The 288,358-nt window shown below is 38.6% G+C and overlaps 8 protein-coding genes across 10 annotated transcripts in view; 3 read left to right on the forward strand and 5 right to left on the reverse strand.

Moving 5' to 3' along the window:
• Positions 1-6,237: 6,237 nt before the first annotated feature.
• HEATR5B (HEAT repeat containing 5B) lies at positions 6,238-105,439 on the reverse strand. Its single transcript, XM_052648585.1, has 36 exons — positions 105,367-105,439; positions 104,381-104,528; positions 101,218-101,429; positions 96,957-97,065; positions 93,907-94,056; positions 88,759-88,930; positions 87,188-87,345; positions 85,678-85,927; positions 81,942-82,097; positions 81,223-81,473; positions 79,147-79,258; positions 77,668-77,820; positions 76,525-76,624; positions 76,076-76,185; positions 75,091-75,254; positions 74,193-74,368; positions 71,630-71,735; positions 70,081-70,271; positions 67,488-67,647; positions 62,979-63,168; positions 59,992-60,161; positions 54,577-54,721; positions 49,129-49,368; positions 48,100-48,351; positions 44,350-44,531; positions 41,904-41,972; positions 30,862-31,041; positions 23,610-23,847; positions 22,244-22,498; positions 20,551-20,678; positions 18,144-18,288; positions 17,378-17,644; positions 15,623-15,847; positions 11,313-11,464; positions 9,063-9,276; positions 6,238-6,542 (listed from the first exon to the last, which is right to left on the reverse strand). Exons 2-36 carry the CDS (start codon positions 104,504-104,506, stop codon positions 6,238-6,240), a joined length of 6,213 nt encoding a protein of 2,070 aa, XP_052504545.1. The 5' UTR covers positions 104,507-104,528; positions 105,367-105,439.
• Positions 105,440-105,532: 93 nt separating this feature from the next.
• Positions 105,533-118,956, forward strand: GPATCH11 (G-patch domain containing 11). Its single transcript, XM_052649172.1, has 9 exons — positions 105,533-105,668; positions 110,882-110,953; positions 111,484-111,710; positions 112,841-112,882; positions 113,636-113,756; positions 113,878-113,968; positions 115,153-115,263; positions 118,044-118,125; positions 118,823-118,956. The coding sequence occupies exons 2-9, from the start codon at positions 110,895-110,897 to the stop codon at positions 118,876-118,878; spliced, it is 789 nt and encodes a 262-aa protein (XP_052505132.1). The 5' UTR covers positions 105,533-105,668; positions 110,882-110,894; the 3' UTR covers positions 118,879-118,956.
• An 8,286-nt stretch (positions 118,957-127,242) lies between these two features.
• On the reverse strand, positions 127,243-151,818 carry EIF2AK2 (eukaryotic translation initiation factor 2 alpha kinase 2). Its single transcript, XM_052649501.1, has 15 exons — positions 151,700-151,818; positions 149,164-149,284; positions 147,499-147,647; positions 144,878-144,998; positions 144,452-144,528; positions 144,187-144,286; positions 142,289-142,323; positions 140,656-140,721; positions 138,967-139,089; positions 135,303-135,419; positions 133,035-133,230; positions 130,090-130,218; positions 128,523-128,627; positions 127,443-127,493; positions 127,243-127,365 (listed from the first exon to the last, which is right to left on the reverse strand). The coding sequence occupies exons 1-15, from the start codon at positions 151,816-151,818 to the stop codon at positions 127,243-127,245; spliced, it is 1,632 nt and encodes a 543-aa protein (XP_052505461.1).
• Positions 151,819-167,333: 15,515 nt separating this feature from the next.
• On the reverse strand, positions 167,334-183,571 carry SULT6B1 (sulfotransferase family 6B member 1). The gene is made up of 7 exons (XM_052648235.1): positions 183,373-183,571; positions 181,782-181,894; positions 178,714-178,803; positions 176,428-176,554; positions 172,424-172,518; positions 169,608-169,764; positions 167,334-167,464 (listed from the first exon to the last, which is right to left on the reverse strand). Exons 1-7 carry the CDS (start codon positions 183,569-183,571, stop codon positions 167,334-167,336), a joined length of 912 nt encoding a protein of 303 aa, XP_052504195.1.
• A 7,067-nt stretch (positions 183,572-190,638) lies between these two features.
• Positions 190,639-197,067, forward strand: CEBPZOS (CEBPZ opposite strand). 2 transcript variants are annotated; one of them, XM_052648690.1, is made up of 5 exons: positions 190,639-190,658; positions 193,754-193,869; positions 194,872-194,916; positions 195,553-195,637; positions 196,849-197,067. In XM_052648690.1, exons 2-4 carry the CDS (start codon positions 193,755-193,757, stop codon positions 195,633-195,635), a joined length of 243 nt encoding a protein of 80 aa, XP_052504650.1. In that variant the 5' UTR covers positions 190,639-190,658; position 193,754; the 3' UTR covers positions 195,636-195,637; positions 196,849-197,067. The 2 variants fall into 2 exon arrangements, with proteins under 2 accessions (XP_052504650.1, XP_052504651.1); XM_052648691.1 differs by lacking the exon at positions 190,639-190,658 and adding an exon at positions 190,725-190,748.
• On the reverse strand, positions 195,583-218,979 carry CEBPZ (CCAAT enhancer binding protein zeta). The gene is made up of 16 exons (XM_052648689.1): positions 218,824-218,979; positions 215,179-216,668; positions 210,072-210,303; positions 209,151-209,340; positions 206,278-206,366; positions 204,196-204,249; positions 203,515-203,617; positions 203,337-203,405; positions 202,254-202,320; positions 200,969-201,069; positions 200,521-200,578; positions 200,009-200,196; positions 199,563-199,658; positions 196,534-196,595; positions 196,346-196,427; positions 195,583-195,813 (listed from the first exon to the last, which is right to left on the reverse strand). Exons 1-16 carry the CDS (start codon positions 218,977-218,979, stop codon positions 195,677-195,679), a joined length of 3,174 nt encoding a protein of 1,057 aa, XP_052504649.1. The 3' UTR covers positions 195,583-195,676.
• A 99-nt stretch (positions 218,980-219,078) lies between these two features.
• Positions 219,079-238,149, forward strand: NDUFAF7 (NADH:ubiquinone oxidoreductase complex assembly factor 7). Of its 2 annotated transcripts, XR_008200092.1 has the most exons (11): positions 219,079-219,172; positions 219,440-219,603; positions 221,134-221,214; positions 222,156-222,266; positions 225,799-226,012; positions 227,055-227,113; positions 227,812-227,922; positions 231,247-231,390; positions 232,232-232,405; positions 232,926-233,217; positions 238,110-238,149. XR_008200092.1 is itself a non-coding variant. In XM_052647460.1 (10 exons), the coding sequence occupies exons 1-10, from the start codon at positions 219,121-219,123 to the stop codon at positions 233,139-233,141; spliced, it is 1,326 nt and encodes a 441-aa protein (XP_052503420.1). In that variant the 5' UTR covers positions 219,079-219,120; the 3' UTR covers positions 233,142-233,890. The 2 variants fall into 2 exon arrangements, 1 of the variants encoding a protein (XP_052503420.1); XM_052647460.1 differs by lacking the exon at positions 238,110-238,149 and having other exon boundaries at positions 232,926-233,890.
• The window catches only part of PRKD3 (protein kinase D3), a 75,118-nt gene continuing 24,736 nt past the window's right edge, over positions 237,977-288,358 (reverse strand). The window contains exons 2-18 of the mRNA XM_052647459.1: positions 280,723-280,861; positions 278,843-278,974; positions 277,896-278,053; positions 273,354-273,546; positions 270,207-270,284; positions 267,331-267,514; positions 264,797-264,920; positions 256,835-256,912; positions 255,422-255,698; positions 252,616-252,668; positions 250,508-250,580; positions 248,983-249,089; positions 244,110-244,271; positions 243,765-243,863; positions 241,166-241,433; positions 239,189-239,274; positions 237,977-238,371 (exon numbers count right to left, since the gene is read on the reverse strand). Coding sequence (XP_052503419.1) covers positions 238,198-238,371; positions 239,189-239,274; positions 241,166-241,433; positions 243,765-243,863; positions 244,110-244,271; positions 248,983-249,089; positions 250,508-250,580; positions 252,616-252,668; positions 255,422-255,698; positions 256,835-256,912; positions 264,797-264,920; positions 267,331-267,514; positions 270,207-270,284; positions 273,354-273,546; positions 277,896-278,053; positions 278,843-278,974; positions 280,723-280,861 — 2,385 coding nt within the window. The 3' untranslated portion in view covers positions 237,977-238,197. The remainder of the gene's footprint in view (positions 238,372-239,188; positions 239,275-241,165; positions 241,434-243,764; positions 243,864-244,109; positions 244,272-248,982; positions 249,090-250,507; positions 250,581-252,615; positions 252,669-255,421; positions 255,699-256,834; positions 256,913-264,796; positions 264,921-267,330; positions 267,515-270,206; positions 270,285-273,353; positions 273,547-277,895; positions 278,054-278,842; positions 278,975-280,722; positions 280,862-288,358) is intronic.

Below are 288,358 nucleotides of genomic sequence, written 5' to 3' on the forward strand. Positions count from 1 at the left end.
ACTTTATATTAGTTTTAATAATTTAACTGAATGAAATTTAATCTTTAAATTAAAATTGATTTTAAATTTGTAAGTGGCTGATGTTTAGAGAAATAAACCTTTAAAATCTAAAATCAGGATTGCTTTAACAAATCTAAGTATTTAACACAGGAAGGCAATAAAATGATACTATAGATCTGAAGCTGTAGTAAAACTTCTCTTGGTATATTGACGATGATCAACTTAAGATTCTATTTCTCTAAGCAAAGATAAACTTAAAAAAAAAACACATTCCTATTCTTTCTCATCAACTCATCCCTCTCTTCTCTACCCTTTTAAAAAATTTTTCCAGTAAATGACAGCTCTACTCAACAGATTTTTTTCTTTTTCTTTTTAAATAACTATGGTGCCCCCGTTTCTAAGGCAGCAACTGAATTTCAAACAATTAATGTAATCTTCATTACATAAAAGGAGCTGTGGCAGAGCAGGTCAAGGGGTGGTAGGAAGAGAAGAACATTTTTAACATTTTTATAAGCTGGCTATTCCTGCTGGCTATTCAACATACTGGTCTCCCAGGTGGTGCCTTTTCTCAGCAGAAACCCAATCTTCATTTAGGCTTGAACTGGTCAGGACAGCACCTCCCACCCCAAACTCCCATCTGATATTCCATTAACATCAATGAAGTTAGTTCTCTAAAGAATTCAAATGTATGTTGTTTTCTTATAAACATGATGTGGGGTATAAATCTGGGCACTGTACTAGAAACATAAGAAAAATGAATGAGGTTGAAGAGGTTCAGTACATTTTTGTTTTAATTTTTCAAGACTATGTGCCCTTCAGTTCAGTTCAGTCGCTCGGTCGCGTCCGACTCTTTGCGACCCCATGAATCGTAGCACGCCAGGCGTCCCTGTCCATCACCATCTCCTGGAGTTCACTCAAACTCACATCCATCGAGCCGGTGATGCCATCCAGCCATCTCATCCTCTGTCGTCCCCTTTTCCTCCTGCTCCCAATCCCTCCCAGCATCAAAATGGCTGTCTGGGGAGGCATTACAAATAGCTGTGAAAAGAAGAGAGGCGAAAAGCAAAGGAGAAAAGGAAAGATATAAACATCTGAATGCAGAGTTCCAAAGAATAGCAAGGAGAGATAAGAAAGTCTTCCTCAGTGATCAATGCACAGAAATAGAGGAAAACAACAGAATGGGAAAGACTAGAGATCTCTTCAAGAAAATTAGAGATACCAAGGGAACATTTCATGCAAAGATGGGCTCGATAAAGAACAGAAATGGTATGGACCTAACAGAAGCAGAAGATATTAAGAAGAGGTGGCAAGAATACACAGAAGAACTATGTGCCCTTAAATGTTTTAAAAAAAGCTTTAACTTATATTGCATGTAATGCATTTCTCTCCCTCTACTCAGCAGGCCCTCAATATGCTACTGCTGTTCAGTATGTGTTAATTTTAGCACTTGCAGTTGTTCCCTGTGATGGAAAATTCTACCATTATCTATGTTATCTCCTGGCCCAGATTTCCCCCCAGCTGCAGGACATGAAGTAACAAGGGGATGGTTTGGACCAGCTCATAGACACTTTCACACGAACTCATAATGTGTAACTTTACTACCCATGAGCTGACTGTATTCAAGCTTAAAGAGCCAATATGTACATTTTCATTAAAGGAGAAAAGGACAATTTAAATAATAGTGTTTTGTATAGTAGATGACAATAACTAAATAAGTGCTGCAACATTTCTATGAGAATGTAGCCGGATTAAAACATGAAGAGTACAAACTAGTTAAAAGGTGAAATGGAGCTTTCAGCAAATTTCAAACACCTGAGGAAAAAATACTATAGTGCCTCTGATATTCTGAAAGAAGTCCTATATAGCTGACATGTAAAGAACAATAGGAATTAATAATTGTTATTTTTATACCTGGTACTTATTAAGCATGTAAGAAAAATAATGCATTTTATATCCATTAACTTGATCCTTATAATGTCCCTATGTGGAAGTACATGGATTATCTTCATCTGACATGTAGGCATACCACATATGGTTATAAGACCAGATGAAATAAAAGGGGGAGGTGAAGTAGGCAGGGGTCAGATTATGAAGGGGCTTAAGAGTACTTTATGGAATTGGTCTTTATGGTAGAGTAATCAGCTGAGGAGTTTTCAGCAAGGTATCAGATTTGAAAATATATATATATATTTCAGTTTCTGCATGAGAAATACAATATTAGCTGACATTTCTAAATTGTTTTCTAAGGGTCAGGCACTATTTTAAGGCCCTTTACAAGTATTGACTCATTTAACCTACAGCTACTCTATAAAATAGGAATTATTCTTTTTCTCATTTTACAAATGTAGAAACAAGTGACTTGCTCAAGTTCACACAGGTTGTAGGTGACAGTCAGGTTCCAATCCAGGCAGACTGACCCTACCATCCACAGCCCCCATTTTGCTACATTGCAATCAACCGTGGTACTGGACTAAGATGGTGATAATGGCAGTAGACACATGCAGGTATTTAGGAAACTTGGTGCATAGTGAGGGAGAAAGCGGGACATGTCAGAGATGATACCAAAATTTATGAACCACTTATTTATCAGTGTAAGAGTTGTGTGATGGTATAACTCCAGTATAAGAGTTAGCTGGAGATCATGAGTTGAGAAGCAGGTTTTAGGTAAGCAGGTAAAGAGTACCATTTTAAATTGAGGAGTTTCTGAGAACCAATATCAGGTAGCCACATATGGAATCTGAAGAGTAGAACCGAGGCTAGGCTCCAGACAAGCCTACAAAGGAATCCCTGATTATTATCCTCTATTACACCTTGTTTCATACCTTTCTTTCCTCGTGATCACAACCTGAAATTGTTTTCTCTCCCTCCCCAAGCAGAATGTAAACATATTATGGTAGATTCTTGGCCTGACTGTTCTTTATTGTATTTCCAATGCCTGCCACATTATAGTGTCCCATTAATAACAGAATGGGACAATGCATGAATAACAGACAACATTGCACAATCTTATTACAAAACCTTTAACAGGGATTTAAGTCCTCTTCATGTGTGTCCAGTGTCAAGGGATGCACTATCACAGGCAATCATTTCTCAACAGGTCTCTCAGGAAATTCGTTTAAGTTCTATTCCAAACCACTTATTTGAAACATTGTCCTACTGCTGTTGTCAATGGTCTGACCCCTCCTATCTAGTGGTTAATGATCATGTTGCTCTTTCTTACCCTCAGTTCCTCTCTATCACTTGGCTTGGATACACACCATTTTGCCACTGCTCTTGACATGTGGCATATGAAGGTGATTCTTCAACCACCTCAGTCCAGCCTCCCCCTCCGTACACACAGAGGGCCCACAGTGTATAGGGCAGGACTGTCAATTTCTTTAACAAGTATGTTTTTACTATACAGCAACTTCATTAGGTCCTTCTTTCTCACTTTGTAATGATTTACAGCTAACTAAAATGCCATTTTAAAAAAAGGTTTAGGTATATCAAAATATTGGGGAGATTTAAGTACACTCCAAGGCATTTTCTTGGAATCTGGTAAACAATAACCCAGTTTTATTTTCACATCTCTTATTTCAAAAAGCAGAGCTTTCTAAGATTCAGCAATGCATATCAAAATTCAAACCTGTCATATCTTTACCCCTTTAAGAAATCTAAACCAAGGAAATAATCTATAAACTTGCATTTTTAAAAAGCCAAATGCAGCATTACTTATTTAAATATAAACACTAGAAGCCAAGTATCATAGCACAGGATGATGGCTAAGTCAGTAACAGTACATTTGTTATTTAGTAGGTATCAAAAAGGTGGTTACTAAATTTATCCTATATTATTATTAGAGTAATTCTATGAAAAAAATGATATAAAGTAAGTGGATACAACAGCCTACCTGCAGGATGTGATTACAAATGTGGAAGAGAATGGATTAAAATATCAACAATGAATGATTTGGCCTGTGTGATGAAGTGTGGTAATTTCCCCCAAAATTTAATAAATCAAATTTTATAATTAAAATTAACTTATAGTAATGTATAAAATTGACTTTCCTTTGACCTCTGACTGCTTTTACGTTCATTAGACAAGATTAAGGCCCTTTTTTTTTTTCTCAAATGAGAGATATTTTCTTATATCATAATAAGAAACAAGTTGGGCAGTGAGACAAATTAATAAATATAATTAATCAAACAGATCTCCCTTTTATAGATATGATCATAGAAAACTAGAGGTTAAGTTGTCAGTGGCTCAGAAGAGTTGAGAGAAAGTATAAAGCTGTACTGGGGAGAGGAAAGGGAGAAAAAGAAAGACGGAAGGAGAGAAGGAAGAGAGAGAGAATCATTGCTACTGCATGATGTAGTATAGTCCCCAAAGCAGGAAATGATGGGGGAAGCCTGGGAGGTACAAAGAACAGCAGAGAACAGCCAAAGGAGAAATAAACATACCTCATAAACAGATGAATGAAAGGGTTATGCGCACAAAAAACAAGGAGATTGAAAAAGAGTCTGGCAGCTTCTTAGAAAGTTAAACATAGAGTTCCCACTGAGCCGGCAATTCCACTCCCAGATATACACTCAGGCCAAATGAAAAACAGAGCAACACAAATAAAATACTGTACACAATTGTTTATAGCAGCATTATTTGTAATACACAAAAAATTAAAACAACACAAACACCCATCAACTAATGAATGGATAAAAAAAATATAAGCAGAAAGGAATAGTATTCAACCATTACAAAGGATGCAGGATGTATGCTACCACATGGATGAACCTTAAAAATCTTAAGTCGAGAAGTCAGTCACAAACGGCCACATAGTGTATGATTTCATTTATATAAAATGTTCATATTTAATATGAGAATTGATAAGAGACAGAAAGTAAGCTCAGGGGAAGCAGAGAGCTTGTGGGGCAATAGCTAAATGGTGTCAGATTTCTTTGCGGGATAATGAAAATGTTTACAATTGATTGTGGTGATGGTTATTCTACTCTGTGAACATACTAAAAACTACTGAATTATACATTTAATATGGGTGAATCATATGGTATGTGAATAATATCTCAATAAAGCATTACCAAAAAACCTCTAAAAAGCAAAAAGAATAGCTTTGGAAAAGCAGGTATAAAATGAAAAAAACTAAAAACCTTGCACAAGTAAAAGTCAGTAAGAAAATAAATGAGAGAACACATCTATCTGAGGTCTAGAGACTACATGAGGAAGGCAAGGCTACATTAGCTGCCAACTGGTGAGGGTCTGAGAGAGAATAAACAGGAGGCAGTAGGTGATGACAAGGTACGTATTTGGAATGTTCAGAAAGGTTCCGTCTACGTGGTAAAACTTGGTGTTTAAAGTGTGCTAAACAGTGTGGCAAACATTCATTCATCAATTATCTATTTGATGTGGTAAAATTCCCACTGCATGCGAGACTGGCGTAACTATGACTAATTCATTTTTGTATGCCCTGCAGCACTTAGCTTGATGCCGTCTACATAGTAGGCACTCAATATTAATATTTGATGAATGAAACCAACCATCAGAGCCAGAACTCAAGGATCTGTAATTGCAAAGCATAAGTGAGGCCAAATTGTAGCCATTAAAAAAACCAGAACATTATTCCATATTTGAATCATTTTAATGGATATTTAAATGAGTTTTAATTCAGTTAACTAAATATACACAAGCATAATTTAGTAATCTAATATGAAAGCAAAAAGATCTAGCATAAAGGTAAGGACTTTCTGAGAAATGCTAAGAAAATGTTAACTTTATTCTTAATATATACACCATGATAAACAGACACTTCACATTATTTTGTTTCTTCAAAATTTAAATTCTGCTTGCTTTTCAGTTTATTTTTTTTTTGGTAACAGATGCTATTGAATATACCATTTTTTCCCTGACAGTAACAACAGGCCGCCCAACTACATGATACAATATCTTGCATTTAATTTAAAAGATTATGGCTCAGTGTTTAAAAAATAAATTAATTAATAAAAGAGAAACATTATTAGGAAAAAAAATGAAAGCACATTCACCACACACACACACACACACACACACACACACACACACACAAAATCATTCCTTCAAAATTAGAAACCAGTGTGAGCATTATTTCACTTACCCTACCTCGGAAGCATAGAATTCCTGTGTATAAATAAAGTTGAACCTATAGACTGGACAGTGGTTATCACTAATTAGGTCCTAACTGACAATATAAACAAAAATGAATGGAATTGCACATTAAAAGAAACTTGTTTTTAGCTTAATTGTTGGTGCAGAGTGCACGGTTGGGGCTGGCTGCCTGGTGGCCACTTTAGCCTTACTAGCTTGACTTGCTCTAACAGCAGTTTCCAGACGTACTTTCAGCTCAGGAGCTGCTCCCATTACTGTCTTGAAAGCGTGTGGATACAGAGGTCCAATATGCATTAAATTCTGGAGTGCAAACTCATGGAGATCTTTGGAAGCTGTGCTTGCTGAGGCAAAAGAATTTTCATCCAGCAGGTAAGAGATCAAAGTGGGAACTAAAAGAGCAAGTAATTGCACTCCTGCAAATAACAAAGATAAAGTTTGAAGATGCTCATGAATCTGAAAATTACAGTAACCTTTATTTAAACACTAGGCAATTACCATAGTAGTCTGAATTATAATAAAACACAAGTAAATGTGCCCAATCTATTTTAGACCTCAATAATTATTCATTATTAATATTTACTAATTTTCCAGCCACGTTAGGGTAGGAAATCAGGTTTGATTTCCTGTTAAGATTGTATATTTTGCATTTATACTAATTGTTTTATTTTAAAAAATACTGGCTAAAAGGTAAAAATGAACAATTTTACAAATGCCACTGGTAAAATGTATTTTGAGAATAAAATTGTGAAAATTCCAAGGGTATTCCAGAATAGGAAGGTTGGAAGTTTAATGGAGTAGGGAACAGAAACCTGAAGCATTCATTAGGAGGAAGAAACAATCAAAGGCATGAGCTAATGTATACATTAATGTGATGATAACCATTTCTCTTTGGTTTGTACACAGCAGTTAGCCTCAGATTTAGTATTAATTTTTAAAAAGTGACGACTGCTTATTCTACCTCTTAGAAGTCTTACTATAGTACAAAACATCTGAGTGAAGCAGTCCTTTAAAAAATGAAATCATTATGGTGCTTACTGTTGATATAGCCCACTAATACTAAGTACTAGAAACTGGTTGGAGAATTGAAGCTACACTGCCTCAGTTATTTCATAGTTTAAATTAATTGACTCTTACATGGAAAATTAAAGGGTTATTTATTAAATGAACCTTGTTAAATCTAACTATTAAGCTATATTTAATTTCATGAATAATACATGAAGATATTCTTGCTGTTAAAAGAATTCAAACAATAGAGAATTATTTGAAAAAGTATAAGACTCTCTTCCCTACTTAAATTAGAACACCTGTTCAGGAACTGATCCCAAGAGTCAACTCAACTCAGACATAATTTAATACTAACTATGCAAAAGTCAATAAGCTCAATGTTGAGATTATGAAATGAATAAGATTTAGTCTGTATGTTTATGGAACTTACATTGAGTAAAATACAAATAAAGACAAAATTATGTTGAGTCACCAAACATGGGCCATGATGTCAGTCATAACGTTTCTATTCAAATAATCTGTTAACATCTAGTTTCAACTAAACTTATTAGCTCCTCCCAAACAGCTCTTCTTGAACTTTTCAATTTTAAGATTGCTTCCATGCTTCTTCCAAGTAACACAGTAATATTTGGCTCTTCTTCTTCTCTTGTCCCTGTAACCTATACTCATCAAGTCAGATCAGTTTTTTTTTCCCACAATCACTTCTGTACTCTTCTCTTCCACTGCAGTAATTCTGGATTATCATTTTATAGGGAACGTATCAGCAATAGCTTTTTTAAAATCTTCACTACCTTTCTAACTTCTGTGAAATTCTTTCAAGAGAAGAGGAAAAATTTTATGATAGAAAAACTGAATGTAATTTTTACCCCGAGAATAATCTGGCAATATATATTAAAAGTTTTAAAAATGTGTCTTCCTTTAAACCCAATAATTTCACTTAAAAAAATTATCTGATAGAAATAACACACAGGAGGAGACGGCCTTTCATCTTTTAAACTCTGTTTTGGAATATGGGGGTAAATGATCATGGACCTGGCAAGGCATTTGAGAACATCTGTCCAACCACTACCATCATTTGTGAAAAATGGAAGGTTCCATTAATCAGATACCACATTTCAGAGTTCTGTTAAGACCCCAGAGAAATGACTCTAGTTATACTGTTAGATTCTACTTCTACTGTTATTTTATTGTTAATGCAAATTTACTTCATCTAAAAAAAAAAATAGAATGATCACAGATAATAAAACATGAATTTTTTAAAATAGGAGTGTACAAAGGTATCTGTACAAGAACACTCATTTCAGTTATTGATGATCTTGAAAAACTGGAAACAGCTTAACAACTCAATCATAAGGTACTAGTTTAAAAAGTACAGTCTTTCTGTAACGATTAAAAGTCATATTTTTTAAGATAAATTTTAGATTGCGATGAAATCAAAGCTTAGGGGATACAGAGGAGTAAGTACTAAGTTGCATAAGTTTCTGGTTAAATGGAAGTATATGGTAGCTTTTCGTTAAATTAAAAAACAATAATTTTAAATTTTGGAATATTTTAATACCGACGTCTAGCATGAATACTAATCTGGTCCTATTTGTTAAAAAGCTTTTATACATCTCTTATAAACACCAAAATGTATTATTCTTAAAAATATATTAAACAGCCATATTTTCCCTAGTTCTTAAAGAGTACCTTCCTAGAAGAAAAGATCCATGGGTTGAAATGCATCCCTAATTTATTTTAATCTCTTGCTCTTAAATATAAATCAATTCAATTCTCTTTGCAACATAAGCAAAAACATTAAGCTTTCACATAGTAAGAAACTTTAGAAAATTTACTGCTGCAATGGCCCATGTCAAATAGAAAATAAGATTAATATGTAATACAAATCTTCATTTTAGACTAGTGGCTTTTTAGAGGAATATACTTACTGTTCCGTTCTTCCCCAAGAGCAACCAATGTTTCAAGAACTTTGATTCCTTCTTGAACAGCTAAGAGTTCTGTACTACTGCCTGGTCTGTTTCTTTCAACAGCTTTTAGCTTTTCAACTACTATTGGAGCTAAGGAATGGATATACGGAGTTGAAAGGGCCCGATTGGAATGTTGAAAAACTGAGAGGAGAAGCTGGTAACATTTGGCTTGAACCTGTACAAGAAAATAATTTTATTGATTTACATGTGTGACAGTTCTTATTTGCTCTACAATCACATTGCATCTTAATACGTATGGAAAACAAGCAATACTGCAGGATGAAAATAGAAATGTGATGAATTAATGCCATTCTACTTATAGAAATGGAATAATAAAACTTCTAATATAACTTAAAAAAACTGAAATTAATCAAACATTCCTTATACGTTAGTTCCCAAATTACCACTGCTTATATAATTTTTGTATTTCTATACTGTGTAAAAAATTAGATACCAGGAATTCTAATTTTTGTTTTTAATTCTTTCTTTAATTTACAGTTGTCCCTCTCACCTTCAATTCAGTTCAGTTCAGTCACTCAGTCATGTCCAACTCTTTGAAATCCCATGAATTGCAGCATGCCAGGCCTCCCTGTCCATCACCAACTCCCGGAGTTCACTCAAACTCATGTCCATCGAGTTGGTGATGCCATCTAGCCATCTCATCCTCTGTTGTCCCCCTCTCCTCCTGCCCCTAATCCCTCCCACCATCAGGGTCTTTTCCAATGAGTCAACTCTTCACATGAGGTGGCCAAAGTATTGGAGTTTCAGCTTCAGCATCAGTCCTTCCAATGAACACCCAGGATCGATCTCCTTTAGGATGGACTGGTTGGATCTCCTTGCAGTCCAAGGGACTCTCAAGTCTTCTCCAACACCACAGTTCAAAAGCATCAGTTCTTTGGTGCTCAGCTTTCTTCACAGTCCAACTCTCACATCCATACATGACCACTGGAAAAACTACAGCCTTGACTAGACAGACCTTTGTTGGCAAAGTAATATCTCTGCTATCTAGGTTGGTCATAACTTTCCTTCCAAGGAATAAGCGTCTTTTAATTTCATGGCTGCAGTCACCATCTGCAGTGATTTTGGAGCCTCACAAAATAAAGTCTGACACTGTTTTCACTGTTCCCTCATCTATTTCCCATGAAGTGATGGGACCAGATGCCATGATCTTCATTTTCTGAATGTTGAGCTTTAAGTCAACTTTTTTGCTCTCCTCTTTCACTTTCATCAAGAGGCTTTTTAGTTTTTCTTCACTTCCTACCACAAGGGTGGTGTCATCTGCATATCTGAGGTTACTGATATTTCTCCCGGCAGTCTTGATTCCAAGCTCGTGCTTCTTCCAGCCCAGCGTTTCTCATCATGTAATCTGCGTATAAGTTCCTCTCACCTTAACCTAACATATTTTATATGGCTAATATTTGAATGATGTCAAACAAAGCTATAAAATATATCAGACACTCAACTCCATTTGGATTCTCTGAAAATAATAATTGCTTAAACCAATTTAAGTGTTCTAGGCCTACAAAGTAGTTTCAGTGGCTCCACTTTAGATTAGAAAGACTTCATACTAACAAGAAGCAAAAAAACAAATAAGAAAGGAAGGTGTATTAACTCATTGATGTAAGGAAACAAAATGGGAAAAACTGTTTCAGGGCTTCGGTAGAAGAGAAGCTACTAAACATCACTGGACAAAAGAAAAATGCCTGGGGAATATTTTAAAAATACACATCTGTGGACCACACATCTGGAGACTGATTCAGGAAGACAATGGTAGATGTTAAAAAACTGCTTTTTCTCATGAGTTCAATACGTTTAAGAATCATTTGTTTTGATGCTGAAGCTATAAAACAATAAAACTTATTTTTTAGAAAAACAAGAGTTTCCGTTAGGCCTGTAAAAACATATTATTATATATATTTATCTTTTAATGTCCTTGGTGTGATTAAGTAAACAGTGAAAAAGAGAAACACGTAAAGTCTCTACTAGTGTAGGCCAGGGTTGAGGAAGTATTTTAGATACTGGGGAATTTCTGCATATATAAATTAACATATACATATCTCTCCTAAGCTTTAACCAGTGACCTTTTCCAGCTTTTTGGAAAATTCATATAGCAAATACTTTCATTTGATGAATCACAAATTTTTAATGAATCCATCTGAAATTTTTCTTATAGAGTGGAAGGTTTACTATTATGTTTTAAGTGTAACTTACCCATGGGTCACATGAATTTAATGCATTTTTAAATCTGCAAATGCAGCCATTCTGCAGTGACTGAACTCCTATTATTTCACTACCAGCAGACCACAGGAAAAGTGCAATTGCTGTTAGCATGCTTACTTCATCAGGCACAGGCACAGAATCTTCTGAAATAATAGTAGAAGATTTAAAAACAAAGAATTTTCTGAAATATACAAATAATGAAATATTTATATATATGTGTGTGTGTGATATGAAGGATTCCCTGGTAGCTCAGCTGATAAAGAATCCACCTGCAATGCAGGAGACCCCGGTTAGATTCCTGAGTTGGGAAGATCCCCTGGAGAAAGGATAGTCTATTAATATGAAGCAAAAAAACAAATAAGAAAGGAAGGTGCATCAACTCACCACTACATGACCACTAGAAAAACTACAGCCCTGACTACACGGACCTTTGTTGGCAAAGTAATATCTCTGCTTTTCAATATACTATCTAGGTTGGTCATAACTTTCCTTCCAAGGAGTAAGCGTCTTTTAATTTCATGGGCTTCCCTGGTGGCTCAGATGGTAAGGAACCCACCTGTAATTTGGGAGAGCTCAGTTTGATCCCTGGGTTGGAAAGATCCCCGGGAGGAGGACATGGCAACCCACTATAGCATTCTTGCCTGGAGAATTCCATGGACAGAGGAGCCTTATGGGCTACAGTCTATGGGGTCGCAAAGAGTTGGACATGACTGTGAGACTAAGCATGGCACATATATAAATGAAAGCATATATAATTATGGCATTTAATGTTTCTTTATCTTGTTAAAAATCTACCTTAAAAAGCAAAATATTAACTCATGATAAAGTTAGAATAGTTTTAGTAACATTAATTAAACTAATTAAAGTTTTCCCCTCCAAATATTAATCTGAAAAAAATTCAGGTAATAAAAGTAGGATATAGTTTGTTTAAAATTCAACAAGGGTAAGGGAAAGAAAATAAAATGTAATATTTTACCATCCAGGAATAGTTTAATTTCCAGGTTTCTGTTTAATTTCTTCTGGTCTGGGTTAGTCTTCTATATATAATTATTTATAAACATGATTTTTAATAGATATAATGGATATATAATCCAAATGAGTATATAACATATATTTAATATCTTTCCTACTGCTGGATAGTTATATTTATCACTTTTGTATTTTCTTTATTATAAAATAGACTGTAACAAATAAACCTGAACACAAGTTTTTGATCAAGGTCAGAGTATGAGATCTTAAAAGCTCTTCGTATATTTTGCAGAAATGATTCCCTGAAAGTCTGAACTGTTTTAAATTCCCTTTAGCAAAGTATGAAAATCGATTCCACCTGTACATACTCACATTTTTTTTGTTAAATGAGTTTTACAGGTAAAAATTTATATTATTTTATTTCTTTGCTTATATAACAATGTGGCCAATTTTTTTATATGCTTGGTGGGCATTTCTATTTCTTTCTTACCACTGCCTGTTCTCTTCTCTTTCTTTGTTGTTGTTTAGTCGCTAAATCATGTCCAACTCTTTTGTGACTCAATGGACTGTAGCTTGTCAGGCTCTTTGGTCCATAGGATTTCCCAGGCAAGAACACTGGGGTGAGTCGCCATTTCCTTCTCCAGGGCATCTTCCCAACCCAGGGACCTAACCCGTATCTCCTGCATTGGCAGGCAGATACTTTACCACTGAACCACCTGAGAAGCTCGTTCTTTCTTATATTGGGTGTTAAATGTTTATAAGATTTTTTTGTACATAAATGATATTAACACTGACATTATTATTTTCAGTTTTTGATCTTTTTTCAGCTTTCATTTTGTAAAATTTTTTCTTTCAGTTTTATTGAGATTTAACTGAAACACAGTTCAGTTCAGTTAGGTTCAGTCGCTCAGTCGTGTCCAACTCTGCGCCCCCATGAATCGCAGCATTGCCAGGTCTCCCTGTCCATCACCAACTCCCGGAATTAACCCAAACTCATGTTCACCGAGTCAGTGATGCCATCCAGCCACCTCATTCTCTGTCGTCCCCTTCTCCTCCTGCCCCCAATCCCTTCCAGCATCAGAGTCTTTTCCAATGAGTCTACTCTTCACATGAAGTGGCCAAAATATTGGAGTTTCAGCTTCAGCATCAGTCCCTCCAATGAACACCCAGGACTGGTCTCCTTTAGGATGGACTGGTTGGATCTCCTTGCAGTCCAAGGGACTCTCAAGAGTCTTATCCAACACCACAGTTCAAAAGCATCAATTCAGCTCAGCCTTCTTCACAGTCCAACTCTCACATCCATACATGACCACAAGAAAAACCATAGCCTTTACCAGAAGGACCTTTGTTGGCAAAGTAATATCTCTGCTCTTTAATATGCTGTCTAGGTTGGTCATAACTTTCCTTCCAAGGAGTAATCGTCGTTTAATTTCATGGCTGCAATCACCATCTGCAGTGATTTTGGAGCCCCCAAAAATAAAGTCTGACACTGTTTCCCCATCTATTTGCCATGAAGTGATGGGACCAGATGCCATGATCTTAGTTTTCTGAATGTTTACCTTACAGTACTATATATATATTTAAAATGTACAACACAATAATTTGACTCACAAACATTATGAAATGACTATCAAAATAAGTTTAGCAAACATCCTACGTCTCATATAGATACAAAATTGAAGAAACAGAAAAAAATATTTTCCTTCTGACAAGAAACTTTAGTATTTATCACCTACTTTTAATGCATGTCATTTTTCACAGGCTTATGCTAAATTTTATGGTCCAATATACATATGGTGATTGCAGCCATAAAATTAAAAGACGCTTACTCCTTGGAAGGAAAGTTATGACCAACCTAGATAAAAGCAGAGACATTACTTTGCCAATAAAGGTCCATCTAGTCAAGGCTATGGTTTTTCCAGTGGTCATGAATGGATGTGAGAGTTGGACTGTGAAGAAAGCTGAGCACCGAAGAACTGATGCTTTTGAACTGTGGTGTTGGAGAAGACTCTTGAGAGTCCCTTGGACTGCAAGGAGATCCAACCAGTCCATCCTAAAGGAGATCGGTCCTGGGTGTTCTTTGGAAGGAATGATGCTAAAGCTGAAACTCCAATACTTCGGCCATCTCATGCAAAGAGTTGACTCATTGGAAAAGACCCTGATGCTGGAAAGGATTGGGGGCAGGAAGAGAAGGGGACAACAGAGGATGAGATGGCTGGATGGCATCACTGACTCGGACATGAGTTTGAGTGAACTCTGGGAGTTGGTGATGGACAGGGAGGCCTGGCGTGCTATGATTCATGGGGTTGCAAAGCGTAGGACATGACTGAGCGACTGAACTGAACTGACATTGATATTTTCTTCTGTGATATTTACCACTGGCTTACACTTACACAGTTCAATTTTACTGCCCTATCTGTTCATTCTTGGGCCTACTCCACAGTTTTAGATAGTGTGGAAATGTTTTAGTAGGCAATATGACAAAAGTTTAATTATTGTTTTCAATCTTTTCACATTTACAACAGAAGTAACATGAAAGAAAAAGTCAAACAGTGAAGAAAAGTGGACAAAAATGTGAATAAGCAATTCCCCCCAAATTAAACACAAACATGAAAAATGCTTATGCTTACTCGGCAAACGAGAAATGAAAGTAAAAACAATAAAATAGCATGTTTTATTTACCAGATAATGAAATTAAAGAGTCTGAAATACCATGTATTGGTGGGAATCATGCACTGTTGGTGGAAGTGCAAATTTATATAACTACTCTGGAGAGCAATTTGGCAATGCCTGAGAAAATTAAAATGTGTCATCAATTCCATTTCTAGGGGTATGCTGTAGAGAATCTGATAGCACATGTGCGTGAAGAATGTATAAGGATAGTCACTGAGAAAATTTTTATAACTAGGAAAAATAAAAAATAGTAAAAATAGCCATTGATAGGGGAACGATTAATAACTGATAAATATAAATGACAGACAACTACCAAGGAGTTCAGAACAATTTACAATCTAAGAGTTTTATATATACACGTTCTTTCTTTGGAGGGAAAACTCCCAACGTGTATGTAAGTGGTAAGACAAGGGGAGAATCCAGGTCTGCTGCATTGCAGGCGGATTCACCATTTGAGCTGCCCGGGGAAACCCAACACAAGGGCATTGAGCATCAATACTCAAAATCGGAACTAAAAGTTCACATCTAACAGATGGAATTAAAAACACTTCTCTGAGTTGATTCAGTGTTATATAGTAGTTTTCTGATGAGCTCGTTCAGACAGTCATTAAGCAACAAATATAGTAATAAATTAAAAAATTTAAAACTGATTAGATTACCTGGTTGAGAATATTCTAGGATGCATGCCAGAGTGCTACGAATTAGAGCTGTCCACTGTTTTTGAGTATCCTCAGTTTTGGCCATTGAAAGTGTCACAATACTTTTGATCCCTTGAAGAGCTGCACTGACTGGTGGAGGAACCTGATTATCTGCAGACTTTATTGCTGTGTCTTTCAATATTCTTGCAATTAAAAACAGAATTGTGGGCAAGATTGTCATACATCCTGAAATAAAAACAAATCAGATCATCTTGTACTACTTCAGTTCCTGTATTATAGTTGTTTCAATTGTTTGTATCTTTTTACAACTGACAATGGTTTAATATTACTTCTTTTCCCTGTATTTATACAAACTTTATAGCACTGCTATTACTATAAATCAACGTTTGAAAAAGATAAAAAGGACAACACAAGCTATTTCAAAGAAGTCAATATTTTCTTTCTTTTCCTAACTTGCATTGTTATTTTATATCACTTCTAGTGTTTCACACAGAAGGAAAACTTTTGTCAAATACTTTGAGAAGTAGTTGAGAAACTTGGTGAATCATGTAGCAGTTCCAAGACAAGTAATCAATCTCACTGTACTGGGCGTTAGTACTAAGTTAGTCAATGTACTAACCAAGTCAGGAAACTGATAAAAAGGCTGATAAATAGGTAAGTGAAGTCGCTCAGTTGTGTCCGGCTCTTTGCGACCCCATGGACTGTAGCCCACCAGGCTCCTCAGTCCATGGAATTTTCCAGGCAAGATCACTGGAGTGGGTTGCCATTTCCTTCTCCAGCGGATCTTCCCAACCCAGGGATCGAACCCGGGTCTCCCACACGGCAGGCAGATGCTTTACCGTCTGAGCCACCAGGGAGATCCTGATAAATAGGTAAGGCAAACTGAAAAATAGGTAAGGCAAAAAGAAATGAAAGAATCCTAGGATTTGTAGCTGAAAGAACTTAAAGGTAATCAAATTAACCGCCCACTTAACGGAAGACTCCCTTCACCACTATGACGTGCCTCCAGTGTAGACCACCTATGAAGCTTCAGTGGAGTAGTGTTTTCCTATCTGTAGGCTTGTGCTGAGCTGAAAGATACCTTTATATATTCTGATATGATATCTATTTCCTAGATACAACAGAGGAAAAGTTTACTTTTCTTATCTTTTTTTTAATACTTGTTTGTTTGGTTTTGTCAGGTCTTAGTTGCAGCATGTGAGATCTTTTAGTTGCAGCATGAGGGATCTAGTTCCCCGATCAGGAATCAAACCCGGACCCCCTGTATTGAAACCAGAGCCTTAGCCACTGGACCACCAGGGAAGTATCAAGTGCCTACTTTTCTATCCACTAGTTCTTCAAGGATCTTTTTCAGCTATAATTTTTTATTAACAGTTGCTCCTTAAAGCTGGTTGTCACTCTTCTCTGACATGTTTGTCAGTGTGGCTCAAGAGTAGCAACTGGATCAGAAAATAAAGGGTTTAGTAATTCCACTTTACATCTATTTGCTAACATCCAATGTCTTCTCTCAAGCTGCGGGTCTGTCTCTTTGCCGAAGTTTCTTTGAAATGTACCTGAAAAGGGCACCTAGGGTTTTGGTTTTTTAAATCTTAAGTCTTTATAGGCTCCTAAAGCAAACAAACCCTTAAAAATAAGTCCTACTTTTCCTTTAAGACTTCAGAGGAAAATAAATCATCATAGCACTTAAAATCAAAGCCAAGCTCATCTCTGTCTAATACAGTATAATACATTTACAAATAGTAAGCAACACCATACCAGCAGGTGAACAGAGAGACGGTAAGTCAGAGAGTATGGTAACTGTGGCTGCCACCAAACGAGCACTTTCTTCTGACAGTCGAGTTTTAGTGGCTATGTGACTTGGAGAGTCTGACATCTTGGTACTGAGATGTGGCATATGACGGACTAAAATGAACATCAACAGCTCCATAGTTGCAAACACAAGAGATTTTCCAGGAATGAGACCACCACTGTCACCTCCTTCTCCTAATACAGGACTGGACTCTTTTTCCATATCATCCTCATCTTGGGTAAAAGAAAATCTGGTGAAATTCTCAGCAAAAAGGATAACAAATAGTAGAGGTAACAACACAGTAAGTATGTTTAATAAATTCTTTCCAAAGAATTTAGAATTTACAATTGAATGTCTAACTGATGCCATGTCTTTCTCAGAATAATTCTCTGCCTTAGAATTGTTTATTGACTTCTCCTTAAATGTAACAGACAAGTCATTTTTTACTTTACTAAAAATAAAATTTTTATTAGGTATTTTTAATAGGAATGTATTTCATAATAGAAGTAACACATATGTTAGGCTTGAAACACATGAAGTTAACACTTTTGTAGGTAACAAATAGTTGTATATGAGCAATTTCATTTGGGTCATTCTAATGAAAGTAAAATCAACTGCAATCTTTTAAATGCATGGTTAAATTTTTTCATTAAAAACTTCCTGATATTAATATTCAAAAAATTAGAATAGAAATAAATCTACTTTAAAGTTAGTGTAATTTCTTGTGCTTACTTAGTGTGTTTCTTTTTTCCTGCAAATAATCCTGAGCAGCTCTTACTATCTGTTGTACAACTCCAGTCACCAGTAGCTGGACAGACGGTGGATTCCAGGTCAACAGGAGGCGGTGTAAAACACTCAGTAACTCAACACCAATCAGCTATTATAAATTAATAGAGAGAAATTAAAGGATATATTTATATTATTAAATCTAGGAAAATATACATATAAAAATACATAGATTTGGTAGCTAAATACATAAAATATGCAGCAAATATTATAATAATCTTAAAAAATGGTCATATTTTATCCCAACATATTTTCAGTCAAAAATTACTTCATTACATATTTAAATGATTTTTCCATTTAAAATATTTCTTTTCTCTTTGGACTAAACAGCATTGCTAGTGTTTAATGCTACTAAAATTTATGATTTCTAATCCGAGTACTCAAGAGTAGTCCACCAGAAATTCCAGGCAGGCTGGCAAGTCGCTCCAAGATTCGTCTCAGAACTATCACAAACTTTAACCACTCACTATTCATTTAAGCTTCTCACAATCTTCTACGTCAAACCCATCCAATAAACCCACCTCAAATTTCAAAGAGGGAGAAAAATAATTAAATTGCAACCAAAGCCACCTTTACCTCTTTCCTTAAGATCAAGATCAGCCCCTTGTCCAAGGCTGATAATTCTTTTCTCACATGCTTCCATGCCATCCTGTTTAACTTCCCAAGGATTCTTCAAGGACCTGAATTATACCCCATATATCATAGATAAACTAAGCTAAGCTTCTCTTCCCCAATATAAGTAGTTGCTCAAGTCTTTTCTATCTAATTTCCCTCCATGCCTCAGAGAACCCTCACATCCTTCCATCTGCCCCCATGATCTCGTCCGTCTCTGTCGTGATGGAAGATGCCACTCCCTTCACCCCCTCATTCACTCCTCAAAACTTCTCTAATCTGGCTCCATTCACCTGGGAAAATGCTCTGCCTGAGGTCACCAATAACCTCCGGGAACTCTCTGTCCTGACTCACTGGCTTCTGTTCCTCTGAGACTTGTCTGTCCTTGACAGTCTCTCTTGTCTTTGATAACTGTTCTCTTTGGTTCTCCTCCTACCTCTCCAGTAGTCTCCACTGCTGATTAATTTCCCTCATCTCCACCCTCCTTTGTTATTTATCCCTAAAGTTCCAGTCTTGGCCCTGTTTCCCTCTTCTTTTGTTCAGTTTTCCGAGGCCAGTGAACTCATTGTCTCTCTGGAATTATGAAAACAGCCTCGTAATTGACCTCCTTTCTCCCTTCTCATGTCTTAAAAATCAACCACTATAAAACTGATGGAGAGGTCAAATTTATGTCTATTGTACTTATGAAATACACATTTAACCATGTCGTTTAATCTACTGTATTTGCACTCAATTATTTCAATTTTAACATAATATGTCACACACCTTCATTCACAGATTAAACTTTATTGATCTGACTATTTGAAAACAACCCTTGCCGTAATCTGCAGTCTAGCTGAGGCCCAGCTTTAAGCTACAAGGCTCGAGTACAAGATGAGTTTATCAGTAAGTGATGCTTATAATCACACAGCACATACTTCGTTTTGTTTCATGTGGGTTTTTTTCTTTTTTATTGAGCAATATCATGTACAAAACTAATTTTAAGAGAACACAGTAATAATAACTTTGTTTTTCTTTATCTTTTTGTGTTTTATAGAAAATTATCCCAAGAGGTACTATTTGGTAGTGATGGTGTCCAAAGAAATGGTTATTATGAAAATAAAAGACTTCCTAATTAAAACAAACAAACAAACAAACAAATCCAGTGGAAACTTGGTTCTGTAACATGAATAAAATCCTCTAAAAATTCCATACAAAAAATCAGAAAACACAATTCATTAAACTTCTTAAATGAGTACTTGAGCCAGTGCAAAAACCTTATTAAATGAGATCAAGTTTAATCAAACATTTAAAAGTGACATAATTTATTTGGATTTTCCAGGCAAGAATACTGGAGTGGTTTACCATTTCCTACTCCAGGGGATCTTTCCAACCCAGGGATCAAACCTGGGTCTCCCTCATTGCAGCAGACTCTTTACTATCTGAGCCACCAGAAAATCCCAAATTTATTAATAGCCTTATGAATTAACTCAGTCTTTTACTAGCAGAACCATTAACTTGGACTGAAGGGATTCTTTACATTTTTAGTTATATCTGACTGCTGATGAACTCATCAAAGAAGGTATAGTGATGATCTCTAGTCCAGCATGTCTGGTCATCCAACATTCAATATAAGGTCTTAGATGAAGCCAAAATCCTGAACACTTATTATATAACATTTATCTCATATGTGAGATAATTATCTTAAGATAAATATGATGAATACAAAGCATAAATTATCTCTTTTAGAAATATACTGCACCTGATCTTCTGCAATATGGATTCGGGCATAAGGAGAATCTAGCAAGGTGTGCAAGGCCTGTAGACAAGCTGTAACATGTTCAACAGGCTCCTCAGGTCTTGGGGAACAAAGGAACTGTATACTCACACCTGTAATACACAAAATAAACACACAGGTTTCTTAATAGAAAACACTTTGTTTCTTTGACACCATTTTTTTTCTTTTACCTACTTATTTTACAGCTTAGTTTAACATGTATTTATTAATGCCTTAAAATGAGTTCAAAATGATGGTCAAAATAAGTAGCCAAACTTAATATAGGTTGTAGCCTTGGAATGAGGCTAACAGTCACATTGGAAGCAAGTGGGGGAGTTCCAAGGTCATCAGGTTGATTAAGAAGCTACTTAAAGACATTTAAAAATAATACATTAAGAATAAATGTATGAAAATTATAAGATTATGATAAATGATTGCAAATTCTTAAATGTTACAAGAGAATCTACACAGCAATTATAAATAACAATTACTCAAATTTGCTTTAACTTTACATTTATATTATATGCATATATACATTTATATATGTATAGATATATAAATTTATACATATACACAATTTATGTATATATTACATTTATAATATAAATATAAATTTATATTATATTTCCTCAGGGTAACTTAAGTGTCAAGTAAAAAGAAAACATATTAAAAAAAAGTTTAACTTTTTCCTTGAAAATTATTCAGTATTGCTCTGTGAGTGAACATGATAGAGAATTTTTAAGGAGTAATTTAATAATTAAATTTTTCTATTAAAAATTCAGTTAATTTAGAAAATGTGCTTAAAAAAACACCTCTTTTTACTATTTCTTATCTGAACTATACTGTAAAATTTTTTTCCATAGCATTAAAATGAAAGATATGAAGGAGTTCAAAACACGCTGCACCAAAATATACCTTCTTGGCTGAACACATTTGAGAAACAGCAGATGCAGGCAGGGCTCTTTGACCCCTTTTCTACCCAAAAGCAGGTCATAAAATTTCTCATTAGAAAGATGCCCTCCCTGTATCAGGCAAAGAATATTTTTACTCCTTGAGACTGGGAGTCAATGTTGAAATAGACCTATCCAAACAAACATACTAAAATAAGCCTGATCTTCTTCTGTCGTTGTTCAGTGCCTAAGCTGTGTCTGACTCTTGTGACCCCATGGACTGTAGCCCACCAGGCTCCGCCGTCCATGGAATTTCCCAGGCAAGAATACTGGTGTGGGTTGCCATTTCTTTCCCCAGGGGATCTTCCCAGAGCAGGAATTGAACTCACATCTCCTTGCACTGGCAAGCAGATTCTTTGTTGCTGAGCTATCAAGGAAGCCCCAATTTTCCATTTGTTTACCCCGTATACTTTTTAGTTCCTGTACAACTTATGATCCCTGGCCTCAGCCCTTTGTCTTGTCAGATCTCCACAATTTATTCTTGTTTGTGTAAACCTGTATACAATCTCTCAGACCTAAAAGCTTCTTCAGGTCTTCATTTTCCTCCTATGTACATGTAAAAGTTTTAAATCAATTTATATGCTTTTCTCCTATTAATGTGTCTTTTGTCAGTTTAATTCTTAAGCCAGTCACAGAACTTAACATGGTAGAAAGCAGTCTTTTCTCCCTTACAGATAAACATTTTCAGAAGTAATATATCTTGCAATACATTAAGATGGCTCACCTACCTAAAATCAGATGCATTCTGTCTTTGTTAATTTCTGCCAAAGATTTAGCACTAGGTGTTGCTCCTGATGCTTGGCTTAAATTGACCGGTATGGAACGTTTTTGTAAAGCTGATATTGCTGCTGCTTCTGCTGACTCTGAACATGTAAATCCTGTGCTATTTAACCAAAGTGCCACTGCGTGAAGAATTGGGGCCCAGGAATTCCGATAGTGAAGTCTAGCTGTATCAATAGTCTCAGGAGTATAAAATGCCCCACCTATAAAACAATCAAATCAATGAAAAACATTACTTCTATTATACATATTCACTCATTTATGAACAACTTCATTTAAAAATACCTGTTACATACTGTCTTAGTCCATTTGAGCTGCTTTAAGAAAATACCACAGACTGAGTGGCTACACAACAGAAATTTATTTATCAGGTTCTGGAGGCTGTAAGCCTGAGATCAAGATGCCAGCATGGCTGGGTGAGGGCCTTCTTCCTGACTGACAGCCAGTACCTTCTTGCTGTCTTCACAAGGTGGAAGGTGGACAGGGTTGGGGACTCTGTGGGTTCTCTTTTATAACAGGACTACTCCCATTCCTAGGGGCTCCACTCTCATGACCAAGCACCTCCCAAAGGACCCATACCTCCTAATACCATCACAATAGGGATTAGGTTTCAACATATACATTCTGAGGTGATACAAATATTCAGATCACAGCACACATAAAAGAGGAATCTGGCCAAAGAGTTTCTCCCAAGGGTCTCTTTAAACCAACGTCATTCCTACAGCTGCTGACCTGGAGTGCCTATCACTTCCTTGTGATTGATGCCAGCATTTCCAGCCTTTCCTCTGCAAGTGCTCACACCTCTGAGTGCCTTCTGCCTTGCCCCACCCATGGTCACAGGCTTCCTCTTCACTGTCGACAGCAACTCTTAAAACCCTCATCACCTTTCCTTTCTCTTACAGCCAGGGAACTCTGTCTCTTCTTTTTTGGCCCCCACTCTTCTGCAAATCCTTCGCTTCTTCCTGCTTTCACTATCAAACTGAGGACTTCCACGTCTGCCCTGGCACACACACAGTGACCAACACAGCAGTATACCTCATCACGGTTATGCATAGTAACTCCTTACGCAGTTATTTAGAGTACCCCAGCTCAGACGGTTATTACTGTAACAGTGAGAACGTTTTTGCTTGGACTGACAAGTAAAGTTTAACGCCGTATCTGAATTTATAAATTCAGTACAGACAGAATATCAAGTTTAAGTCCACAGAAATTTAAGATGTTATTATTATTTTTGTGGCCAGTCTCCACCAATTCCATTTTGTTTAATTACTACTTTGACTCCATTAAAAGCAAAACTCTGAGCGCAGTACTTACCATCTGGGGGGAGCTGACTAGCAAATTCAGCTGGTAAAGTTAAAAGCGCGTAGTCTTTTAATGCTGCCAACCACAGGCGGCTGAGTATTGGCAGTTCAGGCTGTACGAGTGCTATTAAACTATCTGGTGGTAGTTCGTCTATGGTACTGTCGTCATCATCATCGTCATCAGTATTTTTAACTGCTCTTTTTGGTTTTGACTCTGCTTCTTTTTTAATATTCATAGCAACCACATAGACCTAGTAAGATATTCAAGAGGAGAAAAGAACAAGATATAATATTAAGAAATGACATATTCTAAGCTGTTATGATTATATGGAGAAGAAAATGGCAACCCACTCCAGCATTTCTGCATGGGAAATCCCATGGACCGAGGAGTCTGGCAGGCTATCAACCATGGGGTCGCAAGAGTCGGAAGCGACTTAGCAACTAAACCACCACCGCTATGATTATACAGCTGAATCATCATGAGTAACTAAGTACTATTAGTAGAAAGTATGCAACTTCAGACTTTCATGATATCCTCAAAAGAATAATCCCACCTATTTTGGAGGCAATCTTCTTTTTTTAGTAGATCTGACTTCTGACTACTGCTCTCACAGCACATTCCTTGAGTACGGTTCTCTGAATTTTTTCCGGCTTCTCTTGTTCTACTTTACAAAGCCCCCCTTTATATGTGGTTTTCTCTTTTTTTTGCCATAGGGTATAACTTCCTGTTTACTGCATTTGCTTTCACAGGCTTATTAGACACAATCAGATGGCATTCAAAAAAAAGCTAAGGCGTGGGAGAAGAGAAACCACAACCTGCATTTCCACTAATATCCTCCAAAACCCCTTCTTTTAGAGTACTTAAGTCATATTTAGTAATCTAGTCCTTGTAACAGATAGCTCAGCCAAGAGTAATATAATTTACTGGCTATATATGTTATCTGTATCTTTTCTCTCCACTTTGTAAACCAAAAGGATATATAATGACAACTTCTGAAAATACAATCTTAAAGATTCTTTGCCAAAGTTACTTTTGTTTGTATTCTTTAGTAGTTGTACATACATTTTGGCTTTGGCAACTGGCACCTCGCTGAATTACACATCCACGAAAAAGCATAAAAAGGGAGGAGCGGTCAAGGGAGTAAGAGAACAACAGAAAATTGCACTAGGTATCTTTAGAAAAACGTTTGCCATACACAGTTATTTTCATTGTACATAAGAGAAAGTCTATGTATCTGAACCAGGGACACTTCTTGATGGTAGGGTCTTATCTCTATCCCTACAACAAGCAGACAGCTATGGCACAGTAATTGACTAAGTTTAGACAATGATGACAGGAAACAATGAATCTTCATTTCTGAGAAGAAGCATTCCTTAACATGATGGTGGTCATATATATATCAGTTAACTATAGTCAGTTAGTCAATGGCACCCCACTCTAGTACTCTTGCCTGGAAAATCCCATGGACGGAGGAGCCTGGTAGGCTGCAGTCCATGGGGTCGCGAAGAGTCGGACATGACTGAGCGACTTCACTTTGACTTTTCACTTCCATGCATTGGAGAAGGAAATGGCAACCCTCTCCAGTGTTCTTGCCTGGAGAATCCCAGGGATGGGGGAGCCTGGTGGGCTGCTGTCTATGGGGTCGCACAGAGTCGGACACGACTGAAGTGACTTAGCAGCAGCAGCAGCAGTCATACTAACACCTGACAATTTAGAAGCATAAACCATCTAACTTTTGGAATAGGGACTTTGAATCTCAAGTTATAAACATATCATATTCATATTTTTAGTGGTTTTAAGCTTGCTTTCTTCACTTAGATTTATTATAATGTTGATATTTTAAGAGAATGTCTCTCTCAATAAACACTGTAAGTATACTCAGCCATTCACTCATCAAATTCTTCTTAGGTACCTATTCTTGCCTTGTATTTGCTATTGTGCTTGGATCTGAGGCAACAAAGACACATCACATGCGGTTTTCACTGCCATGAACTCACAGACTGATACAATGATAGAAGAGATGAGAGAAGGGACTTTTTTTTAAATTTGTTTTAAATGATCCATCTTCCCATCTCACTATGAGCTGTGACCACATCCACTGCCTGGCACCTAACGAACACTTGTTGTTTGTGTAATGAATGAATCACAGGGAGCACCAACGATAAAGAAACGTAATGGAGTATGAAAAGGCAAGACACAGTTCAAAGACAAAAGTTCACCTGTTGACAGGCAAAGACGGAAGTAGGGATTCGAGGCAGACGGAGTATCAAGAGCAAGAGCACAAGAGGTAGGAAACGGCACGGTGTTCTAAGGAAATTCCCAGTTTGGTATCAGACTGAGCACAGAACACAAGGCAGAAGAAACTGAAGATTTCACTCTGTTGGTAATGGGGAAGTGGAGTCAAGGCATGATTCAAAGGTCAGATGTATGTATTTTTCCTCAACTTTTATTTAAAAAATTATACTGTGGGCCTCCCTGGTGGCTCAGTGGAAAGAATCCACCTGTTAAAGCAGGAGGCACTAGTTCAATCCCTGGTCTGGAAAGATTCCACATGCCACGGGGGAACCAAGCCCGTGCCCACAACTACTGAAGCCTGCACACTCTACAGCCTGTGCTCCACAACCAGAGAAACCCCTGCGATGAGAAGCCCACGCTCCACAGCTGGAGAGCAGGCCCCACTCGCTGCAATGGGAAAACAGCTTGGGCAGCGATGAAGACTCAGCATAGCCATAAATAAATAAATAAAAATTTTACAGTACACCATAAAAAGTTTAAAAATGAGTTAATAAAATTACTCACAATCCTAATTTCCAGATTTTCACATTTCAACTAAGCTGTAATTTTGTTGTACAGAGAATTTGGTATTTAATCTTAACTGTTTATAAAAGGAGTTCCATATAAATACTAGGCTTCATAACTATTATATTTTTTAAAATTCTTTTCAGCCCCGGGAATCTTAGAAGATGAGGCACAGTTTTCAACGACAAAGGTGTTCAGTTTTTCACATTATGAATGTTCCAAACAAACATTTTTGTCAACTTCTCTCTTTTTCATATTTTGAATATTCTTCCCTAGGATAAAATCCCAGAAATGGAATGACTGGGTCAGTGATTATAAATACTTCCATGGCTCTGAACAGACACTGTCAAACGCTTTTTAAAAGGGGCATATATTTTACATTGTTACTTGCAATATAAAAATATATTTTTTGACTCGTTTTTGTAAAAAATTGGAGGTTTATTTTTCTTACGAGAAGGTACACAAGAAATATAGAAAAATCAGATGCACAAGTAAAATGAAGTAAATAAAGCCAGACACAATCCTACTACCCAGATGTAATACTGTTAACATGCTAGACACGTTGTATATACATATTCACAGTCTTTTAAACAATAATATGTTTGTCTATAATTTTTAACTCAGTTTTCTATTCATTTAACACCATCATCTCTGGATCAACAAATACATATATTTCCTTTTCTTTAGAATGATAAACAACATCACAACAAACATCCTCACAACAGAATCTGTGTATATTCTCGATATTCCTTAGGATAAACTGGTAAACCAATGGGTGTGGTTTTAGAAAAGTGTTTGGCTATACTATGTTGACCCCTAAACAACATAGGTTTGAACTGTGTGGGTCCAGTTACATGCAGATGTTTTTCAGTAGTAAATACTACAGTACTTACTACATGTCTCTAATAAATAGCTAAAAGTATGGGACTGGAATTTAGAAGGGAGGTCTGAGGAGGAAAGGAGATTTAGAATATTTCATACACATGTGACTGCAAGGAGATCCAACCAGTCCATTCTGAAGGAGATCAGCCCTGGGATTTCTTTGGAGGGAATGATGCTAAAGCTGAAACTCCAGTACTTTGGCCACCTCATGTGAAGAGTTGACTCGTTGGAAAAGACTGTGATGCTGGGAGGGATTGGGGGCAGGAGGAGAAGGGGACGACCGAGGATGAGATGGCTGGATGGCGTCACTGACTCGACAGACTGAGTTTGAGTGAACTCTGGGAGTTGGTGATGGACAGAGAGGCCTGGCGTGCTGCGATTCATGGGGTCGCAGAGTTGGACACGACTGAGTGACTGAACTGAACTGAAAAGCTACAGGGTGTGGGTGTAGATGTGGTTACCCATAAAGCATGAAAAGCAAGAAAAACGAAAAGAAAAATATCAACATTTAAAGGGCAGGCAGGCAAAGAGTAGCCAGCAGGTGATGATAAGAACGAACAATGAAAACAAAACAGGAGAAGCAAGGGAGTAGGGTCAGGAAGTCAAGGAAAACAAAGAGTTTCCAGAGGAGACAATGTCAAAAGCTGTAGAAAGGCTAAGTCAGACAGAGACTGAAGCGTCCAGTGATTTGGAGAATTGTATCATTTGGAACTTTGGTAATTTCAGTGGAGTGGTGAGAGTAAACCTCGATTGCAGGGAATTGAGAAGTGGGTGACTCAACACTCAAAGACGTGAAGAGGAGAGTGAGGGGAAGAGGAAGCTGAGTGGGAGAACAAGGAAGGGAAGGAGGGAGGAAGAACACGCAGAGGGAGATGGAGAGATACAGAAGTGGGGGAAAACTGAATGCACTTAGCTTGAAATAGTCTCCTCCTCAGACTCCTGCTTCCTAACATCTGCTCTCATGCTCCAGGCCCCAGCTTAAGTGTTGCTCTTTCCAGGAAGCCTCCTCTGAACCCCCAGACAGGTGCCTCTGCTATGTGTTTACAACAGTCTGTACGTTTCCTGTGCTGCTGCTAAGTCGCTTCAGTCGTGTCCGACTCTGTGTGACCCCATAGATGGCAGCCCACCAGGCTCCCCCGTCCCTGGGATCTTCCAGGCAAGAGCACTGGAGTGGGTTGCCATTTCCTTCTGCAATGCATCAAAGTGAAAAGTGAAAGTGAAGTCGTTCAGTCGTGTCCAACTCTTAGCGACCCCATGGACTGCGGCCCACCAGGCTCCCCCATCCCTGGGATTTTCCAGGCAAGAGCACTGGAGCAGGGTGCCACACACGCTGCTCCACTAGTTTGTTTTCCTCAGGAAGTGTAAAACATCTGGCTTGTGCACTACTGTATCAACTGCTCTGGCACAGAGCTAATGTTCATTTAACACTTTGTTGAATGAATCAGAGTGGGAAAGAAAATCGAGAAAAGGGAATCCTAGATCAGAGGAAAACTTTAAAATAATAATAATTATTATACTAATAACAGCAGGCAACATTCACTGAGTATATAAATAAGGTAGTTATTGAAAAAAGTCCTTGTTACTTCACAATGAAGTCTCATTTACTTCACAATGTAATTCTATGTGCGTAATTATTATTCACACTTTAGAGCTGAGAAATCAGGTTTAGAGCAGCAGGTAAATAATTCACCCAAGGTCACACAGGTAAAAGGACAGTTATCAACTCACACAGATCTCAAGACCTGAAGGTAACAATCTGAGGAGCTGGAAAACTAACATCCTCTATTTTCTGAGTAAAAAGTAGAAGCAAACATAGATCTTGAACAGAGAAATCTAGAATATGTTGGGCCTTTGAGGTAAAAAGATGAAGGAAGGAAGTTAAGCAAGGAAAAGATTTACTTGACAATATTATAGGCTGAGGGCTGAAGTGTAAATTATTTAATTATAGAACCAAGTTACCCAAAATAAGAAAAGAGTTTCAAACAAAAATGTGCATTAATGAATTAGTTATATGAAGTTTTCATCTAATTTGTTAAAACTAATTATTTATTTTCTATTCAGTGCCAGTTACCATGCTTGGTTTTTTTAATACATGTCACTTTAGAAAATATTATTGTGCTTCCATGTTATGATAAAGAAACTTGAGTATCTGAGAGATCAACTCACTTGATCAAAGTACAAAAGATGGTGAATTATAGAGACAGAACTTGCTGTAGGGTCTGTGATTCTACATTTAAAGCTTTTTATACTGAACTGTGCCAGACTACCTAGTAGGTAAATCAAGCACATTCATGCAAGTCAGCAGAGAACCAGCTAACTGGCAAATGGTCTTATCCAATTACATAACTGTCTCTATGTTTGGGAAATTACTGAATGGGGCTGGAGAATTGACAACAATTTTGAAAGATTTTTTAAAAATAAAAATCATTCAATCATTTGGAATGTAATTTCTACAGTAACTTTTAGCTAAACATTAGATATGTGAAAATAACAAAGAATTTCTGTGAATCTCAAAGTGAGAAAGCAATCACATTATAAGTTTCTTTCTAATACTACTTTCCACTTAAAATTATACATTTGCATTAATTTGATAAGATCTTATCAGTAAGAACAAACATTTTATCAATGCAAATGTTATTTTACTTGTCTAAGACAAAAGATGGCAGCAGGGTGAAAATAAATGAACACTCAGGGATACTCTATGAAAACAACTTGATATAAAAAACAGAAAGAAAACTAATTTCTACAATATCTTATTGCTCTAATTTTCCCTTCTTTTTCTTCTGTGACAAAAAAATCCACAAAACCCCAGAGGTCCTTTATCTAAACTGTATCATCTGGGTGTTGTATGCTTTGAGCCAGCAATTGCCTGCGGGGTGGCCACAGGCTGCTGATAACCATGGAAATAGGGAAGTAAGATACTGGGTTGACAGAGGAAGGAATAAAGAGATACTTGAAATACCCGAATACAAAGGATAAGAATTTGAAAGTAACTAGCAGAAGGGATTTAGAAAAGTGAAATTAAAACAGCATCTCTATTTTTAAAAATAATGTGGGCATAAAAAGAGGTAAAAACAGCTGTTAAAAAAAACAAAATATACAACAACAAAATAAACTCCTATAGCCTAATCAATGAGTGGCAGCAAGTCTCCTGAAATTTAATCAAATAAAAGATTCTTAGCACAATTTTTTCTATATTTTTATTATTTGTAGGTTTTCCCCACTTAATTTTTCCATAGGAAGTAAGAAGAGCTCTTCTTCAATATAGATGTTTTTAAACTGATTCATGTCAACGTATGGCTAAAACCACCACAAAATTGTAAAGTAATTAGCCTCCAATTAAAATAAATTTAAAAAACACTAATTAGAAATACTAATTTTCAAAGGTTCAATATGAGCTCTTTTGAGACATAAATATATATGTATTTCAGCGAGAAAGCAAATAGCAAAATTTTTTAAAGCACTCTATACCAAAGGTCAGCTTAAAAAAAAACAAAAACCAAACAAAATTTTTTTACCTATTGGAGAAAGGAATATTTTCTCACGGATGGAGAAACAATTAAAAACAATAGGCTGCCGTTACCTCTGCCCATGCTTTGAGAACAGCCAGTTTTTCCATGGTTGTAGCACTCTCTCGGTACAGTTGGCTGGAAGATCCTTTTCCGGCCTGAACTTTGTCCAGTGAAGAAACAAGCAGATTGTGTACTCGACGGAGATCATTGAGATCACTGACAACTCCACTTCCGATCCATGTACTACACACCTAGCCAAAGGGGGGAGGAAAAAAAAAAGAACTCTTATTTTTATATTAAAAAGTTAAGTTTAAACATATAAAAGGCTGGTGTTAATATGATTTTTTTCCTGCTGCTGCTAAGTCGCTTCAGTCGTTTCAGTTGTGTCCGACTCTGTGCGACCCCATAGACGGCAGCCCACCAGGCTCCCCTGTCCCTGGGATTCTCCAGGCAAGAACACTGGAGTGGGTTGCCATTTCCTTCTCCAATGCATGAAAGTGAAAAGTGAAAGTGAAGTCGCTCAGTCGTGTCCGACTCTTAGTGACCCCATCCATGGGATTTTCCAGGCAAGAGTGCTGGAGTGGGGTGCCATTGCCTTCTCTGGATTTTTTTCCTAGGGGGTACAAATACAGAACAAAACCAATGAACAAAACAAAATCCTTCAATGCTATGCTTTTTTTTTTTTTTTTAAATAAAAAATCAATAGCAAGTATGGAACTTATTATACTCCTATGTAGAAAACAAAACAATATTTACTCACCATGTTTCCACTATCTAAATTCCCAAAAATTTTAACAGAAAAAAATCTGCACCCAAATCAGTTCAGTCACAAATAATTCTTTAATTCAACATTTCTGTTTACTATAGTCAAAAGGTTATTCTGCGCTATACAGAGAAGTTTAAAAGAAACAAAAAAGTAAAGGGAAAAAAAAATCTAGTCCCTCTCCTCAGGTAAGTAAACACAGATTAAATGAACACATAAGAATGTTTTATGACTGTCATACTACACTTAAAAAGAGAGAAAGAAGAAATTAATTCTAGCACAAGAAATGGGAATGTTTAGATATCAGGAAGTTTTGTGTATACAGATAGAGAGGAGTTTGGTGGAGAAAGAAAAAAGATTAGGAAAGTTAACTAGAATTAGGTTACAGTCCAATTTAAATTCCATGTAAACTGAATTCAGCAAACTTTGTCTGCAGGCAATCATGAGTTTCTAAGGCTTCTGAGTAGTGGAATATTATTAGAATTGTGCCTTAGGAAAACTGCTCAAATACTGTCAATAAACACAGGAAAACGTGTTTAGACAGTAAGCACTGTGCTCAGCTACATGACTATTGTAACACCACTGGACAGAGAAGATATGGAATCAAATGACAGGGAGAGGCATTTGAAAATGATTTGGAAGTAGAAATCACAAGGTTTGAAACCTAATTATGTACTTTAAGGGGGTGAAAGCACGGACATGTAAACAGTGAGAGGTGATGATTACCAAATTTTGATTGTCAAAGCTTCTACCTTGGATGAATGGAAGACAGGTGATACCACTATTTAAGAATACAGAGAAGTGTGGTAGAGATGAGAAGTTTCAGAGCAGCATGATTTTGACTATGAACTAAATTATAACATGCTGAGTTCGTGGGCAGTTGGAAACTTGGGTCTGGATTTCAGGAGCAAAGACAAAAGTAACTAAGTAGATTTAGGAATTCTCCAGGCAAAAGTGATCGTTACAGTGCTAGGTAATTTTGTTCAAGGACAGGTATTAAAAAAAAAGGATAAGGATCGATCCATAAGGATAGAACACAGGAAAAATAATTAAACTTAAGGGAGAGACAGAGTAAAAATAAACAATGAAAGAAATTGAGAAGGAAATGCCAGAAAAGCAATAGGAAAATAGGCAAGTGTGGTGATACTGAAAACAAAGGAAGAATGTCAAGAACGAAGGGGCTGCCTGATAGTGCCAACTCTTTTTTAAATTAAATGAAAGTCTTTAAATTCTACTGTGCTTCACAATTTTCATCTATGATTTCACATAATCTCCTAATTACTAGAGTTTTTATTTTGCCCCTACCCCACAATTGCCCCTTCCCTCTCCTCACTGGTAACTACTAGTTTGTTCTGTCTCTATAGTCTGTTTTTTTTTTTGTTACGTTCACTAGTTTGTTATATTTTTTAGATTCTACATATAAATGACAGCATACAGTATATGTCTTTCTCTGAATTTTTTCAGTTAGCATAAAGCCCTCCAAGTCCATCCATGTTGCTGCAAATGGCAAAACCTCACTCCTTTTTATGGCTGAGTAGCATTCCACCTTCAGACTGCTTCCAAATCTTGACAACTGTAAATAATGCTGTTAGGAACACTGAGGTGCATGACTCTTTTCAGATTAGTATTTTTGTTCTTTTCAGATATAAACTGAATTGGGTCACAAGGTAATTCTTTCAGATATAAACTGAATTGGGTCACAAGGTAATTCTATTTTAAATTTTTGAGAAACCTGTTTTCCACACTAGTTGCACCAATTTACATTCTCACCAACAGTGTGTGAGGGTTCCCTTTTCGCCACATCTTCACCAATGTTTGCTATTTTTGTATTTTTCTTTTTTATGATAGTCATTCTGACTGGTGTCAGGTGATACCTAGTTGTGGCTTTGATATTCATTTCTCTGATAAGTGATGGTGAGCATCTTTTTATGTGCCTATTGGCCATCTGCATTTTCTCTCTGCAAAAATGTCTAGTCAGTACTTCCATCCAGTTTTTAATCCGGTTCTTTGTTTTGATGTTGAGTTGTATGAACTATTTATTTTGGATATTAACCTCTTATTGGTCATATCATTTGCAAATGGAAAAGGAAATGGCAACCCATTCCAATATTCTTGCCTAGAGAATCCTGTGGACAGAGGAGCCTGGTGGGCTGCTGTCCATAGAGTCGCATAGAGTCAGACACAACTGAAGTGACTTAGCAAGCATGCATGCACTGGAGAAGGAAATGGCAGCCCACTCCAGTGTTCTTGCCTGGAGAATCCCAGGGATGGAATAGCCTGGTGGGCTGCCGTCAATGGGGTCACACAGAGTTGGACACGACTGAAGCGACTTAGCAGCAACAGCAGCGGCATTTGCAACTATTTTCTCCCGTTCAATAGGTTGTCTACCATTTGTTTTGTGTATGAGTTCTAAGTTGTTAGCTTTTAAAATCTGTACCTTTTTTTTGGCCATACCACATAGCATTATGAGATCTAGTTCCCAGACCAGGGATCAACCCTGTGCCCCCTGCACTGGAAGTGTGGAATCTTAACCACCAGACTGCCAAAGAAGTCCTCAAATCAGTATTTTTCAATGGAAACAACTTGACTAAAAATCTGTCATTTCAATACTCATTCCATGAGACCAGCATCACCCTGAAACCAAAACCAGACAAATATACCACAAAAAAAGAAAATTACAGGTCAATGTAACTGATGAATGTAAATGTAAAAATCCTTAACAAAATATTATCAAACCAAATCCAACAACACATTAAAAGGGTCATACACCATCATCAAGTGGGATTCATCCCAGGGATAACAAGGGTTCTTCAATATCTACAAATCAATCAGTGTGATACAGATTAACAAATGAAGAATAAAAACTATGGGATCATCTCAATAGATAACAGAAAAAACTTTTGATAAAGTTCAAAATCCATTTGTGATTAAAAAAAAAAAAACTCTCCAGAAAGTGAACACAGTAGGAACAACTGTGTTCCAACACAGGAGGAACCTCAACTTAAAAAGGTCATATATAACAAACTCACAGCTAACATCATATTCAACACCGAAAAGTGAAAGAATTTCCTTTAAGATTAGGAACAGGACACGTATGTCTACTCTTGCCATTTTTATTGAACATAGTTTTGGAAGTCCTAGCCACAGCAATAGAAGATTCTAAATACGCTACCAGGAAACTACTACAGCTCATCAATGAATTCAGGAAAGTTGCAGGAAAGAAAATTAATATACAGAAATTTGTTGCATTTCTATATACTAACAAAGAACTATCAGAAAGAGAAACTGAAAACAACTCATTGACCACTGCATCAAAAAGAATAAAATACCTAGGAATAAACCTACATGAGGAGGTAAAAGACCTGTACTTGGAAAACTGTAAGACAATGATGAAAGAAACAGAAGATGATACAAACAGATGGCATGATGTACCGTGTTCCTGGTTTGGAAGAATTAATATTGTTAATATTACCATACTACTCAAAGCAATATACAAATTCGATGTAATCCCTATCAAAATACTAGGGACATTCTTCACAGAACTAGAACAAAAAATTAAAAAATTTATATGGAAACACAAAAGATCCTGAATAGCTAAAACAAACTTGACAAAGAAAAAGAGTACTGGAAGAATCACACTCCCTGACTTCAGACTATTCTACAAAGCTACAATCATCAAAATAGTATACATTTGCCCCCAAAATTGACACAAAGATCAATGGAACAGAACAGAGAGCCCATAAATAAGCCACACTTATGGTCAATTAATCGATGATAAAGGGGGCAAGAATATATAATGGAGAAGAGACAGTCCCTTCGATAAGTGGTGCTAGGAAAACTAGACAACTAGATGTAGAAGAATGAAATCAGAACATCCTTTAACACCATATACAAAAATAACATATACAAAAACCATATACAAAAAAATAACCTTGTGCGAGTCAAGAAGCAGCAGTTAGAACTGGACATGGAACAACAGACTGGTTCCAAATCAGAAAAGGAGTACGTCAAGGCTGTATATTGACACCCTGTTTACTTAATTGACATGCAGAATACATCATGCAAAATGCCAGGTTGGATGAAGCACGAGCTGGAATCAAGACTGCCCGGAGAATTATCAATAACCTCAGATATGCAGATGATACCACCCTTATGGCAGGAAGCGAAAAAGACCTAAGGAGCCTCCTGATCAAAGTGAAAGAGGAGAGTGAAAAAGCTAGCTTAAAATTCAACATTCAATAAACAAAGATCATGGCATCCAGTCCCATCACTTCATAGCAAATGGATGGGGAAACAATGGAAAAAGTGAGAGACTTTATTTTTTGCAGTTCCAATATCACTGCAGACAGTACCTGCAGCCATGAAATTAAAAGACATTTGATCCTTGGAAAAAAAGCTATGACCAACCTAGACAGCATATTAAAAAGCAGAGACATTACTTTGCCAATAAAGGTCCATCTAGTCAAAGCTATGGTTTTTCCAGTAGTCATGTATGGATGTGAGTCATGTAAAGAAAGCTGAGCGCCGAAGAATTGATGCTTTTGAACTGTGGTGTTGGAGAAGACTCTTGAGAGTCCCTTGGACTGCAAGGAGATCCAACCAGTCCATGGGGTTGCAAAGAGTCAGACACGACTGAGCAACTGAACTGAACTGAACAAAAATATACTCAAAATGGATTAAAGACTTAAATGTAAGACCTGTTACTATAAAAGTCCTAGAGGAAAATACAGGCAGAATACTCTTTGACATAAACTGCAGCAATATTTTTTTTGGATCTACCTCATAAAGCAAAAGAAATATAGCAAAAATAAACAAATGGGACCTAATTAAACTTAAAAGCTTTTGCATAGCAAAGGAGACCAGCAACAAAACAGAAAGACAACCTACTGCGTGAGAGAAGATGTCTGACAGTGCCCACTTCACTCAACAGGTATATGTCCTCACATTCTCACCTGAAATCCTTAGGTAATATGTTGCACAATTCACAACGTTATACCCTAAAGGGTAGTAAGGTACATGAACTTAATTAAGGGATTAAGCAAGATATGTAGCAGTATCCCATAATTAACACACAGATACTTCCAGAATGAAATGTACAGTTCTGTTCAGTCGCTCAGTCGTGTCCGACTCTTTGCAACCCCATGAATCGCAGCACACCAGGCTTCCCTGTCCATCACCAACTCCCGGAGTTCACTCAGACTCGCGTCCATCGAGTCCATGATGCCATCCAGCCATCTCATCCTCGGTCGTCCCCTTCTCCTCCTGCCCCCAATCCCTCCCAGCATCACAGTCTTTTCCAATGAGTCAACTCTTTGCATGAGGTGGCCAAAGTACTGGAGCTTCAGCTTTAGCATCATTCCCTCCAAAGAAATCCCAGGGTTGATCTTCAGAATGGACTGGTTGGATCTCCTTGCAGTCCAAGGGACTCTCAAGAGTCTTCTCCAACACCACAGTTGAAAAGCATCAATTCTTCGGCGCTCAGCCTTCTTCACAGTCCCACTCTCACATCCACACATGACCACTGGGAAAACCATAGCCTTGACTAGACGGACCTTAGTCGGCAAAGTAATGTCTCTGCTTTTGAATATACTATCTAGGTTGGTCATAACTTTTCTTCCAAGGAGTAAGCATCTTTTAATTTCATGGCTGCAATCACCGTCTGCAGTGATTTTGGAGCCCCCCAAAATAAAATCTGACACTGATTCTACTGTTTCCCCATCTATTTCCCATGAAGTGATGGGACCAGATACCATGATCTTTGTTTTCTGAACGTTGAGCTTTAAGCCAACTTTTTCACTCTCCTCTTTCACTTTCATCAAGAGACTTTTTAGCTCCTCTTCACTTTCTGCCATAAGGGTGGTGTCATCTGCATATCTGAGGTTATTGATATTTCTCCCGGCAATCTTGATTCCAGCTTGTGTTTCTTCCAGTCCAGCGTTTCTCATGATGTACTCTGCATAGAAGTTAAATAAGCAGGGTGACAATATACAGCCTTGACGGACTCCTTTCCTATTTGGAACCAGTCTGTTGTTCCATGTCCAGTTCTAACTGTTGCTTCTTGACCTGCATACAGATTTCTCAAGAGGCAGGTCAGGTGGTCTGGTATTCCCATCTCTTTCAGAATTCTCCACAGTTCATTGTGATCCACACAGTCAAAGGCTTTGGCATAGTCAAGAAAGCAGAAATAGATGTTTTTCTGGAACTCTCTTGCTTTTTCCACGATCCAGTGGATGTTGGCAATTTGATCTCTGGTTCCTCTGCCTTTTCTAAAACCAGCTTGAACATCAGGGAGTTTACGGTTCACGTATTGCTGAAGCCTGGCTTGGAGAATTTTGAGCATTACTTTACTAGTGTGTGAGATGAGTGCAATTGTGTGGTAGTTTGAGCATTCTTTGGCATTGCCTTTCTTTGGAATTGGAATGAAAACTGACCTTTTCCAGTCTTGGGGCCACTGCTGAGTTTTCCAAATTTGCTGGCATATTGAGTGCAGCACTTTCACAGCATTATCTTTCAGGATTTGAAATAGCTCAACTGGAATGCCATCACCTCCACTAGCTTTGTTCGTAGTGATGCTTTCTAAGGCCCACTTGACTTCACATTCCAAGATGTCTGGCTCTAGATTAGTGATCACATCATCATGATTATCTGGGTCATGAAGATCTTTTTTGCACAGTTCTTCCGTGTATTCTTGCCACCTCCTCTTAATTTCTGCTTGTTAGGTCCATACCATTTCTGTCCTTTATTGAGCCCATCTTTGCATGAAATTTTCCCTTGGTATCTCTAATTTTCTTGAAGAGATCTCTAGTCTTTCCCATTCTGTTCTTTTCCTCTATTTCTTTGCATTGATCACTGAAGAAGGCTTTCTTATCTCTTCTTGCTATTCTTTGGAATTCTGCATTTAGATGCTTATATTTTTCCTTTTCTCCTTTGCTTTTTGCCTCTCTTCTTTTCACAGCTATTTGTAAGACCTCCCCAGACAGCCATTTTGCTTTTTTGCATTTCTTTTCCATGGGGATGGTCTTGATTCCTGTCTCCTGTACAATGTCACGAACCTCATTCCATAGATCATCAGGCACTCTACCTATCAGCTCTAGGCCCTTAAATCTATTTCTCACTTCCACTGTATAATCATAAGGGATTTGATTTAGGTCATACCTGAATGGTCTAGCGGTTTTCCCTACTTTCTTCAATTTAAGTCTGAATTTGGTAATAAGGAGTTCTTGATCTGAGCCACAGTCAGCTCCTGGTCTTGTTTTTGTTGACTGTATAGAGCTTCTCCATCTTTGGCTGCAAAGAATATAATCAATCTGATTTCGGTGTTGACCATCTGGTGATGTCTATGTGTAGAGTCTTCTCTTGTGTTGTTGGAAGAGGGTGTTTGCTATGACCAGTGCATTTTCTTGGCAAAACTCTATTAGTCTTTGCCCTGCTTCATTCCGCATTCCAAGGCCAAATTTGCCTGTTACTCCAGGTGTTTCCTGACTTCCTACTTTTGCATTCCACTGGAGAAGGGAATGGCAAACCACTTCAGTATTCTTGCCTTGAGAACCCCATGAACAGTAGGAAAAGGCAAAATGATAGGATACCAAAAGAGGAACTCCCCAGGTGATTAGGTTCCCAGTATGCTACTGGAGATCAGTGGAGAAATAACTCCAGAAAGAATGAAGGGATGGAGCCAAAGCAAAAATAATACCCAGTTGTTGATGTGACTGGTGATAGAAGCAAGATCCGATGCTATAAAGAGCAATATTGCATAGGAACCTGGAATGTCAGGTCCATGAATCAAGGCAAATTGGAAGTGGTCAAACAAGAGGTGGCAAGGGTGAACGTCGACATTTTAGGAATCAGCGAACTAAAATGGACTGGAATGGGTGAATTTAACTCAGATGACCATTATATCTATTACTGCGGGCAGGAATCCCTCAGAAGAAATGGAGTAGCCATCATGGTCAACAAAAGAGTCCAAAATGCAGTACTTGGATGCAACCTCAAAAACGACAGAATGATCTCTGTTCGTCTCCAAGGCAAACCATTCAATATCACAGTTATCCAAGTCTATGACCCAACCAGTAACACTGAAGAAACTGAAGTTGAACGGTTTTATGAAGACCTACAAGACCTTTTAGAACTAACACCCCCCAAACAAAATGAAATGTACTACTAATCACACTAATTGAGATCAATCAATACTATCATCTCACTCAACTTCATGTCAGGGCTGAGTCAATACAGTCAGCTCAGGTTTTGTTACCAAATTAATTATGAAAAAGCTTCAGGTTTCCAGAGCATCTAGATATTCAATTGGGTTAATGGGTTGTATTCCTATATTTAAAACTTTAAAAAAAGTTGAGTAAATATATGTGTAAACTGTTTCATTCTCTTATAATCTTATTCTCTAAGAATTCAAAACTAAATAAAATTCAATAGGGACATTTAAAAACTGATTATTACCAATACAGATGGCAAAAAAAAAAAAAAAGTCAGTGACACAATGCTCAAATATACTGAAATTTAAAGCAAAAAGTAATTAAATATAAGTGTGAAAATAAAAGTTGTTATTCCTAAAGAAAACAACACTTTGGAGATACTTGATACTTTGAATTTTGGTAGAAATAGAAGTTGAGGAAAATGATCAAAAATCAAGAATTTGGCACTGTTTGCCTTCCAAAAACCTCAGTACTTTCTCTACTTTAAAGAAAATGAAACCAGAAACTACAGACACTGCATTATGGATTTGGTTTATGAAGAAAGACAAAGCAACACTGAATCAACAAAATCATACTACAAGGAAAGACTCTGGCCTCGTAGCAAAAGAGTGGAGAATGGAAAAGAAAAAGAGTAGTGAATGAATGCACACTTACAAACTTCAGGTTGAAATAGAATATCTAAAGTATGTATTATGCTTATGATTCCAGCCCGGCTTTAATGATATTTTTTATTAACTTACTGATTACTGTCCTCAGTTGTCCTTAGTTGAAAACATTTGAGGGTTTTCCTATAATTTCTCAGAATTATTAATACTTGGTTTTCAGGATCAACATGATTTTACTCTGGTAAACAACCAGAGATGCCAAGATTGATCATCTGCCCAAAGCCAATTCCTTCGGTAACCTTAATGAAAGGAACTTGCAACCCAGTGCTCCAGCTATTTCAAAACCAGGTTTCTACCCAGAAACAGAAGGATAGGCGGTCAACTTTAAGCCTGCCACTAGAAAAGAAGACACTTCTTACAGAGAAAGCATGGGCATCTAAGAAATAAGTTTAAGGCAAATTCACTAACATGGAATTTTCATACTAATCATTCACAAGATGAAGTTCTAATCGCCTCTGTTTTTCTGATCATCAGGAGCTTTGTAGCAGGTTTTGTTGTGTTTAAATGTCACAATCTGAAACATTACCATGATAGATTTATTTTATACACTGACTGCAATTTCTGATGCTTGTGTGCCAGTCTCCCGATCCAAATGGCTTACCTACTCTACCTCCAAGGTTTGTACCATGATCCCCAAGCTTCCATCTTAAACAACACTCCCTCATCTTCTCTCTCTGGTCTGCTGTTGGTGGGAGAAGTTCATTTCTCTGAAGACCACCAATAAGACAGCAGGTTTCAAAGAAATAAACACTAACAGGAGGAGGAGACAACTCATTTATCCACAGAGAGATTAAAGTCAGAATTTCAAATTTGTCATTGCAAACAGCAGGACACTCTCTGCATAGAGGCCACATGTCGCCTGACTATGAATTCTAAGCAATAAAGATGGATTATAGCCCTGTACTCCAGAAAACTGGGAAGGGCAGACTTGCTTCTCTTCTATCCTTAGGTTAGCAGATAAAAAAGCAGATTTTCTGAAAGTTTAGAGCTTAGTGCACAAAGCCTTTTTCAGGATGGAGCACGAAAAAGACAAACTTACTAAAGGGGTAGGAACATATGTGCTTTTGTAACTCTCTGCAGATACAATAGTTTGAGAATAATCCCCTGGGATTAATTTTGCAATGAAATTGCCATATTGAAAAACTGTCTTTAGGATAATTTAATACACAGAAACTTGTAGAATTTTTACAAACTGTGGTCAAAAAAAACCTTTTTACTACCTATGTACCATTACTATATATTCTTCAATTATTATAGATTTTACTCTAGTCCATCTTATGACTTGCACATCTCCATTTACTACAGGACAACATAAGAGCTGCATATCCCAAAGCTGTGACCTCAGCTACAGCAACATCACTGCTGTATTTCTGAGATAAAAATTAATACTACTCGATTTTTCTCTCTTGGAAGTGAAGTTCTAAAGTATCTATAAATTTACAGAAGATGAATATAGAAAATTCTATTTTTCTTCTTACCTGGCAAGCTTTTGCTATTATGTCTGATGGGGTATCTTGTGAAAAGGCTGGTCTTAGAGCAGCTCCCACCTAGAAAAATGAGTACAAGCATTTTATTTTTAAAGATAAGTAGAGGATGAGATGGTTGGATGGCATCACCAACTCGATGGACATAAGTCTGAGTAAGCTCCGGGAGTTGGTGATGGACAGGGAAGCCTGGCGTGCTGCAGTCCATGGGGTTGCAAAGAGTCAGACACAACTGAAGGATTGAACTGAGGAAATCTCTTATGTCTTTGGAGATGAAAACACACTAAACACATCTTTGTTCCTTTCCTTTTTATCACATGTCTCTTATCTCTCTTTTTGATAACAATAAACTCAATCATACCATTCTTCTTTTGCTTTACAGGAGATTATCATTACTTAATCTGTATGAATCTTATACCAAATAAGCAATTAATTTTGTTTCTTTTTCATTTATTTTTAACAGTACATGGGATTTTCTACATGTTCCCACAGATGGGAGAAAATGGCTGTTTTTCTCCTGTCTACATATTCTTGAACATATTTCTAACAGTGTTTACCTCATGGGCAAATCTCCTATAACTGAGGTTAAACACTCAATTTCCTTAAATAACTGAGTAGTACTAAAAATTCACACAGTCACTAAAACACCTTAAAAATCCTTTCACTTCAAAACAAGATGTCTTAAAAGAGAGTTGCTTAAGAAATACTAATTTATGTACTGCTCTCAGAGTAATAAATGAAGGAATATGAGCTTTAGTTTTCCAACCAAGTACTAACCAGGTCCACTCTGCTTACTGCTTTATTTTAATAAGCCAGTATCAGTCACAGACTTTTGGCTATATTAGATTTAGTATGTATGATGTGAATAAGGAATTAGATATAGCCAACTCCTAATTTGAGATTTCTCCCCTTACACTAGAGATTTAGTCACTAAGGCTTATCAACAGGAGTTTGGAAATGAAATAAGCGTCCCTCTCAGTGACTAAATAAATACATACAGCAAGTAACCAGTATTTGCATTTCAATGATCAACTGTAGTAATCGTACTTCAGAGGTGCTATTAAGTCTCACACTGAAGGAGAAAGAGAATATATTATAAAAGATATTACTGGGTTGACTGATAAACCTAGAATATAACAGATTATATAAAAGTAGTACATCAATTTTGAATTTCTTAAAGTTGATAACTGTTCTGTGGTTATGTAAGACAACTTTCTTGTCTTTTGGAAACCCAGACTAAAGTGCTCAAGGGTAAAGATACATGATTTCTATAACTTACTTTTAAACAACTCAGGAAAAAAAAAAAGCTGAGAGAGTGTATGTTGTGAGCAGAGAGAGAAAGAGAAAATGTTAAAGCAAATGAAGCAAAATTCTCAATTGGCAAATGTGATGAAGGATGAAGGGTATAAGACAAGGTCTTTTTTGTACTATTCTTGCAATTATTTCTGTAGGTTTTAATTATTTCTAAATAGAAAGATTTTTTTAAAAAGACCATTCTGATAGACTGGGTATTTGGGAGTAAATCATTATATAAAAGCATTCTATAGCCATTTGGACTAGAAAGTATAACTTCTTTACCTATACTTATAAAGGAAAAAATGGACTATACATTATCCACACTTTTTAATTTTGTGTATGTTTGAGCATAGATGTTAGATGAGGTATGATGTGACTGAAGCCACGATCACAGTAGAAAAAAATAGTTCATTCTTTTCTTATTAACAGGTTTCTCTCTTCTTCACATAATCCACCATTTCTAGGATTTCTTCCATGTGCATCCTTTTATTTGGGGGGGTGGGGGGGGGACACAGTGCATGTGGCCCAGGGATGGAACCTGTACCCTTTGCAGTGGAAGTGTAGTATCTTAATCACTGGGCCACCAGGGAAGTCCCTATTGTGCCTCCTTTGAAGAACATAAATACAGGTATAAATTTCAGAAGAAACAAGTATATCTCTGTTTAGAGTATTAAAAAAAATGTTTTGAAATATACAGTTCTTTTGGTAATAGTTTTCATTGCTACTAAAAGTTAATTTATCCTTCAGCATACAAGAGACAATTGCTTTTTATTTTTAAAAATGCTTATCAAGTCTTGACATATAAAAATAATGGCAGTAAATCCACAACATTCTTTAAATGTTCCTTTTATCTTTAAAATGGCATGACTAAAAATCTAAACATAAGACTGGAAAGCCAGGCTGGAACATCTATTCTAGTTTTATCACTAATACCACCTCATGACTTAAAAATAGTGACAAGTTTTATATTATGGTTTCTTCAGCTGTGAACTGATCCTAACTATGTAACAGACAAGGGGAAAAAAACATAAGCCTGGTACATGAATAAAGAGGTTACAGGTCCAAATGCATTTCTCCAGGGGAGTTTCACTTTAGTGCTCACTCAAATGATCAATTTTAATTTGAAACAAATAAAATATCTCACATTAGCTTGATACTGCTCCAGAATCACGTGACCTGGGAATTCTGGCTCAGGCACAGAGGCAAACTTCTTGATAATGTCTTCGAGCGCTTGGAGACCAGCCATCCGCAGCTGGTTACTATGATCGGTTGCAGCCATGAATGCCATGCGAATTAGGTCAGAGAGATGAAGCACCAGGAGGTCATCTAAGAATAAAAATAGGAGGCAGAAAGTAAAACATCTCCAAAATTAAGCGTACTAATGAAAAATACAAAGTGGAATTGTTTTCAGAAGCATTTATGATCAACATGTTATACCAAGTTCAAAAATAAAAAAGATATACTTTTAAGAAAGTTTCCATATCATAATCTCTGAAGAACTGTGATAAACCTTTATACAATATGATAACATGGATGATATTATAGGATGTATGATGACATCTGAAGCAAAATAACTGATTACCATAACTTTCCCCAGTGGAATCTGTAATTCTTTTGTCAACAGGGATTGGCAAACTTTTTTCATAAAGAACCAGAGAGTAAATATATTTGGTTTTCCCGACCACGTAATTTCTCTCATAACAATTCAACTCTGCTGTTGCAGTTGGTACATAGACCATATGTACACAGACAGCTATACTGTGCTCCATAAAACTATTTATAAAAACAGACTGCAGGCTAGATTTGGACTGCAAGCTGTAGTTTACCAGCCTCTACTCTGGAAAAGATTTCTATAAGGTTAGATGGAGAAAAGGGAAGTCTTTTTCCTTTTAGCCCTTGAATAAAGGCTGCCCTAGATCCATACTATCAAGCACAACAGCAAGTATCAAAAGAATTCAAAAGATACCAAGCAATTTAACTACATCTTAAAACAAAGTTAAAAACTATTTAAAGGAATATACCAAAATGCAGCACTAGTAACTTAAAATTTGCAATGTCTAGCAGCTAGCTAGATGGTGATGGTGTGATCACTCACCTAGAGTCAGAAACATCCTGGAATGTAAAGTCAAGTGGGCCTTAGGAAGCATCACTACCAACAAAGCTAGTGGAGGTGAGGGAATTCCAGTTGAGCTATTTCAAATCCTGAAAGATGATGCTATGAAAGTGTTGTACTCAAACCAGCAAATTTGGAAAACTCAGCAGTGGCCACAGGACTGGAAAAGGTCAGTTTTCATTCCAATCCCTTAGAAAAGCAATGCAAAAGAATGCTCAATCTACTGCACAACTGCACTCATCTCACATGCTAGCAAAGTAATGGTCAAAATTCTCCCAGCCAGGCTTCAACAGTACATGAACTGTGAACCTCCAGATGTTCAAGGTGGTTTTAGAAAAGGCAGAGGAACCAGAGATCAAATTGCCAACATCCACTGGATCATCGAAAAAGCAAGAGAGTTCCAGAAAAACATCCATTTCTGCTTTATTGACTATACCAGAGCATTTGACTGTGTGGATCAACAAGCTGTAGAAAATTCTTCACGATATGGGAATACCAGATCATCTGACCTGCCTCCTAAGAAATCTGTATGCAGGTCAGGAAGCAACAGTTAGACTGGACATGGAACAACAGACTGGTTCCACATCGGGAAAGGAGTACATCTAGGCTCTATATTGTCACCCTGCTTATTTAACTTATATGCAGACTACATCATGAGAAACATTGGGCTGGATGAAGCACAAGCTGGAATCAAGATTGCCGGGAGAAATATCAATAACCTCAGATATGCAGATGACACCACCCTTATGGCAAAAAGTGAAGAACTAAAGAGCCTCTTGATGAAAGTGAAAGAGGAGAGTGAAAAAGTTGGCTTAAAGCTCAACCTTCAGAAAACTAATCATGGTATCTAGTCCTATCACTTCATGGCAAATAGACGGAGAAACAATGGAAACAGTGACAGACTTTATTTTGGGGGGCTCAAAAATCACTGCAGATTGTGACTGCAGACACGAAATTAAAAGACACTTACTCCTTGGAAGGAAAGTTATAACCAACCTAGACAGCATATTTAAAAGCAGAGACATTACTTTGCCAACAAAGGTCCGTCTAGTCAAGGCTACATTTTTTTCCCAGTGGTCATGTATGGCTGTGAGAGCTGGACCATAAAGAGGGCAGAATGCCCAAGAACTGATGCCTTCAAATTGTGGTGCTGGAGAAGACTCCTGAAAGTCCCTTGCACAGCAAGGAGATCAAACCAGTCAATCGTAAGAGAGATCAACCCTGAATATTCACTGGAAGGACTGATGCTGAAGCTCCAGTATTCTGGTCATCTGATGTGAACAGACAACTCATTGGAAAAGTCCCTGATGCTGGGAAAGACTGAGGGCAGAAGGAGAAGAGGGCATTAGAGGATGAGACGGCTAGACAGCATTATCGATGAAACGGACATGAACTTGGGCAAACTCTGGGAGATGGTGAGGAAAGGGAGGCCTGGAGTACTGCAGTCCATGTGGTCGCAAAGAGTCAGACACGACTGGATGACTGAACAACAACAGAGGTTTATAGTATCCTGGGATTTTCTGACCCACAGAACGGTAACTTAATAAATTTCTGTTAGTTTAAACCATTAAGTTTACAGTCATTTCTTACAATAACAACAGAAAACTAACACAACCAGCCTCTTCTACTTGGAAAAACCCTCCCTCTTCCTATAAAATTCAGCTTCAATATGACCTCTTCTTTGAGGTTTTCCCTAGTTCTTCAGGAAATGAATAGCAATTTTTATGTTCCCAAAGTACTCTATCCTTCCACTACTGGGAAATATAATTATTTGAGTGACAAATTTGTCTCTTTGTCTTCTAGACTAGAACATCTTCAAAAGCACAGACTGTTATTTTTTTCCTTCTGGATCCCCAATGGATAGCAAAGAACAAGTTTTGATGACTATTTGATGAATGACATGATTAAAGACACTGTGTTCACAACATATTGTGCTTTACTGGTATCCTATATCAGATTCACATTTTATACCCAGTGTAATACTGTTTTACTTTCTGTTTTTTAATCCATCTGTGACTTTTACTGCTTCTTACACACAATAAAATAAACTGGAAGGCATTTTTAACATATAGACCTCAATACTGATAATACATACCATGTCTTCAGATATTTTAAAAAATGACAGGATGATGAAGAGACAACAAAGCATAAGATAAGAGACTCTGTTACTCTACCAGTCTCTCAGCTTCTCTGGGTTTCTTCATTTGTAAGTGAAAATACAAAACCTGATGATCTCTGTAAATTCCGTTTAATATCTGATCCAGGGGATATATGGCATAAAAGCTTACAAACGATCAAAAAGTAAAAGGTTTCAGTAATAAACAATTTCACTTTTTCAAAAATATGCAATAGCATTTCTGAAATCTGAGTTTAAAATCTGCCATGGCATTCACAAACTCTGACATTCTCCATGGCTGGGAACTGCAAAATGCACTTTATTTACTCACCTTAAACTTTTGCTAAAAGTAGGGTAAGGTACGAAGGAAACATATGTTACCGTCATCATTACGCTTAGGGCCATCATTATTCTTAGGACAAATAATTAAGATGAATATATCTTTAAGGTAGACAGATATATAACTTTGGCCCACTTTCCTCAACTTACCTTCCAAATAGAGATCAGGAGACAGTATGTAGAGAGGACAAAAAACAAAGGCAAAAAGCAAGGAAACTTACAATAAGTGAAGAGCACAGTCTAAAGCAGGTTACAAAGCAGTAAAATATTTCAAACCTATTAAAAAAAATACTCTGGGGAAAATTAAGTACTGATTTTAAACTTACTTGTGGGGTTTCGTAGTTTAGCAGAACGTGCCAGGGCAAGATCAAAGTGAGCCTGGTCTGCATTCTCACACAGATTGATGATTCGACACAGGCAATCAGCAGCAAATACTCGAGTGGCCCAGCGAGGTGCCACGAAGGGCTTTGACTTGTCTTCTTCTCCGAGTGTGGTAAACATGGTATCATCATCCATCTCATCTTTCTTCTCAAATTCCTCATCTTTTCCACTGCTTAAAGGAGTTGCAGTACTCATATCTGTAACAAGAGTAAAAGCACATTATAACAACCTCACGTATAGCAAAAATGATGCTTTAGATATAGCACTGTGTGAAGGAATCTAATTTAAAAACAGTAGAATTGGCAAGGTTCTTTTTAGAGAATCAATTAAAAAACCAGAGAGGGGGACTGGGTACAAAGCATGTAAGACAGGCTCAAGGGTGTGATGTACACCACGAGGAATACAGGAATACATGTAAATGAAAAGCAACCTTTAAAACCTGTATAAAATTAAAATAAATAAATAATAAAGTAGTTATCAGATATCACTTCGAAATGCAATAATGTTGTTTCGTCTCCTTTGTATGTACTTTCACAATAATTATTTTTATGAAAGGTATGATTGTTGATCTGTTTATGATAGTAAAATAAAATTTCTCCTTAAATATATTTAATTTAAAAAGATAAATAAAAATAGAAATGAAAAACCAAGGAAAGAATAACAAAAATATTTACATATTTCACTACTTCTACATCTTATGTTGAACGAGACAGTAATCTGGGATTTTAATATATGAAAATTAGTTTGAACTTAGTTATCTGCCAAAAAATAATCAGAGTTCATTAGTTTGTAATATAATTTAACCTTAATTAATCCCTTTACAGGGATTTATAGAGTACAACTTATTATTATTTTAAAAGGCAGGCTCAAATTTATATATATGTATGTATATCTATATATAGTATATATCTATAGATACATATCAAAAATAAATAATTTTCCTTATTTTAAGAATATATATAGTAAATACATACCACTAGAAGCTGCTAGGACATCTTTACAAAGCATTAGCCAATGAGAAAGCTTTTCAACAGCCAGCGATGACAGCATATGTCCCAAAGTATCATGGATATCAGAACATAATTTTCTGTCTGTCTCCCGGTCTAGCATTCCAAAAAGAAGTCCCTCAAGACCAGTTTCTGTTATATTAACACCTTGATGCCGGCAATGGATATCACTTCGAGAACTTGCTCCAGGCGCAAAAGGACTAACATCTGAAAAGCAAATATTTCAAATGAACTTGTACAGGACTTTATTGTATACTAGTGGTAATAGTTAAGTTAAAGACCATGATCTACATGTATATTCACAACAATAACAAAACCAGTTAGCTATATATATACACAATTCAACTATGGTCTCCAAATTACATGTTTTTAGAATTAGAATTTAATCTGACAATGAAAGTAAAAACCCTGCTCTTTAAGACTGATTATCCTACAGTATTTTAAACAAATCTCCAGGGAATACTTGATAAATATATTTGATTTTAACAAGAAAAGTGTGGGAAAGAGATGTATTTTTAAATAGATTTAATCATCTGAAAAAATTATTGCTATATATGTTGGATGAACAAATTGAAATTGAATCACTCCAAAGACATAATAAGGAGAGGCTTGCAGAAAACAGCCACAGTCAGGGGAATTCAAAGACAGCAGGAAATGGAAGGTTCTGAGGAAGTAACATTCTAGAGAGATTAAGCACAGATGTCTATTTTTCACTTAGCAGTATAGCGTGAATATTTTCCCGTAGCAGGAATTAGACTTCCACAACATGAATTTACATGAACATAGCAAATCACTGACTTAGGAGTACATTAACTGATTAACCACTGAGGAGGAATTCCTGAAAGAGGCTGGGTCAAAGGGTTAGCACGGTTTGAAAACTTGGAGGATATACTGACAAAAAAATCCTCCAAGGAAACTTGGGTGACTTTATGTTTCTACCAGTAGTATAAGAAATTTCTTTTATTCATATCTCTCCCAACATTGGTTAAAATCATAATTTTTAATCTTAATCAGTTTCATAGAAGAAAAATGCTATCTTATAACTGTATTAACATGTAACTATTTAATCATTAAAGGTATTTCATATGTTCATACTGCTTCCTTGATAAAACATCTCTTTTGTGTACTCTTGCGATATTTACAGATGCATTGAAGAGTCAACCTAGCAGGTCCCAGACTACCCTATGAAGGTCTGATATCACAGTCAGTCCTTGACTTGCATTTGGGATTGGGTTTCAAGAGAGCCCCATCATTTCCTGATAAAAGTGGCTGAGTATGCCTAAGTTGTCTGTACCAACAGCAGGGTTTATGCTGGACATCTGTTTAGGCTGAACAACAAACTTTCAGAAAATCTGAACTTCCAGTATATGCTAGGTAAATCATGCCGATTTGACTAGCCCCTAATAAAAACCTTAGGCACTGAGGGTCTAACAAGCTTCACAGGAAGACAGCATTTTACATGTGTCGTCACAACTCCTTGCAGGGGAAGTAAGCATATCCTGTGTGATTCCATGGGGAGTGAACTCGTAGAAGCTTGTGCCTGGTCTGCTCTGGACTTCACTCCATATACCTTCTCCCTTTGCTGATTTTGCTTTGTATCCTTCTGCTGTTATTAATCATAGCCATAAATGTGACTATATGCTGAGTCCTAGTAAAACCTAGGGGAGGGTGTCGTAGGCCCCCTGGCACACATTTGTAAAAGCTTTAAAATATTAAAATACAAATGCACACATTTTAATAAACAAAGGATATTTTGTGAATATTTTTCCCATTCTTAGTTTATCTCTTTCAGTATTGATTATGGTGACCGGCAGAAAAGTTCTGAAATTTTTTTTCAAGAGAATTCTGTAACTACTTTTGGTGCTATGTTTTCTCTCCAAAAAGCAGTAATGTTTACTGCTATATTTTTTATAGTAAACTTCCTATACACTCTACAATACAGTGTGTGCTTGCTAACAGAGTTCTTATTTACATTATGCTAAAATTGAAGCTATTTTAGTATATTAATTCTTGGTACCCAAGAAACTACTATGCATTAGGAACCTCTTAAAAGTAGAAATTTTCTCTCACTATAGAGGAAATATGTCTGTCAATTAAGCTCTTAAAGTTCCCAAACCACCTAGCCCTAGAACCAGAGGAAAAGTGAAAGTGAAAGTCACTCAGTCGTGTCCGACTCTTTGTGACCCCATGGACTACACACTCCACGGTATTCTCCAGGCCAGAATATTGGAGTGGGTAGCCTTTCCCTTCTTCGGGGAGTCTTCCCAATCCAGGGATCGAACCCAGTTCTCCCGCATTGTGGTTGGATTCTTTACCAGCTGAGCCACAAGGGAAGCCCAAGAATATTGGGGTGAGTAGCCTAGCCCTTCTCCAGGGGACTTTCCTGACACAAGGATCGAACCAGAGTTTCCTGCATTGCAGGTGGATTCTTTAACAACTGAGGTATCAGGGAATCCCCAGAGGGCCAATTATATATGCAAGCTATACTTAAAATCCTTGGAAAAGCAAAAAGAACTGAAGAAAGTAAAGATCTACTTTTCACTACCTAAACATCTACTGACATTTCATAGTTTAATTGGTTTCTGTGGTCTTAACTTCTTCAAGGAAAAGTAACATCACAAAAAATTAACTATTGTCAGACGTCGGAAGTTTTGAAGTATCCTCAAAATTATCTTTTCAGAAGCCTATTATGGATACAAGGCAATACCCCTTATACAGTTATAATGTCCTTTAGGGATGGCAGAAGTGTTCTGACACCCCAAAATTTTGAGCTATGAAATTTTTAAAAGGTCAGTCAGTTCAGTTTCTCAGTCGTATCCGACTCTTTGTGACCCCATGAACTGCAGCATGCCAGACTTCACTGTCCATCACCAACTTCCAAAGTTTGCTCAAACTCATGTCCTCGAGTTGGTAATGCCATCCAACCATCTCATCCTCTGTTGTCCCCTTCTCCTCCTGCCTTCAATCTTTCCAAGCATCAGGGTCTTTTCCAAGGAGTTAGGTATTCGCAACAGGTGGCTAAAGTACTGGAGCTTCAGCTTCAGCATCAGTCTTTCCAATGAATATTCAGGACTGATTTCCTTTAGGATGAACTGGTTTGAACCCTTTGCAGTCTTGAGAAGACTCTCAAGAGTCTTCTCCAACACCACAGTTCAAAAGCATCAATTCTTTGGTGCTCAGATTTCTTTTGAGTCCAACTCTCACATCCATACATGACTACTGGAAAAACCATAGCTTTGACTAGATGGACCTCTGTCAGAAAAGTAATGTCTCTGCTTTTTAATATGCTGTCTAGGTTGGTCATAACTTTTCTTCCAAGGAGCAAGTGTCTTTTTATTTCATGGCTGCAGTCACCATCTGCAGCGATTTTGGAGCCCCTAAAAATAAAGTCTGCCATTGTTTCCATTGTTTCCCCATCCTTTTGCCATGAAGTGATGGGACCAGATGCCATGATCTCTGTTTTTTGAATGTTGAGTTTTAAGCCAGCTTTTTTGCTTCCTTCTCTCACTTTCATCAAGAGGATCTTTAGTTCTTCTTCACTTTCTGCCAAATGGGTGGTTGATCTGCACATCTGAGGTTGTTAATATTTCTCCTGGCAATCTTGACTCCAGCTTGTGCTGCATCCAGCCCAGCGTTTCTCATGATGTGTTCTGCATGTAAGTTAAATAAGGAGGGTGACAATATACAGCCTTGATGGACTCCTTTCCCGATGTGGAACCAGTCTGTTGTTCCATGTCCAGTTCTAACTGTGGTTTCCTGACCTGCATATAGATTTCTCAGGAGGCAGGTCAGGTGGTCTGGCATTCCCATCTCTTTCAGAATCTTCCACAGCCTGTTGTGATCTACACAGTCAAAGGCTTTGGTCTAGTCAAATAAGAAGAAATAGATGTTTTTCGGGAACCCTTTTGCTTTTTCGATGTTGGCAATTTGATCTCTGCCTTTTCTAAAACCAGCTTGAACATCTGGAAGCTCACAGTTCATGTACTGTTGAAGCCTGGCTTGGAGAATTTTGACCATTACTTTGCTAGCGTGTGAGATGAGTGCAATTGTGCGGTAGTTTGAACACACTTTGGCATTGCCCTTGTTGGGATGGGAATGAAAACTGACCTTTTCCAGTCCTGTGGCCACTGCTGAGTTTTCCAGATTTGCTGGCCTATCGAGTGCAGCACTTTCACAGCATCATCTTTTACGACTTGAAATAGCTCAACTGGAATTCCATCACCTACACTATCTTTGTTCGTAGTGATGCTTCCTAAGGCCCACTTGACTTCACATTCCAAGATGTCTGGCTCTAGGTGAGTGATCACACCATCATGATTATCTGGGTCATGAAGATCTTTTTGTATAGTTCTTGTGTGTATTCTTGCCACTTCTTAATATCTTCTGCTTCTGTTAGGTCCATACCATGTGTGTCCTTCATTGTACCTATCTTTGCATGACATGTTCCCTTGATATCTTTAATCTTCTTGAAGAGATCTCTAGTGTTTCCCACTCTATTATTTACCTCTATTCCTTTGCATTTGATCACTGAGGAAGGCTTTTTTATCTCCAGACTTCCCTAGTAGCTCAGATGGTAAAGCATCTGCATACAATGCAGGAAACCCGAGTTCAATCCCTGAGTCAGGAAGATCTCCTGGAGAAGGAAATGACAGCTAACTCCAGTATTCTTACCTGGAAAATCCCATGGACGGAAGAGCCTGGTAGGCTACAGTCTATTGCGTCACGAAGAGTCGGACTGCACGACTTCACTTCACTTTGCTATTCTTTGGAACTCTGCATTCAAATGGGTATAGCTTTCCTTTTCTGCTTTGCCTTTAGCTTCTTTTCTTTTCTCAGCTATTTGTAAGTCCTCTTCAGACAACCATTTTGCCTTTTTGCATTTCGTTTTCTTGGGGGTGATCTTGACCACTACCTCCTGTACAATGTCACGAACCTCCTTCCATGGTTCTTCAGGCACTCTGTCTGTCAGATCTAATCCCTTGAATATGTTTGTCACTCCCACTGTATCATCGTAAGGGATTTGATTTAGGTCATACCTGGATGGTCTACTGGTTTTCCCTACTTTCTTCAATTTAAGTCTGAATTTTGCAATAATGAGTTCATGATCTGAGCCACAGTCAGCTCCTGGTCTTGTTTTTGCTGACTGTATAGAGCTTCTCCCTCTTTGGCCACAAAGAATATAATCTATGCGATTTGGGTATTGACCATCTGGTGATGTCCATGTGTAGAGTCTTCTCTTGTGTTGTTGGAAGAGGGTGTTTAAAAAGTTAAAAATGTAAAACTACCAAGAAAACTATATGGGAATTTTAAAAGTAACAAGTTTTATTTAAAAGAGTAAGAAAATTGATGATATTTCAATGCAAAAATGTTATTTAATAACTAATACTTAAAAAGAACATTGATAAAAGGACTTACTGGTGCCACTGCTCTCTTTGTCCCCTGAATTTTTTGCCAGGCTCATGGCATATTCACATACTTCAGCTGCTTCTCTTTGGGCAAGCTGCCGGAGACATGCCACAGCTGCTCGTCGAAGTAATAGATGGGAACTACACAGGTGAACCTGTAAACAATAACAATTTTAGACTTTTTTTAAAAAGCTGTAATCTCACTTGTCTAATGAACGTATATTAACACCTAATTTCTGAAGAGGCTCTTCATTTAACCCCCTTATTTGTTTCCAATAGAGCCAAATAATGGACTTTTCAAAAACTAGTAATACCAATAAAATATATAGAGTATTTTAATAGGCTACAAAAGAACTGCCCCAAGTCTTGGGTTAAAGATCACATAATATACTTAGATTAAAACCCAGAAGGATCTTTTGCACATTTTATACACAGTCCTATTAAACTCTGTCACCGACATTTTTTTTTGGACCTAGCGAGTGTCATATTGAATGAAGTCAGACAGAAGGAGAAATATCATATGAAAACCCTTACATTTGGAGTCTAAAAAGAAATAATACAAAGAACATAAAACAGAAAGAGACTCACAAAGTTAGAAAACAAACTCATGGTTGCCAGGGGGAAGGGATAGTTAGGACTCTGGCAAGGTCATGTACACACTGCTATACTTAAAATGGATAACCAACAAAAACCTATTGTATAGCACATAGAACTCTGCTCAATGTTATGTGCTAGCCTGGATGGGCCTCATAGGGGTTTGGGGGAGAATGGATATAGGCATATGTATGGCTGAGTCCCTTTACTGTTCACCTGAAACTATTACAACATTGTTAATTGACTATGAAGTCACTCTGTCGTGTCTGACTCTTTGTGACCCCATGAATGACATAGCCCACCAGGCTCCTCTGTCCATGGAATTTTCTAGGCAAGAATACTGGAGTGGGTTGCCATTCCCTTCTCCATGTCACTGAAATTTTTAAAGTGCACAGAGATCAAGTGTACCAAATGAAAAGTCACGGGGTAGAGCACACAGTAAGAACTGAAAGTAAAGGAAGGTACATATTAAAATAAAAAATTAAAATTAAGCAAACATAAATATCTGAAAAGAACTGCAAAAGATTCTTTTGGTATAGAATATTTTTCATTTCAAAAGTTCCTGAAAGAATCACTATAGTACACTCTAATACACGATATAAACCATAAGACATACCACTGCATAATAATTAAGAGCTCAGGCTCCAGTTGCCAGACTGGGTTTAAATCACACACTTACTCCTGTATGATCTTAGGGAAGTTACCTAACCTCTCTGTGCCTTGTTTGCTCATATATGAAATGAGGATAGCAATTTCCCACAGGAATATAGTGAAAATAAAATAAGTTAAAACAAATATTTTATTTAGAACAGTAGATGATACATAGTAAATCATATAATAGATAATAAATCTATTATCACTCAATCTATCAATCTGATTCATCAAGCAAATATTAAACTCTGCTCCATATGTTGCTTTTTAAGCAAGGAAGCAAGACATTTTAGAAAGAATCTCATCCAGAAATGATGGAGGGGAAAATAATTATATGGAAGACATCACTCCTTCACAATGCTAGATAATGTATTTTTATGCTGTTAATATAGCATTTGTAACTCATTTCTGAATAAAGCTTACAATCATTGAAATTATACCGAGTATTAAAAAAACAAAATATAACTGAGGAGAGAAAACCTAACAGATCAGATTTTTTTCAACATAATGTTTTCTCTTCTCTTTCTAAAAATAATGACATTTTAAAACTTTCAAATATCCTATAGGTAAGGTTAAGCATGGTCATATGACACAGAAGGAACAAATCTCTCAGAGTTTTGTTTTTTTTATCTGTACAGACAGGTCCTACCTATCTTATGCAACTGTGGAGAGATCAAAGGATTAAACATATATGAAGCATAACACCATATAATTTCATTTAATTACAATTAAATAGAATTGTAGCTAAGAAAATACACTCAACATATCCTGGGTCAAAGTGAAAGAAATAAAATATTTTAAGGTTTACATAATGTTTTCAAAAACTCAAGTTTTAACGATCCTGAAATGGCTGGATGGCATCACTGACTCGATGGACATGAGTTTGAGTGAACTCCGGGAGTTGGTGATGGACAGGGAGGCCTGGCGTGCTGCGATTCATGGGGTCGCAAAGAGTCGGACACGACTGAACTGAACTGAATGATCCTGAAGTCACTTCCCCACCCCTCCATTTCAACATCTCTGATATGAGAGATACAAATTATCACTGATGGTGTTTTGCAGCCACTGTAAACCAGGTAACAATTAACTTGTATTTGTTTGGAAACTTTCAACACTTTCTGGTAAAATCCACAAAATATCAGGAAAAAAAACATTAAATTTGATAAAAAAAAATATGTGGCTTCACGCAAACTTCTTAGCTGCTCAGATATAATCACAATTTACTTGACATCTATCAGTAGAGCCTGGTGTAGCCTTGTTCTTGAATTTTATACAAACGGAACCATGAAGTCTGTTCTCTTCTGTTTGGTTTCTTTTCAGCAATATGTCTGTTGGACCCATCCATGTGATTCCATATAATAGGGGTTCATTCATTTTTACTGTTGTATAATATTTTATTGAAGAATTACACCATTATCCACTCTGCAGAATGGAGCACATTTTGGCTGTTTCTGTTTTTTTGGCTAGCACAAATAACCCAGGAATGAAAATTCCTGAGGATTTTTTTTGGCACACATGTGCATGCATTTCTCTCAGGTATTTACTTTAGAGGGGAGTTGCTCGATTATATTGTATGCATACTTTCAACTTTTGTAGATTATGCCTCACTGTTTTCCAAAGAAGCTTCTTTTTTCTTCCTTATATTCTGCAAACCTTAGGAACACCGTGCTGCTTGCTCCTACATTAGGCCTCTAGTTAGTTAGTGTTAGCCACTCAGTCATGTCCAACTCTTTGTGATCCCATGGACAGTAGCCTGCCAGGCTCCTCTGTCCACGGAATTCTCGAGGGAAGAGTAATCGAGTAGGTTGCCATTCCCTTCATTAGGCCTCTGTGAAGTGAAGTTAAAGTCGCTCAGTCTTGTCTGACTCTTTGCAACCCCATGGACTATACAGTCCACGGAATTCTCTAGGCTAGAATACTGGAGTGGGTAGCCTTTCCCTTCTCCAGGGGATCTTCCAAACTCAGGGATCGAACCCAGGTCTCCCACACTGCAGGAGAATTCTTTACCAGCTGAGCCACAAGGGAAGCCCAGAAAGCCCTGCTATTTAAACCTTACGTCATCTTGCTATCCTATCCCTTCTTGTGCCTGCCATATACTTATATTCAGGACAATGAGATATCCCTGCTCTGTCACTGACGATGTGGGCATTTAGCTCAAGTCTTTTTCTCACTGACATCTCCTACAATCATCCCAGGTAATGTACTTGCTGTGTGCAGAAAAGATCTGGACAGAAGAACGACTGATCACATAGTATAACAAGCATCTACTTGCCAGGAGGAAAATAAAAGTAGTCCAGAGTGGTGGCCGTTCTTGCAAAAACACATTTGAACAGTTCCATCATATACATTTTAATATTTTTATATAATTTCATTAAGATTACTGTAGTGAAGCTTACCTCTTAATAGATTTGCTGAAAAAAAATCACCTCATTTGTGTTAGGTATTACACATGGTATCACATAATATGGTCTCTTCTGGTGGCAATGGCTGAATAGAGATGAACATGAAGTTTACAAAAATCAGCCCTGATTTCACTAATTTGGATGAATCCATGTGTGAACTATTTTTTAGAGAGTGTCAAAAGATTTGGTAATGAAGACAGCTCAAAGGGCATTTGGTAATGTGGAATCAAGAGAGCCACTCGAGTGGCCCTCTTTTTTATCTTTTATCTCCCATGCCATCTCCTTCCCAGATTTTTGGAAAAGGTTCAGGAGAGTGCTCCAATATACCGTGTAACAAAACCCTTGATGCTATGCTAAAAAAATCATTTTGGATACATTATTTTCTGTTAACACACAGGACACTCAGTATGTTCCCTGTGGCTTACTGGTAACCTTCAATGAGATAAAGAAATTCACGTTATTACTTGACCAGATCCTCTCAAATATGTTCCATCTCATAAGGAAAACTTTCATAGTATAATTATATTTAAGGAGAAAAAAATGCACAGAGGAACCAGACAACTGAGGAGTGTGTGTCTGAGTCTTCATCACATTTATCAGTTGCCTATCAGAGCTGCGCTTCCCAAGTGGCTCAGCAGTAAAGCATCTGCCCATAATGCAGGAGATGGTGGGGTTTGAGCCGTGGGCCAGGAAGATTCTCTGGAGTAGGAAATAGCAACCCACTCCAGTATTCTGGCCTAGAAAATTCCACGGACAGAGGAGCCTGACAGGCTACAGTCCATGGGGTTGCAAGGACTCAGACACTACTGAACGCACACACATACCAGAGCTGTATCATGTAACTAGTTTACCGTGCTCAAGAGATGCCATTTGTGCCCTCAAAACCTGGGTGTTAGGCCATGGCTTTTGACAGGATGGCACATAGCTTGTTGCAGAATGCAATCTGGAGTATACTATTAATTGACTATTTTCTTCATGGATGTTCTTTGGAAACATTTCACATGCAACTGGTTTCCACGCTGTGGCACATTCAAACTCCTTGAAGGTGTGGGAATGATTCCCCCTAAATAATTGTCCAGCTTCATCCTGTGCCCTTATGACCCACCTCCCCCTTTTTCCTCTCAGCCTCTGACTAAACGATTCCTTAAATGCATTCCCTCCTTCCCATCTCAGGACCTTTCACATATTTTTCCTTCTGCTTAAAAATAAGTGCTGTTACTCCAATATCATATTTCTCCCCAAACTAACTCCTATTTACCCTACAGTTTGCATCTTATATATCATTTTTTCAAGGAAATCTTTTCTGAATGCCTAGGTTATGATAGGATTCTCTGTTTATATGCTTGCCTATAGTCTTTTCTAGCATTTATTGTAAACAATCACTGTTGACCATGTTAACCACACTTTTCTTTAATATTTTCCTTTTGTGCTATGTATAATGATTTTTGTACATTTTTTAAAAAAGAAAAAAATTTTTATTCTTAGAGCTGCATCCAAGAAATTCCACTCTCTGTACAACATACTTGCCCAGCTTTGAGGTATGTTTAGTCCAGAGAAAGTCCTCTGGACCTTATTTAACAGTTCATTAAAATATTTCCTAAAAGGTGAAAAAGAAAATCAGTGAATAAAATAAACAGTCATAAAGTCACTACTGAAGCTGAAACTAGAATGCACAATCCAGGAAACTTACTTTTTTTGCTTTGCTCTAGTCTGATATTTTGGGAAACAAATTTTAGGTTCCCTAAACAAATAAAAGAATGAAACAGCTTTATACTTACACAAAGGCTAGGAACAAGACTGGATAAATTGACATGTCGTGGTGCAAACATGTGAAGCTGCTGAAGGCAAGATATGGCAGCTGCCTGGACGAGAGAATCTGAATGGTCCTGGGTTATCGCACAACCCACCAAACAAGAAGAACGGATTGTGGAAATTGTTGCTCCATTCCCTAAGAGCAAAGCAAAAGACAACATAAAATACAATGATTTTATTATTAGTATCACCAAAAATATTCCTAGAAAATAACTATCTTCTAAATAATTCCTTTCCAAATAAACACACAAAAAAGTATACCTGAAACTAACACCACACTGTAAATCAACCGTACTTCAATTAAAAAAAAAAACTATGTTGAATTAACATTAACTAGTACATTTGCTCTATCGTAGGTTTGATACTGCAACTATTAAAAATCACTATAAGAAATGCCCTTACTTTTTTTCCCCTTACATTTTAACAGCTTACATTTTATCAAGCAAATAAAATCTACAGAACAAGAGTCAGCAAACTTTTCTTAAGAGGGCCAATATTTTTTATTTTGCTTGCCAGGAGGCAAAATCCACACTACTCTATGAGAGAAGTGCCTACATAACCACTTATAAAGAATTCTCACCTCATGGGTTGTTTAAAAAAAAAAAAAAGACCAAACAAGTGGGCATCTGACAAATTTGGCCCTTGGATCATAGTTAATTTGCCTAACCTGCCTGTCCCCTATTATAAGAAAGGCATCCTCTAAATTCCTCTCCTTGAAAGCCAACGTCAAAAAAGAAGTTACTTCTCAAAGGATGTAACGTATAGCATAGAGAATACAGTTAGCAATCTTATGATAACTATATGGTAACAGTTACTAGACGTAACGTGGCGATCAATTCATAATATATATAAATGCTGAAATACCAAGTAGTACACCTGAAATGAATACAGTAGTGTATATCAACTATGCTTCAATCAAAATTTAAAAAGGAGTTGCTTTTAAGAAAAATAATCCTCTTTCTGATGGTTTTGTAAACAAAAATTCTGTAAAATATATACAAATGATTTCAAAACACAACAGTTTATGAATGACAATAATGCATCTTAGATTTACCTAGCTTTATATTTATCCTCTGATAAACTATATTGTCTTTTAAGCCTATCATTGTTTCCTTTGGAAGAGCCAGAACATTCCTTATTCTCCAGTTCTTTGTTCAAATAACAGTACCACTTCTATGATAAAATAATGTCAAATTCTATTTTCCTAATAAGATTAATGGTAATTTTTAGCAGAGATAGGAAAAATAAATTGTGTAGTATTACACACCGTCTAGATAAAAATGTCTTAGCTGCCAAATGTAAGTGATTTAAAATTTTTACCAATGCAAAAAAAAAAATTTTATATAAAGACCAAACAGGGCTTCCCTAGTGGCTTAGTGGTAAAGAATCCACCTGCCAACCCAGGAAATATGGATTCGATCCCTGAGTCAGGAAGATACCCCAGAGATGGAAACAGCAACCTACCCCAGTATTCTTGCCTAGGAAATCCCAGAGGACCCTGACAACTACAAGCCACAGGGTCGCAAAGAGTCGGACGTGACTTCAGAGACTGAGCACACACTTACCCACAGAGACCAAACAAGGAAATCAGAGTCACACAAGAGTCATATTCTAGTTTGAAATACACAGGCCTCACCATCACATCAGAAAGCACTTGGTAGACACCTACACTTAATCAAGGGCACATATTTATTCTCTCTATACCTGTGATATTCACTGGAAGAAAGAAATACCAATCTTCTCAAAGAGGACACTGAGACCAAGATAGAGACATGTATAAATCATATATTTTTCAATTCCTAGCATTCCTCCTAAAGGTCCTTTCTTTTTTCACATCCCTTTTTTAAAGTAACTATCTGAATGGAGGCAACGAAGCATAGTAGTTAAGAATGCAGGCAAACAGGCAAAGGAAATTTACCTGAGCTTGACCTCTGATCCCAACCACTCACTGGCAGGTGTGCGTGTGCGTGTGCATGTGTGTGGTGTCTGTGTGTGTGTGTGTGTCTCTGTGTGTGTGCTCAGTTGTGCATGGACTATAGCCTGTCAGGCTCCTCTATGAAAATTTCCCAGCAAGAACACTGGAGCGGGTTGCCATTCCTTCTCCGGGGGATCTTCCTGAACCAGGGACTGAACCTGCGTCTCCTGTTGTCTCCTGCATTGGCAGGTGGTTTCTCTACCATTGTGCCACCTGGGAAGCCCTCACTGGCTATATAATATATATAAAATCTTGGGAAAATGCTTAACCTTTCTCAGCCTCAGTATTTCATCTGTAAAATGGAGAGATATACCTTTATCAGGATTGCTGTTAGAATCAAATGAGATAATATATATAAAAAGCTAGACTCACTGAAAGATTTAATAAATAGTAGGAGGAAAAGGGAAAGCTCTGAAAGTAGCTCATGTATTTTGCATAAATTCACAATAATTTTCTGACCTGAGTGTTTAAGTTAACCATTTGTAGAATTATTTCAGTGGAAGTACATGGTAAGAATTTGGGCCTTAGGATCACAAATCTGCTACTCCTCAGTTGAATGACTCGAGGCAAGTTACTTAACTTCACTGAGTTTAATTCCTGAGAGAAAATAATATATTTCTTAGAGTTAAAAAAACAAAAAAGTGAAGCTAGAGTCCATGAAGACAAGAGGATGGCACCCCAGGCCAAAGGAACTCCACTTTCACCTTTGACTTCATAGGGCTCCAAGTAACATTTTAACTTAGGTGTTTTCTCTGCTCAAAGTTCAAAAAGCATCTTCATATCACAGGTTTCTTAAGGGGAGTAAATAAAATAGCACACGTAAAGAGGAGAGCTCCAGGTTTTCAGTAAATTGCCAGTGCATAACACACAGAAATTATTAGTATAAGATTTCTTTAGGCAATGTGAAGGTAATATTCAGGAAGCTGAGAGACAGTTATTATCTCTGTAATCCCTTTAGCTTAAGATGAAGTTACTCACCTTGTAGTTCAGGTCCAACAGTAGTTATTATAGCACCCAAGCATCTACCCAAACACTGATGAACTTCTGTATGTGAGGGTGGAACTGTCAACAGCAAGGTAAGAACTAGAGATAATGTTGGCTCTACATATCCACGATACATTGGGCCACTAGAATCCACTATCAAAGCAAGTGAGTGAAGGGACCAAGTCTGGAATAAAATATAATTTATTTTATTGTAAACAGTATAGTGAACTGATATTTTAACTTGAATTTTCATAATACTAATACTTTCATTTTTAATGAATAGAAATATTTTAAAATATATTCCTTAAATGAGTAAAGGTCAACACATAAGCTACTAGTAGCCAATGACCAAAGCAACCAATACACAAATGCTATGTTTAAAGTTCCTTTGCAGCGTGACTTTAAGTGTCAGGGAAAAAGTTTCACTGATGAACTCATTTCCTCTATTATAATTACATGCATTTCACAATTCCCAAAAAGAGGAACTTATGTAATGAGAGTTTAGTGGATGCTAAGTCTCACTGGAAAAGACTCTGATGCTGGGAGGGATTGGGGGCAGGAGGAGAAGGGGACAACTGAGAATGAGATGGCTGGATGGCATCGTTGGACATGAGTCTGAGTGAACTCCGGGATGGGGTCGCAAAGAGTCGGACACGACTGAGCGACTGAACTGAACTGAAGGACATCCGATATGGCTTTACAATTTTGCTAAGAAACTAGCCTAAAATAAAACCATGACCACACCAATGTTCTGTAATACTCAGATCTATTTCTCAAGCAATGACATTCACATAACAGCTCTTCAAGTCACGGAATCTTTTCAGGCTCTAATTTATGTTTACTAAGCACAAATAATCTTAGTGGCTAATAGTATTTGCAGAATTAACCTGGAGCAATGTACTGTAATCAGCACAGGCTTAAGAAAATGAAAAATCCTTTAAGCTGCCCACACCCACATGTTAAACAAAGTACCTTTAAAAAAAACAAAAACACCTCTCCGCTTTATTACCAAAGACACACTCTCAGACACCTCATTCAGTTCTCAATTCTTAAGAGATTTTACCCATACATATTTCTGAAGCCACAATGGACTGACTGAAGAGCAGTTAAAGGTCCTGCTTCATACAGTTCACACCTCGGGGATCTGGCTGGGTTTGGGCTCTCATTTCCTTCCTGTTCTCAGTAAAATCACCCTTCTTCACCAGGGCTGAAGCCTCACCTTTTCCATGAGGTCTTCTTAGGACCCCACCACAGCCCAGGCGTTCTGCTGACTGAAGTGCTTCGGCACCAATGCTGCGTCTGCCTCCTTCTCCAGTTTCTGAGCACCTCATTTATAGAACTCTCTTCATAGGTTTTAAAACTCAAGTGCTTTGCCTGTAATAGGTTTGGGTTTTGCTGCAGTGAAGGAGCATGTACCAGCTAAGTGCGGGAGAGATGGGGGGTGTTGTTGGTTGGCTTTCCTAACTCAACTGCAGCCTTACTAGAAGCCTCTCTGTGTCAAGCAGAAGGATGCAGGGAGGCACCATCTATGCTGGGAAGCCTGGGCTACAGCGTCTAGAAGGTTCCGAGTGGGTGTGTGGGCTGCCAGTCCATTTACAGAAGGGATGTGAAGGCCATCTCAGCACCCCTTCTCTGGTCCCATTCCATCTCTTCTCTCTTGGTCTTTAGGACACAGACAGTGCAAGAAGCACAGAGTATATCCTAACAGATAGCGAAATTGCCTTCTCCCTTTTTCGTTTCATAAGTCAAAATCATCTGGTCCAACTTTCTCATTCCTCCCAGCGGAGAGGGAAACCAGTACCTTTTATTTTTGCTACTGGCATCTCCAAAGGAGAGCTGCACTCCTGAGCCAAGGACACAGAGGTCTCAATAGAGAAGTTTCCCAACTTGACAATGTGGTAGGAAAAAAAATCCATACCTTACTTTCTACTACTTGTCAATCTACTCCAATCCTAGGGAATCAAGCAACCTGAGTTGAACAATTATGTATAGAAACTACAACTACTGAGAAAAGTAATAGGAATATAGCAGCTTGTGGGAGGAAGACCAGAATATACATTCTGGAGAAAAAAATTAATGGAAGAAGAAAAGAAAGTATTTTAATAAAACTATTGCAAGGATTTTTAAGGCAATATAATTAAAGTAAAAAGGAGAAGTGTTTTTTAAAAAAAAAAAAACAGGATTTATATTAAATGTTCAGTAGAAAGCTAGAAAAAAAGATTAATTATTATTAAATACTGGAGAAAGGAAATGGCAACGCACTCCAGTACTCTTGCCTGGGAAATCCCAAGGACAGAGGAGCCTGGTGGGCTACAGTCCATGGGGTCACAAAAGAGCCAGACATGACTGAGCAACTAAACAGATTATGAAATACAAAAATCATTACTTTTTCAATTGGAGGTTCAGTTGGAAGATTATCTTGTAACACATAGTGAAAACACAAAAAATTTAAAATAATGAGGAAAAAGACAAGAGGCTCAATATGCAAATAAGTATCAGAAAGTGAAAAAGAAAAGATAAACTTATACACAATTTGATGAAATTTCTAAGCTTCCAGGATAGAGGGAAAATGCTAGTAAACCAAAATGTTAGGTTATAAACATATAGACATATTTCAGATAAGTTCCTTAGCAAAAGAAATAAAAAGCCAAGGAAAAAGACCGCTATGATGTCTATAAGCTCCGTTATGTTAGAAATTTATTGCCAATACATAAACCGAAGTCTTTTGGGAGTGGAAAATACATGCACAGCATAAAAGAAGAAAATGTATTTATCACCAAAATTTTATATCTGGATATTCAAAGCCACACTGCAGAAAAACTTTACAGTATTTGTACGTCAGTTAATTTGATTATTGGCTTCTATGTTATCTTCTACATCTTAAAGAACATATTTGAAAGCTTATATAGATAGCTGATAAAAAACATAATATCTGAGATAATAACTGAGTTAATATCTGTGGAAATTTAACTAAAAAAATTAAGCTACTATGAGACTCTCACATGTAACACAAAAAATACCAAAACATTTATGAATAATGAAAAAAAAAGGACTGTGTGCCAGGAATAGTATATCCGACCAAATATCACTCAAATTTGAAGATTAAATAGAGCTATTTTATTTCAGTTATGTAAGGAATCAAAAAAACACACCACTCAACAACCCTTCTCAAGATTATTATTGTTAAAGGAAGTTTTCTTATCAAGTAAAAACAAAGTAAGAACAGAGATCTCAACACAGGAATTGAGGATACAAAAAAGAAACCACTATGCAACAATAAAGCTCTAGTAATTACAGCTGAATACACGTATACAGTAACTTGACTGTGAAGTATAATTTTTGAGTTAGGATTCTTGTCACAGAAGAGACCTTACAGAAAACTGAAGAATGCTACCATACTGTTCCTGTGCAGATGAGAACTGAAATAGCAGCTTTGAGGGAATGTATGTGATCTACATGATAGTAAAATGCCATGTCAGGAATGAATCATGTGAAGCAGTCACTTACAGGAGTGTGGTTTTAAGAAATTAAAGCAAGAGAGGACTGAGAAAAAGATGAAGGCAAAGGAAAGAAAACTAGCACCGACTCTCTGACATAAAAGAAGAAAGCAGCATCTTCTTAGGTAAAATAATTTTACAGTTGTGTTCTTTTCTTGCAGACCACTGTGGAAACAGTGTTTAGAAAAAAAAAAAAACAGCACAGACCCTCGTAAGGTGCAAGATTATTTCATTTGTGTTTTTAGTTCTTTGGGGATGTTTGTGCTTTATTGCTGGAAACATTTTCCAAGAAGTCAAAGCAAACTAAGCCTGTAGACTAAGAAGCCTCTGGTGGATTCTGAATCCTTTTCTGATGGCGAAGGAACCCATCCATAAATACACCTACGAAAGGCAATAATGGCAATCAAACTTGTCTCTTCTGTCATCATCTGAGTCCCAATATGAAGCTGGCGAGTTGAAAGCTACTGGATTCACATACTCGATATTTTTTGGTGCATCAGTGTGAAATGGCAAATCAAGAATCTAGAATATCTTCACACACATGAAGCTTTTGCCTCTTACTGTAATTAAATCTATTTTTGTATAAAATATTTGAAGAGAAAGAAAAAATGAAATTCAAGGAGTACACTTGAAGATTCAACCCATGGCCCTGTACCTGGGTTAGGGTATTAGAGGAGAAGAGAAAGATAGGTTATTAAAAGAAATTTGGTCAATCTACCAAATGTAAGGAAATACAAAGATGAGGAAACATGTACCAAGGATAATAAATAATAAAAAGAAACTATGCTTCAAGGAATGTATGGAATGGGTCAAATTCCCAGAATAAGGCAGACTTTAGGATTAGGTTCAAATACAAAATCCTGTTATACATTCATAAAACAAAATGATAGAGAAAGATCCTAACACATTTTCCCTAACAACTCATCAAAATCATTACCATTTTTTAGAAATAAATTTTCCTACAAATAATATTTTCAAACTTCATAATAAAAACTTGATATCCTACCTGGACTTCAGAGGATGTTCCATCCTGTGCCAGAGCCAACAAAATGCTGACACTGGTCTTCAGATGTTGTCCTGAGCCGATACCACCAACATAACGATGCAAACAGCCCAGAGCCAACGAGTGGCCGGTTCTGGACACGACGTCTCGAGCTGACTTCAACCTGGAAAAGAGTCATGCTTCAGGGATTGTTTCTTCTCTTTCCCTATGGCAACAACAAGCTTATGAATCACACAATAAAAGGGATCTATTCTGGAAATCAGAAAAGATTACAATCATGATTATTTCTTTCTCTACGCATTAACAAACGTTAGAGCCTTAATTTAAAATGGCTAAAATCACACATTTCACTGAATACAAGCTTATTTTCATTTCAGAGAAAACATGAAAAAGAAACTACAACTTCAGAGTTTTTAATATTAAATTATTCCTCAAAAATACAAGAGCGATTTGAAATATATTTTAACCACTGGTGCTTTCAATAAAAGAAAAATAAGACAAAAAGACTATGACATAATCAGGCACCAACATAGTTACTGTTAGAGAAGATGAAAATCCCACTAAGAACAAAGCTCCTAAAATAGCAAAGGAGCCTAGAAAGCAACTTTGATTACATTTTCAAAACTGTATTACTAAAAACAAACAAACAAACTGTATTATAACTCTCAATAAATCATCCATAATTAAACTAATAAAAGTGAAATAAAGTCAAGGGATAAAAAACCATCCCAAGACTCTGGCTGGTTAGTTTGCCTATGGCAAAGAAAAATACAAATGCTGTCAAGACAGAACAGACGTTAGGAAATGTAGCGATGGAAGCCATGAACTAAGTGCATCCAGAGCAGTACTTTTTTTCTGACCACACCACATGGCATGTAGGATCTTCCCTGACCAGAGATTGAACCTGATCCCTCTGCATTGCGAGTGTGGAGTCTTAACCACTAGACTACCAGGGAAATCCTTTAGCAATATTTCTAATATATTATATCCTTGGATAAGGGGTCTTTACCTCTCTATACCTCAGTTTCTCCATCTGTAAAACAAAACATTATCATTACTCCTATATAGCAGTTGTTTTGAGGAATTAAAGAAGAATGAAGGACATCTGTGCATCCTAAAGCATTACACAGATTAGAAAGCTTCCTTCACATAGCTACTTTTCAAAGTTCATGCCAGTGAGCTAAAATGAAAGCTGAGCCAATTTTGTCAGTAATAATTATCTATTCAGTACAGTAAATTATCTAAGATATAAGAATATACATTTCCCAGAGGTGTCAAAGTGAGAATGCTGCCTAATAATTATAATACTACATAGAGATTTTATGACAAATCCCAGTTTCAGATAAATTAAAATGTGAAAAAAATGGGTAACTTAAAATCTATGTAATAATTAATTTTAGATCATAATAACTTATTTGGAAAAGTTAATGAAACTAAGCATTGAGAACACCTGCAAACCATTAACCGGACAGGTATGAATATGAATGAAATGTCCTTGTTTTCACCAGAATTGATATGAAACAGATACTCTGATAGGTATTGAAGACACATAAATTAAAACCCCTGGTCACTAAAGAAAAATTAACCATTCAAGAGTTTTCCAAAGAAATAAATTCCAATTTTACCTATTAATAACAGAACACAAACCACAAAATAGGTAGTTAAGATTGGTTCTTTTAAAATAACTTTAACAAAAGTTGATTTCAGGATCAATGAGAGATACTTGAAAAAGGTAAAGCTAATCTATCACTAGAAAACAATTGAAGCCATTCTGCAGAAGACTAAGTGACAGGGAATATTTTGACTGTATTCTCCCCACTTGTATTATCCTTAGTAAGTCAAGCGATAACACTGGGGCATTATCCTCAACCCACCAAACTGTGCCAATTGTGTGTGAAGACAAGGACAACAATTCTCAGATGCAGAAGAGTTCAGAAAACACTTCTTTAGAATTACTACTTCACAACCACTGCTTCTCCCAATCTCTCTCTTGTTAATCACGATGTAGTTTAGTATAATTAATACTCAAGATATACCATACTTAAGAATGATTAGTTTACATTACTCAAGTGTTAATTCCTACCCACTCTTGATTTTCAACTGCTCTACTTCAGTACTTGATTAACAACCAACAGTCACTAATAACTCTATTTATCATCTTAATCACATTTATTTGGATCTCTGAGGTCACTCTTTTAAATGCCACAAAATTCTAAAAAGCTAATGCTAAATATATCCCGTTTCAGAAATAATTTAAATAATGATAAACTCAGTAATAGTTAGAAAAAGAATGGCTTGTCCAAAAAGTGAAATATTAACAGAAAGAACAATGGCAATGGTGTGGGAGGGAGCAGAAATGAGAGAAAAGAACTTCAAAGCACCTCTTTAAGAGCAAAGTACACATAATTGAGAGAAACCCTTACTAACAACCCTCTTGATTCCATTATATAACATTCGACAGCTGAAAAAGAAACCCACACCACATTGAAAGCATGTACCATGTAGAAAATACATGGTTCGGTTAATAACAACTGTGGATTATCTAAACGATATCATTGACTATGAGAGAAAGTTACTTGTTGATAGGGAGACTCACTTGTCAAAGCTATACTGGGCCATTCTAGCAATAAAAGTTGCTTCTCCAACCACCTGAGCCATTCTTCCAAGAGCTTCCCCTGCTGCACATCGTAAGATGGGGTTTGGATTGTCCAGAGCCCCCATAACCAGTGTCAGAGCAGATTTACGAACTTCCTCTGGTCCTAAAGTACTTTTGTTTTCAGCAAGGCCCTATGGTTATTTAAAAAAAAAAAAGAAAAAAAAAAGGACTGCAATATTTGTAAATTAACATCTTCACACATTACTCTCTTCAGCCAGCTTTCCCATGCATATACTATGCTTAGAATTCACACCTTTTAAATTGACAGCAATCACTGTCCTAAACATGATTTCAGATCATGATACGTAACATAGTTATAGCTGAATCAGCCCTAAAACCAACAATCCCTAGGAGTGTCTCTACCAAAGACACATACTTAAAAGCTGTTTTTATATATAAAGGACAAATGGCAACCCACTCCAGTATTCTTGCCTGGAGAATCCCAGGGATGGAGGAGCCTGGTGGGCTGCCGTCTATGGGGTCGCACAAAGTCAGACAAAACTGGGGCGACTTGGCAGGCAGTATTATTAAAACAACTGTGATTAACTGATTGAAATTTATCATTCTAACTTTAAGGAAAGAAAAAGGCCTGATGAACATGAAACCCTGATACATTTATATAAAAATGCCAGAGACAATAATTACGTCACAAAGAGTATATCCAATAGATACTTAAAGACAAAATGAGGTAAGAACAATCAGTAAACGAACATCGGTTGCTCAGATGGTTAAGAATCTGCCTGTAATGCTGGAGACCCAGATTCGATTCCTGGGTTGGGAAGCTCCCCTGGAGGAGGGCATGACAACCCACTCCGTTATTCATGCCTGGAGAATCCCATGGACAGAGGAGCCTGGTAGGCTACAGTCCATGGGGTCGCAAAGAGTCGGACATGACAAAGTGACAAAGCATGAAGGCTGACAAAGTCTCTTCATCATACTAAAGGTTAACGTCTCTGGTTCTAGTTACACTTACTGTCCTGGAACTTAAAATTATTTATTTACTTGAGGCCAAAAATCTAAGTCATGCTGCCTACGGAAAGTGTTAACTTCAGCAGAGCCATTAGCGAGCACACCTATGAGTAAAGGTATACTGTACAGAAACATTATAGTTGTTTGCTAGCCTTCCAGCCACTGAGGGGAACCATGACCACGCCACTGCTTTTTAAAAAAACTCAGAGGTTGGTAGCTGACAATCTCTAAAAAGGACATATACTAATGATTATATAAACGGCACAAATCTTTTTTGCATAACCAGTGCCTACATCCCTTTCCCTGAAGTTTACAAAATATGATTTAATTCATGCCTATTTAAACTCTTTACCTGTTGCCCTTTTATTTTAAAACAGTAATATCTTAATATTACCATATTATAGACTAACAACTTAATATTATAGATTATATAATAGTCTTGGTATGCCTGAATTACTATATTAAAGGTATTAGTTAAAATCTCAGTTTAGAACATTTACTATGTTTTAAAAGTAAATACCTTCAGTGCGCTAAGTACAGCTGTAAAGATATTAAGCTGCACTGCCTGCTGGCGAACACCTTTGGCTTGTTTAACACATTCAGCAAAGTGATCCAACATCTGTAATCTATAATGGAATAAAGATTACATTAGCACTACTTTTTATTCAAATATGGCTCAAAAAACAGAGATAAGACACGCTGTTTAACAAATAACGCCCCATGCTATCACTTCTCTATTTTCATTCCCTGGTCTAAACCAGTTCCCCCCTTCTTTGAATTAACAGACAAACATGAAACAACTAACTGGCACAACACAAGAGACTAACATTAAGTTTCAACCAGCAAAATGAGGCCATAATCTGAGTCATCTTCAGTGTGCAACAAAGTAGATGCTCAAGGCCTCTTGAACAGATTAACCATCATTAGCTGCGCATCTCTGTGGAAGACTTTTAGGTTGGAAATTTAAAAATGTTCACACATAGAAGAAAAGAGTACTTCATGCCTTGTTTTTGGAAGCTAATTAGGAGATTTTTTTTTTTTTTTTAAGATTTAGCTTGGTCACTTTTGTTAAATGTGAAAAATCAGAGGTGAATTGGTTGTTTCACTCTTTCATTTTTAAAAAATGAGACAGTTACCCCTCTTCCCCAAATCACAGCCATTTGAGACTATTCTGACTAAAGAGAATGAAGTCACATCAGATTCTCCTAAAAAGAAATGGAGTGGGCAAAGGAATCTAGGGGAATTTCACTGGAAGGGTTTAAGCTTAATTATAAACGGCCACAGGTCTCAAGTCAAAGCATTCTTCAAAAACCCAACAGGAAGAAACCATCTTTCCTCCAGGAGGAAGCCCAGTCAGAGGTGCTTAGAGGACACCAGTTCGGGCTGCCATGCACACACCTCTCTGACACTGACCCACGTCTATGGTGAGGAAGCAGGGTACTGTCCACATTGCTTTCAGGCACACACCTAAGAATATGTACATGTGCTCCAACACGGCCATCAAACATCGCGTGCCTATAACTGATCTCAAACGCACAACTTAAAAAAAAAAGGTTTCCCCTTCTGTAAAGTATTTATTTCTTTTAACTTGAAAAATATCAAGAAAAAGTTACTACCTAGGAATAACCGCTGAACATTTCTACATATTTTAAAATCGAAACTGCAACACTTCTTGTCTTTTACATTCTTCACTTAAAATTATATAATGAGCATTTGCTGATATCAAAACATTGTCTCTGTAAAACATACTTCAGCCTATCAACTTTCCATAATGTATTCACTGATTCCTCCATCTCTGGATATTTATGTTATATATTATATTTTTGATAGAATTATCTATTTTTACTTCATCTTGTTTCACAAAAGTGATTTAATAAAGTTAAGATAATCCTGGATTCCAGTTACAGCTTTCACAACTAGCTGTATAATTTTTAGCAAACCACAAGCTCTCAGACCTAGATTTCTTTAGTTTTAAAACAAGAACATTAAAATAGATGCTTCATAGGATTCTTTCAGTTTTAAGTCTTTAACATTCACATGGCAACCAGATGTTCTTGAAGGTATCTGGATAAAGTAAAATTCCATATTTAAAATTCTCCCCTCAAGTTAAAAAACAATCAAGTAACCTACATATGTAAAGACATGCTATCTTTTCTATACAAATACAACAATGTTCTTGAGGCATAGTTTTTAAAACCTGAACTATCTGTGAAGATTTTACATTAATTCATTTTCAGTCCTTCTTCTGGGAAAATCACTGTAAGTATAAAGCACCTAAAAGTTAAGTACAGTGTTTGTGGACATAAAGCATAGCAAACTAAAATGTTCCCATTAAGAAAAGAATCAGTTACTTTAGTGTTCCAATTTCCAGATTTTAACATCTGACAAATGTTACATTAGGGGGTAGACTTCTCATTCATTTACTTTCTCAGTAACAAAATCAAAAAACTTGGAAAACTGCTGTCCCTAATTAAAGATACAGGCAAACATACTATGCCTTATAAACCAGCAAACAAATTACTACAATGAAAATTTTGTTGTATAAGACCTGGTCCACAATACAATAGTTATTAGATGCCGGAACATGGACTTAAACCTGAAAAACAGTTTCAAACTATGTGGAGTCTGCATGCAATTTATGTTATTATGTTTGTGAGACTATTGTTTGAACTCTTTTTTTTTTTTGCATCCAGAATATATTTTGAAAACTTTTACACTGATATCAAAGACAGGCAGACACTACAAGAAAATTACGAATACAAATACTGACATAGAAATCTTGAACAAAATATAAGCAAACTAAAGCAGCACATTAAAAGGTTTATATACTATGACCAAGTGGGATTTACTCCTGGAATTTGAGAATGGCTCAACAGACAAAAATTAATCAATGTGATATAGCACCTTAATAGAATGAAGGAAAAAACCCCAAATCATCTCAATTGATGTAATAAAAGAATGACAAAATTCCACATTTTTTCACAATAAAAACACCTAATGAATGAGAAATAAAAGGAAATTCATTGGCTGGGAAAATCTACTACTTAAAAATAATTTATATTTAACTATGACTTTATACTAACCGGTGTTTAAAAGAAACATGAGGAAACACTACACCAAAAAGAGCCACGGAAGCGTCAATGACTGAAACTCCAAGGGGAAGAGGCCCAGGCACAGCTTCTCCAGCAGGTATTCGTAAGTAAATGGAGGATGGGTCATGCTCCAGAGCCCCACTCCCAGATGCACTGTTTGGCTGGAGCTGCAAAAAGAGGACATAAAAATCATTTGAAATCTACTTTAGGAAATTCACTTACCAAGTACTGGGCGTGAAGAGCAAAACAGAGGAGGAGAGAGAAAAGGTAATAATAAAAGAACAGAATGATTAACTATGGAAATGTTTAAATAGAGAAGTATGTAATTTGGCTATCTAAACAAAGTCACAACGGTTGATATAATTTTTTTTTAAATCTTGTTCATTCTACAACATTTTTATAGTACCCACCTTAAAATGTGTAAGCAAAATAACATCAGGAATAACTTAAAACCACAAAAAAAGTTTTTTAAAGTGACCTTTAGAAACTTTTTAAAAAATACATTTGAAATAATGTATTCAGTGGGCAAAAAAGGTTCTAAATCTTCAGTCTACTAAATTTTATTCCTCTCTAATCTGTCACAAAATAAACTAAACCAAAACAGAACACCAACAACCAAAAAGCTACTCAAAACTGATCTTTGCAAAAGCAGCCACAGGATACCTAAATACACAGCCTATTAAATAAAGACAACTCACCCAATTCTAACTATTGCTGCTTACCTTTTCTCCTTATTTATCCACCACTAAGAAGATATTTTTAAATGTCTTAAGAAAGGTAAATGAAAAGTAAACCTTAGTCTACAATATTTTCTTCTAAAATGACAATGTATACTAGTACCATTGTTTATCAATCAAGCTAGTAATCATTTCAATGTATAGTTTACTACCTGGTCTTCAATTGATTTATGATCAGTTTCTTGAAGCCAGGACCCAAGTAGAACACTATCATCATAGTGGCAGAGGGATCTGAGGAGGGAGGTAGTTGTATTGGCTGAGTTGTCGGTCAAAGTGAATTCTGCCACCAGCTCTCTAAGAAGTGCGTTGAAAGAGCCTATAAAACAGAACTCAGATCAGATAAAAAATAATACTTTTTAAGAAGATGACAATCATTACCTACAAAGAGCAGCAATATGTTCAACAGAAGTAAAATGATTAAATCCCTATTTCCTTTTTTTAAAAATCAGTATTAAATGTTTCATTGCTAGTTTTAATACACAATAATGGCACTTCTTCACTATTGTATTATGCCTTTTAGTCCAAATTATTTAAATAAAAAACTCAAATTCAGGAAAAGTTCTTTATTTAAAATATGTTAAATATGATTATTATTTACTATTAATTACTCAATGATGTGCAAACACTGAACCAGGCATATCAAAGTTCTCAGGCATGTTTGCACTGGGATATTAACATTTTATATGACATTTAACTTCTGCAAAAGTACATTAATATTCTCCCTCCAGATTCCTAAATTATTGGCTATATCATAACAGGATAGTCATCGAAAGCATAGACTCTGAATATGAACCAGCTGGGTTTGAATCCAAGCTCTGCTACTACCTCCCAGACCCGTGCAAGCTACACAACCTCTAAGTACCCAAGATTTTTCACCTTTAAACAAAGCTATATTTTAGCCTTATAAGGTCTGTGATTAGAGTCAAAGACACCAATACTTATAAAGACTTAGGGTAGGACCTGGAACACAGCAGTGCTCAACAGGCGTTAGCCACTCAGTATGATGAAAAGGAAAATGGTGGCCTTCCTTTGCATAGTGAGTCAGTGAGGCAGCCAGGGTCAGAACTCAATGATACTGTGAAGAGCTGGAAAGGCATAATGAAGAATTTTTATTAAACATCCACGAGTTTTACTTACCTTCGTACGTTTTTGGAGGTAACAACGCCAAGATATCGTAAAGCCGTAAACGGACCATGGCAGCACTAGCTTTCAGATGAGCTCCGTGGGCTTTAATTACAGAGGGAATGCTAAAATGTCAAAAGCATAGTTCGTATCAGCTTATAGAATAAGCAGTACTTAAAACATTCTTTTCCAGTCAAATCAATGTGATATCCAGACGGTATCAATGTACCGTCAATGTACACTGATAAGTATTATGTTTTTGTTTTAGTTTATTTTGTAACTTTTACTATTAGTAACAGAAACACTATAACACAATTTTATTTCAATCTATATCACTATAATTTTTAAAGTCACTTTACATAAAGTTTAGTACATTTTCTATATGACAGTATAGGGAATTACAAAACATGGCAATTTTTAAATATATAAAATTGGATGTTAATGTGTTCTAATTGCCTACTTACTGTGACATCATAGTCATGGCACATTCAATAGGGGTCATCAATTTTCTAATCACATCTTCAGTTAGGAGTTCAGGACAATGTGCAACAAAACTCCTCATTGCTAGATAAAAATTTTAAAAAGACTGATTTGAAACAGCTTTTGTGAAGATGAACAATTTTAAAGTTATATAAAGGTTCCTAAAATTTTTAATTATTACAAAAACATCAGGTTCTAAAACAAGGCCAAACCAAAAGAAGAGCCAACTGCAACGACAGAGAAAACTCATTAGAAAAGGCTAGAAGAGTGGACAACCGAGGCAGAGGAAGGGGAGATGTCTCTTAAGAAGATTTCCGTGAGTGAGAATTCAGAGGTCTATGACCCCATGTGAATTCAGATGACTGAAAAAGAGAGCTGTTTCAGAAGAGAACCAGGAATGGACATAAAGCCCCAGTGAGCAGAAGTATCTTTGCGGGCTCTTTAGCAGTAGAGCTACCATCTCTCAGATATATGGGCACAAAACTGACACTCTGCCCTGCCGTGTTTATGGTTAAGTGCACATTCATCTCCCACAGTTTGGAAAAAGAAGTACTTTTCATCTTCAAATAAAGTAAAAAAACAAAAAAGGATAGTCACTCAGTGTAATTTTAGTTCCCAAATAAAACAAAACTTGAGCCTTTCCTATAAGTTGCTGACTCCCAAACAAAAACAACTTTATTTCACACTTGTTAAAAAGGCTGATATCTAAAAAATGTATCAACTTTTGCAGATCTGATAGGAGAAAACAGCTATTTGTATGAAAAAGACTAACTGTAAACTCAGTAAACTTGGTAATCCTGTTTCTCTTTCCTTTAAATAAGCACTGGGTTTTTTCACATGATGACTCAGTGCTTCTTCAGGACTGCAGTAACTGGAGTCTAGCCGCCTGGATTCTAGCTCCTGTTTGATCATAAACTCTAATCTCCTTTTCAAAGACTTAACTTCATTTTTACTACAAAATTAGTAAACTGGTATAGATTATTTACAAAGTTTTTTTCTAAATGTAAAAGTCTACAAACTCATCATTATATATTAAAATAAAAAACTGAAGCAATGATTTACCTTCACTTCACAAATATTTTAGTAAGAAAATAATCTTGTGAAAGTGCAATCCCTTCAGTTCTTACCACATAAAGCTCCAGCACGACCTTCCAATGTTACCTGCCAGGTAAAAGAATCGCCTCGGGCCTTCTCAGCCTCCAATTCCTTTAAAGAACGAGGGAAAACGTTTCGCCACAATAACAACATCTTGGGTAGATGGTAACGAACAACAGACGGTCCTAACCAAGAAAATGGGAATACAAAACCATACTATATGTAACACTACAAAAAAAAGCCATAGAAAAGAGCCCCAAATAAGCTTTAACAATAATTCTTATCTCTATCTTAATCTCTAATGTTTTCAAAATGTTTTTTATTCTGTAAGTAAAATATATATCTATTGAAGCATAGTAAAATTCATCTAGAAACTAACAATATTTATAGCATCCAACATAAAATAAATCCATAAAATGTCATCTAAAAGAAATTACTCAGATATATTTAGAATGATAGATTACATTCTATCAACAATAAAGTTATCTAGGACATATTTCATGATGTCTTTTCTATAAACATACACCTGTTCCTAAACACATACATATAAATATTTACTACTCCATTTTAAGGGCAATTTATATGGTTAATTTTCATGGAGTGGTATATTTAGAGGTAGGAACCTATATTTATACTGCTAAGGAATTCGTTTAATATACCACATAACATACTTAATATAATGTTCTGGAAAAAAGTTACCACTTATTATTTTCTTTAGAAAACCAGATCAAGGTTCAATTTTCAAAAGGTAGATGAATCAAGCAGTTAGCAACTCTGCAGTTAGTACACACACACATACTTTTTATAGTAGAAGCCGAAAATGTGAAGTAAAAAATGGACACACCTTATTACGGTGATAACATATTGATACCATATATTATGACAATAATAACATGTACTTCTGTTCTATGTATAATGCTAAACTTTATCTGCATCTCAGATTTGTCATAACACTTAGGACAGTGAAGTGCATAAGAATAACCCCAAGGATGTAAAGCCATTGAGAGATATTATTTACTGTGTGACTTTATCATCCTAGTAAAACCATGTCACTAGCCTTCACTTTGGGCACGGAATACCTCGTTTCTTTTAATAGGCTAATCAGTTAGACCATGGCTATTCTGATGGTAAAGGTGAAACTTGGCTCAGTTGGTAAAGAATTCACCTGTAATGCGGGAGACCTGGGTTCAATCCCTGGGTTGGGAAGATCCCCTGGAGAAGAGAAAGGATACCCACTCCAGCTCCAGTATTATGTCTTAGAGAATTGCATGGAATATATAGCCCATGAGGTTGCAAAGAGCCAGACACAACAGAGTGACTTTCACTTTCTCAGTAAGTGTACATAAACAGAAATTACCGAAAAAGCTCATACCAAATGATGAGAAAAACATCATTACCATTTTACAGCCTCATTCGAAGTCTAGAATGCGAAGTTGAATACTTTTAAACTTTCTTTACAGTCTACTGACAGTTACAGAATAAGACAAAATCCCACTCAGTTACAGCTGTACCTAAAGTCATGAGTGCTCCAAGTAAGAGCCATCCAGCTTGGGTGCGCTGTAAAGACAGCCTGCTATTTTGGGCAGCAGTTCGTAAGAGATCTTCAGCAATACTAACAACCATCTGCAAGAGAGGTTTAGAACTGGATTTTAATTTAAACAAGTTACCAAGATCAAAAAAGAAAATACATAGCTAGTATACTTTTATTAAAAAAGAATTTGTCCTTTTTTGTTGTTGCTGTTAACATGCTTTTAAAGAGGCAACATCAATACCTAATCAATCTCAACTGCACTGCTGACTCAGAGAAGACCCAGAACAGCACAGTGGTTACGAATATGACTTGCAGAGCCAAGATGCCTGAGTTCCTATCCCAGTTTGGTCATTTCCTAGCTTTCCGACCTAGAATAACTTCATCTCTATGCCTCGCTGCTAAAATAGGAATAACAGGAGAACCAACGTCACTCACGTGCGGATTAAATAAGTTAATACAGGAAAGCACTCAGAACGGTGCTGATCCATGTAGTCACTTAATAACTGCTATTAGCAGTAACACTGTAAACCTACACTTAAAGATTTGTTGAACTCTTATTATAAACTTGCCATTAAGCTAAGCTTAAGGTGGTTAGAAAAGACACAGGAAGAAAGGGAAGTAACAAGCAGCATACGATCAAGCGACGGAGTCACAGTACAGATGCAGTGGTCAGCAGAGAGAAAGGCTACCACAGACTGGGTAGCTTTGAAGGCATTTCATGGGAGAGATGGAACTTGAATTGGGCTTCTAAACAAAGCAGCTAAGTTTGGTGCAGGTTAACAAGAAGAGAGATGAAATTCTACTGTAAGATGTTAGCATAAGCAAAGACACGGAGGCTGAAGAAAAGCTTGGAAAGAAAGCAATGTGGCTAGTCTGACGAGTGCAATGGGAAACTAGAATGAAAGCAAAGAATTAAAGCAAATTATGAAAGTACAAGTTTAGCAGACAGAGGTGATTATGTTTTATTCTCTGATCCTGCGTAGTCTCTAAGGGTCTTTGAGCACATGTAAAACATGGAAGAGATGGGAGAAAAAGACTCCAAAGAAGGAAAATCAGGAGGAGACAAGCATATGACAGAGGGAGATGGAAGCCCGGTTTTGAGTAGGAGCTATCGAAGTCACAGAAATGAACGGACACGGGCCAAGTAACCCAGAAAAAAGAAAAATTAAAAAATTTAGCCCAATATGAAATTGCAAATAATACTTATATAAACACTTATATTCCTAAGAAGAAAATCTTCATAGTAGTGTATGGTATAGCAGAAAGAAAGGCGAAAAAAAGGTAACTGATTCATGACAGCTATTCAAATTTTATTAAGTATTACCAAAATGCTAACTATAGCAACAGCACATTCTCTTGACATTTTGAATATAGCAATGTGAATTATATTTCTAAAACTCCAAAGAAAAGCTCTGATTTCTAAAGAATCAGTATAAGGTTTTTCTAATATCTCTCTAAAATAAATCATAAAATGATATTATACCCAGACAAAACCTATTATTTCTGTAACAGAAGTAAGTATCAAATTTTAATTAGGGTCTGTCAACTCCATATGGGCTTCCCTGGTAGCTCAGCTGGTAAAGAATCCGCCTGCAATGCAGGAGGCCCCGGTTCAATTCCTGGCCGGGAAGATCCCCTGGAGAAGCGATAGGCTACCCACTCCAGTATTCACGGGCTTCCTGGGTAGCTGAGACGATAAAGAATCTGCCTGCAGTGTGGGAGACCTGGGTTCGATCCCTGGGTTGGGAATATCCTCTGGAGGAGGGTATGGCAGTCCACTCCAGTATTCTTGCCTGGAGAATCCCCATGGACAGAAGAGCCTGGTGGGCTACAGTCCATGGGGTCACAAAGAGTCGGACACGACTGAGCGACTAAGCAGGGCACTGCACGGCATAACTCCCTATAAACAGAATACCATGCCACTTATTATCACGCAAAACTGTTTTTGTTTGATCATCCAGTTCAACATCAGACACAGAAGGTATTCCTAAAGACTACATAAAGACTAAATAAAGCCCACGGGTTAGCACTTCAAATTCTAGGATCTTTGTCATACCTTTCCCTTGGCATGAGGAATGCCCAAAGGACACTGATGAACTCCACCTAACAAAGCAGCCATTGCAAAACTGTATCCACTAACAGCTTCTGGCGAAGTTTTTAAGCTGTTGAGCCGTTCTGCACATCTGTCTAGAAACGGCGTCAACTGGAAAGGTAACGCCACAGCCACACAGCGCAAACACCAGGCAGCAGCAAGTCGAGCTGCCATGCTTGGATGGAGAAGTACTGAGGTCACAGTCTCCAAAAGACCTAAAAAATACTCAGAATTACTCTTTAATGAAGTCACACAATTTAATGAGTTAAAAGACTATGTATAACACCACCATTATTATTGTGGTACAATTTTACACAGATATTTTCAGAATTGCTGCCAAAAAACACACACATCTCAACTTATAAACAGGTAAGTACTTTAAAGGAAAGTTTTCTACAAAGAACATGGTACAATTATATCCAATGAACTATAAAATGCTGATGTATTCAATAAAGTTTAGGAACAAAACTACCATGACTGTTTCTGTCTCTCAAAGCAGTATTTTAATATTTAATTCAAGATTCATTATCACAGATAAATAATCCTAAATAAAACCCAACTTTTAATGGATGATTTAAACTGCTAATTACCATGTTAAGCAACCAATTGGGAGTTTATCAGTCACACTTATGACTTTTAAAAATATTGAAAAAAATATTCCGGCCTATAAGTGAACACCACACCTATAGATGCTTCCTGAATAAGAGGGGACGCGGTGGCATTCAGGCTCTGCACCAGGCTCCCGAGCTCCTGCAGGGCACAGACCATCACATGCTGGCTTGCCGCAATGTCTGCTGCTCCAGACTTGTTCTCCCCACTAGTGTCATTCACTACCGCTTCTGGAAGCACAAAATCAGGTGTGGAATGTGGGTGAATTAAACCTTGATATAACTTTTTGATCTTACAATTTTATGTTTTTAACTTATACAAGCTGAATGCCTGACTGTTAAGAACTGTGTTTGTATCTCTAATAATTCAGTTCAGTTCTGTCGCTCAGTCGAGTCCAACTCTTTGTGACCCCGTGAATCACAGCACACCAGGCATCCCTGTCCATCACCAACTCCCGGAGTTTGCCCAAACTCATGTCCATCGAGTTGGTGATGCCATCCAGCCATCTCATCCTCTGTCGTCCCCTTCTCCTCCTGCCCTCAATCCTCCCAATATCAGGGTCTTTTCCAGTGAGTCAGCTCTTAGCATGAAGTGGCCAAAGTATTGGAGTTTCAGCTTTAGCATCAGTGCTTCCAAAGAACAACCAGGACTGATCTCCTTTAGCATGGACTGGTTGGATCTCCTTGCAGTCCAAGGGACTCTCAAGAGTCTTCTCCAACTCCACAGTTCAAAAGCATCAATTCTTCAGCACTCAGCTTTCTTCACAGTCCAACTCTCACATCCATGTATGACTACTGGAAAAACCATAGCCTTGACTAGATGGACCTTTGCTGGCAAAGTGATGTCTCTGCTTTTGAATATGCTATCTAGGTTAGTCATAACTTTCCTTCCAAGGAGTAAGCATCTTTTAATTTCATGGCTGCAATCACCATCTGCAGTGATTTTGGAGCCCAAAAACATAGTCTGCCACTGTTTCCACTGTTTCCCCATCTATTTCCCATGAAGTGATGGGACCAGATGCCATGATCTTCAGCAATACGTGAACTGTGAACTTCCAGATGGTCAAGCTAGAAAAGGCAGATGAACCAGAGATCAAATGGCCAACATCCGCTGGATCATCAAAAAAGTGAGACTGTTCCAGAAAAACATCTATTTCTGCTTTATTGACTATACCAAAGCCTTTGACTGTGTGGATCACAATAAACTGTGGAAAATTCTGCAAGAGATGGGAATACCAGACCACCTGACCTGCCTCTTGAGAAACCTATATGCAGGTCAGGAAGCAACAGTTAGAACTGGACATGGAACAACAGACTGGTTCCAAATAGGAAAAGGAGTACATCAAGGCTGTATATTATCACCCTGCTTATTTAACTTATATGAAGAGTACATCATGAGAAATGCTGGGCTGGAAGAAGCACAAGCTGGAATCAAGATTGCCGGGAGAAATATCAATAACCTCAGATATGCAGATGACACCACCCTTATGGCAGAAAGTGAAGAGGAACTAAAAAGCCTCTTGATGAAAGTGAAAGAGGAGAGTGAAAAAGTTGGCTTAAAGCTCAACATTCAGAAAACTAAGATCTCTAATAATTAGTGAAACACAAATCAAAATTACAATGATAAAAAAATCAATGATGCCCCTAGTACACATTCAGTAAACATTAGGAGCTATTACTGTTACTTTATCATTTAAGAGCTGCAATGTGTTGGTAGCATCACTGTCAAATTACTGACCAGAAAGAGTATCTATAAAGAGAGTGGCTTTAGAATTTCTTACTGAGATGTTCCTCAAAGTTTCCATTAATGTTGTTGACCCTTTCCCCCATCTTTTAGCTTCCAATAGAATTGATATGTATTTAATCATGAAAAAATGAAAAACTCCTTATCAAATTACTAATTAAGACTATATCCTGGCCCATAAATTCCAGATACATAGCACTGTGTTTAATTCTTTTACTATTTTAAGAATCAAATGACTAATCTATGACCTTAAGACTGTGAAATGACAGTAACAAACTTTCTTATTTACATTCATTATGAATTAACAGGCTATAAAATATAGAATAATAGGAAATAACTGATTAATACATTATGGACTAAAATTAAACACCTCTTTTCTCCTGAGATACTTCTGGACTTGGAAATGCATGGACTCTCTCCTTTGGTTACTAAATTAGAATTTCCCTAAGTCAAGGCTATGGTTTTTCCAGTGGTCATGTATGGATGTGAGAGTTGGACTGTGAAGAAAGCTGAGTGCTGAAGAATTGATGCTTTTGAACTGTTGGAGAAGACTCTTGAGAGTCCCTTGGACTGCAAGGAGATCCAACCAGTCCATTCTGAAGGAGATCAACCCTGGGATTTCTTTGGAGGGAATGATGCTAAAGCTGAAACTCCAGTACTTTGGCCACCTCATGCGAAGAGTTGACTCATTGGAAAAGACTCTGATGCTGGGAGGGATTGGGGGCAGGAGGAGAAGGGGACGACAGAGGATGAGATGGCTGGATGGCATCACTGACTCGATGGACGTGAGTCTGAGTGAACTCCGGGAGCTGGTAATGGACAGGGAGGCCTGGCGTTCTGTGATTCATGGGGTCACAAAGAGTCGGACACGACTGAGCGACTGAACTGAACTGAAACAAGTGTTATCTGTGTGGCTTGCTATTTTACTCCTACCATATGGCAGTGTTTTTGTCACGCAAACATTTCTTTAATGAATCAACAAACAAATATCTTTAAAGTTGTGAATCTAGAACAGATTACTACTTTAACATATCTAACAATACCTCATTAACTTGAACATCTTTTAATTCCTTTCAGTTAGTCCATTTAAAATATGATTTGCCTAGTAAGCTACTAACTATAACAAAAACACTCACTTTCATTAATTTCATAAGAATTTATTAATTCTCTAAATATAAAGTCCTGGATATTATACAGTCTTTAAATTCTTATTTCTAAAGACATCTGTTAGGCAATATAATTTTCTTGATTAATATATATTCATAACAGTGATAAAATAAACTATCTCATAGAATTTATATTTTACCTTGCATTAGTTCCCTAATTGTATTATAAGCACCAAGAAGACAGTAACTTTATCCTACTCATTGCTCAAAACCTGAATTACTCGTTTGCAATCTCAAGTACTGAATAACTATTAGTTCATCTGAAAAAGTTATAAAATTGATACTGCCTAGAAGGTTTCTTTTAATTATGAATTACTGAGGCTTCACAGCATACTCTGTAATGGGTTAAAAATCACCTGTAACTGTTTTTAAGTCTTCATATCAAGCCTAATAAGGGTGGGGAAAACAACATGTATTTATCAAACAGGCTCCAAGAAGAAAAACCATAATAGGTTATCCCTCAAAGATTCCTCAATATGCTACTGCATACCAGGAGAGCTATAAAATCAGTAAAGGTACTAGGAATAAAACAGAAAAAACCTAAATCTTCCAAACACACTACCCAAATATTAAAAAACTCCAATTTACTGTAATTATATGTTATTTTAATATCAAATAAGAGTACACAATAAAAAGGACTATTAACACAGTCAGAGACTTCCTTGGTGGTCCAGTGGCTAAGACTCCGTACTTCTAATGCATGGGGCGCAGGTTCAATCCCTGATTGGGAAATTAAAATCCCACATGCTGCATGGCGTGGTGGAAGAAAAGAAGGAAAAAAAAAAAAACACATTCCAGAAAGAGATATGAACTAATCAGATCTATCAGTATTTATTAAGGGTAGCAATAAAGAACTAAATGACTAATAATCAACAACACATACCATGACATCAATTCTTACCTACTGCTTTCATTTGTTTTCCAATAGCCTGGCATATCTCTTTGGCAGCTGCAATCTGGGCTTTTTCACCTAGCAAACTGCCCACGGTAGCTCTTAGGATAAAGGAGACACATCGTCTGGAATACACAGCCTCCACATGTGTTTGTGTTGCCCGAGGATGGGAAACCAGATCAAGTACATGAGACAAGAATGTAGCAAAGCTACGCTCCAACCACTGGCCGCCCAATGTTGTTACAAAAACAACATATGCCTGTAAACAGATTAAGATACAACTTCAGGTAAATTTATACACACAAACTGAAATTACAGATAAAACAACTACATAAATAACTGATGACAGCATGCAAAATAACTTATCTTTGAGATTACAACTGAGAAAATTTAAAACGTGAGACCTTTCTGGTACTTGTAGCATAGGATTTACTGGTTGAAGTATCTTTAACTAAACACAGTTCTTGGGATAATAGCTTCATGAAGAACAGAGAGTGGTGTGCGTGGGAAGAAAAGGTGAAATCACCCTGGGGATGGAGGTGATGGAGGTGATGTATGTGTGTCAGTGTGTGCACTCAGTCGTGGCCAACTCTCTGTGACCCCAAGGACTGTAGCTCATCAGGCTCCTCGGTCCATAGGATTTTCCCAGCAAGAATACTGCAGTGGGTTGCCATTTCCTACTCCAGGGGGTCTTCCCAACTCAGGGATCGAACCCAGGTCTCTTGCAACTCCTGCACTGAGAGGTGGATTCTCTGCCACCAAGCCACCTGGGAAGCCCTGAGGAAGATGATACAGTAATAAGCCCCAACATGCTAAATAAATGCTGACCTAGAGCTATAAAACATTCGCTTATGACTATTAGGTGGAAATGGTTTACTTCTATTTTACATTTGTTTCTGGAACAAGGTATAATTGGATGATTTTGACTAAGATCACAAAAAAATCATTTCATTTTAATGTGTGTGTGCTCAGTTGTGTCCAACTCTTTGTATTAGATGTTAACTATTATTATTATATTATTAACTGTAATATCTTATTTGGTATTAATTATTATTCTGAAATTATCTCACATAAGGTTTAACTTCATAAGCACATTCGTGATTAAGCAATGATGATAAATCCAAAGTACCAACCAATATTTTTAGCTACAAGGGTTGCTGAAAACATTAAAATCTAAATTCTTCAAGCTACTTGAATAAAATTTCAGTTAAAACTAAACTATTCTACATCTGATTTTCTGCCAAGTAAAATTTGGGAAAATTTTGTTACAGATAGATAGATGTAGCAGATGCAGGTTTATTCACACATCATTAAATATCTAACATTCCATATAAGCATGCAGTTTACAATTTGAATGCAATTCATTCATTTAGTAAGAGAAATGTTTTGAAAGACATTTTTAATTATTAAATTTTAGATAGCATTAAAAATCTCTGTATGTGCTATTACTTAGTACAAGTCTTCGATGAAATTTCACAAGTGATATGAACAGAATTCTTTACACATATATATTACAAACCTGTGTAACTCCAACTCTCACTTCACGATTAACAGACCCTCCAACTTTTAACATTTCTCCACCACTCTTTAAGAAACCTGACCCTCCACGCAGAAATCCTGTGGCCATGAGTTCTAAGACTTCATCAAAGGTTGCTCGCTTCACATTCTGGCGCATTACTTTCAGGGAAAAAAAGCAAATTTATAAAGCAAATATATTTTGCTATTTAAATGTTTTCTAATAATCTAGCTTTAAAACTCAAGAATTTATTTTTAAGGATACTTAAACTACTACAAAGCAGACAGTCATTTATTTTCTTATAATCTTACAATTTACAAAGTATTTGTAAAAATAAATTTAATTTTGAAGCAAAAAATGCTAAAAAAAAAAAAAAAAAGGAAGGTGCTACAAATTTAAAACAATTCAATACTATGACAAAATAGTCTAACAATTACGCTAACTTTATATGAGGAACACGACAGGGACAAAGTACATCCATAGCAGGTAATGCTAACTGATCACAGCCCTCACTCACAATTGAGATGGACACAATGAAACTTTGTCAAGACCATGCTTTCTGTACAAGTTAACCTATGGGTTGAAATGTCACTGGACTGCAACCAACTTGCGACCCCTGGTAAAGAGCTGTCCTACTTCATAAAGTCCTTTCATATAGTGTAGCAAATACAATCCTCACAAAAATTCTGCAGAACAGGCATAAAGCTCATAATTAGGTACGTGGACTTTAGAATTTGATGCCTGGGTTTTGATTTCACTTAATAGAACACTCATTACACCACAAATGACACCATCTCTCTAAGCCTCAATTTCCTTGTTTACAAAATGAGAATAACAGCAATACTCAGGATTAACAGGGTTTTTGAGAGGATTAAATAAAATAACTCTGCTCTCATTCAGTGCCTTATACATAGTTAGCACTTAATGAATGTTACCTATCATCATTATCATTGTTACCTAATTCAAACATTGAAATAATTATCATTAACGATGAAAAGACCAAAGTTCAAAGGGTTTCACAGCAAATAAACATAAGAGCTACAACTTGAACCTGTAATCTGAGTCTTTTTCTACAATACAAAGATGGAGGAGGCGTGGGGACAGCAGCAGAGCTGGGCTCACTCCACAGCTTCTCAGAGCTGCCCCTGAACCATCTCCATGGAACAATGAGGTACAGCAGAAATAACTGAGGAGATCAGCACTGCCTCCGAGTCTGCTTATAATAATGGTCAAGAAAAGGAAAATTATACTTTGCTATGAATGAAGATCTACTCTGGCAGGTTCTAGTCCCTGTACATGTGGATGGATACAAGACCACTCCATAAATCTTATTTGCTTATATGTCCAACATACTTGCTACATGTAATCTTGTTCACTATTATCATAAAAAATGTCCTGCCCATATCAAGGAAAAAGTCATGTGGGAACTATTTTATGAAAATGTAGACAAGCATATTTAACAATTTAAGCTCTTTAAACTGACTTGCCTAGAAGTAGTACGTCATCTAGAAGGAAGCATTCCATATATCTTCAAACACCTGTTACACTCTAGATTGGGGGCTGGAAAATGATACCTGTTGCTTGTTTTGGCATCAGTGCTGTAGCCATGACTGTTCCTAAGAGTTTAGACACTGCCACTCGTACCCCATAGTTAGAGTTTTCCAAAGCCTTAAAGCAGAGAGTGGCTATATTTTCCAGTTCAGCAGTCCACATGAACACAGCTTCATTCTGCAGTTCTAGGAGACACTGGAATTTTTAAAATAATAATAATAAATGGATTAGAACTTCTGCTTCCAGAGACAAAGGTAACAAAAACCAGAATTATTCTCTCTTCTGAAATAACAACAACAACAAAACATGGACAAAATACATGAAACAACAGTTTTGAAGACACTGGCCATCAGGCAACGAAGAATGCTAATCCTTAAGAGATAAAAAACACCAGTTGAACCCTACAGTTGTCCCAGCATACTCCCTTGAGTTTCCAGCAGGTAGGAGGAAATACATAACCCTGAAGTCCTGTGTTAGAAGAGTCTCAAATCAATAACTTAGCCTCTAACTGAAAAACTAGATGACACAGAGCAAATTCAACACAAAGCAAGCAGGAAAATAGGAAACAATACAGTTGAGATAGGAAATCAATCAACCAGAAAACTGAAAAGCAGAAGTGAAACCAAAAGCTGCTTGTCTGAAACAACCGACATATCTGCTAAATCTATAGCCAGACAGATGAGAAAAAAGAAAGACACAGATTATCAAAATTAGGAATGAGGAAGTCACATAACTGCAGATTCAGTATATATGAAAAGGACAACATATTTGACAACTTAGATGAAACAGACAACTCACTCAAGAAGAAACAGATAACCTAGACAGCCCAATATCTATTTTAAAAACTGAATTTGTAGTTTAAAATCTTTCCCCAAAGACAACTGGAGACCCAGAGAATTGTACTGATGAATTCAACCAAATGTTTAAGCAAGAAATAATACCAATCCTATATAAACTCTTCCAGCAAATTGAAGAGAAGGGTATACTTCCCAACTCAACATACTGACCCTGATATTGAAATCTGACGAAGACACTACAAGGGAAGAAACCTACATACCAATACCTGCCACGGATGTAGATGCAAAACGTGCACACAAACTTTTAGTAATTCTAATCCAACAACATATAAAATGAATATATATCACGACCCAGCAGGGATTATCCTAGGAATGAAAGACTGATTAAAATTCTAAAACTAATCAGTGCAATTCATTAGCAAGCTGGAAAAAAATTCATATTATTCATCTCATTACATGCTAAAGAAACATTTAACAGATTATAAGTAAAACTGGGGTAAACTGAACAAGATCAGTGGACTGTGTCAACGTCACTACTGTATTATGCTGCTTGTAATGCCGTATGCTTTTTCAAGATATTACCATGGGGGGGAACTAGGTATAAGTTTATAAAGATCTCTCTCTATTATTTCTTTTTTTTTTTGATTATTTCCTTGTGGTTTTTGCTAAATCACTAAGCATGGACCCATGCATAGGCATCTTGGTCTTCCCCTTTGGGATAAAGTGAAGTTGAAGTCGCTCAGTCGTGTCCAACTCTTTGCAACCCCATGGACTGTAGCCTACCAGGCTCCTCCCTCCATGGGATTCTCCAGGCAAGAGTACTGGAGTGGGTTGCCATTTCCTTCTCCTATTATTTCTTACAATTGCATGAAAACCTGCATACGATGTGCTTAGTTACTCAGTCATGTCGGACTCTTTGTGACCCCATAGACTATAGCCGCCAGGCTCCTCTGTCCATAGGACTATCCAGGCAAAAATATGCCATCTCCTCCTTCAGGAGATCTTCTTGACTCAGGGATCAAACTCATGTCTCCTGCACTGGCAGACGGTTTCTTTACCCACTTGAGAAGCCACTTGGGAAGACCCTGCATGTAAACCTGCAATTATCATACAATTATCCTAAAATAAAAAACTTGGTTAGAAAACAGAAACAACACTAGAAATCAAATTAAAAAAAAACAAACAAACACGCATTTGACAAACTCTAAAATACATTCTTAACAAAAACTTCTTGGAAGGCTAGGAATATAAGGGTATTTCCTCAACCTGATAAAGGTCATCAAAGAAAACTGACAGTTAACATCATACTTAATGGTGAAGGACTGAATATTTTCCCTTTAAGGATCAAGAACAAGAAAAGAATGTTGGCTCTCACGTTTTATATTCAACACAGAACTGAAGGATCTGGTCAGGAAGTGCAGTAAGAAAGAAAAATAAATAAAAGGCATCCAGACTGGAAAAGATGCAGAACTGTCTCTACTCATAGGCAACATGATTGTCTATACAGAACACCTGATAGAATCCACTTAAAAAGCTGACATGGGACTTGCCTGGTGGTCCAGCAGCTAAGACTCTGTACTTCCAATGCGGGGGGCCTGGGTTTGATCCCTGGTCAGGGAACTAGATCCCACATGCCACAACTACAATCTGACTCAGCCAAATAAATAAAACATTAAAAAAAAAAAAAAGCTGACACAGAATTAATAACAGTTTAGGAAGGTTGGTGGATACAAGATCAATGTACAAAGCAACTGTATTTCTCTATGTCAGCAATGAACAATTAGAAATTAAAAAATTTTTTTCATCAATACTATTTAAAATAGCGTAAAAATATGAAACAGTTAACAATAAATCTGACGAAAGATATGCAAGGTCTCTGCATCTGAAAACCACAAAATGTTGCTAAGAGTGATCACAGAAGACCTAAATGAATGGGAGATAGAGATATCCTATTTATGAGTCGGACTTAATGATAAGCTGTCAACTCTCCCCAAATTTATTTATAGACTTGGTGCAATCTGAATAAAAATTCCAGCATGCTATTTTTGTAGAGATTGATAAGCTAAAATTTCTATGGAAATGCAAAGGACTGAAAATACCCAAAATTTATTTTGAAAAAGAAAATGTTGAAGGGCTGACACTACTTGATTTTAAGGCACTATAAAGTTGAGCTTCCCTGATAGTTTAGTTGGTAAAGAATCCGCCTGCAATGCAGAAGACCCTGGTTTGATTCCTGGGTTGGGAAGATCCGCTGGAGAAAAGACAGACCACCCACACCAGTATTCTTGGGCTTCCCTTGTGGCTCAGTTGGTAAAGAATCTGCCCGCAATGTGGGAGACCTGGGTTCAATCCCTGGGTTGGGAAGATCCCCTGGTGAAGGGAAAGGCTACCCACTCCAGTATTCTGGCCTGGAGAATTCCATGGACCATATAGTCCATGGGGTCACAAAGAGTTGGACAGGACTGAGCGACTTTCACTTTCACCTTCAAAGTTACAGTAATCAAGAAAGGTACATCAAGATAGACGAATAGTTCAATGAAACTATTCAGAGATTTCAAAAACAGACCCACAAGTATATGGACAACTGATTTTCAACAAAGGTGCAAACGCAATCTAGTGAAGAAAAGATAGCCTTTTCAACACGGCCCTAGAACGAGTAAATATTCATGTGTAAAACAAAACAAAAAAATCTTTGATTCATACCTTGCACTATATACAAAAAGTAACTCAAAGTGGATCACATACCCAAGTGTAAAATTATAAAACTCATTTGGAAAGAAACATAGGAGAAAGCTTGGGCTAGGAGAAGTTTTCTCACATACAGTGCTGTGCTGTGCTTAGTTGCTCAGTCGTGTCTGACTCTCTGCTCCTGCATGGACTGTAGCCTGCCAGACTCACTGGACTGTAGCCCACCAGGCTCCTCTGTCCATGGGGATTCTCCAGGCAAGCGGTGGGTTGCCATGCCCTCCTCCAGGGGATCTTCCCAACCAAGGGATCAAACCCAGGTCTCCCGAAGTGGAGGAGGATTCTTTACCATCTGAGCCACAAAAGAAGCCCATGAATACCAGAGTGGGTAGCCTATCCCTTCTCCAGGGGAAATTCCCAACCCAGGAATAAAACTGGGGTCTTCTGAATTGCAAGTGGATTTTTTTTTTTTTTAATCAGCTGAGCTACATGGGAAGCCCCTTACATACAACACTAAAAGCATAATTAACATAATAAAAATTGATAAATTGGGCTTTGACAAAATTCAAAACTCCTCTTCATAGAAAGGAACAATTTAGGGAATGAAAAGACAGACCACAGGGTGGGAGAAAACATTTGCAAATCACCTATGTGATAAAGAAATATATAAAGAACCTACAAAGTACTGTCAAAATTCAATAATAAGAAAACAAATAACTCAATAACAATGCAAAAATTTTTGAATAGACTCTTTATCAAAGATGTTAATGGCAAACAGGCACCTAAAATGATCATCATTAGTCTAGAAATGCAAATTAAAGCCACAATGAGATACCTGTACATATCTATAAGAATGGTTAAAAGTTAAAAGACTGGCAATACTCAATGTTGATAAGGGTCATGGAGAAAGAGGAAATTTCACAATACTTTGGAAAAGGTGGGAACTTCTCCAAAAATTAAATGTAAATCTAGAATATGATCCAATCATACCATTTCCAGGTATTTATCCATGTGAAAGAAAAGCATATGTCTCTATGGCACCCCACTCCAGTACTGTTGCCTGGAAAGTCCCATGGACAGAGGAGCCTGGTAGGCTGCAGTCCATGGGGTCATGAAGTCGGACACAACTGAGCGACTTCACTTTCACTTTTCACTTTCACGCACTGGAGAAGGAAATGGCAACCCACTCCAGTGTTCCTGCCTGGAGAATCCCAGGGACAGAGGAGCCTGGTGGGCTGCCGTCTATGGGATCACACAGCGTCGGACATGACTGAAGCGACTTAGCAGCAGCAGCAGCGTACAAAAACTAGTACACAGATGTTCACAGAAGCTTTTTTGGTAATAGCCAAAATTTGAAGCAACCTAAATACTTATAATAGGTGAAGGAATACACCAATTGTGGTATATCCATACAATGAAATACTACCCAGCAATAAAAAGAAATGAACTATCGATACATGTAACAACACTGACAAATCTCAAAATAATTATGCTGAGTGAAAGAAGCCAGGCCAAAAAAAAAAGGATATACAACATCATTGCCTTCTATATACGACTCTAGAAAATGAAATGAAACTAATCCATGGGAACAAAAATCATACCATATTTAAAAACAAAGAAAAAAAAATCACTGATTATTTAAGGGCAAGCATGTTAAGAAGCAATGTTATAAACCAACTAAGAACTAACCTTGGCAACTGCACATCGAACAGCCATTGACCTGTCAGTTAAGAGGGACCTGGCATTCTTGTAAATATCACGATGACAGGAAGCTGCTGCACCACCCAGTCCATTCAGAACTTTCTGTAGACTCATTAAGATTTCACTTCGCCCCTGAGACTACACATGAACATAAAGAAAATTCCACATTTAAATAAGAACACACCAATACACAAAATTTCTCTGCACCTAATGGCCTTAATTCTAAACATAAATAGTAAGTAATGAAAAATAAAAAAGTATTCTAAAATGTATCTAAAAGGTAAAAATAATTATGAACTTCAACAAAATAATACCTGAGAAATTATGTTACAATAAGTAAACATATTTTAATATTCCAGGACCTGTTGAATTTCAAATGAGAACATGATAAATTCAAAAGCTTCAATATAATAATCTCTCAAGGATCCCAACTTTCAGAATGTAAAAAGTTACAAAAAGTACCTAAGTAATATAAAGCATCTAAAAGAGGAATAAAATAGCCAACACAGTTTTAAAACTTCTCAGATATATTCCAAACTATGAAATTATTGGGACTAATTTGAACTGTTGTTTTTGTACTGTTACAGTGTTTGATTCATATTTCTGATAGCTGATTGAAATATAGATCTCTTTCATTAGATCGTAAGCTTTTTGAGATCAAGTGGTAGATGTTATCCATCTTTACAAGCCTAAAGATATGCCTGAGAATATGTCCTCAACTCTTGTTTAATAAATGAATAGACAAACAGTTCTTAGAAGAGGTGCTGTCCAAGAAACCTTTAGTTTTCCAAGGTAAAGAATTAGACTATGAGACCAGTGCTTCGTCTATTTTCAGTTAACCCCAACTGAACAAAGAATTTTCAGAAGTAATAACAAATTGAAATGACAAAACAGAACTGTCCTTATATCATATTAGCCGCTGTGGATTGAATACTGCCCTGCCAAAAGACAAGATCAGTCCTATGCCCTGTTACCTGTAAACATGACTTTATTTGGAAGTAAGGTTCCCAGATAACCTTAGCAAGCATCACTATGAAAAAAGCTACTGAAGATGATGGAATTCCAGGTGAGCTCTTTCAAATCCTGAAAGATGATGCTGTGAAAGTGCTGCACTCAATATGCCAGCAAATTTGGAAAACTCACCAGTGGCCACAGGACTGGAAAAGGTCAGTTTTCATTCCAATCCCAAAGAAAGGCAAAGCCAAAGAATGCTCAAACTACCGCACAATTGCACTCATTTCACACGCTAACAAAGTAATGCTCAAAATTCTCCAAGCCAGGCTTCAATGGTAGGTGAACCGTGAACTTCCAGACGTTCACGCTGGATTTAAAAAGGCAGAGGAACCAGAGATCAAATTACCAACATCAGCTGGATCACTGAAATAGCAACAGATTTACAGAAAAATATCTGTTTCTACTTTATTGACTATGCCAAAGCCTTTGACTGTGTGGATCACAACAAACTGTAGAAAATTCTGAAAGAGATGGAACTACCAGACCATCTGACCTGTCTCCTGAGAAATCTGTACGCAGATCAGGAAGCAACAGTTAGAACTGGACATGGAGCAACAGACTGGTTCCAAATAAGAAAAGGAGTACATCAAGGCTGTATACTGTCACCCTGCTTATTTAACTTATATGCAGAGTACATCATGAGAAACGCTGGAGTAGATGAAGCACAAGCTGGAATTAAGACTGCCGGGAGAAATATCAATAACCTCAGATATGCAGATGACACCACCCTTATGGCAGAGAGTGAAGAGGAACTAAAGAGCCTCTTGATGAAAGTGAAAGAGGAGAGTGAAAAAGTTGGCATAAAGCTCAACATTCAGAAAATGAAGATCATGGCATCTGGTCTCATCGCTTCATGGCAAATAGACGGGGAAACAGTGTCAGACTTTATTTTTGGGGGCTCCAAAATCACTGCAAATGGTGACTGCAGCCATAAAATTAAAAGATGCTTACTCCTTCTGAGAGTTGGACTATAAAGAAAGCTGAGCGCCGAAGAATTGATGTTTTTGAATTGTGGTGTTGAAGAAGACTCTTGAGAGTCCCTTGAACTGCAAGGAGATCCAACCAGTCCATCCTAAAGGAGATCAGTCCTGAATATTCACTGGAAGGACTGATGCTGAAGCTGAAATTCCAATAGTTTGGCCACCTGATGTGAAGAGCTGACTCATCTGAAAAGACCCTGATACTGGGAAGGATTGAAGGCAAGAAGAAAAGGGGATGAGAGAGGATGAGATGGTTTGATGGAATCACTGACATGAGTTTGAGTGAACTCCAGGAGTTGGTGATGGACAGGGAGGCCTGGTGTGCTGCAGTCCATGGGGTTGCAAAGTTGGACACGACTGAGCAACTGAACTGAACTGAGAGAGAAACGACATCAAGTAAAGATGAGGTCATACTAGATCAGGGTGAACCCTAATTCAATGACTGGCACCCTTATACCTTGAGAATTTGGACACAGAACCAGATGCATCGGTAGCACACTGTGTTGCAGCAGAGAGAGAAACACGAAAGATGTATCTCCAAACCCAGGACCACCACCAAATGCCCAGGACTGCCAGTAGCAACAAGAAACTAAGAAGGCAAGGAAGCATTATTCCCAAGAGTCATCAGAGGAAAAATGGCCCTGCTCATACCTTGATTTCAGACTTAAACCTCCAGAATTGGGACCTAATAAATTTCTGTTGTTTTAAGCCATCCATTCTGTGGTAATTTATTAAAGCAGCCCTAGAAAACTAATACATTAGCTATGGTACAAAAAAATAATATAGCACTACAAAAATATCCCTGGGATTAATGTAAACCTCTTCTTTGTTAAGGAAAAGCATAATTTCCTTTCTCTTTGAAATATGAGGAACTATGCATTAAAACAAAGGGCAAGTAATATTTTTTACAAGTAATAATTTTAAATTACCCTCTTGTTAACCCATATGAGTAATACATTTAACAGAAAAAAGGCAAACATAGGTTTTACCTAACACCTAACTCCCACCACAAGCAAAACATTTAATACTTGTTGTAAAACTTACCTCTGCACTCTTCAGAGATTTCAAAAGATTATTCACTGTTTCTGGAAATGCACTGCCTAACATTCTCCCCATTTTTTCATAAAATGCTCCAACACAAGCCACTGCAGCCCTGTAAGAATTGACATTTTCATCAGTCACTGTTCAGATTAACAATTTTGTCATTTTTTTTAATTTTCAGAAATCAATTTGTATTTGTGCAGGATATTTTTGTCCACAAATTTTAAACTTTCAATAACACTTTGTTGATTACTGACTAGCATAAAAAAAAAATCTATAAATAATAAATGCTGGAGAGGGTGTAGGGAAAAGGGAACCTTCCTACACTGTTGGTGGGAATGTAAACTGGTATAGCTACTATGAAAAACAGCATTGATACGGAGGTTCCTCACAAAACTGAAAATATCGCCACCGTATGATTCAGCAATCCCATTTCTGGGCATATATCCGCAAAAAACAAAAACTCTTTAATTCAAAAACACACATGCACCCCAGTGTTCATAGCAGCACTATTTACAATAGCCAAGACATGGAAACAACCCAAATGGCCATCAACAGATGGCAACAGAACAGATGGCAGCTTAAGAAGATGTGGTGTATATATATACAATTGAATATTACTTAGCCATAAAAAAGAATGAAATACTGCCATTTACAGCAACATGGATGGACCCAGAGAATATCATACCAAGTGAAATAAGCCAGTCTGAGGAAAACAAATATTATTTGATATCACTTATTTGGGGGATCTAAAAGAAAATACAACTGAATCTATATACAAAACAAAAAGAGACTTAGAGAAACTTATGGTTACGAAGGGGATGAGGAGGGCAAGGATAAATTAGGAGTATGGGATTAGCAGATACAAACTACTATACAAAAAACAGATAAGCAATAAGGATTTACTGTTCAACAAAGGGAACTATGCTGCTGCTGCTGAGTCGCTTCAGTCGTGGCCGACTCTGTGCGACCCCACAGACGGCAGCCCATCAGGCTCCGCTGTCCCTGGGATTCTCCAGGCAAGAACACTGGAGTGGGTTGCCATTTCCTTCCCCAATGCATGAAAATGAAAAGTCAAAGTGAAGTCGCTTAGTCGTGTCTGACTCTTCGCGACCCCATGGACTGCAGCCTACCAGGCTCGTCCGTCCATGGGATTTTCCAGGCAAGAGTACTGGAGTGGGTTGCCATTGCCTTCTCCAAAAGGGAACTATATTTTATATCTTATAATAACCTATAATGGAAGATAATCTGAAAAATATATGTATATATAGAATATATATAAAAATTGAATATATATATATTAACTGAATCACTTTGATATATGCCTGAAACTAACACAGTATTGTAAACCAAGTATATTTCAATTAAAAATTTTTTAGAAAAAAATGCCTTGTTTATCATTGTTAACAAATACTATGGTTAATCAAACTGTATTCTTGTCAGAAAAGAGAATAAACATATATTCATATAATAAATCATACCCGTCCTTTGGAAAGAAACCCAAGCTTTCCTTTCGTTGTTGTTATTTTATTGCTAAGTCCTGTCTCTTTTGCAACCCCATGGACTGGAGCCTGCCAGGCTCCTCTGTCCAAAGGATTTTGCAGGCAAGAATACTGAAGTAGGTTGCCATATCCTTCTCCAGGTGATCTTCCCAACCCAGGGATTGAACCTGCGTCTCTTGCATTGCAGGGAAATCTGCATGTATCCTTTGGAGTCTCGCAAATCTGTGCCTAAATCCTAGGACCTGCCACACAAAAGCTATGTGTCCTGAACAAGTTACTGATTAAATAAATTTAGTTTACTATCCTACAAGCAACAAACAGTAGAATCAGAGACTCGATCTTCACCTCTTTGACTCCAAATCCCATGGTTTTTTCAATACTCTATAGGCTGAAAACAAAGCTAAAAATGTCTGAGGTCATTTGCCAGAATGTATTATGGAATTCCTAAGTAGAATCCATGAATCCACTGGAAATACATATGAGTAATAAGTAATATGCAATAAATTCTGCTTTATCAGAACTATAAAATCATGTGTGGATTTGCTAAGTAATGGAGAACTAAATCATAAAACTATCAACATACCTCCAAACTCCAGAATAAACTGGAAAGCACTTTTAAGATCCATATGCATCCCAAACAACACAAAATTTAATCACAGCATACCTATGTCGTTGAAAACAGACCTAAACACCAGTGTCCAAGTTCAGAATAGTTTCCCCATTTCCTCTGTAAGCTGTTATACTGGTCCTGGCTCCTTGAATGTTGGTGTTGTGAAGGTGTATCCTTGGCACCTTCTCCTCTCAAAACAGTAATACACTTTATCCAGACCGCAGGTTCAGCCTACTCTCAAATCTCCATTCTCTCTCTACTCACCAAAACAACATTCTCAGCTCAGGTCTCTGAAACCCAGACCAGGATTTCCAACTGCCTACTACACACTGTTACGTGGACTCAAACTCAGCATGTTCAGAACTGGATTCATCATCTTCTCCTGAACTTATCCCCTCCACTATTCTGCACTAGAAATAAGATATAAATAAGCCAGCTCTGTTTCCAGTTATAAGTTTTCTTTGTCTAGAAAACAGGTTGGGAAACAGTCTGCAGGCCAAATCTGGCCCATCATCCAGCCTTCCACCTATTGCTGTAAATAGTTTTATTGGTATACAGCTGTACTCATTTATTTACATACTGTCTATGGCAGAGTTGGGTGGCTGCAACAGAGAAGATATTCAACAAATCCAAACCTATTTACTACCTGGCCCTTTCCATAATACTTGCTGGTCCCTAACCCATCACATCCATCTTCCCCTTTTCCCGTCTTAATCCCTTACTTGACTCATTTCCATATGGCATCCCTTGATGGTTCTTCTTTGGCTGATGCTTTTTTGAGAAGCCCTCACTGACACTGCTCTTCCCTCACACCACAGCTAAGTTTATTCAGGTGTTATTTTCCCTCCCACAGCACTCCTCACTGTACTATAACTGCTGATTTTCTCAATGGACTCTCATAAGGTGTATCCCTAAGGCCATTATCCTCAAGACTTCCTGTGAAAACATCTGCCCTAGATCCAAACAAGTATGTGCTTGGAGTTGGGTTAAGTCCTTAACTTAGGGAGTCAATAAAGTGAAAGTGAAAGCTGCTCACAGACTGCAGCCTGTTAGACCCCTCTGTCCATGGAATTCTCCAGGCAAGAATACTGGAGTGGGTAGCCAGCCATTCCCTTCTCCAGGGGATCTTCCTGACCCAGGGACTGAACCCAGGTCTCCCACATTGCAGGCAGATTCTTTACTGTCTGAGCCACGAGGGAAGCCCAAGAATACTGGAGTGGGTGGTCTCTCCCTTCTCCAGTGGATCTTCCCAACCCAGGAATTGAACCAGGGTCTCCTGCATTCCCTAGTGGCTCAGTTGGTAAACAATGTGCCTGCAATGTAGGAGACCCAAGTCTGATCCCTGAGTCGGGATGATCCCTTGGAGAAGGAAATACCAACCCACTCCAGTACTCTTGCCTGGAGAATTCCACGGACAGAGGAGCAGGACAGGCTGCAGTCCATGGAAATGCAAAAAGTTGGACACAATTTAGCAACTAACTTTCACTTTTTCACTCCTGCATTGCAGGTGGATTCTTTACCAGCTGAGCTCCCAGGGAAGCAGCCTCTGTCTCAGGTACGCAACTCCACCATTTTGGCATGAAAGCAGCTACTATATGAAGGAGCATGTCCTATTCTAATAAAACTTTATTTACAAAATAGGTGGTAAGCTGGATTTGACCTGGGGGCTATAGTTTGCTTGTTCCTGCATCAATCTCATCACCTAGAAAATCTTTTCTTTCCATCCCAGCCAAGAATATTACCAGAAACCCCTTCAAACTTCCTTCAAAATTACCAGAAACCCCTGTGCAAATTGCTGACATCAAACCAATTCTCTGTAGTTTGCTACAAGTCCCAGGGACAATGGAGCATATGTTGAAATAGAACTCCTTCCCCAGACCTACTTAGAGCTTTTACTATCAACAGTACGCCCCAGGCTCCTCTACCTGGGAATCTTTATGATCAGCAGCCCTTCATTAAGATAATGTGTAAGTAGTAGTCACTCAGTCATGTCTGACTCTTTTGCGACCCCATGGACTGTAGCCCACCAGGTTCCTCTGTCAATAGAATTCTTCAAGCAACAATACTGGAGTGGGTTGCCATTCCCTTATTGAGATAAATTACTCTAAAATAAAAACAAGTTTCAAGGGTTAATTTCAAAGTAAGTACTTACAATTTTGTTGGTAAGTAGGCTGCAGTGTCATCTTTATTTCTGGTAATGTCATTACATTTATCAAGTGTTTGAAAAACAGTGAAAGTATCCCCAATGCTATAAAGGGCTGCAAGGTTTTTAGCTAACAATTTTCGTGTAGGTGGTCCAGGTGAACTACTTATTAATCCAGTTAATTGTTCAACAAGTTTTTTCTGTTTTTCCTTTACATCAGTCTGTAAAAAAAAAAAAAAAGAGAACATCAGTTTTTTTCTTATACATAATTTTATCTTTTAGTCCAAAAGGCTGTTCTGTTTAAATTTAAAGGAGATTAAATATTTCTCCTTCATTCTTCTCCAATTCCACAAAGTCGGCTATCAGTAAGAGTGACTACTCTATATCCAAAAAGTTTCCACACTGGCTTATTAAAAAATAAAACAATCCAAGGATGTAAAATATTGAGTGTATGGACAAATTAATGTCTTAGAACTCAGCTAGGGTCCCCCGTAAAAGCAAAGTCACAAAGCTATATAGCTCAGTAAAGGAAAGCAAAAGAAACTCTGACGAGCCCTAGGCAACAGAAAAAATATTCAAATTTACTCATAATCAATGCTGAGAATTCATCCATTCATTAAAGGAATATTTATTGTGCACGTACATGCCATGCACTATTCTAGGCACTGGGGAGCAAGAGTGACCACAATAGGCAAAGCCTCTGCAGTCAAGAAGTTTACATTCCAGCGGGGAGAAAGAGTGTTCACAAATAAACATCAACAGTCTAAGTTCTTACTGTTTTATAGAGACGAATAGGAAAAAGGCAGCCTGAAGAGAAATCGAGATGTGAGTTATACAGATATCTGGGAGAAGAACATTCCCGGCAGGAAACAAATGCAAAGGCCTTGCTCAGCATGCTTGAGGATAGAGAAGTCAGTGTGGCTGGAGGAGAATAAGACAGAGGAAGCAGCAGGGGATGAAGTCAGAATGGTAGAAGGGACCTGGTCATGCAGTGCCTCAGACACCACTGTAAGAACTCTATTTTATTCTGAGAGTTTGAAGCAGAAGAGGGACATGATTAAATGTTCTAACAGGCTCGTTCTGACTACTGAGCTGAGGCTACTCTACAAACATACATGGTTAGAGGCATGGTGAGCACTTAAAAAGTCGTGGCAAAAATTTGATGAGAAATGAGGGTGGTAGCAATGGAAATAATGAAAACTAATTGAATTCTGGACATACGTAGGGGATAGAACCAATATGAATTTCTGAGAAACACGATGTGAAGTTTGAGAAAAAGAGGGAAGTGAAGAATGACTCTAAGGTTTATGATTTGAGCAACCAGAACGATAAAATGGTCACTTCCTGATAGAAAGTACTGGGGAGAGGACAAGTTTGGAGGGTTAAATCAAGAATGTGGTTTTAACGTTGAGATGCCCTTTAGATATCCAAGAGGTAGAAGTGGAGCAGGTAGTTAGATATCTGGGAATCATTACTATGCAGATGGTAGTAGAAGTCATGACATTAGATGGTGTCACTGAAGGAATAAGTAAGATGTATTAAAAAAAAAAACAAAAAAAAAACTGTGCCCAGGACTGAGAAACAGCCAGCAAAAGAGAAGTAACTAGTGAAGCTGGACGAGAACTAAAAGCAGTGTCTTAGGAACCACAAATAGGAAAAGATTCACACCAACGGTGCATCAACAGTATTGTTAACAATTTATTTTTTAATGTGAGTGAAGGGAGCACAGATGTTCATATTATCATGCTTCACAATTTGGATAACTTTTTACATACTCCTTTTATTTTTCAATTTCACAACAAAATAAAAAAATGTTTTAAGTATTTCCAGACAGAGGATCAGCTAGGTGAAAAGCTGCTGATGGGGCCATTAAGACAGAATACTGACCACTGGTTTGGGCAAAAGAAGATCTGTTTCAGTGAAATGGAGGCAACACATACCCAGATGGAGTGAGTTTAAGAGAAAACAGGAACTTTTAGTTAAAAACTGTAATGAATCCATGTGTTAATTCTGTCTCTACAGAAACTTAAGTATACTCCAGGGCAATCAAAGAAATAAGTAACTAAAAAGCACAAGGACACAAAGGCAAAGAAAACAAAGAATGAGCTATACTCAATAGGGAAAGCTAGAAGATACCCAACTTCCAACACAGAACCCCCTAAAAGCTCATGTATGTTGTGGCTTTTGTTTTGAGGCGTCAAAGTTCTCATGGAGGAGAGAGTAAAGTTGCACTCAGAAGTGAAGGGAATGATTGGGAGTCTATTTAAGACTCTCTCCTTCATTCTGGACTTCGCAAGCTCAGGCACAATTGTGGGCTGGGAAAACTACACTGACAACAGGGGGACTAAGTAAAAGTTAACATACTGAATGTTGAAGTCCCCAGCCTTCTCCGCCAAATCCTAGAATCTAGGCAGCTAGTCATATACCTTAGGACACTTTAAAGTAAAAAAAGGCTCTTGTGGGGAATGACTAGCCAAGAGAAACCTATAAAGAGTTCCTCAAAGAACTGGACCAGCATGACAAAGCACAGTTAACAAACGTCATTCTACCCAGCAAACTTTTACTACTCCCTCTAAAACTTTTTTTTTAATTTATTTATTTTTTAATTGAAGGATAACTGCTTTACAGAATTTTGTTTTCTGTCAAACCTCAGCATGAATCAGCTGCAGGTATACATATATCCCCTTCCCTCTTAAATTTGAGCAGATGGTAAAAGATCATCAGATGTTTGATTTCCTAATTTTAAACACAGCATCTAATTTTAAAACAGATATTGAAAAGTAATTTGGATGAAAAGACTGTGAAGCAAAGAAAAAAAAAATGGCTAACTCTTCAGAGAGACAAGCGAAGATACTGAAACTGCTACACAGCACTAAGGGACCACTTGAAGTTGGAGATAATGAATTTAAGGTGATAAGAGTCACATAATCTTTTTCTCCACTCAAATTTAGATGTCCAGGAAGAAATATGAAGCCTCTATCCAAGCAATAAGCTGGATTTAAATGAGGTTTCAGTTTTTGCCACAGGATAGAAAAAGGACAGACAAGAAATTTTTTACTACAGTGTAATATTTTCAAGTGACCCACAACCTCCAAAACATAATGTGCTTTCTTACAAATCATGTACACATAATATTCTTTACACATTAACTAGATAAAAAGCAATACCATACCTTGTTGGCAGCAACCAAGACTTTATCAAGAAATCGCAACCATTCAAAGATAAAAACTGGTCTCTTTGCTTCAGTGATTTGAGCCAAAGCTTCTTCATTGAGCAATAAACTGTGGGCTAACTCCATGACTGAAGTTTTAAATTCACACCTTAAATAAACAATTTTAAAATTCTTGTAAGGACCTGTTCATGTTAAAAGTCAAGCTTCATGAATATAATCACTAAGAAAAGAAATACAAGGCTTTATTTCTCATCTCACTTGGAGGACAGGTACGTAACTTCTTTGAGGCAAACCCTGAGAAACTGATTTTAAAGGATAAGGGTGCAAATAAAAACAAATGAAAGTCATGCTTGTTGAGGAAGAATGGATAATGGGGTCAAAGGAAAATTAAAATAATCAGTGCAAAAAAGGCATGGTTCCAGAACAAAAACATATGTCCTTTACCCATTTCATAAACGGAAAACCGAAACACCAATATCAAACATCAGCCGAGCATGACAACCCACCCTCCTTTTTTCTGTCCTTCTGCTCGATGCACAGCACCCTCCCCCTGCTGCACCTGCCCCAGGAGGACTTCAAGGCGTCCCAGCAGAAAGATGCCACCCTGGAAGCCTCTGAGAGTCTTCCTTGGGGGGATGAGGTGGCGGCGGGAGGCCAGATACCCGCGGCCGAAGGTTCAGCTGCAACGCCGGGGGGGGAGGTGCAGGAACGCAGCTGGCAGAGGCCGCGCGCGCAGCTGGTCCGGGTAAACCCGACTATTATGAGAACCGAAGCGCTGCGCCGGGCCTGGGGGAAATGCAGGAGGCGCCGCAGGCCTGGGCGCCGGTCACCCGGGCTGTCAACCCCAGGAGTCGGCGGCTGAAAAGTGAAAGTGTTCATTACGAACTGGGATTCCGTCCCCAGCCCTCTGACAACGTGGTGGCGGGGACTTTGGGGAAGGGGATGTGTCAACGCGCAGGCTCTAGCTGCAGACTCGGCGGCCTCACCTCCTATTTCTGGCAGGGGCGCCTCAGCAGAGCTCCAGGGCCTGAAGCAGCCGCCGAGGGACCCGGATGCCCCGCCTCCCACACTCCAGCCGGCAGGAAGCGCAGGGAGAGCGCGTGCGCGGAAGGCTGATCCTGCGCAAGCGCACTTAACCGCGCCCGCCAAGCCCCTCCTGCCGCAGGTTTCCAATTGATCCTGTTTTCGGAAACTCAGGAGCGAGCAGAGGCCGGGAGGTCCTTAGGTTGGTCTGTGTCTGCGCTGCAAGCGCTCTCTAGAGCTGGCCTGGGGCGAGTAGAGCTTCCAGGTAAGGGGCTGTGGGCGCCTGTCGAATGATAAACAGTGGTGACCTGTACACTGGCTGTAACTATCCCTCACACCATCTCCTATGTTCCCACCCACGAGTGATCAAGTTTGTGGGACGATTGCAGCTAGGAGGGGCGCCAGGAGGGAAGGGATCGGCGGTCCCTGCAGGGAGTGTTTGGGACTGAGGCGTCTCTTGTCATCTTTCTGCTGTGCATTCAGCTACGTAGTCCATCTCTTCACTTGGATGCGTAATTAGACTCTCAGTACATTCGAAGCATCACTTTTTTTTTAGAGTATGTTTGAATTACAATGTTGTGTATTGCAATGTACAGCCACTGCTTACAGCAAAATGGCTCATTTATACATACATATATATTTCCATATTCTTTTCCATTATGGCTTATCACAAAATATTGACTGTAATTCCCTGTGCTATACAGTAAGGTGTTGTTTATATATTCTCTTTGAATCTACTACTCCCAAGCTACCAACCCATCCGTCTTCCTACCTCCTCCCTTTGGCAACCACCAGTATATTTTCTCTGTGTCCATGATTCTGTCTCTGTTTCATAAATAAATAGGTTCATTTGTGTCATATTTTAGGTTCCACGTATATCATATGGGAGAAGGAAATGGCAACCCACTCCAGTGTTCTTGCCTGGAGAATCTCAGGGATGGGGGAGACTGGTGGGCTGCTGTCTATGGGGTCGCACAGAGTCGGACACGACAGAAGTGACTTAGCAGCAGCATGTCTCATATGGGATTTGTCTTTCTCCTTCTGACTTGCTTCACTTAGTATGATTATTTCTCGTTGCATCCATGTTGCTGCAAATGGCACTGTTTTGTTCTTTATCCATTCATCTGTCAGCGGACATTTAGGTTATTTCCGTGTCTTGGCTATTGTGAAGAGCTGCTATGAACACAGGGGTGAAGCAGCACTCTTGTTGACACCTCCCCCCTGCTCTCTGCCAGAAAACAAACAAAAACAAAACCTGGTGCTGCAATCTGACCATTTCCAAGAACTGGTAACTCCATTCTTCCAGATAGTCAAACCAAAAGTGTTAGGGTCACCGTTGGCATCAATCTTTCACATGCCACCTCCAATCCCATTATCCCTATCTTCAGAATATACCCAGAATCCAATGATTTCTCATCACTTCCATTGCTGTCTTCCATCAAACCTGGGTCTCCCACATTGTAGGCAGATGCTTTACCATCTGAGCCACCAGGGAAATCCATTGCTGTCTAGCCACTGTCATTCTGTCTGGATTATCACCTTGTGAAGTTTATCCTTATGCTTCATGGAAATAGATGATGCTGGGAAACATATTGTACCCATAAAAAGGGGGCTTAAATGACCTGTAACCCCTATTCTTGTCTGCATAGACCTTTAGAGCTAAATAGGTCCCTTAAAAATAATCTAATCCTATTTGCAGTAGAAACAGCTCTGAGACATGATTTGTGTGTGTGTGTGTGGTATTAAGCAAATTATTTACCTATACTGAGTCTTAATTAAAGCAGGACTAACTGTACCTGGCAGGCTACAGTTCATGCGGTCACAGAGAGTCAGACATGACTGAGTGACTAAGCACAGTACAATTGTACCTATCTTACAGAGCTGTTAATGGTAATTAATATTTCTTTTTATTTTTATCTATTTATTTGTAGGGCTGCACTACTTAGTTGTAGCATGGGGGATCTAGTTCCTTGACAAGGATTTAACCCATACCCCTGCGTTGGGAGCACAGAGGCTTAACCACTAGACCACCAGGGAAGTCGTTAATGGTAATTAAATAGAATGAAAATGTTTGATATATTAAGTAGGTGTTTCATTCACTACATCAAAGCCTTTGACTGTGTGGGTCACAACAAACTGTGGAAAATTCTTAAAGACATGGGAATACCAGACCATCTGACCTGCCTCCTGAGAAATGTGTATACAGGTCAAGAAGCAACAGTTAGAACTGGACATGGAACAACACACTGGTTCCAAATTGGGAAAGGAGTATGTCAAGGCTGTATATTGTCACCCTGCTTATTTAGCTTATAAGCAGAGTACATGATGCAAAATGTTGGGCTAGATGAAGCACAAGCTGGAATCAAGATTTCCAGGAGAAGTATTAATAACCTCAGATACACAGATTGGTCACCTGATGCGAACAGCTGACTCATTTGAAAAGACCCTAATGCTTGGAAAGATTGAAGGCAGGAGGAGAAGGGGACAACAGAGGATGAGATGGTTGGATGGCATCACCGACTCAATGGGCATGAGTTTAAGTAAACTCCAGGAGCTGGTGATGGACAGGGAGGCCTGGTGTGCTGCAGTCCATGGGGTCACAAAGAGCGGATATGACTGAGTGACTGAACTGACTGACATAGTAATCTCTTGGCACTCAACACACTCTATAAAGGTGCTTCCAAAAAGTCGGACTTAACTGGCAACTGAACTGAATGCAGATGACACCACCCTATGGCAGAAAGCGAAGAAAAACTTAAGAGCCTCTTGATGAAAGTGAAAGAGGAGAATGAAAAAGTTGGCTTAAAACTCAACATTCAGAAAACTAAGATCATGGCATCTGGTCCCATCACTTCATGGCAAATAGATGGGGAAACAATGGAAACAGTTAGAGATTATTTTGGGGGGCACCAAAATCACTGCAGATGGTGACTGCATCCATGAAATTAAAAGACACTTGCTCCTTGGAAGAAAAGCTGTGACCAAACTAGACAGAATATTAAAAAGCAGAGACATTACTTTTCCAACTAAGGTCCGTCTAGTCAAAGCTATGGTTTTTCCACTAGTCATGTGAGAGTGGGATCATGAAGAAGGCTGAGCGCTGAAGAATTGATGCTTTCGAACTGCTATGCTGAAGAAGACCCTTGAGGATTCCTTGGACTGCAAGTAGATCAAACCAGTCAATCCTAAAGAAAATCAACCCTAAATATTCATTAGAAGGAATGATGCTGAAGCTGAAGCTCCAATACTGTAGCCACCTGATGCGCAGAGCCGACTCATTGGGAGACAGAGGATGAAACGATTGAATGGCATCACCGACTCAACGGACATGAGGTTAAGCCAACTCCGGGAGATGGTGAAGGACAGGGAAGCCTGGTGTGCTGCAGTCCATGGGGTCTCAAAGAGTCGGACACAACTGAGCAACTGAATAACAACAACAGGGAAAGAGATGCTTATTTGCCCTGTTTAGGCCATCCCCTCCCCTCTTACTAGGATAGGGTACTATAACTGGCCACCTTATGCCTCAGGAAGTACTAACTGCCACCCTCCAGTAGAACCACAAGGAAGGCAGAGGGCTGAGTTCCAAAAGGAGGGATGATGAACAGGCTGAAACAGCATGTGTGCACTGCAGCAAGTGACTCCATTTTGCATCCAGCAACTACACCAGAAGCATTGACAGCACCTGGGAAGCTGTTAGAAATGCAGAGCCTTGGACTCGAGCTCAGAATCAGACTCTGCATTTTGAGAAACATGCTGCATGCTAAAAGTCACTTCAGTTGACTCTGCGACTCTTTGCGACCCTGTGGACTGACTGTAGCCTACCAGGCTCTTCTCTCCATGGGGATTCTCCAGGCAAGAATACTGGAGTGAGTTGCCGTGCTCTTCTTCAGGGGATCTTTCTGACCCAGGGATTGAACCCACGTCTCCCTGCGTCCCCTGCGTTGCAGGCAGATTCTTTACTGCTCAGCTACCAGGGAAGCCCCAAGAAAATCCCAGGGCAGTTCATATACACAGGAAAGTTTGAAGTGCACTTTTCTGGATAATTATTTTATCCCTTTAAGGGCTAATTATTACATGATTTTAACTATTTTGGCTAAAACAGTCCTCAAAAGTGTTTCCATATAAGTGAAGTGTTAACTATATCTAGTTACCAATGAACTGCTTGAACATGAAGTACTGTGGAGAGGCCTGGAGTGGTCAAGACAGGCCTTTGTAAAGGCGGGTAGCCTAGGCCTAGGAGGAATGAACTGTCTGCAGTGTGTTCAGAGGACAAGGAGACCATGTGGCATGAGTAATGAATCCTGAAAAAGAGTCAGGTCAGATTACGGAGGATCTCTCTGCTTCCATGTGAAAGTGATGGTTCCTCCACTGCCCACAGGGGAAAAGTTGCTAAAGGATTTGAAACCAGCAAGTAACATGCCCTGACTTATATTTAAAAAAAAAAAAAAAAAAAAACCACTTTGGAGAGGTCATAGAGGACCTCTCTGGATTGGAAGAAGAGAGGCCAAAGGCAACAAGACCAATTAGGAAGCAGTTGTGACATTCAGATGAGAAAGAAATGCCTGAACTAAAGTAGTGGTCACAACTGTAAGAAAAAAATGCCCATGAGGGATAATGTGGAAGAAGAGTGGACAGAGGTTTATAAGAGGTCAGGAAGGGGGAGATGGTGGCAGCGTTAATTTGCAAATACAGAGATAAAGGCAATCAGCATGGGGGAGAGAATGAGTTGTTTGGATTGTTGAGTTTGAGGGCTCAACCCAGAAGGATGTCAAAAGAGCACTTGAATATGGAGTAGGCTTCTAGAGAAAGGTCACAGCTGAGGATGCATGCAAGTTTATTTCCATTTTGGTAAACTGAAAATTAGTAGTTGTTACCATATGTAAAGGATTTCCCAGGTAGTGCTAGTGGCAAAGAACCCACCTGCCAATGCAGGGAACGTAAGAGATGCAGGTTCTATCCCTAGGTTGGGAAGATTCCCAGGAGGAGGGCATGGCAACCCACTCCAGTGTTCTTGCCTGGAGAATCACATGGACAGGGGAGCCTGGCAGGCTGCCATCCATAGGTTCACAAAGTGTCTGACACAACTGAAGTGACTTAGCATTCATGCACACACACCATATGTGAAATAGGTAGCTAGTAGGAAGCTGCTGTCTAACACGGGGAGCTTAACACAGTGCCCTCTGACAACCTGGAGGGATGGAGTGAGGGCAGGACGGGGTGGGGTTGGGAGGGAGGTTCAAGAAGGAGGGGACATGTGTATACTTATGGCTGATTCATGTTGTCATGTGGCAGAAACCAGCACAACATTATAAGACAGTTATCCTTCAATTAAAAATAAATTTTAAAAATTGATGGTAGAAGAAGGTACAGTAATGTTTTCAAGATTGCCCACATCTAGTAAGTGGTCATGCTGGGGTTTGAAATAAAACCTTGAATCTGCATCTTAAAAAAAAATTGTTCATCCTGTTTGCTTTGTAGATACTTTCACCATATGAAGTTGAACATGGCAGAAGAGGAGGACTATATGTCTGATTCCTTCATTAATGTCCAGTGAGTAAATGTGCACACCCCATATAATGATATGTGTAAGACATTAAGGAATTGGAGATTTTTAAGCAATGCCATTGATTCTAAAGGTGAGGTTGGAAATTTTGTCTCACTGCTTTATGAGAACATTTCCTACATGTCTGTGATACAAAGATACTTCTAATGCTAAGCATTTTACTTCTTTTTCTTCCACACTACCAAGGACATTTTACTCTTTTCCTTTATTTCATCTTTTCACGTCTTGTTTCTACTTTTGAGAGTAGCCTTTTATTATTGCCAACCTCCTAGAAAAATTAGTCTATTTCTTATTTTTTCAACTCTACATTTTGTTTCCTACCATCTAATACCAGCCTTCATCGTTTTTACCAAAACAGCCATTCTCACAGGACATTGGTTACGTTCTAATAGTGGTGATAACAGAGATGCTTCTAAAGGTAGCACTGAAATATTAAGTGGTTTCAAGTGAGTAAGTGGCAAAGTTATGAGAAACTTCCATGTACTAGTCTAAAATAACCTTTTCCGTCATGCTTCAGAGACGATATCAGACCAGGCTTGCCAATGCTGAGGCAAATCCGGGAAGCCCGCCGAAAAGAAGAAAAGCGACAGGAAGCGAATCTGAAAAACAGACAGAAGAGTATAAAAGAAGAAGAACAAGAGAGACGTGACACAGGGTTGAAGAAAGCACTCGGCTGCGAAAACAAAGGGTTTGCTCTGCTTCAGAAGATGGGGTATAAAAGTGGTCAGGCCCTCGGCAAGAGTGGTGAGTCAGAGCTGGAAATGAACAGCTGTCCTTAACCACCAAATGGTAACTTATTGATGGGGACCAGTGATGACTCTTTCCTCACTGTCTATCTACACAGAAACTGAAACAACTTAAGCTTCCTGGTCTCTTGTATGCTGGCAAGCTTATGGAGCACTTCCATCTTCCCATAGCCACTTCAGACATAAGCCATCCAGAGCTGCTTAGCAGCCCAGCTTGGCCCTGAAGGAGTGGGATGGATGAGGCTTGCCAAGGAGGCAGCAGCTAAGAAGGATGACAGGAGAAGGGTTAAGAAGTGCAGTGGCCCCAGGCATTCTCTGGTGGTTCAGTGGCTAACGCCCTGCTCCCGATGCACCCCCGTCCCCAGTCAGGGAACTGGATCGCTGCATGCTGCAACTAAGACCTAGCACAGCCAAATAAATAAATCAATGTTTCTTTAAAACAGAAAGGGGGCCTTACCTAGTGGTCCAGTAGTTGGGACTTCACCTTCCAAAGCAGAGGGGGCAGGTTCGATCCCTGTTCAGAAAGCTGAGATCCCACATGCCAAGTGGCAAAAACACCAAAACAAAGACTTTAGAAAATGACCCACATCAAAAATATCTTAAAGCAAAGTTCAGTGGCCCAAAGGACAGGGGAGCAACACTAGAGATGATGGCAGGACTCCGGCCTGCTTGCTCTGTACGTGTGGCAGCTGCCTGGATGACCCCTCAGCTGGAGAGGCTCAGTTCTCACCTGTTTTAGGAATGAGATTGCTTATTAAGAGATAGAGGTCATATACATAGTGTCTTCTGTAAGCTGTTTTTCTCTTCTTCTCTCCTTTATTGCCATTGCTTTGACTTCCCTAGCAAGGCTTTGCTCCCTCTTAAGGCTGCCAGCCTCTTGTATATGTATCAGTGAAAATTCCTACATTTAGGTGGCGTTGGAGGCTGTCCATCAGCTTTATTGAGGACTTAGTATTTGAAGGCCGAGGGAAGTAGTTGATGTTGAGTATTGATGTTCAGTTCCAATTTTGAGTATCCCTGAAACTGGAAGGGATATGTATAGAACATTGTAAAGTTGCATACTGCATCTACCAGTAGTCTGAGGAAGAATTTCTAAAGTAATTTGTGTTTTGTTCTCTTTTTTTTTAGGAGATGGTATTGTTGAACCAATTCCTCTCAATGTCAAAACAGGTGTGTAATTACTGTTGGGGCTGTTTGCTGGTAATAACAACTTATACTTAAATATAGCACATATACTGTTCAATAAATAGTTTTTTTATGGTGGCACTATTACAGTTCTTATCATGTAAAATGTTTCTTAAACTCCTAGACCTTTTAAACTAAAAGTAAGTTTTAATGAGTATAAAATAAAATTTAAATCATAAAAGTAACGGGAAAATTGTTGTGACCATCAAAAATACAAAGCTATTTTTATCTGTTGAATGTCCTAAAAGTATCCTGATTTATCCACTAAATGTTTCTCTTAATAATCGGACAAATTAAAGAGAAAAATACATATTTTTTATTTGTTCATGATATTTCTATAAAAGCATGACTGTTGATACGTATTTCCCAATTTGAAAAAAAAATGTGTATAGTATTGACATCTTTTTAGATCAGAATGATAATCTTTGTGAAAATCAAATTGTGAATTTGGATTAAAAAAAAAACTCCAGTGTTTTCTCCTGCCCTTCTTATCACATGATTTTGAGTGATTGTACTGCAGTTAGAATTGCATTTAATTTGTAAGCATTTAGGTAATTCCCTGGCAGTCCAGTGGTTAGGACTCCATGCTTTCACTGCCAAGGACCTGGGTTAAATTCCTGGGTGGGAAACTGAGATCCTGCCAGCTGCAAGGCATAGCCACAAAAAAAAAAATTTAAGTTGTCGCATTTTGACATACAAAGTCAGTAAGTTTCTCATCAGTGTTTCCTGTTTGAGCAGGGAAAAGTGGCATTGGTCATGAGACATTATTAAAACGGAAAGCAGAGGAAAAATTGGAAAGCTACAGAAGAAAGATTCACATGAAAAGCCAAGCTGAAGAAAAAGCAGCAGAACAGTTTCGGTAACTGAGCTGTCTTTAGTTTCATTGTTCCTTTATTATGGTATGTTTCCTGGTATTTGGGCATTTAACATGGATTACGAGAGCACAAACCTCTAGTGTACTATTTTTTTCTTTGAATTAGAATTCGACTTAAAAATAAGCAAGATGAAATGAAGCTAGAAGGAGATCTTAGAAGAAGTCAGAGAGCCTGTCAACAACTGGATACTCAGAAGGTAATCCTTTTACCTGCTTTCAGGTTGGTAAAGTATTTTGGCACCCAGTATGATTTACCGTGTATGTTTTTTTTGGCCTCACCACACAGCATGTGTGGCCAGGGGTCAAACTTGTGCCCTCTGCATTGGAAGTGTACCCTCTGCATTAGAAGTGTTGAGTCTTAACCACTGGACCACCAGGAATGTCCCATTTATTTTTAAAGAGAGAGAGAGAATTCCAAGCTTAGTGTATCTGCCTGTTAAAACTTTCAGATGCACTGTTGATCTGTGATAACTGGTATGCACAATAATGACTTGTTCACTGTAGGAACATATTCTGAATGATCTTTAAGCATGAAATACCGTTTTTCACTTAACTGTTCTCCATTTATTTGAATATTGATTACTCAAACTATTACATGTGGAAATTCTGTTCATTTGAATGTTTGGCCAATCAGAATAGCCTATTTTCAGTCCATATTCAGTAACTTCCATGTCTGTAACTAGTAAAATCATGTAGAATGCTATTTCAGATTTCAGTAGTCCTCAAAATTCAATTTTTGATTTGATTCTTCTTTAATTTTTTTATTTTGATGGTTCACCTACCAGCAAAATAAAGTGACTTCATTTAAAGTCTCAAAAATTGTTTCTGAAATTTCCCTTATATAAATAGATCGCTGGAAGCAATCTCTCACTTTTCAGTATTTCCATAGCATGTTATTTTGAATATATGTCATGATACTTAAGATTTCTTAGCTATGTGTATCATTTTATACCCATTCAGCCACTTATCCCCATAGCTTCTTTTCCCTACTAGATTGTCAGCAGTTGGGAGGCAGTATTCTAACGGGGCTTTGCATCCCTATAGTTCCATAGTACAGGGTTTCCCAGGTGGCTCAGTGGTAAAGAATCCTCAATGCAGGAGACACAGGAGACTCAGGTTTGATGCCTGGGTCAGGAAGATCTCCTGGAGAAGGAAATGGCAACCCACACTAGTATTCTAAGCTGGAAAATTCCACGGACAGAAGAGCCTGGGGTCAGAGTCAGACGCAACTGAGCAACTGAACTCACATGCACTGTTCCATGGTGTGGAATTTAAAGCAGTAAATATTTAGTTGAAAGAGTGAATTCATGTTGACATGAACAAACTTGTGATAATCTTTATGTTTAGCTTTGTTTAATTAGGAATAATTCTCCATTTTCAGAATATTGAAGTTCCCAGGGAGGCCTGGTACTGGTTGAGGCCTGAAGAGGAAACTGAAGAAGAGACAGAGGAAGAACAAGATGAAGATGAATATAAGAGTGAAGATTTAAGTGTATGGTTTGTTTGGTATTTTTTGGAGTGGGGGAGGATAATTGCTTTACAATATTGTATAAACGTCTGCCAGACACCAACATGAATCAGCCACATTAAATGTATGTTTTAGCACCAGTTCTTTAAGCTAGGTATCTCAGCCTTGGCACAATTAACATTTTGAACCGGGTAATTGTTTGTTGTGGGGCTGTTCTGTACATTGTAAGTTGTTTCATCGCATCTATGGCCTCCATCCACCATCCACTGCACATCCCTCTTGTGACAACCAAAAATGTCTCCAGCTCAGTTCAGTTGCTCAGTCATGTCCAACTCTTTGCAACCCCATGGACTGCAATACACCAGCCTTCCCTGTCCATCACTAACTCTCAGAGTTTACTCAAACTCATGTCCATAGAGTTGGTGATGCCATCCAGCCATCTCATCCTCCGTTGTCCCCTTCACCTCCTGCCCTCAGTCTTTCCCAGAATCAGGGTCTTTTCCAGTGAGTCAGTTCTTCGCATCAGGTGGCCAGAGTATTGGAGTTTCAACTTCAGCATCAGTCCTTCCAATGAATATTCAGGACTGATTTCCTTTAGGATGGACTGGTTGGATCTCCTTGCAGTCGAAGGGACTCTCAAGAGTCTTCTCCAACACCACATTTCAAAAGCACCAATTCTTCGGTGCTCAGCTTTCTTTATAGTCTGACTCTCACATTCATACACGACTACTGGAAAAACCATAGCTTTGACTAGACGGACCTTAGTTGGAAAAGTAATGTCTCTGCTTTTTAATATGCTGTCTAGGTTGGTCATAGCTTTTCTTCCAAGGAGCAAGCATCTTTTAATTTCATGGCTGCAGTAACCATCTGCAGTGATTTTGGAGCCCCTCAAAATAAAGTCTCACTGTTTCCATTGTTTCCCCATCTATTTGCCATGAAGTGATGAGACCAGATGCCATGATCTTAGTTTTCTGAATGTTGAGTTTTAAGCCAGCTTTTCCACTCTCCTCTTTCACTTTCATCAAGAGGCTGTTTAGTTTTTCTTCGCTTTCTGCCATAAGGGTGGTGTCATCTGCATATCTGAGGTTATTGATATTTCTCCCGGCACTCTTGATTCCAGCTTGTGCTTCTTCCAGTCCAGCCTTTCTTACGATATACTCTGCATATAAGTTAAATAAGCAGTGTGACAATATACAGCCTTGACATACTCCTTTCCCGATTTGGAACCAGTCTATCGTTCCATGTCCAGTTCTAACTGTTGCTTCTTGACCTGAATAAATATTTCTCGGAGGCAGCTCAGGTGGTCTGGTATTCCCATCTCGAAGAATTTTCTGCAGTTTGTTGTGATCCACACCGTCAAAGGCTTTGGCATAGTCAGTAAAGCAGAAATAGATGTTTTTCTGGAACTCTCTTCCTTTTTCAGTGATCCAATGGATGTTGGCAATTTGATCTCTGGTTCCTCTGCCTTTTCTAAATCTGGCTTGAACATCTGGAAGTTCATGGTTCATGTACTGTTGAAGCCTGGCTTGGAGAATTTTGAGCATTACTTTGCTAGCATGTGAGATGTGTGTAATTGTGCAGTAGTTTGAATATTCTTTGGCATTGCCTTTCTTTGGGATTGGAATGAAAACTGACATTTTCCAATCCTGTGGCCACTGCCAAGTTTTCCAAATTTGCTGGCATATGGAGTGCCGCACTTTTACAGAATCATCTTTTAGGATTTGAAAGAGCTCAACTGGGATTCTATCTCCTCCACTGGCTTTGTTTGTAGTGATGCTTTCTAAGGCCCACTTGACTTCACATTCCAGGCTGTCTGGCTCTAGGTGAGTGATCACACCATTGTGGTTGTCTGGGTCACAAAGATCTTTTTTGTATAGTTCTGTGTATTCTTGCCACCTCTTCTTAATATCTTCTGCTTCTGTTAGGTCCATACCGTTTCTGTCCTTTATTGTGCCCACCTTTGCGTGAAATGTTCCCTTGATATCTCTAATTTTCTTGATGAGATCTCTAGTCTTTCCCTTCTATTGTTTTTCTCTATTTCTTTGCTTTGATCACTGAGAAAGGCTTTCTTATGTCTCCAGACATTGCTAAATTTTCACCTGAGGGAAAAAAATCACTCCTAGTTGAGAGCTGCTACATTATAGGTTTATTTTATTAACCCTAAATCAAAACTTCATGTAAATGGCCCTTTTAGCTTCAGTTTACCCCTCTCACCTCAGTTTGGATGATGTATAAGCTGCCAGTGTAAATTATGTTGATTTCTACCTTGTTTGCTATTGAACCTCTTCAAGTAATTCTGAGTACCTCCTCCCCCCAACTCAGCCACAAACAAAACAAAGTCAAAAAACACAATTCAAAGTAAGTAGAGAGTTTTCAAGAAAAGAATACACATTTCCATGGTTACTTGTATAAAAGAGTGTGTTGGAAACATTCACAATTGGAAAAATGTATGTTCCACCTAACTGGGAAACCATTGATGAGAACTCTAGTGGCAGAGTGAGAGTTTCACCCAGATTCTTTGAAACTATTAATGGGAGGGGTCTTTAAAGGATGCTGATTCTAATAGAGCCAGCCACAGTCTATTGTTGAAATGTTAACAAGTGGTCTGTGTTGTGTCTGACAGAAGTGAAACAGGGCAGCTAGTAAACTGGGACATGTTCTAATATATTCCGCCCTTGACACCTCTCCTAACTGACTGAGAGTGTATCAGAAGATTTATGGCCTTGGGGTAATTCAGCATAATCTAAGAGACCTAAAAACAAAAGTTCTGTTCGGTGTAAACCATTACTGTGCTTGTATCCTAGGTACTGGAAAAATTACAAATACTGACTAGTTATTTAAGAGAAGAACATCTGTATTGTATTTGGTGTGGAACAGCCTATGAAGGTAAGAAGATACTTTATACTTTTGAAAACTATTGGATACAAATGCTCTTTGATTTCAGCTTTGATTTTTTTTTTTTTATGAAAGTCATATTTCCATAGACAATGGAAATTTTTTATTCCATCCAAAGGGCAACGTTGGATGAATGCTTTAAAGAAATAGGGGGTAGAGAAAGAACTGAGGGTTAAAGGTGCCTTTAACTTTTCAGACACTGAATGTGCAGAAGGGAATTTTTCAGTCTTCTATTCCACAAGAAAGAATTTTGCAATCAGTTGAAGATGATACATTTTTTCATGCTTTATTTTTCCACAATTTTTCAGCTACCAGAAAGATATAGTAAATTTTTAGAACTAATTTTTTTGTACTTAGGTAGAATATTGTCTGTGAACCATAAAAATCAGGATGTTGAAATCCACTCCATTTTTTTTTCATTGTAAGGAAAGAAATGGTTAAAACATGTCAGATGTCTTAAAGACACAAGTGCTTTCTTTTCTAGCACTTGCCCAAGCCAGCTTTAACTTAAACCTAAGGACTGTGTACTTGAGTGAAGAATTTGGGGTTATTGTATCTTTTCCTGGTTTGTTTAGCAGAGTAAGGAAGCAGACACAACTACAAAATACATGTTATGCTGGAACAATTTCCTAAAATAGTTTACTGTGCAATTTGTATTAATTGTTTCTTTTCCTCGCATGAATTACAGATAAAGAAGACCTGTCTTCAAATTGTCCAGGACCAACTTCTGCAGATCATGACTAAGATTATTCTCAACAAAGTGGAAGCTTGGCAAATGTTCTTGTTTCCTAAAGACAGATAGTTGGCCTGTTAGAATTCCCACATTTTTGATGCCAGTAAAGAAAGGGGACTTCATATTCATATGTTTTGTTCTTTTTGTACATTAGAAGTACTTTGTACTTTAGAATATAATTGTTTACTAACTTCAACATATAATGGAAAGCCATGGCAGAGCACAAGTATTATAGAAACCAGCAGTTACAGTTCATGACTCTGTCCTGACGTTTATGGGGTTTAAGGACACCAGCTCTCTTACTCCCTTCTTCACTTTGGAACAAATTGAGAAATAAGACGTGGGAGTTTGAGATCAAAATATCAGTTTTATTACTAACGGAATGAAGAGCTACTTGACTTGTTCTCCAGCCACACTCCCTGTGAGATCTCCCTGCTTAGAGAGGGCTGCAGACCTTGCCTCAGAGGAAGGATAGAGCCCATGTCAGCTGTCAAGGCGAGAGAGCCAACCCTCGGGGCAGAGGAGAGGCGCGCATCCTCAGTTCATTTTCCCAAAACCACTCATCAGGAGAGATTCAGCTCTGTTGAGAAGGAACAAATACAGGCTCGCAGAACTGCTTCCCACAATTCTGTCTTCCAAGGAGCAAGAAGAGGTTCCCTTCCCTGCATGCAAGCATGAGGAGGAGGTGAAAAGTATTCCCCTCAATGAGAGTAATGTCAGAGGCAAGGTTCCAGTAGTAGTACTTAAATCTAATGAGTTTTAGAGACAAAGTAATTATATTCCACAAAATCATGAGTTTTCATGGCAGTGTGTGTATCCATTGCAAGTTTTGGCTAAAGAAACAATAGTTGGGAGTAACCTGAAACATCAGGTGATCCAAATTCCTTATCGTTTGTCAACATTCCCAGCAGGTGGTAATCCTATTTCTACCTTGATTTGTCCAACCGCAGAGAGCTCACTGCCTTAAAAGAGCTGGGTAGCACTAAGTCATTTTAAAGTTTTTTTTCTGTCTTAAGCTGAATTCTGCTTCCCTATAACTTAACCAAATACAGCTAGAGACACACCATGTGGCACATTCCTAGAGAGCTCCATGTAAGTTTGGGCATCAAAATCATGAACCTTTTTTAAAGTTCCCAAGCTCAGGTACTACCCTTAGTGACTTGATTCAGCTAATCTAGGATAGTTTCTATATATCTTTTTATTTTAAAGTTCTGAGTCTGCTTATCACCCATGGATAAGAACTAGTGCTCTAGGTTAAACCAGAGCACAACTGTTCTTTGGATCAAGTTATGACCTTACCTGTACAGTTTTATAGCTCACCTTTCTGAAGCACTGAGCAAGAGATCAGCCTCTTATAAACAGCATACTTGAGAACATAGCAGAAGCTAACCTACACTTACCCAAGTTATCAATAGTATGAGTTGTATTAACCTCTGACCTAATATGACCTAATTCACTTGTCCTCAAGTTTAACTTGGAGAGCTTTAAAAAAATGATAATACAAAGATTATCATACTTCCAGAGAATCTATATAATTGATCACTCTGGCCTGAGCACCACTATCCTTGATACCAACATGCAGTAGAGTTTGAAAACCTAGTCAATGTCTGGGCCTCAGTTCTTCGTCTATAAACTGAATTATTATTTTTATGAGTATAAATACATATGTAAAATATTGGACATATAGTTGGACAATACTGTTTTGATATTTACCTTTTTCATGTAAAAAATAGTAACACTGTATTAACAGATAAAACATGAGTACATCTTCTTGCAGTTACAATCACATGCTTGCCTGTCATTTTAGCCATCATACTGACATTCATTCTGTCAGACCCAAAGCCATGTGGATTCTTTCAGACAGAATGGAGTTAGGAACTGGCTTCTTTTTCTCCTTGTACTATGGGGATACCTGCCCAGTGGCCCAGAGTATTTTAAATATGTTCGTGAATATATTCATTAACAGAATAGGAATAACCTTGACGGAACCCATGAGTCCACCAGAGTTGTGGTCTGCATTTCCAGGCCAGAGGCCAGCACTCAGCCTGCCTTGGAGAGTGGGAGACATCCCTCTATTCTTACCACCACCAATGAAAACTGCAGATTTTCAGTATGAGTAAAAGCTTCCTTTTATTCATAAACACCTTTTACAAGTTCATAACCAGACGATAATGAAAACCAAAGAGTGCAAAATACTGAAAAGAATTTTTAAACTTGCTTTAGAACATATGTGACATTTGAAACATAAATTTTAACAGGTCAGGTTGTCATTTACTTCTGACCATATTATGTTAATACTATGTTTATTTTCAAAGTCCTATCTAGAATTTCTAAAATGTTTGATTTTCCTCATTATAAACTCAAAATACCAGAGCTTCTAAAATTCAAAATAAAGAGATTTTAATATACCAAAGGTTTACCTACCCACCTTCAAGTGTTATTTACCAACATTTAATTGTTGAAATTTTACAATGAACATTATTTCATACCAGACACATTTTATAGGATCAGGCATATAAAATTCTTGGCACTTTTATTCCCTACTAATTAAAAAGCACTTAGAGAGTTCCTGCTTTATGCAGAGTAATACACTTGCTTCCTTAAGGTAAATCAACTGTCCCTCCTTTCCAGAAATTTACAAGGAGGGGGACACCCACACAGGAATAACTGAGTGCCAAGGCAAACTGATAAGTACCATATTGAAGTACTAAGCACTAGCAGTACTAGGGAGAAGCTTCATTTGGTATGGGAGCTGGGAAAACACTATGGTAGCAACACTGAATTTGGGCTCTGACCATCATTTTCATATCCAAAGTCACTAGGAAGGAGTTACGGTAAGACCCATGTTTCTACTCCTAGGTATATGCCCAGGAGAAATGGAAACGTTCACATAAAACTTGCACACGAATATTCATAGCAGTATTCATAATAGCCAGAAAACAGAAACCCAAATGTCCACCAGCTGATGAGTAGGTGAATTAAATGTAATGTATCCATGTAGCTGAATATTATTTGGCAACAGAAGGGAAAGGCATTTCCACCCAAGCTATATCATAGACGACACTTGAAAACATAGTAAGTGAAAGTGATCACATGTTGTATGATTGTGTTGTATGATTCCACTTTAATGAAATGTCCCAAGCAGGCAAGTCTATGGAGACTGAAAGTGGATGAGTGGTTGCAGAGAATTCGGGGAAGAGGAGGAAAGCCTGCTAACAAGTACAGGGTTTCTTTCTGGGGAGATGAAAGTGTTTTGAAATTGATTGTAGTGATGGCTGCACAACTCTGAATATACTAAACACCACTGAACTGTATACTTTAAATGGGGTGAATTTTACAGTATGCAAAATTATGTCTCAATACAGCTGTTATTTTACAAAAAAAAAGGAAAAGATTGAAGGGAATTTTAGGTAGAAATCATAGCTAAGAGCCATTGAGCACAAAAGCCTATTTAGGTGACCCTGAGCAGACCTGTGTGGCTGGAACTTAATCAGGTAATGCTGAACACGGGATGCAAAACAGGAGCGCCCAGAGGAGCACAGCCCTGCCAACACTTTGACTTGAGCCCAGTGAAACTCTGGCCTCCCGAACTGTAAGAAAATAAATAGGTGTTGTTTTCAGCCGCCGGTTTTGTGGTCCTTTGGTTACAGCAGCTCTAGGAAACTAATACAGGTCTCAATCATATTGACCCCTGAAGAGCCACACATATTTGAGATATCTGATTTGCCTCAAGTTTTACCCATTACATGGACTTTAGTCCTATAAGCCAGTAATGGGCTTCCCTGGTGGCTCAGATGGTAAAGAATCTACCTGTAATGCGGGAGACCTGGGTTCTGCATTTAGTATAAGCCAGTGGGGCCTCTGTACACCTGTCAACTGTTGTCCCTGTATCTGTGACCATTCTGAGGAAATGTCAGGACTGGAGTAGCTCATGGTCACAGACGTGAAATCACAGATGCTAGGGAGTGGACTGACATGTAGATATAAAGGGTAAATATCTAAATGGAGATGTCCAGCATACTTTTGTTTCTGAGCCCTTTCCTCTATGTACTCTTCCTCGGCAAGCTCTTGGATTCAAAGTTAAGCACCAGGGCTTATTTCCAGATAAGACCCACATCTCATTTGTGTGAGGATTCCAGCTCATCCTTCAAGTACCTCCCCTGCATTTCCGAGATCTGCTCTACATTCACTCTTGAATATTTCAGCAGCACCTCAAACTCGACATCTGCAAACGAGATCCAGCATTTCACCTCCTCAATGTGCTGCACCTCACACCATGGTGATACCTGAACCATTGCTCCACTATTGCTTAAATTCTAACTAAAAACTGTAATAGAGAACAGTGTGAGACAAAATGTCTCTCAGTTGTGTGTGGCTCACTGAAGGGGTTAATTTGATTGAGACTTGGACCTTCTGTAACAGCATCATACTTCTGGTGCTCACCATCAGAGCAACCTGGAGGTATTCTCTGATTACCTAAATCCTCACATCCGATTAGATGCCAGCTCCTCTTGGTTCTGTCCCCTCCCATTGTCCTGGTCCACTTAGCCTCTCGGACTTCTGACCTTTCAATAGTCTTTGCCTGCTCCAACCTAGTCTAAACACAGTTTCAAAGTACAGATTGGATCACATTCCTGCCTAAAAAAAAAAGAAAAAAAAAAGAAGGCAAAAAACCTCTTTGTCAGCTTTGGCGGTTGCTGAGGTGCCACCTCATTCTAAAAATTAATAACTATTAATCCCATCTTTTCCATTCAGTTTCTGGGCTTCCCTGTCTGCCAATGCAGGAGACACGGGTTCAGTCCCAGGGTTGGGAAGAGCCCCTGGAGAAGGAAATGGCAACCCACTCCAGTATTCCTTCCTGGAAAATCCCACAGACAGAGGAGCCTGGCGGGATACAGTCCATGGGATTGCAAAGGAGTCAGACATGACTTAGCGATTAAACAACAACCCATTCAGCTTTAGAGAAAATTCTTTCAAGAAGAATCATAGATAATAAATGCAAAAGGTTTGATAGAATCTGAAAATCAGTTTTGCAACCCCTAATGAAATAATGGATCCAGGCAATAGTCATCAATGGCTGCTAACACTGTTGGATGAAAGACCGATAAGGAAAACTGACGGTAGTGGATGACAGCACCGCAAGTGAGTCGCTCAGTCGCGGCCGACTCTCTGCGGCCCCACGGACGGTACACTGCATGGGATTCTCCAGGCCGGAATACTGGAGTGGGTAGCCTTTCCCTTCTCCAGGGGATCTTCCCAACCCAGGCACCACCACAAACCACCCATCAAACTTAAAATCACCAGAAGTGGAACAGTCAGACATCATGCTCCTCCTGGAGTGATGCAAAATATACAGCATCATTCCCTAACACAATGTATAAGAGATACGTTGTGTGTTGATTTTCACATAGAAATAAGGGTGACTCCTCTCCATACACACACACACACGCTACAGCATCATCTAGGGAGTATTCTTGGAAAAAATTTTCAGATCATAATCAAATCAATTTTTTAGATCTAACTAAACACCATGGGGATACCATCAGCCAAATCCTAAATGAAGGAAGTTCTATAGGATTTATGAACTAATTCCTTCCTCAAATAAAAGTCAAGGGGAAAGAAATGAAACGCAGGGTGATGTTATAGAGTAAAAGGACTCCTCCCCTGGAGGAGGAAATGGCAACCCACTCCAGTATTCTTGCCTGGAGAATGCCATGGATGGAGGAGCCTGGCTGGCTACAGCCCAAAGGGTCACAAAGAGTTGGACATTACTGCACGACTAAGTGTATACATACATAACCATATTTATGTTCACCTTGATTTTTGCTGAACATTTGTAAGTTGCAAATGTCAAGCCACTTCACCCCTAAATATTTCTGTATGCACTGCCTAAGAAAATGTAAGACATCTTCTGGTATGACAATATCATTATCAATATTATTATCACACCTAAGAAATTAACAATTATTCTATAAATTCATTTAATATGCAGTCTATATTCAAATGTTCTCAATTATCTCAAAAATGTCTTTTATAGCTATTTCCTGGGTTTTTTTTTGTATGTATATACCAGGATACAATCAAGAGTCAAGCATTGCATTTGGTCATGGTATCTCTAGTCTCTCTGTATTTAGAAGAGTTCCTCTACTTTCTTGTTTTTTTTCATCGTCCTGACTTCTTGAGAAACCCAAGTTAATTACCTTATCAGTGACTTCATTCAGGATTTGGCTAGTGATTTCCTCATGATTAATTTCCAGTTAAATACTGTGGGCAAGAAAACTAAACAGCTGACAGTGTATAATTCTTACATCACTTCAGGAGGGGCGTGTTGTTAAGTGCTTCCACTTTTGGTGATGCTGAACCTTTAATTACTTGGTTATTGTGGTGACAAGATCTTTTCATTTTAAAGATACATTTTCCCCTTTGTAATATCATCTGTGGCACTATATTACTGGGAGCTGAAGACCATATTAATTGCTTTCAATTACACTTTTTAGAAATTGCTATAAATCTTGACAGAAGTATTTTCTATTACTATGATTTTTCTGTTAAGCTTAAACTTGGCTCATTTTAAAAATTATAAAATTACACGATGATTTCAGAATGATGGTTGCTGCTGTGTGCTCAGCCACTCCTGACTCTTTGGGACCCCATGGACTGTAGCCCACCAGGCTCCTCTGTCCGTGTAATTTTCCAGGCAAGAATACTGGAGCGGGTTGCCATTTCCTCACTCCAGGGGATCTTCCCCACCCAGGGATCGCACCCACCTCTCCTGCTTCTCCTGCCTTGGAAGGCGGATTCTTTCCTACTGCGCCACCTGGGAAGGCAGCTGGTTACTACAAAGCTTAAAGTAACCCTCAAGTTCTTCCAAGATGCCGCCTTAATTATGTTCTGGCCCAGGTGGCTATGAGGTAAATAGTCTGCCTGCCAAGGCAGGAGATGCAGGAAACACAGGTGCAATCCCTGGGTAAGGATGATCCTCTGAGTGAGGAAATGGCAACCCACTCCAACATTCTGGCCTAGAAGATTCCACAGACAGAGGAGCCTGGCGGGCTACAGTCCATGGGGTCACAAAGAGATGGACACAACAGAGCAACTAAGCACGTTCCAACAGCAATTCACAGAACCAAACTAGTACACCCAATTTCTCAAATCTATCTTTTCCAGGATGCATCCCAGGCCCTTTGTCCAGGCTCCTCACGTGGTCTGCTCTCTATTCGTCTCAATCCTTCACAGACTTGGAAGTCTCACTGGAACGTCACTTCTAAGCTTGCCAGGGTTCCTCGGTATGTGATCTCACCCCTCCAGACTGACTGTTTTCTGTGCTCAGCTATTGTCTTACAGCACAATTATCATCTCTTTAAAGTGTTTGTTAGAACATGTACAAAATGTATTTAAGAGAAGTAAAATAATTATGCGGTAAACACTAGTGGACTCAACATGCAGTGTAAGAAAAAAAAATTAACTGTTAACTCTGAAATCTCTCCTGTCCCTCCTCAGAGAAAATCACTATCAGAATCTAATAATCGTTCTCACTCCCTTCCTTCCCTGTTTTGTTTACCACATTCGTTTGGATACCTAAACACACTCGTTTCACACCTATTCCACTTAGCCTGTTCTTTTATGTTAATGGAATCATTCCATGTATAGCCTCTGCAGTCTGCTTTGTTTCCTTAACACATGTTCCTGAGAGATTTGTCATGTTAGTGGGTTCAGCTGAAATCCCTTCATTTTCATGCTACACATACAGTATTCTAGTGTGTGAATATAACACAGCTTGTGCATCCTTTCTTCTGGTGCACATTAGCACTGTCTCCTATTCTTCTGGCTATTATGAACAGGGTTTCTATGAACATTCTTGTCGGTGTGTATGTAGCAATGGAACTGATAGCTTCTCAGGAAAGGATGTACACATTTAAGTTTGCTAGATGATACCAAATTGCTTTCAGAAGCGATTATAAGCGATTATAAGCGATTACTTATCTTTTTTGCTTATTTTTTCATGGATCACCATATTCTCCTACTAGATTGTTAGCTATTTAAGACAGAGATAGATCTGATACTATTTTTGTCTAGAAACATTAGGCATTTAATAAATATTCATTACTTAATTGATTCACTGATTGATTGGTATTAAAAAGAAAATTTGAGGGATTCTTTTGGTATTTTCATAATAAGAAGATGATCCATGGGAAAGTCAAACGTAAGAATGTTTCTGAAGTAAGAAAAAATGTAAACCTTTCTTCAAATGTGGCAAAAAAAAAAATTAAGAGAAAAAATGAAAATAGAAGATAAATACCATCAATATTCCCAAGCAGAATTTAGAAAGTTACAGGAAAACGGAATTATCAGAAGCAGGATACTTTTTTAAGTATCTAACATGTGTTTCGTTTCTTTTTTTCTGTAACATTATTCCATTCCCTCAAAGTCTTCAGTATCTCAGATGTGGTAGGTCGTTTCTTGGGGTCCACTGAGAGTAATTTCTTTAGAAGATCTTTCTGTAATGACAGTAAGAGTCAGTTCTAGGAACGAAAACATTGCAATAAACAAAATTCAATTATTTTTAAATGCTTACTTCTTTGTCGTCAAATACATCTAATTTGCCTCTCCTTAGATCTTCAAATAACTAGAAATTAAACATATATATGTTTATTAGGAAATGATTCACTTTGGAGAAAAACAAACTTAGAAAGTACTAAAGGCTGGGGATACCAGAATTCTAGGATATTTCTAGATTTTTAGAAAAATCTCTTCGGCCAAGAAGCAAGCGGGAATCCTCTTCCCCCACCACCCCCTTTAAGAACCATCCTGATCATTACAGCATGTTGAAGTTTTAAGAGCATCATATGAATTATCTCCCTGCATCCTTTTTGGAGCCCTCTGCAAGGTATTTTCAATATCCCTGCCTTACAGGGGAGAAGGCTGTCAACTCCAGACAAGTCCCTCTTACTGACCTTCAGACTAGGATATCCAGCTGCCTGCAGTGGCCACCCCACTGTCTTCATAAGAAATCCATATTCTTGCTTTAATTTCATCCCAGTGTATCTTTCCAGTACCACTGACCATCAACCACTTCTTGACTTATATACTCCTATACAAATGACACTGCCAACTATTCCCAAATATATTCTTCCCAATCCTTTTCCATGCTAGGATCACCTTCTCTCTAAATTGGAGTACTGGAAGCCAACCAATCCTTCAGAGCCCAATTTAAACACCTCCATGAAGCCTAAATCCCTGCAGCTGGCGAAGCCCCCCTCCTAGCTATTTCCATTAGACTTCATGCCTTCTCCTAAAACATTCATAGCTTTCTCTTATGTTACCTTTCCTTATAACATATAAGCTCCTTGAGAACAAGCCTTCCTCATTTTCATAGCCCTTGGAGAGCTCAGCACAGAGTCTTATGCAAAGCAAGCCATCGATACAATTTTACAGACAGAGATGCACACACCTTCCAAAGAAGACCAAAGGTTTGGTCTTCAAGAAAAAGTACTGGTTGCCCAAACTTGAATGAGATAAAAATTTGTATTTAATTTGCAGTCAACACTAACATGCTCCAGTCCATCCTCATGTGAGGTCAATAACTGCACCAGTACTTTGAATATGACAGTCAATCATTTTTGTTGCTTAATTCTTTCTGTAACATTGTATTTACCTTCCCTGTTTCGTAAGAAGTGGGACATATATGAAGAAGTTCTGCAAGAATCAGCCCCAAAGCATAGATGTCCACTTCATTTCCATAGTCTTTCACAGAATCAAGCTGAAAAAAAATTTATATTTGTGACTCACCTGATATAAATATTCATGCCTTCTAAAGCCAAAAAAGTTATCTAACCAAAATGTCTTATAACACACAACAAGGTACATTTATTAGCAAGATATGTAGGCCCTGACTTCCCAGGTTCAAATCTCTGTCACTAAATAGCTGAATCACCTGTATATACTAGCCATCAATGTGGGGATAATCTAAACCCTGAAATGGAGATAGCAATAGTCTGAACCTCAGAGTTTGACTGTGGAGTTTAATGAGACCATTAGGTGAAGCGCCCAGTAAATCACTTGCATGCAAATGTTTATCACAGATTCATTCATAATATTCCACAAGTGGAAGCAACCCAAGTGTCCATTAACAGGAGAATGGATGAACAAATTGTGGTATATTCATACAATGGAATAGTAGTCAGCCACAAAAAGGAATAATCTGCTGTTATTTAACAGCAACAACTAGAGGTTCTTCAACAGACATTACTTTGAGTGGAATAATCAAACACAGAAGAGTACATACAATGTGATCCCATTCATATGAAGCTCAAGATCAGGGGAAAGTAATCTATGGTGATAGAAATCAGAGAACTGGTTTCCTCTGGGCAGTGAAGAGGAATGACTGACTGGAAATGGGTCTAAAGGTGAGGAAACTGTTGTACCTTCTCAGAGGCTTGTAGGCTTCGTGAACCTATGCCTTTGTCAGAACTAAAAAAAATATAGAGAGACATTTAAGATCTGTGAATTTTATGGTGTATAAATCTTTCCTCAATAAAATGTGACCACACTGGATGCAGGAGAGAGCAGAAGGTGAAAGGAAGCTGTCCCGCCCCTACTGACTTCTACTTACACACCTTGAAAACACCCTACGTTTTTATGAAACACACCTGTCATTCTAGTCAACAATCTCACTTCAAAGACTATCATTGATCCTCATCGAAATATTTGTTTTTAGACTCAAAGGTAAGGAAGAAGACACATAACCTGTCTCCAAATGTAAAAGGCTGAAAACGGCCTAGATCAATTCCCAACAGTCAGGAAACAGTTTAAATGACTGCAGTATATCTGCATTTTGGCACACAATGCCGTTGTTAAAACCAATGTGTCAGATCTATTCGTACAGATATGGGAAGGTTATGATACACTGTTGAGTAAAAAAAAAATTAAGGCACAGAATCACTTTTAGTAGCCTTATAAAATGTATTTATTATTTTTATGTAAAAAAGTCTCCATAAATATATGTATCTATATATTTTTTATAACTCAAAGAAAATGACCTAAAAGGATAAACTATCAACTCTGGTGAGAAGAGCAGGAATAAAAAGGAAGAGTAATAGTAATTTTTCCATTTTCATTCTATTTCCTTATGTATTGTTTTAATTTTATGAGTACCTGTTATTTTTATAATTAAAAAAATGAAAGAGGTAAAAAGTATCTGACAGAAAGAAAGGGGCCCTCACCTGTTCTGGGCTCATGTACCGTAAAGTTCCCTTTTTACTTGTCCGCATTTCATCATTTTTCAGGTATGTGACAAGTCCAAAGTCTCCAATCTTGATGTGGTTCGCAGCTACTAAAAATATGTTACTTGGCTGCCGAAAAAATATGTTATAAGTACTAATTTGACAGACTTTTATCACACATCCAATTCATACTTCATAACAGCTATTTCTAAATTTACTTGTAAGGCATTTACCCTCTCCTAGGTAGCCCAAAACAGGAAACTTATTAATATCAGTCTTTAAAATGCTAGCTGAGGAAGTCAGGACATTTTAGCCGACAGCAGAGAAAGCTTGGGGCATAGCTGCCTCCAGATAGCTGAAGTCAAAGATGGATTCACTCCTGCCTGGTCCCTGTGGGGTAGATCCAGGACTAGAGGATGGAAACGACCTCACAACTTGCTTTTAATATATCCTAATATGACGTGGGTTTGGGTGAACTCCAGGAGTTGATGATGGACAGGGAGGCCTGGCATGCTGCAATTCATGGGGTCACAAAGAGTCTGACACGACTGAGCGACTGAACTGAAGATAGTAATCATGTGGTCCAACAAATGGGAGTTAGAGTTCCCCATCCTACAAGGTATTCAAGACAGGGCTGGACACCCACTTGGTGGAAACACTGCAAACACAAGTCCAGCATTTGAAAGGGACTGAAGCAGACACCCTCAAGATCCTCTGCAATTCTGAGATTCTCAGAATGAGGCCATTCTCAGTAATGCTGCAGAATACCATGTGCAGAATTTTCCCTGGAAGCTTCCTTTATATTCATTTCTCTAGGCTTCTGACTTCTGAACAAACAGAGCCCCTCTGTCTTTGAAGGCTACCAAGTTAACGGGAAGCTGATGCCTAGCACTGAAATATATTTTTCCACATAATTCTTTAAGCACAATTAAAAAAAAAAAAAAGGAAGAAAAGAATGACAATTCCACAACTTTGTAGAAGGTATTGACTAATATTCTAAAGACCATGAAACCAGGAAGGTTGTTGATGAGGACTCTGCGCTTCCACTGCAGGGGGCCCAGGTTTGATCCCTGGTCATGGAACGAAGATCCCACAAGGTGTGGCCAAAAAAAGGGGTACAAACTTTATCCAGGAGGCACAAGAATAAGTTGACCGAGGAGCCTGGGGCAATTGAGAAATTGAACCTCCTCAGCCTATAAGCCCTCTCTCCAGAAACCTCTGTGTCTCTCACCAGCATCTTTGGTCTAGTTCTTAAGGTAAATGCTGGCTGACTTTATAGAACAGGGGCTTTACTGAGTAAAGACCATTATCTGGCAAAGCCACCAGTAGCAGGTATTCTGCAAAGCATCACAAAATAACACACACACTTTTGTTTACATCTTCTCTTAGATGTGAAAAAGCAGTAACTGTATCAGTGAAGTTAGCAAGTTAAAAAAGATGAAAGAAGCCTCTGTAGTATTAAAGTCTGACCTTTGAGCACCTGCAGACATAGAGCAAACACTCTCTACAGACCCAAGAAAAGATGACTCCCTGACAAGAGGCACAAGCAGTGCAGATGCAGGAGGGAACTGGTGGACCACGTGGTGGGAGGAGGGAGCGCTACGCACTTTCATTAACTCATCCTGATGAGGGCCTGGGAGGAAATACCCAAACCTCTGAGTAGAGGAGATGACTGTGTAAGTAGATAATTTATTTGCAAATGATTGTATAAAGAGATAACTGTGCTTAATTTCTTATTTAACTCTATATGATTCATTTCAAAGTGAAGGTACAGCCATTCTAAATGTATTCTTTTGAACAGAGTCCTTATATCCTTCCAACTTCAAAGAATACCTTCAGATACTGTTATTAACAAAATGAGATATTGGAACCAGAGGCACCCCAATATGAAGGCATCAGACATCCAGCCCCTGAGAAGACCAAGGATGCAATACCTCTTAAGGGCCATCTTTTCCTACCAAGGCCAACAAACAACTATGTACATGGCTGCTTATTTTTCTCAAGGAACATTTTTCTTTGTGTCTCCTTCCTGGCTGTTTTAGACATGTGGGATAAGCCCAAGGTCCATATAGACAAGGTGCTTCTGTCTGATCCAGAATGACCAGGAAAAGTTCATAAAGAAATTAAGACCAAAGGGGACAGGTAGAAGAGTGTCTCATGTGAGCACATGAGCAAAGTTTTGGTGATAGGATTCAGCATGGGAGGTTTTCGATGACTGTACCCAAATCACAGGGAACACAGCAGAGTGCCGAGGGAAGACTGAAAAGCTCTTCTGTCTGATTTTGAGGAGGAAATGGGAAAACTGCTCATCTAGACCATGAAAGAAACTGGGAAGCCAGAAGAAAATGAAAATACAAAAGTATACTGCATGTTCCAAGGTTTGCACTGCTGCAGTTTTCCAATCATGGGGCAGAGAGGTCTCACCAAGTGGCAAGCAAATTCTAGACTCTGGACTTAGTGGCTGTGACTGCTGTCAAGAGTAATGACTTAAAAGGTTAAGAGATTTGTGTTCCCAAAGCCAGAGTCACCAGAGTCTCTTCTGCCTCTCAGACAAGCCTGGGAAGCAGGAGAGGCAGAGACAGAACACTCAACTGGATGTTCCAGCCACGAGAATTATGTGCACAGAAATGTCCAGCATACTAACGCTGTTAGTGTTGACAACCGGGGTGAAGGTATCAGCCAGGAAGACAAACAGGACCAGAAGTGAATGGGCAATGAGCTGCTTCTTGCAGAGCACAGCGTCTCAGTAAGTTTACAGCCCTGGCAACCTCCTGATTGATTCTACAGATTGGTACCTGGGGCAAGTGCTATATCCACTCTAACTTTACAGGATCAGAGATGTTATTTCCTCATGACTGTCGATCAATTCTAAAATTAAAGAAGACAGACTTTCACATTAATAAACTCTATTTGTCAATTCCCAATACAGCACATTTTCCACTCACCTTAAGGTCTCTGTGAATTAACTGTTCTGAATGTATATAATGCACTCCTATTGTTATTTGTTGAAAGAATTCCAAAGCCAAACGTTTGTCTGGCTCCTTGCCTCTTCTTTCGTCAATCCATTCCGCCAATGTACCTTTATCACAATATTCCATTTGGATGAAAAGGCACTTAGTCTTTGATCTGTGATAAAATTCACTGTAGAAGTAGCAATAAAAATAAATTTATTAAAAAATACACTTAAAAATTAGATTTAAAAAATGACACCTTCTTAAAAATGCCAAACATGTCTCAAAACAGAAATCTAAGTATAACAAATGTGAGTCAATACATAATAAACCACTCTTTATTTAGGTCATAAGTTCCCAAATATCAAAGCATTGTTTAGCTAAGTTGCAAAGTAGCAGCCTTCCCGTTCTTTAACGCTGAAGGCCCTTGACTATCTTTGCTAATAGATAGGAAGAGAAGCAAAAATATGACGGAACTGCAGAAAACCAAATTTCATTATTATATATTGTAATTTTGAAACATTTTAATTCACCATTGCTCTACTGAGCATCTATTTTGCAAAAGACACGGAACAGGCACCTACAGATAAGAAAATGAGTTAGACACTAGCCTTGCTCTCATGAGGATTATAGTTTGATGGGAGAGAGATAAAGGAAAAACAAGCAGAAAACAATAGTACAGCAGGCCCCAACCCCTGGGATCTAATGCCTGATGATCTGAAGTGGAGGTTATATAATAATAACAGAAATAAAGAACACAAAAAATGTAATATGCTTGACTCATCCCCAAACCATCCCCTCTCCCTGGCCCATGGAAAAATTGTCTTCCATGAAACCAGTCCCTGGCACCAAAAAGGTTAGGGGCTGCTGCAGTAGTGCATGGACAGGAGCTCTAAGAGAAATGCCAAAAGTTGTTATGAGGCATAGCAATGAGGCAGGGCTTCCCGGGTGGCGCTAGTGACAAAGCATCTGCCTGCCAATGCAGGAGACTCAAGAGACGTGAGTTTGATCCCTGGGTTGGGAAAATCCTGTGGAGTAGGAAATGGCAACCTACTCCAGTTTGCTTGTCTGGAAAATCCCATGAACAGAGGAGCCTGGTGGGCTACAGTCCATGGGGTCACAAAGAGTTGGATATGACTGACCGACTAAGCACACAGCACACAGCAAGGAGGACCGATTTCGCTAATCATGGTAGTTGTTCTTTTCTGAACTAAGTTGGCTTTAATATTAATTTAAATTCTTTGAGCATATGTTGGCTAGAAAATAAAAAAAGGTAGCCAGGAATTTTCTAAAAGCTGAAGAAGTCCATATGCGGATGGTACTTCTGAAATTAATGATACAGTTCTAAATTACATGGTGTGGAGACAGGGCTGGAGCCAGGAGATGAATGAACAGGCTCACCACGGCCTCAGGTTTGCACTGAAAAGAACTGTCTCCAAGGAACACTGGGTGACTTTCAAAGGGAGGCTCTTTATAACCCTTCAGTCCTTTTGCAGTGGCTTGCCAGAGACAAACATGAGTAATGCCGGGGGGTACCCCCACCACTGCTCAGGGTCTTGGAATTATTTAGACTGCCCATCACCTCACCATGAGTGGTGTGATCACACACAGAAGGGATCCCATGACTGCACCCTGCCAACCAGCTGAGCGGAGCAGAAGAGCATTAGCAGTGGGGGGAGGGCGGCCTCCAGTTGCACTGTCTACACGTGCAAACCTTCTTCACAAGACTGCATTTACCACCTGGACTGGAGTCAGGGCATGTGAGAAAGTCTGTACTTTAAACTTCAGAGTCAAGAAACCTAAGCCTGAGATTTCAAAAACCACAGAAAGTGTTAGTCACTCAGTTGTGTGACTCTTTGCAACCCCCATGGACTGTAGTCCACAAGGTTCCTCTGTCAGTGAAATTCTCCAGGCAAGAATTTACTGGAGTGGGTTGCCATTTGCTTCTTTAGGGGATCTTCCCAACCCAGGGATCAAACCCAGGTCCCCCACACTGCAGGCAGATTCTCTGCTGTCTGAGTCACCAGGGAAGCCACAGAGGACAGTTTTAAAAAAAAAAAAAAAACATTTTTTAAAGCAAATCTGCAGCAAGGAAAAGATTACTCATTGCCTCCTCATTTGCAGAATGGAGGCATAACAGTGTCTCAGAGTTTCTGGTTATGATTATTAAATGTAACAATTAGTGGCCTTATCCACTGACCCACACACAGTAAACAAGTTTCGCTCCTCCTATTAAGACTATGAGAGTTTCTTTTCAGTTACCTTGAAGAATTTAAGCTTTCCTCAGGATCATAATCAACTCCGTCCCAGCAACTGTGGTAGTGAACAATATTTGGATGATTAAGTTTTGCCAAAACTTTCACTTCACGCTCTACCTTCCTAGTTAAAAGAAACAGGGAACATAAAGGCGTCAGTATCCATCCCTGATAATAACAAAACACCTTGAGCAATAGGAGACAATCACCAATATTCCCTTATTAAACAGCTACCATGGTTCCCACACTGAGGTTTAGAATGGAAGCCAGCACCTCTCAAAAGGAAAGAGTGAACACAGAAAAAAATCAGCTGTTTTCACTCTCAACATAAGAAAAAAAAAACAGTGATTAAAATTATTTCAAACCTCAGACAATCTAGAAGTGATAGGTAGTACTCTTGTGAGCTATCAGTGATGCAAAATTTTTTTGGATCTAAAATAAAAATCACCCACTATGTTTTATGTAGAGTTGTGTTAAAATCACTTTGGATTTCAAAAGCAAACCACATTTGGGCAGCAAGGGTAGGTAATCCAAGCAGCATGAAGAACCTAATTCAAAATTTTCAGTGCGTGGCAAAAATACACACAGAGGGTGATCTATGCAGAGAAATTGAAATTTCACTGCACAATGTGGGAGCTTTGCAGGGATGCGTAGGTAAGAGTTATGACAATCCTATGCTAGACAAGGCTATGGTTTTTCCTGTGGTCATGTATGGATGTGAGAGTTGGACTGTGAAGAAGGCAGAGCGCCGAAGAATTGATGCTTTTGAACTGTGGTGTTGGAGATGACTCTTGAGAGTCCCTTGGACTGCAAGGAGATCCAACCAGTCCATTCTGAAGGAGATCAGCCCTGGGATTTCTTTGGAAGGAATGATGCTGAAGCTGAAACTCCAGTACTTTGGCCACCTCATGTGAAGAGTTGACTCATTGGAAAAGACTTTGATGCTGGGAGGGATTGGGGGCAGGAGGAGAAGGGGACGACAGAGGATGAGATGGCTGGATGGCATCACGGACTCGATGGACGTGAGTCTGAGTGAACTCCAGGAGTTGGTGATGGACAGGGAGGCCTGGCGTGCTGCGATTCATGGGGTCACGAAGAGTCGGACACGACTGAGCGACTGAACTGAACTGATGCTAAGCGGAGTACATAAATTTGAGATTTCAAGGATGAGAAAGGATAAGCAACATTTTGCAACTTATTTTTTGAATCTGAAAAGTTCTATATGATGTAAAATTTGTAAAAATAGAGAAAAAATTACTCATATATTAACACAATCCTAACACACTTATGAGTTTAGGTGATTTTTATAGTCTTTCTTCATATACATATTTACATATGTGTAATTATAGTATATATATTTATCTAATATTTTCTCATATATTATCTTTAAATTTTTCCCTATTACTATACAATCTGCCTAACCATCATGTATAAACATTTTAATGTAAAATTTCAAAAGTATTAAAAAGTAGAGCAAACAGTAGGATGAACCCCTAACTGGCCATCAGATGAAACAGTAATTAACTCCTGGCCAATCTTGTTTCCTGTATGCTCTTACCTACTTCCTCATCTTTCCCTGGATTATTCTGAAGCAACTTCTAGCATTGTACCATTCACAGTGTGTATAAATATTTACAGTATATAACCCTCACTTTTAATGACCGCAAAACAGTCATTGATCAGAGGAGAGCACAAAACATACCAAATCATTCCTTTATTGCTGAACATTCTGTTGGCTCTAATTTCTCACTGTTATAAATGACATTGTTATTTTTATCTACTTGAATAACTTTTCTTGTAATCTGGGTAATATCCTTGGAATAGGTTCCCAATAGGAAATCCATAGGTCAAAGCATATAAATACTTTTGTGCTTCTCGATGCATATCTCCAAGTGTATTTTTAACTGTGCTGTACCAATCTATGCTTTGGAACTGTGGTGTTGGAGAAGACTCCTGAGAGTCCCTTGGACTGCAAGAGATCCAACCAGTCCATTCTAAAGGAGATCAGCCCTGGGATTTCTTTGGAGGGAATGATGCTAAAGCTGAAACTCCAGTACTTTGGCCACCTCATGCAAAGAGTTGACTCACTGGAAAAGACTCTGATGCTGGGAGGGAATGGGGGCAGGAGGAGAAGGGGATGACCAAGGATGAGATGCCTGGATGGCATCACCGACCCGATGGACGTGAGTTTGAGTGACCTCCAGGCGTTGGTGATGGACAGGAAGGCCTGGCGTGCTGCGATTCATGGGGTTGCAAAGAGTCGGACACAACTGAGCGACTGAACTGAACTGAATCTATGAAGCCACAAGAAATGTTCAAGGTATTGCACCCTTATCATCATTAAGGATTACCGTTAAAAAAGTGTTATGGGATAGAAGGAATAGCAGTATTCCTGGTAAGCAAAACAATGAAGAAGGAAAAAGCCTTGTTTTGATGCCAAGTAGTATGAAGGTATTTCAACCGCAAGGCTTTGTCCCTGGGACAAACAATAGGTTGGTTTGACTGGATGAAGAGCATCTAAGATGCCACACCTGCTTCTTCTTTTCTTATGTCATTTTCCTTCACTTATATCCCTTTTCCACCTCCTTCTCTGATCCTTGAGGGATCTGTCTGGCCATATTACAAATAATAACAGCTGCCAGAAAATAACAGGCAGGATCGGTGAACATGGGATTTCAGAGCTCCTTCCTCTGTGTCTTCCTTCCTAAAGTTCTGTTATCCAATAATTGGGGTGGGGGTGGGGAGGGGCACAAATAAGACATAAAATAAAGATGGGAAGCATTGGGTAATGGTGGGAACACAGTAGATTGGAATTCCAGAGGATAAGTTCTAAATCTCCACCTTGTTACCACAGGAGATAGGGCCCAAGGATGGTCATCATTAATTTCTTCTCTCTCCATGCTCGCATCCACTCCTCAGATTAAGCAGTAAGAGTCTATTTGCCCTCTCCCTTGAGCTGACCATAGTGATTTTGTTTAATCAATATGATGCGGAACTTCCAAGACTGCTCCCTCCTGGGATGAGTTGCTCTGGGACAGTCCATCTTAGAACCCAACAACTAAGCTGTGAAACGCCCAGGCCACTTAAAGGGGCCAGGTGGAGGCGCCCTGGTTAACACCTCCAGCTGCACTTGTAGCCACAGCCAGCATCACTGCCAGCCGTGTGAGAGCCATCTCCGCTATCCAGCCAAGCCAAGCTTTCAGATGACCCCTGGCTGCAAATGCATGATGAATGACCCGGGTGAGCATCATCAACTCACAGGACCACAAGAGATAATAACAATTTGGTGGTTAAGCCACTGCATTTTGGAGTGGTGTATTCCAGCACTAGCTTTTACCTTTGGCAAATCAGTTCACATCTTTGAATCTCACTCTCCTCCTCTGTAAGATAAGGAGATGAGACTAGAAAAACTCAAAGGTCACCTTAAGCTAAAAGATTTTATAACTGTAGTTCTCATCAACATAGCCTCAAGGATAATCAATGGTATATCCATTTTTTAATTAAAGTAACCACAGGGAAGTGAGGTCATTTCAGAGTAAGCCAAATATCATTCTCCTCATGAATGATATTTTCAAGGAGGACCAGAAAAAAAAAATACAAATGAAGAAGAGAGATATGTAAAAAAGAATAGTGTAAGTTCACATTAAAAAAAATAAAATATTACTACTTACTCATTATTATATTTAACACATTTAATAACGTAAGTCTTCTTATCAATTCTGTGTTTGGCTTTGAAAACTTGGCCAAATCCACCTGAGCCAATTGGTGTTATTTCTGTGAAATCCTTGACCAACCTTGAGAGATAAATGCTGCTGTTATTTTGAGGTTCAATGTCCTCTGTTCCTCCCCCTGACCCTTCTGCTTTCCCTTAAAGGCGCTAGTGAAATGGACTGTATAACAAACAGGACTCTCCCCTTCTGAGTAAGAAGGATCCATTTCACAGAAACTCTTGAATCACAAAGGATAATTCTTCCCTCTTTCCATCCCAACATCCTGGGAGTCAGTCACCGCCTGGCTGCACAAAAGAATGGTAAAAAATCTTTTATTCCAAGTATAAAACTTTAGAAAAGAGTGCCACACTGTGTTCCCTGCTACCACCAAGCTGTTATATGAGAAATGAGCCTGCTTATGTTTGCAACTCTCTGGGTTTCCCCTCTTTCTCCTGCCCCACATTCCATCATTAAGACCTGCCAATTTTCTTTCCAAAACACTTCTGCGGGTGTGTGCCCACTTTCCCCCACTGGCCCAAGCTTCCAATAAGACCCCCACCGAACCCTCTTCACAAGACACACCACCTCCTCTCCTTCCTCTGCTCCAATCCACAATCCTCACAGCAATCAGTGTGATAAATACTAAGTCTGATCAAGACTATTGGCTAAACGCTTCCCAAGCCTGCCCCTGCATTCAGCAAAACCCAGAAAACCCTGACATAGGCTACCAGGGGCCACCTGTTTGCCCTTGTCCCCTCTCCAGCTCGTCTGGGGACCCCCACTCCTTGGTCACTGCCCTCCCAGCACATGGCTTTCTTGCAGGTCCTCGGATGCTCACATTACCTTTCCCACCTTCGCCTTCCCATGTGCTCCTCTTTCGCAGAGGACCAGGGGCTCCCCACCGCCCTGTGCTAACTCATCCCTCAGGCCTCCCCACAGATGTGACCCAGAGAAAGCCCTGCCTCATCCCTCTCCCTAAATTCAAGGGTCCTGCCGTCATGTCTAATCACATCCTGGCTTTTCCTTCAGACATCTGGTCAGTGTGTAATTATCATCCCCACAAAAACTCTAGGAGGACAGGGGCTGTTTCTACTGTTCCTGTAATAAATATGATGCCCAGCACAGTGCCAGATATATATCAGGTACTTATCAAATATTTGGTGATTCTTTATTATTTCTTAAGCTTGTATTCGATGTTCCTCTGTTGCAAACAGGCCTCCTTTTTAAAAGATACTTTATTTAAGCCCAAACATGCGATCGATCACCAAAAGAACACTTTTCAAAGTGAAATCTGCTATGAAGCTGGAAAATGGAAAACTGATTCAAATGGATCTATTCTGATTCCTGCAGGAGTACTTCTGTTGAAAAAATATTACTGGTTTACAGAAATATTGGCTTTCAATCTTAAAACCTCCCAGAGATGTCAGAGAAACCCACATGAGTGTCACACAGACGCCACATTCCATTTGAACTCATCTAAACTGTACTCCTCCACGAGGCAATGATCCTTTGTGGGCCTGACTGAGCTAAAACAAACTGTTCAGGGAGAGATATACCTTAACCTGCCTGATGTTCAACTGTCCCTTAAGAAACTTTTGTACATGTATCCTTAAACAAATACCTTTTCTTTTTCATGGTTTTCCCTCTTACCTGCAGTCCACGCTGTAAGTGTTTTCTTTGGTCCTCACAGGAGAGGCAAATGTAGGCGCCAAACTTCTAAAAGTTAAGAGAAGCACATAAATTCAAAACTAAAATCAAGTATAACTTATTAAGAGTGGATTTTATGCTATGCACTAGGCTTTTCATATTATGAGTCAACTATTAGAACAGCAGGGTAGCAAGTGCTAACCTTTGTCTTTAGAAACAATGGGGTTCTCTGTGCTCTAACAAGCTTTCACTCTTGCTGTGTTTTTCAGCCTTAACACATTCACTGCCAGCATGCCGCTAGCCTCTTTTTCTCCCTTTAGACTCAAACCCTTAGGAAATCTGTCTCGTTGAATTCTCATCCTGGTTGTGTTTCCTCTGTCATTTATTCCTTGCTGGTGGTAAGCCTCCTACAATTGGAAGCCCAGATGCCACCTAAAACTAAACAAATACAAATTGTTATCTTCCCTCCAGGCTTCCCAGGTGGCGCAGTGGTAAAAAGAATCCACTTGCCCATGCAGGAGACACAAGGCATGAGGGTTCGATCCCTGGGTCAAGAAGATCCCCTGGAGAAGGGCATGGCAACCCACTCCAGTACTCTTGCCTGGGAAATCCCATGGACAGAGGAGGCTGGTGGGCTACAGTCCCTTGGACTGCAGAGTTAGACCACAACAATCTGCCCTCTAAGTCTCCGACTCCCTCAACACCGTCAGTGCCATGACACTTGCCTGCATCTCATCCACAAGGAACAACCTTCGTTTCCTTTCTCCTTAGCATCTTCTTCGCCCAGCTCTTTGACTCTATTCCCGCAAGTCACGTCTCCTCTTCTTTTACAGTCTGTCTCACAAATTCTCCTCCTCCCTAACACGGGATCAGTCTGATGGCCTGATCATCTCACACACAGGCCTCGCCTCTCTGCATCTGAACACCAGTGTCTGGCGTCATCTTTCTGCAAGTGTTACCTAGTGTTCAGAATGTACTGGTGCCTCACAGGAGCTCCTGCTGCCGTCTTACTCCCACTGCTGACTGTATTCACATCCTTGCTTTTCTCTTCCATTCAAGAAGCCAAGTCTCCCTAATTTACAGAACATCTGATTGTTTATTTCTTCCCTGAGTTATGATAACATCTCTACCCTACCTGTTTGTCTGCAAAATAATACACTTCTCTCTCTCTCTCTTTTTTTTTTTTTTTTGGTTGTGCCATGTGGCTTATGGGATCTTAATTCCCCCAACCAGAAATTGTACCTGGCCCTCAGCAGTGAAAGTGCCAAGTCCTAGCCATTTGGTCACCAGGGAATTCACATAATACATTTCTCTTAAGAATACCTCTACAAGCCCACTTCTTCTGCAGACTTGTCCAAAGCAATGCCCTTCACCAACTACTCAACCAATAGCCCCACAGGCCTTTATGTCTACAATGTATTGTGTGCATATGTTCAAAGACTTCTCTATGTATTTGAAATTATTTGTTCATAGATTTTAAGATTTCTGTGAGCCTTAATCATGCTTTGAATTCCTGAAACTCCACTTAAATAAGGGCATACAATACAAATACTGAAGACTTCTTAAATAAGATGAATAATCTAGATCTAAAATAAAGCTTCATTTCTAAATAAGTCCAATGCATGATGATACTCACCTCTTCACCTTCCTGGAATTATTTCTGGAACCGTCCTATAACAAAAGAAAATGGAAAATAGTTTCAGATGATTAAGTCAAGTATCCTGCTTTTCTTGGCCATCCTTTCTCCTGTACTTCTAGATGGTTCTCTGACCACATTTCTCTGTCCTTACGATTAACAACCTCATCAATTTATATGCTCTCAGTAAGCCCTGCTTTCAGCGTACTTGTCTACATCAATGTTCTCATCAATTATAGCAAAGACAGATATGATAAGAAGGTCAAAAAACACAAATTGTTGGAGCCCTGAGATTCAGTGGTTAAGATTCTGCACTTCTATTCCAAAACAGGGGGCACGGATTTGATCTCTGGTCAGGAAACTAAGACCCCATATGCTGTGCAGCACAACAGGGGAAAAAAAAAAACAAAAAACACACAGAACTGCAGGGCACGTTCTACAGAAGCACTGATTGTCCGGGTATGGCTTCCCAGAAGATCCTCTGGCCAGCAGATCTCAGCAAGAAACTACGCATTGTAATTATTCACAGTGCTAGGAAAGAAAACAGATGGGGCCCTGGGATCCAGTTTAAAACATTTTTAGGACAAATCAACAATTTAACTTTAACATTTAGCCAAAAGAGAGGAGTCTTTGACATATCTCTCAAAAATTAATATAGCTCTTCTTCAAGCACATTCACTTTTATTCTGGTAGGGGTCGTGGTGTTTTTTGGTTTTTTTTTTTTTTTTTTTAACAATTTTAGTATGTTGACACAGAGTGCAAACATCAGACTAAGATTTCTTGAGTTCCTATCACCCGCCAGCCTCAGTTTTGCAAAGTGACTGCATTATGATTAACTCAGACATTCTGTAAATGGATATTTTCGCCAGTCTCTACTATTACAAACAATTTTGCAAAGAACATGCTTATACATGTATCTCTGTGCACACATACATGTGTTTCTCTAAAAGACATATCTAGGAGTAGAACTAGCAATACAGCTGGCACACCCTGAACTCTGCTACATGCTGCCAAGTTGCTCTCCAAGACAGTCAATGCCGATTTATACATCAGCCAGCAACATATACTATTGCTGTAACAGCACCTAATAGGTACAACAGGAACAGAGCCGTATCAACACTTAGAAGAGCCAGACTCAAATTTTGCCAATCAGATGGTTTAAAATGGTATCTAGCTATTGTTTTCATTTGCATTTTCCTGATTATTATCAAGTGAAGCATCTTTTCATATGTCTGTTGCCCCTTTGGGTATCTCTTTTCTAAACTGTCTGTTCAGCTATTTTGTACGTTTTTTCTTTTTTACTGAGTTGCTTATCTTTTTCTTATTGATTTGTTTGTAGTTTAAAAAAAATATTTATTTAATTCACTATGCCAGGTCTTCATTGCAGTATGTAGGATCTCGTTCCCTGACCAGGGATGGAACCTGGGCCCCCTGCATTGAGAGCATGGAGTCTTAGCTACCGCACCACCATGGATGTCTTTCTAGTTGTTTATAAATATAATACTTCGGTAGCACTAATCATCACCACAAAAACTATCTGATTTTTAAGTTCAGCTTTTAAGTTTAGCTCTGATTTATTAAAACAGGAGCAGAAATCTATGACTGAACCTTCTAAATACCATCCAACCGATAGAAGAAAAGAAGCCAGATTATAGGAATACATGAAAAATACAAAGGTGAGTAGGGAGAGAAAGATGGGAGTGAAGAGCAGAAAAATTCTGCATGTGAGGAATGGGAGTTAATAAAGAAAGGAGAGAGAAAAGGCTGCAAAATATTTTGATTTAATAAGAGACCATAAAAAAATTGAAAAATTATGACAGGTACTGGAGGTCACTTTTAAATGGGGAAACACAAAGGAAAATAAGATTAACTAGGAAAGTTAGAGACTAATACTATACCCCTGGAGACACGGAAGAGCTGTTTAATGTGACACCGTTATTATCACTTCTTTCTGATGCAGTTGTTGAGAAGCCATTTTCAGATGGTGATTCAGAACTACTAAAAGAAAAGAGGACAGCTGTTAGTTTATGAATTCTGCCTATTTTTTGTTGATCAGTAATTGCTTTTTCTAAATTCTCCTTCGACATTAAACATTTTCACAAATATCTGCTCTTTCAGGCTGCAATCTGAATTTGTCTGTCGCACTTGTTTGTCCATACTTACGATGTACTCACTGCTGGAGAGCTTCTTTCAACATCCCCACACGCGGTATTGAAACAATTAGAGGACTGGTCAGCTCTCTGAAAGATTTAAAAGTACAACTAAATGACTTCTTAGAGTGGCTTAGTCTCTGTGAACCAACTCCCACATTTATTTCCCCACATTGACTACATTCACAGCCATAAAGAATTACAGGATTAATACATTTTTATGGATGTTTGATCTGAATTTAAAAAACATTGAGCTGTCATGAGAACTGTGATCCTTCTGAAGCGTCACGGCCACAGGGCTCATTGGTGGGACACAGAATGAAGGAATGCTTTTGCTATGTGACTGGCTGTCTCGGCATCACCTAACTATCATTTAACTTCAAATCAACTTCAGAGAGAATTTTAAAATGTAGAAATCAAACCCCAAGGCAGTACATACCATTGTTTCTGATTCTATCTTTTCATAAGCCAGTTTGGCAGCCAACTGTTTTGCCTCCTGTTTAGTGGAACCCACACCACTACCATATTCTTCTTGTCCAATTTTGCATATATAATAAAATCTAGGGGAAATGATAGAGTATTAAACCAAATACCGAAAAACAGTAAATGTAACTCATGTGTTTTCAGAAAAAAAAAAACATATTAACAAAGGGCTAAATATAACACCAATTTAATAGATAGATTAATAGTTCATATCTTACTTAATTTAAAATTTCAACGAGGGCTTCCCTGCTGGCATTGTGGTAAAGAATTCGCCTGCCAATGCAGGAGAAACACGGGTTCAATCCCTAATCTGGGAAGATCCTACATGCTGTGGAGCTACTAAGCCCATGTGCCACAACTACTGAGTCTGTTCTCTAGAGTCCTGCAGCCACAGCTACTGAAGCCCACACATCCTGGAGTCCGTACTCTGCAACTGGAGAAGCCACCGCAATGAGCATGACAACTAGAATGTAGCCTCCGCTTGCTGCAACTAGAGAAAGCCCACGCAGTAATGAAGACCCAGCACAGCCAAAAATAACTAAATAAATAAAAACTATATTTAAAAAGGCAAGATTTAATATATATATATATTTTTTTTTCAATAAGATGGCTAATCAGTTTACTAGAATAACCAGGATTGGCTAATAGCCCAGCTTCCATTCTCTAGGGAACTTCTAACTCTTTGCTGCTTCATTGAAAGATGTGGCATTAAGATACCAAGTGGTGATTTTTTAAAATTCCCCAAAAGTCAAAAGACATAGAGGCAGAGAAAGAAGAAAGAGACCTAATGAATTTTTCAGAGATGTTCAACTGGCATGATAAAACCCGTCGAGGCTGCTACAGGAGATTAATAAGGTGACAGTGTTTGGGAGGAAATGGGCTAAGTGTATCTAACTTCAGCTCTAACTTTAGCATTTTCTGCATGCCTCCCCCCTCCACACTCATGTACACAAAAACCTAAGCAAATTCTCACAATGCAAAAGTCCCATGCTGAAGTCACTTAATTTTCATGAGCTATAAGGATGCTTGTAGTTAGGCAAGGAGCCTTGGACAATTATAGAAGAACTATATTTAAGGTGGCAAAGCAACACACATGGCAATTTATATCACGGGGTTACCACGTAGTGCTACAGAACTTCGGCAGTATTATTCATCGTGGATGGAAACAGACTCTACCAGTGAGTCTTCCCCACTAGCCTCTGAAGGGAAATTAGGGAGCTGGGCTGAAGGACTCGATTATTTCTGTGGCTCCAGTTTTTCTTCAGCACTCCCTAAACAGTCTTCTTTTCTTTAACAATCAAATGTTAAAGCACTAGGTCAAAGGAACCAAACAGGTGAGCTAAAGGAAAACAAAACAGCTCTTAATTCATGGAGACTGACTCACAGAATTCACTTTTGACTCTTTCGTTGCAGTGAATCCTATCACATTTTTGTCTTCCTGGTTCTGGCCTAAAAGCCATTGGGGTGAACTGTAAAATTCATAGACCAGTACCCTAAAGTGGGTGCTGGGACTATTCGCCTTTTAGAATTTTTGTCCTTCTCTCTCATTTAACTGGTTGGTTGTAGCTGAGAAACAGTCTTCTTCACACTCATTTCCTTTCTGCTTTTCCCAGTTCAGATTCACTCTTCATCCTCATCTCCAAAGTCTTTGCTCACTGGTGAGATGTTCTCATTATCTCTGACTGACCTTCTCATCCGTCCCCCTCATCATATCCCTCACCATCTAGGGTGAAAATGCAGTCCTTATTTGTTTATTTTTGGCTGCATTGGGTTTGTTTTTTTTTTTTGCTTCGTGGGCTTCTCATTTTGGTGGCTTCTCTTGCTGCGGAGCACAGGCTCTGGACTGCAGGCTCAGCGGTTTTGGTGCTAGGGCTGAGTTGCTTCATGGCATGTGGGATCTTCCTGGACCGGGGATCAAATCCACCTCTCCTGCATTACTGGCAGGCGGATTCTTAACTGCTGGACTACCAGGGAAATGCTTTTTTTTCTTCCTTTTGGCCGCACAGCATACAAGATCTTAGCTCCCCAACCAGGATTCGAACCCATGGCCTCTGCATTAGAAGCTTAGAGTCTTAACCACTGGACCAGTGTTTCCTAAACCTATGGTCCACCAGGAGCTTCCCTAAATCCATTCCTTCTAATACACAGTACTTGTCTAGAGAATGACATTATTCAATAAAATCTGAAAGGCAAATATCTCTATTTTGACAAGGGTGGAAAGAGACTCATTCCACACATGTGGCAGGGCTCTTCTCACACAGCCACTGCAACCTCAGATATGGGAAGGTCTTCATCACCTGACCTCTCTTAGGTTTCCTGCAGAATGAACCATCCAGGGAGATCTCAGAAATAAAGGATTTCCCAGATTTGATCAATTGTGGGATATGGGTCCCCAGACTTCAGCAATGAAGCATTTTAATATTTTCATTACAAAGATGTCAAACTGCAATAAGGTCATAAAAAACCTTCTCTGCAGAATGTACCAAAAAGGACAGATATTTTTGGAAAGTTAGACATGAAAATAAGGTTGCTCTATTGCTTAGATATAGTGAAACAGAAGGAAAAACAACATCTCACCCTTCGCGCCCATCACCCTTTGATTTACATTCTTCATAAGTTACACATAGGTTTTTCTTCTGGGAGATCGTATTAAGACGGCCTATGTAATTCTCAATGGGTGGTCCTTCTGGAATATTTGTTCTCAGCTGAGATGAAAAAGTAACTGACTAAAAGAAAAAATACCCATAAGGATAAATTTTAACAAGAAAGGACATTACCTATTTTCCTTTTACAGTTTCAAAAGAGAAAACAAAATAGTCAATTTTCTTGTTTATCTAGGTAAAACTATAAGACTTTCTGATCTGGTCTATCTTTTGTAATCTCAAAGGACAAGATAACACATACTGAAGTAAAGTTATATCATAGATCACAACTTCATGGGAAACATGAATATAATAGCATTACTCCTTCCACTATTATCTGCCCCTTTTAAAATTCCCAATCTGTCAAAATCTTGTCTAAACTTTTTCTACTTTGTTAACTTTGTCAAAGAATTTTGGGTTTTATTGACCTTCTTTATTATATCTTTGTTTTTTTTCACGTCAATTTCTTCCCTTTTGTTATCACTGTCTTTCTTCTGGTTTTTCATGGGTAAAGGTACTCTACTGTTCTTTTTCTAACTTCATGATTTGGTTTTCTGGCTCATTAACAATTTAAAAGTTTGTGGGTTTTCCTGATTTATTTTGCTCAATTTTGATTAAAAGGGTGACATCTTCAAGTAAAACTTTAAAAATATATGTATTTTTTTGGCTGCACTGTATGGTACTTGGGATCTTAGTTCCCAGATCAGGGATCAAACCTGTGCCCCCTAAGGTGGAAGCCTAGAGTCTTAACCACGGGACCACCAGGAAGATCCCATTGAGTAAGATTTTTCATGAAAGTATCTTGAATACTGAAATTCTGAAAAATTTTGAAAATTTGAGAATGATTCATTTTTGTCTCACATGTAAAATGACTTCCTGCCTCATTTTACAGATGCTGCTCCAGTGTCGTCTGGTTTTTAAGAGTAGCATGGGCAGCATGATTTTTTTTCATTTTTATATTTTGTATAAGTTGTTCTGCCTGGATACTTGCAGGATTCTTTCTTCATCCCTGGAGCTCAGTCCTTTCACAAAGGCCAGTGTTGTTCTTGGTGGTTCCATATTTTTCAGTATCTTCTGAGCCGCTGAGTGGTTTCAATCTGCAGGAAGCTCTTTCTTTATTTCATAAATACTTTCTACTGTTCTTTTCAGAGACAGCTTTTTCTGTACTAGCTACTTACTCTGTCTGCATCTTCAGCAATACCAGCTATACAGATGTTACTTTTGCACCACCTGCCCTCCATATATTAATATGCCATTTTCCTCATGGTTCCTTCTCTCTCTGCCCTTTTCCACTGCATTCCCTCAAGCAGGTGCTCCTTCCAGATCCTGTTAGCTCATTTCTCACTGTTTCCTTAGAGTATGTTACTGCTGTTGGCACTCTAAATAGGTAGTGCCCATCTTGCCCATCTTTTTGAGATGGACCTCTCATTCAGGGTTCTATAGAAATGAGCCCAAGAAAAAGACTGAACTAAACTTTGAAAGCAAAAGAACTTGTGAATGGTTTTATTCTGCGTGTGAGTATTTTCTCATAGGACAGGGAAAAATGCCATAGATATTTGTGAGTTCCCTTTCACAATGGAAAAAAAAGGTAATTACTCACCTTACGGTCTTTATTAATTATTTCCAAAGCTAATTTGGCTGCAGCGTTTTTGGCTTCCTTCTTTGATTTACCTTCAGCCTTTGGATATTCTTTCTCATCTATTACAACTTGATATGTAAACCTGATTACAATGAAAAATTCAAAGAATATCATAAATTCATGCATTATTTAACTAGCATTCTAATCATAACTGCCTTCTATGACTACCTTTGAAAATTTTAACCTGTGTTCTACATAGAATAATCATAAGGAATTTGATTTAGGCCATTCAGGTATGACCTAAATCAAAGCCCTTAAGATTATACAGTGGAAGTGACAAATAGATTCAAGGGGTTAGATCTGATAGACAGAGTGCCTCAAGAACTATGGACGGAGGTTCATAACACTGAACAGGATGCGGTGATCAATACCATCCCCAAGAAAAAGAAATGCAAAAAGGCAAAATGGTTGCCTGAGGAGGCCTTACAAACAGCTGAGAAAAGAAGAGAAACAAAAGGCAAAGGAGAAAAGGAACAATACACCCATGTGAATGCAGAGTTCCAAAGATTAGCAGGGAGAAAGAAGAAAGCCTTCCTAAGTGATCAATGGAAAGAAATAGAGAAAAACAATAGAATGGGAAAGACTAGAGATCTCTTCAAGAAAATTAGAGACACCAAGGGAACATTTCATGCAAAGGTGGGCACAATAAAGGACAGAAACGGTATGGACCTAACAGAAGCAGAAGCTATTAAGAAGAGGTGGCAAGAATACACAGAAGAACTCTACAAAAAAGATCTTCATGACCCAGATAACCATGATGGTGTGATCACTCACCTAGAGCCAGACATCTTGGAGTGTGAAGTCAAGTGGGACTTAGGAAGCATCACTATGAACAAAGGTAGTGGAGGTGATGGAATTCCAGCTGAGCTATTTCAAATCCTAAAAGATGATGCTGTGAAAGTGCTACACTCAATATGCCAGCAAATTTGGAAAACTCAGCAGTGGCCACAGGACTGGAAAAGGTCAGTTATCACTCCAATTCCAAAGAAAGGCAATGCCAAAGAATGTTCAAATTACCGCACAATTGCACTCATGTTACCTGCTAGCAAAGTAATGCTCAAAATTCTCCAAGCGAGGCTTCAACAGTACATAAACCAAGAACTTCCAGATGTTCAAGCTGGATTAAGAAAAGGCAGAGGAACCAAGATCAAATTGCCAACATCCATTGGATCATCGAAAAAGCAAGAGAACTCCAGAAAAACATCTACTTCTGTTTCATTGACTAAACTAAAGCCTTTGACTGTGTGCATCACAAAAAAATGTGGAAAATTCTTAAAGAGATGGGAATACCAACCACCTTACCTGCCTCCTGAGAAATCCATATGCAGGTCATGAACCAACAGTTAGAAGCAGACATGGAACAATGAACTGGTTCCAAATTGGGAAAGGAGTACGTCAAGGTTGTATATTGTCACCCTGCTTATTTAACTTATACGCAGAGTACATCATGCGAAATGCCAGGCTGGATGAAGCGCAAGCTGGAATCAAGACTGCCAAGAGAAATATGAATAACCTAAAATACACAGATGACACCACCCTTTGGTAGAAAGTGAAGAAAGAGCCTATTGATGAAGGTGAAAGAGGAGAGCGAAAAAGTTGGCTTAAAATTCAACATTCTAATGGCAAATAGATGGGGAAACAATGGAAATAATGACAAACTTTATTTCCTTGGGCTCCCAAATCACAGCACATGGTGACTGCAGCCATGAAATTAAAAGACGCTTGCTCCTTGGAAGAAAATCTATGACCAAACTAGACAGTATATTAAAAAGCACAGATATTACTTTCCCAACAAAGGTTCATGTAGTCAAAACTATGGTTTTTTCAATAGTCATATACGGATGTGAGAGTTGGACCGTAAAGAAGGCTGAGCACTAAAGAATTAATGCTTTTGAACTGTGGTGTTGGGAAAGACTCTTGAGAGTCCCTTGGACTGCAAGATCAAACCAGTCAATCCTAAGGGAAATCAGTCCTGAATATTCATTGGAAGGACTGATGCTGAAGCTGAAGCTCCAATACTTTGGCCACCTGATACAAAGAGCTGACTCATTAGCAAAGACCCTGAGGCTGGGAAAGATTGAAGGCAGAAGGAGAAGGGGACGACACAGAATGAGACGGTTGGATGGTATTACCAACTCGATGGACATGAGTTTGAGCAAACTCTGGGAGATAGTGAAGGACAGGGAAGCCTGGCGTGCTGCAGTCCACGGGGTTGCAAAGAGCTGGGCATGAGTGAGTGACTGAACAACAACCACCACACAGAATCCAAGCAGTCACCCCAAAGAGCAAAACAGTGCACCATTGTGAAGCATGGAAAGGTTTACACACCGTTTTTTCTCTGGAGTCCTCTGAAGTTATCACTTTACATCGAAAAGACTCACCATCTTCTCTGGCAGCTTTGCTCTCATGCTAAAGAACTGACTTCAAAATTGTGCCAAAGTTGCTATTCTCCCAGTTTTAATTTTATATGGATATACCTTTTCTTATAGCAACTTACCTATAATTATGTGGAAGTCCTGTCTTAGCCAGTTCACAATACCTAACTTCTACACAGTTCTTTTGTTGGTATTTATTAAGTTCTTCTATGTAGAAACATGGTGAACGACCAGTGGCCATTTTTTTTCCTCTAGTAACCTACAAAAAAAAGAGATTTTTGAAAGAAGTGATATACTCAGAAAATATTTAATTTCCCCAATTCAGTTTAAGAGATAAAACAGGGTAAGATGACTCTCCTTTATATGACTCATCTCAGCCCTGCAAAAATCCAGAGAAAACTTTCTTACAAGATCTTTCTTTCCCTCTCGTGGACTACAAAATCAAGTTAATTTCTCCAAGATTTTCTACTTTCAAAACTCAACTGGCCAAAAAAGGATGGAGGTCCTTCTCCTTAACTTTTCTTTCTGCTTCCCCTGAGTGTCAAGTGCAAGTCTGTCCATCTGCTTAAAAAGATAAAAGCCTGAAGGAGGAGAATTAGAATTATTTTTGTTGAGAATAAAAAGGTTGAGTGTATATATAAAGTTTATGAAATCATGAAGGATTTAGTTGTACGGACAAAGATTCTCCTATGAAACCCCACAAAACTTCCACTTGAAATTTTCAGAAGTCAGCTTTAGGACAATTTACTTGGCAGACAAATTAGACCCTAGTTTATGGTTCTCACTGGACGAAGACAGTAACAATGATTCAAATTACAAATAAAATCTAAAGAATATAGAATCTAAATATAAGAGCCAAAGCCATAAAACTTTAAAAGTAAATATAAGGGTGAATCTTCACAATCTTAGATTTGGCAGTGGAATCTTACCTATGACAGCAAAAGCACAGCAACAAAAGAAAACATAAATAAACTGGACCTCATCAAAATTAAAAATATTTGCATATCAAAGGACACTATGAGGAAAATGAAAAGACAGTCTTCAGAAAGGGATTTTTATAAATAATATATCTGATAAAGATCTGGTATCCAGAATATACGAAGAACTTTTACAACTCAACAATAAAAACAGTTAAGAAATTAAAAAATAGGCAAAGGATTGAATAGATATTTCTCCCAAGAAGACATACAAATGGCCAACAAGCGCACGAAAAGATGTTCAATATCATTACTTATTAGACAAATACATATCAAAACCACAACTAGATTCTACTTCACACCCACTAGGCTGGTAATAATAATAATAGAGAAAATAAATGTATTGGTGAGAATATAGAGAAATTGGAAACCTCATATATCACTGATGGAATGTAAAGTAATGCAGGCTGTATGATATTTGATGGTTCCTCAAAGAGTTAAACTTAGAATTACCGTGAAAGTGAAAGTCACTCAGTCGTTTCTGACTCTTTGCAACCCCATGGACTATACAGTCCATGGAATTCTACAGGCCAGAATACTGGAATGGGTCACCTTTCCCTTCCAGCAGATCTTTCCAACCCAGGGATCGAACCCAAGTCTACTGCATTGCAGGAGAATTCTCTTACCAGCTGACCCACAAATACCACCCATCAATTTCACCCCTTTGGTGTATATCCAAAGAATTGAAAAACAGGTTTTCAAATACACAGGAATATGCAAAGCAGCACTAGTCACAATAATCCAAAAGTAGAAACAAATCAAATATCTATCAGCTGCAGGAAGGTAAACACAAGGCTGTACATCTACACATGGAATCTTATTCAGCCCTAAAAAGGGTAATGTATTGAAACACGCTATACCATGGTTAAATCTCAAAACATGCTAAACTAAAGAAGTCAGACATAAACAGTAACAGAGCATATGATTCCATTTATGTGAAACATCCAGAATAAGTAAATCCATAGACAGAAAGTGGTTCCTGTTGACCTCTCGTTTCTTATTAGGAAGCTCTTCTGATTTTCCTTCTTCCAAGGTCACAAGTTCTTTCTGACACTCCTTAATCTCCACAGCCTTTACATGCTGGAGTTTCCCCCAAGACTTGGTCCCAAAACACTATTCTCTTCACTCTAGACTTTCTCCTCCAGGTGATTTCCCTCATGGCCATGATTTCACAGATCATCTATCTGTCATTACCTCTGAAACTTATACATAATTAACGAACCTCGTTCTGAGTTTCAGAGCTCTCTATCCAACCTCTCCACTTGGACATCCTGAATGGCTTTCAAACTCCCAAAATCTAAAACTGCATTTATAATCTTCCCTCAAACTGGTTTAGAGTTTCCTTCCTCAGAAAATGACTCCACTGTCCACCCGTGTCTGAAAGCCATGAATCTGGGAGGCATCCTTGACGTGTCCTTTCCGTGCCTTCTGATCTATACCTAAGCCCCGTCCTCCAAATCCTTTGACCTCTCAGTGATGTCTATAACCACCATCCTGGTTCAAGCCATCACCGTCTCACTCCTGGACTGCTGCAAGAACCTCAGAACCAACTCCTCACGGTTGCTACAACTTCTTCTCCAACCTGCAGCCATCATGATTTTTTAGTAGAACTTCTTTCTCATTGTTGTAAAATATACATAACATGAAATTTGCCATTTTTAAGTGAACAATTCATGGGCAAAAGCACTTTCACAATGTTGTAAGCCCACCATCACCATCTATTTCCAAACCTCTTTTCATCTCCCCAAATAGAAAGTCTGTACCCACTAAACAATAACTTCCCATTTCCCTTCCCCCTCAGCCCCTGGTAACCACCATTCTATTTTCTATGCCTATACATTTGCCTATTCTAGGTATCTAGTATTAGTGGAATTATACAATATTTGTCCTCTTGTGTTTTAGCTAATGTCTTTAAGGTTCATCCATGCTGTATGAAGCATATATCACAATTTCCTTCCTTTTTAAGGCTGAATACTATTCCACTGTATGGATATCCCACGTTTTGTTTATCTATTCACCTACTGATGAACACTTGCATTATTTCAACCTTTCGGCTACTGTGAGTAATGATGATATGAACATTGTTGTACAAAAATCTATTCAAATGCCTACTTTTGAATCTTTTGAGCATACACCTAGAGGTGGACTTGCTGAATCATATGGTAATTTATAGTCAACTTTTTCAAGAATTGTCAAGTTACTTTCCACAGTGGCTGTACCATTTTGCACTTCCATCAGCATGCACGAGGGTTCCAATTTCTCCAAATCCTCACCAACAGGTGTTCTTTCCATCTTTAAAATAGTCGTGTCAGAATCTTTTAAAACCTCACTTCAGTCAGGCAGCCTCCACAAGCCATCAAAACTGTTTTTGTCAAGGTTACCGATGGCTCCCCCATCTCTGAAACTAGTCAGTGGTCTGTTCCCAGCCCTTTTCTTCTTGACACATAACCGGCTTAAGACACGGTCGCTCCTATGTCCCTCCTTATCCCTTTGCTTGGACACTTAAGACACCATCCTCTCCTAGTTTCCCTCCTTTCTCACAAGCTACTCCTTTTCTGTCTCCTTTCCTGGTTCCTCTTCATCATTCTTTCCTTTAAACATTCCATTGTCTCGGGGTCCAGGTCTCACATCTCCTCTCTGCTCTACTTACCTCACTCCCTGGTGATCCCCTCAAGGCTTGGAGCTTTAAATTCCACCTACACAGAGGTGGTTCTCAAAAGGACGCCTCCCCCACCAACTCCTTCCTGGCTCCCAACTGCTTCTGACCAACCAACTCCTTCCTGAAACGCTCTGGGCTCCACCCCCTTAGCTGCTTCTGCCTGGTGAACTCCCGCTTCCTCTAGACCTCAGCTCAAGTGTTACTTCCCACACCCCCTGGAAGACATCCTGGTTTGATGCTCTACAGCCCTTATCTCCTTTATTACAAGTGCTAATTTAACTGACTGTCTTCCAAAAGAGACCAAGAGCTACAAGAAGCAACAAACAGGAGAGGATAAGAGATGGCTGGAAATGTTACAATGAGATAGACAGGGCGTTAGGAGGTGGGGACAGAGATATGAGGGAGGTGGTTGTAACAGTGGCAAGGGAAGACCCTTCTTAGGAGGCAATACTGAAATCAAGCCTGGATGATGAGAAAGTCCATCATGCTTAGACAGGGGGAAGAGCATCTCAGGCAGAGGAAACCGTGAGGCAGGCACCAGCATGGCTTTCGGAAGGCTAAGACAAAGTCAAGGAGACTGCTGCACAGTGAACGAAGGGAAATGGTGGGATATGAGTCAGAAGGTAGGCAGGTGCCACAGCACGGAGACCTTAAAGACTCCGGTCAGGACCATGGACATTATTCCAGTTGCAATGGGAAGCTCTTGGTGGGTTCTCAGCAGAGGGGTGATGTGGTTGGACTTATGCTTTTAATGATCACTCTGATGCTATGGAAAGAACAGAGTATGAGGGGTGGGGATAGAAGAGATGAGCAGAGCACAATCAGAAGACGAGAGACCGAGTCAAGACTGCCATGGTGGTTTGGGTGGGCAGGGCTGGTGGCTGGAAGGGCTTAGATATGAGCAAAGGCACGATCTTCACATCACTGCTTAGTGTTGTGGAAACAGCTAGGCTTTAAAGCCACATAGACCTGGGCTAGCTACCTCTCTGAACCTTTGATTTGTGATGTAAAACCAGGGATGAAAACACCTGATTCGCAGGTTGTTGTGCGGACTAAATCAAACAAAAAAGGATCCAGGAGAGTTTCCCACAGCCCTGGCCCTCAGTGAACAGTGCTCCTGGTCTGTAACTCCAAAATCCAAGAAGCACTGAAAACTGAGGTTTACTTTGTTTTCATCTGCTTTGGTTTTGCTTGGTGTGTAGCCCCCCATCTAGACCTGAACTGATACAAGCTACTTACAGTCTTAACCATACTCTTTTGTCTATTTATACATTTCACTGCAGACAGCATTTAATGATAGTGTTGCCCCCAAACCCTACTGAGAACATTACATAATAGACAGGATTTACCCTGCCTTGACTTTCTAAAATCCAAAAACTTCTTAAGTACCAGAACATACCTGGTTCAAGGGTTTCAGATAAGGACCTGCAGCCGCACAATTATTTCCAGGAATCAAAGTGCCATTTAGTTTAGTCACAACTATGAGATCATATGTCCAATTGGATGAGGTCATAGATCTCAGAGGGCTCCCCAGGTGCCTAGTGGTAAAGAACCCGTCTGCCAGTGCAGGAGACACAGGCGATGCCAACTGGATCCCTGGGTCAGGAAGATCCCCTGGAGGAGGAAATGGCAACCCACTCCAATATTCTTGCCTGGAGAATGCCATGGACAGAGGAACCCAGTGGGCTATAGTCCCCAGGGTCGCCAGAGAGTCAGACATGATTCAATGACCAAACAAAAACAAAACAGATCTCAGAACAGCAGTTATGAAAGAGTCCTCATAACCTGAAGTCCTATGGAAACACCCTGAATCATCAGCACTTTTAACTTTAGCTGTTGATCTTCACAATGACAAGCCAGTTTGAATTTAAGTGAAATACTGTTGTTCAGTAGCTAAATCATGTGCAACTTTTAATAAGGTGTTAAATTGGCACACTTGAAAAAGTACTTACAAGTTTAGGGGGAAAAGCTGCTTCTTTTCAATTGTTTTTGATAAATCTTATTTTAGCGCTACAGAAAAATCCATCAGAATCACTAACAAATGTTATGTGTCCGTTTTACTCATGCTCAGAAGTTACTCTGCCTGTGCCCTCATACCCTTGCGTCAGACTGTGAGCCCTTGTGGGCCTAGCCTAGCCCCCTCAAAGAGCATGCATAATGCTTGGCAAACAACATACATTCAACAGATATCAGATGAATTAAATGTATAAACTAGAGATCCAGTGTTAAGCAGCTTCAGATTCAAATGAACAAATGTAAGAGCAAGAGCACAAACTGCCCAAAATTCTAAGTTCCTAAGTGACAGCACGGAGTCCATCTCTTAGCTTCCATCTGGCAAGGCATTTTTTTAATACTAAAGAAATCACAGGCAATAGGATCATATTCTGGAATTCAAAGAGAATTTGTGAATTAGTATTCCTTAAAGAGGCTTCTCTGATAGCTCAGTTGGTAAGGAATCTGCCTGCAATGCAGGAGACCCTGGTTCAACTCCTGGGTTGGGAAGATCCGCTGGAGAAGGGATAAGCTACCCACTCCAGTATTCTTGGGCTTCTCTTGTGGCTCAGCTGGTAAAGGATCGGTCAGCAATGTGGGAGACCTGGGTTTGATCCCTGGGTTGGGAAGATCCCCTGGAGAAGGGAAAGGCTACCCACTCCAGTATTCTGGCCTGGAGAATTTCATGGACTGTACAGTCCATAGGATTGCAAAGAGTCCAACATGACTGAGCAACTTTGAGTTTCACTTTTAAACAAAGTTGGGCTTCCCAGGTGGTGCTCGTGGTAAAGAACCTGCCTGCCAATGTAGGAGACACAAAAGACCCAGGTTAGATCCTTGGGTTGGGAAGACCTCCTGGAAGAAATCATGGCAACCTACTCCAGTATTCTTGCCTGGAGAATCCCACAGACAGAGGAGCCTGGTGGGCTACAGTCCATAGGGTCTCAAAGAGTCAGACATGAATGACTCAAGAGACTTAGCAAGCAGGCAAAGAATTAATGAGTACCTATTATTATGTACTAGGTTATCCTGGCCAACAAAACCCGACTCTTGTGCACTTACTAGGGCAGAAACACGGAGAAACCTATAGGAAATATTACAACGTGATAAGTACTAGAAAAACTAAAGCAGAGTAGGGGGTACTGTAAGGGAATGGCCGAGTTTCTTTTACATGGAGGTTTTTCAGGGAAGGCTGCTCTCATACTGTTACACTGTAACAAGTGCAGGGTAAAGCGATCGACTCACTGGCCTATACAGGTCTCTGGGAAGAGCGTTCCAGGAAGAAACAGGCAGTGCAAAGGCCCAGAGGCAGCGGCAGTGCTTGGCAGTGCTCCAACAACCGAAAGGAGGCCTGTGTGGTCAGAAAGGAAGGCCCAGAGGGCCAGGCCTGTAGGCCAGCAACCTTCTAGAGGGTTCTAATGAAATGGAAAGTTATTGGAGAGTGGGGGGTGGGGTGGGGAGTGAGGGTTCCCTGCTCTGCCTTTGAGGTCCTGGGGCTGCTGCGGTGTCGAGAAGCTGGGGAGTGGGGTAGTGGGGGTGGGGTGGGGTGGGGTGGGGGTGGGGTGGGGTGGTGGCGGGGCAGTGTTTGGGCGGAGGCTAAAGATGGGCAATTGGGAAACAATTTCAAGGGATTTTCGGCAGGAGATTTTTGTTGCCAATCTTTTGGGCAATTCAGGCCTCCGTATTGTATTTCCCATTGTCTATCAAGCCACAGGACTTTTCCGTTTTCCACGGGTTCCCCTCCCCCAACCAACCAGGGCCCGGGTTAATGGTTACCTGCTCGTTTAAAAATTCTTCGCGGGAAGAAAATGACTGTCAGCTCCCACCGCGCTGCAGGATGCTTTCCCCAGGTCCAGGCGGGGCCCGCACTCGGCTACGGGCCTCGGACAGCGCTACCGAGGCGGCGGCGCAGGGGTCCGGGGCCTCTTACCGGCGTTCAGTCCCGGGCTGGGGAGGCGGACAGGCGGGCGCGCGCTGCGGTGGCTCCGGCTGCCGGCCCTCGCTGCTCCCGCGCCGCTACACTCAGCGGAAGCTCGGCGAGTCTGGGCGGCTCGCTCTCGGTTTCGTTTTCCCGGCGGACTCCGCCTTCCTTCGGCCGCGCCGGCCCCTCCCGCACCGGTCCCCACAGGTCCGCACAGGCCCCGCTATCGCCTGAAACCCGCGCCTCCACCCGGCGTCCGCGCGTGGGCGTCCAGGGCCCTGCAGCCCCCACCCCAGCTGCTGGGACTGTCGCCGGCCCCGGTGCGGGGCAGGGTCCTCCGGGAGATGGGGAGGGCACTGAGGTCTCCGAGGCCCGCAACGTGGCAGGCCCTCTGCCATAAATGCTCCCCTTGCCTCTTCAACACCAGCATTTGGGGTGGGGTGAGCTGACCCATTTGCAAAGACCCTGATGCTGGGAAAGATTGAGGGCAGGAGGAAAAGGGGACGACAGAGGAGGAGGTGGTTGAATGGCATCACCGGCTCAATGGACATGGTTTTGGGTGGACTCCGGGAGTTGGTGATGGACAGGGAGGCCTGGCGTGCTGCGGTCCATGGGGTCGCAAAGAGTCGGACACGACTGAGCGACTGAACTGAACTGGAGGGGCTGGATATCATCGGCTCCATTTTATAATGAAAGAAACTGAGTAAATCAACCCTGCCAAGGCAAAGCCAGGATTCCATTGCCCGTAACCAACGACGCACATCTCCTCACGGCAACCCAGACGGGGGATGCAGAGGCCTGGGGGCATAATCTCCCTTAGGTTTCCATCTAACCATTCATATATTCAACAGGTAATTGCACCTGCTGTACCAGGTACCAGCCAGTAGTTAGGAGAGCCATCTGCTTCCTGAGGGGTCTCCTGGAGTTTACAACGAAAGTCCTTACCAGTAGGATTTTTAATGATAAAATTTTAAATCCTGCAAGATATCCTGAGGCAAGGTTTGGTGGCTCAGACGGTAAAGAATCTGCTTGCAATGCCGCAGATCCGGTTTATTCCCTAGGTTGGGAAGGTTCCCCGAGAAGGGAACCCACTCCAGTATTTTTGCCTTGGAAATCCCATGGACAGAGGAGCAAGACAAGACATCCTCCCCATCTAATGGACTATCACACTCCCAGAGTAATACTGGCACCTTGACTGAGTGACTGAGGAGTGCTGAGTACCCATCTCACAGCAGTATTGCAAGGTAGGTGCCATTACTGTGCCCATTTAACAGATGAGAAAACCGAGGTCCAAGGCACAGAGAAGTTAAGTAACAGCTGGTAAGCAAGGGAGCTAGAATTAGAACCAGAAGCCTGTACCTCAACATCCTAGCTAGGGTGAGGGGGAAGAGGCATTTCCAAAGTGGACTTTAGGTACACATTACATATTGGCTATTGGCTTTCCCATGTCTCTTTTGCAGCCTCCAGTATTGCAGCCTATCAATGGGAAGCACTATAGTTTCCTTGATTTAACGTCCCCACATATGAAGCACTAGTGGAAGATTTGGAAGGTAGACAGGAGTCAGACCCCTCTTTTTGTGGCCCTTTGAGATGACAGAAAGCTCCAGCTATAGTGATTGTTTGCCGGAGTCCATTTACCAGCTTTGTGGGTGTGAGGTGGTTATTTCAGAGGTAATGGCAATAGCAATGACATGTTTTCTGACTTTTTAAAGCCCCTGAACTGCCTGAAAGAGCTAAAAGAAAGAAAATGACAAGCTCAAGCATGGTCAGAGGATACAAGCTTTTATGACTGCCCAGAAGAACCTCTTGCTTCCTGTCATCTCAAGGTTCATGGAGCAGAAACTAGGTGCAGAGTTCAGTGCTGCAGCTAGCTGTTATTGTATAACCTTAATTTGTACCCTCCTCAGATCTCTTCTATGAACACTGAGGCCATTGACTGGGAAAGAATAAGATCCTGGGAATTTGGGTGGATTCAAAGGAGTGAAAAAGTTAGCTTAAAGCTCAACATTCAGAAAACTAAGATCATGGCATCTGGTCCCATCACTTCATGGCAAATAGATGGGGAAACAGTGGCTGACTTTATTTTGGGGGGCTCCAAAATCACTGCAGATGGTGACTGCAGCCATGAAATCAAAAGACGCTTACTCCTTGGAAGGAAAGTTGTGACCAACCTAGATAGCATATTGAAAAGCAGAGACATTACTTTGCCAACAGAGGTCTGTTTAGTCAAGGCTATGGCTTTTCCAGTGGTCATGTATGGATGTGAGAGTTGGACTATAAAGAAAGCTGAGCGCCGAAGAATTGATGCTTTTGAACTGTGGTGCTTGGAGAAGACTCTTGCGAGTCCTTTGGACAGCAAGGAGATCCAACCAGTCCATCCTAAAGGAGATCAGCCCTGAGTGTCCATTGGAAGGACTGATGTTGAGGCTGAAACTCCAATACTTTGGTCACCTGATGAGAAGAGCTGACTCACTGGAAAAGCCCCTGATGCTGGGAAAGATTGAAGGCAGGAGGAGAAGGGGACGACAGAGGATGAGATGGTTGGATGGCATCACCTACTCAATGGACAGGAGTTTGGGTGAACTCCGGGAGTTGGTGATGGACAGGGAGGCCTGGCATGCTGCGGTCCATGGGGTCACAAAGAGTCATATAAGACTGAGTGACTGAACTGAACTGAACTGAAAGGGGTCCACTGCCCTCCAAAATTCTGCTGAGTCACCACAGCCCTTCCATGCTTGTTGGATAAGGCTGGTACAGCCAAACGTGAAGAGCCTGAAGTTGTCACCTTGTAAGGAGGTGCTGATTTTCCAAATGTCCTATTCCTACCTCATGAATTCTCTGCTAGAACTAGAATCAGATGCTAGAATGCTCCAAGAGGATACAGACAAGATCTGACCCAGAGGATACAGTTTACATAATGAAAGAATTACCTGATTTCACTAATTTTTATCAGCAGAAGCCCAAGAAAAGTGCGTGGATATGACTGTAAAGGTAACATGAGAAAAGGAACGTAGTTCACAGTAGGCACTCGCACTGCCTCCAGCCCTGGGAGTGGTTCTAAGAGTTTGTTTAGTTGGTTTACTATCACCTGGGCTCAGTGGTGGCCAACATTAAATGAAATTGTGATGCCAAGTAATACAAATGAAGAAATCAAAAATACTTAGGGAATCAGGATTGTTAGAGTAGATTAATCATATGTAACCTGTCCATTCTCTTTCTAACCATGCCCCCTTAGAATATCCAAAGGACTCTCCTTCACCAGGCCTTGAGAAGTATATTTTCATCTTTGAAAAGCTCTGTAGTGGCTGTCCACAGTGGGTGGAGAATGTTGACAGGAGATGTTCTGATTGGAAAACTACCTGATTTCAATGGAGATTATGGCTCCCAGACTGGCAGAGGCCATGTGGCAACACTTAACTCCATCCTGCCTCCAAAAACAGGGCCACAGGGTCAGAGCAGTAGTCAGAAAGTTTTGCTCACCAGACACCATTAGCAGTGGTAAACTTCCTGGAGTTTCTAGTACTGAAATAGATGGCAGGCCACAGCTGTGTTACGTGAGCAGATATCTAAGACCCCTATGGCATGCACTCCTGCTCTGTGCTTTATCAGCCCACATGGTCTCACGGGGAGTTCCTGTGACCAAGCGGCTGAGAAAGGAAAATTCAGGTGAAGCGCTATACACTGGCTTTAACTGAAATGAACTGATGTGTTCCAACAGCCCTTCAGGGAAGTGGCCCTAAACAACAGTGGGAGAAGGGAAATCCTTCCAGGGTGCCGCTTCAAGCAGTACACTGAGTTGTCACTTGGGAGGAGAGAAAGCTAGTGGCCTACAGTTTACCTGGATATTCGGAGATTTGGAAGGAACAGGTCAGAGCATTGATGATAAGGAGGTCTGGGGGAAAAGGATGTGAGTGACCACTTGGAAGGGACACAGAGTCTGAGTGTATTGGATTTCCTTGTGAATCTTCATGAGAGGTACCCCCTTCTAAGGAGACTTGAGAAGCTAGTGTGCAAGAAAACGTCTGTAGATGTCAGTTGGCATTTCCCCAGCTACCCCAGTGCTCGTTTAACACAAACGAATAGGAATGGGTGAGATACACGTGCAATCTTGTCAAGGTGGATGTAACTGCTGAACGCCCAACACTCCGACAGCGGAGCCCAACATTGAGACCCCAGCACAAGTACCCTGAACACCTATGGAGACCAGCCCGCCACTTGGTGGCAGGTTGTTACGTGAAGCCCTTCCGTCATGGATTGGGCAGGGATCTGCCTTCTGTGGAGAAAGCATGTATTCCAGGTATGGACTTGCCTTTTCTTCCTCTAGTGCTTCTGCCAGCGCCATCATTGGTAGCCTTTCCAAATACCTTGTTCGCCATAATGATAGGCCTTAGTAAGGAACCCATTTTGCAGAGAAAGAAGTGAGACAGTACACCAACTACCATGGGATTCAATGGTTTTATCTTGAACTTATCACCTGAAAGCAGCTGGCTTATAGGATAGTGGGATCAAGTATTAAAGACTCAGTTACAGCCCCAGGTAGGAGACAGCACTTGGCAAGCTGGGTGTACTGTCCTTCAGGTATAGTATGTGTTCTGACCCTAGTTGCTCTTTCTTCCATGGCCAGAATACATGAGCCCAGGAATCAGCAGATGTAAAAGGGTTGTCTTCCATGATTAAACCTAATCAAATTCTTACAAAATAAGTGCTTCCTGTTTCTATGATTTGGGGCTCTGTTTTCACGACATGGTTCCTTGAAGAGGAATTTGAAACTGCACGTGGAGATTGCAGGTGCATCTTGCCATAAAGTTATCAAGAAAATAAAGGGGAGGGACTTCCCTGGTGGTTGGTCCACTGGTTAAGACTTCAAGCTTTCAATGCAGGGGGCGTGGGTTCCATTCCTGGTTGGGGAACTACAATCTCATACACCGTGTGTCATGGCCAAAATAACAATAATAATAATAAGGGGGTTACTGATCTGGTTGGACTGATTGATATGAATTAGCAAGGGGAAATAGTTGATGCAGCCAGAGGTAAGCGCATCTTCAACCCGAGGTTTCTCTGGAGTTCCTTTCAGTAGTTCCACATTCAGTGGTGAGTGATATTTTCATTAATGGAAATTGAGAGGTCTCTAACACAGGTGGGAATGTTAAGGACCCGGATCCTTCAAGACTGAAGGTCTGCATCACCCTACTAACCAGGGAGACATCTGATGGCAAAGGGAGGAATGAACAAGGAGTTATAAACACCAGCTATGGTCTCATGACCAGATGCAAAATAAAGAACCATAGAAGCATGCATGTTTTCCCATAGCTTTGTCTTTGTTATATACAAATGAACTTTTTTTTTGTAAATTAATTTATTTATTTTAATTGAAGGCTAATTACTTTACAATATTGTAGTGGTTTTTGCCATACATTGACATGAATCAGCCATGGGTATACATGTGTCCCCCATCCTGAACCCCCCTCCCACCTCCCTCCCCATATCCCATCCCTCAGGGTTGCCCCAGTGCACCAGCCCTGAGCGCCCTGTCTCATACATCGTACCTGGACTGGCAAACCATTTTACATATGCTAATATACATGTTTCAATGCTATCTCTCAAATCGTCCCACCCTTGCCTTCTTCCACAAAGTCCAAAAGCCTGTTCTTTACATCTGTGTCTCTTTTGCTGTCTCGCATATAGGATCATCATTACCATCTTTCTAAATTCCATATATATGCATTAATATACTGTATTGGTTTTTTTTCTGACTTACTTCACTCTGTATAATAGGCTCCAGTTTCATGTACCTCATTAGAACTGATTCAAATGTATTCTTTTTAATGGCTGAGTAATACTCCATTGTGTATATGTACCACAGCTTTCTTATCCATTCATCTGCCGATGGACATCTAGGTTGCTTCCATGTGCTAGCTATTGTAAACAGTGCTGCGATGAACATTGGGGTACACGTGTCTCTCTTTCAGTTCTGATTTCCTCGGTGTGTATGCCCAGCAGTGGGTGGACCTCTTTTAATTATTCTCCCTTCCCTTTTTACTTGACATTTGCTGATGGTGGTTAATTTTACAAGATAGTCTTTAGGACAGTGTCTTAAAGTGGGGTTGTGACTAAAATGAGGACAAACTATCACAGTGGGCATACAGATTTAGGAGGTAGGATAAGCATGTTTCCATTTGAAGAAGGGAACAACTGCATTAAGTGGGAACATAGATTTGTTGTTTCCTTGAAAGATTATTGGTAGAAAGAGTGGACTGTACTATATGTTATTAAGTTTGACTTAGCTTCCATTCCAACTCCCTTCCACGTCTCCACATCTCCTGGATTATAATGTATGGAAGGTTAAAACCACATTTTCCAGATTACTATGGAGTTAAAATTCTCAATATAATTCAAGTCTTGCCAGTGATGGATAAACAGTGGTGCAAGACTTGGAATATAGAAGGAAGTCCCATTTTCCTGTGACAGACCAGTTGACAAGCAAGCTCAGGGGAGTTGGCAGAAGCTGGACGCATGCTCCCCTGTCAGCTCTCAAAGGGCAGAGGCCATCTCTGGTGTCAGCAGTAGCAGTAACCCAGCAGTAAGTGACCTGATCTTTGTTCCTTTTTGGGGGGCCAAGGGAGGGTGGCTCCACAACAGTGTGGAATTTTAATTCTGACACCCTATTTCATTTGGTTTTACTTTCTTAATGATGCTGTTTTACATTTTAAATCTTAATGTTGCCCAAAATATAAATTGTTTCCTTTTTGTGTTTTTTTGTTTCTTGCTTAATAAATCCTACTCTGTGGTCATAAAAATATTAACTTGTATTTGCTTCTAAAAACGTAGCCTTTAAATCATCTTTTGACATACAGCCTTTTAATTTGTATGGAATTAATTTTTTTGAGTGATGTGCAGTAGAGGTCTGATTTTATTTCTTCTCTATCATAAGCAGTTGTCTTAGCATCAAATGTTGAAGAGTTTAGTCTGTTCCTATGATATGCAATGCCACCTCTGTCGTATTTGAACTTTCTTTACATTCATGGGTCAGTTTGGCCACTGTATTTTATTCTGTTTGTTTTATTTTGTTTGGTTTATTTGTCTATTCCTGCTCCAATCATATGGGCTTGGGCATTAAAAACCCAAGTCTCTGTTCCTGCAGATTCCTGATTGACATCTCAAGGTCATCTCTGATTCTTATTCACTCTAGTTCTCAGTTCTCTCTTTCGTTTTGGTCTCTGTTAAGTCCACTCACTTTATTGGAAGCTGACCAGTGCCCCTGAAGGAATTTTTATGTAGCCTTTCTTGGTGTTTTGAGGGAAGAGTCTTCAGTTTACTTAATCTACCATACTGCTAGAAATAGTAGTCCTGTAATCTTTCTCAAAGCAATTTTATTTAACTTTTTGATGACTCATTCTATTCTTAACTGTGTAGAACTTAGCTTTACAGTGAAACTAGCTATAGTGTAACTATTAAGGAGATTGTTGAAAGGTTTTTTTTTTTTTTTCCCCAGAACACTTTCTGCTTTCTCTTGTAGATTCCACATGCTTACTTGAGGCTCTCTGGTAGGAAAGCCTTCATGCCAGAGTAACACAACCTCTAATATTTAGCTTTAAAGTAAAGCTTGTATTAAGTAGAAATATGAAGTCCCTTGAGAGTGGGCCTCCATAGAGCTTTCTTAAATGACACACACAGAATACATGAGCAATGTTTTTCTCTTGAATCAAATTAGAATAGGATTTATTCATTTTACTTCAGGGAGAATTGGAATTAAATTTCCCACAGCAGTAAGTTCAGAAAGGATCAGATCACAAGGGCTCTGATCCATAGTGAGGAAGAGAGGGATTTTTGTGAGAGGGCAAAACATTGTGATCGTGATCACAGGCCTTCCTGTGATCAGACAGAAAGGCCTGTCTCATCTATGCACAAACAGATTTAGGTATATCTCTGATAGTATTGGCCTATGGTCTTGTGTGAACCCAGAGCATGAAAGAAGTTAAAACTCCAGGATACATCACTAAATACAGCATCCCTTTTGGATGGCTAAACTTATCTTTCTGTAAAAAGTGAACAAACTTATGTTTGTGCTCAAAATTTTCATTTGTTTTCATTATTAAACATTGTTTATATCTAAAATGTTTTTAATTATCATTATTGATTGATTATTATGTAATTATTGATATTTAAATTCAGTTATTATTAAGGAAAATAAGCTGAATTGACCAGAATCAAGGCTGGCAGTATGAGTTATACTTCAACTTTGTTCCCAGGGCAGTGCCAGCTAAGCACTCTTTGAATTTTTCGTCCATTTCCTGGTTCTGAGTTTCACTGAACAGGTTTTTCCAATCACCAACTTCACCTACAACACACACACAAAAAATAGTAGACTTAGACACCTGTTAGAATATTTCATCTGATTTTACCATTTCTCCGTGCAGAGTTTCGCTTTGAAATGTGAAATGGACACATGAAAAAAAATTACACAGTCTTAAAAAACTAGTGTAATTTTTCTTGTAAAGTTAGCAAGATCCACTTGGGCGTCCCCGTTGGTGTGGTGTGCTGTGGTAGGTGATGTACTTTTTCAGTGTCACTAAGGGGGCCCTTGACCTCAGTGACCTCCTATCCCCACCCCTCTTCCAACACCTGGGACCAAAATACCACTTTTTTAGAATCATTTTTTTCTTTCTAAAGTCTTTTAATACTTTAAATACCCATTGAAAAGATAAATTAATATTTTTTTATAGCAGCTTTTGGTTAAGTCTCCAAGTGCTGAAAATTTTGCAAAAATTATTATTTTGCCTGAGATTGAGATATATTTTTCTTATGTGATTTTAAAAGTAAAGAAGTTACTCTTTTCCTTAGACTCTTTTGATGATTTGGGTTGAAGTTGTTAAGCTCCTTGTTGCATAGCCAATGAAATGTATATTTATAAAGCAGTTTTAATGATGTGAGGAAATGTTTACATATATGAAGGGAATAAAAAAACAAAACTCTTTACAAATGTCATCAACTATATGAAACATCACAGAATAAGGCTGGAAGAAATGTGTCAAAAAGTCAAACCTGCCTCTGGTGGGAAAAATGTGGATAATTTTTAGTACTTTTTCATATCTTTCTGTACTTTCTGAATTTTCTACATGGAATAGTGTAATATTTTAAAATCACTACTGTTAGAATTTTTTCTATTCTGAAGAGTATTTGATTAACAATATACAAAGAAAGGTTTTATTTTTACCCTGTTCTTAAAGCTAATAAAATAAGGCATAAAAATCAGAGTTAAAGTCAGAAGGCAAACCAAAGCCAGATTTATATACAATGTTGTATTCACAGTGGATTTTTTTAAATGAGTCTTCATTTGACAAAGTATAGTAGAATCAAGTAGACCTACATTTGTATCCTGTTTCATTAATTAGCTTTGTGCCTGCATGGTAAGTTGCTTCAATCGTATCTGAATCTGTGCAACCCTATTGACTGTAGCCCACCAGGCTCCTCTGTCCATGGGATTCTCCAGGCAAGAATACTGGAGTGGGTTGCCATGCCCTCTTCCAGGGGATCTTCCTGACCTGGGGATCGAATCTGAATCTCTTAGTCTCCTGCATTGGCAGTTGGGTTCTTCACCACTAGTGCACCTAGGAAGCCCAATTAGCTTTGTGACAAAGGATCAGTTAATATCTCTGAGTCTTGGTGCCCATATTATAAAATTAAGGATTTAATATATTTTTGCTATAAAATTTAAGCCCAGCAAAGGGCCTACCACATGATTCATGCCTAATAAGTGATAGTTGTTATATGTGCTGCCTCTAAATCACATTATACTTTAATTATATATGCAATAAAAAAGAAAACTGACTATCCTTGGGCTATATTATCATAAATTTGCATAAGAAATTAGAATACTTTAATGAAATTTAGTAAAATCATCAGTGCCAGAGACAACTGGTTGCCTATCCAACACCCATTTTCTCCTTCTCCTTTATTAATAAAACTTTGATTTTAATTGAGTAATAACACACCCACCTTTAAAAAAAATTACATTTTCCAGCCAACAGCACCGTGAGAAGTGACCAATGAGATGTAAGCCACTGAATGAGGCTTCCCACAAAGTTCTGTAGAGGGGGCTCACTCAGCAAATGCATGTGATTCTCTTGCCACTCCATTTTTATTTTAATAAAATAACGCTTTAACTTTATTGTAATTCAGGAGCTCTAGCTGAACAGGGAGGCCTGGCGTGCTGCGATTCATGGGGTCGCAAAGAGCCGGACACGACTGAGCGACTGAACTGAACTGAGCTGCTCTCCTTTTATCAGCAGGTGGCAAGAGAAAGGTGGGAGGAGCTTAGTACTCTAAAAGATAGCGTGGAGTTACCAGTTCCAGCTCTGATCTATGTCAGACTTCTTGTTGAGGAAGAGACAAAGAAAATCCTGTCTTCTTCAGCATAAAGTTGTTTGAATTGCCTGTTATGTGCAGACTGATGGATGGCTCAGAAATCAAGGCAGCTTTACCTTTGCGGAACAGGAACGGGCCCACAGCACCGTGTGTTTCCTGGGATTTTGCTCGCATGGCGTGGAAGGTACTTTGTGCCGAAATAGTTTGAATCTGCTCCCCAGATGGAGAGAATCCGAAGAACTCAGCAATTCTTTTTATTCCAGTGGCCAGATTCTGAAAACAAAATTTTAGAGGATAGACTTCTTTCTATGGGAATTGTGCCCCAAGCAAAGACAGGCTTCTCAGAATGTATTTTAAGCCTAATTCTCTAATTCAGCTGTCCCTTTCTATCTCTTCAAACTTACTTTGATACTTCAGTATAAATATTTGAAATTTCCCTTTACGATACTCTGTACTGATTTTACTTTGTAGTTTCAATTTACGACTGATTGAACTGTTCAGGTTATAGAGTGACAGTAAGCATTCATTAATAGGGTAGAATTTTATCTAAGATGACATTCATTTTGTTAAAAAGCACCAGTATAAACCAGCTGAGGAAATTAATACATTTGTATGTGCTCATTCAAATTCTCTTTTCTTCTAAATACTGTTTGTAGCTAATATTTAATTCTATCAAGAAAGGCTCATTTTTAGAATCATAAAAGCTAGAATGAGTCTTGGAATATATCATTTAATACCTTTGTAAGTATCATCAACCTTCTCAACAGTATCATTGACCAATGGAGATTTAGAAATCTTCCAGAACAGTTTCTTAAACTGTATTCTATAAAACATTAATATATTTCAGGGTGCTGATAGCTGTTTCATTGGGGGAAGGAGGGTTAAGGGTCGCAGTCAAATAAATGTGGAAGCTTTGGATTAGTAAAGTAAGGTTTTGTCTGTTTGTTTGTAGAATCTGTAATCTTTAATATGCTAGCATGCAATCTGAATTTCCCAAAGGAGCAGGCTATCTACTACAGCAGTCCCCAAATCAAATTGAACAGGCAACCTCCTACCAACTGCAAGAAAGAATGATTAACATTTGGGACAACACTAACATCCATGAATCACAAGTTTTTTTAGGAACATTCTAGAGGAGAAGGGGAAAAGACTACATTAATATGTTCTTTCATGTTATATATATACATACCATAAACAGAAGGGATGAATTCAATTACACTTTTTTGTTTTATAAGAATGTCAGGAGAAACTAGTGTTAAAGACTCAATTCAGTTAGAGAGCATTTGAGTCTCTTCTCCTTTAGCATGCTTTCTTCCCTGGAGCTCCGGGACTCTGGTTTCCCTCCTATGTCATTAGCTACTCCTTAGTCGCCTTTGCTGATTCCTCCCTTTTTATTCAAACTTTTCATGTTGGAGGGCTGCAAGCCTCAGTTCTTGGTCAACTTCTCTGTCCATGTGCTTACATATTAGATATGTAATCTCATGACTTTAAATGTCGTTTGTGGGCCAGATTTACATCGGTAGTTCAGAACTCTTTCTGCATTTGAGACTTCAATACCCAACTGCCTACTTGGCCTCTCCATTTGGATGACTGATAAACATCTTAGCCTTCTGATGTTTAAAACCAGATCCCTGGTCTTCCCCACAATCCTGCTTCTCCTACTCCCATGGTGACAGCTCAATCCTCCCAGTTGGTTGGACCAATAATACTGGGGTCTCATTCGACTTCTGTTTTGTTCTCACTACTCTTTCCCTCATTCAGTCCAGCAGCAAATCCTGTTGGCTTTTCCATCAACATAAGTTCAGAATTCAACCACTGCTCTTCCCCTCCATGGCCCTTTCAGGTCTGAGCCACCATTCTTCCTTCTATTGCCTAGACTAGAGCACTAACCTCCTCATGGGTTTCCCTGGATTCTCTTTCCTTCTCTCTAAAATATTCTCACACACCAGACACAATGATCCTGTTAAAAACACGTCAGTTCCTACCACTCTTCTGCTCGAAATCTTACAGTGACTCCCCATTTCACTCGGAGTGAAAGCAAAGTATTTCGGTGATCTGCCACTCCATCCCTCCCCCTCCAGCCCACCCCCTTACGCCTGTCCTCATCGGTTAGTCCCTTCTGGTCCGTCCCTACAGCCAACCTCATCTGCTCCTTTCCATAATCCTTCCAGGAGCACTCCTACCTCAGGGCCTTTGCTCCAGTCTGCTCTGCCTGGAAAGCTCTTACTGTGGTTACCTACTTGGCTCACTCCCTCATCTGCCTCCGATCTTGGTTCATGTCACATGCCTTCCATGAGGTTTCTTTCCACTGTCCATCCTATTTCATGCTGAGATTTGTCCAGTGTCCCAACACCCCCACCCTTGGGGATTTCTAGTTTTCCTTAATCAGCTGTGCTGTTTCTTCATTCTCACATATTATATACATTTAAAATTTTTATTGTATTTATTGTTTATCATTCTGTCTCCCCACTTTCTCCAGCTAGAATGTAAGCTTCTCCCATAAAGTGAACTTTAGTCTGTTCACTGATAAATTACAAAGGCCTAAAACAATGCTGAACTCACTAAATATTTGTGAAGAAGCAGTTTTTAAAAATAACATTATATGGAAAAATTAATTCAAAGCTAAAAGCATATTCAGTTAAACCTCAATAGAGACCTATTGTTTCTGCCATTCCTAATTTGGACTCTATCAAAGAGGGGAAAAAAGCAGTCACTGTTGGTAGTAAGTTCCTAAGAATTATTTTATTTCTATTAAATAAACAATCTAAACACATATGCATTGTTTGTTTTTTGCCCCTAGCACCGTACCACATATATGGAATATTTTTAAAAATTGAGTATAATATTTGTTCATGCAGACATTATGAATAAATGTTCTATGTTGTCATTTATAGTAAATATTGCTAAAGAATACCAATAATCATAATCTCACCTCTCTCAGGTCTTCATATAATATGAACATAACATTTTCATCATCAAGATGTTTGTTCCAATTAATTGCAAAATCAAAATAGCTTCCCCAGGAAACTAAAAATACAGGGAAAAAAATAACTTCTTAAGAAATTTTAAATAATTGAGGTTAAAATGATAGAATGAGGATAAAATGGTTAATGTGTGCCCTAAAATATAAACTATATGTATGTGTGTATTATCAAACAAGACTATAAGATTACAAATCCCTGCTCCAAAAGAACTGACATAAATCAGTCCTGATGTCAGATTTTCTCATTTTCTTATTTTCAGGAACAGTAGCACAACTAAGCAAGTTGTAAAAATGGTTTCACAAGAACTACAAATTTTCATGAACATTTAGATGAATGAAGTAATTCAGAAATAGTGAATGATACGTGAAAACCAACAGATATAATGTCAGAAAGAAATGATGAGACATGTTATCTAGACTAGCATTGTCCAATAGAAATGTCATGCAAGCCACATCTGTAACTTTAAGTTTTCTAGTAGCCATGTTAAAAAAAGTAAAAAGAAGCAGGTGAAATTAATTTGAATAGTTTAATCTATTTAACCCACAGATCCCAAAATGTTATCATTTCAGCATGTAATCAGCTTAAATAATTATTAGTGAAACATTGCCCTTATTTTTTTTTAATTCTAAGGCTACAAAAGCTTGTGGGTATTTTACACTTATAAAGAACATCAATTTGATTAAGTTTTTTTGCCAAAAATACTTGATGGGTATTTAGACTTCATGAAACTTACAGTTGAAAAAACAGATTCACACACTCATACCAAACTTACTTAAAAGTTTCCAGCAACTGAATTGACTGTCTTAAAATATAAATTTAAATTAAAATAAAATTTAAAATTTAGCTCTTCACTTGCACTAGTCACATTTCAAATGCTCAGTTTCCACATGTGGCTAGGGGCTACCATATTGGACAGTGCAGATCTAGACAGCTGTGTGCCTTTGAGAAACTCCCTAAACTTCTTTGTACCTTAGTTTCCTCATCTGTAAAATGGGGTTGTTGTGAATTTTAAGTGAATTAACACATGTCAAATGCTTAAAACAGTGCCTGATTAATAATACCCACTCAAATATTAGCCAATATTAACATTATTAGTAATAACAATATTGTCATAATTATTATCATGATTTGAGCCAGGCAGTTTCTACATGTTTTGTTGTACAAAATACTGTAAATTTCCTGCCCCAAATATAGTACACTCCCTTCTTTGTTGTAAACCAAACCCTGATTAGTTGGGTGTGAGCTAGTCAGAGGGTTCTGTTTCTCACTTTTTGCCTCCCTTTGGACTCTGGTCACATGAAGTAGTCCTAGCCAGCAATCAGGAGTCTGCTGGAAGGTTTCTAGAACAATTATTCCTGTCACGGTGACCCTTCTTCGTGATCTGAAGGTGATGCTCAGAGGGACAGTGGACAACTCGAGAGAATGTTACAAAAAGCATGACAGAGGGGCCCAGGGAACCTCAGAGCTGCTGACCCAACCTTACTGGTCTACTGGGTCAGTTGCTATCTCCAGATTTCTTAGTTAAATGAAGAAAATAAAACCTGATCTGTTTATGCCACTGTGGTGGGGTTTTCTGCTTTTCTAAATGTTTTATTGATATGCATACATTTCATCTTTCATTGCTTTTTAAAGCAATCCAGTATGACAGGTACAATTTTATACCCATTTTATTGTTGGAGAATTAGAAACCCAGAAGAGCTAAGTAACCATTTTAAGTCTGCACAAGAAGTTATGTGTTATTGACATCTTTTAATGTTAATTTGACCCCAGAGCTATTGCAACCAAACAAAATACAATACTGTGTTACCTCTCATAGGTCAGGTATTCTTATTTTCTCTTTACAACTAAGGAAATCAAAGTTTAGAGTCTTTCTCTGCCTCTATTTTCTTCTTTGTAACATGGTGATAGTAATAGTATTATCCTTATTTGGTTATTATGAAAATTAAAATACTGTGTGTTAGGAGCAGCACGCCAGCATGCCTGGCATGTGGTAAGTGCTCAATAAATGGTAGCTAGTTTACTCTATCTAGTGTTAATTACTAACACATAATAATAAGTGATGAAGCCCAAGCCAGGCCTTCTCATTCTGCATCCTGTACGTTTTCAGTACATTCAGCTGCCTCTCTCTGTAAGTTGACCTTAACAAGTTTACAAGGCAGAAAATCCATCCAAGTTATTAATATCAGTGCCACTTCTTATCATTGTTAATCAAACGATTAGACTAAAAGGATCAGCAACAAAGATTCCCTAAACTAGATTGTCCCAATGATGATGAGTTTCTCCACCACTGAATGTTCTCTTGTGTTGTATCAATGGAGTATAATGTTTTAGATTTGCCTTAACTGCCTCCATCTGGTCTTAGTGAGTAGTTACTAAACAAGCCAAATCTTTCCTATCCGTGCTTCATAAGCACCTTCTGTACACTTTCTTTTTCTCTCCTACACCCCAATCCCAAGACTTAATCTTTGCTAAGGACTCAGTACTGTACCCAGTGTCTATTCATACGGGATAGTGTTGCATTCGGAGAAGGCAATGGCACCCCACTCCAGTACTCTTGCCTCGAAAATCCCATGGATGGAGGAGCCTGGAAGGCTGCAGTCCATGGGGTCGCTGAGGGTTGGACACGACTGAGTGACTTCACTTTCACTTTTCACTTTCATGCATTGGAGAAGGAAATGGCAACCCACTCCAGTGTTCTTGCCTGGAGAATCCCAGGGGCGGGGGAGCCTGGTGGGCTGCCGTCTAGGGGTCGCACAGAGTTGGACACGACTGAAGCGACTTAGCAGCAGTGTTGCATTGCTGTGCTGATCCCCTTTAAATGTGGTCCTTTTAGAGGGACTTGGTAGCAACTCCCTAGTGGCTCAGACAATAAAACATCTGTCTGCAATGCAGGAGATCTGGGTTCAATCCCTGGGTTGGGAAGATCCCCTGGAGAAGGAAATGGCAGCCCACTCCAGTATTCTTGCCTGGAAAATCCCATGGACAGAGGAGCCTGGTAGGCTACCGTCCATGGGGTTGCAAAGAGTCGGACACAGCTGAGCGACTTCACTTCACTAAGGTCACCTGGCATTAATTCTTCCTTGCACTATACTGTAAGCACTCAATAGAGCCACTCACTACTAAAAAGAGACATTTATTCACCTCTGGCCACTATACCCACGGAAGTAGAGTTGCTGCCACATACAAGTAACGGAGACCGTTGGTAAGTGATTTAAATTTTTTATAGTTAATACTGCCTTATTCATAGTTGGTGTGGTCTTAAATGAGATATGTGTATATAATACCTAGTTTGGTAGCCGGAGCATTTGTAGGCACTTATGAAATTATGGTTATCAGTAACCAGAGGTAAAACCTTCAACATGACCTAACAAAACCTTACTTGCTTTCTGGCAAACAAGTATCGTAGGTGTGGCAGCTCATTGTCTTGGTTTTCTTCTTTTTTGGCTTTTATCATTGTGCTATACAGAGACTTGTGGGAAGTGAATCTGAAATGCTTTTTGTACATGTCTATTTCAGGCCTTTTTGTCCCATGTCTGTTCTATGGCTATTTAACATTCATCCTCAACAAATTGAATTGTCCAAATTATTTTTTAAAAAAGTAATGTACTGTTTGATGCCCAGAAAGCTTTATTTAAAAGTAACATTGTGGTTCCTGGATCTGCCTTAATTTATTTTTTCTTTCTTTTTTAAAGTTATTAATTTTTTAAATTGAAGTATAGTCGATTTACAATGTTGTGTTAGTTTCTGGTGTGCAGTATAGTAATTCAGTTGTATATGTAGTCTTTTTCATATTCTTTTTTGTTGTAGCCTGTTGCAATATATTGACTGTAGTTCCCTGTTCTATACAGTAGGGTCCTTGTTGTTTCTTTGTTTATCCTAAAACACATTTGAATTTTTGTATTTCTGTGATCATCTGTTGAAGTCAGAAGGATTCTTTTACCAACAGCCATACCTTGTCCTTTCATGAACTGTCTGAAGAAGTCATCCCAAGACCCATAGCTTGGGATATCAGGAACATCATTGTGGAAATGGAAAAAAGACACTGCTGTGTCTTTAGGGTTTCGAAATAGCACCAATATCTGGAGAGAGAAAATTAAGTTATCTAGGTTTAGGCGTTGAACTTTGGAAAACTGAAAGTGTGAGCATTGTGTCCTATTGTATACTTCCTGATTTTGTTGAGGTAGAAAGAAAGAAAGAAGTTGAGGAACAGGAGCTGGCAGATAAGGAAGCCTGGGAAAAAGGGGGAAAGAAAGAAGAAAAAGAAGATTGACATTGTAACATTGAATTTTTGCTAACAAACTGAGACAGTAAAATGTCACATGTAGACCATGTAAAAAGGAATGAAGAGCAGGCTCACAAGAGCATGGTCTGAAAAGTTAAACCACCCCAAAAGTAAAAATAACAATAATGTTAAGGACAACAAAAATAATGTTTAGAGTTTCATGGGAGAAGATCAAAGAAGGGCAGGTTGGAGGTGTGATGGGTGATGTGAGGAAACAGAACCTCTGAGTTTCAGTGTTATGTCCGCCTTCTCTGATGAGGCACAAATTCATTTTTCTGAATGAAAAGTGTGAAATAAATGTTGTAAAGAGCAAACTGAAACCCAAGAAAACCCCCTAAATTGCAGAACACTTGGCCACCCCAAGTGGGTTTGGGCCCTCTGGCCAGATTTCCCTTTAAAGAACTGAGAATGTTGTGGAATACATTATTACTGAGCACTGTTAGTGACCTTGGCAGAATTGGAGACAGCATACAAGAGGTTCGGAGAACCGGAAACAGGCAGGTAGCATTTCCCTTTTGGAAAGAGGAAAGTGTGCCGCTTGCAAAGTACAAAATGACCTCCATTTTGGAGATGTTTTTGGAATTGACTAAATAGATGACTTGTGGCCACAGAAAAGAGCAAGTAATAACCACCAGTGGGCAACACAGGTTCTCTAAGAAAAAGTCATTTCTAATGGCAGTTTTTTCTTGGACAGAGTTCTTAAATTAGTAGATTTGTTGCTTATGACTTCCTCTGCAAATGGAAGAAGGCATGCCGGCAGCAGAAACATTTAAGCACATAAAACTGATGCAAAGGAGGCTGAAAAAGTAACGTAAAACTGCCCAGAGATTTTTAATAAAACTGTCCCAACTAGACCGTCATCAACATTTTAATGAGGATTTCAGGTTAAGATATAGAAGCTCTATTTATCAAATTTGTAGATGGCTTGAAAGTGAGAGGGAGTCTGGATTCCAGAACACCTCCTCAATCTAAAGTCGTGAACTGACAGTAGTAGGGTACCACTGAATAGAGATGAATGTGCCAGTCTATGTCTTTGTTGAGACCTAAAACTCTGCCCCTAATCCAAATACAGCAGATTCTTGTCACTTGAGGGTCTTATATTTGGGGCTCTGATTACCACTCAGGAACCTCTCTGGCTCATAGCAATTTATAATTTTGCAAAGACATAAGTTAGCATGGTGAAGGCCAGCAGGCTGGAGTGTATGGATAAAACTTCAGTATCAACTTCTTACCTTAACTGTCATTCATCTTTTGCCCTGCCTTCTTGTGAAAGTAAAGCTTTGTTCAAAAGGCTGCTTGCTCCAAATCCAAATGCTTTATACATTACTTTAGCTCTGTGTCTTATGGAATAATCAAGGGGGAAAAAAGAATCCTACTGAGGTTTGTGATTCTACTGAACTGCATTAAACTGGGAAAATTATGGATTAAAGCGGTATTTCCAATTTGGGAGATTCTCAGTATAAAGAAACACTGTATTACAGAGCCATCCACACCTGGCAGAGGGGACAGAGCAGTCCCTTGTAATGGGAGATGTGAGTAGTCCAGACAGCCACTTGGTGGAATTCAAATACCTAACGGGGTTAGGGGCTTCCCCGGTGGCTCCTTTGGTAAAGGATCCGTCTGCAATACAGAAGACCTGGGTTCGATCCCTGGGTTGGGAAGATCCCCTGCAGAAGGAAATAGCAACCCACTCCAATATTCCTGCCTGGAAAATCCCATGGACAGTGGAGCCTGGTGGGCTACTTTATGCATATGTTTTATATCCCGGCTGAAAATACGTTTCATTTGAATGCAACTATAGCCAATATAGCTGAAGAAAAAACAACAAAGGAAACACCAAACTGCACACTTTCTTCATTAAAATTCTGTGACGAGTAGCAAACTCATCCTGTACCTCAGCAAGCCAATATCTATACAGGAAGAACTCCACATTGAAATACGTAGAGGGGGACTCACCTTGGCTCTGTTCTGGAAGATGGATCCAGGTAATTGGTCATAATGGAGATGAGTTGCCAAAATCCTTGGTGATGGAAACTGTTTCATTCTCTTGAAAATATAAACAATAATGTTAAATCTTATGTGGTGTGTGTGTGTGTGTGTGTGTGTGTGGTGTGTGTGTGTGTGTGTGTTGTGTATGTGTTGTGTGTGGTGTGTGTGTGTGTGTGTTGTGTATGTGTTGTGTGTGGTGTGTGTGTGTGTGTGTGTGGTGTGTGTGTGTGGTGTGTGTGTGTGTGTGGTGTGTGTGTATGTGTTGTGTGTGTGTTGTGTATGTGTTGTGTGTGTGTTGTGTATGTGTTGTGTGTGGTGTGTGTGTGTGTGTGTGGTGTGTGTGTGTATGTGTTGTGTGTGTGTTGTGTATGTGTTGTGTGTGGTGTGTGTGTGTGGTGTGTGTGTGTGTGTGTGGTGTGTGTGTGTATGTGTTGTGTGTGTGTGGTGTGTGTGTGTGTGTGGTGTGTGTGTGTGTGTATGTGTTGTGTGTGTGGTGTGTGTGTGTGTGTTGTGTATGTGTGTGTTGTGTGTGTGTGTGTTGTGTATGTGTGTGTTGTGTGTGGTGTGTGTGTGTGTGTATGTGTTGTGTGTGTGTTGTGTGTGTGTGTTGTGTATGTGTGTGTGTGTTGTGTGTGTGTGTGTTGTGTGTGTGTGTGTGTGTGTGTGGTGTGTGTGTGTGTGTGTGTGTGTGTGTGTGTGTGTGGTGAATCACTCCTAGGTTTAGTACCTGAAGAGTAGTCTCAGTCTCTACTGTTATTCCTCTTCCACATCCTTCTCTAGATTTTCTTTATTTCTGTTTTCTTGGTGGGGGATGAGGAATGGAGAATCACAAGGAAATACGCAATTGAAAACTTCCTTTCGAACTTCCTTCTTCTGTCCTGCTTTCCATTGACCAATCTTTTTTTTTTTTTTTTGGTCTTTTTTTTTTTTTTAGAAAAATTTTCCTTTTCCCACAGCCATCCCCAAATCATTTTCTTCAAGACAGCTCAAAATCTGCAATCCACTCTTTCACTTAATGTGGATCTTTTCTACATTCAAAGTCATTAACAGAAATGTTCAAGTCTTTCTATAGCTCCTCCAAATTCATTTTTAACATCTAGATCTTTTTTTTCTTAAACCAGCAAAACTCCATGCAGTCAAATATCCTAACAGAGCCTGAAAGTGCAGAATCACTTAAATATCTGAGAAATATCTTATGAGAGAAATTCTTGTCAATATAAGGACTCTATGATTGATTCTTTTTGTCTTTGTAATCTACTTCTACTGATAATTTACAAAACGAAGCTCTGTTTAATCGGATAGGGTTAAGGCTTTTATCTCAAAATCAGACCTTTAGTGTATGTTCTGTGGTGGGCTAATGCTTTCAGTGTTTTTTTCCATGCTGGTCATCATTTCAAGCAATGAAATTATATTTAGACGTTGATAGCCAATGGTTCTGTGAAAAATTAACTAGAGACCCCAACTCAAGCAAGGGAGCAAAAACTGACTTAACATTTTTTAAAATCAATGCTACGGGCCCAAGTGATGATCAGTAGTCATTGTTCTTGATGCCAGTTTTGGAAGTACTTTTACATTCATTCACAATAATCCTCTCAGGGAGATATTGTAACCCCCATTTTAAGGATTAACAAGAGACTTTGAGGTTTTAAGTCCTTTGTGCAAAATCACACAGATGGCAATTTTCAGATTAAGTGACAGAGTGCCATTCCCACCAAACTGCATGGCCAAAAATCTCTTTAAGACATGTGAGAAATGGTAAAGTTCCTTAAAAGGGTTAGAAAAATATCCAGCGGGAAAATGGAGGTTAATTGTAACAAAACTAGGTAAATGTATAATTATATGTTCACGAAAATGCATGATATAGCCAACTGTAAGCAGTGTAAAGTCGAAATACAGATACATCTCAAGAAAAAAAATGTATATATTTTAGAAAAATTTTCTGTATAAAGTGAATAACCATTAAATGAAGCTTATCCTCTCACACATTTCCATTTTAAAATAAAAGGCACACTGCATAGAAAACGATCTTTGTATATGAAATATGAAAGTGAAAGTCACTCAGTCGTGTCCAACTCTTCCATGGACTACAGTCTATGAAGTTCTCCAGGCCAGAATACTCGAGTGGGTAACCTTTCCCTTCTCCAGGGGATCTTCCCAACCCAGGGATCGAACCCACGTCTACTACATTGCAGGAGATTCTTTACCAGCTGAGCCACAAGGGACAATTATAATGCAAAAAGTGCTTTTAAAAATGCTCTAAGAGAAAAATAAACATTTCTGATAAATTATAGACATCAAAAGACTTCAAAACCCAAATCCCTGAACACCTCATTTACAATATATTTGTCTGTTACTTCGGCCCCGTCCATGGAAATAAGTTTCCTTCCAACTGGGATCCAACTTTTAAGTTTGTATTTGTCATCCTGGCAAGTGTCTCCATCTCTTTCCAGAAATTTTCTGAACGCCCTAAGTGACTTTATTTTTAGGAACTGTGTTCTGTCTGCCTGTTGGGAGTTTCGTTGGTGAGCACTTCTGGTAAGTTTTGCTGGGAATGTGGTTTCCAGTTGGATACAGTCTTCCCTTCCCACCATGTGTTTCTGGTGTGTCTAAGTGTGGAGGGGGGCTGGATGGTCCTCCTCTCTCCTGTTCTGTCCAAGCACCAAAATCTCGAGGCAGATCCTTCCACCCCCTTTTTCTTGTCCTTCCTGTCGTGGAGAACAACATCCTGTCTCACATCCAGGCCCTAGTTAGTTACATTGATAAGGTGAGTAATAACATGCGATAGATAATATTAATAACAGGTAGGACGACCTGTTACTACCTTCACACCAACACTAATGATTTAATCGTTCATAAGTAATAGTAATAAGGTGATTCTGTAGTAAAATGAGATAATTCCTGAAAAGTGCTGGGATTATATGATAAGCACACAAGGAATTATTTAGTGTTGTATTTTCTGAACTCAAAACTAAAAATCCCCCAATTTTACTTTCTAGAATAATTTGCTCTAAGTTTCAAGGCTCTTTTGTACCAACCTGATATTTTTCTGGGTCCCCACATTCAAGAACTGGGAATTCTGGGTATTCATACTTTTGTTTAGAATCAGCAAACATTAATTCATTAACGATGTGGAGAATCCAGTTAGAACCTATAAGAAAAATCAGAGAATCAAAGCTCATTAAGGAGTCTTGATATAATAAAAGCATGTTACTTAAACATACATATCATAAAAATTAAAATCTACAATGAGAGAATTCCCTGGCCGTCCAGTCATTAGGACTCTGTGCTTCTACTCCCCGGGGCCCAGGTTTGATCGCTGGTCTGGGAACCAAGATCCTGCAAACTATGTTACAGCCTTAAAAAAAGAAAAAAAAAAGAAAAGAAAACCTACAACAATTCCCTGATGTGTACAACTGTTTCTTCTGCATTCAGAATAACCTGGGCTGTGGAAAGAAGCAGAGTTTTATGGAAAAGAGCATTTACTTACTCTGGTATAAAAATCAGATTATCTTGTTTCTTAAATTTCTCCTTGAACAAGAGGCAATGCTTTTTTAAAAAAATCTGGAATATCTTCTTTACAGAACAATGTTATACTATAGAAATGGTTGTTTATTGTGTATCATGTATTTTACCTTAATGAATATTTTCTACAGAAATGTGTGATTTTGATTTTTATAAAAATACAGCATCAATTAAAAAAGAGAATATGAAATGGAGTTGGCTTTAACAAACAGAGATGGAATAACAGTTAAAAATGATCAAAAGTAGGACTTTCCTGTGGTCTAGTGGTTGAGACTCCATGCTTCCACTGTGGGGGTGCAGGTATGATCCCTGGTCAGGGAACTAAGATCCTACATGCCACCTGGTGTGGTCAAAAAGAAAAAAAAAAATCAAAAGTAGATTGTATAAAATAAAGTAATTTAGTTTCTTAACATCTTATCCTCCACTGATGAAGGACCACTATAAAGCTGGCTTGAGAAACAGGAGGATTGGTCTTTGATCCTGAAAAATAACTTAGTACGTGGAAGGCACAGATGTTTATAGACAAGCCCATCCTTGTCTTCAGCCAAAAGTCAAGATGAACATCTTGGCTACCCTGAGTACTCCATGGAAAGCGGGCCTTGTTTCTCTTTGCTAGCCCCACCATACAGCTCCTTCTGCACTCATCATCCATCCTGTTCTTTTCACACAGACCTCCTCCCTCAGACACTGCGTCACATGCTCAGTAGTTTCAGTCGTGTCTGACTCTTTGTGACCCCATGGATTGCAGCCCGCCAGGCTCCTTTGTCCGTGGGATTCTCCAAGGCGAGAATACTGGAGTGGGTTGCCAGGCCCTCCTCCAGGGGATCTTTGCAACCTAGGGACTGAACCTAAGTCTCCTGCATCACAGGCGGATTCTTTACCACTGGGCCCCCGGGGAAGCCCTCAGACACTGGGGTTTCTAAATCTACCAGTTCTAGTTACTGATTTCACAGGCTCTGTTCTGATTCACTATAGCTACCCACCTTTCCAGTTTCTGGCTTCATGTAGAGATGAGATGGCCTGCCCTCCTCCCACCTTCTCCTTGCACCTTCCCCATCTACTCACTCTGAAAAAGTGCCCTTGTAGAAAAGTTTTGTTAGTTACCACACTTTGGATAAGATGCTAGAACTATGTCATCGCTTCTGGCTTCAAAGGCGTCCAGGGCTTTGAAAGTCTCTGAGGTGCACATGGTGACTGGGTAAGGAATCCCCTGATAGGTGAAAAGCAAGTGAGACAGTACAGTTTCTTTTGATTTTTCCAAAGCTTCATCAATGTAGTCAATAAATTTGGCATTAGCAGTCATTCTGGCTCCCTGCTGAAGAACTTGCTCTGTGGTTGTCCGGGGCAGTGGCGGCTTTTAATGGGGGTTTTCAGGAGGTGGAATAAAGGGCTCCTCCCATTCACATGAGAAAGAAATACTTAATTCTCACCCACCTCCACCCCTGGCTTTTGCATACCCACCTCTGACAAAAGGCACGCTGCAGGTGCAAAACAGGCTGAGGATCAGGGAATATTACCCAATGAGTGGATTATATTACCATTATAGGCAACCCTCCCAAGGAAAGAGTAGATTTTCTTAATAGACAATAATAGATATTGAATGTCTAACACATAGTTATTTAATTCAATCAGGTATAAAATTTTAATATTAGCAAAACAATTTATGGAGGAAACCTCTCTCCTTGGTTGATAGTTTTACACATACATGTCCATGGTGTGAAGTGAAGTGAAAGTGAAAGTTTCTCAGTCGTGCCCGACTCTCCATGGAATTCTCCAGGCCAGAATACTGGCGTGAGTAGCCTTTCCCTTCTCCAGGGGATCTTCCCAATCCCAGGATCGGAGCCAGGTCTCCCACATTGCAGGAGGATTCTTTACCAGCTGAACCACAAGGGAAGCCCAAAAATACTGGAGTGGGTAGCCTATCCCTTCTCCAGTGGATCTTCCCGACCCAGGAATCCAACCAGGGTCTTCTGCATTGCAAGTGGATTCTTTACCAACTGAGCTATCAGGGAAGCCCCCATGGTGTGATGCAGGGTGTAAAATTTTTCCCTTTTTCCCATCTAGGTTCTTTGCCTGGTCTAATAATTAAATTGATGTAAGACCGATCAACAGGAGAAAAAACGAACAGAATTATGTACTTAATGGGTGTTCCATTATAATACGCAGATTCAAAAGGCCATCAGGTAATTGAAGTTTAAATAACATCCTGTTTATTAACAAGGATTTTGGAAAGGAATAGGGGTTTGAGGATACAAAGGGGAGGAAAGCCACTCACAGGAAGGCAGAGGAGATGTTTGGAAAACTAGGGTTGCCTGTTCTACAGATGAGTTTTTTGGATACAAATATATCCCTGGTAACAGGTATCTTCCTGGTACAGCCCTTCTTTCCAATGTAAATTTAGGTAATTAAAGGGGGAGGTAAAGAGCTTTTCCCTAATTGGCTGGGTTTTTTAATTGCCTTTAGTTCAAAATTATCCTCATGCCAACGTGGCATATTGTAAGATGGCAAAACCTGGTCTCCTTCAGTGACAAGGAAATGATGGAATTGCCCAGTGATTTAGTGGGGAGGAAAGAGGCACCCAGCTCGAATCTACCATTTCCCGCCTCAGTAGACTTAGAAGACTACAGACCTGAGTTTGAATCTCAGTTCTGCCACTTACTTGTGTTTGTTTATTTTGTTTCATTGAAGTACTGTTGATTTACAGTGTTGTATTAGTTTCAAGTATACAGTAAAGTGATTCAGTTCTTTTTTTCAGATTCTTGTCCATCCTAAGTTATTACAAGACACTGAATATAGTTCTCTGTGCTATACAGGGTGCTTGTTTATTTTGTGTATAGTAGTGTGTATATATTAATCCCAAACTCTTAATTTATCCCTCTCTCCTCCCCCTTTCCCTTTGGTAACCATAAGTTTTTTTTTTTTAATTATATATTTATTTAGCTGTGCTGGTCTTAGCTGTGGCATGTGAGATCTAGTTTCCCCCCGGATTGGGAATGCCAAGTTGTAGCCACCGGACCACCAGGGAAGCCCCCCTAAGTTTGTTTTTCTATATCTGTGAAATTCTTTCTGTTTTGTAAATAAGTTCATTCATTTACAAATAAGCTGTAAGTGTCATTGTCTTAGATTCCACATACAAGTGATATCATATGATATTTGTCTTTGATTTGCTTCACTTACTATGATAATCCCTGGGGCCATCAGTGTTGCTGCAGACAGCAATATCTCATTCTTTTATGGCTGAGTCGCATTCCATTAAATATACACCACATCTTCATCCATTCACCTGTCAGTAGGCAGTTTGCTTCCACATCTTGGCTATTGTAAGTAGTCCTACTATGAACTTTGGGGTGCACTTTTCCTTTCCAGTTGGAGTTTTCCTTCTTCCCAGGCATATGCCCAGGAATGAGGCTGCTGGATCGTATGGGAGCTCTGTTCCTGTGTCTTTAAGGAAACTCCGCCCTGTTCTCTGTAGTTGCTGCGCCGCTGTCACCCCAGTGTAGGAGGCTTTTCTCTTCTCCACACCCTCTCCAGCATTTGTATTTGTGCACCTTTTGATGATGATCAGTTGGGTTATTTTGAACTCATAATATACCTTCAGAGGTATATATAAAATAGGGATAATACTAGCTGAACTATTTGACAACAGATGTGTATGATTCCTAGAAGGGAGATGCTTTGTCAAGGGAAGCATACAATATAATGGTGTCTCCTGTCCTCTGAGTTCATGTCCTGCTGGTTCAAGGTCCCTGAAGTAAAACGCATACTCTCTGTGACATAGTTTTTCCCCAGCAACACTCTCTTCTTTTTTCTTTGATTGAACTGGACTATTATCCCCGCTTCCTTTGCAGCTTGGTGTGGCCCTGGGGCTCGTGGGATCTGAGTGGAAGTAGTGTGTGCAAACTTTTGTTCAGGACTTGGACACAGAAAGTTGATTGTTCTCTAATTTCTCTCTCTGCCCTTTCCTACACCTGGAGGACAGACATGATGCTGGCAAGCCAGACTTGCTAATTCACACAAAAATAGCCCTCCAGGAGATGGTAGACCAACGAGATACAGGAACTCAACATGCGGTGGATCACCATCCCATCACCCACCCTCAGTTCAGTTCAGTTCAGTTCAGTCACTCAGTCGTGTCTGACTCTTTGCGACCCCATGAATCGCAGCACACCAGGCCTCCCTGTCCATCACCAACTCCCGGAGTTCACTCAGACTCACGTCCATCGAGTCGGTGATGCCATCCAGCCATTTCATCCTCTGTCATCCCCTTCTCCTCCTGCCCCTAACCCCTCCCAGCATCAGAGTCTTTTCCAATGAGTCAACTCTTCGCATGAGGTGGCCACCCTACATGGAACCAATTTCCTGAACTGTGTGTGGAAGAATACAATTGCCTATCTTGTGGCAGCCACTGGATTTTTGCAGTCTCTTTGTCTCAGCAGTTTAGCATACATCTTGTCTAGTATACTTTCTGGGTCAAAATGTAATCTCGGTGGCTTCTTAAGTCGACTTTCTGTAAACATCTAGTGAACTTTTTTTCTTCTTTCTCCCATTCTCTTCTCCAAATCTTTCTCCTTACTCTTCCTCCATTTTTTTTCCTGTAGCCTTATGAACGTAGTTTTTTAAAATCCAAACTTGCCTTTCTCTAAACTCATGCTAACACTGAAGAAGTTAACCCCTAGCTGTGCATCATTACCTAGCTGCTACAGTCATTCATATCAATATATAACTTAAAATAATACTCAACATTATTGATCACCTGTATGTAGCAGACATCCTGCCAAGCTGGTAACATTACATGGATGATTTCATGTAGCTTCACTAAATAGCCCTATGAAATCACTGTTACTGTTGTTACCATTATGGGTTAATTGGAGTTTTACAGGAGGGAAGTAGAGTCAGACATTTGAGGAGCTGGGACAGGAATGTAGGCAGTGCAGCTGAATCCCCTGCCAGACAGATGGTTACAGCAAGATCTCTGTTAGAGGCCCCAGTGTAATTGTGTGTACTAATGCATTTCCGGTGTTGCTTTACCTGCTACGAGAAACAAGGCCCGGGGACTTTTCACTGAAAAAAAAAAAAACTTACCTCCTAAAGAGATGGATTTTTATGACCACAAGGGAAATAAATTCCCTGGATTCTAGAACATTATATTCAATAACAGCATTTGGGGATAAACACAGTATTAAATGTATCCATTGATTGTGAGGTGCATTCCAGTTTCAGAAATGTGGAAAGCATGTCCATCATAGAGTTGAGGAAGTGATACCAGTCAACAGAAAGTGTCTCAGTGAGGCAGGTCGTGGATGCGGGAGAGGAAGTTTTAATCTCCATTTTACCGAAGGGAAAGCACTGACCTAAGAGGTTTCAGAGTTAAGAATGAGTAGCTAGGTTTCATTATATTTGTGATTATTTTTTTTAAGTTAGTAAAATTAAAATATTTGGGTCTTGCTATTTTTCTATATCTTTTAACATTTTTTGTTTGATTGATGTATTCATCTTTATGCTTCTTTTTGAATGTGCCGGGCCTTTGTTGTGCTCAGGCTCTGGTTGCGGAGAGCGGGGCTGCCCGCTAGTTGCAGCGCACAGGCTTCTCACTGCGGTGGCTTCTCTTGCTGTGCAGCACGGGCTCTAGGCACGTGGGCTCACTAGTTGTGGCTCCCAGGCCCTAGAGCATGGGCTCAGTAGTTGTGGCGAACAGGCTTCACTGCCCCATGGCATGTGGGGTCCTCCCGGACTAGGATCCTCTCGGACTAGGGATTGAACCCATGTCCCCTGCACTGACAGGTGGATTTCTATCCACTGCACCACCAGGGCGGAGAAGGCAATGGCACCCCACTCCAGTACCCTTGCCTGGAAAATCCCATGGATGGAGGAGCCTGGTGGGCTGCAGTCCATGGGGTCGCAAAGAGTCAGACACGACTGAGCGACTTCACTTTCACCTTTCACTTTCTTGCATTGGAGAAGGAAGTGGCAACCCACTCCAGTATTCTTGCCTGGAGAATTCCAGGGATGATGGAGCCTGGTGGGCTGCTGTCTATGGGGTCGCACAGAGTCGGACACGACGGAAACGACTTAGCAGCAGCAGCACCACCACCAGGGAAGTCCTACCCCTTGAAGGTCTTATTACCGTACGTAACAATAGGACGTTATTCAGTGTAGGTGGGAAGGTTGTGTATTTCAGAATCTCCCTCCCAAAAAAGAAAAGGTGTAAGACTGGACTCCCTGCCAAGTGGCTTAGTGGGATTATCTCTTATATTGTAGAGTCTTTGTTTCCCTAGGGAAGGTAGAATTTAAGACATTAATTCAAACAGTGACATTAAAAAAAAAGTGACTGGATCCTGTTCTGATACTAATGCCTGTGATTAGGAAGATTTAGGGGCTGTCTAGAATTGGTAATGTGAGGTCTGATTTTTGTTAGTCTCCCTAAGCTCAGGGCAACCTGTCAACCTTCATGCATGATTGCAGAATAATTGGGATTAGACGATGCATTTGCAGGTGGACCTCTGGTTCTGCAAAATCCCAGCTTCCTGTTCAGCTCCTGGATCCACCCAGGCCTGAGGCAAGTGGTGCTGGACCTCTCAGATGGTACTGATTCTTGCCTTTGCTGAATCTGGGAGGTTTATATGAAGCTCCTTTCCTTCAGTTTAAAGAGACTGGTCCCTCTTACCTTCTTTTCCTTTAATTTTTTCTCTCAGGCTATGAACTTACCCACACACATACACACATAGACACTCCCACCCACCCAGAGTACAGGTGACTTTTTAAAAAGTCTAAGGCGATTGAAGTCAAGACTGATGAGGAAAGCAGGCATTAGATAGCAGAGGGCTCCTGTGTGTTGATTGACCCAAGGCTGTTTTTTAGAGGAAGGTAAACTGGCCCTTCCTGTGCCATCTTCCTTGGTGTGCCCCTTCAGATTATGTTGTGCTTCCTCCCCCACCCCCACCCTCTTCTTTAGCAAGAGATGTTCTACTTCCAGGGCAGTTCAAGATTAAAATTGACCTGGGAATCCAATATGTAGGGAGAGGGAGTAACCTCTGTATTTGGAGAGTTTACTAAAAACTGGCTCCCCTTGTCAGAAGTTGACCATCAGGGAGTCAGGATGGAGTCCATGAGTTAGTGGATGCTGGAAATATTCAGGATCCAGGATGGTGTATCTGGTAACACTTTGGTCTCCTAGGCTGAGGGTGATGGGAGAGCCACTCCCTCCAGAGCACAGCAGCTGGCAGAACAGAGATTCTGCCCCCAATCCCCTGCTTCAGCAACAGTGCCCCCTGCCAGAGGCCACAGCTCCCCAGTGCTCTGTGTCCTGGCGCATCTGAAGGGAAGGCTGGGCCATCACCAACATCCTGGCCCTTCTGTCCAGTAGGTGCCCTTTGGCAACCAGCAGCAGTGGATTATCTAGACTAATCTCTGCTGCCTCATGTCAGGTAGTTCAAAGGATTCAACTCGAGGATTCCACCAGATTGACTAGCTGGTCTTCCTCTGAGGTGTCCGTGGGAGAATGGACAGCAAACTTCCTAGGTCCATGTTTGTTTTTAATTGAGGTATTTGTTTATTAAGTACATAACTGAAGGGTTTATTTTAATTGAAGTATTTGTTTTTAATTGAAGTGTTTATAAGCTCCTCGTTTCTTTTTATTTAGTTGTATTAGTGTCAGGTGTGCAGCAAAGTGATTCAGTTATACATACATATACATCTATATATTTTTTCAGATTCTTTTCCTTCATAGGTTATTACAAAATATTGACTATAGTTCCCCTTGCTAAACGTTAGGTCCCTGCTGGTAATGTATTTTATATATAGTAATGTGTATATGTCGGGCTTCCCTGGTAGTTCAGATGGTGAAGAATCAGTCTGAAATGTGGGAGACCTTGGTTTGATCCCTGGGTTGGGAAGATCCCCTGGAGGACATGGCAACCCACTCCAGGATTCTTGCCTGGAGAATCCCCATGGACAGAGTAGCCTGGCGTGCTACAGTCCATGGGGTCACAAAGAGTTGGCCCTTCTCCAGGGGATCTTGCTGACCCAGGGATCGAACCTGTGTCTCCTGTAGCTCCTGCATTGCAGGCAGATTCTTTGAGGCTGAGCCACCAGGGTAGTAAGAGCACTGCTGCCGCTGCTGCTGCACTGCTGCTGCTGCTGCACTGCTGCTGCTGCTGCACTGCTGCTGCACTGCTGCTGCTGCTGCACTGCTGCTGCTGCTGCACTGCTGCTGCTGCTGCACTGCTGCTGCTGCTGCACTGCTGCTGCTGCTGCACTGCTGCTGCTGCTGCAAAGTCGCTTCAGTCGTGCGCAGTAAGCGGTAATTACGGTCTGGGGACGGGGCCAACGCCAGGGAGGGGCGGGCTCTGCCACACTTTGCGCATGCGCAGCCCCTGGAGTCCGCCCTTCAGGTAAGGTGCTTGTGCAGGCCTCTTGCTAGACTTTTGGCTGTAGCTCTCCGCGCCCGACAGGGTCTCTCCAGAGCGAGGAGGAGGGCTGAGGTTTGTAGGGACCACGGCAGAGTTCTGGTATCATAAAGAGGACATTCGGTGACTGTATTCTTGTGCTCGAGGGGCGGGCCCGAGTGTTTCCGGGTCGCTCGGTGACCTTGGCCCGGCGACCGGGCAGTGCTCCTTGCGCTGAGCGTGCGTGTGGGCACCTGGCCGGGCCGGAGTGTGCTGGGAGACCCGGCGGGTCGGGAAGAACCCGGGAGCTGGGGAGATGGCAGGAGCCCAGGCACCGGGGCTGCGGGGGCTGCGAGGGGCTGAGGATCCCTGGTAGCCAACCTGAGACCACGCCTGGGGGCCTTGTTGGTTGCTTGGCTCCTGACAGTGGAGACCTAGAAAAATTGCCTTTGTTCATTGAACACAGGGTCGGAGCTGTGAAGCCTTGTTGTTTAGAGTGGAAGGAAAGACCTTGCTGTTTGAAATGTTGCCTGGAGATGCTGAGCAGTGTCCATTGCCAGCTATGGTGCACAGCTGAGGGATTTTTGGAGGCAACATACTTGTTTGTCTTAAGCTTGTGCATCCCGAGTCAGCGTCTCAGCCCAGTGTGAAGTTAACCTCATGACACACAGCCCTGCTTTTTTCCCAGCCCACCTGAGGATTGCTTTATTATTTATTTATTTTTGGCTTTGCCCTGCTTGCCAGATCTCAGTTACAGGGATTAAACCCCTGCCACAGCAATGAAAGTTCGGAATTCTAACCACTCGACCACCAGGGAACTCTCAGGACTGATTTAAACGTCACCTGAATTCCACCATTATCCAAAAATCTTGTCTAATCTTAGTCCATCTCCACCAGTCGTGGAATGGTATGCCTTTGGTGTTCATTAAATTGGTTTCATCAGTTGTTATAAACACCTTTTCTGAAGCTGAGGGACTTGGAATGTGAAATGTACATATATGTTTTTAAGAAAGGTAAATGCTTTACAGTGTTATTTGAACTTTACTTTTTTCCTTGTTTTTTAAAAATTTATTTATGGACTTTACTTTTTTGAACCTTTATCCTTGCTTTCCTAACAAAACAGAATTCTACTTGAATTCTTTACTCTCTGGATTTGCCTGCAAGGCTGGCTTTGTGTTTTTTTTTTTTTTCCCAGCACTTGAACATTAAAAAATAACCCCAAGATAGCTCCTGTGCTGGTTATGGCTTATTTCCTGGCAGTAAATGTACAGCCTGTGCTTAGTCATGTCCAACTCTTTGAAATCGCATGGACTGCAGGGTACCCCCCTGCCCCAGGCTCCTGTCCATGGAGATTCTCCAGGCAAGAATACTGGAGTGGGTTGCCATGCTCTCTCTCCTCCAGGGGATCTTCCCAACCCAAGGATCAAACCCAGGTCTCCCACGTTGGAGGCAGATTCTTTACCGTCTGAGCCACCAGGGAAGCCCAGGAATACTGCAGTGGGTGGTCTAGTCCGTCTCCAGTTGATCTTCCCAATCCAGGGATCAAACTGGGATCTCCCACATTGCAGGTGGATTTTTTACCAGCTGAGCTGCCAGGGAGGCCTATAATGTACAGCCCATAATGTAATGTCTAGCAGTACACACAGGAAAATCTTCCTTCCTACTCCCTCACTGCCTCTCAGTTATGTGTAAGTTTTAAACTTTTCTGCTTCATTTCCCTTAGGTATGAATAATAAAGTTTTAATCTTTTAGGCCTCAGGGTGATCACATTATCAAAATGAGAGAAGGGATCTTGGGGGTGAGGTGGGAGGGACACCTGGTAAGGATATTAGTAGGATAATCCTACCAAAGTATTTAATTACCCCCACCCTCAGACTGTTGAAAAGAAGCTAAAATTGAATGGAATGAGAGGAGAGCTGGTAGAGTATTACAGGTTGTGCCATTTCACGCAGAGAATGGAACAGTGTGACAAAGCATACACAGGATAATGCCGAAATCCTGAGTTTAAAAACCACTGGTTCTCCTGGCCTTCTTGACTTTGAGGCAGAGTAAACACTTTGGTCTATATTTCATTTATTCAGTAAGAGTCAGGTATGCTATTTTCTTGTTATATAGATCTTCCCTTGTTAGCTTTTACCTTCGTGAAAGAGGATAAAGGTTCAAGCTCTTTCCTCTGATGGGCCTTAATCAAGAGTTGAAGCCTAGTCTTGCCACTTAGTGGGTGATCCTGGTCAGTGTTTCCCCTCACGCGCTCCAGGAGCCTCTTGTATAAAAGCCACTTGGAGTTGTCTGTAAAAGGGCAGATTACGGGCTGCCAACTCTAGACTTGCTGAATCAGATTTGGGATTGGGGAATTGCCCGTTGAGGCCCAAGAATACGCTTTTTTTTTTTTTCGGCTTTGCCTTGTGGCACGTGGTATCTTAGTTCCCCAACCAGTTATTGAACCTGCTTCCCCTGCACTGGAAGCATGGAGCCTTAACCACTTACTGGACTGCCAGGGAAGTCAACAAAGAAGGTGCATTTTAAAGGCTTTTGGGTGATGTGACTAGTTTGAAAAAACTTGGAATAGCAACTCCTTAGCAGCAAGAACCAGTTTATTGCTCATCTTTATATAAAATGCTATGAACTATGGCACACACTTCAATAGATTACATAAATGAAAACTTCCAGCTATAAAACATGTATTGATATAACCACTTACAGAATAATCTTGCTTTTGTAGGCTACTTCAAGAAGAACTCCACGTATCATACTCATTAGAACATATCTTAATTCCTAGTTCAGCTAAAATGATTGACCCCATCTCCCACCATTCTATATTCTTAGGCAGCTTAAAAATCTTAGTTCCATAAATTGTTAGTTTTTGCAATGCCTTTGATTTTGTCTCCTCTCTGCTTTTTCTAATCATGTCTTTGGTTCACTGTGCACCTTAGGCATGGAGATTGAAAACTAGGAAGTGAGACATGTCTAATACAACTTGGATACACTAACTTTGGGGTTTTATTCCAATGTAATCACTCAAACTATTGAAATGTATTGAAGTTCAGTGTTACTAAGTTTGACTATGTTTACTCAGGTTTACATTTATTTGTTAAACTTAGGATGTCCCGATCTATGGGTCCACTGGCAAAGAAGATCTTTAAAGGAGTGTTAGTAGCTGAACTTATGGGCGTTTTTGGAGCATATTTTTTGTTTAATAAGATGAACACAAGCCAAGGTAATCATAATTCAGAAATTACAGTGCTTTTTAGGGGGGTGTACAGTTCACGAACACATTTTAGGTTAAATGGCTTTTTTGGAGAAACTGCTTCTTCAATGTATTAGGCATTTTATGGGCACAAGGGGAAGAAGCTAGGTGTTAATTATTGGTATTACAGAATAAATGACTTACTTCTCCCCCACCACCAACAGTTAAATGTTTGTAGCCTAAGGAAAATGTTTCATACTTCCATGGATTTTCCTAATGGGAAGCATAGAGTAGGTGTCCTTGGTCTGGCTTAGTTTGGGAGTATAGATGGAAAAAATCCAGCCTGTCCATTACACCTCATTGTTTGACAAACTGAGGAAACAAGTAGCATAGCTGAACTGCCAAGTAACCAGTTGCTCAGGTTAGAGAGTTCTCCTCTTCTTCAGTATTAGGCACTAACAGCCTTTCTCATGCCACTGGCCATCACTGAAAGTGCTTTGACATTTTGTGGGGGAAATTTCTTATTAGAGCCCTCAACTTTTAAAAATCAGTTAAGTGTTACTTTCCCTTTCTCTAAAGCAGGGGATAGTCGTCCTGGGGTGGTGGCCATCTTTAACTTGTCATTGATCTTAAAGGATGTAAGGGTATAAAAGAAAAACTAAGGTTTAAGGTCAACTTCAAAAATTGGGTGTAGTACAGTCTTATTTCTTTCTCTAGCAAGGTAAAATGGCATTCATAAAACAGTTCATAAAATTACACAAGGGAATTTCACATTAACACTGAAAATCTGCTTTTTAAATACTGTTTTGAAATAAATTACATCATATATATAGGTCAAATCTTAAAAACTCCAAAATAACAAAAGAAGACTACCTATAAGTGCAGTTTTGATCCTATTTTAAAAAGATAGTTTCTCTAATTTATAGGATTCCTATCTTATAGACCCTAAGGCTAGCACTAAATTACGGCTCCACATGTTAATACAGTGAATTTCTAATCATGCCTAATTTTAAGACTTTTTTTTTTCATTAGATTTCAGGCATACAATGAGCAAAAAATTCCCCTTCATCTTAGAAGGTATGTTTTTCCTTAAGTAAAATTTGTGTGTACAAAGCAATTTTTCAGGTAACCTTTATAAATTATTTATGACCAATTAAGGGTTAAATCACTTTTTAATTTTTTGAAGTCAGTTTCCAAAAAATACTGTTCATCTCTACTTTCACTCCTTACAGTGGAGAAAATTCTCATCGCAGTTACACAATGAGTTAATCCCAGTGATGGGCTGGATTCTTCTTCCAATGGGTTAAGAATGTAGACTTTGGAATGAGACTTACCTGAGGGTGATGGGAATCAAATCACTGCTTAAAACACAAAACTCATGTCTGGTTTGCTACCTTCTTGGAGCTTTTTCTTTCTCCATCAAGTAGAAATAATAATGCCCATCTCATGAATTGTTATAAGGATTAAAAAAGATAACATTATGTAATTACTTCAAACAGTATCTGGTATAAAGTAATGCTTAGTTAATAATGTTCATTACAAGGATTAGTAAAGATTAGAGATGCTAGAGCTTACACACAACATATGTGTCCTGTCGTCTTTTTCATTTTACTGTGCAGAAATAAGGGGGAACAGCTGGATTTTTTTTCTTAGTATAGTTTAATTTTAACACTTTTACATGATTTTATAAATGACAGCTATTTTTATTTATAGTTTATTACAAATCCATTGAACACTCTGGAATGTATGGAATCAGAGAGCAAGATCAAGAAAAATGGCTGAGCAATAAAAATTAGGAGTAAGTGGAATTTTACTTTGTAATTTATTTAGAAAACACTCATTTTCTTTGCTTTTTAATTTTTGGAGTGGTTTTTGGCCTCTTTCTGAAATTTTTCTTCCTCTTGATGATGCTTTTCACATCTCTGTTGTGTAACCAGTCATCACGTTCAGCCTCCCATCTAAGTTGTTTGAGACCTTTGAGGGGGGAGAAGAAAGATGAGCACACTAGATTCTTGGGGGCTCCAGAGAACACCCCGAGTGACAGGAGCTTCCAGTCTGCCATGGCCTGCAGTCACTTCACATCTGCTCCACAAACCCCTGCTTGTTTGTTGCTTTCCTTCTGTATTTATCATCAAAGATTTACTTACAAATAAACAACTAGGACAGGAAAGACACAAATGCTCTGTTTTCTTTTCCCTGAACACTTACTGGTGAAAGAGGAGCAGCCAGTTAACGATCAATATCAGAAATAATTAAAAGGTGTTACTTAGCAAATTTATACTATATAAAAATAGCCTGCCTCCATTAAAAAAAAAAAGTAGTTTTTGTAGGCCATAGTCTTTTTTGCTGTAGTGTATTTTTAAGAAGTGAAAAAGTCCTTCCTTCCAGGTTGTAAGGAATTATTTTTCCCTTCTTACTATCAAAAGGTCCTCCAAAAATATTTAGATCTTCAGAAATTATAACTTAAGACCATTTTAAAACCTCAATAAAAATTCAAGTTACTTACTTGCATTATCTTTGTTAGCCATGGCATTCATACCAATGTTATCAAACTTGGATCCCATATTTTCATCCAATAGGTGGCCAAACTTAAAAAGAAGAGTGGGGGTGGGGTGGGGCGGGGAATACATTTATTAGAAAACAGAAAAAACAACGCAGAACAGCTAAGTGCTTAAAACAATACATTAGCCTTACCTCTTCAGCAGATACAAATAAGTTGGAGTCATCAAAGTCTCTTTTCTTTTTTTTTCTTGGTCCTAAAAAAAGTATAAGCCTACATTATTAAATTGTAAATCCAATAATTTTGTAGAAATAAGATCTTCAATGTAGTTTTGTTAATATATATTTATTTGGCTTAAAACACACAGTTATAATTATCTTCTATGAGCATCATTAGGCTGCTGGCATTTAAAGACAGAAAAATAACTTGAGTTAGTATACAGTATTTTTTTATAACTTAATATCCTAATAGAACTGTTCAGGTGACAATAGTGTCTTCTTGTCTTTCAGATCTGACCATCAATCAAAGTTTGATTTCAAAGTATTTCAAAGTATCAGGCAAGATTAAAATTCTGAAATTGACAAGGATGTATTTTCAATATTTAAGGTTAACTGTAAATTCTAAGTCAGACATTTTGTTCTTGGAGTAACTGTGAAGAAGTGATGGAGGGTTTGTTTATTGTGTTATAACTAGTTTTGTTTACTACTTGAAATAAAGTGGTTCTTCAAAAAACCTCCCCTATAATTCTAAATATATAAACCTTTCAAAACAGAATAATAAAACATTTTTAATGTTACATTTTCATTTCATTACAGTTTATTACAAGCTATTGAATATACAGTACTCTGTGCTATACAGTAGGACCCTGTTTCTTATTTATCCCCCACTTCTTTCCTCTTTGGTAACCACAAGTTTGTTTTCTATGTCTGTGAGTCTGTTTTTTAAATAAGTTCATTAATATTTATTACATTTAAACTCACATTTAAAATAATTATCTAAAACTATATTAACTAAAAGTATTGCTTTTACCCATTTTCACTTTACCTGAAACAATATTCAAACTCTATTATCAATGTTTCTGGTACTAACAGCCACTTAAAAATCCCTGGTGCCCATCTGCAGTCACATGCTCCCTTCCATGGAAGGCTTCGCTTTTTCTGGCTATTTCATGTAAATGGGATCATGTGGTTCTCAGTGACTGGCCTTTTACTTAGCATAATTTTTCTTTTCCTGGCTGTGCTGTGTGGCTTGTGGTAGCTTCCCAACCAGCATTGAATCCAGGCCCCTGGTAGTGAAAGCCTGGAGTCCTAACTACTGGACCGCCAGGAAATTACCAGCAAAACATTTTTGAGGCTCATTCACCTTACAGCAAGTATCAATATTTCATGCCATTTTATTGCTGAACGATATTATATGGGCTGCTTCTATTTTTTGCTTGTACATTCAACAGACATTTGGTGGTTCCTACTTTTTGGCCATTATGAATATTGCTGCTACGAACAGTCATGTACATGTCTCTGTATGCATATACCAGAGCCATTTTTGATAGAAGTTTCTAGAGCATTTCATCTTCCAAGGTGAAACGTGTATTATTTCAGAATTGTGCATAATGCTATTTTTCTCCTAAGCTAAAACTTCTACTTGTATAGTATCAGGAAAGGTCTTGGTTTTCATTCACCTACAGGCATATATCTAAAGCTTCAATTAGCAAGTACTTCTGCTGTGCTGCTTCCTTCAAGTTTGTTCTTTTTTAAAAAGATTTGTTTATTCTTAGACTAGCCAACATTAGCAAATGTAGGGTGAATTCCCCCACCCTCATCAATTCATCTGTTTGCTTCTTCTTTCCTTTTTAAATCCCTTTGTTTCTTTTTTTAAAAAATCAATTCTGTCACATATCATTTAATCTGTATCCAAAATATTATCCACTGAGATTTGATGTCTTTTCAGGCTAATATCTTCTGAAATGGCACTTTATTAAAAATAAGGTCAACAGGAGAGCATCTTTTAATACAACAGGCTCAGTAGGATTTAAAGCAACATATCTTTTCTGAGAGATTTTGAGGAAAACTGCCTTATGGGCATATGCTACTATTAAAAGTGTGACCTATCATTCAATGAAAAACAAAACTTGAATGGTAACACATTATGATGTAAATATGCATCAGGTAAATCTAAGAGAACTGTGATGCTAGCAGTATTTAAACTCTGTAGGGATCAACGTCTCTGAGGGATTACTACCCACTCAGAGTTGTTGTTAATATTCACTGTCAAAAAGTTTTGTATTATTTTAACAAAATATTGTCAAGCATTTTAAACTTTGCAGATCTATTTTTATTCATTAGCATTTATGGCTGACCCTTGAAAAATGTGTAGGTTAAGGGCACCAACCTCTGTGCAGCCAAAAACAGGAATATACCTTAACAGTCAGCCTTCCGCATCCTCAGATTCAACTGACCGAGGATGATGTAGCACTGCGGTATGTGTTTATTGCAGGAAAAAACTCCCTGTACCAACGGACCCATTCAGTTTAAACTCGTGTTATTTAAGCGTCAACTGTGCCACAGTGCTAGTAGGCAGAAATAAAGAGGCGCTATAATCGAAGGCTTCGTTTTTTAAAGGTAGGTATGTGTGAATTTATCCACAAATTAAGGAATAGAATATCTGTATTTATTATAGTGCTTTCTACAGTTTTATCAAAAAATATTGTCACCTGATATAGTGCTTTTTTCCTTTTATTAGTACCGTAAAAGTATTACACTAAAAGGCATTATCTGTTAGAATATACTTTAAAAATCAGTAGAGAACAAATTAGCAGAAATAGAAACTCTCATTTTACATATTTTTGAGATCAGAATCATTTTGTCATGGCAGCTCTCATTAAAAAAAGAAAATGATGTTAATAAAGAGCATGGGTTTTTAAATAGATGGATCAGACGGGAAGCTAAGAGTTGATAAAAGGAAAAATGCAACAGGTGTCTATGAAAATCCCGGGCTTACATTATTATTGAAGGTTTAACCATTCATGAAAAGATGACCCAGAGGTATTTAAATGAGAGGAGTGAATTCACAAAAGAAAATAATTGGAGGATGTGAAAACCAATAATATATTAAAAATTCGTAAAACTTATTACCCAATAGAACAGTTAATTTCCCAAAATGATAATGAACAATAGCTTTCACATGCAGTGCTTAGGTTTAAAAGAGACTAAATACATTTTCTTACCTTGAAATGACCCAGCAAAGTCAAAATCATTTGCACCTTTTCTCTTGTTTTTCTTATTACTGACTCTGAGTCTGACTTCATCATCAAGTTCTGTTTCTAAACAAAAACCCTGTTGTTACTAAGCAATTTAAAAAAACTGCTGCAGAACACTATGATGAATATAGATTAACTGTAACATTATTGCAAACGATCACTCCAGTATTTTTAAAAGGCAGTATGACATGACAGGTCAAGAGGAATAGCATAAACAACCTTGATATTGATTAAATAGAAGTCCAAAACAGAACTCAGTTGCTTAAAAACCCCAAAACTCCAGTGTCAAGGGAGATGGGAAGATCTTCTTTAAATTTCTGGCTGATTTGAGTATAAATCTGAATACAATATTAAAAAACCTTTAGGAGAAAAACTAGCCTCTACTGAGGCAGAAAGTTTGTTTAAAGGTTTACCTGAAATGCCCTCATTCTCATCATCTAACACATCCATGAATGTTCCTCCATCTTCCTCAATTTCAGCGAATTCTTCATTCATACTTCCTAAGGAAACTTCATCATCATCCAAATTATCAAGGTCGTCATCTTCTGAATCTTCATCTTCTGAGTCATCCTTAGCCCCTTTTGCCTTCTTCTTCATGTTGCTGAAGAAAAATAACAATTTATAAAGTAAACAAGGACTCTTGTTTTCTAAAGTAAAGTTTCTCTGTTTTCTTTCTGGTGACCAGCAGGGTGTTAGGCTATTAACAGAATTCAAAGGAGAGTTACAGACAGCTCAGAGCCTTTATTTAACATACTAACAAGCATTATAAAAGTCCCAAAATGAAAGTACTATATTTATTTCCCAAAATTCAATACCTTTCTCCTATATAACACATGGTCCTGTGCTCCACTGTTCTGAAAGACAAGAATTTGAGAAATGCTGGGGAAAAACAGTTTAAAAAAAAAATTTAAGAAAAGCGTATTACCTAGCGAAATCAAGGTCATCCTTTCCAGAGGTGAAACAATTATCATCTTCAAATGTGTCTGCCAGAGAGCAATATATAAATTGTGAGATACAGCGAGAATAAGTAAACACCAAGATGATATACATCTGACACTGCTGCTATTTTATTAATCTACACAAATCCATGTTCTATGCTGGCCTTAATTAAATCCCTAAACTAAATGGGTTCTGGTTAATTTTACCTTCTTTCTACAGCTCTTTTATGCAATGAGGGAAAATGTCAAATAAGAGAATATTTAGCGTCCTTTTTACTCCATTAGAACTGTTTTAAGTGCTTATTTTTAGTAAGTGTAATGTAGTATGCAATAAGTGAGCTCAATGTAAACGTTAATAATTTCCCAATTTTTGCTTCCGTCTAAATTTCAATAACAATTTTCAAGCTCTGTGGATTATAAAGGTAAACAAATTACCAATCATCCTTTCAAATTCCTCATCATCCACATCTTCTATACTTTCTTCATCTTCATTCCGTTTTTGTTTCACTTTAACAGGAGTAACTTTTTTATAATACCTAAAATAAAATGCATGTTATACATTGATATTTGATGATTTTATCAAAGGGCCTGTTCTACGATCATCAAAAGACTTACGGTCAATGCCACTAACAACTGTAAAAGCTTTCAACTGAGCTGGCATATAAATGACTAAAATTTGTATTATAGAAAAAAGTTTTAAATTCAAAACAGTTGGAAACTTTTGAAATGTGAAGGATAATAAATTTCAGTGATTTAGGCTTGGTTCTTCATAAAAACACCGTTAAGTCATCTTAATTAAATGGCACAGTAAAAGGTTGTTTTAGTATCAACACTAAATGGTACAAGTATTCTAATGTTAGAAACTGGCTCTAAATGACCTCTAATCTCAATATTTTATCAGTTCAACCTATTCTTCTATCAGGTACAATGAAACTTAGCATCCTGCCAATAGGATCATACCCTCAAAATTCTTTACACAAAATGTTTTTAAAAAGCAAATCAAATCAAACCAAACTAGCCAATAACCCAGATGAGATAACAGTTCCTTTACTATTATTACAATGCATTAGTAGTAATACTCTTAATAGTAGGTTTAGGACTTATCTCCATAGTGCAAAAAGTCACTTCATTCGTATATGACTCTGCGAGCCTATGGACTATAGCCCTCCAGGCTCCTCTGTCCATGGGGTTCTCCAGGCAAGAATACTGGAGTGGGTTGCCATGCCCTCCTCCAAGGGATCTTCCCATCCCAGGGTTAGAACCTGTGTCTCTTACGTCTCTGGCATTGGCAGGCGGGTTCTCTACCACTAGCACCACCTGGGAAGCCCTATCTCCAGAGTAGTGCAATGAATTTTGCTAATTCTACTTAGAGCCATGTTTTAGACAAATAAGAGTCATTTATCATTACATTAGATTGATACAGATTTAAGCCTCTAAGAAAACTATTATACTAAAAAGAAACTGAAGATTAAATTTCGCAAGATTCTTAAAATGTGTGCTAAATTGTTAAAAAAACAAACCCCTTAAATTTACTTGTTTTAGTTTCATTTAGGTATCTTAACATTTAGCAAACTGAACATTTCTAAACTCTCCTAACAAAAATGGATTGACATATCCTTCAATTTGTCTAAGACAGGCCTACGTTAACAAAGCATTTATGGAATCTAAAAATTTTAAATTTAACAGCTCTTCAAATGAACCAGTACATTACATATATTACCTGTAGAAAAACACTTCATCTACTGGTATTTGGCTTTCTTCTTTTGCAAGGAACTCCTTACTGTTAACTAGGAAAACAAGTTAAAAAATTTAAGTAATTATTTTTATGTTCCTCAAGCTTTTAAGACTAAGTACAGAATACCTATAAGTCTAAAGTCTCAAAATGTAAGGAAGTTGGAAAGAAGGCGTCTTATAATGTGAAGGACAGTCTGGAAAAGTCTGTGTGGAGGAAACCCAACACCTGAAATTTAATCGGCTACAATCATTTGTAGCCAACAGTGGATCACAGTGAAAGAGCACAGTTCTCTTGTCCTCCAGCTGCACCCAGGATCCAAACTTCAAGAGAAAAAAAATTAATAATCACTTTTACTGTTTCTTCATCAGCATAAAAATTTTCAGAATCATCTTGATTAAAAGGGGTATTTGGCTTCTCTAATTCCAACTCTAACTTTGGGTAAGTCTTTTTATGTCTCTGGACTTCTGTGAGATAAGTCAATTAAAATTAAATGATTTGTAAGTTGTAACTGCATCTTAGACTCTGAACAAAAAGGAACTGGGATCTAGTATGTAAATAAATGTCTGCTATGAATCCAAAGAGAATCAGATTCATAGGATGAGTATTAAATACCCATAGAAATAACTTTAAAATAATGCTCAGTGACAAAAATCTGTTGTAGCTATTCTGCCAAGCCCATATTAAGAGAGCTTAAGATGGTCTGAACTATAAAAGATAATTATATATGGGGGGTGGGGTTGATGTCAGTGACAGAGCTATAGCTTTACCTATGGATGATACAAGAATAGCAAAATGTTAAAAGATGGGTGATGGTTACAGAGGTTGGGTGGGGTGGGGTGGTGGGGGGAGGGTCCCTCATACCACTTGTGTATATACTTCGGATATGTTTGAAATGTTTTGCGATGTTTTGTTAAGTAAACTTGAAAATGTATACATTCTTGAACACAAAGACGGATAATATCTCTGATGCTTAGGTTTTATTCTGATAAGCAGAGCAAAGAATAACACAACCTGTGTGCTACTAACTTGTACTGCTGTCAGTTTCAACTGTCCAGGCTTTATACTCACCAGCAAGACTACGAACATCCTTCATAAAATGTTTTCTTTTTGGCTGCATCACAACACTGTCTGTGTTTTCTGAAATGTAAAATCAAGACAGTGTAATGTAAAACCTAGTTATATATGCTCATGTTGTTTATCAAATATCAACAGTGAAAACTGAGACGTTTATCAAACAGAAGTTTACCTTTGCCTTTATGTGGCTTTGGATTTCGATATACAAATCGATCCAAGAACCTCATTAGTGTGAAATCCTGCAGTGGATCCCCCGAATACTCAATGTAATTTCCCTGAAAGATGAGGGGAGGGAATTAAGAACTTAACCTGAAATATATACATACTCACACACACATACTTAGAGAAGAAACAAGAAAAACACAAGCATCTACTACATTGCTTCAAAGGCACAAATGTGCAATGAGATACCCTTCAAATATCCCTCTCATGCACATTACTCTTTCCTTGAAGAAATTAAGCGCACACTCATACATATTCTATAATGCATTGCTGATATGAATAGGCGAACAGTATTAATACTGTAGGTCATCTAACCATTAACCAGGAATCAAATGCTGAGTGACAAACATGGCAAAAGGGAAAGGGGAGGGTCCCCTTTCTCCAGGAGCAATAAATAATCAGGATATAATAAATAACTGTTGTGGTTTTATAATATCCATGTATTTCCACTCATCTCAGAGTGGGAAGAATTATCTGTTGCTCTTTATCAAACAAGTCATTGCTCCTTTATAATAGCAGAAAAACACACACAATTCTATCTAGTAGAGAAAACACTGACCAGTTACTGACTACTTCAAACAGGATTACTTATTTTCTTTAATTTCTTGTCTTCTGAATATTTGAGACTTACCTGAAGAATAGTCTTTGCAAAAAGGGCCACAGAAGGATGAAAATGCTCAGATAGCTGGAAAGAAATATGTGAGATAAGGTCAACGCCTACAAAAACTGCAGGTTATTTAAGAAAATCCCCCAAATTGAAACTGAAGCCAATATATCAGAAGAGTTATTCTCAAAATTCTGGTCTCAGGAACACTTTGTATACTTAAAAATCAAGGACCTCAAGAGCTTCTGTGATTTAAGTGGGATATATCTACCGATACTTTATTAGAAATTACAACAGATAAAAAAAATAAAAAAAAAGAAATTACAACAGAAAAAAATCTGAACACTTATAGTTCATTTAAAATTAATAATAAACCTATTACATATTAATATAATAACATATAGAATGAAAAATAACTTTCAAAACAAACAGTGGTAAGAGTAGCATTATTTTACAGCACTGCAAATCTAATATCTGGTTTAAGAGAAGACAGCAGATTCTCATATCTACTGCTGTATTCCATGTTATTTTAGTTGAAATGTGTTTAGGAAATTTGGCCTCACACAGAGATATAGTTGGAAAAAATGGGGGATTAACCAATAGTCTTTCACATAAACGTGGATTTTTTTCCTTTGATACTATACCAAAGATGAGCTGCAACATGGAGTCTGAAACTCTATCAACTTTTGGTATTTTCTACTTAAAACTAACTGGTCTACAGTGAATGAATCTTTATCCATGGTTGACTTTAACACTGTGCACTGCTCATTTATAAAATACTGATTTTGTGAATTATGCAATTCTTCAAAATGTTGGTGACATTTAACTAAACATCACAAAAACCATAGTGTCACCATGGATTTCATTAGAAAAGATACCAAGAAACTGTTAAGCTTAAGATGGTGGTTACAGGAGTTCTAAAATTTTAACCAAAGCTTGCATTTCATCATTGACAACAGATACTGTCAGCTGTTCATTTGAAGTAAAAGATTTACTTCATTCATTTTCAAGAAAATATCTCCCAAATACAAAAGTGTGAATGACCAGTCTGTCAACCAGTCTTTCACGAAAAAAGTAGCTAGCTGCATTTCCAACAATTATACAGGCATTTTCCTTGAGATGTGAGAAAACTCTCATATTTAGGTATTTTGGGGTTAAAATAATAAAATCAACAATTTTCCTTGCTTCATCATACTTATGTGATACTGGCTTTCCTCCTCCCTTTCAAGTTTATGCAATGAAGAATACAATGGCCATCAGTACAGCTTGGTACTACTGCATTTATTTCTGCTAAAGTCACCAGCAGTTTAGCCATCATTTCTTTAATACCACCAGTGCATCATCAATAGTGACAAAGGCAAATAATATCTTGGTATCACTTTCAAAGTAGTTGTGACCTTACAGATTCGCTAACAAGGTGTCAGGGACCCACAGGAGTCTGCCTAGGAAGACAAGTGCATCAGCAAAACTCCAGAAAGGTAAAACTCCAGAAAGGTTATTAGAAATGAGTTCCTCTTAACACATGTACAAGGTAACTTTGCTTGCAAACAGTTCTACTACCACAGATTTTTTCAGAGATACCCAACTGCTGTAATATGGTTGCTAAGTCGTGTCCAACTCTTTGTGATCCCATGGACTGTAGCCTGCCACTCTCCTCTGTCCATGGAATCTTCCCAGCCCAGGGATTGGACCCGTATCTCTTGCATTGGCAGGCGGGTTCACCACCAAGCCACCAGGGAAGCCCTGAGGTATCCAATGCATAAAGCAAAATGTATCCATTTTACAGAGCCATTATATACAATAGCATACTAACGAAAAGCAAAATTTATTTACAGCCATGAATAATATCCTTATTTTGCACGCACATTATTTACGATTTTCTACATGTGAATGCAAAAAATGTGTAAATTTAATGTTTATTACAGGCAACAGAAATATGGGTTATAAGGCATTACAGCCAGGTGACATACTTCAAATTGCTTATGTTGACTAATTTCTAAATACCTCCTCTATTTATCACTTACAAGAAAAATGGAAAAGAAACTATTAAATCCATGGGGGCAAACATATGGCACAGATGAATTAAGAGACAATTTGGAATTACTTTACCTTTTTGAGTTCCCAAAGACTTGTATTTTCAGCTCCACAGTACAAAGGGTTTCTACTGAATGGATCATATGTGTTTAACTTTTTGCCACCTGTGAACAAAAATAAGAGTATTTCTCAAATGCTCTAGTCCTAGCCCAAGAGGTCACTAACCCACCAGGATTGATGCTGTCAGCGACAGCATTCTTCGTTAACTGGGCATCCTACCTGGATCAAAAACTCCAAGCCCACCAGAACTGGTACCTAAGGTAGCATCTGCTTTTGAATAAACCAGGCAGCATGTTGATCCCACTACTAAAAGCTCCCCTTCCCATTTCTTTTAGGTCAATTAGATCCTAAGTGTTAAGATGACAAAGGACCTGAAGATGAAACAGGTCTGAATTCTTTTGGAACTTTACAGTGCAGTGAATGCTGCTAAGTCACTTCAGTCGTGTCCGACTGTGTGTGACCCCATAGACGGCAGCCCACCAGGCTCCCCCGCCCCTGGGATTCTCCAGGCAAGAACACTGGAGTGGGTTGCCATTTCCTTCTCCAATGCATGAAAGTGAAAAGTCAAAGTGAAGTCGCTCAGTCATGTCCGACTCTTCGCGATCTCACGGACTGCAGCCCACCAGGCTCCCCCGCCCCTGGGATTCTCCAGGCAAGAACACTGGAGTGGGTTGCCATTTCCTTCTCCAAAGCATGAAAGTGAAAAGTGAAAGTGAAGTTGCTCAGTCATGTCCGATTCTTAGCAACCCCATGGGCTGCAGCCCACCAGGCTCCTCTGTCCATGGGATTTTCCAGGCAAGAGTACTGGAGTGGGGTGCCATTGCCTTCTCCAGTGCAGTGAATATTCGTCATTAATTTATGCCTAGAAGTCAGTCTCACTTGGAACAGGTGTCGTACTATCTTCTTCATGTTTTCAGCAACTCTGCATTACAAAACTTACAACAAGGAACCTTGAGAACACAGAAGGAACTGTCTGCTTCACAACGCACATACTCATCTTCCTTCTAAAGGATTATTCCCCGGTTAGCCCTCTGATGGATTCTTTAAAAAACAACTTTCCTGGTGGCTACCATACTTTTCTTGTACACTTTACAGGCTAACTAAGGTTCAGACAGGTGAACTACTCTGACCAAGAGTTCCACAAATTTGAAGAAATAGGTCTGGCAACTTTTTAAAATATGTATTTTAATTGAAGGATAATTACGTTACAATCTTGTGGTGGTTTTTGTTACACATTGACAAATCAGCCACGGGTGCACGTGCCCCCACGCACATGTGTTCATGCACATGCTGAACCCCCCTCCCAATCCCATCCCTCTGGGTTGTCCCAGAGCACTGGCTTTGAGTACCCTGTTTCATGCATCAAACTTGTACTGGTCATCTATTTTACATATGGTAATATACATGTTTCAATGCTATTCTCTCAAATCATCCCACCCTTGCCTTCTCCCACGTAGTCCAAAAGTCTGTTCTTCATATCTGTGTCTCTTTTGCTGCTTTGCATACAGGGTCATCGTTAGCATCTTTCTAAATTCCATATATGTGTGTTAATACACTGTATTGGTGTTTCTCTATCTGACTTCTGTCACTCTGTATAATAGGCTTCAGTTTCACCCACCTCATTAGAACTGAGTCAAATGTGTTCTTTTTTATAGCTGAGTTAATACTCCATTGTTAATACTTCCTTATCCATTCATTTGCCGATGGACATCTAGGTTGCTTCCATGTCCTAGCTATTGTAAACAGTGGCACCTTCCTTGATCCTCAAGGCTAGTGTGTTTTTCTTTTAGCCTTAAATGAAGAGGCTGCATTTCTACAATTTCTTTTGGCTCTAATATTCTATTAATAGATTCAATTCAATTGATGTGTGTATGGAACTCCTAAGTTTCTATTTGAGTTGGCCAAAAGGTTCCTTCCACCTTTTCTGCAACATTTCATGGAAAAACTCAAATGAACTTTTTGGTCAACCCAATATACCAAAGAGTTTTCAATTCTCAAACATTTCTTTAAGGAACTACAGAGGGTAAATATGATGCTCAAACAAAATAACCACAAGTTTTATACTTCATGTGTGTGTTAGTCGCTCAGTCGTGTCCAATTCTTTGCGACCCCATGAACTGTAGCCTGCCGGGCTCCTTTGTCCATGGGACTCTCCAGGCAAGAATACTGGAGTGGGTTGCCATTTCTTTCTCCAATTATACTTCATAATATGTAACAAATACTGTTGTTTATAAGTCAAACTTTTGTATACACATGTCTTTTTTTCATATATGTTCCATGTAGGAAGCCTTTACATGTACAGATAAAGATCAAGAAACTAAACTCGTTCAAACGTATAAACTGACTACATTTACAGCTGAAGAAAGAGAGATCTATTGTGCATTTAACATGACCACAGTTTTCTCACTAAATCTTCACAACTCTAAAAGGTATTTGCTTTAATTTCTAAGATTTAAATTATTTAAAAACGTGTACTTATTATCTGTGGTTTAGATGCTAAGTTGTGTCTGACTCCTGCAACCCTATGGACTGTAGTCTGCCAGGCTCCTCTTTCTATGGGATTCTCCAGGCAAGAATACTAGGGTGGGTTGCCATTTCCTTCTCCAGGGGATCTCCCCAACTCAGGAATCAAACCTGGGTCTCCTGCATTGCAGGCAGATTCATTACTGAGTAAGCTACTTATCAACTGTAGTACGATTCATAAGTAAATCAATGATTCATTATGTTAAAAATTTAAGTTCTAAGACCTAAATATACCTGGTGATGAGAGCTCCCATCTAAAAGAAAACAATATTGAGAACTTCTAAAGTACATAATATTAATTTCTATTAAGATCAAAAGGGAATCCAAAGATTCAAGAGAAAACTTTAAAGATTTTAGCAACTCACCTTTTAAGTTATCAAAGTGCACCCAAGAAGCAGACTCTACCTTTTTGGTTCCCACATGACTTTCAGACTCAGTTTCTTCCGTCTCAACTTTTTTCACGGTATCTGTTTCTGTTTCTTTATCTACATCAGTGAATTTTTCTGCTTCTTCATCATCTGCTATGTCAATAAAATTTTCTTCCTCATCAGACTCCTAAAAAAATGGTTTAATGAATCTGGTTTAATCAACTGGAAGTCCATATTCAATTATGTGAGGTGGTTTTGAAGAAGACTCACTTATTGCAATTCTGATGAAACATGAAAGTTCCAAAAATGAAATTTAAATGAGAGGAGACCATATTCTTATTGCTAAATGGAATAAAGCTTTGAATCAGGAATCCATGAAACTTTGAAAGCATTCAGCCCTCAAATAAATTTTTGACTTGTTATAATTAAACAACTTATAAGGCAGGTGATATTATGTCCATTTCACAACTGAGGAGACAGGTTTAAGAGATCTGCTAGTTCTAAACCTTCCATGCTGCTGTTGTTCAGTGGCTAAGTCCTGTCCAACTCTCTGCAACCCCACTGACTGCAGCATGCCAAGCTTCCCTGTCCTTCATTATCTCCCAGAGCTTGGTCAAACTCATGTCCATTGAGTCAGTGAGGCAATCTAACCATCTTATCCTCTGTTGCCCCCTTCTCCTCCTGCCATCCATCTTTCACAGCATCACAGAATCCCACTTTATGGTAGTTTATTACCAGTAAAGGGTCAAGCAATATGCCCACCGAGCTGACTTCACACCAGGGACTAAAATCCAGGTCAGTCTGATTCCAGGACTCACATGCTCCAAGGAACTGAGTATGTTACTGTCATCAAAGCAAAGAAAAATACCAAATATAGTTCAGAACCCACTGGATTTAAAAAGCAGTTGTAAAGTATACCAGATGATCATCCAGTTGACTTCTTAAACCTGGTTTTGCTTTGAGGATCTCAGATACAAGATACAAAGCTCCACATATAAATGGTGGCATCTGTTCACAAGTGACTTGAAGTAACCTCTTCACAAAAGCCTTCACCCTCCGCAACACGATGTCAGCTTTCAGAGACTTGTAGACAAGGTTAAGAAACATGGCTTGCTTAGAACACAACATCAACCCCGGATCCAGCATCTTCCTGCAAAACAGAAACAAGAGCACATGTTTATTCATAAAACATTCCCAAACCCAGCAACTAATAAATATCATCTTAGGGATAGCCTTCCCACTTATTCTAGAAGAAGAGATCATTTCTGTCCTAAGAAGTAAGATGGAAGTGAATAACCAGAACAGGAAGAATGATGATAGTACCAGAGGGAAAAAAATCCACAGGAGGAGGAAACTTTTTTGGCGTTTCTTTTCTCTTTTCCAAATGGTTTTCCATTCTCTAGACCAACAGGGCACCTCCCTAACAGTATAACTTTCATATAGATACAGATCTGTTCATGGAAGGCTAATCCAAAACCAAACAATGAAAACTGCCCTTTGAAAGCAGTGGACTAGACCAGGGTTCTTATCCTTGCATCACTACTGACCAGCTGGGTGACCGAGGCTGCCTCCACACGGTTCGGGTGAAGACCATATATGCGTAGTGGAAAACTGAACTGCATGACTCCCTTTGAATGTACTAACTGTATAACTCCTTGCTATACACACTATTCTCTGCCCAGAATGCTCTTCTCCAACTGTCTGCACATTCATAGATTCCTTCATTATTCCTGGTCCCATGTTTATGTTCTTTATAGTTTAACACGTTTTGTTGCCTTTCTTTTTACCCCTCAAAGTCCAATGAAACAGGGACTGTGCCTGTTATTCACTGCTGTAACCCTAGTGCCTTGCACTTAATAAGCACTAGAATGCTGAATGAACAAATGGTTCATGATATGGTAAGTGGATGTTCAATATACCTTGTAACCGCAGATTGCTCAGTCTCTCACTAGGAATACAATCCAATGTTAGACAACTCATTTTTGCCAGAAAACAAGCACCTTCTTTATCCACAGCTGAAATCTAATGTTTAATTTCTAACTATTAATTTTACTATCGCCTTCTGATGCAACACAAGTAAGAAGAGCAAAAATAAACCAGTGGGACCACATCAAACACTTCTTCACAACAAACGAAACCATCAACAAAGTGAAAAGGCAACCTATGGAATGGGAGGAAATATTTACAAACCATGTAACTGATAAAGCAGTAGTGTTAGTTGCTCAGTTCAGTTCAGTTCAGTTGCTCAGTCGTGCCCAACTCTTTGCAACCCCATGGACTATAGTCTGCCAGGCTCCTCTGTCTATGGGATTCTCCAGGCAAGAATACTGGAGTGGATTGCCATTCCCTTCTCCAGAGGATCGTCGAGACTCAGGGATCAAACCCAGGGCTCTGCATTGCAGGCCGATTCATTACCATCTGAGCTACCACGATGATCCAATCTCTGATAAAGGGTTAATATAAAAAAACATGTAAGGAACCTCATATAATTTAACAGCAAAAATCTCCCAAAAAATCCAACTAAAAAATGGGCAAAGGATCTGAATAGACATTTTTCCAAAGAAGAAATACAAATGGCCGAAAGGTACATGAAACAGGTGCTCACCACCACTAACCATCAGGGTAATCAAAACCACATTGAGATACCAACTCACACTGTTACGATGGCTATTATAAAAAAGGCAAGAGATAACACTGAAAAGGACATGGAAAAAATGGAATCCATATACACTGGTGGTAGGAATATAAATTGGCACAACCATTATGGAAAGCCATAAGGCAGATCCTCATCAAATTAAAAACAGAATTACCATATAACCCAGCAACTCCGTTTCTGGGCATATACCAAAGGAAATGAAATCGTCTGTCAAGGGATATCTGCACTCCCACATTCACTGTTATTCACAACAGCTGAAGTATGGAAACAACCTGTGTGTGTGTTAGCAGATGAATGGATGAAGATGTGTTATATACACACAATGGATTATTATTCAGCCATGAGAAAGAAGGAAGTCCCACTTGTGACATGTATAAACCTGGAGAGCATTATGCCTAATGAAGTAAGTCAGAAAGGCAACTACTCTGATTTCATGGATAAATAGAATCTTAAAAAAACAAAATATCAAATTCATAGAAAACAGAGAAAAGACTGGTAGCTGCCAGTGGTAGTGGGTGGGGAGTAGGGAATAGGGAGATGTTGGTCAAAGGGTGTAAACATCCAGCTTCATGGTGAATATTTAATGATACCTTACTGTAGACTTCAAATTTGCCTAGAATAGATCTTTAGCACTCTAACCCCTCCAAGGAGTAACTATGTAACTACATGAAGTAATGGAGGTGTTAATGAACTTGAAGATGGTAAACATCACAATGTATACATGTATCAAATCTTCACTTGGTGCTTTAAACATACAATTTTATGGGTCAATAAATTGGTTACACAACAAAGTAACCTAAGTATACTTCTACAGCCTTTCAAATACTTGACCCTTTACTATAGCTATTATTTGTCCTTCCTGGCGCCACCCCCGCCCCCCCCATCTCTCTTTGCAGGCTGCTGAACTATTATCTCATGTAACTTTTAAATTCTCTTTTTATCCTGTTTGTTGAATCCTAGAGCTGCTCCAATTGGTCTGGACCCCCAGATATTAGAAAACCCAGAATAAACACAGTCCTCCAGATATCCACTCCAAAAGCAGAATCATCACTTTTGTTCTAAGCACTTTTATTTTTTTAATTAACACTACAAAAGAAAACATTTAACCTTGTGAAGCATATTTTCGTATTCTTCACCTATCTAGTTTTCCCCATTTTGTCAGCTCCACAATTCTAGTACCTATTGGTGATATTCTGAGATAGTCAATGTTATTCAAATAATTTTTTATTTTGGCTGTACCACATGGCATGTGGGTACTTGCCTGACCGGGAATGGAACCTGGGGCCCCCTGAGTGGAAGTTCAGAGTCCTATCACTGGACTGCCTGAGAATTCCCCAAATAAACTTTGATATTCCACTTTTTTCTCACTTTAATTTTTCAACACTTCCATCCATTCTGCCACTCATTTTTAATATGTTCCATTACACATCAATAGAAACATTTGAGAATTTACACAGATGTGTTTCCACCATTTGACAGAGAGTATGTTACTGAAGGTTTTGATAAATTACGTTTTTGTAAACCAAATTATTTCATTTCTTTTATCCCTCAATTAATAGCAGGAAATTTTTATTTCAAGTATTTTTAATAAAATCAAGAGAAAATAAATACTTTAAAAAACCTTAAAAGGCCTTTGAAGTAATCCATCTGTGAGATCTCTTGGCAAGCAATAATTTGAAGAGTTGAAGAATGCACTCCTCAGACATGTTAGACCCCTGTGTTGAATGCATTCCTCAGACTTTAGACCCCTGTGTTCAACACTGAGATGTTAAATTGATATTAGAAAAATGTCTTCCAATAGATTTCAAACTTTCCAAAAACTAGAAATTCTTATGACCCTCAAAAGTTGCTAAAGAACCTAGCCCTGAAACTTCTACACTTTCAGCCTTGGAAGTCCTTCCAAACTAAAAAATTAAGGATTACTTAAATTTTTTTAAAAATTTTTCATTTTTGGCTGTGCCTCATGGCTTACAGGATCCTAATTCTCCAACCAGAGGTTGAACTTGGGCCACAGCAGTGAAAGTGCTAAGATGAAACCACTGGACCACCAGGGAATTACGGCTAGAGTACTTAGTCTCTTGAGAATTGTGGAAAGAATTTTGAGTGTTTTTTTAAATCTATCAGCCCAATCAGTACCATGAAACACCATGAACTCCAAGTCACTAAGCCTGGATCTGCCACCTAAGTTGACCTCATGCTGTCTGTGTGACCTTGCACAAATTATTGCACCTCAGACTTGAGAGCTCGTAAACGGATTAAATTGAAGAATTGTAAATGGGTAATAACGATAGCAGCCAGCACTTACAGAGCACTGAACCATGTGCTGGGCTGTGTTAAAAGCACAGCATACACTGACAATTACTTGGGTTTACAAATACATGAACTCACTATGGCTGATTCATGTTGACATTTGGCAGAAACCAATACTATCCTGTAAAGCAATTAGCCTTCAATTAAAAAATAAATTAATTAAAAAGTATATTAACTCATTAATCTTATTAAAACCTCAGTTCTATCACTGTTTAGCTGTGTAGCTGTGGCGAAGTTTCATAATCTTCATTAAAAACCCTATGGGATAGGTGCTTTCCTTTTCATTTTACAGACAAATGAAAGCACAGTACAATGGGATCAATCATGTTTACCAATAGGGTTTAATGAAAATTAAAGCAATTTGTCCTTTGGATAAACTATAGGACTCAAATCTAGGCTTAGATCTAAGATATTAACCACTATATTATTGCAAGCTGTTATGTATGTAAAATTAGAAAAATGAATTAGAAATACATAGTTTGTTGTACTTCAACAGTTGCCAAGTACACAAACTTCAAAGTATCTGCCCTGAATGGGTGCATTGCAGGACAGTTGCAAATTCAGTAATTCTAGTACCAAAATCGTAATACTCATATTTTAAAAAATATTCCAAAACCGCAATGCTCCTCCTCAACCTTCCTATGTAAAATCTTTGTTTACCATTTATTTGTCTTCCCCAACATGAATGAAAGTGTTTTAGAGGTGGGAAATTTGTTTACTGTGCTATATCCTGCATTCTTGAATAGTACCCAGCACATAGCTGACACTCAAAAAATTCTTGTTGAATGAACAACTAAATGGCAGTGTGAAGGACAGGAGGAAAGAAATACAGGATCAAGGATGAGGACTTCTCAAAACAAAAAAATAATAAATGATATATACAAAGCATATTAATATAGATGCCCAACAGGGAACTAAAGATTAAGTGACTCAAAAGCTGGTGAAGAGCAAGTTACTGAGGGGTGCCAAAAACCCTACTTTCTTTCTACTGCCCCCCAGACAGGCACTGCAGTATACCACATTATTTCTCATTCACGTATTACAATGCTAAGTACTTACCGATATAATGCTGCATAATATCGATCTGATATTGTCTGCTGAGAATTCATGACTTGGAAGAGTAACATTAAAGCCTGCACACTGGTATTAAAATTCACAACATGCAGCACTCTGAAAAGCGTATCAACCTGCTCCCTCACTTTGTCATCGCCAGTCTGGGCATAGGGGTATGCCCTATTCACTCCTGTTAAAAGGGCACTGAGCATTTTTGATTGAATATCTTTTTTCTTGACGCAAGTCCGAAAAAAACAAAAATAAAGAGTTATTAATTTGTTAGCTAGTTCACTTTCTTCATGAGAGAGGACCATTTGATTTAAAAAGCAAATTGCATAATACTGGGCTTTGGAGCTGATATTTGAGCGGAACAGCAGTCTCTCTACTTCACCACACACAACTCCTTTCATGTTGGGATGTTTACAAAGCAGTGTCTCCAAGAGATGGGAGGCTTTGGTGGCTATTCTGTTCTGAGGATCTCCCAGTTTATTTACCACCTGCACAAGAAAGGCCTTTTCTTCCTCAGGTTTGTTACAAAGAAGCTCGTGAGCCACCATGAGGGCTCGAGTTTTGGTGGGTACTAATGAATCATGACTTAAAGTTTCTAAGACTTGCACAAATTCAGCCACTAAGTGTTTCAGCTGGTGTTCAAAATACCATAATATGAGTCTTCTGTCTCTGGAGTCCCTGTTGCCACTGGACAACTGCTCTAGTTTGTTGAAAGGATGCTGGCTGAAAACCCGTAGCTTTCGATTATCTGGCAAAAGGTCTGTAATGAGTAACTCTTTGAAAGTATCCAAAGCCATGAGGCACTGCTGTTTGCTGCCCTTCTTTTTAACAAGGTTCACGAGAGTTTCCACAAACTGGAGTGTGTGAATAGCATCATCCTGAATTAGAAGAATCATGGCTGCCATTCTGTCACCTAGAGTCCCTGATGATACAATCGCCTTCATCCAGGCAGAAGAGGCTCCCTTTTGGTTATTTGTCTTATTTTTGAATAAATTGATTTCATGTTCATACAGCTTCTGAGCCAAGGCTTTGTACTTAGACACAACATCCCGAGGCTGGGGTTCCAAACAATATTCATTGCTATACTCCAGATCATACCATTTGCCGCCAGACTTAAGTAACAATGTCTGTCTCTCAAAAAATTCAAAGATGTCCTGTTGCTTATCTTTCTTTGCTTTTGTTATGGCACTGTTGTTCTCATCAGAATGCTGTTCTGGCCTCTTCTTATTTTTCACCTTACTTTCACTTTCTGCTGCTTTTTGCTTTTTACTATCTACTTTAGATACTCTTGCTTCCTTCTTGCTGGCATCTTCTTTTTTAGCTGGTTGATCTTCTTTAATTAAGAAAGCTTTTGTGTACTTGGCCAGACTAAGATTCTGAATAAATGTTTCCAGTTCACCTTGCTGAAGATCATCAATTGTTCCTTTTTTGCCTCCATCCACAACTTCCTCATTCTCATCCAAAGAAGCCAACATAAGATAATCTTGCTGCATAGAAACATATGAAAAGTTAAAAATAAATTACAAATCTAACAGTTTAATTAAAACTTCAAAAGTTAATGATATTTATATTGCTGAAATCAATTATCCATGAAATTGAGTTATCTTAGTATTGCCTGGGCTCCCTTCCACACCCAAAGTACTTGATAAAGCAAAGATTTAAGTGCAAAGGGAATTCTCTGGCAGTCCAGTGGTTAGGACTCTGTGCTTTCACTGCCTTGGGCTAAGGTTCAAACCCTGGTCAGGGAACTAAGACCCTGCAGGTCAAGTGGCACAGCCAAAAAAAAAAACAAAATTAAATGTGAAAAACAAAACCATAGAGTAAAACAGGAGAAAACACAACATTAAAAAAAAAAAAAAAGTAGGGAAAAATTCTAAATATGACATAAAACTCAGGTCCCATATGGAAAGAATGGATAAATTTACCATTCTCTCATACACACAAAACATATACAAAAATCAGAAGATAAGTTGGAAAAAAAGAGTAACTGGCAACTCATATCAAAGTAATCTGGCTTAATATTTAACATAAAAGTTCCTATGCATCAGTTAAGGAAGTGACAATCCAACAGAAAGATATGCAAGTATATAAACAAAAAAGAGGTTCCTTAAAAAAATGAAAAGATGCCTAACCTCACGCACATTTAAAGAAGTCCAAATTAAAATCACAATGAAATATCCGTTTTTAAACACGTCAGACAAGCATAGATGATACTAAGACAGGTGGTGCTGGGGAGAGGTAGAAGGAAAACAAGCACTTTCCCATATGGTCTATGGAACTTCTTTATGTAAAGCAATTTGCCAACTTCAATCAAAATACCTGACATATTGACTCAGCAGTTCCATTTCTATAAGTTTAGGTGTATATACCTCCACTTACTAATGGGGGGAAAGATATACATATTCAAGGCTATTTACCGAAGCATTATTTAAAATAGGAAAAGACTGACAAATATTCGCAATAAATGGCTGGTTAGATAAATTAAGATAATGATTTATGCTGACATAAAACCAATGACAGAACTTTATATACTGATATGGAAGCATCTCTGAAACAGTAGGAAAAAGATCTAAAATGGTATAGATATACTATACCTTTTGTATAAAAAATAACACATGCAGGGGTGTGTGTATTTGTTTGAAAGACACTAAATGATTGCTTCCTGAAGAAGAAACTGCATGGCTGGAGATTAAAGTGAGAAAGAAGACCTTTCATTATGCACTTCCTCCTGTAAAATGCAACCCAAGTGGCAGACCAAACTGTCAGTCTGCCCAGGAAAACTGCATTTCTCCTGCCTCTAATCGCTGACCCCACTCCGCCCCCTCCCACACTGCCCAGAAAAGTCTACCTTCAAAACAATTATACAAAGCCAAACTGTCACATACTTACTCCAAATCTTCTAAAGGTTTCCCATAAAATGGGAGCATAATTCCACCCTCTTATGTCTCTGCCCTCATCTCTTACCGCTCTTCTCTCACCTCACTTGACCTCAGCTGCACTCTTCTACTGTTCCTGGGACAACAAAACCAAAGGGCTCACTCCTTTCTTCCCTCCAGTTTTCTGCTCAAACACCTCAGCGGTGGATTCCCCAGTCACCTAAGTTAAAACTGTAACGCCCTTTCCCACTCATCATCCTTCCTCGTTTTAGCTTTCGTCATACTCAGCGTTTGATGTACTGTGTATTCCAAAGTTTGGTTACTGTTTCATTAATATGTAAATTCCAAGAGCGCAGAAAGATTCTTGAGCGTAAAGTGAGCACGTGTGTGTACTGAAGTTAAAATTCTAACACCAGTGGGATCCCAAACACGGATGTCAAGAGGTCGGAACAACAAACAGTCCTCTCCGATCTGATGGAGTGCCATTTATATACTACTACGTCAATAAAAACAAAAGATCACCTACATTTTAAGAAAAGACACGGCAAAAAAAAGTTCAATGCTAAACAACATTTTTCTTGCAATATTACGGGAAAGTGCAGGAAACGCACAGAGTACATTTCGAAGCTGGAGTCTGAGTCTGCGACGCCCTCCCGCTCCGCAGCTCAGGGACTGCTGGGCCACTTGACCCGCCACTCGCGAAACAATTCCACTCGCGACCCCTCCACGCGCCTGTCTCCTTTCTTTGGGAGCCCGAGGCCATTACCTTGGTGCCTCCGAGCCGCAACACTTCCTGAAGGGAGAACGCATCCTCGGTTTCATCGTTATCATCCTCTTCGTCTTCGTCCGAATCTTCTAGCCCTTTCTCCGGGCCCCAGGGCCACTTGGCATGGAACTCCAAAGGTTTCTCGGCTGCCGCCATAGCAAGCGAAGCACGCGCGCAAGACCCCTTGCTTTCTTCCGCTAGGCCGAGTGACGTACTTCCTGTAGGGGGCGTGGCCCTCACAGGAAACAGGCGCAATTCCCATTTCCGGGCGGAGCTTTACTGCAGGAGAAGTTAGGCATGAATATCTTGACGGCAGCCGGCGCTAGGCGGCTGTGCGCTATGCGCGCAGGTAAGAGATTGCGGTGCTCAAACCCTTGTTGCCTTGGAAACCGCCCGGGGCGCCTTCCTCAGTTGAGAGGGCTCTGGGGCGCTCTGGGCTGCAGACCTAGACATGGAATGGCTGTGTGGTCTTGGGCCGATGGCGGCCCGAGACCGCTTTCTTGGCTTTGGCTAAGTGAAAGGTTGACGAAGCCGCCTTGAAATCACTCAGGCTGCTGTGTCAACACTAAGATTTCTAATGAGTTCCGTATAATATTGTTTTTTTTTTTTTTTGCAGTCCTTCCTTGCCTTTGGAGAGGAAAGTACTTCAGCTCTGGGAATGAGCCTGCCGAAAACAATTCCGTGACTCCTATGCTGAGGCATCTTATATACAAAATCAAGTCTACTGGTCCCATCACTGTGGCCGAGTACATGAAGGAGGTCTTGACGAACCCAGCCAAGGTATGCGTCGGGGTACCAGGCCACCAGGCCCACTCGAGCAGCGCTGTCATGTGTGAACCAGGAGGATGTGCGCAGAGGAGCCCAAGGGCCCTCAGCCCTGGCGGGAGCCTTCCAGGGCAAGAATCAGGCTTGGAGACCTTTAGTTCAGTTCAGTCGCTCAGTCGTGTCCGACTCTTTGCGATCTCATGGACTGCCCCACGCCAGGCCTCCCTGTCCATCATCAACTCCAGGAGCTTGCTCAAATTCATGTCCATCGAGTTGGTGATGCCATCCAACCATTTCATCCTCTGTCGTCCCCTTGTCCTCATGTCTTCAGTCTTTGCCAGCATTAGGGTCTTTTCCAATGAGTCAGTTCTTTGCATCAGCTGACCAAAGTATTGAAGACCTTGGGACAGATAAATAAATCTGTCAGTTGATCAGGGCTGGGTCAAGTCAGCGGCAGTGGCATTAAAGAGAGTACAGGTTCCAAAGATGTTAAGGAGACAATGTAACCAATTGGATTTATGGGCGGAGGAAGGATGACTTCCCTACTTGGGTTTGTGGTGGTTGTTGCAGTTATTTTTCAGGAAGAAGAGAACACAGGAGTAGGAAGAGGTAGGACAGAGTTGAGTTCAGTGGATGAATGTGAAGTGTTTGTGGGACTCAGGTGGCATGTCCAGTAGGCAACAGGAAATATGAATTTGGTGCTTGGAAAGCTGTGTTGCGAAGGCATCAGCAAGCATTGGAAGCATATTCCATTGAGAATGGGAGGTCTGGACCTTTATGTTATAGCATTAGGCATTGTTACAGCTTTCTGACTTTCATTTCCTTTCTGCTGTACAAAGCCACTTGGTGAAAGCCTGTGATTCTTCTATTTTACAGTGTTTCACTTTTGTTGGCTTGAATTATGAGATCTGTGGAATCCCAGGGTTCATTTTCCTTTTGCTTTTGGATGTAGTGGAATGACTCAGGGTCCAGAGGTTTAGTAAAAGAAGGGATCCTTTAATGCCTGTATACAGTGCTACAGTGTACCAAAATTTCAGGTAAGGAGAAACTTTAAAACACATTTACCTGGGTTAGAGTTGAGATCTGCTCTTCATTTATCCATTTGTTGAGGCACCAACTATGCCACACACTGTTTCAGCCTCTGGGGATACTGCAGTGGACATTGGAGCCCTGCACTTATGTTCTAGTGAGAAAACGAACCATAAACGAGGAAGCAAATAATTGCACAAGATCACTGTGAATTGTTTTAACTAATTTTGAGGGTGAAAAAGACAAAACCCAGATTGATAGGGACTGAAAGCAAATAGTGTGGTAGGAATAGGGGTTGTGGAAGTTCCTTAGTTATGTTTTTCTACCAGTTCTGCAAAATGACTTACTTTGTAAAATCTAGGTAAAGACACTATTTATTTTGCTTATTTAGAAGAGAGAACTTTCTTATGAAATACTTGTTTTTCTAGTTGTATACATTATATAAGATTTTGGAGGGGTGTTTTAAAAAGCTTATTTGAAAATTAATGTTTTTTCCATTTTTTTCTTCTTATGTAGGGCTATTATATGAAGCATGACATGCTAGGAGAAGAAGGAGATTTCATTACTTCACCTGAAATAAGTCAGATGTTTGGGGAGGTAATATTCAATGTAAACTATAGAAGAAACTAATTATTACAAACATTTGAGAGAAAATCAAGTAGTATTATTCTACAGTAGTGTTTTATAAGTTTTGTTTTTTGTGATTCGTGAAGTTTTAATTTTTTAGTGGTTTATATACTGAAGGAATAGAGAATAATAGAGGTATATAGAGGACATTTAAAAGGTCTACATGTAGAAAAGGAAATGTAGCAATATGAAGAACAAAAGGAAAGAGAAAGAAAAGAGACAGAAGGTGAGGCATTAGAAAAGAGGAGAACCAGATGAAAAATGAGAATGGAAGGATGGAGAGAGACAACAGGTGAGGTGTAAAAGAAAGTTGGGAATATCCAAGAAGGAAGAGAGAAAAGATTAAAAAAAACACTGAGGAATTAGTGCAATCAAGATGTGCGCTAAAGCCCCTATTTCTTATTTAGCTGTATTTATAGTAAAAGTCTCCCTTTAGGAAACTTTGAATTCTTTTCAGGAATTCTAGTTCACTTATTTCCTTATATAATCTTTGATCAATTTAGAAATAGGAAATAGTACACAAAAGGAAGAAGAATCTAGGCATTAATAAATATTAACTATCACTTAAAGCGATGTAATTATTGAAATTACATGAATATGAAGAAGTGGCCTAATCATATTTCATATGTCTGTTCGCTTTCAAGTACTAGTACCTTTCAGTATGTGTCCTGAGACCTTTTATAATGGAGGCTGCCTTTTAACTAGGTGTTTTCTTCTGAAACTAAGCATCATAAGTGGTATGTGTTGTACTGCGAAGTTCCTATGTGTGTACATATATGAACTTGTTGAATAACATGTATAGTTGTTTGCAGACATTTTGCTTTCTGGTGTAAAGTCTGTTTACATAGTTTTACATCCTGGTATCCTTTTATGCTTTATAATGCTCAAACGTAGTTCTTTCCTTGTCACAGCTCCTAGGGATATGGTTCATCAGTGAATGGATAGCCGCTGGAAAAAATGCAGCTTTCCAACTGGTGGAACTAGGCCCAGGCAAGGGAACCCTCTTGGAAGATATTTTGAGGGTAAGTAATAAAGTCTCATGTACCTGAATCTTGTTATCTGTTTTTAAAATTCAGTTTTATTTACTTTTAATGTGCTGAGCATTCACTGCTGCACGGGCTTTCTCTAGTTATGGCAAATGGGGGCTACTCTCTAGCTGTGGCGCGAGGCCTTCTCATTGCGTGACTTCTCTTGTTACAGAGCACAAGCTCGAGGGTGCATGGGCTTCAGTATGTTGCGGGGCGCAGGCTCTAGAGTACAGGCTGCGTAGTTGTGGCTCAGGGGCTACGTTGCCCCACATCGTGTGGAATCTTCCTGGACCAGGAGTCGAACCTGTGTCCCCTTCATTGGCAGGTGGATTCTTAACCATTGGACCACCAACGAAGTCCAGAATCTTGTTGCTTTTAACTGAGTTTGAAAACTTTGTTGATTTCCTTGGCTTTCAGCCTTACTTCCTTCTCTCATATTTCTCAGCTAAAATATAATGCCAAGGGAATATAATGAATCATTACTTATTAGTATATGTTTGTAATCTTAAAAAGTAGGGGTTTGGGGAGAATGTGAGTTAAAAAGTAAAAGACATTTAGAAGACATTATGGAAGAATGTATTCATCTTTTGAGTAGGGAGTTTTAAAAACGTAGAAGCCACAAAGAAAAAGATTAATAATTTCCATTTCGTTAAAATTAAGAACTTTTTTGTTCTTTAAAAAAAACTAGGAGCTTTTTGTTCTTCAAAGATATCATAAAATGACAAGACAAAGCTCAAAGTCGGAGGAGTTATTTGCAACACATACAACTAACAAAGAACTGACAGTTAGAATACATTAAAAAACTCCTTTAAATCCATAAGAAAGTGACAGAGAACTCAACAGAAAAGTCAAGCCAAAGATGTAAACAGACCTGTCAGAGAAGAGTAAATCCATATGATCAACAAATACAAAAAGATGCTCAGACTCATTGGTAGTCAGAGAAATAGAAGTTAACATCACAGTGAGAAACCATTCTACTCAAAATTAGAAAGACTTGGTGAGGATGAGGAGCAAGGGGACTCTCATATACTGCTTCTAAGTATAGTTTATTGTAACTCCTGTGACTAGCTACTGGACATTATCTGTTAACATCAAAGTTACTTATATTGTGTGACCCAAAATAAATTGTGAGTTTATTTTGCATGTACCTGACAATTCGTGTAAAAAAGAAAAAAAACCAAAACCCCATTCAATTTCAAGACATTAAAATTTTCTGATGTTATGTAATTTCTGCTTGAAATTAGGAATTGAAGTTTTTTTTAAAACTTACAATTGTCTGATGAAGAAGAATCATTATATTGTATGGCTCAGTGGGGAAAAGACCTACTGACCTACGTTTTCAGGGCTCAATTTTGTATCTTTTTAAATTGACAAAGACATTTGAATATAAAATAATAAAATTCTCAAACAATATTTTGTCTCAAGTACCTTAAAAATTAAGCCCACAGGTTTTTTCTTTAATTTTTTTTATTGAAGTATAGTTGATTTACAGTGTTTCAGGTTATAGCAAAGTGATTATATATAATTATTTTCAGATTATTTTCAATTATAGGTTATTATAAGATACTAAATATAGTTCCTTGTTGTTCATCTGTTTTATATATATGGTAGTGTGTATGTGCTAATACCAAATACTTAATCCTTGCCTCCCTATAATCCAACTGTTATGTTTGTTTTTTGGAAAGAAAATATTTGGCTTTATCAATTCCCCTGCCTACGCATCTTCAATAGCTACCCTCTTACCAATACAAGATGTTCACAACCATTTGCCGTACCTTAAACTCTGTGCTCCAAACCATATGCACCAAACTATACCCATAGGTCTTAAAAATGTCTTGAGAGTGCTTCCCTATTTCAAGTTCTAAGAACTCTGAAACAGCCAAAGAATATAAAGAAAATAGCCAAAGGCATAATTGCTGCTGCTGCTGCTAAGTTGCTTCAGTTGTGTCCGACTCTGTGTGACCCCATAGACGGCAGCCCACCAGGCTCCCCTGTCCCTGGGATTCTCCAGGCAAGAACACTGGAGTGGGTTGCCATTTCCTTCTCCAAAGCATGAAAGTGAAAAGTGAAAGTGAAGTCGCTCAGTTGTGTCCGACTCTTAGTGACCCCAAGGACTGCAGCCCACCAGGCTCCTCCATCCATGGGATTTTCCAGGCAAGAGTACTGGAGTGGGGTGTCATCCCCTTCTCCAAAGGCATAATTATAAATGTTTTATTTTTGATCAAATTTCTGAAGGATTTTTCTCTTCACTTCAGTTCAGTCGCTCAGTCGTGTCCGACTTTGCAACCCCATGAACTGCAGCACGCCAGGCCTCCCTGTCCATCACCAACTCCCGAAGTTCACCCAAACTCATGTCCATTGAGTTGGCGATGTCATCCAGTCATCTCATCCTCTGTCGTCCCCTTCGCCTCCTGCCCCCAATCCCTCCCAGCATCAGAGTCTTTTCCAATGAGTCAACTCTTTGCATGAGGTGGCCAAAGTACTGGAGTTTCAGCTTCAACATCAGTCCCTTCAGTGAACACCCAGGACTGATATCCTTTAGGAGGGACTGGTTGGATCTCCTTGCAGTCCAAGGGACTCTCAAGAATCTTCTCCAACACCACAGTTCAAAAGTGTCAATCCTTTAGTGCTCAGCTTTCTTTATAGTCCAACTGTCACATTTTTCTCTTAGGAAGAAGTTTTCCATGTGTAGTTTTATCTCAAAACTGAATTTGAAAAAGTCGTCTTGTCCTTATCAGTCTGTACCTGCATATGCAGTATCAAAAGTAGGATGCATATCACCAGTGAATATTAAATTCAAGTGAAAAAAATTGATGTACTTATGTAATTAGCATTGAATATTTTGCATTAATATATATTGATAAAACATCAGTATGTTTGTTTTTTTTCTCCTTATGTTTACAATGGCTAAAAATAAAAAGTATGTGTAGCTGAGGAAAAATTGAAATGGAAAGAATCTCAAAGTTAAACTGTGAAGTCATTAGTGCTGTTCAAATCTGATTTCTTGTGGATACAGTCTGATCATCTCGGGTAAGATTGTTTTGTAGACAGGGCAGCTTTTTAAAATCAAGCCTAACTCTCTGTCCATGAACACGCTATGTGGCACTAGGTGTGATATGCAATTTCCAGGTCTTACAAGTAATAAATCTCCATTTTTTCAAAGTTAAAATCAGGGCCATATAAATTTTGTTTCCTCTGTCTTTTTTTAGACTCCCTAATCTGAATCATTGTTTTTACTGGATGCTAAAGCTTTTATTTTCATTTGTTAGTCATATCTCTAATTTTTATCAGTAGGAAAGCAAATGGTATTGTAGACTGTTCATTTCTTATATAGACTATGTTTAATAACTCCAATAGGTTTTGGTTCTTATAGACTGCTGGAGAGTGACCTGTGTGAAGAAGAAATTTCTCTGAAACCAGTTATTACTTCTACTGTGATACTGACAAATTATTGAAATAAATGGCTAGAAAACCTAAAATCTACTCAACACTCTGTATTTTGCCAATTTCTTCTTTTTATATTTAGGTATTTAGTCAACTTGGGTCTTTGCTGAAAAACTGTGACATTTCACTACATCTGGTAGAGGTGAGCCAGAAATTAAGTGAGATTCAAGCATTAACGTTGACTGAAGAGAAGGTCCCATTAGAGCGAAATGCTGGATCCCCAGTATATATGAAAGGTGTCACTAAATCTGGAATTCCGGTTTCCTGGTACCGAGATCTGCAAGATGTTCCAAAAGGTAATTATTTTACATTGATCAATGAAAGAATTTTGATCACAGCCCCCCTCACAGTGATTGTGAGCACAACCTTGTTTTGCAATATAGTAGATTGAGTTACTGCTGCCAATTCTCTTACTTATAGAGATTAACAAACATTTTTTTTCTGGAGAAGAGCACTGTGTTAGAAAATAAAATCTCCTAACTTTGAGGAGCAGTGAATTTCAGGCAGTGTTGCAGAAACCAGACAAAACCAAAATAGGGATCTCTCTTGTACGTTTCAGTTTTTCCTTACCCCTAAGATAGTACTGATGGTGAAGCAGCCCAAGGCAGTGGGGCCGAAAGAAGCAGTGTTAGGAGATGAGTTTACTTTTGTTGTTAAAAATTGTTTCTTTATTTGGCCATACTGGGCCTTAGTTGCGGCTCGTGGGAACTTTCATCTTCGTTGCGGCATGTGGAATCTGTTATTAATAGTTATAGCATATGGGATCTAGTTCCCTAACCAGGGACCGACCCAGGCACCCTGCATTGGGAGCATGGAGTCTTAGCCACTGGGCCACCAGGAAGTCCCGTAGATGAGTTTAATATTGTAGTCTTTGGATTATCCTTACTTGAAAAGGGTGGTGGAGAAATCCCTGTATTCCTCAAGAATATTATATTGACGAGCCCCGGTCAAACCTAACGTGGTAGTCTGACCCTGGCCAAGGTGCCACAGCCATTCCTGGCCTTCACCATCTCATTTGATTTTAGGAAATTCAAATCCTCTTCTAGCTAACAGATTTCAGTTCTGATTCATTTCATTCCTAGTGGTGCATTAAAAATTACACTGATAACTGGGACTCTCTGTGTGGAAAATGAGAATAGTAATAGTTGCTCCTGTATCAGTTCTGCACAGTAGGTTTCCTGTGAAGAGGTGGATGACTCTGTGAAAGTGGTAATTACGCAAGCATCACAACTTCCAATATGAAGAACTGTGCATATTCTTTTTGCTAATGTCCGAAAGAACCAATTTATTGCCTTGAAAATGCTGAAGTGTTAATTTTTCTCTTCTGTTTTTAAACAGAGTACAGCTTTTATCTCGCACATGAATTTTTTGATGTTCTTCCTGTGCATAAGTTTCAGGTACTAATGGGAAAGAAGTCACATTTATAATTGAATAACAAAGGGCCTTTTGTTGTAAGAATAAACATTTATGATGTTTAATTGTTACTGTTTGAAGCTAGCTATATTCGGAAGTTTGATGAATATAAACAATTGAAAAGCAAAAGTGAAATATTAAGGATTCTTAATTCTCTTAGGATAATTATTAAGATTCTTAATTCTTCTGGGATAAAGATGTATGGGAATATAAGATGGTAAGTGACTATAGTACAATGAAGGATAATTTTTTTAGGAAATATTTTTAAATTCTAAAAATTGAAATTTTTCTTCATTCTTTCTGTGAGGAGATTTAAGATTTGGTAGCAGTGCGTGTGTACTGGTAACTTCTAGGGCTAAGAGTATATGTTATTATGTAGTGATTTGTTGGCAAAGCTTCTGATTAGTCCTCCTAAGTCTGTTTTCTGTTTTGGGGGCACTTACCATGTTGCTTACTCTCTCTTCCATTTCTTATCTAAACAACATTAATAGTTTGCATCTGTCAGTCTACTCATATTATTCAAAGGAAGTGAAGTAATGGCTTTAAATAATTTCAAGTGGTAAAATGTTCTGTAAATGTTATTTATCTAGCTTATATATGATAAGAGAAGATTTGCTATTTTGATAAAGGCGGTTTTGAGAACAGACTTGCAGAAATTTGTTTTTTTGTTACTTGCGTTTAGAAAACACCACACGGATGGCGAGAAGTACTTGTTGATATTGATCCGCAGGTTTCTGATAAACTGAGATTTGTTTTGGCGCCATGTGCCACCCCAGCAGAAACGTTCATACAAGTACGAATAAGTTTTTTTTTTCGTAAGTTTATTGCCAACCCAATCTTCGGTCTTATTTTCTCTGAGTTCCTATTTTAGAGTTCCTTGTAACATGAGAAGAGCTTTTTATTGATAGTAGAAATGCATAGGATCTGTCAGAATGGGTTCAAGTCATTCCTTGGCTGTGTGAGCTTCACGTAATAAGAATTTAAGTGCTTACTCAGCAAGTTCCGGATCTGTCTCCTGCAGTTCTCTGTCAAATGATGACAACATTGTCTACTTGACAGGAAGTTATATGTCTGTGAAAACAGTGGTGTACAGTGTATATATAGTAAGGTAACAATAACAGTATTTATTAAATACTTTGTTTGTGTTACTCCATTTTCTCATTCAATTCTCAAAACTATCCTCCAGTTCAGTTCAGTTCGGTTCAGTCGCTCAGTCGTGTCCGACTCTTTGCGACCCCGTGAATTGCAGCACGCCAGGCCTCCCTGTCCATCACCAACTCCCGAAGTTCACCCAAACTCATGTGCATCGAGTCAGTGATGCCATCCACCATCTCATCGTCAGTCGTCCCCTTCTCCTCCTGCCCCCAATCCCTCCCAGCATCAGAGTCTTTTCCAATGAGTCAGCTCTTCGCATGAGGTGGCCAAAGTACTGGAGTTTCAGCTTTAGCATCAGTCCTTCCAAAGAAAACTATCCTTAGGTCAGTTTTATTATCACTCTCTTTGGGCTACTGTTGGAGCATGCATTTTTTTCTCAAATTTAAATTTGGGTGAAAGAAAAAAGGCATGCTTCAACAGTATGGCGCATGATTCTCGTCTGATTTTAGTCTGCCAAATGGTGGATGTACTGCTGCACTCTGTTGTCCTCAAGGAATAATCTCAAGAGGCTACAGATCTTAGGTTTGGGTTAAATGATTCAAAAATCCTTTACTTCCCAGGCACGTTTGGGCTTTAGATTGCCTGTTTTATCCCACCCACCTCCCCTTTTTTGAGCTGAGAAAAAAGGATTTCTACTTTCTGGACCATAAGTAAGGATTTCTGCCTCAGAAGTTATTGATTTTATAAGCTTTTTTTTTTTTTTTTGTGGGGGTAGTTTATTTTATTTATTTATTTTTATACTTTAATATATTTTATTTATTTATTTTTATTTTATTTTATTTTTTAATTTTAAAATCTTTAATTCTTACATGTGTTCCCAAACATGAACCCCCCTCCCACCTCCCTCCCCATAACATCTCTGTGGGTCATCCCCATGCACCAGCCCCAAGCATGCTGTATCCTGCGTCAGACATAGACTAGCGATTCATATAAGCTTTTAAACATAAACCTGTGAATTAAGTTTTCTTTGCAAAACATAAGTTTAAAATAGCCTAAGTGCTTGTGAACATTTATATTTTTTCATATTCTGGCTACCTAATTTTACCTGAGTGTGAATCAAACTCCTATAGCTTCCAGAAGCTCACCCCGAGAGTTGATTGTTTCTAGTTCTTCACTTGAACAGTGTACACTTAGGAGAGAGGCAGTGGTAACTTCCCCCTGTCATTTGGATGGAGCAAATGGGGATGGAACTCTGTTGTCCTGAAGAGCAAGCAGTGTAGGATGTAAAGAATGTCAGCATGCAACACTGAGGCCTGTCAGCTTATGCTTGAAACTGGCCCCATGGTTTATGTAGTCACACCATGGAATTTATCAAACAGCACTGGGGGCTTAGATGGTAAAGCCAAGTAAGCTGGGATTCTCTGGTGTCTCAGTTGGTCAACAATCTACCTGCAATGCTGGAGACCTGGATTTGATCCCTAGGTGGGAAAGATCCCCTGGAGAAGGGAATGGCAACCCACTCCAGTATTCTTGCCTGGAGAATTCCAGGGACGGAGGAGCCTGGTGGGCTACAGTCCATGAGGTCGCAAAGAGTCCGACACGACTGAGTGACTAACACACACTGGGGGCTTAGTGGTTTATTATTTCATTTAATCCTCACAGTAAGCCTAGAATATGTACTGGGGAACTAGACTGTGAAAGGTGAAGTAACTTGTCTCTAGTAAGCAGTGGATGAGCTGAGACTCACAGGCTGAGTCTGCCTGACTCTATATCTCTCGCTGCTGCTGCTGCTAAGTTGCCTCAGTCGTGTCCGACTCTGTGCGACCCTGGAGACAGCAGCCCACCAGGCTCCCCCATCCCTGGGATTCTCCAGGCAAGAACACTGGAGTGGGTTGCCATTGCCTTCTCCAATGCATGAAAGTGAAAAGTAAAAGTGAAGTTGCTCAGTCGTGTCTGACTCTTAGCGACCCCATGGACTGCAGCCTTCCATGCTCCTCCGTCCATGGGATTTGCCAGGCAAGAGTACTGGAGTGGGGTGCCATTGCCTTCTCCTGTGCTATTATAGGCAGAGACTTCAAGGCAAGTCAGTATCTCACTTACAATAGGTGTCTGTTTTTCAGTCACTAAGTCATGTCTGACTATTTGCAACCCCATGAACTGCAGCACGCCAGGCTTCCCTGTCCTTCACCATCTCCCAGAGTTTGCTCAGATTTATGTCCATTGAGTTGGTGATGCCATCCAACCATCTCATCCTCTGCCACCTCAGGGTCTTTTCTAATAGGTGTTAAGAGGTAGCAAAAGTTAATGTATATTTGCATAATGAAGAAAAAATTTTGTTCAATAACAGGAATTAGTGAAATTTAATATATACTAATCCAGTTGGCAAGTATTATTATTTACTGTTCATATACTTTCTAAGCGAATATGTACTTCTCGAAGACCCTTAATAGTTGAACATCTTGGGAAATAAGGGCTTCAGTTACGTTGACACTGGTTTATAAGCCGGTATTAACTAGATTTAGGGTATATCAGTGGGGTACCTTTTGCCCCCAAAGAAGGCAGATATACTTAATAGGCTCTGTTTTGTTATATTGGATTTATTTGTTCTTCCAGCACAAGTTTTTAGTGTCTCTCACGTGCCAGACACTGTTCCAGGCAGACAAAAATCCCTTTCCCATGGTTTCAGCCCAGTGGAATATATTTATATGAATTATGATATAGAAGTGAAATCACCATAAATAAAATGATAAGGTACTTAGCCATCTGGAGGGTTGAGAGGGCTTATGGCTTTTTATAAAAGGCATCAAAATAAAACGTGTTTGTAAACTGAGTGGATGGCCTCAGAGAACCAAGGAGTTCTATATAATACAAAGGGTGTCATGTGAAAAGTTGAGTGTAGACAACATATCCATATTGACAAGGAATTTGTTTTTATTATAACTGAGAAATACTCATTGTAGGAAAACCCTAAGGAAACAAGTTTTTTGAATGATGTATTTTGATTCAACTATTCCCTTACTAGGATGATGAAACAAGGGATCATGTGGAAGTGTGTCCTGAGGCTGGGGTTGTTATTCAGGAACTTTCTCAACGCATTTCGCTAACTGGAGGTGCTGCCCTGATCGCGGATTATGGTCATGACGGGACTAAGACAGACACCTTCAGAGTATGTATAATTCAGTCACATGATTTATCAGAATTTAACTGGTATAGTTTACTTAGTTGTCATATGTTAGGGTTGAAGTTCATTGAAGATATGTGTCTCATTTTGGTTTCTACAGTGTCTGTCTTTGCTGCATTACATTATTTTATAATTAATATATGTTGTTATAGTTGCCCTTAACCCAGTATTTTACTGTCCACCTTTCTTTTGAACAGGGTCTAGATTGTCTACATTATTCCTTAAGTTGCAGAACCTAGGTTTCCATAGATTCTAGTAAACATCTGAATAATTCAAGTGGGAAGATTTTCTTGAAAGTTCTTAAAAATTTCTCCTCCCTTCAGTTAAAAAAAAAGTTTAACTTTATTATTATTTTTTTTTTTTTAAAGAAAAACCTGGAGAGTTTCTTTTAAAACACTGTTTGTCTAGATTTACCTCCAGGATTCTGACTTGCTAGGTCTGTGAAGAGTCCAGTAATGTGTTCTCAGGAGACTACAATGCATATGCCGATGGATACACTTTGTAAAACACTGTCTAGGTTCTGTTAACCTGAGTTCATCTGGAGAATTCTCTCTTCATCACCATGGACATTAATGAGAATTTTCAACAGATGTCAAAGGCAGCATGTTCAGGCACTACAACATAGTACTTCATAGTGGGTTTTCCGCATAGTATCTCATTTGAAGAAAGGGTGCTATGTTGCAAGAGTTTGTAAACCCCTGATGTAGGCCATATATTCCTTTTTAACAGTTGTTATGTAAAGTGGACTACATGATAGCATTTCTTTAATCTTGATAATGATAACCATAAAAGTACAAAAACTCATCATTTAAAAATTACGTTCAAGGGGTTTCGTGGCCACCGGCTTCATGATGTCCTAACTGCCCCGGGAACAGCAGACCTAACAGCTGACGTGGACTTCAGTTACTTGCGTAGAATGTCCCAGGGGAAAGTAGCTTCCCTGGGTCCAATAGAACAGCAAACTTTTTTAAGAAACATGGGCATTGACGTCCGGCTGAAGGTAATGGTTTATCTTATTTCACTATTACTAACTAGTTTAATTTCATAGTATTTCAACACATATTGTAAATAGTGAGTTCACTTGGTCTCGGTGCTCTTATAGTCCGATCCATGGTGTTGTGGCAGTGTAGGGTTCAGTGTAACCAGACCACTTGAGGGGAGAGCACATTGGTAAGTTTCACGCATCTCTGTATGAGGTAGACTTAAGACTTCCAAATAGTGTTAATGTTTGTTAAGAAACCTTAACTGCCTGTATGAGTATGAATTTTAGAACTGTCTTAAAGACATCTTAACACTTCAGCATAGATCATACCACCTGGGAATGTTTGTTAAACATACAAATCTATAGGTTTGGGTCACAGCAACCTATGTCTTCAATAAACAGGCCATGATTCTGAGGTAGAGGCTCAAAATCACATTTTTAAGCACTGTTTTATTGAATAGCTAATAGTCATTGTATTACTACATATACCTAGGAATTGTTTCTTCTGGTTATTTTTACTGACATTTTTTCTTTTCAGATTCTTTTAGATAAAACAGATGAGCCATCATTGAGGCAGCAGTTACTTCAGGGGTATAATATGTTAATGAATCCTATGAAGATGGGAGAAAGATTTAACTTTCTTGCCTTGGTACCTCATCAGAGACTTCATGGTAGAAATCATCAGACGAATGCACGTCAGTCAAAACCCTCTCCATCACCTGTAGCTGGGTTTGGTGAACTTGCTTGGCAGTGATATTTCAGTTTGGACTTTTCACCCCCAAGTTGGCCTAAGAAACCAGAATAAAGGGAACACATTTTATATATCACAGGTAAAATAAATATTAAAATATTTTATCTCGTCATAGCCAATAAAAAAAACCATACAGTACCACTGGAAGTTGATCTTTTAAGATTGTATTTGATTCTTGGTACAAATGTGTGTTCTCAATTTAATGAAACAAATTATTGAGTATCCTCTAATTAATAAAGCTGGTTGTTATAGTGTTATTTTAAAGTGTAAACATGAATACTGATTGGTTTAATAAAAACTGGAAACAACTGGCCATTCACAGGGGGCTGATTACATATAACTAGTTGCTCCGTGGCATGTGGAAATCTTCTGGACCAGGAATCGAACCCGTATCCCCTGCATTAGTAGGCAGATTCTTATCCACTGTGCCACCAGGGAAGTCCAAAAGTGAAAGAAAAGTGAAAGTTGTTCTGTCCGACATGGTGATCCCATGGACTGTATCCCTCCAGGCTTCTGTCCATGGAATTCTCTAGGCAGGAATACTGGAGTGGGTTTGCCTGTTCCCTTTTCCAGGGAATCTACCCAACCCAGGGAATCAAACCCAGGTCTCTTTACTATCTGTGCCACCAGGGAAGCCCAGGGAAATCCGAGTATAATGTTAAATGGCCTTTATTGAGGTAAGTTCCTTCTGTATCAGCTTTGTTGAGTTTTATCATGACTGACTGTTGAATATTGTTAAATACTTTTTTCTGTCTGTGGAGATGACTGTGATTTCAATCCTTCTATTAACGTTGATCACACTGAATGATCTGCAAATAAAGAACTATTCTTGTGTCCCTGGAGTACATCCCACTTGATCCTGGTATACTGTTGGATTCAGTTTGCTACTCTATGTGGATTTTTGTGTCTTTATTCATCAGAGATATTGGCCTGTAATTTTCTTTTGTAGTCTTTATCTGTTTTGGTACAAGGGAAATCGTGGCCTTGTAGAATCAATCTGGGAGTATTCCATTCTGTTACTGGAATAGTTTGAGGATAGGTATTAGCTTTTCTTTATATGTTTAGAATTCCTTTGTGAAGCCTGGAGTTTTGGTTTGCTGGGTTTTTTATTAATTACAAATTCAATTTCACCACCAATGATTGGTCTGTTCAGATTGTCTTGATTCAGTCTTGGTGGGGTTTCTAAAAATTTGTGCATTTCTTCTAGGTTGTCTGATTTGTTGGCATATGACTATTTGTGGTTTTCTATTTTTTTTGTATCTCTAGTAGTTCTCCTCTTTCATGTATTCTATTTGGGTCCTTTCTTTTCAGTGGTGCTGCTGCTGCTGCTGTCGCTTCAGTTGTGTCTGACTCTGTGTCACCCCAGAGACGGCAGCCCACCAGGCTCCCCGTCCCTGGGATTTTCCAGGCAAGAGTACTGGAGTGGGTTGCCATCCCTTCTCCACTTCTCAATAAGCCTGGCTAAAGATGTATCAATTTTATCTTTTCAAAAAACAAGTGCTTGGTTCATTGATATTTTCTATTGTTTTCTGGACTTTATATTTCCTCTCTTATTTCCTTCCATATGCTAAGTTTGGGCTTTGTTCTTTTTCTGATTCCTTTAGATGGTAGATTAGGTTGTTTACTTGAAATTTTTTCTCTTGAGGTAGGCCTTATATTTGCTATGAACGCCCAATAATCACTGAAATTTGCTAGTCTGGTTTGAGGGGTGAGAAGAGTCTTTTTTAATTTGTCCTCCTTTTTGGTATCTGAATTTTTTATAATATGCTTCTGTGAATTTTTTAATTAAAAACAAAATTAGAAAACAAAATTAAAATAAAATTAAAAACCAAGTTAAAAAAAAATTTTTAAAGTCACAGTAAAACCAATCAACCTGACAGGTACTTAAAATATGAATGAGAGTAAATGCAGACTACTTAGGAGGAATAATTTTCTAAAATTAGTTAATTCTCTCATTTTCGGATAACTGTCAAGATTTATTTCTGCAAGTTCCCATTCTTTTGGTTCACAGAACTTTTTAAATAATACCAGACATGGACTTTCTGAAGAATTATATTAATAGCCACACAAATTTGAGAGATTAAAAGAAAAGAATGTTAGTTATATGTCTTCAATTTATAGCTTAACTATATTGGAAGTTCACTGGCAGAGTGTTGAATGAAAATGTCCATAGTTGGCGGTTCCCAATTATTTAACAGTTTCCATGATTAAGGGGAGAGTTAGCCAGTGCTTCTTAAAACCTAGAAAAAAGTAAATTAAGTCTTTTGGCAGTTGCAACAGGTGAATATTTGATGGTAGTTTCTGAAAAGCTTTTAATTATTCCAAACTTTCAATAAATGAGACCTCGAGGTAATTACCTCAAAGTTTGTATGAAATTGTAATAATGAGTTGTTTTTTATTTTAGTCAGATAAAAAAAATCTGTGTTCTTAAATATAGCATTAGTTTCATTTACAAATACTATTTCTGAAACAGTTCTCTTACCAAAGCCTGGGAAAATAACACAACCAAATACAATTTTCTTTGGACACCTCTACTAGCTCAGGTTTTCACATGGAAAAGTACAGTGATATGGAAATACATTTTATTATCAAACTTCTTTGAGGATATTTACAAAAAGTGGGATATAATTAAAAATGTACTAAACAATGTCATTATAGACTTTGTATACATTATCAAATGTTTCTAACAATTATTTCTTATACAAACATGATGACTTCAAGACAAAAAAGGTTATGCAGGTTATACAGTAACTGGAGAAAATTACTCAATTCTAAATTATCTGACAGTGCCTTTACAATTTTTTCTAAGAAAACTTCTCAATAACAAAAACAAAGAGTGCAATTAATTTTATGGCTTGTAAAGTTTTATTATATAAGTATAGCAAACAGCATTCCAGTTAATTTTCATCTTATGCAGTAAAACCACAATAGAGTGCCTAGTGACTCAGAAATTACTTCATTTGAGCACACTGGTTGTATAAACAGACTTAGAGAAATTAGGGGAAGTTACCCCCTATCACAGGGAAAAAACATTTCCCAAAGGTTTTGCATAATTAATTTGCTTTTAGTTTTTAAAATTCCTGTATGAAGGTGAAATTCCTGTATGAGAATGAAATACTGAGACACTGTGGATTGTCTTCTGGGAATATCTAATGGTAGGCAGTATAGCAGAATGGTTAGAGTAAGGACGACTCTGGAGACACACTGCCTGGATTCAAACCCACATCCTAACTGTGTGACCTTAGGCAGCTAGTTAATTTTCCTGGGCCTCACTTTCCTTATCTGTGAGACAAAGTTGAAATGACTTATCCATGTCTACTGTGAGGGGAAAACATGTAAAGAGCTCAGAACAGAGGAGCACTGGTGTTTGCTTTCATTCTCTCAAGGGCATTTTTAGCCCTACACAAGGGAGTGGCTTCAGGGATCTCTGAAGGCCCTCTCATTATGTTCACAAGAACATTCTTTTCTTTTGCTATCGCAAATTCCATGGGCAATGATAGTTAACACTTTTATAACTTTTAGCTTATAAATATCTGATTTTCACAACAACACTGAGGAAGACAGAGGCAAGAATTATAACCTTTATTTTATAGATTGAGGAGCTCAAAGCTCAGCCAGGTTGTCACCTGCCGAGGTCAACATAGTTTAAGAGTGGAGCCAGATTTTTGGGCTTCACATCTTTTGTTCTTTTTGGAGGGGAAAAAAAAACATTCACAGTGATTATTTAGGAATCAAGAAACACAGAGCCCCTATATTTTCTATAAGTGGATAGTCCTAGATCTTTAACTTTTTGGGGGGGAAACTATTAGTAACTTTTAAAAGCTATGAAAAAGTCTAACCTCTTAAATATGTTAGGGTACAAAAACTGTGTTTAGCTGGCTGCTGGAGCTGCAGTGTTTTTAAAAATGCTTATTTCATTCTTTCATTTGCTCAGCTGATAATACAGCCCTACTCTTTATAAACTGTTTCATGCTGCACCCCACCCACTCCCCTAAACTGCTTAAAATAATTGATTTAAAAACATTCCGGATATCTGTAAAGCCTTGCAATAAGCTAAGGGAAGAAGAAAAGAGTACTGTTTGTTATTCTTTCCTGTAGCATTAACTGGCCCTGCACTGTCCCTGCTTTTGGCATGTATTTAATTTTCTTCCTCAAATTATACAGTCCCATGTAAAGAGAAATTGTGTGATTAGAGCTCAGATCTGTACCCATTAAACGTTGGAATCTAATGGTGGCATCACAACAGCATCAATGGGAATGTGACTATTCAGCAGCAGAGCTGAACTGTAGGAAGACGTATGTAACAACTCAGCACTGAGACCAGCAGTTCCTCCTCCTGGTTTTGTGTGTCAGTTGTCCCAAATAATCTTAGGGGCTGTTGCAACATACAGACAAAAGGTGACAACTTTTCATGTTCTGAAGAGCATATTCAGAATTTCAACCCCAAAGAAGTTAGAGCGATACTATTGTTTTGAAGTTTAACTGACCTAAAAGAGAAGGGTAAACAAGTTCAGCACTCCCTTTCTGGGCATCTAGGAAAAACCCCTCAGTGCCTCTGTGGTCAGTTAAACAAATGTTTAAAGTCTATAGGAAATGGCATGTTGGTAGCCTCTCAGTCATCTCATAAATGCAGATCTATTTAGTTATAAACTGTGCAATAACTCTTGTATGATTTGATCAAGTTATGCAGTAACTGGACTCTAGCTTGCCTTTTTACTCCTTTTTTTAAAAAATAATGTAAGAACAGGAAAGGGAAGATAAATTAAGTGCCACTATTGTACTAAAATGAACGATTAGGAAAAAATACAAAAACCAGTTATTGCTTATGTTGTAAAGGTTTATGAAAAGCTTCATCTGGGATTCCATTATGTGTTTTTATGACTCAGTTTCCCCTCTTGTACCTACTCAGTATGAACTACAGTATCGGTGTCACTGATTCCTTATGTTTTCCGTATCTTTGCATCCTTTCAGATGACAGCATACAAAGAACAACAGTTATGCAGCAAAATACCAGTCCATAACATGAAATGCTTCCTTATTGAAGTTAGCTCACTGATAACTAAGGATCTTCTTCCATGTCATCTGGATTGGGAGCCATAATGAAGTGCTTTGGGTATACAAGGTTGTGTGTGTACGCATGTATTTCCCAGCGGGCATCGTCACTTTCGTGTGTAATGTAACGTTCACCAATGCGAGTTTCAAATTCTCTAAGGTCAAGCCAAGTCTGATAGTCCTAGGGGAAAAAAATGAAGATTATGAACAGTAAAAGAAACAAAATACTGTGAACTTGTTCTTTTTGCTTAGCACCCTAGTTATGTAGTTGACAACCCCTACCCGCTGTTGCTGCTAAGTTGCTTCAGTAGTGTCCAATTCTGTGCGACCCCATAGACAGCAGCCCACCAGGCTCCCGTGTCCCTGGGATTCTCCAGAAAAGAATACTGGAGTGGGTTGCCATTTCAAATACTAGCTATACAATAAGTTCCATTTGTAATAATTTAGGTTAGCAATGTTATAGAAACTTTTTCAGATTTAGTCTCATGAAGGAAGTCACTCTTCTAAAATTAAAAAGTGGTGGTTAATAATAACTATTAATCTGATTACCCCTTACTCCTCAAAACAGGGGGAAGGTGCTTAGACTCTGTTATCAGGATAATTTAATAGCTGCTGAGATTAATTATGATTACATTTGTTCTAAAGTTACTTATATCCCTTATTCCCTTTACAGTAATTGTTCTAAAGCTTCTCTAGTCTGAAGTTTGGGGGTATCTTTTGATAAATCTATGCAATGGCTTTTAGGGGAATTAAAACCAAACATTTAAAATGGCATATCTGATCTTTTCAAAACCAAAAGGTTTACACTTACATTTTAAAAATAAAATATATGACAATATAGTGTGTTATGCTCACCTTACAAAAAGGTGAAATAAACACCATAAGGCCCTAAGACATGTAGAATCTGATGATCTTTGAAGAGTGGTTTCATTAAAGTAAGACAAATCCCCATGAACTGCTCAAATGAAGATTGCCAAAGAGAAATACATTGTTTTTACCTGCAGCCAGGGATGACTAAGAGATTTGTCTACGCTGTAACGTTTTCTCATCTTCACTTGAAGTAGGTTGTTTATCAAATCAATTGCTAAGGGAAAAGACAAAATTAGATATGTGAATCTGAGCACTGACCACCCCAAACCTGTGACACTGCCTAGAAGGCAGTTCAATCCATAGAAATATAGGGTTGAGGATTTTTGCTTCTCAAGGACATAGCCTTTAAGCTAACACATTAGTGACTGATAAATATTTAGTGAATTCAGTGTACCTGGTTTATTAAGGAGATAGTACAGAATACAAGTTAAAAGTATAGACTGGAGCCTGCCTGCCTGAGCCCAAGTTGTTACTGTGTGTGACATGGGGTCAGTTACTAAACTGCACTGTGCCTGGTTGCTCATCTGTAAAATGAAGTAGTTGAGAAGATGAAATAAACTTAATACACACAAAGGGCTCAGAATGGTGCTTTTATGTGCTAAGAATTAACCATTACTTTTAAAAATGAATAAAAGAGACTCTCTTTACAGTCTTGCTTTGCTGTTGTTTTTTCCTCCACAAGGATGCTATGCTATTCTCTAGTCTTGGGCTTGGTCTGCAAAACAGCCAAAGCCCTTGCCTTGCTCCTGCAGACGTAGTTATAGTGAGGCAATAACGTCCTACCGAAAGTTCATACTTAACAGGTCTTTAATAAGTTCATGGTATTTTGGTGTATGTGGTGAGGTCTTAGCATGCATATTTTATCCAGTTATTTGGAGAAGTGGGCTAACTACAAAACCAAAGCAACCATGTAACTACACACTGACAATATCCTTATGTAACAAGGCAATTGTTACTAAGGTCTGCATCCAGGGATGAGCCAAACTAATGACTTATACAATTTCTAGTTCTATATACCGTCATACCAGTCAAAATCTTCTAGATTTTTTTCACCCTGTTTTTTCTCCCCAAAGTATTTTAACTACTAGTTTCCCTATATTCTAAATATCCATTGTTCCTTAAATGGAAGTCTGCTATGTGCATCAGGATCATTCAGAGTGTTTACTAAAATGCATTCCTGAGTAACAGTACAGCTGGTGAGTCTGAGTCTTAGGGACGGAGCCAGGGGGTCTTTTTAATAACCTCACCAAGTGATTCTGATTAAGAGGTCTATAGACCACACTGTCCAAGGGGCTCTAAGGTGACTTTGGCAACATCCCCAATCCCTCATATATACTTCTCCCATCAGATCTCTTCATTAACAAGTAAGCCTACTATTTACATGTTGTCCCTCAAACTTTTCCCAGTTTTATTAATCCCTATGATTAGGTCTCATACTTGGCAGAATTTTAAAAAATGTTTTGTGGTGAAGATAAGAAAAGTGACTATGAAAAGATAAGATTTTTTTTTCAGGAAAAATAGGCCCAACTAGTAGCCTAAGTAGATCATACAGTTTGGAGGAGTTCAGAGAAGACTTCACAGATGAGCCACAAGATCAGGGATCTCTGAAGGGCTGGAAGGGTTCCGACAGCAAGGAGGAGAGTAGGCAGGGAAGAGGTCAGGCAAAATGCAGCAAACGGCTGAAAGCAGCTCGTGTAGGCAGTAGTAGCAGATGAGACCAGAAGGTGAGAACTTGGGCCACATCACAGAGACCTACAGATGCAGCCTGGTTACAGGGAGGCTGAGGTGTCTGGGAGCACAGTTAGATGAAAGGAGAATTTCCAGAAGACGGACTTGGCAGTGGTGACTGGGGAGGACAATTAAAAAGCTGTTTCAGTAGTTTGGAAATGAGGCAGTTGGGACCTGGATCCGTGCCCTGCCTGGAAACTATTAGCAAGATAAAGAAACAATATATAAAAGGAAGTATTCTTGAAACAATGATAAATAGCTGAATTTGGAAGATGAATGGGAAATATTAAAAAGAGATGTCAAAACAGGGTGATTTGGAACCATGAAGGTTTTTAAACTAAGAGGCACAGACCAAAAATTAAATTTCTTTTTTTTACCTTCACCAGAAATTTCTCTCCATGGATTTGGTGGGTACATAAATGCAGCATTCTGGATTTGGTCATTTATATCTTCATCTTCATTAAAAGGAAATGTGCCACTGAGGCTCACATAGACGATAACTCCCACTGACCACATATCTAGAGAACGGTTGTAACCTTTGCTCCTAAGAACTTCAGGGGCTAAGTATGCTGGAGTTCCTACCACAGATCTCCTGAATGACTTTTCACCAATGATGCGTGCAAACCCAAAGTCACATAGCTTCACCTGGAAATTAAGGATGATGTTAATTTTATATTATTGATACAGATAAAAATATATGTATCAATTTATTTATACATACCTGTCCCTAAATATGATATGGAATCATTTAAACACATCTGCCAACTGTATTGATTATGAATGTCAAAAGATCATATATACGGAAATTGTAAAATACCCTTTTCCCAAAAGGAAGATACATTTATAACCCTATGATCCATTACTAACAGTATGAAGAACTTTGCTAAATGCTCATTTCAAACAATCACTTTTGAAGTTTAGCTTCCAGAATGTCAAATACCAGACTGGTGTTATCAGTGCTCATCATTTTTGATGAAATGGAGGGTGCTGATCATTTATCATTTAGCTTTTAAGGAGACCCCTTTCTATCTGTAAGCAGGAATTATTTTTAAATCCTCAGTGGCCTCACAGTGCCTGTATAAAGGTACTCAAGTGTTTGCTAAATGAAAAGTAAGTTATGATATTTAAAAACTTACCCTTTATTTTACTTAATCCTAGAATCTCTCTTCCCAAGGTCACTATATATTGGCAAGTATACACATACCACCTCAGGTGTGTTAAAAGATAACTATTAATGTGGCCAGTAAAAGAGTAATACTAGAGATTGCTTGAAAGAATTAAGAGTAGCTTTTCTATGACTATGGAACAAAAGATTGCTAGTTAGATGTTTAGATTTAAAGAGTTATGTCTGAGGGTAGCCATAGTCACTACCATGCTCTTTTGGAAAGAAAGCTCTGGAAATATAATGAGCTTGCTGCCTATTCCTCTAGCAGAGGTTCTAATTCTGGTGATTAAGGATATGTCAATGCTGAACAGCAAATGCCAAGTACTTCCCTGAGGGAAATGCCCAGATTCACAAAATGTCTTCACTAAAAACGTTAAGATGAACTGAGAGATGGGGGATTTGGCCTCTCAAAACCAGTGATACACATAATGACTGGAAAGCAAAGATGGACCTTCATACATGTTTTTATGATGTTTGTTTTGTGTCATTACTGAATTTGGCTACTTCCTCTGAGATTCAAATCCTATTTGAAGAATAGGATTATCAACCATGAAGAAATGTGAACTCTTCTTTTCCCCCTCATTAAATGCCATATTTCAGCTAATATTTTGATAAAGATGACTTGGCAGTTTGGCAACTGAAAAAAGAGTGGCCATGGCTGGCATTTGATTAAAAAAAAAAAATGGTATCAAATAAATGACATTATTTTCCCTTTGATCCTAACGGAGGTCAGAAGGTTCAAGTTTTAACCTTAGCTGGAGGGGTGTGCATCCTTTGCCCATACTCCTTTGTAGATCAAATGAAATAATATATGGAAGCACTTTATTTAAAATATAGCATCAAAGCTCATGGCACCTTTTTGACCTCATAAAGACAGGGGATTACTTTTATTCTCATATGCATTCTAAGAGGAATATGATTATTTCCTTAAAGGTAAAAGAGTTGAATAATTTTTAAAAGTATCTTTCTTTGAAAGACAATCTGAGTTGTATTTACCAACTGAATAGTCATCTGTTGCCCTTATTCTAGCCTCTTGTCTAATTGTTTTTTAAATAAGTGCACATAAACAATAACTTGGAAATAAATTATTCGAGTTGATGACAGTCATGAGAAACATTCACAGGCACCACCAATGTATAGTCCTTAGGATAAATGATTCAGACTTTGGGTTAAGAACCATTTTTAGGTTATGAGATAAATCTGAATCAAGATGAACACGTTTTAATGAAATAAAAATTTAACCAAGTAAAAAACAAAATGTGTATATCACATGCAGGAGACACATTATCATCATACGTATGTGAGCCCCGGTGGTGATGGGAAATGTAATTCTTCCATGGGTTTTGCTGAGACTGTTTGAAATACAGTACTCCAAAGAGGGAGCGTTGGCTGCCTGCCTCAGCCAAAATCTCATCTTCCCATTTCAGGATTATCTCTGTTTATTTCATAGGGAATTTGTCCTGAGGACCAAGCACCAACCAAGGCTACCTCTTCCTACTTCATTCCCAAACCACAGGGGAGTGGTGAACTGTGCACAAATCACAAAAAATGACTCCTTAAGAACTGGTCTAAAAAGTCATCAGGTGTAAAAAGTCTTCATGAAAACAAACAATATATCGATAATTCGTAAAGTCTCAACTCAAATTAGTCAGGTCTAAATCCTCCCCGGTAGTTACAAGCTGAAAGCTTTATTTCTGTAGATAGTTATGAACTGAACCTACAGCACTGCCTTGCATTACATGTGTGCTTCATAATGCTGTCACACAGATACTCAAAACCATACTTTAAAAAGGCTCTGGAGAATAGCTCACCTGAGGAAACGGCTCTGCTGATGCGAGCAGCACATTTTCTGGCTTTAAATCACAGTGCACAATATTCTTAAAATGCAGATTCCTCAAAGCAACAAGTATCTGTTATTGAAGAAAAGAGAATTTTTTTCTGTTCCTGGAAAAGTCACAGCTAAATCCTAATTGGACCCCCCGAATGGTATAATAATTTGAAAAGTCCATTACAGTTCATCAAGATTTAACTGTAGGTGTTATTGTCTTCTTCAAAGTAACAACACCCACAATATCCCAATATGTGAAAAGCACTACTATTTCTCATAGTTCTTAATTTTTCTCTAGTTTCAAAAAAAAAAAAGAAGTTTAAAATACCTGTGTAACCATGAATTTAGTTATTCGTTCTGGAAGTCGACTTTTCTCACTAGATAAAATCATTTCCAGCATATCTCCATGTAGCTTTTCCATCACTACAAAAACTCGTTCCGGGGTTTCGAACATACATTCCAGGTTTACAATCCCAGGATGGTGCAAATTCTGAAGAGTTGCAGAACATTATGTGACCAACTTGGGTAAAGTTTTACTATGCAAATATCTAACAATGTACTGCAATTAACTGTATGGAATAATGGCACAAAAGATAGTTCAGAAAAATAAAAGCGAACAAAATAAAAAGGATCATGGAGTTTGATTTTCAAAGTTCTGTACTGAAGAGAAGATGCACGGGAAGGGAAAGAATGTTTTCCCAGTTTGGTTATATAACTACCCTTGTCCATGACTGCTTTTCCTTTCTTCTCATCTTTTTAGTCTTCTGATGGTATTCTAACTTTATGCTATCCACAAATAGGCACCAACTGCCAATCAAAGTTTTAGCCAATTACACAGAGATTTGGTTCTTCAGGGCTGTCTGTAAAGGTCTTGGCTCAACAGGTGGCTTTGTCTTTAAGGTAGTTACTTATCTAAGTCCTGATCTCATATTATATCTTGATTTGGTCTTCCCTATTTCAGGTTCAACATCTCTACCACCATCACCCGATTTTTCTTAAGCACTATTAGGCTCACAGGTTGGGGCTTCACTGATAGCTCAGTTGGTAAAGTATCCACCTGCAATGCAGGAGACCCCAGTTTGATTCCTGGGTCGGGAAGATCTGCTGGAGAAGGGATAGGCTACCCACTCCAGTATTCCTGGGCTTCCCTTGTGGCTCAGCTCATGAAGAATTCACCTGCAATGCGGGAAATCTGGGTTGGGAAGATCCCCTGGAGAAGGGAAAGGCTACCCACTCCAGTGTTCTGGCCTGGAGAATTCCATGGACTGTATAGTACATGGGGTCACAAAGAGCTGGACACGACTTAGTGGCTTTCACTTTCAGGCTCACAGGTTTGAAAAACACAAAGCTGAATGTGACAGTTAAAAAAAAAAAGCAAACTATCTTAGTGGTATTAAACAAAACTTCCTCAAAAGTGAATCTGAGAAGCCAGCCATACTCAAAAACATTTAATGGTTATTTCTGGACATAAATCTAAATTTCTGGGTGAATTTTAGTATCTTCAATAACCTGGTTTCATTTTTCTTATTCAAACTTAAATGTTCTTAAATACTGGCCCAAGTGATTAAATGTTTTAATCCTTATTAACAGAAATAGTTTTTTCTTATGCTTTTTTTTCTCACACTGTGGATATCTAATTATGCCAAGAGGGCAAACGGTTTTCCAGCCTGGGCCCCATGTCTCAACTGTGTTTTGAATCCGCCATCCTCAGTCCCCGCTGTAATGGCTCAATTTTCGCTCACACTGGCTCTTCTGGACCAGCAGCCGCCCCTGCACTCCCCACGCAGTGGTGCTTATCCTGCGGTGCTGTACTACATGTACACTACCTTACTCTCTAGTACAGTGCTGACAGCAGAGACCGTGTCTTAGTCCACTTTAGCTTAACTTCTGAATCATGGTTGGTGTTTTAGAAGTGTTTAGAAAATGCACAGCAAGCACAAAGTAAATATTGTTTATCATCAGCTTAAAACAATTTAATGGTGGTGTTCCAGGTGGCAAAATAAAAAGTGACACAATCTTACAGTAGATAAAGTGAAATACCCCAGTGGTGGGGCATGATAATGGCAGTAAGCAGAAGATTCAAAATGTCCTAACTCTGATCCACTTAGAGCTGTAAGTGTGGCTGGCTGTCCCCTATACACTGCAGTCAAATCACCTCTCAAGTTTCTCACCCCCAACCCCTGCCATCCTTGAGAACATATGCATGAACACACAAAAACAGAACTATGCTGTAACATAATTAACAACTTTTTCTATTTGTTTAATGTCCTATTTCCTCTGGAGTCTGTTTTGGTAAATTATAGTTTCATAGAATTAATCATTTTCTCCAGGCTTTCAAGTTTATCTAAACAGAGTTGCACAAGATAGCATCTTAGTGAGTGAAAGTCACCCAGTCGTGTCCAACTGTTTGTGAGCCCATGGACTATACAGTCCACGGAATTCTCCAGGCCAGAATACTGGAGTGGGTAGCTTTTCCCTTCTCCAGGGGATCTTCCCAACCCAGGGATTGAGCCCAGGTCTCCCGCATTGCAGGCGGATTCTTTACCAGCTGAGCCACCAAGACAGTATCTTAAGATTTCCTTAATTTTTTTCATTATTTGTGATCATCCTCCCAAAATGTTTTTGTATTTTCTTGTATTTTGATTCAGTTGGACACTTAGTTTGTTGCTACCCCACCCACTAGCTAACCAGCTTTTGGATTTACTGTACTAAATTTATTAACTTCCAGTTTTATCTTTGTTAATTCTGTTTTCCTCAGGTTGACTGTTCATCCTTTAACTGGAGTTGGACTCAGTTCATTTATTTTCATTCCTTCCTCATTAAGTATTTGACATTTCTATGAGTAGTAGTTTAAAAGCTCTGATAAACAGTATTTTCACAATTATTTTCTAAATACTTGGGTCATGATTTTGCTCTCTGATTCAAGAATTAAGACTTTAAAAAGTTTTTTCAGGTGGTGGGAGATTTTTTTCCCCCAGTTTTATAATATATTTGCAGTTTTAGTACATTAAGATAAAAAACGTTTTTTAGCTAATAAAGTATTTATTTATTTGTGGGTACAGAGTTCAATATAAACTGGTTAGATCTACCTTATAATGTTTAGGCCTCTTCTGTTCTTACTTAGCTTTGTCTACTTCATCTGTCATGGACTTTATGTATTTGTCTGTTCCTCCCTGTATGGTCACTAGTTTTCCTTTAAAGTTATTGACGTCATTTGGTTTAGCGTGATTTGCACTCTTCCACTGAGAGTGCCCTTCTTAATTCATTTCATGTTTTCTCTTGAATTAAATCTTACTAGGTCATGACGCCCCTTCACTTTCTTCTATCTGAGAGAAACCCAGGGAGGCTGTCATGACTGTAGACCTCAGAAAGAGCCAGCAAAACCAGTTCTTGTTGTGGTGCCTCTTCCTACATCTGCCCGGTCCATCTCCACTGTTTTGGGAAAAAGTTATACCTATTTTGTGTATCTGAACTCTCTTCTATCTATATTAGAGTATGCTTTTCTGTTTATCATTTTTCTTATAGCTTCTGGGTGATTTCCAAGAAGAGAAGGGGAAAATACTGAATTTCCCATTTACATAGGGAGCCAGGAGAGCACTTCATCTTTTCTCCCCCTACTTTACTACCCTCCTCAGGCAATAACAAAAGATTTTACATTACCACATCCTTATGAAATAAAAGTAACAAAATCCCCCATAGTACAATTATTTAATTATGTTCCTAGTCAGGCAATATCAATGAAAAGAACCAGAGTGCTATAATAATAAAGTGTTTACATTGTATATTACCTGCAAATTCCTAAACTTAGTTTTATTAACATCTGCAGTTGGTAACATGGGAGAAATAAGCTTCAGTATTTAGTTCAGAGCTGTATTTGTGATCAAAGTTACACAGAGAACTTATATCTGGAATCTAAAGTTTGACACAAATGAACATTTCTATGAAACACAGACTCACAGAAATAAAGAACAGACTGGGGGAAAAGAGGTGGGGGAAGGATGGATTAGGAGTTTGGGATTAGCAGATGCAAACTAGTACACATAGGATGGATAAACAACAAGGTCCTACTGTACAGCACAGGGAACTATATTCAATATCCTATGATAAACCATAATGGAGAAGAATATATATATATGTGTGTGTGTGTATAAGTCACTTTGTTGTAGAGCAGAAATTAACACAACATTGTAAATCAACTACAATACAATTTTAAAAAGTGACAAGGAGAAATCAAGTCTTATAAATAAATCCTTAATATTTATTTTTTGCATAAAAACTGGATATTGAGAAAGAGTCCAAAATTAGATATGAAAAAAGATCTCTAACAATATTTTCAAACCCTAATGCAGAGTCTGAATGAGACTATTCAGACTATTTTAAAGGTAGCTTCATAGGAGGAGGCAGCCTTGAAGGGACCACAGGTAGCTTGCAGACCACCATCTTTTGATCATCTGGGAAAAAGTGAGGCAGGTGTTAGTAATAGTGACCAGTAATGTAATAAATGTAAAATTAATTACATGTTTACAACTTTCTTACCTTCTTCTCCAAAGAAGCACCAGGTTCAATAGGCTGTGTCTTCTTGAACTTCACCCACAAGCAAATAGGGCTCTGACAGCATTAACTATTACATTTTCTTAAATACCATGCAAAAGCTACACAATGAATCAATAAACATTTGCATATTATAAATTAAAGGTATTCAGAAAAATAAAGCTAACTTTTAATCTTCTAGATGACTTCCAAAACAGATAAACATGTTACATGAGAATAAAAACTCACAGTAATTTATTTTATGGAATTTAACTCATTGCCAATGTATCTTTAAAAGTATAGCTCGATGGATTAAACTGTTATAATGAAATGGGGTGGCAGAAGTATCAAAGTGTTTTTAGTTCATGAAGTGATGAGTTAAGAATGAAATTTGAGCTTTTTAAATTTAAGACTTTACTTATGAAAATGTGTTCCAAACAACCTACTACCATGATGTCAGTCCTTTTAACTCCTAGATTACTGTAACGTAATTTTGCTTTTTTTTAAAAAAAAGGGAGTCAATTCAGAAGCTCACTGGCCTCTCACTGAGCCAAAATGTTATAAAATGCAAACAAAGAAAACAAAAACCAAATCTTACCAGTTCACTAGACAGACTTGGATTTAAAAACTCATAAATCAAAAATTAAAACCAATACAAAGCAACTTTTTACCTGTAAAATAGCCACTTCATTACGGAGCTGACTTTCCTGTTTTGTAGGGAATCTCATCTTATCAATTACTTTAATAGCCACATCTCTTCCAGTCTTTCTGTGTTTTCCTATTTTTCAAAAAAGTCCAGGTAAGAAAGAAGATGCAAATTGATGTCACATACAATACAGAAGTTTCATTAGGAAGTGGTCCACAAACTGAAATTGATATGTATTTACTTTTGTATTTCTTTTAGGGGGCAGGCTCATTTTGGTCTTTCTCCATCACTCACCTATAATTACTATAATTTTCCCTTATATAGCTGCCTCTAATAAAGGCTGTTTTATTATTTGCAATAGCAGGAAATTTGAATGAACTTGTCTGCTGAAAAATAATCCACCTTATTAAATAAATGAAAGTTAACTATGTGATATAGTCTTCAGAAATTCTGTCAAGATACAAACACTACCATGGAATTCATTTTACTCTAGGTTCTTTGCAGGGTGATTTAATTATATATTAGGGTAAATGTTCAAGCAGAAACGCCAACTAGTCGTGGTGAAGAATGCAAAGGGTTTAACATTACTTTTCTACCTTGCATCATAACTCGTAAAGTAGCTTTACATATGTTAATTAATATACAAGCCAGGTTGTATAAGCCCCATTAAACTGATGAAGATACTGAGCACAGTGAGGTTAAAAGGCTTCGGCAATGTAAGTCAGAGAGTGAGATAAGATTTCAGGTGTTCAGACGTGATACACCATTTGTGCCAACCGCAGACAAATGGGCAACTGTGTGGGAAAACCAGTGGGGCACATACTTCAATAAATGAACTCTCAGAATCCAACATAAACTTCAAACCACACAAACATCTTTCTGTGTAAGCTACAAGAAACGATGAAAACTATTGTGAATTTTCTGATTCTCTGTTTCTTTTTAAAGTTTTCCATTTAAATTAAGAAATTAATACTTCCATGGGGTCCCTAAGAGTCGGACACAACTGAGTGACTTCACTTTCACTTTTCACTTTCATGCATTGGAGAAGGACATGGCAACCCACTCCAGTGTTCTTGCCTGGAGAATCCCAGGGACAGAGGAGCCTGGTGGGCTGCCGTCTATGGGGTCGCACAGAGTCGGACACGACTGAAGCGACTCAGCAGCGGCAGCAGCATAGTGAAAAGGACTTTTCTAAAATTATGCAGATTAATCTCTGAGGAAGAAACCACTTGCAAAATTGTGAAAACATGCTAACAATTGGCAGATGGTTTTTAAATTTCCTAATTCTCTACATTATCTACAACATGCAAAAGGCTGCACCTGCTTACCTCCATGAAGTGAAGTGAAGTCGCTCAGTCATGTCCAACTCTTTGGGAACCCATGGACTGTAGCCTACCAGGCTTCTCCATCCATGGGATTTTCCAGGCAATAGTACTGGAGGGGGTTGCCATTTCCTTCTCCAGGGGATCTTCCCAACCCAGGGATCGAACGCAGGTCTCCTGCATTGTAGACAGACGCTTTACCGTCTGAGCCACTAGGGAAGTCCTTACCTCCATAGACGATACCAAACTGGCCTGAACCAAGCACCTCATCTGCAAAGATCTGGTAAACAGCACTGATGTCCTATTTGGGAAAGAATAGTGTTATTAGTTCCATGAAACCATGTCAATATCTCTGATTCTTATCATTCAAATACTTAAATACATTTCAGTTTTTATGGTTGAGGGATTTCTTTTTCACAAAATACTTTATGAAATACAGACATTCTCTGTCCTAAAAAAGACCAACTTTACTATGACTCTTACTGTACAACTATAATGTATTCTGTAAGACCACCACTGGGGGAAACATGATTTGTATTAAAAAATATATTTATTAAGTAGTGATCTATAAAAAGTAAATTAACATAAGAACTAGAATTAAGAAAAAAGTTTTACCAACTTTACTATTAAAGAGACTTGCTATCTTTGACTTGAAAGAAAAACTCAAAAGTTTTATATTTTTGAGATCAGACTTATTTTGAAAGACTGATGAAAAGAGTATGTGTAACTCATATCTACTCCTCTATCTTCTTCCTTCCCTTTCCTTTTTTTTCCCCATTAGTGGCTGCTGCTGTCAGAATATTCTTAGAAAGCTTTCTCCAATCCTTCCCACAGATCCTTGGTCAAGGTGTCATTTGGGTACGTGCTACAGTCTCCATGAAGCCAGGGACTACACCCATTTTGTTCAATGTTACATTCCCAGACAGTGCCTTCTCATGGTAGTCACTGGATTGAATAAACCAAGTTTATTCAAGGCCTCATTCCCTCATTAGTAAAGCAGATATAGTAACATCTATCTTACTGGAATTTTATGAAGATACACAAAGTGTCAAGTCTAGTGCCTGGCATATAAAAATCAGTACTTCCACAAACCCTAATTTCCATTTAAATTAGGTAATCTTTAATAAGCTGAATTCCCTGGGACGTGGTCTTTTCATCTGTAAAAATGAAATGAGAAAACTTCTTTCTCTCCCCAGTAATCTGGTTCCTATGCTACCTACCAACCCACTCCAATATTCTTGCCTGGAAAATCCCATGGACAGAGAAGCCTGGTAGGCTGCTGTCCACAGGGTCGGACATGACTGAAGCAACTGCACATGCACACGTGCTACCTGGACAAGAGCCACACAGATCAAATCTCCCTGAAACCCTCCATCTCCCACAACACAACTGGATATCCAGTTTCTACTACAATCTTAGAAAACCCAACATTTATGTTACTGAACAGTAACAGCTGGATGCCCCAAGTTGAAGAGTAAGAGAGATTTGAATCAAATACATTTATATACAGCTTTGGGACTCCTTTTTCTAGCCTTTTTTCTAACTAATACAGGAGCCGGCAAACTAGGCTTGTGGGCCAAATCCAGCCTGCTGCCTCTTTCTGTATGGCTCCTGAACTAAGAACAGTTTACATTTCTAAATGGTTAAAAAAAATCAAAATAATGTCATCTTGTAAAACATGAAATTATATGAAATTCAAATATAACTGTTCACAAAAAACTTATACTGGAAAACAGTCAAGCTCATTCCTGTATGTACTGACTATGGCTTTCTCACAATGGCAGCAGAGTTGAGTTCGTAACTGTATATGGTCTGCAAAGCCTGAAATATTTACTTCCATCCCCTTATAGAAAGTATGCTGACCCCTAATGTAAACCCCTACATGTACCAGCTAAACTGAGTCCTCACTCTGCCTTAAAATCTTGCATTTTCTGCTTCTCTGTACTTCCATGAAATTTTCTCTCACCGCCATCCTCTCGGCACTCATGTCAAAACTCTTTTTAAGTATATTTCAAGTTTTACTCCCTTTAGGAAGTTTTCCCTGCTCTGACCCAGAAAGTAGCCTCTCTCTTCTCTTTGAACTAGTCTATCACTCTGTAATTTCTAATGTCACTTATGAAAAAGTTAACTTTATTTTCATAATTTAAAAGGAAACTGCCTCAGTTTCCTTCATAAAGCAGAACTCCTCCAGGAAGTTATCACCCACAGTTCAGTCTAGTGTCTTCAGGCAAACTGCACAGTACTCTGGCTTATAAACTTATTTTCTAGTTAAGACTTTCACATTTTATTTTCCTGAATTACCCAATCTGCATATTTTAACTGTAATATTTACTTACCACATTCTCTTGGATCTGACAATTAGATACAGAGATACTGGTAGACAAATCTTCTGTAAAATGAATGATGTATGGGGAAAAAAACTGTTAGTATAACTTAGTAATACTAAATATTTTGACATGTGAATGCTTACAGTACCTTAAATTTTAAAAACTAGCTAACATACAGTTAATATCATTACATGAAAACAAAATTTATCCATAAATAATACTAATCCAAAACAGGAAACTGGTAAGACAGAATACACATCCATACAAAAGAATACTATCTACACATTTAAGGATGCAGGGCTGTATAAGTACTGAGTCAGAAAGCTATTTATATTATTAAGTTAAAAAGGTTAAGTTTCAGGGTAGTGGCAAATGAATCAAAAACAAAATATGATCACTTCTGGTGAGGGAGAGAGCTGGGGTTGAGGAACAAAGATTTTTTTATATGCTTCTATACTGTTTAAAAAATGTATAGAAAGTATGCATTATGGTCATAAAACATTAAAATTATATAAACATATAATTTTGAAATATATGATATATATTAAATAGTTCATAAAATCAAGTTGTAGAAAGATCATACATCTTTTACAACAAACATGACTTTTTTTGTGAAAATAAAAATATAACAAGACCGTACAAATAGAATAGACTCCCCTCTTCCCAAGCCATCCCCAAATCAAGAAATATACACCAAACTATTAACAATGGTTTTCTGAGGGGGGAGATATACAATTGGGAATAGGGATACACGTCACATGATTCTCACTTTATATTACATATTTCTATAAAGTTTAAATGTCTATATTACTTTGGTAAGCAAAGGAAGTAACTGACAAGAAAAATGGGAAATTAGAAAAGTAAAGCAAGAGACTAGTTCTCAAACATCTAGAATCTCAGTGACAACTCAAAGGAAAAGATATGAAATTTCTTTTATAATCCCAAATATAAAAACATAAAACTTCATTAAGAAGAAAATATATGCAACTATACATCAAAAAATAAGTAAGTGACTGTGGAAACTCCATTTTAAAATATTAAGTCAATTTTAAAATATTAAGTCAACCTTAAATAACCCAAAAATCAAACATTAATGCAACAGAGCAAAAAGGCACAGCAGCAACAAAATGAATGAGCCTAAAACTCTGCTTTTCAGTAGCTCCAGTTTTCCAGTTTAAGTCAATCTTTATTTTGTTTCAAAGGCCTCCACTGTCTTAACTCCATCCAGTTTTCATTTCTATCACTTCCCAGGAGAACTCTGCTCCAGACTGGCTGCTAGAAGGACAGCAGCATCAGCAGTAGCAGCAGCACAGTAATAGTGTCACTACTAGGTCAGGAGTGGTGCTAAGTGCATCATATGCAATTATTATATCATTCTCCTTTTAGATGACAGAATTGAAGAGGCCAAGATCATGAAGCTAGTAAAGCGGCAGAACTGGGCTTTCATTCCCCCTTAGCCCTTTTGCAGTCTGTCCATAGGGACTTATAAGCCTAGGGAAGAGTCCATGGATGGGCTTGAGAAGGACCCTAAATCCAATTATATATAAAATTTGTGTTATGTATCTGCATTATTTTCTAGGGTAAAAGGTCCAATTAGAATATCAGACAGTTCTAAAATCCCCTCAAATTTAAGAAACATTGTGATTATCCATTTTATTCACCCTTTCAGAATCAATATTCAGCACCAAACATTTTCATGGTCATGACCCTCATGCCTTTGATCACATGTCCCCTTAATTCCATGCACACCCCTTGGTCAGCTCTGCCTATCCTAACTCACGTGAGATCCGAGGTCAAGGTCCAAATCAGGCTCCTCTGTCATGAAGTCTCCACTTACCTTCCTATCTGTATCTGAGTTCCTTGAGAAATGCACTCCTCCTTTTTGCACTCTACTGCTTTATGTACCTATTCCCTTCCTATCTTTAAAAATCTATGTATTTCTTTTGTATTCGAGCTCAGGGCCTAGCATAATGCCAAGATTAGGTATAAAAAGCAGCATAGCTGAACTGAAATAAAAGGCATACAGAAACTGGTTGAGGGAACTCCCTGACCATCCAGGGGTTAGGACTCGGTGCTTTCACTGCTGGGCTCAATCCCTGGTTGGGGAACTAAGATCCCACAAGCTGTGCAGTGCAGCTGAAAAAGAAAAGAGACTGACATCTCTTTCGATTTAAATGTATTTGCCTAATGAATGAAAGCTGTTTCACCATAAATGACATAATACCAATGGGGGGGGGGGGGTTGGGTGCAGGGAAGTGACATTTTACTATGGCTTTGTGATTAAGTATCCACTTGAAACTTCAAACAAATTTAGGTTTTATTTTATAAATTTTGTTGGTGCAAAGAAAATGTGTTTCAATATTTTTAATGTTTCTGAATGTTTTAATTCAGTTAAAACAAATGCAGCATTTCTGATTTCACGCATAAGTACTATGTGAACTGCAATGCTTTACAGACTGAAAATCCCACCATGAAGCACAATCCTAACACTATTAGCTACACTTAACCCCTTTCGGTTCTCTTTCATTTAATGCTGACAACTCTATACAGTAGGTATTGTTACAGAAAAGGAAAGTACTTGCCAGGATCACACAACAGGTCAGCAGAGCCAAGCTTTAAATGCAGGCAGACTTGACTCTGCAGCCTCGCTCTGGGGACTGCAAGCACATACTATGACCAACATAATTTTATAAAGCAATTAACTAATGGTATTGATTACAAAAATGAAGCTTAAAATAAATACAGAAACACAACTGCACCCACAAAATGCTTAAGAACCAAAGGGAGAAAAGTCATCAAGAAGCTTATTGCTTACTGTGATCTTTCCCTTGGCCTGGAGAAGTACAGACGCTGGCTTGAGGCGTCACAGGCATGAGAGCTTGGCGAATTGCTTTTTCCCAGCTCTGTGCTACATCAAGTCCCACTCCAGTGGCAGCAAGAACAGGATTGTGAGAGCTGTCCCCATTGTTCTCACCAACAAAGTATACCATAGTATCAGTGATGATTTCAAAACAGTGTGGGTTGCTGCCTTGTGAAATGCTTGAGAAATCTTGTGGTGAAGATATGCGGAGAATTTCTGAAAGTGGAATTTCCTGAAGTAAAGAACCAAGCATTAGGAAACATGAGCATGTGGGTTTTTTTCCAAATACACTAAACAATCAAAGATATGCATTTCTAATGAATACCATTAAAGACAAACACAAGTATGTGAACGTGGCACACGGACACACAGTTAAGTCTTACGAGGGTATCTGCTCTGAATGATCTGCATGTCCATCAAGGACAAAGGCAGAGAGCACGGGGTAGAATAACCAAGCTAGTAATTCAGGACTGTAGCAGATCATTAGAAAGAAAGGATTCAGAAGGGCGGTTGCTACTATAGCCAACACCTGCCATTTCCTAGCTGTCAGGAAGCCAACTCAACAACTCCTCCACTGGCCGCTATCTGCAAGATATGGCCCCAAAGGAGAAGGAGGCAGAAGTAACAGCAAGCAAAGGAGGATGTCAGTACAAGTGTAGCGCTCTATTCTGGGTCTGTCCATAACTTTAACAATCATTTATGTTTAGTCTACTTCCTACAGCAGAAAACTTCTTTAGAAAAACCCAACCAATTCAAAGCAATTCATTAGTCTCTATTTTCTTTCTTCCTGATACAACTGCTACACTAACAATTTTTTCTGGTGTCAACTGGTGACATGGCAAAATGTGGAGCAAGTCGAGCAAAGAGAATTATATAAAGAAGAGCCAAAAGAAGCATCTGGGAATTGGGGTCTAAGGTAAAATGGAAAATGGGAGAAATGCTGAATACCACAATGGCTTCTTCTGATCAGCAATAATCAAAGGACTTCTAATAGTCTAATCTAAATCATAGTCTAGTTGTCTTTTCGTATGCAAGGGTCAAGTCCCTTATATAAAATGGCTAGACATCCACTGATATGGAGGACCACTTGGTATCCAGAAGGAAAACAGCAGCAACCTGACAGGCCAGAAAAAAAGAACTGCACAACAACAAAAATAACTTCGGCAGCAAGGCTGTTGCAAGGGGTGAAATGGAGGGGTAGAGGATACTTGCTTTTACAAGGAACTTAACAGTGACTTCTAGAAACTATGTTACACAGAGCTGTAACAGCTGTAATCCAATATAACAATTAATAAATATTACTTGGATATATTTGGAAAACACACAGTATTTTAATGTACATATTTTTAAAAGATGTGAAATTTTTACCTTATAATACTTTGATCCAGATTCATTTTGAAACAGTGTAAGACATTTGCTGTCCAGTCTCCAATAATGCCTCTTTCTCTACAAAGAGCACAAAACTGTAAGGTTCAAAAGTAATGATTCCTCCAAAGTGTCTGAACTCTCCATTCCCTCTCATCTCTTATCTATAAGTTTGTACTGGTATAAAATTCATGAGCTTCAAAATTTGAAAAATTAAAAAGATATATAGTGATATAGTGAAAAGTATACTTCCATCATCACCCCTATCTCACTCCAACCTTTACTCAAGGCAAACAATGTTACTACGTTTTGGAGGTTTCTTTTCAAGAATCTCATGCATGCACACACAAATACGCATGTATGACACATGCAAATATTTAATTTACCCATGGACTAAATTTCTAAAGGATGCCTTACTGGGTCAAAAGATGAATGCATATGTAATTTTTCTTGACAGTGTTAAGTTATTCCTCTATTTCTGGATGCAACTTATAGGCTCATCAGCAACATGAGTGTGTTATTTACTCAAACCTTCACTAACAGCACATTACTAACCCTTTTGATCCTGTGCTACACTGATAAATAAAAACTAGTATTTTCGTAACATTTTCTAAAATTTATTTATTTAATTGAAGGATAATTGCTTTACAGAATTTTGTTGTTTTCTGTCAAACCTCAACATGAATCAGCCAAAGGTATGTATGTATCTCCTCCCTTCTAAACCTCCCTCCCATCTACCTTCCTATCCCACCCATCTAGGTTGGTACAGAGCCCCTGTTTGAGTTTCTTGAGACACACAGCAAATTCCCATTGGCTATTTTACATATGGCAATGTAAGTTTCCATGCTACTCTCTCCATACATCTCACCCTCTCCTCCTCTCTCCCCATGTCCATAAGTCTGTTTCCATGTCTGTTTCTCCACTGCTGCCCTGCAAATAAATTCTTCAGTACCATTTTTCTAGATTCTGTATATGTGTTTAGTTCTGTTCAGTTGCTCAGTCGTGTCTGACTCTGTGATCCCATAGACTGCCTCACGCCAGGCCTCCTTGTCCATCACCAACTCCCAGAGCCTACTCAATTCATGTCCATCGCGCTAGCGATGCCATCCAACCATCTCATCTCCTGTCGTCCCCTTCTCCTCCTGCCTTCAGTCTTTCCCAGCATCAGGGTCTTTTCCAATGAGTTGGTTTTTCGCATCAGGTGGCCAAAGTATTGGAGTTTCAGCTTCAGCATCAGTCCCTCCAATGAATATTCAGGACTGATTTCCTTTAGGATGGACTGGTTGGATCACCCTGCAGTCCAAGGGACTCTCAAGAGTCTTCCCCAACACCACAGTTCAAAAGCATCAATTCTTTGGCGCTCAGCTTTCTTTATAGTCCAACTCTCACATCCGTACATGACCACTGGAAGAACTATCACTTTAACTAGACGGACCTTTGTTGGCAAAGTGATGTCTCTGCTTTTTAATATGCTGTCTAGCTTGGTCATAGCTTTTCTTCCAAGGAGCAAGCGTCTTAATTGTAAGGCTATAGTCACCATCCGCAGTGATTTTGGAGCCCCCCAAAATAAAAGTCTCACACTCTTTCCCATCTATTTGTCATGAAGTGATGGGACCAGATGCCATGATCTTCATTTTCTGAATGTTGAGTTTTAAGCCTACTTTTTCACTATCCTCTTTCACATTCATCGAGAGAATGTTCAGTTCTTCGCTTTCTGCCATGAGGGTGGTATCATCTGCATATCTGAGATTATAGATACTTCTCCCGGCAATCATGATTCCAGCTTGTGCTTCATCCGGTCTGGCATTTCGCACGATGTACTCTGCATGTAAGTTAAATAAGCAGGGCGACAATATACTGCCTTTCCCGATTTGGAACCAGACGTATTCCTTTCCTGATTTGCAACCAGTCTATTGTTCCATGTCCAGTTCTAACTGTTGCTTCTTGACATGCATACAGATTTCTTAGGAAGGAGGTAAGGTGGTCTGGTATTTCCATCTTTTGAAGAATTTTCCACAGTTTGTTGTGATCCACACGGTCAAAGGCTTTGGCGTAGTCAATAAAGCAGGTAGATGTTTCTCTGGAATATTCTTGCTTTTTTGATGATCCAATAGATATTGGCAATTTGATCTCTGGTTCCTCTGTCTTTTCTAAATCCACTTTGAATATGTGGAAGTTCACGGTTCACGTACTGTTGAAGCCTGGCTTGGAGAATTTTGAGCATTACTTTGTTAGCATGTGAGATGAGTGCAATTGTGCAGTAGTTTGAGCATTCTTTGGCATTGCCTTTCTTTGGGATTGGAATGAAAACTGACCTTTTCCAGTCCACTGCTGAGTTTTCCAAATTTGCTGGCATCTTGAGTGCAGCACTTTCACAGCGTCATCTTTCAGGATTTGAAATAGCTCAACTGGAATTCCTTCACCTCCACTAGCTTTGTTCATAGTGATGCTTCCTAAGGCCCACTTGACCTCGCATTCCAGGATGTCTGGCTCTAGGTGAGTGATCACACCATCGTGGTTATCTTGGTCGTGAAGATCTTTTCTGTACAGTTCTTCTGTGTATTCTTGCTGCCTTTTCTTATCTTCTGCTTCTGTCAGGTCCATACCATTTCTGTCCTTAATTGTGCTCATCTTTGCATGAAATGTTCCCTTGGTATCTCTAATTTTCTGGGAGCGATCTCTAATTTTCTTGAAGCGATCTCTAATCTTTCCCATTCTATTGTTTTCCTCTATTTCTTTGCATTGATCACTGAGGAAGGCTTTCTTATCTCTTGTTGCTATTCTCTGGAACTCTGCATTCAAATGGGTATATATTTTCCCTTTCTCCTTTGCCTTTCACTTCTCTTCTTTTCTCAGCTATTTGTAAGGCCTCATCAAACAACCATTTGGCCTTTTTGCATTTCTTCTACTTGGGGATGGTCTTGATCACTGCCTCCTGTACAAAGTCACGAATCTCCATCCATAGTTCTTCAGGCACTCTATCAGATCTAATCCCTTGATTCTAATTGTCACTTCCACTGTATAATCATAAGGGATTTGATTTAGGTCATACCTGAATGGTCTAGTGGTTTTCCCTACTTTCTTCAATTTAAGTCTGAATTTGGCAATAAGGAATTCATGATCTGAGCCACAGTCAGCTCCCGGTCTTTTTTTTGCTGACTGTATAGAGCTTCTCCATCTTTGGCTGCAAAGAATATAATCAATCTGATTTCAGTGTTGGACATCTGGTGATGTCCATGTGTAGAGTCTTCTCTCGTGTTGTTGGAAGAGGGTGTTTGCTATGACCAGTGTGTTCTCTTTGCAAACTCTGTTAGCCTTGGCCCTGTTTTGTTTTGTACTCCAAGGCCACATATGTCTGTTACTCCAGGTATCTCTTGACTTCCTACTTTTGCATTCCAGTCCCATATGGTGAAAATGACACCTTTTTTGGGTGTTAGTTCTAGAAGGTCCTGTAGGTCCTTCATAGAACTGTTCAGCTTCTTCAGCATTATTGGTCAGGGCACAGACTTGGATTACTGTGATAATGAATGGTGCCTTGGAAATGAACAGAGATCATTCTGTCATTTTTGAGATTGCATCCAAATACTGCATTTTGGACTCTTCTGTTGGCTATGATGGCTACTCCATTTCTTCTAAGGGAGTCATTGCCACAGTAGCAGATATAATGGTCATCTGAATTAAATTCACCCACTCCAGTCCATTTTAGGTCACTGATTCCTAAAATGTTGATGTTCACTCTTGCCATCTCCTGTTTGACCACTTCCAATTTGCCTTGAGTCATGGACTTAACATTCCAGGTTCCTATGCAATATTCCTCTCTACAGCATCGGACTTTACTACCATCACCCATCACATCCACAACTGGGTGTTGTTTTTGCTCTTGCGGTGCATCTGGCAAACCAAGTGGCCGGGACCAAGGAGGTGATTAAGACACATGGCCCACCTGGGACAGTGCTATCTCCAAGCAATTGGTCACCTGAGCTGCTCAGACCTGGGAAGGTCACAAAATGCATGCCCAACCCACAAAGACTGAGCCAGAACTGTGTCTGAGTGTCTCCTGTGGAGGTACGGGTCAGCAGTGGCCTGCTGGAGGGACTCTGGGTGCAGCAGACCTGGGTATGGCATAAGCCCTCTTGGAGGAAGTCACCATTAACCCCACCATAGAACCACCAGAACTTACACAGGACTGAGGAAAACAGATTCTTGGAGGGCACAAACAAAACCTTGTGCATACCAGGTCCCAGAAGAAAGGAGCAGTGACCCCACAAGAAACTGACCCAGACACGTCCATGAGTGTCCAGGAGTCTCCGGCAGAGCCGTGGGTCAGCGGTGGCCTGCTGCAGGGTTGGGGGCACTGAGTGCAGCAGTGCGTGCATGGGGCCTTTTGAAGGAGGTCGCTATCATCTTCACTACCTCCAGCACAGTTTGGCCTCAAGTTAAGCAACAGGGAGGGAATACAGCCCTGCCCATCAACAGAAAATTGGATTAAAGATTTACTGAACATGGCCTGTACCATCAGAACAAGACCCAGTTTCCCCCTCAGTCAGTCTCTCCCATCAGGAAGCTTCCATAAGCCTCTTATTCTTATCCATCATAGGGCAGACAGAATGAAAACCACAATCACAGAAAACTAACCAATCTGATCACATGGACCACAGCCTTGTCTAGCTCAAGGAAACTATGAGCTGTCACGTAGGGCCACCAACAATAGACGGGTCATGGCAGAAGAGTTCTGACAAAACGTGGTCCACTGGAGAAGGGCATGGCAAACCACTTCAGTATTCCTGCCCTAAGAACCCCATGAACAGTATGAATAGGCAAAAAGGCATGACACTGAAAGATAAACTCCCCAAGTTGGTAGGTGCCCAGTATGCTACTGGAGAAGAGTGGAGAAATATGCGTTAGTATATGATATTCATCTTTCTCTTTCTGACTTACTTCACTCTGTTTAACAGGTTCTAGGTTCATCCATCTCATTAGAACTAACTCAAATGCATTCCTTTTTATGACTAATATTCCATTGTGTATATGTATCACAGCTCCTCATCCATTAATCTGTTGATGGACATCTAGGTTGCTTCCATGTTCTAGCTATTGTAAATAGTGCTGCAATGAACAATGGGATACATGTGTCTTTTTCAACTTCATGGTTTATTCAGGAGTGGGATTGCTGGGTCACATGGTGGTTTTAGTCCTAGTTTTTTAAGGAATCTCTGTACTGTCTTCCATAGTGACTGTATCAGTTTATATTCCCAACAACAGTGCAAGAGCCTTCCCTTTTCTCCACAGCCTCTAAAGCATTTTTGTTTGTAGAGTTTTTGATGATGGTCATTCTGACCGGTGTGAGGTGATATCTCATGGTGGTTTTGATTTGCATTTCTCTATATAATAAGCGATGTTGAGCATCTTTTCATGTGTTTGTTAGCCATCTGTATGTCTTCTTTGGAGAAATGTCTGTTTAGGTCTTTTTCCCACTTTTTGATTGGGTTGTTTTTCTGGTACTGAGTTGTATGAGCTGCTTGTATATTTTGGAAATGAATCTTTCGTCAGTTGTTTCATTTGCTATTATTTTCTCCCATTCTGAGGGATGTCTTTTCACCTTGCTTACAGTTACCTTTGCTTTGCAAAAGCTTTGAAGTTTAATCAGGTCCCACTTGTTTATTTTTATTTCCATTACTCTAGGAGGTGAGTCATAGAGGATCTTGCTTTGATTTATGTCATCGAGTGTTCTGCCTGTTTTCCCCTAAGAGTTTTATAGTTTCTGGTCTTACATTTAGGTCTTTAGTCCATTTTGAGTTTACCTTTGGGTATGGTGTTAGGAAGTGTTCTAATTTCATTCTTTTACATGTAGCTGTCCAGTTTTCCCAGCACCATTTATTGAAGAGGCTGTCTTTGCCCCATTGTATATTTTTGCCTCCTTTGTCAAAAATAAGGTACCCACAGGTGCATGGGTTTATTTCTGGGCTTTCTATCTTGTTCCATTGGTCTATATTTCTGTTTTTGTGCCAGTACCATATTGTCTTGATGACTGCAGCTTTGTAGTATAATCTGAAGTCAGGAAGGTTGACTCCTCCAGCTCCATTCTTTCTCAAGACTGCTTTGGCTATTCAGCTAGTATACTATTTGGCTAGTATTTTCATAACATTTTAAATTGTGGTTTTTTTTATTAAAAATGAGATCAAGATCTTATATTTAAGAGTAATTTGCATTTCCTTGTCTGAGACCTGTTTGTTCAGATTCATTGCCTATTTTTCTATTGTGTTCTGGGTTGAAAAAAAAAATTTTTCCAGTTCGTCATTTGTCTTTGTTTCTGTTCTTTGCCATGCAGCATTTTTTTTAACATGTGTCTATAAACTATTTTTTTTAATTAACACTTTACTTTTGGGGAACAGTTTAAGGTTCATCGCAAATTAAGGGGAAGGGGCAGAAATTTCCCATACATACTTCCTGTCCCTAGGCATGTAAACCCCAGACCCTGTCATCAACACCCTTAACAGAGTGGTATAATGGTTTAACTGGTGAACCTACACTTGACACATCATAAGCATAAAAGTCCATAGGTTATATAATACGGCTCACTCTTGGTGCTGTGCATTCTATGCGTTTGGACAAAAGCACAGGGACAAGTACCTATCATTATGGTATCACATAGAGTATTTTCACTGCCCTAAAAATTCTGTGTTCTACCTATTCATTCCTACTTGTGCCCACCCTGTACCCTCCACAGGTCTGCCTTTTCTGGAAAATAATATAGTTGGAATCATACAGTATGTAATCTTCTTACATTGGTTTCTTTCACTTAGCAATATACACTTAAGATTGCTCCAAGTCTTTTCATGGCTTAACAGCTCATTGCTTTTTAATGCTGAATAACATTCCATTGTCTTTAGAACAGTTTATTTACCCATTTACCTACTGAAGGAGATCTATTATTTCCAGGTTTTTGACAATTATGAATAAACCCATTATAAATATCCATATGCAGGTTTCCATGTGAATGTAAGTTTTTATTTCCTTTGGGTAAACAGCAAAGAGTACGACTGCTAGATCATTTGGTAAAAGCATTTTAGTTTTGCATGAAACTACTAAACTGTCTTCGAATGTTAGCAATACCATTTTGCATTCCTACCAGCAATCAAAGAAAGCTCTCGCTGCTCTACATCTTGTCAGAATTTGGTGTTCTCAGTGTTTATGGTTTTGGCTGTTCTAACAGATGGGCAGCGGTATCTCACTGTTTAATTTGCATCAGCCTGATGACATAAGATGTGGTGCATCATTTCATATGCTTATCTGCCATCTAGGTATCTTCTTTGGTGAGGTATATGTTAAGGTCTTCAGCACACTGTTTAATCAAGTAATTAAGTTTTCTTACTGTTGAATTTTAAGAGTTCTTTGTATATTTTGTAGAAGAGTCTTCTACAGATATCTTTTTTTGTAAATATTTCTTCCAAGTCTGTGGCTTGTCATCTCAATCTTTTAACACTATCTTTTGCAAAGCAGAAGTTTGTGAAGTGAGAGTTGCTTAGTTGTGTTCGACTCCATGGACTGTAGCCCACCAGGCTCCTCTGTCCATGGGATTCTCGAGGCAAGAATACTGGAGTGGGTTGCCGTTCCCTTTTCTAGGAGATCTTCCCAACCCAGGGATTGAACCTGGGTCTCCTGCATTGCAGGCAGATTCTTAACCATGTAAGCCACCAGGGAATATCAATTCTTTCTTTCAGAGATTGTGCATTTGGTGGTGTACCATCAGACTTGCTTTGAATCTCTACTGTTCTACCAATTTATAAAAATAGTACATTAAATATTCCACCTTTTAAATATTCCTAACATCCTAAATATAAAGATGGTTCTGGTATACTATGATGTCTTAATATATATCTCATTCTCATTTTGACTTAAAAAACACACAAAGTAAAGCACATAACAGAGTTTCACTACCATAATAAAATGCCTGTGATTACTGACCAGGGTATCCCTGCTGGTGTAATGGACCATCCACCCTTCCTTCACCATTGTGCTGCTCTTCCTCTTTGTGTGCTTGATGGACTGGACGACCCTCATCAGCGGAATGTTATTGCTTGTTGATGGACTAAAAAATATTTTAAATTTATGACACATATTTATAATGTTAACTTAAAAGATCATCAATACAGTAAACTCATCAAACCCTTTTAAGATAATTAAACCAAAATTCTTCAAAATATCTTACAAAGACAAACAATGGCTTAAGAAGAAAAAGATAAATTAATCCTGTTGTGATGATACATAGTTAATTTATAAAAGACAAAGATGATACTGTTAGGGGAAGCACACTGACTGAAACAGTCCACCCTGGCCAGGTAACCATTTACATGAACTGTTTTACAACAGGAGGTCCTGGTAAGGAATATGGAACTAATAAGCCACTGCCAACCAAAAGAGTTAGGGAAAGGTCAAAAGGAGACACCATGTGTCCACCCACTTCCTAGAATCCCTCTGGCTAGCATCCATCTTTGCTGAGTGATGTGTGTGCCACCAGGAAGGACTCTGAATCAGAATGACTGGCCAAAGAAGACAACCTGGAAACTAATCTCATCACCATAAAACCCGAGACTGTGAGCCACGTGGCAGAGCTGTTCTCCTGGGTTCCCTTACCCTACTGCTCTCCACCGGGTGCCCTTTCCCAATAAAATCTCTTGCTTTGTCAGCACGTGTCTCCTCGGACAATTCTTTTCCGAGTGTTAGACAAGATCCCGCTCTTGGGGCCCTGGAGCGGGGGACCCCTTCCTACAACAATACTGTAAGTCATCATTATTTGTCATGAATATTTCTGGAGGGCCACAGGACATACGAAAACAATGAACAGAATAGAAAGAATCCTCTCTGGTTGGCAAATCTGGAACCTGGGAGAGGGTCTCATTTGGGACTGCTGCTAGAAATCGTACCCTAGATAACATGACAAATTAATAAATTAATCACAAGACAAAATTCAAATATCAAATTCCATTATTCATGTTGTCAGCAACAATAACTTACAGAAGATACTGAAAGAAAAATGATTTACAGGTATTAAGAAAGTAAAAATGATAAATAATGAAACGAGTCACATCAGGTAATACTGAAACATAGGTCAGTAACAGTGTAGCTGGAAAGAAAGGGCACCTTGGCAGAAGTGTGTGAAAAATACACTGTTTTTCAACTGAGTCTCAAACAGTTAAATACTTGCTCTTAAACTGTGAAGTATCCATGATTAGGAAACTAGCTTAGTTCTCTTAAGTCTCTAATCTGGGCAAACATCTAGTTAATAATGATAATGATAATAATAGCTATAATTTAATGATAAGACAAACTGAATAAATGACTCAGCCATATGAGACTGACAAATGACCAATTTTCTCTAAATACCTATTTGCTGCCAGTACTCTTGCCTAGAAAATCCCATGGATGGAGGAGCCTGGTAGGCTACAGTCCATGGGGTCGCACAGAGTTGGACACGACTGAGCGACTTCACTTTTACTTTTCACTTGCATGCACTGGAGAAGGAAATGGCAACCCATTCCAGCGTTCTTGCCTGGAGAATCCCAGGGACGGGGGAGCCTTGTGGGCTGCTGTCTATGGGGTTGCACAGAGTCAGACACAACTGAAGTGATTTAGCAGCAGCAGCAGCAGCCAATGATAAACAAAACCTGCTTAAAATGTTAACACTGTATCACAAAGTAGTATATTTTATTGCTATATCTAAAAAAACTGAATTTCTATAAATATAGGAGGATATATAAGTCTCATAACCCAGAAGCATTTTCACAAAGTGCTAATAGATGAATTGCAATATGAAAACTGCCCCCAAATTCATCACCATCATCTTTGTACAACACCCTCAGGTATAGATTCTTACTGGGCTTTGCAACATTAACTAATATGCCTGTGTGAAGAAACTGGTTGCTTTACCTGAAGTCCAATGCTGGCACTTTGTGAAAGACTGCTACACAGCTAGGTATCATTATCTAGACTGTATTTAAATAAAGCATTTTTCTTTTTAAGAAAACGGGATTCTCATACCTTCTCATCTTGAGTGGACAGCAAGAGGAATATAATTTATTTCAGAAAAATACTGTAGTACATGTAAAAGCATTAGCCACAATTTAATTGATTTTAAACTTCATTTTAGGAGGTTGAATAAATTGAGAGATTGATTGACAAGCGTATAGTGTTGTATATGAAATAGATAACTAATGAGAACCTACTGTAGAGCTCAAGGAACTCTAATCAATGCTCTGTAGTGATCTAAATGAGAAGGAAATCTAAAAAAAGAGGGATATACGTTTATGTATAATTGATCACTTTGCTGTACAGCAGAAACTAACACAACATTATAAAACAACTATACTTCAAGAAAAAAATTTTCTTTTTATAATTACATTTTTAGGTTCCACTTAAAGAGATATGATTTGTTATTTTTTAACAGAACTCCTGGACTTCTTGCATTCAGAAATAGCTTGCAGTCCATACCCATGCATTACCTGATTGTTTTAACAGCTTCTTCGTCTCTTTCCACATCAAGATCAGATGGATCCAAGAAGAACATTTTATCTTCTGGGGGAGATGGTTCTTCTATGTCATCCAAGCCCCGACTACCATCACTGTTCATGTCACTACTGTCAATATCCATCGGTATATCTGTATCTGTTCCCAAAGTAGATGGTTCTGGCAAAGTTTTAAATGAATTCAAAATTTTACATTAATGGAATATCAATACACCTAAATAGAGACAGTATATCAAATGTGAAAACCATTTTAAAAATTCTTAAATGAAATTACAGAAAAATATCTTTATGATTCAAGCTAAAGAAATATTTCTTAGCATGATATAAGTATAAACATCATAAGGCAGAAAATTAACTTGATTGCATCAAAATTTTAAATTTTGATATGACAAAAGATACTAGAAGCAAAGTAAAAGGTTAGCCACTATATTATATATTGGGTCAGCTGATTTTCCACAAGTGTCTAAGACAATACAATGAAAAAAGAACATTCTATTCAGTGTATGGTCATAGGACAAATGGATATTTATATGCAAAAAAGAAAAAAGGAAATTGGAAGCTTTCCTTAAATCAATTACAAAAATTAACTTAAAGTGGATCACAGACCTAAATGTAAGAGTTTAATCTATAAAACTCTTACAAGAAAGCACAGGAGTAAACTTTGGGATCATGAGTTAGGCAAAGCTTTCTTAGATATACCACCAAAAATCTAAATGACAAAAAAACCCCAAATATATTGGACTTCATCAAAATTTAAAACTTCTCCGCTACAAATGACACCTCAAAGAAAGTGAAAAGGCAGTGTACAGAATGGTAGAAAGTATCTGCAAATCATGTATCAAATAAGGGACTTGTATCCAGAATATTTAAAGAATTCTTACAACTCTGTAATAAAAAGATAAATAAATAACCTTAAATGGGCAAAGGACCAGAAGAGCTATTGCTCTGAAGCAGATGTAAAAATGACCAAGAGGTATATAAAAAGATATGCAATGTCAGTTAGCCATCTGGGAAATGCAAATCAAAACCATAATGAGACAACACTTCATACTCACTAGGATGGTGACAATCAAAATGACAGACAATGAACAAGTGGTGGATAGGATACATAGAAATGAGACTCCTCATACATTGCTGGTGGGAATGTAAAATGGTATGGCTGCTTTGGTAAACAGTTTGGCAGTCCTCAAAATGTTAAACAGAGCTACCATATGACTCAACAGTTCCATTACTGGCTATCTACCCAAGTGGAATGGAAACACATGTAGTCAAACGTACTCAAATGTTCATAGCTGCCTTGTTCATAATAGCTCCAAAATGGATATAACTCAAAGGACTATGTTTGATTGGTGATGAATGAATCAAGTGTGGAACATTCGAGCAGAGGAATATTACTCATCAATAAAAAAAACAATGAAGTATTGATACATGCAACATGGATGAACCTTGAAAACATTATGCTAAGTGAAAGAAATTAGTCACAAAGACTACACATTGTATGATTCTATTTATATGAAATGTCTAGAAGGGACAAACTGATACAGATGAAAGCGGACTTAGTGGTTGCCAGGGGCTAGCAGGGAAAAGTGGATGGGAAGTGACAACTAATTGGTATGGAGTTCTTCTCAGGATGATGAAAATGTTCTAAAATTAGGCTGTAGTGATGGCTGTATAACGGAATAACCTAAATGTATGAACTGTATGGTATACAACTCATATTCTCAATAAAGCTGACAAAGAATTAGTAGAATATATAACACGTGAACAAGTAATTTAGAGAGAAAAAAACTCCTAAACAGTAAATAACTGAAAGAGATAAATGAACATTAAAATAAATATAAATGGTATTTCATATCCATTTGTCAGAAGGTAGACAAGGAAAAAATACATAACTAGCTAAATCTAGAAAAGACTTCAATCATGTAGAAAAGCTGTATTAATTCTGAGCAACTGAAACAAAGAAGCCAATCACGCTCTGTCAAGGGTCTTAAACAGCAAACAGAAAACATACCACATGAGAAAATGTTAAACTCTTAAGATTAATTTCCACTCCTTATGCTTTTCCTCCTATATCCGTTCTCCAGGGAATCTTCCTAACCTAAGGCTTGGACCTAGGGCTCCTGCACTGCAGGCAGATTCTTTACCATCTGAGCCACCAGGGAAGCCTTTCCTATAGAACTACTTATATTCAATTTTTACCAGCCATGTAATACTAAGGAAAAATTATGCTGCAAGTTTACTCCTTTCTTCCAAAAAAGGTAATCACTTTGAGTGATACAATCTTGAAAAGAGGGGGAAAAAAAAAGGTAAAAAAGCAAGAATGTTCAGCTAAGTGATTATTTGATGGAAAAGGAGAAAGTGAGACAGTACAATGACTTCTAAAGACTATGAACTTAGATGCCAGACCACACAGATTCAAATCCCAACTCTACCACTACTGGTTGTATCTCTTAGGCAAATTATTTAATGTTTCTGTGCCTAAGTTTACTCATCTCTAAGTCCTTATCTCAAAAGGTTGTTCTTAGGTTTAAATGTCAATATATAAAATGTTTACAATAGTGCCTGGCATTCATTAAGTAGTTAATAAATACTAGAAATAAGAAATAGTTCTAGGGACAACAGCAAGGTTATAAAATAAATTTTGCTATGTCTAAAGACAAACAAGAATATACAGCACCATTTGCCACATTTGACTACAGACTGGTAAGTGGTTAAAGGAGACAGGAGGCATAATTAAAAGGATACTATGAGCGATATCTGTATTTTGCTTGATTATTAAATCAGAAAAAAGTCAAAGAAACAAAGTAAACAAAATAAAATATGCAAATATAACCTTATATAAAGACTTTTACCTCCATTGAAAGTAACCTCTCCAAGGCAGTCTCTCGGTACTTTAGATGCACATCGCTTATGGCAGTTGAATTTACAATCTAAAATGAAATATTCATCTTATTAATTTATGTAAAAAGTCAGGCAGTATCAGATATGGTTAAAGACTTTCTTTAATCACACATGTAGTATTATTAATAATGATGAAATAATAAAATTTCCTCTATAAGAACTCAGGTCTTACATTAAAGGTCTGGTTTCATATTCTGATATCATCTCTTATTAATTGGTTAATCCCTCAGGGTTCAGTCTCTTTATCTGTAAAATTAAGTTTATACCACTTGTTTAACACTTTGCCAAAATGGTGCTGCAGATCCATGCTTCCCTCCCTTACGTCGCATTCTTCTTTCCACATCCTCCTTAAAGAGTTTCTCAGGCTGACTAAATCCCCTTCCAACATATGTCAGGCAGTTACTTTCAATTCCTAATTATCAGGACCTGGTACATATGCAGGAAAGAAATTGCAATGCTGCAATCATTTATTAGGGATTAGTAAGAGCTTTCCCAGACAACCTTGCAAGAGAGGACTGAGCTTCTCATGCACAAGGTCCCCCACCTGTAGTATATAATGGCTCTCTTCAGTCTGCAAGAACCTCAGGGCTAACTGCACTGCAGATGAGTGTCAGTCAGGTCCAAGCTGTTCAACACTACCGTGTAACTCATGGTTCTCAAATTATGGTCACCAGGCCCGGAGCATCAGCATCTTTTGAGATGCACGATCTTGGCTGGGCTCCACCCTTAACCTACTACATCAGCAGCTCTGGGAGTGAGGTTGAGAAATGGGTACTTTAATGACTTCTACATTAAAACTGAAACCCACTGCTATAACTACTGTCTAACACCACCTTCAAAATAATTCTACCAACAATAAATGGGTAAAAATAATTTCAAGTCCTGATTTAGAATAATTTTCTAACTTCTATAATTGAAAAAACTCTTGGTATCATGCTAATAGAATATAGAAAGGTCATTAAAAGAAAAAGCTCTATGAAATTAATAATTTGATGGATGAGCAAACCTGCATTATGTAATAACATCTTCAAAAAGGTGAGGCCCTAGGAAAATTCACATGATACTAGTATTAACACTGGCATACATTTAAATATTTGTTTTTTATCTCATGAGGTTTACAAATTGTGAAAATAACAAGGTTTCCCTTTCCCTCTGAAATGTAAAGCCAAATTTACCACCCATATGCAGCAAGTATGTAGTTCTAATGACAGTCATTTATACTTCTCTATATTCCTGCCCATGTTCTTTACTAATTTATTTATGTTTTCTTTTATCCTATATGTGCTTATATAAGCTGCCCTGAAATTTTAATATAACAAAGTGGAAAACAAATGAATGAATAAATTAACTGCTCTTAGAATTGTATATTTTTCTCAAATGATCCTGCATAACTGTTTTATCTTAACTATTTTTTTCTTAGCTTAACAAGTGAATGAAAATGTCTATTTTACTTTTGAAGTAAAAATACAGGGATTACTGAATTATGACTTTTTGATACTTTCTGAACCAATATAAGCATAAAACATTCTTTTAGAGCTCTAAGAAATTAAACTACTAAGCCAGTCATATAGTTAATTGATTTCATTTCAAAATTCATTAATCTACATACATATTTTCTTCAATCATTCTTTTAAAAAGTACTGTGCTTTTTTGCATGCAGTTTTAGAATGTTTCTGTTCTACTCAGCAGAACGGCATATTTACTACCTTTACTAAGATTATCTGCTGGCTAGAATTTGTACATCTGTTCTTAATGTTCTTTCCCAAAACATTCTTTCCTGGCTGCTTGCCAGTACACTTTAGTGTTGATATTTAAAGTATTAATTTATATATTAACTCATATTCAAAAGTAAGCTGTTGAAATAAAATTTCAACATTTAATTAAGCTTGCCTGATGGTTATTAAATATTGGCAACAAATGTACAATGTGTTCTCTATTTGATATTCTCCTATGTAGCCATACATTGCTAAGAAAAGTCTTCTTATATACTTATAAATTAAATTTACACATAAATTGTTTAATTCAACACTGTAAACAGGACTTATTGTTGCAAAGATCTCAATTCCAATGTTTTATGTAGATGAAACTAGGTAATCCAATTCCACAAATACTTTTACATAAAAAGTATGGTATCAAGAAGTAATGATAATTACAATAATCACATGAAAAATAAGTACATAAGATTACAGACAGATTACTTATATCTATTTTGGCTCAATGCCTAATAACACATTTAATATCTCTATTTTGGTTTTCACACAGTTGTGCAGCACTGTTGAGAAGATGCGAGACAAAAAGATAAAGGCATCTTTTAAAAGCATTAAAACATTATATAACTACAGGAAACCATTACTCTATTAAAAACATAGTTCATTAGAGATGTTTTTGGAATTCTATGACAATGTTTTGGGTTAGTATCCAAATATAGATGGTCCCCATAATAATTCCAGTGGGTTCTACTATTTCTGCCTGTTTCAGTGTGATTGTTCAGAATGACAATTTTGGTACAGTTCTCACAGCCACATAATTAAGGCAAAAATAAAACTATTGTAACATGCTGCTGTGTGTATGTGTGTACGAATACTTAATGGAAAGTTTGCTTCAGTCGCTCAGTCGTGTCCGGCTCTTTGCAATCCCATGGACTGCAGCACAACAGGCCTCCTGTCCATCATCAACTCCCAGAGCTTACTCACTCATGTCCATCGAGTCAGTGATTCCATTTAATGGAAAGAGGAGGGCATTATTTTATATTCTGGGTAGTGTCTAGCTCTGGAATTGGAAAGACTTAAGCTCAAATATTAGCTCACCTGCTCACTAATGGTTCCATATTGACAACTGTTAAGCAGCCACATCTCACAGATTCAAATTCTAGTTTTGCTGTTTACACTCCAATTTTTCTTTAGCATAGCTTCTGGTACAGAATACATATGTTGCAGATACCAGTCATCGTTAACAATTGATACATATATATGCACATTGCTTTTTTAACTATGAGACCAATTTATTTGCTTAAGCCTTCTGAAGTAAAAAGTATTTTGTGTTATATCTGCTAACAAAAACAAATACAAATTTTACTTCAGAAAATCATGCAGTCCTACCTTTACACTGCATTCCTTGGCGAAAGAGGCCTTTCAGTAACCGCTTGCAGTACTGACATATCGTGGGACGGGTGTATGAGTGAACCGCAAACGTGTGTGGGACTTTCACCCTGCACATGACCATTTTTTCCATCCAGATTGGGCGACCACTCCAAGAAGGAATTCTCTTACTAGGTTCTTGGTGAACATGTGACTAAAACATAAGTAATTTCCATAGTGTAAGTCAACATTAAAAACAAAGTATTCAGATCAAGGTTTGACCACAGAAGTCATTTATTTCAAACACTAAAGCCACAAATAAAAAAATGTGGATCTCAGCAGTTTCCCTTGGAAGCTTAACTTACCAACCCTCGAGTAAGAAAAGTGTAGAACTTTTTTGCTATTATTTATGCAAGGTATTTTCATCCTCACAGACATGTATCCATTGATTAACTGTTATTTGCCAGGCACATATGACATTTCACAAATAAAAAACAAAACCTTAAAATTAGTTTATAACATGTTCAAATTCCTTACCAAGAAATTAACCACAGGAAAATTAAGTAAATTCAGAAGGGTTAGTGCTGCTCATGTTGAGCTACTGAACACAACATCTGAAAATATTCTGAAACAAGTCTTGGTTTTTAAAATCTATTTTAATAAATACTAAAATATGTATTACTGTAAAATATGTATATAAAAATCTTTCGTTAATAATGATAGATGTAAATTAAAACAACTTTACCCTTAGTAATAATGCTTTAATAAGTTCCTTGATATCTTAAGTATATTTCAGTTATACTGACTTTTCCTCTCAGGTGAGCAAAAAGGAAAATTAAAGAAGACGTTGGTTAAGAATTTTTGTGTCATTTGAGGGATAAATGGATTTTTAAACTATGACCCTTTTTATGTATACCAAGGAAACAATCAATTTAATTCCAGGTCAGATCAATATAGCCCATCACATTCATTCAACATTCATTGACTGTCCTTTACTACATATTGGAAATATGAAAATGAATACAGTCCATATTCTCAAGGACAAAATCCAAATACCTAACTGCCTTCTAGACGCACCAGAGATCTTGCTGTAGCTGCTTGCCTCTTCATTGCCAGGACTGCCTTCTATAACCAGTAATGTGGGTAACTCAGAATTGAGTCACTGTACATTGATATGTTCAACCAACAGAAGCCAAAAGAAATCAAAAGACAGAGAAGTGTACAGGAGAAATGAGAGGAGAAGAAAATAAAGGGCTTTTTTTCTGAAGGAAGTAGGAGGAAGGAAAAAAGAAAAGGACTGACCACTGGAGGAAAGCACTTATAAAAACAACACAAATACAGCCTCTGCTGGATAGTTTTTCAATAATGTGTAGCCAGAAACGTTCTAAAGCAAATTACGAAGCAATTTAAGAAAAGTACGAAAAGAATGTTAAAACCCAAACCAAACTTGCAGACTTCAGCTGTCTAAGGTGTCCTGCTGTAGTCTGGCCCAACCCTCCTCCAGGTACAGAGCACCGTCAGCAAAAGGAACACTGAAGTGATTCCTCAGAGCTGATAAAGCAGCCAGCAGGAACTAGAAACGGATGCCTTCAGCTTTTGCTTATCCCTGGGCCCCTAGTCTAGTGGTGACTCAACACTGTGTTTCTCTTGCTCTGCTTCAACCACTTAGTCTGTGTCTCAAGCTTAAAACATACATGTGGAAAGACTGACCTGAGTTATACTTAAGTCTTCTACTTAGCAGTACAGTGATTCTTAACCTTTTCCCCATCTCAACACCCTTGAGCAGACTGCAATCTAGCCAGTAACTGGTTTACCATCTACTGAGTGAAGAAGGCAAGAAAGGTACAACAGACTTAATCAGAATTTGGAGGATAGAGAATGCTGGTAGAATTACCTAGAGCACTTGGCTAAAACGGGACCAGTGAGAGTAACTAGAATTGAGCGGAAGCTCTTTTCTTACATTGCTTTAATGGCCCTCTTTACAAATTACTTATTAGCTTAAATTCTTTCTTTCTTATTGGTGTATAGCCAGAAATTTTCTGAAAGTAATCTAATTATTTCCACAATGTGTGTTTAAACTAATTTTGGCTGAATTGCTCATAAAAACTTTGTAACAATATTGCCAACTCTTAATCATATAAAATAATAAAGGTGATATAAAAAATTTAAAGGGGGCAATTCCCCAGTTATATCTATTTGACTTTGGAACATTATTCGGTGAAAGAAATATCTCCACTTTTAATGTGCACACTTAAGAATCAAGAATTTCTTTCTACCTTGATTCTGTACTGTTCCTGCAAAAATTTTCCCAAATGGGGAACGCCCTGGTGGTCCAATGTTTAGGACTTTATGCTTTCACAGCCAAAGATGCAGGTTTGATCCCTGGTCAAGGAACTAAGATTCTAAAAGTCATGCAGTGGGGCAGGAAAAAAATTTTTTCTCCCAAATGCACTGAGATGAACATTAATCTCTCTCATCTCGAAACAGCCATCACTCAACATTGGTTTCTCTAAACCTGGTGGTTTCATTTTAACCAAATTCAATGAACAGTCTATTTTCTTCTGCCTCTCCACCTCTTTACTTGATTCCCTTTACCCTGATTTCAGACACTGATAGAAACTGCCTTCTTACATGACAACCCCAGGGTCAGATTCAAAGGCTTCTATTCCAAACTGGCCTTCTCTTATGTCAGTAGTCAGTGAAGTTTAATATTTTGACTCCTTAGAAACTTTTCTTCCTCATGTTTTATCTATGAAATCAGGACAACAGCTACGTGCCTGCCAGGACTGTGGTGAGGATTACACAAGAAAAGATAAGTAAAGCATCCCAGCATGAAGACTGGCATCTGACAAGTTACGAGGCGCTTCCTGCACAGCCACTTAGAGTGAGTTCTTCTCTAAACCTGGTTCAGACTCGGGACGCTCCCATCTCTTCACTGTTTCCTTTACTCCTTTAGATTGTCCGCTTTTACCACTCTTCCTCCCTCCGATTTTCCTCCATGAGCTCTCAGCTCTTCTTACTGTGTACCTTCATTTTTGAGACTGTATTCTTTACTACAGTTTCTACTTGTTCTAAAACACTCTGCACAATCTATCCAATTCAAACATGTCACTCTCCTTATACTTCTGTAAAGAAGTATCTTCCAGGTAAAATATATATGAATAAATTAAAACTGAATACCTTATTCATCTGCTCGGTCCTGTTATTTCCTAATCTTATAATACTCAGTGGGTATGGCTGACAAGCCAGTACCATTTGTGGGGTTCTTAAAACAACATATGTTCATTCTACAGTCCCCAATTAGAGCCAAGTTTCCCTGTGTAGCTTGTGTGTAAAATGCATTAATTTTTCTATTATCAATCTTTCCCTAAACTTTCACGTGTATTTATAATTCCTCATTCTCAGTTCTAATGCTACAGCACTCATTTTATACTTTAAAAATGTCATAGTAGAGCTATGCAATGTGGAAATGTGGGATTTTTGTGAAAGAATTTCAGAAGCTTCTATTTTAGTTCCTCAATTTAGCTAAATCTTGTGATGAAGCTGTCAAGACACCAGTCCAATGGCTTGATTTTGCCATTAATATACAGAAGGCCAAAGGGGTTACAGAAATAACTAAATTAAGACTGTAATCTACAGATGGAAGTTATTTAAAGTAGTACCAAATAAGTAAGGCAGTTATTTCTTTCTTCCCCAATCTACTACATTTACCCTTCAGGGGTACAATACATGAGGAAAAATCATTGATTTACACGTAAGCAGATCTGAGTTAAATTCTAATATTGCTTACTAATTTGTTCTGTGACTTCAGTCAAGTCACTTGATAATTCCGAGTGCCAGCTATCTCACAGTATACAGACCTCACTGGAATACTGTAAAGATCAGTGATGTCACTCAACACTTATTCATTTATGACTGAGAGCCCACTAAAGTATGGTGGGCACAGTGAGGCAAAGAAAGACATGAACACTGTCTTCTCCAAATAAACTCCTTGAGGACAATCTAGTGTACAAATACTGTGGTATTACGGTAGAATGCTATACACACCATCAAGGAGGTTTGAAAAGTGGTATGGCATTCAGAAAAATAACTTCTAGGTAAAGGGAAATCAAGTAAGGCAGCTGTTGAGCTAGGTCTAGAAAAAGCATATAGGATAGATATCAACAAGAGCAAATGTAGGAGGATGGGGAGAAAGGATGTGTTCAGGGAATACTGCATATTACAGATTGTCGGAAACGCAGAATATATAGAGGTTTTCTTGAAGGGACCGATCTAATTGGTTGCTGACTATTAAGCTGTAGTGCAGTGTGGAGAGCAGGAGTCAGGATAGTGGTTAGGAGACTGATCTTGTGGTTCAAGTGATAAGGTGATCTCAAACTATACAACATGCAATTCATTGCTACTGGTAAGCCCTGTTTACAGTGATACATTTTAAGTTTCTTAAGTGTAGGAATGCTACTGTTCTTTAGCATATAACTTATGATTTAGGACGATGTCATATATACTGTAGAAACATAAAGAGTAAGTGGTAAAAATGCCCTCTATTTATCTTACAGTACATACCTCTTCAGTGGGAAGGGCTACATAGTCAGTCTGCAGGAGTCTTGGAAATGAGAGGCCAGGTCCTGGCAGGGATACATTTGAGAGACGTCTCTTTCTTACACCACTACAGTTATTTGGAATCTTGAAGGCACATCGTTTATGATAATTTAATCCACAGCCTAAATAGATTTTAAAAGGTTAAAAAAAATTTTTTAACTTAACCATCTAATTGCATACATTAAAAAAAACAAGTGCTTCTTTTATTTTCTCTGGCAGCAGTAGCTATCCTAATGAAGAATCCAAACAACAAGCTAAGAATGGGAAATGTGTAGAAAGGTTTATTTAGAAAAGTTAGGTTAGCTAAAGCAGTGGTTTCTTCAAGTGTGCTCCCCAAGGCAGCATCCAAGAATTTGTTAGAAATCTAATAAATTATTGGGCTTCACCTCAGACAGACCTACTGAATCAGAAACTGGGGACGGGGCCTTGCAAAGTAATGTTTCAGCAAATCCTCAAGGTGATTCTGATACATAGTGAAGTTCAAGAACCACTGGCTTAAATGATTTCAGCAAACTGTGGACTATGACATGTGAAAATTACATGCAATTCAGATTTCAGTGCTCATAAATAATTTTTTGGAACACAGCATTCTCACAGTTTACCACCTGCCCATGGCTATTTTCATGCTACAATGGCAAAGTTAAGCCACTGCAACTGAGACCACATGGCCAGCAAAACTTAAAATACCAGCATGTACCCTCTGGTCCTTTACAGAACAGGTTTACTGACTAATCAGATGTGCACCTGCATCCTACCCTCCTGGCAATTCTAACACAGAACAACCAGACTGCTCTGCTTCCAAACCCTGGGTACTACCTAGTCACTGACCAATGATCTTATTTTTTCATTGATGATTAAAGAACGTAAATGTGAAAACTTATTTCAAATTATCAAAAATTTAGAACACATACCTTCACATTTCAGTCCCTGGCGTACCAATCCCCAAAGCATCTCGCCACAGTAATCACAGAAAGTAGGCGCTTTGTAAGAATGCACATAGAGAGTATGTGGACGAATCTGGAAGTCTTCTACTGTGGCCAAAGCTTTAAAAATAAGAAAAATATCCAAATAAACCCTATACTTGCAGTTGTGATAAGATTAAGAACATCAACCATAGTCATTTATGTCAAAGTATACAGAATTTTTCTTTTTCTGAAACTTTCATCTTTCACCCATAAAAAATTATTTTAAGACTTTAATATCATGGTTTTTGAACTTTATTTTAGGAAGCTGATCAACTTAAAATAATTTGATCTCCAAAAGTATGTATTTTGTCCTCCAAAAGCATTTTCTTGGAGTTAGATTGCAAATAATTGTCATATTTATTTTAGCTAGTTAAAAACTATTTAACTTATAATGTACTGGGAAATAGAACACTAAATTTTAAAAAATTATAAAACTTAACATTAACTTATAGCAATGTTTCTGGGAGAAATGCACTCAGTCCTCATTTAGGATCCCAGGATACACTCTGTCTGCTCTCCAGTCCCAGTGGATTAGAAAGAGACTCTTTTCCCTTCTGTGAGCAACTCAACAGTAGCAGACGCTTCCATCATCAGACATCCTTTCAACATCACCTTTAAGTCACTAATGGATATCCCCGTGGGCTGATGTAGGCTCCAGAGCGAAGAAGGAATAGATATGAGCATGACCACCCGGGAAGACAGGGAGTGAAGCCCCTCTACAATGAAAAGGAAGACAAGGACTGGGATGTGTACAGAATTTGGGGTTGTGGTGGAGAAGATAAACAGTAAGGATCAGAGACTAATAAGGAAAGGTGGTGATCAGAAAGAATCTCAAGACTGCAAAGATGAAACTGGGAAGAGTGAAAAGAATGATGGCAAGATGCTGGACTCTTGGCCTGGCCTTTCTTCCTTTCCTTCTCTCCCATCTCTTCATTTCTTTTTTATCTCCCTCTACGTTTCTCCCTCCCTCTTTCCTTTGCTGCCAAACACAAGATCTATAGGCCTAATATACACATTTTTTATTCCTTGACACTTCTCACTAGCTATCGTGCCCGCCTGCTGTCGGATGAGGTAAGAAATAGCAGGGGCTAAGGAACAATGGATGGCAAAAACGGGTGAGAGGGGAAAGGAGAGAATAAGAAAATGTCCACGAAGAAAAAGAAGAGAAGGAGCACTGTTTAAGTAATAGAATCAACCAATACTGCAGTTTCCTCTTCCACATTTTCATTACTTCTTTCTTTTCCTTCTGATTTTCTTTTCCAAATCGTCACAGAAATGGGAAAAAGAAACAGAATTTCAGTGTAATTGTTTAATTTCTTTGAGTCAATAGAGGAATATAGTCCTCTTCCAATTCAACTGATAATTCCCTTAGCTTAGTAACACTTTAAATAATTCAGGGCTTATTTTCCTGGGGTCTTCCCCAGTGACTCAGATGGTAAAGAGCCTGCCTGCAATATGGGAGACCTGGGTTTGATCCCTGGGTTGGGAAGGTGCCCTGGAGAAGGAAATGGCAACCCACTCCAGTGTTCTTGCCTGGAGAATTCCATGGACAGAGGAGCCTGGTGGGCTACGGTCATGGGGTCACAATGAGTTGGACACGACTGAGCAACTAACACTTTCTTTCTTATTTTCCTATTTTCTTATCTGTGATGTAACCTTCCTGAAAGTAAAAATCATATAATAACCTTATAATAGATGAAACAAGTAAGCAACTACAGTATTTACAAAGTATAATTAAATATACCATTTAGTTGAAGTCCCCCCACCCAAAAAGGCTCTTTGGGAGGGAAAAAAAGGCAACAAAATAAAAGAAACTATTTACTTACCCGAAAGAACAACTTCTACGAGGTCTCCTTCATGTATTTCATCTGCTGAGGTAATGAGCTGCAGAATATTTTCTGAGTTCATATCATGGCGAAAAAGAAGAATTTTGTCATACATGCCAAAGAATCCACACTCTGGAAACTGTAGGAAAACAGTCCTGTATCAGTATACTCATTTCGTAAGTAAATGTCTCAATCTTAGGAAATAATTTTAAATGTACTTTTGTTGTTCAGTTATCAAGTCGTGTCCAATTCTCTGCAACCCCATGGACTGCAGCATGCCAGGCCTCCCTGTCCCTCATCATCTCCTGGAGACACTATTTGCTAACAATTTTATTAATATCCAGAAAAGATCAACCCTGTGCTTAAGCACCTTGGTTAATTCTCAAGTTCAAAAATATAAAGGAAAGCAATATAAATAATTACTGATATCTTAAAACATTTGTCTCTTAGAAGTATAGAATTTCTTTACTCAGTTATTGATGAAGAATACAATCTTCAACTTAGTGCTATTCTTACAAAGACTGAGAGATGAGCAGTCTTTCCTGTCCTTCAGAACTGAGCTTCCCATCTAGTCAACTACCAGCCATATTGTTGTTGTTCAGTATGGACACATGTAGTTATTTAAATTTAAGCGAATTAAAAATAAATGAAAAGTTGAGTTTCTCAGTCTAGCCATATTCCCTGTGCTCAACCACCATGCTAATCTAGCTTGAGTAATCAACTGTTATTTATGCTTTCCCTTAACTTTTACATCTTGATGGTTTACTAAGTTTAATATCTTCTTTATGGAGTCAACTCACTGTATCCTCTAAATAAGATATCCTGACCTTGGATGATTTTTCCTTGTTCACATCCAGTTGGTTTTGTAATGAGCAGTTTGATCATGTAACTAATCAGGTTTTCCTGTTTACTTTGCCCACTGAAAAAGGCCAAGCCAAACTTGTAGCCCACTTTTACATCAATTAAGGATTTTATGGCATATATTTTAGGTGCAGATACCAACCTGGTTCATCTTACTTTATGGCCTTAATTTTCCCATTAAAAATTCTTATCTACATCTCTGAAAAGGTCTCAATTCTGGGGGAAAACGTTTAATTTTTAGGAATTGAAAATAATGACTTAATTAGAAATTTTAAAGTTTACTTGCATTTTAAGAAACCTCAGTTAATAAAGTGTAGAAATATTTAGAATTTTTATACTACTATACCTCTTTTCAATATTTGAGTTATGGATATTTTTAAAACTTCATAACATGCTGTAAACAGATCTAACAGCATGAGAATTTTCCATTGGAAAGAGTTATACAGAATCAAAAATTATTTTCATTAAATTTTAACTTAAAATTTAAATTTACTAAATTTTATTTAATTATTAAATTGGAAAATATCTAATGGAGAGTAAAACTTAGTTGCAACTAAAATACGACCTTAGTTGCAACAATTCTTAAGAATTAATAACAAAAGGATTCCATATTCCATCCTTATAAAATCTCTAACAAAATATTTGTATGAATACAACTCATTTTAAAAAGTCACAATTTTTTTTTTTGATGTCTTCTAAGTGTACGGTCCTATGGTGTGTAAAGCTAACAGTCAGTCTTTGCCTTCCAGGGGCTTACAATCTAGTAGAAAGAAATAAAACAAATATATAACATGATAAGAGAAGTGCCAAGAATGAAAAAACCCTAGAAGAGGGAATAAAAAAGATAGACTATCCCTTTAAGAGTGCTATTTGAGCAGAATCATAAAAAGAGAAGCAAGATTTCCATAGGCAGAAAGTGAAAATGAAAAGGGTCATCACTGAGAAGGTAGGAGGTAAATGACAGAAGGGAAGTGGACTCACTACTGGAGAATGAGGTGGCGGTAGGCAGCGGGCAGGGACAGAAAAAAGGCAAAAATGTACACCAGAGCCCCAGACAGACCATACAAACAGAGACACTCACCATCTGCAGAGCTGGGTTCTCAAGCTTTGCAACCTACAAACTATAGCACCTTAGATAAACTGCTAAACCTCTCAAAGCTCAGTTTCTTGTCTATAAGTTAGGAATACTAAGAGTACAAGCTTTCATTTTTAATGGTGCACCACATGGCATGCAGGATCTTAGTTCCCAGGGATCAGAGCTGTGCCTCTTGCAGTGGAAGCATGCAGTCTTAACCACTGGACCTGTAGGAAGTCCCCAAGAGTACTAGCTTTAAGTGCTTCTCGTCAAAATTAAATTATTTGACGACTATAAAACACTCAGCACTGTGATCAAATAAACCCTAGTGGTTCACATTATTCTATATCCAAAGTGGGAGAGACAAGGGGTACCAGAGCAAGGCACGAACATGATCAATTTTAAAAGGATAATGCTAACAGCACTGAGTAGCCGGGACTGGAACAGGAAGCGACAGAGCAAGCTCCCGAAGAAGGCAGAAGCTACGGTTCAGGAGAGAGGTATCAGGGTCTGGATTATATAGAAGACTGGAAGCAAGACAAGAAACACTTCCCTCTAGAAACTACATTTGGTAAATTATATGGATCACTAATACTGTTTTGACCAAATCAGAACTCCCTACAACTAAACATATCAATGAGAGAAGAAAACATAAAAAATTAATGGCTTAGCAAAATTACGAGTATTAAGAATATTTAAGACATACATTGTGTACCAAGCTGGAAAGCCATCAGTGATGGTAAAGAAAAAGTAACTTTCTGGACTAGCAAATGTTTACATACTATATTCATCTATATGACTGAGAAATTACACAATTCTCCAAGGGAAAGGAAATGTAATAACAAGTCTGTGAAAAAGAGTGTTTTGCTATTCATGATTATATAGGTGTGTTTGGTAAGACATTTAGGAATTCTATGAAAACAAGGGTCCTTACAAAATGAAGTAACAGAAACTGGCCTGAAAAAAAGAGCCAGAGAGAATATTAAATATTGTCACTGAGTATCAGAAAACAGTGTTGCCCACCATTAAAAATATTATGAATCTTGAGGCATAAGTATTTCAAAGATAAACACTTAAAAAGTAGAAACAAGGAAATAAACCATAAACACTCACTTAAAAAAATCTCAACAATTGTAAGGAACAACTCCATAAAAAAACAAAAAAAACTCTGTTAATAAGCTTTGAATATATAGAAGGTTGATGATTGTTTAAAATTCAGAAATTGGTTTTCAAGCAGGAATGAATTCGTAACATCATGTCTCACCTTTGGTCACACACTAGAATCATCTGTAGAGCTTAAAATCACGTCTCCTATTTTCACCCTAAGCATCTTTATCATTGACTTCTTTGTAGCAAGCATGTTTGCCACATAACTTACTGCCCATAAGGCAATTCTGCCATCAAAGATAAAATAACTGGTTGACAGTTTGGTTTCAAAGTATATTACCATTTCTTCCACTTGGCAACATTATCAACGGCTTTACTAAACTGACAAATGAGTCAGACGCTTTACTGTGTGAGCCACCAGGGAAGTCCTGACAAATGAGGATGATTTGCCCCCAAATGATCTGGTTTCTTATTTTGAAATACACTACACATCAGAGGAGAAAGAGGCTGAGGGCCTTAAAGGTGCAGAACTCATCCCACATTTCTCACAGAATTTTGGAATGTCTACCAACAGACATGTGACAGAAACAACACTGTAGAAGAAAGCTTTCACAACACAATACAAAGCTTGGTTACAAACATGCATCCCAGTATTTGGAAAATGACACCTCTCTTAATGAAGGAAGAAATTTTAGTGAAAAAGAATAAGTGCAACGCGGAACGAGAAGAAAACTGAATAAGCAAAAAACCACATACAGTTGAACAATCTGTGGGCGAGGAGCGCCGACCCCCATGCAGTCAAAAACCTATGCATAACTTGACAGTTGGCCTCTGAATCTGCAGTTCTGCACCGGCAGATTCAACTGACTGCAATTATGTAGTACTGTAGTATGCGTGAACAAAAAACTTGCATGTGACCAAAATGCCTGTGGCAAAGATATCCACAGCAAAGATGCTTAGGGGAAAGTATCAAGAACATTTAAAACAAACAAAACACTCGAACATTATTCCTAGATTTATGGTTAAGCTCTAGGGACTAGGACATGGACACCTGATTTCAAAATTTACTTCTATATTATTCAGTGTATTCAATATTAAATATACATATATATATGCATGCATGTGTGCACGCTAAGTCATTTCAGTTGCGTCTGACTCTTCGTGACCCTACGGATTATAGCCCACTAGGCTTCTGTGTCCATCGGATTCTCCAGGTAAGAATACTGGAAAGGGTTGCTATGTCCTTCTCCAGGGGATCTTCCTGACCCAGGAATTGAACCCGAGTCTCTTATGTATCCTGCACTGGCATGTGGGTTCTTTACTGCTCAGTTCAGTTCACTCAGTCGTGTCCAACTCTTTGTGACCCCATGGACTGCAGCACACCCGGCTTCCCTGTCCATCACCAACTCCCGGAGCCTACTCAAACTCATGTCCATTGCATTGGTGATGCCATCCAATCATCTCATCCTCTGTCATCCCTTTCTCCTCCTGCCTTCAATCTTTCCCAGCATCAGGGTCTTTTCCAATGAGTCAGTTCTTTGCATCAAGTGGCCAAAGTATTGGAGTTTCAGCATCAGTTCTTCCAATGAATATTCAGGACTGATTTCCTTTAGGATGGACTCGTTGGATTTCCTTGCAGTCCCCGGGACTCTCAAGAGTCTTTTCCAACACCACAGTTCAAAAGCATCCATTCTTTGCTGCTCAGCTTTCTTTATAGTCTTTACTGCTAGCACCACCTCTATATACAGCAATAAAGAACCCACCCAGGAAGCCCTATATATATATATACACAAACACATATAAACACACACACATATACATTTATCAGTTCAGTTCAGTTGCTCAGCTTTCTTTATAGTCCAACTCTCACATCCATACATGACCACTGGAAAAACCACAGCCTTGACTAGACAGACCTTTGTTGACAAAGTAATGTATCTGCTTTTTAATATGCTATCTAGGTTGGTCATAGCTTTCCTTCCAAGGAGTAAGCGTCTTAATTTCATGGCTGCAGTCACCATCTGCAGTGATTTTGGAGCCCCCCAAAATAAGGTCAGCTACTGTTTCCCTATCTATTTACCATGAAGTGATGGGACCAGATGCTATGATCTTAAGCTTTCTGAATGTTGAGCTTTAAGCCAACTTTTCCACTCTCCTCTTTCACTTTCATCAAGAGGGACTTTAGTTCTTCTTCACTTTCTGCCATAAGGGTGGCGTCATCTGCGTATCTGAGGTTACTGATAATTCTCCAGGCAATCTTGATTCCAGCTTGTGCTTCATCCAGCCCAGCGTTTCTCATGATGTACTCTGCATAGAAGTTAAATAAGCAGGGTGACAATATACAGCCTTGACGTACTCCTTTTCCTATTTGGAACCAGTCTGTTGTTCCATGTCCAGTTCTAACTGCTGCTTCCTGACCTGCATACAGACTTCTCAAGAGGCAGGTCAGGTGCTCTGGTATTCCCATCTCTTTTAGAATTTTCCACAGTTTATTGTGATCCACACAGTCAGGTGGCTCAGACAGTAAAGCGTCTGCCTGCAGTGCGGGAGACCTGGGTTCGATTCCTGGGTCGGGAAGATCCCCTGGAGAAGGCAATGGCAATCCACTCCAGCACTCTTGCCTGGAAAATCCCATGGATGGAGGAGCCTGATAGGCTACAGTCCATGGGGTCGCAAATAGTCGGACACGACTGAACGACTTCACTTTCACTTTCTTTCACTTTCACAAAGTCAAAGGCTTTGGCATAGTCAATAAAGCAGAAATAGATGTTTCTCTGGAACTCTCTTGCTTTTTTGATGATCCAGTGGATGTTGGCAATTTGATCTCTGGTTCCTCTGCCTTTTCTAAAACCAGTTTGAACATCTGGAAGTTCACGGTTCACGTATTGCTGAAGCCTGGCTTGGAGAATTTTGAGCATTGCTTTACTAGCACGAAATGAGTGCAAGTGTGCAGTAGTTTGAGCATTCTTTGGCATTGCCTTTCTTTGGGATTGGAACGAAAACTGACCTTTTCCAGTCCTGTGGCCACTGCTGAGTTTTCCAAATTTGTTGGTATATTGAGTGCAGCACTTTCACAGCATATACATAGATGTATAGAGACATACATATACTTTTTTAAAAAATGGACTTTAAATAGTTTGACACAGAAAAATTAAGACAATAGCAGAGTGAGTTTCCCTATACCTATACCCATATACCAGATTCCCCTATTACTGACATTTTCACGGGTAAATTTCTTACACTTAATGAACTAATATTGATACATTATCATTAACTAAAGTCCACAGTTCATTCAGATTTCCCTAGTTTTTACCCAATGTCTTTTTCGTGTCCCAGGTTCCTGTTTAGGATACCATACTTCCTTCAATTGTCAGATCTTCTTAGGCCCTTTTTGGCTGTGCCAGTTCCTTAGACTTCGCGGGGTTTTGAAGACCTTGACTGTTTTGAAGAGAACTGTTCAGGGGTTTTCTCAGATGCCTTATTGTCAGAATTTTTCTCATTATTAGACTGGAGTTATGGATCTTGGTAAAGAAGACGTCAGAGGTAAAGTGCCATACTCATCATATCATATCAAGTGTACCTACCACCAACACGACCAACTACTGTTGACACAGGCCTTGATGACCTGACTGGGCCGTGTCTGTCAGGTCTCTCCCCTGGAAAGCTATTCCCCTCTCCCACTGATAACAGACTCTTTGGAAGTAAGTTACTATGAACAGCCTACGCTTAACACTTGTTAAGGAATGGCAAGTTACTTTCCCTGTCTGTGGGGCCCTAAATGGGAAACCTTAAAAAAGAAGGGCTAGCTTTGCGGTTTAGAGCTAAGATGGCGCCTGGCGGAAGAGATGAGGGCGCGGCGTAAGTTGCTTGTCAAAACTTTTGATTGGCTCTCTTGATTTCCGTGCACGTGGACAGCACATGATCACCATAGACTCCTGTTACAATGAAGGCACATGACGATTTGACCTTTAACGTGATTGTGCAACTATGGCATATTATGATTTGACCTTTAACGTGATTGGTGCAACTATGGAAAGTCCCTCACAAAACCCCCTTGCTTGCCTATATAAACCAAGAGTTTGTGGCAATAAAGTGGAACTGCTTAGATGGAACCCCTGTCGCGTCTGATTGTCTCTCGCCCCCCAAGGGGCTGGGTTGGCGGACAGCAGGCTCACCTCTCCTCGGGACCCCTCGGCTTTGCTGAGGGAAGTTCCACTGCCTCTCTCTTTCTGCGGAGCGCCCCCTGCACCTGTCCTTCAAGGCAGAGAAGCTATATAAATTATTCAGAATTCTTCTGTAGAGGAGATTTTTCTATTTCCTACATTTACTTATTCATCCAAATGTGTTATATGTATCTCTCAGTTAGGATAATTATATACTTTGGGATATAATATATATTCTTTTAAAATACATTTCTTATTTTCTTAGTATGAAATTTATTTAGATGGCTCAAAATTTTACAAGTACAAGAGTGGAGTGCAAAACCTAAGCTTCAGTTGCCCAGTGATCTCCGCCATAGTCAACACCACAGCCAGTTTTCTCAATATCCTTCTGAACATATTTTATACGTAGATAGTAGACATGGATATATTT

This window comes from Budorcas taxicolor, chromosome 11 (assembly GCF_023091745.1).
Source record: "Budorcas taxicolor isolate Tak-1 chromosome 11, Takin1.1, whole genome shotgun sequence".
Lineage (NCBI taxonomy): Eukaryota > Metazoa > Chordata > Mammalia > Artiodactyla > Bovidae > Budorcas > Budorcas taxicolor.

Excerpts from the sequence above, each read along its gene's own strand:
- EIF2AK2 (XM_052649501.1), bottom strand. The coding sequence starts at position 151,818 with ATGGCCACTGGTCGTTCACCATGTTTCTACATAGAAGAACTTAATAAA. Across the intron at positions 147,648-149,163 it reads TAATTAATAAAGACCGTAAG|TCAGTTACTTTTTCATCTCA; the intron begins GTGAGTAATTAC and ends TTTTTCTTTTAG. Across the intron at positions 142,324-144,186 it reads GCTCTTCCGTGTCTCCAGGG|GACGGTTCCAGAAATAATTC; the intron begins GTATAGTATTAG and ends CTTTTGTTATAG.
- HEATR5B (XM_052648585.1), bottom strand. The coding sequence starts at position 104,506 with ATGGAGTTAGCCCACAGTTTATTGCTCAATGAAGAAGCTTTGGCTCAA. Across the intron at positions 41,973-44,349 it reads TGGAGCAGTATCAAGCTAAT|GTGGGAGCTGCTCTAAGACC; the intron begins GTGAGATATTTT and ends TCATTTTTCTAG. Across the intron at positions 23,848-30,861 it reads TTCTCAAAGCATGGGCAGAG|GTCTATGTGGTTGCTATGAA; the intron begins GTAACGGCAGCC and ends ATATCTTACTAG.
- CEBPZOS (XM_052648690.1), top strand. The coding sequence starts at position 193,755 with ATGTCCCGATCTATGGGTCCACTGGCAAAGAAGATCTTTAAAGGAGTG. Across the intron at positions 193,870-194,871 it reads TAAGATGAACACAAGCCAAG|ATTTCAGGCATACAATGAGC; the intron begins GTAATCATAATT and ends TTTTTTCATTAG. Across the intron at positions 194,917-195,552 it reads ATTCCCCTTCATCTTAGAAG|TTTATTACAAATCCATTGAA; the intron begins GTATGTTTTTCC and ends TTTTATTTATAG.
- CEBPZ (XM_052648689.1), bottom strand. The coding sequence starts at position 218,979 with ATGGCGGCAGCCGAGAAACCTTTGGAGTTCCATGCCAAGTGGCCCTGG. Across the intron at positions 210,304-215,178 it reads TATTATGCAGCATTATATCG|GAAGATGCTGGATCCGGGGT; the intron begins GTAAGTACTTAG and ends TCTGTTTTGCAG. Across the intron at positions 196,596-199,562 it reads CTTTGCTGGGTCATTTCAAG|GACCAAGAAAAAAAAAGAAA; the intron begins GTAAGAAAATGT and ends TACTTTTTTTAG.
- NDUFAF7 (XM_052647460.1), top strand. The coding sequence starts at position 219,121 with ATGAATATCTTGACGGCAGCCGGCGCTAGGCGGCTGTGCGCTATGCGC. Across the intron at positions 227,923-231,246 it reads CAGCAGAAACGTTCATACAA|GATGATGAAACAAGGGATCA; the intron begins GTACGAATAAGT and ends TTCCCTTACTAG. Across the intron at positions 231,391-232,231 it reads CTAAGACAGACACCTTCAGA|GGGTTTCGTGGCCACCGGCT; the intron begins GTATGTATAATT and ends ATTACGTTCAAG.
- SULT6B1 (XM_052648235.1), bottom strand. The coding sequence starts at position 183,571 with ATGACTGCTAATGCCAAATTTATTGACTACATTGATGAAGCTTTGGAA. Across the intron at positions 181,895-183,372 it reads AGCATCTTATCCAAAGTGTG|GTTCTAACTGGATTCTCCAC; the intron begins GTAACTAACAAA and ends TTTTTCTTATAG. Across the intron at positions 178,804-181,781 it reads GGGACCCAGAAAAATATCAG|AGAATGAAACAGTTTCCATC; the intron begins GTTGGTACAAAA and ends TATATTTTCAAG.
- GPATCH11 (XM_052649172.1), top strand. The coding sequence starts at position 110,895 with ATGAAGTTGAACATGGCAGAAGAGGAGGACTATATGTCTGATTCCTTC. Across the intron at positions 110,954-111,483 it reads GATTCCTTCATTAATGTCCA|AGACGATATCAGACCAGGCT; the intron begins GTGAGTAAATGT and ends GTCATGCTTCAG. Across the intron at positions 115,264-118,043 it reads ATAAGAGTGAAGATTTAAGT|GTACTGGAAAAATTACAAAT; the intron begins GTATGGTTTGTT and ends CTTGTATCCTAG.